General features: G+C 39.4%; 9 protein-coding genes and 1 long non-coding RNA gene across 26 annotated transcripts in view; 2 read left to right on the forward strand and 8 right to left on the reverse strand.

Moving 5' to 3' along the window:
• Positions 1–19,688: 19,688 nt before the first annotated feature.
• Positions 19,689–23,740, reverse strand: cd248a (CD248 molecule, endosialin a). The gene has a single exon (XM_023263630.3). It carries the CDS (start codon positions 23,472–23,474, stop codon positions 21,138–21,140), a length of 2,337 nt encoding a protein of 778 aa, XP_023119398.1. The 5' UTR covers positions 23,475–23,740; the 3' UTR covers positions 19,689–21,137.
• A 61,674-nt stretch (positions 23,741–85,414) lies between these two features.
• Positions 85,415–91,041, reverse strand: LOC129348098 (uncharacterized). The gene is made up of 3 exons (XR_008600522.1): positions 90,912–91,041; positions 87,222–87,592; positions 85,415–86,156 (listed from the first exon to the last, which is right to left on the reverse strand). It is a non-coding gene; the product is annotated as an uncharacterized LOC129348098 (long non-coding RNA).
• Positions 91,042–92,034: 993 nt separating this feature from the next.
• rce1a (Ras converting CAAX endopeptidase 1a) lies at positions 92,035–107,141 on the reverse strand. Its single transcript, XM_023283352.3, has 8 exons — positions 106,791–107,141; positions 104,422–104,524; positions 104,193–104,276; positions 101,422–101,500; positions 100,848–101,015; positions 99,713–99,784; positions 99,533–99,595; positions 92,035–98,839 (listed from the first exon to the last, which is right to left on the reverse strand). The coding sequence occupies exons 1-8, from the start codon at positions 106,958–106,960 to the stop codon at positions 98,610–98,612; spliced, it is 969 nt and encodes a 322-aa protein (XP_023139120.1). The 5' UTR covers positions 106,961–107,141; the 3' UTR covers positions 92,035–98,609.
• A 2,322-nt stretch (positions 107,142–109,463) lies between these two features.
• On the forward strand, positions 109,464–144,382 carry peli3 (pellino E3 ubiquitin protein ligase family member 3). Of its 3 annotated transcripts, none has more exons than XM_023283335.3 (7): positions 109,464–109,754; positions 125,422–125,622; positions 129,993–130,122; positions 131,517–131,618; positions 134,710–134,934; positions 140,875–141,063; positions 143,556–144,382. In XM_023283335.3, the coding sequence occupies exons 2-7, from the start codon at positions 125,450–125,452 to the stop codon at positions 144,153–144,155; spliced, it is 1,419 nt and encodes a 472-aa protein (XP_023139103.1). In that variant the 5' UTR covers positions 109,464–109,754; positions 125,422–125,449; the 3' UTR covers positions 144,156–144,382. The 3 variants fall into 3 exon arrangements, with proteins under 3 accessions (XP_023139103.1, XP_023139104.1, XP_054863471.1); XM_023283336.3 differs by having other exon boundaries at positions 125,425–125,622; XM_055007496.1 differs by lacking the exon at positions 109,464–109,754 and adding an exon at positions 109,836–109,976.
• A 2,985-nt stretch (positions 144,383–147,367) lies between these two features.
• Positions 147,368–162,344, reverse strand: rab1ba (zRAB1B, member RAS oncogene family a). Its single transcript, XM_023283318.3, has 6 exons — positions 162,040–162,344; positions 156,419–156,491; positions 156,182–156,277; positions 153,908–154,003; positions 153,172–153,303; positions 147,368–152,163 (listed from the first exon to the last, which is right to left on the reverse strand). The coding sequence occupies exons 1-6, from the start codon at positions 162,051–162,053 to the stop codon at positions 151,969–151,971; spliced, it is 606 nt and encodes a 201-aa protein (XP_023139086.1). The 5' UTR covers positions 162,054–162,344; the 3' UTR covers positions 147,368–151,968.
• Positions 162,345–164,154: 1,810 nt separating this feature from the next.
• On the reverse strand, positions 164,155–189,277 carry si:ch73-40a2.1 (tyrosine-protein kinase receptor TYRO3). The gene is made up of 15 exons (XM_023283347.3): positions 185,784–189,277; positions 183,935–183,996; positions 181,944–182,562; positions 180,998–181,153; positions 180,425–180,757; positions 177,938–178,130; positions 176,564–176,655; positions 175,971–176,084; positions 171,844–171,924; positions 171,671–171,763; positions 170,872–170,993; positions 169,368–169,477; positions 168,906–169,065; positions 168,674–168,810; positions 164,155–167,661 (listed from the first exon to the last, which is right to left on the reverse strand). The coding sequence occupies exons 1-15, from the start codon at positions 185,905–185,907 to the stop codon at positions 167,310–167,312; spliced, it is 2,748 nt and encodes a 915-aa protein (XP_023139115.2). The 5' UTR covers positions 185,908–189,277; the 3' UTR covers positions 164,155–167,309.
• A 5,812-nt stretch (positions 189,278–195,089) lies between these two features.
• Positions 195,090–239,985, reverse strand: ehbp1l1a (EH domain binding protein 1-like 1a). Of its 15 annotated transcripts, none has more exons than XM_035954238.2 (34): positions 239,686–239,978; positions 231,795–231,852; positions 231,403–231,498; positions 231,218–231,271; positions 229,940–230,118; positions 229,595–229,740; positions 226,647–226,715; positions 226,203–226,352; positions 222,556–222,726; positions 221,049–221,249; positions 220,777–220,920; positions 219,573–219,785; positions 219,289–219,348; positions 219,099–219,204; positions 215,772–216,218; positions 212,059–215,577; positions 211,914–211,979; positions 211,521–211,715; positions 207,505–210,656; positions 207,359–207,413; positions 206,945–207,151; positions 206,164–206,673; positions 203,331–205,739; positions 202,907–203,072; positions 202,450–202,616; positions 202,323–202,371; positions 201,703–202,215; positions 201,559–201,598; positions 201,392–201,435; positions 201,105–201,216; positions 200,769–200,868; positions 200,124–200,197; positions 199,338–199,452; positions 195,090–197,027 (listed from the first exon to the last, which is right to left on the reverse strand). In XM_035954238.2, the coding sequence occupies exons 1-34, from the start codon at positions 239,787–239,789 to the stop codon at positions 196,934–196,936; spliced, it is 13,785 nt and encodes a 4,594-aa protein (XP_035810131.2). In that variant the 5' UTR covers positions 239,790–239,978; the 3' UTR covers positions 195,090–196,933. The 15 variants fall into 15 exon arrangements, with proteins under 15 accessions (XP_035810131.2, XP_035810130.2, XP_035810133.2 ...); XM_035954237.2 differs by having other exon boundaries at positions 226,110–226,352; XM_035954240.2 differs by lacking the exon at positions 226,203–226,352.
• A 10,001-nt stretch (positions 239,986–249,986) lies between these two features.
• On the reverse strand, positions 249,987–255,865 carry kcnk7 (potassium channel, subfamily K, member 7). Its single transcript, XM_023283327.2, has 3 exons — positions 255,542–255,865; positions 253,944–254,342; positions 249,987–252,193 (listed from the first exon to the last, which is right to left on the reverse strand). The coding sequence occupies exons 1-3, from the start codon at positions 255,837–255,839 to the stop codon at positions 251,916–251,918; spliced, it is 975 nt and encodes a 324-aa protein (XP_023139095.2). The 5' UTR covers positions 255,840–255,865; the 3' UTR covers positions 249,987–251,915.
• Positions 255,866–261,453: 5,588 nt separating this feature from the next.
• arhgef15b (Rho guanine nucleotide exchange factor 15b) lies at positions 261,454–281,237 on the reverse strand. The gene is made up of 16 exons (XM_023283337.3): positions 280,927–281,237; positions 276,242–276,733; positions 273,354–274,358; positions 273,202–273,253; positions 272,646–272,713; positions 271,171–271,439; positions 269,781–269,941; positions 269,371–269,523; positions 268,098–268,227; positions 266,846–266,920; positions 266,442–266,534; positions 266,166–266,320; positions 264,493–264,660; positions 264,227–264,312; positions 263,800–263,904; positions 261,454–263,392 (listed from the first exon to the last, which is right to left on the reverse strand). Exons 2-16 carry the CDS (start codon positions 276,651–276,653, stop codon positions 263,223–263,225), a joined length of 3,102 nt encoding a protein of 1,033 aa, XP_023139105.2. The 5' UTR covers positions 276,654–276,733; positions 280,927–281,237; the 3' UTR covers positions 261,454–263,222.
• A 3,492-nt stretch (positions 281,238–284,729) lies between these two features.
• The window catches only part of hdlbpb (high density lipoprotein binding protein b), a 26,956-nt gene continuing 23,327 nt past the window's right edge, over positions 284,730–288,358 (forward strand). Inside the window, 2 exon segments of the mRNA XM_023283338.3 lie at positions 284,730–284,846; positions 287,173–287,252. The gene's annotated coding sequence lies outside the window, so the exon portion shown is untranslated.

Here is a 288,358-nt window from a genome sequence, read left to right on the forward strand (position 1 = left end):
ACAGTGTGTTGTGCATGGCGATGGGGATGGCATCTGCTGTGGACCAGTTGGAGCATTATGCAAATTGATGTGGATCAAGATGGGTGGGCAGGCTAGCTTACATGTGCTGTAGCACTCTCAAAACACTTCATAATAACTGGTGTGGGTGAGACTGGTCTGTAGTTGCTGAGTCCGTCTGAACTGAACTGTTTAGGAATGGAATGATAGTAGTTGCCTTTGAACAAGAAGGGATAGTGGCCAGTGAGAAGGAGGTGTTGAATAGTTTTGTAGCCTGTAGCCAGGCTGACAAAGAGTCACACCTCTGTGGAGCCTTCTGTTCCTTTTAGCCCTCAGAAGTGAATATTTCATGATCTTCACGAATAAAGTTTTGAGAGACAAAGTCCTGAACATGGCTTTAGATGCAGTGGCTCTGGAAGCGTCCATACAATCAGATTTATAATTGGGCTGCTTCTCTGCTGTAAATCTCTCAGTTCTCACATTTAAAGTAAATTCCTCTAAACCAGCAACATGTTTAAACCCCACCCTCCCCTAGATTTCTCAAGAAAACCTTCCCTTTAACACCGCGGTATTAACTCCTTTTTGAATTTATTCACAATTTTTTTTGTGTGTTTTTGCTTTCCAGCTGATGCTAAAATAAGTGGAGATTGTTAATTGATCTATTACTCAGAACAAATGTATAATTAGGTCCCACTCTGACCAGTCATACGAGAAATCAGTGATGCAAAAGGTCCTGTGGTACATATTGAATATGCACAAATCGGTATTGGGGGGAATGGATGTGCTGTCTCGGCTGCAGTCTGAAAGCGGTGTGTAGCGAATTCACGACAATAGGTGTCAAGGGGTTAAATATCAACTTCTCTTTACCAACAGACTATGTACCACAGGCTTTTAAAGTTGCTATAATAAAGTCACTTCTCAAAAAGCTTCTCTGAATCCATTTGTTTTAGCCAACTATAGACCCATATCCGACCTCCCTTTTATTTCTAAAATTCTTGAAAGTTATTGCAAGCCAATTTTGTAAGTATCTGCATAGAAATGGTCTGACTAAAGAGACAGACAGCATTTGTAAAGTTCACAAATGATCTAATAGCTTCAGCCAGTGCACTAGTTTCTATACTTCTGCTGGATCTCATTGCTGCATTTGGTACAGTTGATCACAGCATCTTATTACAGAGACTGGAACATGTTACTGGGATTAAAGGAACTGCACTAAACTGGTTCAAATCATATTTATCTGTCACTGTCACAGCCAGAGGCTGTGATTAGGTGGCAGTGCTCTCTCCTCCTCTGGCCTGTTGTTTCTCTCTCTCTAGGTGTGTGGCAGTGGTGGGCAGCAGGTGTGGCTGATTTCCAATCAGCTGATCAGGTGCAGGTGGGAGTTGCTCATCAGGCTGGCTGGGCTCACTATAAAGAGTGCCTCGTCTCGTCAGTTGGTGCCGGACCGTCCCCTAACTCACAGTTAGTGTTGCTATCAGATCTGTCTGAGCCACTGCGTTTCCCAGTTCTGCGTCTAACCCTGTTTTCTCTGTGCAGTATTGACTCCTGCCTGTTTCTGTTACCGTCTCTTCTGGTTTGAAAGCCACCTGGCAGAGGCTTCCAGACTCCACAAGGACCGGGGCTTTCTCCAAGAAGTCTTGCTAAGCTAAGGAGGACTCTGGCTGCTGCCACAGCTTGGACAGGAATCCTGGGTTCTAACCCCATACCAGAGAGAGAGACTGTTCAGTTAAGTTCTCATTCCAAGCAGCATCAGACAATAGAGCATTGTTGTTTTGTTTAATTGGCATTCCTGCTAGTGTAGTGGGATTCTGGGATAGAGTTTAGGTATTTCGTGTGGAGAGTAGTAGTTCTGTTTTGTAGTTTACCTGCTTGAAGGAATTAAACGTGGGTTACTGTTCTGTGTATAGTGTTTACGCCCTCCTCCAAGAAGTATTGTTTTGTTACGCCGACTGCGTATTGTAAGTGACTTCTGTTTCTGGTTTAGAGTTCCATTTGTAGTTTTTGGTTTTGCCTTCGTGCAAATAAATCTTGTTTCATCTAAGTCACTTGTCTGCTGTCTCATTTCCCTGCTCTTAGGCCTCTGCACCCGCCGTAACATTATCAGACAGATTCCAATTTGTTCATGTTAATGATGATTGTTCTGCTCACACATACCAGAGTTATGTCTGGAGTTCCAGTGTTCTGTGTTAGGACGAATATTATTTACTTTGTACATGCTTCCCGTAGACATTATTAGGAAGCACTGCATAAATTTCTAATGTTATGCAGATGACACCCAGTTATATTTATCTATGAAACCCATCATTTAGTCAAACTCCAGGCTAGCTGAAGGATATAAAGTCCTGCTGCTGACATAAATCCATGTAGAGGTGTGTTGCAGCTTGAAATATTCAGCGATTTATATCAATGTGAGGATGAGAAAGGTTGTAGTCTGTGTACTGTTTCATGATAATGGCCCACTTGTTAGAATGACAATAAAACCCTTTAAAAGCAACGAACTGCAGGTTTTAGAGGCTCAGGAATTAGGCCCAAATTTTTGGCTGGATGTTTTGTTTACAAAGAGACACATAATACATATATCAGATGTTAAATATCAGGAGCCTTTTCAGGCATACAACCGAGGTTTACACCTTTTATGTTTACATGTTTTATATCATTTTATTGTCTTAATGTTGCTGCAGTTTATTCACTTAAGCTCTGAGCTCCAAATTAGTCCTCTGAGTGTTTCCTTCTGTTGGCCAGTGGCAAAATGTAAAAAAATGTTTTTCTCCAAAAAGCATAACTGGGTCTTTAAAAGTCCTTCATTTTAGTAGGTGCATGCAGAGTGCCTGCTTAATAAACAATAAGCTGCACCTAATTATTAAGGTCATTAGTTCTGCAGCCTTATCTTAGTTTTGGGAAATCTTAATTTGCCCACTGGAAAGAGGGATACCGTACACCTTATCAAGGTCTCTGAATGCTGCCCACTTCCAGTGCAGCCGGCAGAAACAGTTAACCCTCAGATACACAACATATGCACATCCCTTCTAATGCACTGCATTGGTCAAAAATGACTCACATTCATTTCCCATGTTATTTCATGCTGGCTGACTGCTTCTTTGTTCTATTTTCTGAAATCAATTTATTTTACAATTGCGCATTCCAAGTATTCTTGCACTTGCATTCTTGTACTCCTTGCACACAGGCCTGGTGCGCTGGGAACACCAGCTAATGACTTTTCAGTCTTTGGAAGCTGGGCAGATCGCGCACCTCTTCCTCTTCCTTTGGTCCACCTCTCTGATGTCCTCCTGTGGTTGGATGGTGGCTGTGTTTTGTTTTTTTTTAACCCATATCTTCCCATCCATTCCAACCATCCATTATCTAGAAACACTTAATCCTCATCAAGGCCACGGGTGGGCTGGAGTCTATCCCAGCTGACTTAGGGTAAAGACAGGGAACACCCTGGACAGGTCACCAGTCTATCACAAGGCTACACACAGAGACAAACAAGCACACTCACATTCACACCTACCAACAATTTTGAATCACCAATTCCTCCATCCAGAAGATTTTTATTCCATATTTCGCAGGCTTGCTGGGCATGTATTGCAGGAACTTGCACCTGCCTTGGAATGGCACAAGCTGCTCATCGATGGTGACACAGTCACTGGCTACGAACTGTCTTCTGCAGTTGTTCAAATGAACAGTCCCACATGTACTTAAATGCCAGCTTGTGGTCTGTTTCCAGTTGCAGAGCGCTGGTCCTCTTGTCATCAAACCGCATGATATGGCAGATATCCTCACATCTCCTGAGCCCCATGGTGGCCTTGTACATGGGATTTTGCAGTGGAAAAACAGCTTCCACAAGGTCACATCCAATCCCTTCTCGCAAAAGCTTGGAAGACAAACCAAGATCTGGGCATCCAAGGGTCATCAACAAGAAATGACTGATGCACATGTGTAGGGAAACCTGCCAAATGACATCACAGAAGGTTCAACAGCAGTGGTCAAACCAAACTGGTGTCCAGTGTTCCACCCGCGCTGTACGTGGTTGACTTTTAGATCATGGCCTAAGATCCTACAAGGCTGTCAAGAAGCCCTTAATCAATGAGAGACATAGCAGCCCATCGTCGTTGAGGCCAAGCACACAAGAACTGGACAGCCAGGAATTGGAAGACGATTCTGTGGTCAGATGAGTTCAGTTTCCAGCTTTATCTTCCTCCTGCTAATGTGAGGGTACGCAGAAGGCCAGGTGAAGGATTATCTCCAGCATGTACAGTACCTACTGTCCAGCATGGTGGAGGCAGTATCATGGTTTGGGGATGCATGAGTGCTGCTAGTGTTGGTCATCTCACTGTCTGCGGGGGCACATTTAACTCTGTCAAGTATAGTGCCATTTTCGAAACCAACATGTTCCCTTCTGCACTTGCACTGTTCCATCGAGGTCAAAACTGGACATTTCAACAAGATAATGCTCCTTGCCACACATCCAGGGCCAGTAGAACTCAACTGCAGGAGTATCCAAGTCTTAGAGTGGCCAGCTCAATCCCAGCACATGATCCCCATTGAAAATCTATGGTGGTTTATCAAAAGATCTGTTTCAAAGCATAAACTAAAGAATTTAGAAGGATTAAAAGCAGTAATTCAAGAAGAATGGGACAAGAATACCCCTCAACAGTGTGAAAGGCTCGTGTGGAACATGCCAGCCAGGATTAGAGCTCTACTGCGTGCTAATGGCAGAACTATTAAATATTAAGTTGATGATGTGATGGTTTATTTTTGGTTCAGTTTTGAACACATTCTCTGTTATTTGTTGACTCTGATATCAACAATGTTGAGAACTGACATATTGAAACTGTAAAGAATTTAATTTTGTTTGTTTTTCTTGTAAACAATAAACAAAAAGTATCATTTGTATTTGTTTGTGTGTGTCTAATGCACACAAAAAAGATTTTCCACAGATATTTCATGATAATAATTGAGATTGTGTTTCTTCTCTCCTCTCCTCTCTTTCTTGTCTTTTTTTTGGACTATGTGTTATTACTATGCTATTTGTGTATCACTAAATTATTGCAATATTTTTATTCTTTACTGCCAGGTTATAATGCACTTTGGTAGTTTTAAGTAGAGAATTGTAAAATGTAAATGTAACATATTTCCATATCTTTTATAATAAATGGGGGAAAACAACGTCCAACCTCATCTAACTTAGAAGATAAGCAGAGTTGGGCTTAGTTAGTACTGAGAAGGGGGGACATAAGGTGACAAAGACTTCAGGTTAGGGTTAGATCCTAGACCTGGACTAGTAAAGGAACTCAGCTTTTACCAACTGAGAATAAAAGTCACTGAAGAGACAATGCATTAAACAAATGTCACCATTATGACCTTATTGCATTATCCAAATAGACCTGGGACATCTGAGCATAGAGCTGTCCTTAATGTCAAAGTCTCAACTTCCTGTGTCTCTCTCTCTCTCTCTCCCCTGTCAACACCAGAATGTTTTTGCTTTGCTTAGCTGTTGATTTATTTTGTAACTGCAGTCTACAGCATTTTTCTTTAAAGTGCTGTGTGTTAGTCAGCTTGTTGTAGACTACAGCTGCAATCATTCCCAACTGAAATGACAGCAGATGGGCAGACAAGCCAGGAGAGTAGAGATTAAAACCAGATGTGCAGGGTTTACACCGAATCCTATCCTCTTCAGTGAGCTTTGTTTCCTACCAGGGAAGACGACAGATGAAAAGAGAGGGTAGGAGAGAAGGCACAGGAATCCATGCACTATACTGTGTTTTTCTCTCCCTGGCCCCAATGCAAATCAAATGAAAATGACAGACACTAAAATGTTTTTAGAGTCACATAAAACCAAATTCTTTTGCTGATGAAAAACGCAAACATACATTTATTGAATAAGTACTCAGTCATAGTTGGTCCAACAGTTCTTATTGCATGGCTTCAGTGTCACTATATGTCTGCTAACAGTTTCTACAATATCAGTCAAAAGTTTGGACACACCTTCTGATTTAATGGTTTTTATTTCCTACATTCTATATTAACACTGAAGACGTGAAAACTATGAAAGAACACATATGGAATCATGTATAAAAAAAAAGTGTCAAAGAAACCAGAATATGTTTTATATTTTAGATTCTTTAAAGTAGCCTTCTTTTGCTTTCATGACAGCTTTGTACACTCTTGGCATTCTCTCAGTGAGCTACATGAGGTAGTCTCCTGGAATATTTTGATGTTTTGAACAGGTGGGCCTTGTCAAGAGTCAATTTGTGGAATTACTTTCCTTCTTAATTAGTTTCAGACCATCAGTTGTGTTGTGCAGAGGTAGGGTTAGCACACAGTGCACAGTGCTATGTGACAACTGTTGTAATGCATGGCAAGAACCAATCAGCTCAGTAAAGAGAAACGACAGTCCATCTGTACTTTAATACGTGAAGGTCAGTCAGTCCGGAAAATATCAAGAACTTTGAATGTACCCTCAAGTGGAGTCGCACAAACAATCCAATGCTACAACGAAACTGGTTCACATGAGGCCCGCCACAAGAAAGGAAATCAAGAGTCACCTCTGCTGCAAAGGATAAGTTCACTAGAGTTACCAGCCTCAGAAACCGCAAGTTAACAGCACCTCAGATTAAAGCCCATAGAAATTCTTCACAGAGTTCAAGTAGCAGATGAATTTCTGTTAGGAGGAGACTGTGAATCAGGCCTTCATGGTGGAACTGCTGCTAAAAAACCACTACTGAGGATGAACAACAACAACAAGAGAATTGTTTGGGCAAAGGAATAGACATAAGACCAGTGGAAATCTGTACTTTGGTCTGATGAGTCCAAATTTGGTTCCAACTGCCGTGTCTTTGTGAGATGCAGAAAAGATGAGTAGATGGTTTCTTCCTTTCTGCACTGCTAGAAGACGGAGACTGGGTTATGGACTTGTTCTCGGAAGTGAAATATTTAATGGAACGTTTTGACCATACCACCAGTGGAAACATTGCACACTGACCTTGCCAGTGAAGTTGCTGCCTGGACCATCATGGAATCTGGAAATACCTGATGTTATAGACTTTGTGGCCAGAGCTCTGAGTCCTAGGTCGAGCAGTTAAGCTAGCCCTTACTGCTGTTAGCGCTGAGAGCCAACACCTGCTTCCAAGTGCAGCAAAGTGCAACAACTGAGTGGGAGCCTAAATATGTCAGCCTGTTTGAAAGACCTGAAGCTCACCTAATAGGAACATGGCAGCGAAGTAAATAGGCATGAATTTGAAACAGGGCATTGGTTGTGTAGCTATATAAAACATTATCACCACCTGAAGACGAAGTGAATAGGCTTGATTATCTCACCACAGACAAGACAAGACACTGGATCATTGAGGTCAAATAGTTTATTTACAAACTTGATAAAGGGGGCATTCAAAGACTAGGCTTGCTTTAGGCTCATAATACCTCACTAACTTATTTATTTTGATTGATAGTACACCTTTCTTTCCTTCAGATATTAGGAAATATATAGGCAGTTGTGAGCAATCTAGGATAGATGACTGGATGTATGGCTGACTGACTGAGAATGACAACAAAGATGTCTTTCGAGGTCTGAGATGAGACACCCGATTCAACATGCTAGATATGGAAGAAATGACCAAGTGTAAAAATGTGACTGACTTTGGCAAGGGCCAAATGGTTAAACTCAGCTATGTTGAAGCATCCCTGAAACCAAGAACTGTAGGGTGCTCCCAGTTAGCAATACTGACAGTGGACCAAGGAGGGACAAACCATAGACTGCCCATAGGGGGTTGAGGGATGCACTGGAACAAGTCTGGTCTCAAACTGCAATTTCCAGAAATTAATGAATTTGCTGTCTTGATGCCTGGAGGTCACTATGAGTCTGTGAGTTGCTTTGGCAGCACAAGGACTATCAGCATATCAAGCAGAGTTGGCCAAAATGTTTGGGCCATCTTTCTGAATGTTTATACAAGTGTGTCACTTTTTCTTTTTACCCTGTGCAAACTTGGCAAGTGGGAGCAAATGTTTCTGCACTGTCTGTCCCCCAGGGATCTTTTAAAAATGACCGATTGGCAACAATAGTCTGAGACAAAGAATTGGTTCACTTTTGTGAGCACAAATGACTGAAACCTCCAAAGAATAATCTTCCCAAGCCCTATTTCTAATAGAAAAACAATTACTCTCATAGAATTTGCCACTCTGGGGGTTCAGCCATATGGGTTCTGTAAAGCGTCTTGAGACAATTTGACCTGTAATTGATGCTATATAAATAAAATTGCATCTAATTGAACCGAATTGAATTTTGACAGAGTGCTCACCACACACACTGGCAATCCAATCTCACTGCCTGTTTAGAAATATTTGTAATTCAGGTGTCCTAGTAGCTCAACTGGTTGAGCATTTGACCCATATACAGGGTTATAGTCCCTGATGTGGTAGTCATAGGTTTGAGTCCAACCCATGTCCCTTTGATGCAAGTCTTTTCTCTAAACTGTTCTATATTAAAAAAAGGCTAAAATATTTTTTTTAAAAAGATATGTTTTTAAGTGGAAAATGACTTACTTTTAACAATCTACCAATGAATGTACACATTAAGAAAAAGCTATTAAGAGAAAAGGACTGTTATTACATGGTGAGAAACACATAATATGAAAAAAGAGTACAGCTTTGTTCCATAAATTGCTATCAGGAAATCCATTATCATGCATGCAAGCATTTGATTAGCTTTCAGACATGTGAACAATTTTTCCATGGAGATTGACTTTTATGGATAAAGAACAAAACTATCACACAGGGAATGCTTTTTGTTTTCAGGAAGCACCATCAGTTTTCTTTATATGACATTCTTGGAGCTGCAGAATAGTCAGACATGTTAAACACAAACTGAACAAAACAGGTGCCAAATGTTTATCTGAGGGCAGCAGATACATAGGCATGTTTGTGTCATGGGAGTATTATATGCATTAGTGCATTTTGGGCAAACAAATGTATTATGGCAGCATGTAGTTCCCATACTCAAAGCCTATTCTCTGGCAAATCCCCCTCTTCTTCTCTTTAGTTTCATCAACAAATAAGTTATGTGATTTACATCATGTTTAACAGGCAAACACATGGACATCTGTTCATTACCCATGGCTATATGGTAACCACATCCCTCTTACTCATGTAGCTTGATCTGGGCCTTTGACCTCTTCTCACCGGACATCATCTGATTCACTTAATGCAGAGCAGAGAGACATGGACACATGGGCTGATGATAAAAAGGGTTGTTCTAAGGTTGATGTGATCACTGGTGCAGCGTCCAGCATTGATGTGTGAGTGTGTATGAATAAGTGGATGAGAAACACATTGTAAAGCGCTTTGTAGGACAAGGTTGAAATAAAATGCCACTATATTAGTTTGAACCATTTTTAAAGACTTTTTCACTACCTTGTCATAGACAAATATAACATGTGTAACCATGGTGACCATACACAACGAGGGCAACAGCTGTCGTGTGAAAGTGTGTGGATGATTTAAAAATTAAGACAAAAATAAAACTGTTCCTTATAATAACTATAATAAAATCTCTTAAACTAGTACAATTTCTTTTCAAAAGACTACATTACATGAATGCAGACATTTAAAAAAAAAAAAGAAACACTTTAAATCTCACTAATGAAGTGTGTAGTGACTCTGAGTGGCCTGTATTTTCAGTATAGTAAATCTAACCTGTTTTTAATTTGACATAAAAGTAAACAACCTGCTGCTCAACTTAGAAATAATACAATTACCGTATGGTGTTACAATTTATCATTTTTTAAATTTTTTAAGCGATATTGCACAGGGGTGTAATTATTCTGTTGTATGCTGAATTTAAATTTTTTTCATTACAAAGTCACGGTTCTGCTATAAAAATCTTGTAAAGTCTTACATCTATTCCAATCATAATTTTTTTTGTGTTTAGTATAATGCTATGCAGGCTAAAAGATCAGTTTTGATTCCTGTTAGAAGAAATTGTTCTATTCATGTAATAAGGGAAACAGAACTATATGCATTTTTTTATTATCTTTGTTATGACGAAGCAATGTGTTTGTGTTACTTCAATCACCACTAAATTATCATACCCCACTTCAAGCTACTTTTACTTTGGATGGCTTGGTTTGCCACACACCCCTCAAACACAATTATTAAATTTGCAGACGACACAACAGTAGTTGGTCTCATTACAAACACTGATGAGTCAGCCTGCAGGGATTAATTCTTCAGTCTGACAAGATGATGTACAGACAACAATTTTGCAATGAAAATCAAAAAGACAAGAGAGCATCCCTGACTCCCAGAAGCACAAGTATGACCTCTCCCCACTAACTATAAAAGGGGAGGAGGTGGAGAGGGTCTCCTCCTTTAAGTTCCCAGGTACCCACATCTTATGGAACAGCACATGGTCAACCAACACCACTGCACTGATAAAAACAGCAGCAACTACTTTTTGAGGACACTTAATCACATCCTCAAAATGTACTGCCTCTGCAGAGCTAGCAATATCCTGGAAGATGGAACCCATCCCCCACCAGCTCCTCTCTCTGCTACCATCTGGAAGATGCAACAGAGCCATTAAAGCCTGCACCTCCAGGCTGAAAAACAGCTTCTTTCCAAGAGTCATCACTTAGCTGAACTCTATTGAACACCATCTTCCTACTGCCACCATCTCAGCGCCATCAAGACTGTTAGTTTCTTAGATCTGACCATTTTGGTAGTGTTTTTTTTTTAGGGTGTTGCACAGCACTGATTATACAGTTTGGTACAATGACAATAAAGCTTTCTAATTATGATTTGGATTTTATTCCGTGAAGATTCCTTATGGCTTCATTCAGACATACCAACCACAGTCTCACAGTCCAACGCTAATCATGCGATATGTACCATTTGCACAAGATTGGACATTAGTGACAGTGAATGCGCTCAGTGTTTTCTTACCATGGCAACGGATGATCACGACTGTCTCCGAAGAGGCCGACATGTTTTTGCTGTTAAGCCATTATGCACAACATTTATGTTACAAATCGCAAAGACACACAAGAAGCATGTGTAGACAACTTCACGAAAAACTGGAGAATGTACACCCCCGTGCTCAGTGCAAGGTAATTTTTTATTAAAGATTTCATCCATCAGAAATCATACAACTGAGCAGCCTTGATGGAGTACTGCACTCTCTGAGTGTGTTTCTTGTTTTAGAAATGCAGCATTTGTTTATTAGTTAATTATGATCAGAAATCACAGCAACATAGAATGTGGCCAGGCAATAGTTAGATAGTTAATAGATGTACTTACTAACAAAATGAACTTGCCCTGAGCACAGGCGTTTGTTATGCATGTGAACGTTATGTACGGATACTGAATCACATGACCTAAATATGGAGCGGGCAGCGGGAATTGATGGGATTCAGAAACACCCCCACAATTTAATCAACTGTTGACCTTGTATCATTTCCGATGGAGAGGTCCCGTTAAGTCCGCAGCGGTAGTAGAATTGCAATCATGATCAGGCAGCGTAGCAGGCAGCTGACATAGTGTTCACTTGTTGTTATAGTTACAGTGACGCTGTGACACTATCTTGCAATGATACAGAAAACTTTAACAAATCCGTGGATCCAGCCTATAAGCGGCATCATTGCCAAAATCAAATCAATTGGTCCCTGTGTCATTTCTTACCTTACCTGAAAATTTTGTTCAAATCAGTTAGTGAATTTTTGATTAATGTTGTTAACAGACAGACAAACAGATAGAGTGACAGACAAACCAACGCTGACTATCACATAACTCTGCCTCATTCCTTGGCAGAGTAATAATGTTTGATAACCTTTTAAATTGATTGATAGTCACGGAATCTGCTCCAACACGTATATTAAAAAAAAAAAAAAATTCTAAAAATGTTTCTGTAGATTCTCAAACAGGCCATGCTAATTCTAGGAGCTTCTCTATAAAGCAACTGAACTTCTGTCATGTTCTTGAACATATGATTTTCCTTGCTGTTTGTTTGTTACCAGCCACAGTAGTCAAATGTGTTCAGTGAAAACAATAAAACTAAAAGCTCAGATAAACCCATTTTACAATACCCCAGATAAATCTGCAAACAGAGTGCCACAGTTAGGAATTAGCTGGTGAATGTTATGGATGGGGCAGGTTCAGAAATTAAATGCATGAATAATAAAACAGGTAACTGAGCAAGTCGTCAGCTGTGCTGAAAATACTCACTGCACATAACAGGAATTGGATGTTTGTTTGATGGAGGCAAAAACACAGGCATGGCTGATGAATTGGTATCAATAGCCTGTTAACAAGCCTGAGTGCACACACATCTCATTAATCTACAGTCATTTATTAAACTAATGATAGCTGATTTGTTTTTGGAACTGCAGAAAAAGCTGGAAAGAAAATAAATACATGAGGGAGTGAGCCGACTTGTTGAAGGGCTTCATATTTCTTTGCTTTTGATTCATGAAAGAGAATCACTAATGTCCAGTCAGAGAGAGGTTGGGGATGGAGAGAATATTTGTGAATCTCAGCAGCAGGTACACATTCATTTTGGATTATAAGACTATTCCACTGCTGATGGCTTGTCTCTGCTGCGTAACATCAAGATAAAAAGCAGGTGGAGACAGAGGATATTAACCCATGAGTGGATATTGTTTCCCTGCTGCTGATGTCTACCATGTTTTTGTGGTCAACCAGACGCGAGAATGACAAAGATGTAAAGTAATCTAATTCTTATCTGCTATGGAGTATCATCTTTTTTCACCTTTTTTAATTTCAAAATGTAATACAGACACAATTCTCTTGATTCATGCATCTCAGACAAAGCTGTTTAGTAATATATTTCTCCAGTATCAGTGTAGAGATGAAGGCTACTGACCATATGTTGAAAGGAGGCACTTTACAGTGCACAAGAGCAAGTGAGTACTTGCATTTTTTCCTGCGTTAAACTGTGGGGCGTATGCTCTCTTGTAAAATAAATAAGCTAGCAGTTTAAATTTACGTTATCAAAATACAGGTCCCACAGTAGGCACAAAATTCAACCAAAGTTAGTTCATCTTTTTTTTACTGAATCCTTTATTTTTCTGTGACAAACTTAGAAGGAAATTTCTGAGACATTCTTTCATTCTTCAGAAAAAAAAAATTCCAGCTGCTCTTGCTATAAGGGTTGTGCTGGTTTTCATTTCTCTTTAAAATACCCCAAAGGTTCTGTTGGACTTAAGTCAGACAACATACCTGGTTAGGTCATATTTTCACTTTATTGTTCTTGAGAAACTGTTATGTGACTTTGGCAGTGTGCTTTCGATTGTCATCACACTGGAAAAATCCTCCTGTGCAAAGCTTGTGCAGATTGGGAGTCATCTTGTCAGCCAGTATTTTGCTATATTCAGTGGTGTTGTTACATCCATGGTGCCACTGATAAATGTCATCTCGACAGCATATTTTGCACTCTTGCTTCACTATATTATTACACTCCCACCTAAATGACTCATTTTGAGAATATACAGTGCATACACCAGTCAGGCATAACATTATGACCACTTGCCTATTATTGTGTTGGTCCCCCTTATCCTGTCAAAAATGTTCTGAACCATTGGTCCTGGACCAGAGGACATCTCAGGGTGTCCTACAGGGTCTGGCACCAGGACGTTGGCAGTAGATCCTCTGGGCACTCTGGGTTGTGCAGTGGGTCCTCTGGGAATTAAACTTGTGCCACTGCATCATGTTGATGCTTGGATCTACGAAGTTTGGAGGTCAAGTCAACATCTTGGGCGATTATGATGTTCCTCAAGATGTTTCTGATTGTTTGATGTTTTCGTGATGTGGTGGGGTGCATTTTCCTGTGGGGGTAGGCCAGTGACTGCCATTTGCATGAATGAGTGTGCTTACTCTGGGACAATGTTTATTTGGATGTCTCAACACAGATGCCAAATTTCAAGGTTTTCCACCAAAACACCACATAAGATCAATGTTATTCACGTCACCTGTCAGTAGTCGTAATGTTGTTGATCGATGTAGATTGTGGTAGTCCTGATCAGGTCCATGCCAAACATCATCTGAGGCAAACAAGAAGATCTGGGTCTCATCTGACCAAAGAATGTGCTCCCAGTATTGATCTGGCTTCCAGTCATGTGTATGAGGAAAGTTTCATTTTGCAATTTTGTGCTTAAGAGTAAGCAAGTTCTTTTTGTTTTTTTCTTTGTTTGTTTTTAATAATCTTGGAAAATGTATGATATATCGAGCATAAAATTTCACAAAGCACACCAGCCAAAGCAGGAATGGTTGTAAACTGTTCTTAAAATTTGCTGATTTGAGATGGAAAAATCTTATTGTCTCTACCTCTTTTTACATCCCATCCTATCTTGTCCCATACCTGAATTCCTGAAAGATGGATGCCAATGTATACCTGTTTGCGACACTGTATTTAAACATATACACTCCCACTTCTACAAACTTTTTTGCAAATGAAAGCCAGTTCATGGTTTCCACATGGCTGCTGGAGACTTTGAAAGCAGACAGTAGACGTGCATTCAGTTCTATTCATAGTACAATAGTCGGTATCTGTCTTCACCTAGACAGTTGCATTGCTCCTCATACTGAACACAGGAAAAAAAAACACACAAAGGCTCTTGCAGACGTTTCTGAAAGGTTGACTGTGATGTTATACGCTTTACAGGCTATAGCAATTAAAACTTTCTACTGTGCTTAGACTTCATCACTGGAGAGTATGTAGAAATCAATGTCCTTCCAAAGTCTGGCAGAAACTTAATTCTGCTCTTTAATAATGAATTATTAAAGTGTGGATGACCAGAAATCTCTCCCACAACATAGCATTTCTTCAGCACACTTTATTATCCCAACACATTTGCAGTTGTCATGCTTGCAACATGGGCAGTCCACATGGTCTGTCACTGTCACAGCCAGAGGCTGTGATTAAGTGGCAGTACTCTCTCCTCCTCTGCCCTGTTGTTTCTCTCTCTCTAGGTGTGTGGCAGTGGTGGGCAGCAGGTGTGGCTGATTTCCAATCAGCTGATCGGGTGCAGGTGGGAGTTGCTCATCAGGCTGGCTGGGCTCACTATAAAGAGTGCCTCGTCTCGTCAGTTGGTGCTGGACCGTCCCCTAACTCACAGTTAGTGTTGCTATCAGATCTGTCTGAGCCACTGCATTCCCCAGCTCTGCGTCTAACCCTGTTTTCTCTGTGCGGTATTGACTCCTGCCTGTTTCTGTTACCGTCTCTTCTGGTTTGAAAGCCACCTGGCAGAGGCTTCCAGACTCTACAAGGACCGGGGCTTTCTCCAAGAAGTCTTGCTAAGCTAAGGAGGACTCTGGCTGCTGCCACAGCTTGGACAGGAATCCTGGGTTCTAACCCCATACCAGAGAGAGAGACTGTTCAGTAAGGTTCTCGTTCCAAGCAGCATCAGACAATAGAGCATTGTTGTTTTGTTTAATTGGTATTCCTGCTAGTGTAGTGGGATTCAGGGATAGAGTTTAGGTATTTTGTGTGGAGAGTAGTAGTTTTGTTTAGTATTTTACCTGCTTGGAGGAATTAAACGTGGGTTACTGTTCTGTGTATAGTGTTTACGCCCTCCTCCAAGAAGTATTGTTTTGTTACGCCGACTGCGTATTGTTAGTGACTTCTGTTTCTGGTTTAGAGTTCCAATTGTAGTTTTTGGTTTTTCCTTTGTGCAAATAAATCTTGTTTCATTTAAGTCACTTGTCTGCTGTCTCATTTCCCTGCTCTTGGGCCTCTGCACCTGCCGTAACTTGGTCATACATTTGGGATGCACTCAGATGTTTGCAGTGAGTCACGTGCAGACCCTTCTCAGTTTAGGTGGATGACAAAATTTTCATGCTATGTTCCTTTTCAGACAGACCTTGAGGGCATGAATTGTTCTTTAGAAAGTTGTTCTCAAATTTTATATAGAATAACAGCCATCCAAGACTATGGCACTCCCTTCTGAGGAGCTCTCCTCACTCCAGGCATCTCATCTCCAAGCTTGTACACCTATTCGACTGTGATTCTGTAGCCTCCAGCCTCTGTCTGCAATCCAGACGTGCTCAGTCAACAGCAGACACCAGCTGATTCAATTCAAGGTTGTCCACCATTTCCACTACTCAAAGCAATGACTGCACAAGATACCCCTCCGTTTCACCAGCTTGCGACAGGTGCATCAGAGTGCACTTTGTCTCTTGCTTTCTGGCATTGTCCCTCACTGTCTGGATTCTGGTACAAAATATTTGACTGGTACTCCAAGGCCTATAAACAGTTCCTCCTATTGGACTCTATACTTGCAATTTTCGACTGCTCTCAACTCACTCAGAGACTCCCCACTACAATGCAGCAGTCACTGTTGCTCAGCATAATAATGGCCAAAAGACTCATTCTTAAGGAGTGGAAGTCACCCTCTCCTCCTTCCTTTCTGAGATGGATGACTGACATGATTCATACCCTACAAATGGAAAAACTCAGATTCATACGGACCAACATGGCGCAAAAATTCTCTGACATCTGGGACCCAATCCTCGCGCACCTTGGCGAGGTTAAAAGCTAAGAGACTTAGCTGGTGGACCTCTTATCCCTCCACTTGTCACATACACTCACACACCTTTCAGCAGCACCATAATGTAGCACTGGCAATCTTTTCTTTTAGATATTGTATGTCTATTGACTGTGTAGAGCCTGTTCACTTTGTTCTTGTTTCTTTTGTTCAAAAAATGAAAAAATTGAAAATAAAGTATTGGATGAAAAAGACTCCCTATTGTATCTGTCTCGTGATAAAGGGGGCCTTTAAGTAACCTACAATGGCACTACTGGGCAGCACAGCCCAGCCGTAAATTTGATGGTAATGCCAGTTTGTTAAGTGGTGAAATGTATCTTTGTGATAAGAGAGATTTTAGGAAAGTTGCACCAAGTTTCAGTGACTGAAAGTTACTTGCGTGCGCATCGTTGATGGTGCAGCAGTGATGGTCTGGTCAGTCTGTTGAAGTGAGTCAGAACAAGAATGCACAGCTTGGACCAAAACTAACTGTTTTATATATCATAGGTTCTATTTGTGTATCTAAATTGCTCAAATGTATTCTCTTTGCAGATTATACCACTTTGTTTTATTCTGTGGAAAATTTAACACAAGTGTTGGATGTGGTCAAAGAAGAATTTTAAAAAAATAAAAGCATGGTTTGATGTTAATAGATTGGCACTAAATCTGGGAAAAACAAACTTTATGGTATTTAGTAATAGTAGTATTTAGCATCAGAGGGAAAGACATTGATTGTTCAGTTAATATAGATGGTATTGAAATTAATAGAGTGAGGGAAACGGTGTCATGGTTGAAGAGAATTTTGAAATTTGTTGGGGTTTTTTTTTAAAGATTTTTTTGGCTTTTTTAGCCTTTATTTTAGTAGACAATGAAGAGAGAGACAGGAAATGTAGGGAGAAGAGTAGGGGAAGGACATGCAGCAAATGGCCGTGGGTTGGACTTGAACCAATGGTCGCTGTTTCTGGGATTATAGCCCCTGTTTAATTTGAATTAGAAATCACATATAAATTATACAGAAGTGAAAACATCAAAAACAATTGCTGTAGTATACAAAGTAAAGGATTTGTTGGATAATAAAGCATTGTACATGTTCTATAATTCTCTGATTGTTCCATATCTCACCCACTGTGTTGAAGTTTGGGGAAATGCCTGTAAGACAAACATCCAGTCAATTCATTTTACAGAAAAGAGCCATAAGAATAATCAGTTGAAAAAGTATAGAGATCCAACAAACCCATTATTCTTTCAGTTAAAATTGTTGAAATTTCACAACATAGTAGATTATAGTATTCTGCAAATTATACATAGAGCTCATAAAGAAACTTTACCAGTCGATGTCCAGAACAGATTTGCAAAAAGAGAAAGTAAGTAGAACTGAAAAGGAACAGAGATCTTCATAAAACCAAGATTTAGGACCAAGTTATTGAAATGTTGCATTTCTGTAAAAGGGGTCAATTTATGGAATGATCTACAAGAGGAATCAAAATATTCTAAATCACACGCATGTTTTAAAATGTAATTAAAACCAGCATATTATTAAAATACAAGGAAATGAAGTCAGAGTATCATAGTGTTTGTTATGAGAGAAAACTCTGATATGAGTGAGAGTGGCTGTGCAGACCTCTAAGACTTTAAAGTCATTTTTGTTTGTTGTTTGTTTTTAATGTTCATTGTAAACTGATTGTTTCTTATAAAGCGGCAGATTACATCAGCATATTCTTCTTTCTGCTCCCTTTCATTCAGAAGTTTGGAAACTTTTGTTTTTGTATTGTATTGAATAGCTCTTTTGTCAAAAAATTAAATAAAACTAACTTAAATGAGGGTAGAGTAGAACTTCATTTGGATATATCACATAGATTTAAAGTACTTTAAACTAAGAGTTGATTAACAGAAGTACAATGTTTGGGTTACGATGGTGTAAAATAACATTCCTCTAATTTAGAAAAAATAACAAAAGTTTAAAAAACATAAGTTACAGTACCTCAGCTTGACTTGAAAAATTAACTTAATAATTCTGCCAAAGATCACTTCAGGTTTATTGCCTTAAAATTTCTGAGTTTAGTGACAGTAGACAGTTTGTATAGTTGGAGCCTTCAACTTGAATTTCTCACAATGTGTTTGGCAAATGTGGGGTTTGTTACTCTCTTTGTTTGCCCACTGGACTTCATCTCAGTGATGGCGTCATGTTCTCAAAACTTCTTGAGCACAGTGTTATTATTAATACACTACTATAATGGACAAGCCCACCAGAATAAGACCAGTTTTGTTTATAATCTACATAAACTGAAGTCAAAATATTGTATAAGTAATACATTTAAGTTTTTGAGAGGGTTACCAAAGAGATGAGCGCAGCCCTGCTCACTGGTGACTGGATTGTGTCTGTATACAAAGAGCTGGAGACGACATGACAATGTTGAAAACAGGTCAGAGGGGGAGAGAGACAACGAGACAGAGAGAGAGAGAGAGACAGAGAGAGAGAGAGAGAGAGAGAGAGAGAGAGACCCCCTCTGAGAGCCACTCACAGAGCCAGAACCTGGTTTTGATCAGCACATTCCATTAGTCAATACAATCACAATGCTTCTTTACTGCCAGTGGGGACTCAAGTATCCTGATGTATTTTCTGTAAAAATCCCTTCTATAAACAAAGGGCCCACTGAGGATCATAGTCATTTTTGTAATTACAGTATCCTTAGTATCCCTCCTCCCCGTTTCCTGCACCCACATTCATTCCTCCACTTATCTAAGAAGGTGATTCTTCATTCACCACCGCTTTACAGCCTCTAAAAGAAGCGTTATAAGAATATCTTTATATGGTGCGATATCCTTCAACAGATTAGGGCAGTGATGTCATCAAACAAGCACATGAATGAACACATTAGTGTCATACATGAAATACCTTGTCAGGTGTTTTACTATTTTTAATTCATGGACTATATAGTAGCTTTTCTCTGAGCTTTCCAATGTATTTCATTGTACTAATCTAAACAGATGACAGTTTAAATCTAAGGTCATGTGACAGTAACTGAACTATCTCCATGACAACTAACAAAAAACTGTGGTCGAAAGCTCTCTTTTCAAGCTCGTGAGTGGTCTATGAGTTAACATATAGCTTTGCCAAATTACTATTTCTAAGATCAATAATAAACTTTCACACTCAACCCTTGTCATAATTTTTAATTCACAAGTTCTTTACATGTCACATAAAAAAAAAAAAAAAATCAGATGTTTCCCAATAGTTCACAGTTAATCAAAAAACAAAATAGACACATTTCATGTTTAAATTTGGAATGGCCATTAATCACCATTTATCTATAAAGCTGTTTATTTGTATTTTCTTTGGGCTGTAAAATGTATACTGCCTCCATTTAGCACATCTCCAAAAAGAGTTATCTTTCTACTCTGTGTGTATATTCTTTTAATCTGTGATCTGAAATCGTTGAGATCTGATTGCCTTTTTAAATTGCTGAGTGTGTGAAGCTAAATCTGCAATAGCAGTAGTCTGCCCACAGCTGGATTTGATCCAACAAAGCCATAAAACATTTCTGGAGTGGGCTAGTCAATTTTGGTTCCAAGAGGAGACCGATGACCACTTCACAGACAAGATCAATGACAAGTACAATGACCTACAACCATTCCCTATATGGTGTGAACATCTGCACTTTAACCTCTTTTCAAAAAAAAAAAAGAAAGAAATAGTGCTCTTAAATTGGACATGGGTGGGGGAAAGATTCCATGTGCAGGCAGACATTCCTTTGCATATCACTGGGTTTATGGAATCCATAAAAAGGCTTTGTCATTGAACTCTTTTGCATTACATTTTCTAAAAGCAAACACCTGATGGCAAGTATAAAAGAAATATAAATACGAAACAACCAGTACATACAAAGAAGGTTTTGGTGTCTTCTTTACAATTCTGCTCCAACACAGTTATTTTCAATGATAGTTTGCCCAGCATTATCATGGAAATTGCTTAATGCCTTTTCTCTTGAAGGGATAATTGCTTACTGTCTTCTTTCAACATTTTACAATGTTGATGAGAACTAATCACACCTCTGAATCCCTTTATAACAGTCAACAGTGACGGTTATCTACAGTGATATGCTATTGAAATTAATTGAGCATAAGGATTTTGCTGGAAAAACACCTCAGTCAAGTTTACTTCAAAAATGCTGATTTCAGTACAATGATTTTCAACACTCTTACTAGGATCTGACTCCAGCTGTGAAAGGCTGAAATTAATAAATGAAGACACACATTATCAATAATTAGCAAATGTTTTTGACATTATTAATGAGAAATGTAATATTTTATGAACTATGTAATCTAGTGCAATCATGAAGCAAACAGATATTGTGCTGTATGGTCAGTGTATGCAACATCAAAGCAGTTTGTACCACAAGGAAACCCCATTCCTTACAAGATCAGTGGTTTTCATTGTCTTTTCTCAACTCCTGTCATTTGATAACAGCAATAGTCAAAAGTGTTCCAAGAGTCGGGAGCTCCCAGTTGGAGAGGGTAAAACATTTAACTTGATGATTACCTGGGTCATTATTCACTCTTTCTGAAACAGAGTTTTTTTATGTTTATGTCAGTCTCTCTCTTCTCTGTTTAAACATGGGTCTTGACCCCAGCTGAGGGGTTAGGAGCTCCCTGTTTATCATGAGCCCCAGAAATCCAATGGTAACAGTCAGTGGCATTCTTGTTGCGTGGCTGAACAGCACACCGCGTGCAGTAGACAATCCCCAATGCCACCATCACCACAATGAAGATGCAGATGGGCACAAGAAGGCCCACTAGCAGCCAGGTGCTGCTCTGTTTCTGCCCCCTGTCTTCCTGGAAGGAATCCAGGCTGTCACCATTCCCTCCACCTTCACTCAGGGGTGGCTGGGAAGCAGTAGGCTGGGTGGGAACCGCCAGACCCTGAGAGTGTGTGATTTCCACATTGTCATTTCCCTCCTCCCCTAACTCCTCCTTTGGGAACGTAGAGCTTTCTCTAGGGGGGTACGGTTGTTCTTCTTCTGTCTTATTGTGGTAGCTGGAATCTGTAGGCATGTTGTGGTCTGTGACTGAATCCACTGGATTTTCTGGATTCATGCTGGAAGTAGCGATACCCTCCCACCAATTCCAGGCACCTTCATTGATTGTAGAAGTGGAAAGGGAGGGAAGAGGTGTAGTAATTTCCTCTTCGTCATCTGTGTACCAGTCTGGAGTAGTGGTGGAGCTAGTGGTGGGTGGAACCTTTGTGTAGATGGTTGTCGACAGAGACTGAGATCTCTGTTCCCACTCCAACCATTCAGCCTCATCTATGTCTTCTCCATCTTTCTCAGCTCCCTGTGTCAGAGGGTCCAGTGCTGAATCAAAGGGCACTTCCTCCTGCGGGGCACTAGTGACCCAAATTACATCAGAATTCAAAACTTTGGGTGGATCGGTCAGCCAGTCTAGAGATTGCTCCTCTTCTGAAGGCCAACCAGTGTGACTCTGCTCTGGGTTCCAATCATAGTCCAAGGGATCCCATACAGGTCCAGGATGGTGGGTGACCCAAGGGAATGGAGGGGTGACAGCAGATTGACTGTCTCCTTCTCCCCTCTTCTGACAAGAGTAATGATTAGACATGAGTTCATAGCCTTCCTCACAGTAGCACTCAAATCCACCGTCATAATTCACACACATCTGCTCGCAGGTCCCAGGAATCTGACACTCATCAGTATCTTGGCACCGGCTGGGGTCCTCAGGAACTTGGGAAAAACCCAGATGACAGTGGCAGATATGAGAGCCTGGAGTGTTCTCGCAAGCATGTTCACATGGGTCATTCATACACTCATCTATATCCTCACAGCCACCCTCTACATCTAGATGATAACCCTCCCGACACCGACATTCAAATGTCCCAGGAGCATTCTCACAGAGCTGTTCACAAGGACTCTGGAGGCACTCATCTACATCGAGACAACCACGTTCATCGGGTGCAAGCATGTATCCATCAGGACAGGCACAACGGTAGCCGTCTGAAAGGGGCAGGCACTCGAACTCACAGGGGGCCCCTTGACAAACATCAGATACCTCACAGCTCTGCCCATCATCTCCTAGTTGATATCCATCAGCGCATTCACAGTAAAAGTGACCACCAGCTGTCCTGCAAAAATGCTCACATCCACCATTATCCTGGTCACACCAGTTGTGTGATATGGAAGGATCTGAGCAGAGGGGGGGATTTCTTGACCAACCCACTGAGCCATCTTCTCTCAGCATACACAAAACTGACTGTTCCTCCTTGGTGCCTGTGGGGCAGGGCACACTAGCAACAGATCCAAAGGGTACATGGGTTAGCAGTGTGCTGATAAGGTTAAATGGTGTGGTGTAGAGGGCATTGCCTCCCCCTTCACTCCACAAGGCATGACACATTCCTTTGTAAGCATAATGGCATAGATACCCATCTACAGGGACTGAACAGGAACCATCGAGCCACTTGAAGTTATTGTTCCGCTCCTGAGTGCTGTAGCCCATAACCACACAGCGAGGCACTGAACACATACTAGGCGAGTCCTCTTTCTGCCAGTTGGTATACTCGGTGTCCTGGTCACCAGTAGTCCAAGAGAAACCCCTAAGTGGACGTGTGGTAGTACATTGGCGAGGCTGGCGCTGCAGGCCAATCCATACTTGGATCTTGGTACGCGAGTGGCGCAAGTCTAGAGTGGAGAAGAGAGTTTCAATTGTGGTGGCATCTTCCATGGTTTTGATGGTAGCTAGGTTGCCATCTTTGTCTTTGCAGGCTTTCCATGAGTCCAGGAAGGTTTTTCGTTGAAAGTAAACCACAAAACAACCGTCTGCGTTACATAGTGCATCCCTGTCTCTCAGGTCCTGGCCCCAGACTGCAGAAAATCCAAAAAATAAAGCCAGCAGAGAGGTTAAGAGAACAGCAGCAGCACTCCTCACCAGGGAGCCCATTCTTTTTTTGAACAAAATATATATCTCCACGCTTAGCTTGGAGCCCTGACTCTCTCCACACTTTTATCTTCTTGCCTTTGAAACTTCCTGTTAACTTTGACTTCTTTCTTGGCCCGTTTCTGTTGCCTATCTGAATTTTTCTCCCTTCATTTGAGCTGTGTTTATATAAATAAATATGTGGATATATATTTATATATCGCTGCCTTGTGAGTGCTCTTCACTCCTCTCGTTGAAGCAGATCTGTGCTGGAGTTGAGTGTGTGCAGATTGTCAAAAGATTTCAGAGAGCAGGGAGGGAGGAGAGAAATGGGAAAAGGGAACGGGGGGGTTGGAAGGAGGGACATATAGCAAGAAGGAGGGTGGGCAGAAAGGGAGAGACAGAGGGAACTGAGGGAAAGACTTGTATGTTTTTGGAAGGTGTGTGTGTGTGTGTGTGTGTGTGTGTGTGTGTGTGTGTGTGTGTCTGTGTGTGTGTGTGGGAGTGTGGGGTGTGGGGGGTCAGAGTGGGGGAGGAGTAGAAAACTTTGCATTTCTTTCTTTTTCAGAGTATGTCATATGGTTTTCATAAGCCCTGTTCATGGACATAGTTTGGTACTCTGCCATTTGCCTGCACACACACACACACACACGCATGCACGCTCATGCACACAAATTTATTTCCATTTGTGAATAATTTCTTCAATTTGCCTGATGTTATTTTACCTATGAATTTTAGTGAATGTGTGTCTGTAAAGAACTTGTTGATCCCCAAGTAAATCTTCTTTGATTGAACTTGAGGTAAATATATAAAAAATATCTAGAACATCTGTCTTTTTCCACATATCTGGCATCCTACATTAACAACACAACCCCAGGCCAGAAAGAGGATACCTGGTCCTTCACAAAAGGACTGTGGCTGCATTAAAAACAACAATGCTCTCCTCCATCCTAATAAGTCTCAGAGTGGGACGAGGAAGTAGGGAAAGCTGTAGAGGTTAGTGTGAAGGAAGAGGGCCTCTAGGTTTGCTATGAAAACAAAGCCAGGTCGGTGAAATGGAGACTTATGCTTCTACACGAGAAAAGTTCGAGGGAAGGGGGTTTAGATGTGTGTCTGGGAGAGGGGGTTGAGGAGAAGTTGATGTGGAGTTGGGTAGGTTGGGGGTTTAGTAGCAGAGTCCTGTGTTACTGTAATAAATCCAGCTGACTTGTTCAGAGCTCATACTGTTTTTATTCACCTCACTGTTAAAGTTAAAGTGCACCTGAAGCTAAAGTAAATGCCTGTGGGTAGAGTGAAAATGAAGGACTACAAGAAAGTTTAGTGGTTACTCGCAATGTGTTATTTTTTATACTTTGTTTGCAAAGGCTAACTCTCGTAAGTATTTTTATTTCAACTTGTATTACTCTAAGTTTGGAGATCTGCTGTGCAAGTGACTATTTTAGTGTTCAGGTCATTAGAAAACTACAGTAATTTTAATTTTCTGACTTCATCAAATGTGACTAGTTAAATTTTTAAAATATGATTTAACGGTAATTTGATCATGCATACTATCGGTAGTCGATCTATGAACTGTCTCTGCTTAGGGTGGCATGGCGTCCCTGTGGTTAGCCTCACAGCTAGAGGCTGTGGGCCCGGGACCTTTCTGCGTGGAGTTTGCATCTTTTCCCTGTACCTGTGTGGGTTCTGACCAGGTGATCAGGCTTCCTCCCACAGTCCAAAAACATACCAATTCTAAACTGTAGGTGTGAATGTGAGTGTGCTTGGCTGTCTCTATGTGTAGCCCTGCAATAGACTGATGACCTGTCCAGGGTGTCCCCTGCCTTCGCCCTAAGTCAGCTGGGATAGACTCCAGCCCCCACAACCCTACAGAGGATTAAGTGGTGCGTAGATAATGGATGGATGTTTCTGTTTAAGTATGGACTCCATAACAGAGACAGGAGTTCTTTAATGAGTTTTTTTAATGAGCAGTGTGTGCATGTTTCAGCTTGGCTACATTTACCCCACAGTAAACAGTCACTGCATCAATGAGCTTTCAGAATGTTGTAAATCATTTAAAATGAATAAAACTAATTAAAGTTCCCCTGCTGTTGATGCGACTTAACTGAAGCCTATATATGTGCCATTGAGTCCCTCAGGTTCTGTGCAGCAAGGTGTCAGAACAACTTGTGTTTCTAAGTTCTTAAGTGGTCTGAGGCTAAAAATTAGATTTTTTTGTTGAATGTGCTTAAAGTCAACAAACTTTCAAAATTTACATTCAAATTCTTCTTGTTCAAGAAAAAAGGTTGATTAATTTCTCGAAATAGCTGAAATGCAACATGAAATGTGATTTTAGGACAAATAAACAATATCACCGGACCACACCTTTTAGCCTTTAAATCTAACAAGCAGCACATCACTGTACAGCTTGTCAAAATAAACACTTCACCTCCAGTATGAGCAACATCTGTCCCATTTACCATAGTGCATAAGACACTAGAATGCACCTCTTTACAGAGGGTAACCCGGCTGGCTAGATTTTATACCTAACTACATGGGTCATTTTTCAATCAATGTTATATACTGTACCTCTTATGTAAGGCAGATCAAACCACACAAAATCATACTATTTCTGAAAGTATTTATTAACAATGGTATACGCAGTAAATATGTTTGTCGTTTATATATATATATATATATATATATATATATATATATATATATATATATATATATATATCAACTATTTCCAGATGTCAAAAAAATTTGCATTTTTGAATGAATGAATATTTGTCTGTGGAGGCAGATATATTTCAGATTTCTGCTGTTTTATCCTGCACACAATATTGAGTCATTTTGGTAGAATTTAGTTTTGTTAGTTTGTCTTGTAAACAATAAATAAAAAAATCTATAATTTGGATTTGTTTGTGTCTGTCTAATGCAGCCACACTTTTTGAAACACAAAAAAGATTTTAAAAGTATTATATGATAATATTTGAGATTGTGTAAAATTTTAAGGGTGTCTGAAAACTTTTTTCCACCACTGTATATACTGTGTGTACACACTACGTTGCCAAAAATATTGGAATGTCTGCCTTTACATCCACATGAACTTTAATGACATCCCATTCTAGGGTGTAACTTTTCTGGGGAGGCTTTCCATAAGTTCTAGGAGTGTGTTGATGGGCATTTTTCACCATTCTTCCAGAAGTGCGTTTGTGAGGTCAGGCACTGGTGCTGGATGAGAAGGCCTGGCTGTCAGTCTCTGCTCTAATTCATCCTAAAGATGTTCTATCGGGTTGAAGTCAGGACTCTGTGCAGGCCAGGAAAGTTCCTCCACAACAAACTCGCTCATCCATGTATTTATTGCACTGGTGCGCAGTCATATTGGAACTGTTACCACAAAATTAGGAGCATGAAATTGTCCAAAATGTCTTGGTATGCTGAAGCATCAAGAGTTCCTTTCACTGAAACTAAGGGGCCAAACCCCTGAAGAACAACCCTGCACCATAATACCCTCTCCACCAAACTTTACACTTGGTACAATGCATTCAGGTAAGTACCGTTCTCCTGGCCAAACCTAGACTCATCCATCAGATTGCCAGACAGAGAAGTATGATTCGTCACTCCAGAGAACACATCTCCACTGCTCTAGAGACCAGTTGTGGTCTCTTTACACTATTGCATCCTACCCTTTGCATGGCACTTACTGATGTAAGACCTGGCTGCAGCTGCTCAGCCATGGAAACCAATTCCATGAGACCTTGAGCTGACCTGGAGGCCACATGATGTTTGGAGGTCTGCAGCTATTGATTCTACAGAAAGTTGGTGATTTTTGTGCACTGTGCACCTCAACATCTGCTGACCTACTGATTTATTTCACAGGTAGCAACTTTTCATGATACCAAGCTTGAATTTGCTCCTGAGAGTGAGTCATTCTTTTACAAATACTTGTAGAAGCAGTCTGCATGCCTAGGTACTTGATTTTATACACCTGTGGCCATGGAAGTGATTGAAACACTGGGATTCAATTATTTGGAGGGCTGTCCCAATATTTTTGTCAACATAATGTATGCTGTCAGTTTGTCCTGGCAGCTGAGGGAGGGGGTAATGTTTTATAATAGCATATGTGTTATGGCTCACTTTCCTAGCTTGGTGTAACCAAGTTGTTGTTAGTTTTCCGCCCCTCTAAAATAGTATCAGCTTTCATAAGAATAAGTTTGTCTAGGTTTGTATTTGTAATTGTCTTGCTTGTATAATTTAGCTGCCAGTCGAGTGCTAACATCTGTTTTAGGCTCACATCACTTCCTGCACTTCTATTACTTCCTGCACATTCTGTATAAACATTTATTGTAAATAAATTCATTAATTTTTTTTGATAAGCTGGTCTGTCTCCAATGTCTCTCACTTGAGTCTCTGATCTGTTCTGTGACAATATGTTAATAAAGCATTCACAAGATACTACCAAATGGTGGTTTAAATACTTAATTAATTCATGCATGATGAAGTCTCTAAATTAGACACTATCCAGAAAGTTGTTGTCCAATGAGAAAGACAAGACTCTGGCATAGTAAGCAGTGCTTTCAGCTTGAAAGAGCCACAAAATCAATGTCAGAATGGACTGTCTAAGCAATATTTTTAGGGGATTATTGTCAAGCATTCATTGTCACATTGAAATTATCTAGTAGGTTTATTTGTCTTAGGTTTCCCTGCCACCTAAGAGAATTTGCCAACTGCATGTGCAAGCTGGGTGCCGTCTTCGTTAATGAGCTGAACTGTAAAATTTGAAAAGCTCTGGAAAATGCAGTGTTATATAATTTGGAAAATCTGACGAGGTAAAAAAAAATGCATGATTTGTAATTTCTGGGTTAAAACATGGAAAAATCATTAGCGTGGCAGGCATTCATGAAAACTGTATTCACATCACAAAAAAATATCTAGATGAGCCCCAAGACTTTTGGGAAAACATCTTGTGGACTGATGAGTCAAAGTGGAATTTTTTGAAAGACATGAGTCCGTTACATCTAGTGTAAAGCTAATAGTGCATTCCACAAGAAGAAGATCATACCAACAGTGGAACATGGTGGTGGCAGTGTGATGGTCTGAGGACCTGGACGACTTGTCATATTTGATGTTCTCTATCAGAAAACCCTCCCGGAAAATATCTGTCATCAGTTCATGACCTAAAGCTCAACACAAATGTGTTATGCAGCAAGACAATGACCCAAAACACACAAGCAGGTCCACCTCTGAGGGGCTCAAAAAGAACAAATTTAAAGTTTTGGAGTGGCCGAGTTAAAGTGTGGACTTGAATCCAGCTGTGGCAAGACCTTAAAATGGCAGTTCATGTTGGAAAACTTTTTGACCTTCATTAGGTCTAGGGCATATTTTAATTTGCAAATACTAGGTATACACCCATCTTACCTGTGTTGTTTTCTAGCACTTGTCAATAGATGTTAGAATTCTTGCTCTCTACAGGCTGCCCAGAAATTGCTCTGAAATTGGTAAAAGGAACTTCTATTTTGTGCTTTGGTTCTGGAATAACCTTCAGAGCACGCTTAGTGATTTTGTCTCCCTGGGAGAGATCAAAAGATGTGTAACTAAAGAGTGTAACTGCTATTCCAAAAGCGGGATTTTGTTTTGTGTATCTTCAGGCCCTTGGCTGCTTTGTTATTGTGCTCTACTTTTATCCTGTGTCAGTTGTGTTCATGCCTGATTTTATATTATATTGTAATAATGTTGTCTAAAATGATGCACCTTCTTGGCTAGGTCTTTAATGAAAAAGAGATTTTCAAAGAACTCCATAGTTAAATACTCCCTCAAATACCTAAGTTTTCAAATTAATGAAGAAATTAAAGATACCACTTCCATTTCTATTTAGACTAATATGCTTGGTGTGCATCAATGTGTAAATTGTGATTTGTATCAATAGAAAACCCACCTGCAATCTGCCTACAGTCTGTTGTTCCAATTTGGACACCACACACCTACTGTATGTGCTGATATGTTTCCCATCCACCGGAGAAGAGAAATTCAGGACAGGTCTCAGTTTTGAATCAGAACCCTCTGGAATTTTAATCGTTTCCCACGCACAGTCTCAGCACACTCTATGTCTGGATGTCAGGAGCACATAGCCTGAGGATAGTGGGGAAATCAGGAATGTGTCTGTGCATTTCCTAAAATATATGTTCATATGCATCTATTGTTTAATAGAAACTCATTTTCAGGAAAGTCAGTGATGTCCCAAATTGCATTTATTCTGTGAGCATACAGCACATGGAGTGGATCTGAAGAGCTACATTTCATTTTTTTGCACTTTCTGGTTGTTTGTTTTTTTTTACTTGCCCCAGCATTACAGCTCTGCTTCACCAAAATATGGCTTCTTATGATAGCATCTTTATAATACTGAGACACTGGGTCGAAGAGGTAATTTTCTACCTGAAAGCTTCTTTGTAACGGGTAAAAGAGCATAGAAAAAGGAAAACTATATCTTGATAAGAGTATGGCAGGCAGAATGTGCCAAGAGACAGAGAAAGCCTGAAAAGGACAAAGCTAGAAAATGCAAGGAGTAATATGTTCAGGTGCAAAAAAAAAAGTCTAAAATTACACTTAAAATAGAGCAAATACTACAAACTAAGACGAACAGAATTTCCCCTTAAGATCAATAATGTATTCTATTCTATTCTATTCTATTCTATTCTATTCTATTCTATTCTATTCTATTCTATTCATTAAGCTACATGGAATTTTGCTTTCATTTTGTTCTTTTTAAGAATAACTGCAGTTTACTATAACTTTGTGACTGTTTTGTAATGTTGGAAGTAATGGGTCGGCAAACCAAAGAGCTTGCACGGTAAAAAATACCTTGACTTTAAGCAACAATGACTGGTGAAAGTAATAAAGTCAGTAAGAGTACAAACTACGCAGTGATTAACTTAATGAGTAGAAATAAATGAATAAACAAAAAAAAAATACTGACCTACGAGTCCAGAGGTCAGCATGTTTGGGACCCTGCTTTTGATTTGACTGATAACTATATAACATTCTATTCAACAACTTAATTAATGAAATCTGAAAACACTCTGATCACTAAGAAGAAGTCTGTTTAAGCAAAAATCATGACAAAAATTTTAGGATCATAAGAGGGACAGCAACAGTTAAACCTAGAAAGTCTCCTGGTATGAGGTAACATGATCATAATTTAGTTTAAATGACTGACTATATTACACTTGCAATGCAAATTATTCAATTGTGCTGTTTATATAAGGGTTAGAAGTTTGTCTGACAATGTAGAATGTGCAAGGTTTGATCAGTTTTGTAGAATAACAGTTGGTAAATATACTAAAATATACTTAAAATTGCCGTTATTAATTACTTTCAAGTACGAAATTCTATCAGTTTGGTTAAAAAACAGTGTAAAGCCTATAGTGACTTCATGTCTAGAAACCTCATCACACTAAAAAATGTGGATCAAGAGGATAGAATCCGGTGAGTCTGTTTTATGGAGAGATCTGACTGAACTGGGATCAGGCTTGGAAGGAGGTCTGTCCTGCTGTGGAGGTGCTTTGCTGCCGGATGAACTGGTAAACATGTGATACTGGCTGTGGGATTCTTTGAAGTACCACACCATAGTGAAAAAGAATACAATGCCCTCAGTGTGTAGACCGAAGCTCACTGAACTTTGAGCAGGACAATGATCTGAGGCAAAGGTCTATAAGAATTCCACTGAAACCTTTGGTGGGAGTTAAAGAAAGCGATTGCAATAAGCAAAGATTATTAGAAAACTGAAAGCTTTTGAATATGAGGAACGAAAAAAGACAGAGCATGTAAGAAGCTGCTGGAAACTGGATGTCAAGCAGCAAAGGATATTGACTTTGAGATTAAATATTTGGCAGATGAGCCTATAACTTTATTAGTATTAGGAAGATCAACTCCCTTCTTAAAGTATAATCAAATATACATGATTAAATTTTGTTTTCCAAAACCTTAGTTGATATGTTTTAGTTGTAACGTTACACTTTCAGTGCTGTATTTTTGAAGACTGAAGTACTGAACCAGCTGCCTCTTTACAATACTGTTTTTTTGTTTGTTTTTTTTTTTCCAATTTGAGTCCCACTATATTATCCTGACAGATTCTGATGGTGTGCTCTATTGTGCTCTATGTCAGCTTCATTGCCTAATGCACCGTTCATCTGCTGGACTTCATTCTATTTATGTATTTTAGGCAGGAGCAACGAAAACATTCTTTATGAACTACAGAGTCTTTAAAGCCTGTTTAGACTGTTTGTGCTTTGCATACCAAAGTCCAGAGGGAGCGTATGAGATTTCTGAGCTGGTTTTCCACTCCCTCTAAGCCCACTTCATCACCTCATGTTTGCACATTAAGAGCCAGGTTTGAGCTAGTGGGTGTCTAATCGGGCAGTATAACACCAGCACTGTAGCTGTGGACAGTGTCTAACAACACCTAGCCTCATATTGCTACTCACTGTGCTATTTCTGTTGTCATGGGGGGTGTGAGGTCTGGGTAGGCTGTGATCTGTCACTGAAGTGCTCATGTCAAGTTCAACTCCTCATCTTGTTTATAATAACATCTATTTAAAAGTTCACTCTCTATTCCAGTCAATCCAGTGGCATCACAGTTGCCATTACAGAGCCAGCTCCTTCAAATCCTAAATATTAGGCTCAAACTGTCCTCTTGCCTTCTGTATATCAATCACTTTTGCTGAATCCTGTCTGTAATCAAACTTTTGTACAAAGCCACGAATAGGACATATAACAAACCACTTCTGGGATTTGCTGCATGTCTTACTTATTGACTTGCTGGTGAGATGTTGATGACATTAGTGGGTGGATATTTCACTGCACCTGCCATCATAGCGCCATCAGTCTGTTAGTATTTGTAAATGAATGGGTGTAGTAACCGACTGACATTTTAATACATTTTTGGTTTGCTGTCAGTGGGCAGGCGGTTTCTTTTTCATCATAATTAATGCTTCCGCACCTCAAGACTTAATCAGTGTAAGTGCAGGAGATATTTTTCTAGTTGTGGTTGATGGCTGTATTGACAGGTGTATGAGTTTTGTGCTTTGTCCAATCACAGACCTGCTATTTGCCTTTCGATTAACTGGAACAATGGCATTTGCAATGGTAGCTGGTTAATCCAGTTGCAATTATCCAGAAAAACAGAGCTACCTAAACATCTTAAACAGTTATATACGCAAAATAATTTAAAAACTAAAATTGCTAATTCATAGTATGTTAGTAGGCATGACAATTATTAAAAACAGCTTTCAATGTGTATTTGGTTCATACATAAACTTCATGTTAAAGAGGCACTGGTCAAATGAGTCCTCTAACTTTTGGTAAACAGTGACCTGATACTGCATTGTCCTAAACACAACTGGACAATTCCTGACTCTGTCTTTCCCTCTCTCATAAACCTGAGAGAATTTGATATATTTATATATACAGTGCTTGGGCTGCACAGTAGCTTGGTGGTTAGTACTGTTGCCTTGCAGCTAGAAGATCCACGGTTCGTGTCCAGGCTTTCCTGGGATCTTTCTGCATGGAGTTTGCATGTTCTCCCTGTGCATGCGTGGGTTTTCTCTGGGTACTCCGGCTTCCTTCAGCAGTCCAAAGACATGCTGAGGTTAACTGATGATTCTTTAACTAAAAGAGATTTAGATGACAGAGATCTAATATTTAATAATCCACATTTAATTGTCCTGTTTCTTGGACCATTTCCACTGTTCTATGTTTTCTGAATTTGTGGATAATGTCTCTCACTGTGGTTCTCTGGACTCCCAGAGCCTGAGCAATGACTTTGTAACTCTTTCCATACTGAAAAATGTCAATGGCTTTGTTTGTTTGACTAGAATGTCAGCCACTTCTCACCAGAGGACATGAGATCAAGTTTAACTCCATGGTTTGTTTTTCCAGCGTCTGCCTCCTGCGTTGTTCAACATCAAGCTAGCACAAGGTTTCCACAAAGCACATACCTCAGATTCACCATTCTGAGCCTCATGTAACACTCTGCTGTGACTTGTTGACTCCCATTCTGCATGGAAACACATTTTAACGCTCTACACATAACACACTAAAATACACAGTAATGTGGCTTCACAGTGGGGCACTTTTAGCCTAAAGCCTTGATAGCACTGAATCAATTACTCAGCATAGACACAGTCAAAGCTGAGATATATACAATTGTCAGTGTTTATAGAGCCTCAAGATGTATAGTTTAAAGCTAACACTTTAAATTGACTGTATCAAAAACATGCAACTCGGTGCAATAAAGCTCCATATTAAGTACAAAATCATATAGCCCTGTTCCCTCACATGGTTATAGATTCACTGTAATAGCTAACCAGTTTTAGTTTTACAACCCTGAAAATAAAAGCAGCAGAGAAATTAAATAAAATGCCAAACATTTTTATTCATTTCATCTCATAGCTATTTTAACTTAGCAAAGAATCAACAACCACTTTCAAGTACACTACACTAAAGCTGTGAGATGACTAAAGGCAGGATTATACTCCCTTGCAGATATGCACAAACAGTATAGTTCTTCTAAATGATCCTACTTTCAGGTCTGCTTGGAGGACCCCTTACGTGTGCTGTCTATTGGCCATTCCATGCACACTAATGGCCTTGTAGTGTAGCCACCTGCCTTGACACATATTTTAGGCTACATGTGGGCGTCCACTTAAGTATTCATGGAGACTCTCGCAGTCTTAGGCAGATGAAAAAACTTTACATCACTTGTACCCTAGCAGACCATCGCCTACTCACTGTTGTGGAAAGGATAACAGTGGCCTGACAGGGAACCAAAAAAGACTAAGAGAAACAAAACATCATAAATACCTTCAAAACGTGGTACGAAAATAAAATTTGTAAAACAAGCTGTGTGTGCAACAGAGATAGAGAGAGAGAAGAAAGTGGACATGGTGATCAGGTGATCTATTTGATCCATATGACAGTGGAGAGGTTCATAGCTTCATGTTTGGCTACAGGAGCAGCATTCTCATAACTTACTATTTTCAGTGATCATAGCAGACACTTGAAACCAAAGCAACGTACATCTAAGAGTGGCTACAACACAAGCAAGGATCTAGTCAGGAGAAAACAACCTGGATAAGCGCCATTTACAATGGCACTATAAAATGAAAATATGTTAATATGGACATAGCCTCCTTCTGCTCTTGTTCTCCCTCATCCTCCTCACTATACCCACCACGACCATCGTTGGCCAGAGCTGCTGAAGAAGATCCTGCAGCACACATGACAATGATATTTTCCCATTTGGTAGCATCTGCCTTGAGGGCAGATCTGTTTTCGGCCTGCAATTTCTCTGCGCCTCTTTTGCCTTTGTCTTATCACTTTTGACAGTAACTTTTTTTTTTGGATGTGCTGTTTCGTGAAGGCTTTGTGCTTTCAGTTAAGGTTGTTCACCGAAGTGAAGTCCTATTTGTCAAACAATGACTTTGAGAGAGTCATACATGCCTTTATCACAACTACTGCAACTTTCTGCATGTGGGTCTTGAGCAGATGTCTCTTCGTTGGCTCCAACTAGTTCAAAATGCTGCTGCCCGGCTTCTAACAGAACAAAAAAACGAGAGCACATCACTCTGGCTTTAGCCTCACTCCACTGGCTTCCTGTCAACTTCTTCTTTATAAAGATTTTATTGTTCGATTTTAAAGTGTTGAATGGGTTGGCACCTTCATATTTATATGAGCTACATGAATGTCAAGACTCAAGGTTTCCCAGCAGGACATTGCATTATAACAAGATGATTGATGTTATTCACTTCACCTGCCAGTGGTCATAATGTTGTGGTTGATCAGTGTATGTACTGTCTGGCTTTTAGTTGAAACTGAGCTTTGACATCTTAACATATGCCATTGTTTGTCTTGCTTTGTATACTTTCTTCACAAGTTATGTTTTGTTAATATTTTGAGACTGTAAAGTGCTTTGATCATCCTTTTGTTGTTTTTAAATGTGCTATATAAATGAAGTTCACTTGACCTGACTTGTACTCAGATGTCACAACTTAAGGCTGACAGTTCTTGAGATTTCCAAAACATTGACTTACTGTCTCTAACCTGTGCTCATCATCACTGACAAATAAATTCAGATTGTTTATCATCTTATTTTCTCTCATATCTAAAGCAATGCCCTTATTCTAACAGAGGATTAGGAAGAAAATGACTTTAAGGATTTGTGTTGTAGTTGATGCTGAAAATGTCATCAAATGCTGAAGCAGGTACTCTAATAAAGCTGGGCAGGGAAAAGAGTGTGAGAATGAATACATTTGAATAACGTTTCTGCACCACTGCTTCTGAGGCTTAGTGTGAGCAGCCCTCATAGGCAGATTTGTCACTGGTCCAAAACAGCATCTGTTGCTTCTATTCATTAATTTATTTACTGTTATTAATAACATCTTACAAGAAGAGCCCAAAGAAAAGAAACAGGAAGCCAGAAACCAAACAAAAGAGCTGCAATTTTGAGAATAAATATTGCAGCAAGAAGATTTGGAGTTAAACAGAAACACTGAATACTTCCAACAGCTGCTAAATGCATCAGCCTGTCATACATATTCAAAGTGTCTGCTGCTAGCTTTTAAACTTCATGGTACATCAGACTATACAGCTCCTTTCCTCACTTTGATCTACAGTGATACAAAAATCTAGCCACACTCCCATCTCTGGTATGATCAGAAAAACAGACAAGCTGAAGCATTCTGACCACACAGATGAAATAAATCAATGCGATCATTTTACAACAATGGCACATGTCAAGGTCTGGGATATAGAAGGAGGCTGGAGAGCATTCAGTGTGACACTGAGACTGATAGAGTCTATTTGAAAGAGCATTGACATCAAATGACTACAATCCCTCTGATTTTGTTAGCACCTAATCCAAAAGAGACAACGCAATTTCACAAGCACTAGGTATATATTCCAGTGGCCATGCTGGCTTTATGTTGATTTGTATTTCTAGTTTAGTTTGCTAAAACCAGATGGGGGAATTTCTTATTTCTTCTTTTTCCATTTTGTGAGTAATTTTACATAGATAGATCAGAAAAGAAAAATAGAAGAAATAAATTCTGAATTCGGCTCACTAATTCAGTCATTTCTGATCAAAAGGTGATATTTTTTGTCTTTTGTGTAGGAGAAGAATTGCTCACACAGCAAAATAATATTGCCTTTGGGACTGCATAGATCTGACTCCATGTGGGCTTTGAATAATGAACGGTTCAAACAAAAAATATGATAGAATTATTAATCATGTATTTAGGCTGTTACAATATTGTTCTTTTGGGCTTTACAGATCTTCAAGGAATCTTCCCCCTCAAATCAATTTGAGCAGTTGCTTTACCAAAAATATCAGTAAATAAATAATATCAAATATATACCTAAGTGCTCTGGCTTCTCCCTAGTGGTATCTGCCGTGTACATAGTGAGTCAGTGTGCAATATGTGTTGCACTAATGCAACTGATGGAACTAAATTTGTAGCACAGTGTTTTCAAATATTGAACAAGTCAACAGAAGCAGCTTTTTCCAGAAACAGTGGAAAAAAAATCTCCATTAAAAAATCAATAGTGTGCTGTAAAAACCACATGATTCATAGACTACCTCCATATCAGAAAAGCTTGAAACCCCTCATCCTTATAGATCCCAACTGAACTCCTTCCATATATCACAGATGAAATTCCAGTTGTGAATGCCTAACCAACAGACGAAAGACGGGTTTGATTACTTTTTCTATATTTGGTTTTTATCCCTAGACAGAACTCAGCATATGATGTTATCCTGTCTTCCTGTGGACTGATCGCTCCACAATCCCTTTATCTTTCTTAACTCAGTCTCCTCCGATCAAACTGAAACTCTTTCCCAAGTTACTGTAAATTAGTGAGATATCGTACTTCTTGCAGCGCTCAAAAGCCTGCACATCCAACCAGCTGCAAATACAGTCATATGAGGCACACTGTGCATTTTAAGACAGCTGTCTTATCCATTTTCTTCTGTTTTCAGTGGGGGTGGGGTAAGTTAAACCAGTCCAGGCTTGGTTTTTAGGAGTGAGACACATAGATGTCAGTAGTTCTCCAACCAATCAAAAAATAAATTGCACAAATGCATTTCTATACACTTGTAGCTGCCAAAAGCCACATTTTGTTGCTTGCCATATAAAATATTGTTTTATTGATGCAGCAACTCTGCTTAAAAACACCTTCAGATTTAATTATTAGGTAAAATCACAAAATTAATTCTTTACTTACAAAGCAAGCATGGTCTCAGCTGATCACCTGCAAACAAAAAATATTTGAAGTACATGATAAACCATATGAATTACCCACTTGTTTATTGAGAAAGTCAAAAGCCATGTTGTTTATTTTAAACTTTACAGCTCAAATATCTCTGCAAGTCACATTACAATCAACAAGTTCTTGTTGAAAAAGTAAACTGACTGAACTGAACAACGAGGGAGTAGCAGATCTAGAATTAGATTTTATATTTGATAGGTCAGGGCAGCACCTCTGAAGTTTCCAAATAACAAGATTCTTAAGAGGAATTTTGTAAATGATATAGCTCATTGCTGGTGCCCCTTATCAATCATATGTTCAAATATTCCAAACAGGGCTCCTTTGTAAGTTTATTATATTATGGAACAATGTAATTTATTATGGAAAAAAAACAAAGCAACCTTATTCATAATATTCTTCAACCTGCAAGGACTTTTCAATATTAAAGTCCTGATAATAGCATTGAAAGCTTAACTGTAATTTCCTTTACTGCCAAAAATGCTTTCGACCAAATCATATCCTTTTATGATGTCTGTCTTCGCTAAATTAGGTTTCAGTTATTCATTCATTAATTGGGTAAAGACTATTTACAAAGAACCTACAGTATCTGACTGCTTGATGTTGTAGTTATTACTCCGCCAAGGAACGCTGTTGTTACCATTATTATTGATGTTTATTGTTTGTTCTTAGTATTAATTAATAAGAATTTGTATATAATTATCATTGGTTCTACCATGTATTTCTTTGTTTGGGGAACTGAAGGTCAATGAATTTAAAGTTTATGACTTTTGATTATGAGACTGATCAATACAAGTAGATTTGATTAATTAATGATTGATGAGTCTTGACAAAGCTCTTCCAGAGTTAAAGAAAACTACACAACTATTGCAGTGTTCACACAAAGCTAATGGCAATAATAGTGAAAACAAGCCATTGTGTAAGCTGTGTGCATTAAAACAGCATCATATTTATAAAACATCTCCCATAATCTAATCAGTTTCCAGGTTGTATGAAGAAATAGTTTACAGTTTACACACATGTTATGAATTGTAAAATAACTTGACACGAACACACATAGGAGCTTGATAAATATATATATATATAAACTGACAAGATTAGATTTTTGAGTTTGTTGTACGAAGCTTCACAGCGGCATCTATTCATTTTCACTTAGTCATGTATAGCCATTCTGCAGCACAGAGCTCTCTTTTAGCGTTTTAATTCAAAATGGTCAAAGAAGGGCTTGCAGGTATTTTTCCACCATGCCAGTAATAGAAAGATGTGGGAAAGACTAGAACTGAAGCATTTGTGGTGCATGAAAAGGCTCCAAGTCAAAGTAAGCGTAAAGTCACACTATTAATTTTATTTGAAGGCTGCTGACATTTACTGTCAGCATTAAATGGTTAAATTTTAGTTGATGAGACATACAAGATGCCCAGTTACTTTGAGTCTGACTGGATGCAGGAAATATTTTGAATCCCACCCGGGGAGAAGATAAGAGCTCCCTGAGCTCCTTTTTGATGTGTCAACTTAATGACCTCCTGTGTGATTCATGGCTACTATGGACCAGCTGCTGCCCCACCGCCTGAAGACCAGACTTTACAAAACAAACCCCTCCACCACCAAGTGTCAACACTTCTCAGTTCAACAACCCCACACACATCAGAGGGGGTTTCCCCAACATAAAACACACATAAGAAACATTCACTTTTTTCTGATTTCTTTAATCCTGCTTGTCCATGTTATTGTGACACAAGACAGAAACTGCCACTAGTATTTTTCAAAAACATAAAATGAAAGTTTGTTTTGGTTAAAGTTATTACCTAATGCACCCTTAACCCAGCATCCTTGCAAAATATTCATTTAAAGCTTAATCCACCCGCACTGTGAGGGACCAAGCTGAAAATATCATGTCTTTGCAACATTAAACATAAAATGTAAACATGTGATCTGACAAACACAACTAATCCAGCCACAGCTGTACATGGCAGGTTAAGGCCTTGCATTGACTGGTCCACAAAAAAGAAGCCAAAATAAAAGGGCACTCCAGTAATTTATTCCTTGAATAAATTATAGGGCACTCACATTATAGATATTCTATCTTTCGCCTGCACAATACTGTCAAAATTGAGAACATCCTGTCTCAGAATGATTCTAAAAAAACTAGTCAATGCATTTGTTACTTCTAGACTGGACAATTGTAATTTGTGTTTATCATGAGATCCCTGTAAGTCTGAAAAACCTCCCATTGATCCAAAATGCTGAGCAAAATAGACCTTATTTATTTATTGGCTTCCCGTAAAATCTAAAATCAAATTCAAAATCGGTCTCCTAACATACAAAACCCCTAATAACCAACTTTTATCATATCGTAAAGACCCTATTGTAGCATATTTTCCCAACAGAACACACTCTCAGGCTTGCTTGCGAGTTTCCAAAAGTAGCAATCAGGCTTGTCCGCAGTGGAACCATCTCTCCAGCTTGTTATCAGGAGGTAGACACCCTCTGTACTTTCAAAATGTGGCTTAAAACTTTTTTCTTTGATACAGTTGGAGTCCCTTAGTTATAGTGCTATAGGTCCAGGGTACTGAGGGACTTCCCATGATGCACTAAGCACCTCTCCTACTCTCATCTGTTTCACTCTTCATGCCTGCCACTATTCCATGTCAGTAACTTTGTGCCTTTTTTCTCTCTCTCTTGTAATTTGTGTTTTGTTGTCTCTCTCCCTGCACCTTTCTGCAGATATCTCCTGTTCTGAATCCCCATCCTTTCACCTAAGCAATAAAACCCTCACAGACTGAACAAATGTCACAGCTGTAGAGTGCATCACTGTGAGAACATGAGAGCGTCAAATGGTATAAAAAGGTTCAATGGGATGTACTACTGATGACACATATTCAACATATTGTCTCATATGGCTCCTCAGATAATAATAAAAGGTGTAAACATAAGAATAAGCTTACAAATTGTAAACTTTAGACTACACGAAGGTAAACTTATAACACTGCTAAAAATACAAGCATATACATTCAATAATAAGAAAAATAAGACCTAGACTAAAAAGTCTCTCTCTGCCTTCATGTCTATGGTCTGTGACAGAGAGACGGAGGTTGTTTGTGTTTCATGTGTGTATGCTTCTCCACAAACACTGCAGATTTGATGCATTCTTCTTCCATACTGGTCCTGATCAGTCTGGTATCAGAGACTGAGTCCAGATCATCACTTCAGTGATGCTGCATTTCCTTAATGTTCTGATTTAAACTGTTCACTTCATTCCTGCATAGCGTGTTCTGTGTGTTAGATAGGGTGACCAGAAGGTCGCGGTGAAGAATGCAAATCCTCTGCTCCAGAGGTGTGGTTTTCCTCAAAGTTGACACTTTATGACCCTTTTCATATTCTGGTGGAGGTATGAGGCATCCTCAGTCTGCTTCAGGGCTATGTAACAGAACACCAGCTTGACAAACTGGAGACTGAAGGGAAATTGTTATGACTGTGGTCGTACGTGTTTAGCTTTTTTGTGTGTGCTTCCTTTCCTTGCATCTATCTAATATTCAAATAGGGCTACTGCCTATGAGATTGGATGCCGGGGTGTAGTCCCAGCGCAGGATTGGTCAAACTACAGGCAAAACCCAGTACATAACGCAGAGGGATGATGTCGCATCTATGTCACCGGGTCAGAGGGGTGTGCCATCCTTCACGGAATCCCAACTAGAACACACACCTCAAGCACAGCGTGGCCTCTGTATAGTAGAATCTACTATTGTGGTAATGTAGTTTTATAACTTTAGACTCTGTGTTTATCTTACCAGTTTTACTTTGTTAGGTAAGTGTTACTCCAAAGAATAGCGTGGGTTTTGTTTGTTATTTTGGCCTTGGGCTCACTGAAGCAAATTTATACATCACCGCTGGGTTGCTTTTCAACCACATTCTTTGTTTGTCAAATCACCTTTATGGTAAATAAATTAATTGTTTCTCTGAGAAAATATGTTTTGTGGCTGCTTAGAACATGTGAGGGGTGAGGCTTCATGTTGCGTTTGAGCAATCCCTATGTTCGCCATAACGGAGATATTTGCAAGACATAAGTATTCACCAGACAGGGGAAGTCTAACTAAAGATGCCACTGCTACTATATTAAATATACAGTGTGTCCCTGAAGTCTATACACAAAGGAAATCTCATTAATTATATATTTTTTTCCTCAACAGATTAAATATGGCTTGGCCAAAAGAAGAAAGAGTTAAATTGGTACTTCTCAGTGGACGTGAAGGATGGACATAATGAAAGATATGTTTAGGGTTAGGGTTAGTAATGAATATTTATGTATTTAATCTTAAATAATGATGTAATGGAGAAATGCTTAAGATTTGCTGCAACGTTTTCTTGGATTTAGGTTCAAATGGGATATGCTTTATCTTCTTAACACACTTTTGTTAAAAAGAAGAGAGTCCAAAGAAAAGAATTATGACACAAGGAAGGTTGTTTTTTAGAAGGTAAAGAACGGGTCAGAACTTTCACCCATATAACTTTCAGTCCTTTAAGCCCCAATTTCACACAAGCATACAGTATGTAAGATATATTATTCATATATGCAGTAAATGGCGGTTCAAGCACCAAGCAACATCTGACCTCTAGGCTTTTACTGTAAGTCACATAAATGTCTATAAATTCTGTTTAGGCTTTCTGGGCTTAGCTGAGAGACAAATGCTGGAGCCAGCAGGTCAGATATGGGGGTTGCTTTTATGTGTTGCTGATAAAACCAAGGCATAGGCTTCAGAGGGGTCGTCCTCCGTCACTGAATGTAGATGAAGATAAGTGTTATCGGACATTTTCCCACAGTCCTCATCGTGAAGTTTATCCACGCTAAGTCCCTCAGCTGAATTACAGCTGAAATCAGTCCCACACACACACACACACACACACATACTCCCTTTGCAGGGAGAGAAGATGGATAGCCAGACTGCACAGCCACTTACAGCTTGAAGAAACAGTGAGCAGAGCTACTGCAGAGGTCTCCTCCACTGTGTATTGTTTTTTTTCACAGTTGAATGGTGATCTGTGATTATGTTGCTGCATGGCTGGCCAAGCCACACAGTCGCCTCGTGGGAACGACAGTGTGTCTGTGTATGAATACAATCAGAAAGGTGTCTGTCATGTCTCAGTGGTGTATTTAGACTACTAAACCAGAGGGAAATTCTCTGCAACAGTATGTAACAGTTTGAACATGAACACTGCAACAATATGTTCTGTCTCCTAAAGTCTCTTTTATAATCTGAGTCTCAGTTTTCCACATTTGCCCATCATTTATATCAACATTTAACTCAGCTCAACCAACTTTATAACCAACACCTTTGAACTTGGAACTTTTACCCAAATTATCCATTCATTGCTACTGATTGAACCTTAAATTTTTTTTAACTCCACTTGTGGACAGATTGTGGAAAATGTAGCAGACAAAAAGTCACAGCCTCAGTCATCTATGGGATTAAATTTGTGTCTCACAAGTATTAAACAATAATAAATGAATTGAAAGTTATGAAAATTGAGTCTGCAGTTATTTTTAGTCCACTTCAATAAAACAGCTGCAGGCTAATTAAAGCTATCATATGTACTATCAATCTCAGAATATAAATCTCAGTGATGCTGATGCATTTGCCTCTTCTCACTTTGCCAGGACAACATTGTGACACAGGACCAAGCTCAGTGTTACTGAGAGAACTTTGCATTGCTGAGTTCTCTGTTCTAAATTTGTAAAGTCTTCACCTTGTGAAGTACTGTGAGATATGTTGTGAATTGGTGCTATATAAATTTAATTGGTCCTACCTTTGCAAAAGGAAATGAGCCATGGCATGGTTTGGGGTGACCATGGTCCTCACACACTAAAGTCTGCCACACTATGAACAGTTGAGGGATATCCATGTAGTCAGACCTGAAATTACATCCAGTGTCCAATTTTCTGGCATAACCTACACTACCCGTCAAAAGTTTTTTTTTTTTTCCTGTTTTTAATTTGTACTCTGAAATTAAAGCATAGACCAAATAAACAAATGAATAAAAAATCTATTTAGAAGCCAAAATGTATTCTAAGCTTTTGACTCATCAAAGTAGTCACCTTTGGAAGATATACTCGTGGCATTCTTTCCACAATGGGAATCAAATATTCTTCAGAAAGTTCTTCCCAACTCTGTTGCAGAAGTTCCAATGAATGTGTGGAACTTGTAGGATGCATTGCTTTCACTCTTCTGTCCAGTTCCCAAATCAGCTCTGAGGGGTTTAAGTCTGGAGACTGTGCTGCCACTCCATGTTTTCAAGCTTGGACTTATGTTTTGGGGCATTATCTTGCTGTAACCTGACCTTTTTTAACCTCTTGCAGTTCATCACTTACCTTTGTACAATTTCAAGCTATTCATTGGACTTGAACTACTAGAATTTCAATAAAAAACTGGAAAAACTGGGGCATTCTAAAATTTTTGACTGGTAGTGTATATATTCATTTAAAAGCACAACCACCCTCCCATTCAACCACATACAACCAAGTAGTTCTGAACAACCAGGAAATGTTTATATAGATTTTGTAGCTATTCAAAGATTTATTTTTGTCAGTGAAAAGTGTATAGACAGTAAATGCACCAGTTTTTATTTGTGGAAAAAAAAGGGTGGGTTTCTTTTTCTATATTTATTTGTGAAAAGTGTAAAGGATTTAGGTTTAGCTGTATTTTTATTGAAGTTCGCCTACAGACTCTAAAAGACTGCAGAGATACGTAAAACCTACTTTGAAGAGCTCTGGAAAGAAGTGGTACAAATTGTTAAACAGTGCAAGATCAACCCACAACCTGCAACACCTTGGTAGGTGTCCTGAGCAGAAAAAGAATGCTTTTTACATATGTAATTAATGTGTTCTTATTCCACGTAATTTAAACTCTAAAATTATTTAAAAAGCTTTACAGCAACCATTTCAGATTTTTCATCAATGGAAGATTACATAAGAAAGCAGATCATATGATTCCTTGATCTTGTGATTTTCCATACAGGTCAAAGAAAAATGTTTAGGAAAAGACAGATGATGGGTTTTTTTTGGACAATTTGAGCATTAAACAAATATAGGATTATTATGTCACATCAAGTCAGTGAGCGGCCTTCGTAATAATGGTTATTATTAGTAAAGCCTGCTTACAGAAAGTTAAGTGTCAGAATTGAAGCAGAAAAATGAAGCTGTGCCCTCCTGCTTGTTCCTTTTGGTTTTCCTGTGTGTCTCCGTTGGGGTTAGGGAGTATTTAGCTCAGTTCTAGTCTAACCCCTACACCTTCTCCCTACACACTCTCACTGTATGTGTACATTTGTAAATAGGGTATGCCACATTAACTTCCTTTCCAAACTCACCAGTCAGGGATGGGAAAAAACGAAATGAGGTATAAAGCCCTCCAACACCAATTCTACATTGATGCAGACTGACTAGCCACATTCTTTGCAAATGCAGAACGTGTTTCATGCCTGAAATAAATGAAACTTCACCCACCTACAAATATTCATACTATTTCAGAAGAACTGCCTCAGTTATAAACTCAATAAAATAAATTAGTAAAAGAAAAAAATACTGACAGCTGAAGGAAGAATGTTGCAATCAGTGTTTTCCAAAATGCTCCTATTTTTCTTCATATCTTCTTTCTTGTTCCTTATGGAACCTTTAATATAATATTGTTAATAATACATTTTGTTTTTCATCATGTGTCTAAAACAGCAAATAAAGGCAAAGAGTTGATCAAATTCAAAATGGATGTTTGTCAAAGCACAATAATAAATGTAAACACAAAAAGTTGCCAGGCAGCTTACAGTAAAATGTTGCTTTAATTGTTAAGATCATAGGAATTAAAACATGCGGATACTTTGGAAAATGCGTCATTGTTTATGTTGTGAACACCTGAATGCAACTGAAATGGAACACCATGTGATCTTAAAACATGCTTCCAATAGCAATATAAATTGCTACAGATGCTAAGTTCTATCAACTGCCTGCCTCCTGCTCTCAAAAAGAGCAGTTTCCCATGTCATAGTCACATGCTTTACTGGCCCCTCTCTCCTCCTTAAGAGATTTTGCAGCATTAAAACAATGATTGGCTGCATCCGAGAGGCAACAGTCATTACTTGAATGTATGAAAGAGGTTGCTCAGTGCAGAAGATGTAGAGCAGTCAAATCTGTCTGTTATCTAGGAAAATGCAACACATGCTTTCACACTAGCAAGCCTTCCTTTGTGTCTTTTATATCTAGAAGTTCTAGTAGTTTCGATAAAGGATGTTGCAACCAACTCATTCAAGGCCAAAAGTAATATGAAGATGATATAATACCATTTTGTTTTGGTTTTTAAATGATAAATTCCACTGATTTTGTGTTTTGCCTATTTTTGCAGTTTGGTTCATGGTTTATAAAAATGAAATGAAGCTGTTACCTTCCTCCACAGTAGAACACAGTACAACCAGTTTGAGAGCCAGGGAGTTTTAAAAGTATTGAAATGATATATTTATCCTGAACACAAATCCAAATGAATGAAGAACATAGTATTACGGTTATGTCAATAGCATCTTAGATGAACACCTCAGCAAAAGATGGTCAATAGTAGAATCTGTGTTGGTTTCTAAAATAATGACAAAAACATATACAATCAAATATTTTGAATGAGAAGCTTTTAAAGACATTTTAGAAATTCATCTAATTAAAAGAAAAATAGGCATGATAATTGCAGCCATGTGGCATGAGCTAGGACTTTCATTCTCTAAATGGTACCCTGCTTGGCCTCTAGAAATGTGGAATGTGTGATGGCAGGGAGCTAATTGGGAGATCAAACAGAATCTTGGTCGGCTGAATATCACCAAAGGGGGATGGTGGGTTGGTTCGGGGGTTTTCAGGCCTTTGGGGTGGGGCTCAGCCCAAGAGACTGATAAGGAAAGCTTGTCTAAAAGCTCCCTGTTCTCAATACATCATACAATGCTGATAAGTGGCAGCTAAAGGCTAACAGCTGGAATGAGGCCATATCCAAATTTGTCCATTAGACTTGGAATAAACAAGATTAAGGGTTGATAAACTGGCATTGGCTAATGAGTTTTTTCACTAAAGGACCTTGATTACCCATATTTCTGTAGTTATTACAACGGTAACTTACTGACTTGATGTTATCAAGTTTTGGTTTGGACCCAGACAAAAACACAAAGAGGACTATAATAAAAAGGGGTGACCTTCTCAAGCAGTGGAGGCTGAGGACTGGTTGGTTTCATGGTGAATGACTGCAAAATGGCACAGAGTGACCAATGTAGAGGACATGGAACGCTGGAGCACAGATGAACTGAGTTAGCAGCAAAGCAGCAAATCACGCAAGAACCTCTATACAGGAGAGCACAGGTAGTCAGAAAAGTAGAATACGCTCATTCCCTGGAGAAGCAGGAGAGTAGAGGTCGACTGATATGGGATTTTCAAAGGCCGATGCCGATACCGATTTTTTAAAAAAAATTTCAGCCGATGGCCGATATCTAAAGCCGATTGTAGAAGCCGGTTTTTAAGCCTGATATCCTTTTTTTTTTTTTTTTAAAGCACATCGATTACCAAAGGCAATTTAAACACTAAAAGTATATACATGTATATATTACAAATTAAATACACTAGTAGAACTCTAACATTTATTGAACACAAAAAGTGAAAAACTACAATAACATAAAAAAAATACTTAAAGTTTACAAAAAATACAATTAAAAAGTAACCTGAAAGTGGTTAGGCTTGTTGTTGCCTGGCTCACTCGCTCCGCTCATGCTCCGCTCTCTGAGTGCTGGGGGTCCTTCTAAGGGAAAAGCGGTCGCGGCAGCTGCCCGTACGGGTGCCTGATCACAAATCGGCTTTTTATTTGGAAATATCGGCCGATGGCCGATATTGAAAAAAGTCCATATATCGGCCCAAAATATCGGCCGGCCGATATATCGGTCTACCTCTACAGGAGAGTCACTGCCGCTATAACACAGGCCCAGAATGATCTAGCACCAGGGTGGCGGAAAGCCCAGGGTTTTATGGAGCATCCGATGTTCAGGAATTAGCTGCAGGTATGCATCATCAAGGGAGCCAAGCCCCGCCTTTAGCCACACACCGAGAGGTAAAAGGGTAAGAATACAATAAAGACAGAAGGGAGAAGCGCAAAGAGGAAAGCCAACTAAAACCAATACACAATATGGAACACAACAGATGTACTGTACACACAAGGGTGTACAGTGTAAAACAGCAAACCAAAAACTTTTACTCATCAACCAATAAACAAAAGAAATACAACACTGAAGAGTCTCAAACACCAAGAATGGAGAACATCCAAGCTCTAATCCTGGACTGTAACTGCTAAGTAACTTTAAGTCCAAGTCCAGTTCATCCTAGTCTTACTGATATTGTTCTGATGGGAACTGACTATAGAATCATTATAATTCACTCCTTCAGTTCCACCTGACTGAAGTGTCGACATTTCCACAAAACGTCCATTGTAGTGTTTAACTTCAAGTAGTATTCAAATCCATTAATCATTAATATCATCATAAAGATAAAAATGGTGTATGCCATTTAAAACCTTTCGATTGACAATATACTATATATAGCTAATCATTTCACTAAGGAGAGACTGTGGGTGCAAGGAGCTGAATCCTGTGTAATAGGTGAACATTTTGCCCTCACTAGCATCTTAATTTCTTCTGGGCTACTTTAATAATTGGTCATCCAAAGGATAACCATGTGAGCATGGTTATTAAATGGAATTTGAGTACCATAACTTTTTTACTTTTGGATCTACTAGCCTTGTCTATTTGCGTGTCTGTATCATTGCAAATAATGCATAAGAACTGCCAGGAGAGCTGCAGAGCATAATCACAGTGTGCAGTCAGTAAATGAATCTTTTAGTAATGTTTAATATCTGTTCGAAAGTTTCCTGTAACCCAGGCAATAATTTATGGTTAAATAATTTACTTAAATACTGAAGCAGTCAGTTTCTACTTGGTGCTAGAGCCACCATTGAGACATCACAAACAAAGGTAGGATTCATCCTCTGAGTTTCATGTCACGAACAAATTTAATGACCTAACAATGGGCAAAAGTGGAGGGCTGGTCATTTGACTGACATGGCCTTTCATAGAGCAGGTCTGCTGACAAACAAAGAGCCAATCCAGATTTAGCCTGCAGGTTAAGAACTGCTCCCCAGGCCAAACCCTAAGGAACTGGGATTTGAATACACCCAAGAGAAAGTCAAGATATTAAATGGAGGTAAAATCTCAAAAACTTTTGCAACAATTGTTGTTAATGATGGGAGTATTTCTATTAAACAGAGAGTTCAGCTGTGCTGCTAGATAAATGGTTACATTCCCATGGGTTCAGTATATTGAATAAAACATGGTTCTATTTCATATCCACTCACCAAAATTGTTAAGCCTTAGAGATAATGGCATTTGTACATTTTTTATTTTGACTTCAGCCTTGTGGTGTACCTTTACAAGTCTGAAACTGGCAAAATAAAAGTGTGTTTCTGCCAAATAAAACACCCCAACAAACGTGACAAAAAAAACCAAAAACAACGGTGATCAAAAAGTCACTAAATTAAACATCTAGCACATGACAAAAGTGTCTCTGAAGCCAAGGTCAGGGGTGTCAGACTGTAGATGGCAGGGTCAGACAGAGTCTCCATGGTATTAATGTTGGGTGTCTGATTTAAGCATGCAGCTCTGGGTTCGTCAAAGAGACGAGCTGGAGGGCAGCTTTCAACTGCAAATCTACTGGCTTCAAAGACACGCTTTCTATTCTACATAGAGTGGGCTGCATAATATTATACAGCAGTCTATGAATGTCAAGCAGGTTGAAATGGAGGCTGAGTAGCGACTCACTTTGTTGCTCCAATATAATGAAGAGAAACAGGTACAAGGCCATGCATATATTCTATCAGTCAGTCCATTTTCTAGCTGGAGATAGAAATTGATGGAAATGGAAACAAGTAATTATTTAAACCCTGAAAAATGGTATAGAATTCCCTTAAGGCAATCAATAATGACATGTATTATCCAACCAAACAGCCTTATTAGAGGAACCAGTGAAATGTGTAAAGACTGATTTGAGTAGGGCCTCGAAGTTAAGGCCCTTTTACAAGTTTGAATTCAATTCACATCACCAACAAAACCAAGACACCGTAACAAAATGTCCCTCCCATGAGGAGCAACACAACACAAATACAAGAATTTATTCAGTAAAAATATATTTTGGAGAACACACAAAGCTGCCTGGATTGGGTTCATTTGTTTTTTCAGTAAAAGAATTGTGAGATTGACAAAATGGGTATAACTTATGGATGAATTGATGAATAAAAGAGTAAGTCTTAATCAAGAAATATTTAGTAGATAAAGACAAATTATCAGTAAAAAATTGTGAAAACTTAAGATAATAAATCATAATGGAATGATTAATCAGGTGATCAACAAACTAATTTGTTTATTGTGGTTTGTAAGCATTTGAAAATTTGGGATTTTCTTCTAAAACCTCTACCGACCTCTCATAGGTTGTTTAGTAGGATAACGTTCTTCTTTACTTTGAAGCCACAAACCATTGTGTGAGCATGAAAATATCAATTCATGATGATGCTGTCCTACTGAAAATCACCTCATAGCTCATGTGACACCGAATCAATTGTATAAAGAAATTCCCCAAAAGCATATATGTGTACATTCAAGGGACAAAGTACCCAAGTTGTCATAGTATTTAAGGATGGAAGAAAACAACAAGGTCAGGTGTCGGAGTACAAGTTTAATGTAGAGATAATAAACAGGGATAAAATAATAGTTAAAAGTCCCTCTTAAAAGACCATTTCATATCAGTTAGATTGTGCAATGAATCTGCATTATTATTCAAAATCCATTTGAGCAATTTCCCCTACATTCGTTGGAGGACATGTTGGATTCATGGATATACTGTATGTGAATTAATCATTATGTACTGACTTGATACAATATTGTGTAGTTTGTTCTCAAGTAAATGATCATTAGTAGTCCAGTATTAATTTTTGGCTGAGAGAGACTCTGCAGATCGAACAGAGTTTGGTAACTCATTCCATCACCGGAGAACCACAGAGGAGAAGAGTCTAGCTATGGACCGGCCCTGTTGTGGTGGTTGTATCAGGAGCTTTTTGTTGGCTGAGCGTAGTGAGGGTGTGTAGATGTGAATGAGAATGCCAATTTTCTTGCCCTTCTTTCTGCATGCCTCAGTAGAGACTAACATAGTCACCTCTTCCAAATGCTACAAACACTTGATATAGGACAAAAAATATATATTTTTAGTGTATATCATGACAACCTGTCAGGCCAGCACTATGTTTTTTCCTCCTTGTGGCTTCAAACTGTTATTGTGTGATGATGATAAGGTTATGCTGTGTACAAAGGAAAGGCCTGAGTTGCACACAGCAGTACAATAATATTAGACTATGCTGGTGCTGCAATATAGAAATGAATAATAAATAAACAAGATAGTGAGCTAAAGAGCAAATACAGAGAAGAGTGTGTGTGTGTGTGTGTGTGTGTGTGTGTGTAGCAGTGGACTATCACACTCATAACTCACCACTCAACTTAATTCACACTCTGTTCTTCTCAACTGTTCATCATTATGTGTGGTTGTATCTATTAAAACCCTGCCTTGCTCAGTTACACCTCATTAAAATATATCCAGTTATTCACATCAAAAGTGCAAAGACCAGTCTGTTGCAGCAACATTTATTTTGTTACTTCAGACTGTATGTCTTCATATACTGCTGGATATTTTTACATGGTTGTGGATACCTTTTTTAAATTAATAGTCCGCTGTTTGTATATTCTTCCTACTATTCACAAATCCCCCATATTGATCCAAACCAGCACTATGTCTATCTCTTGAAGCATTTGTAAGCAAATAAAGTATTAGTTGTGGATGTTTTTCAGTGATGAACAATCCTATTGAGAATGTAAAGCAGCAGGGACAGTAGAGGAATGAATTGTATCAGCCTTTTGCATGTCTTTCATTTTTTTGCAGTGTGTTGATTTCTGTCTGCCAGTCTTGTTTCCCCGCCAGCTTCCAGATTCCCTATGTCTGCCTACCTTGCCCCGTCAGTTCTGTTCCCCACTGGTTTTGTAAGTACTTCATTTTGTTGCATGGTTCAGTTTATCCCTGTTTGGTTTTTGTGGTTTAGCTATAGGTTTTGTAGGTTTAGTAGTGTAGCTTATTTTAGTTGTACATTTGGAGAAGTTTTCCCCCCTGGTTGGTTTTCTCTTTTCTGTATTGGTTTAGTTTTCGTTTTGTTTCAATAAAGACCTGTTTCTGTTGCCACCTGTCCATCATATCTGTGGCTGCGCCTGGGTTCTGCGACTCCCTCTCGTAACAATTACAGTGATGGATCAATTCTGTTTGTCATTTCCTCCTTTTCATCTTTCTAGCTATGAAAAGCAGCATGTGGGGAGGAAGAGGAGGAGGAGGTGGTTTGAATATTTGCTACTACCACCAAGATCTGCACCTGTGGCGGCTTCACCCGGGCTTACACCCTAGGCTTCCGGGCTCCTGTTGCTGGTTGACGGCTAGGTATGGACCCAACTCTCCAGCCATCCATTTTCAGGGCTAGTTGATTCAACCAGTGCCTGGTATGCCAGTTGGCCAGTCCACCACTGTTGGAGTCTCAAACCAGTTGAAGGAACCACATTAGCTGGCTGCGATTGATTCTCCCATTGGAGCATCTTCTTGCAGCCGCCTACAAAGGAACCTTATTTAGGTTGTTATTGTATTGTATTTGCAATCTCTTTCTTTGGGTCACTACCCAGTGCTCATGAGCATAGGTCAGGGTTGGAGTGTTGGCTGATTTGTAAATCAAAAATCTGGCCTTACTGATGCCACACCAATCTACCTGTGAATCTTTTTTGTTGCACTGACAATAAAGCATTGCCTATCTCAAAAGATGTCCTTCACAATTGGTCTAATTCTCTCTTAGATCTTATGGATTGTTGTTGAATCACAGCCATTGATCTATGTATACTGGGTGTTTGTTTAGCATACCTGTTGCAAATAGGCAGTCATTGCCACTTGATAGCTAGTCAGCCTGCATGGATACACCCTGCCAACAGTGCTTCATAATGATAAAAGAATTTATCCCACAAAGAATAAGAATTTTCAGACCTTTCAGTCACCTCCCTTCACTGAAATAAGGTACAGGGAGATGGGGGGATGTGAATACACACTATTTGTTCAATTTTCTTTGAGCAGTCCTTAAACCATTTTAAACTAATTTAGTGTGTGTCTATATTGTTTAAGCTGACGTGTATCATTCTGGTTCCTATCCCACTGGTGCGCTTATCCCACTTTCTTGCATTCTTGCGAGGAGAAGGGTCCTCATATGGCTCATATGTTATCAGCCATCCTCGCGCGACTCTAGGGAACAACGTAAAGCTACACTGGTTATTGCTATGCACACTGTGTAATTACATCCCTGTCAGCAGCTATTTGCATAATGTAATGAGAAAGTCAGTAAACATGTGCAGCTCATTACTGATAGGAGTGGATGTGTTTGTCATGTGGTAATGGCTGTAAAGCAAAGTAAAGCCCCTCGGCGTTATCTTTGACCAGGACATGTCCTTTAACTCCCACATAAAACAAATCTGTAGGACTTCCTTTTTCCACCTGAGAAATATTGTAAAAATCAGGAACATCCTGTCTCAGAGTGATGCAGAAAAACTAGTCCATGCATTTATTGTGTGTTTTATGGTCCTTGTCCCCCCCCACCCCCTCTACCTTTCTACCTCTTCTGTCCCTCTTAACCTGCCTGGCCAGCAGGCAGATGGGTCCCCCCACATTAGAGCCGGGTTCTGCTCGAGGTTTTTTTTCCCTGTTAAAAGGATGTTTTGTCTTGCCACTGTCGCTTTTTGGCTTGCTCTGGGGGTCAGGCATATGGGTTCTGTAAAGCGTCTCGAGACAATTTAACTGTAATTGGCGTTATATAAATAAAATTGAATTGAGTTGAATTGAACTTCAAGCAGTCAGAGGATTTGCTTGCAAACTAAAAACCTTTAATATTTCTTTATCACCTGAAGTCTTTGATGTTAATTTGCTGTTGCATTGAAGCTGCTTCCATTTTCTTTCCATTTGGGATGTTTAAAGGGTGCTTTAACGCATGTACTTTGTTTCCATGGCCACATCATCATTTGATGAGGGAGGACCTGCCTCTGAGCTGGCATGTTCGAATTTGCGGTGCCTTGATGGATCCCTCTGATAGCAATGAGAGATTCTTGTGTAATGTAATTGAAAAACTTCCTTAGAATTTACCCAGCTGAGGATTATCAGTGATGAGAGGACAGCAAATTGTAGCTTTAACACAGCAAATGAAGACAACATGTTGAGAAAACAGAAAGTGACACCCAGGATTTGAATACTGTAGCTGATCTAATTGAAACTACAGTACATTAACCGTTGTTCTATTTCAAATTTATGTCGTTGTTATGGCCTTTGTATGGGGAGATGGCCTGTCTAGGCCCAGCTACAGCTGGTTTGAGAGCCTCTCTAGAACCCCAGCTGCCAGTTGTCTCAGCTAATGATTCTGGAGTTGAAGACCTGCACTGCAGCCTTTGTTCTCCCCGCCTCCCAACCTGTCTGATTGGGCCACCACCCAGTTTGCCTCCCCCTTCAGCCAACCTCATTGCTGCTATCATTACACCTGGAGAAGATAAATCCTGCAACCAAACTCTCAGTCGGGGCAACTGGGATTTACTGTGACCAGTTCGGCCTAGTGCCGCTTGAGACGTTGGGTTTTGTGCGTGTTCTGTGTGGTCCGTAGATTCCGTAGCCACTGAGGAGTGGCTATACGGAACATAGCTTCTGTTAGTGGCTGCTATTTCAGTGAGGAGCTACAAGTCTTGGTGAAGACTGTAGCTCCTGTTAACAGCCTGCTAATTTGGTGAGAAGCCACTTGTGACTTGAGTGTCCGTGTCTTGTGTCTTGTTATGAAATATGTGTTTTGAGGCACCATTTTTTTCGTTAATTCTGTGCACCAGGCACTCATTTGTATTAGTTTCTGTTGTTTGTGGTGGGTGATGCTATTGTGTTTTGGTTTGGCTAGGGAGTTTAGTTGTTTCATTTTTGTTTAGCTAGTTTAAAAGCTCTATTAGTCTTTGTTTGGTTTTGTTTGGTTCTTTGATTTAGCATTCACCAGTCTTGTTTTCCTTGTTTGATCATTTTTATGTTAAATTTGTCCCTGAGCAGTAAATTGCTTTACCTAAACCAATGATAATTGATTGTTTTTGTTACACCCAGCGGACCCTAGCGGTTGGGTCGTAACGGTCACACAATACATCATATTGTATAAGCCGATCATATGTTTTCAATATCGATCTTACAATAATTTCCTCTGAAATATAATAGAGCAAAAGAAGCAGAAGAATGCTCTGATCAGTTCATGTTACAGTTGTGTATTAAGAGACGAGGGAAAATGACTCAAGCACAGACTGAACCATGCAGACTGGAACATAGTTAAGGCTGTTTATTCCAAATTGTGACTAAAACAGAAGCTCACAGACAGGCTGGCAGACAGACAAACAACAAGACTAGAGGAAAAGGCAGAGATCATGGGCCAAAATGTGCAAAAATGATCCATGAAACAAATTGCTGCAAGAAGAGAGCAGGCGAATGACACTCAGCAAAAGTCCAGCCAGCTGGGGCTCAAACAGAGGAGTCAGCTGCTGAGGGCCCTTAAGCCCACGTGGTTTGCACACTAACCGCTCAGCCACTGGGTCACCATGCTGTTTTCATATTGTTTTGAAAAAAGAACACTTAAGAAGACAGTGAGTAATGTCGTTTGACATGTTAGTGCTAACCTCATAGTCTGATGTTGTAAAGCGGATTATGTCAGAATACACTGAATGGTGTGATTTGCAAAAACATGCCAACCATAGTTTCAAAACTGAGGTTTTATATATTGTAACCTCTCTTTTTTTATCATTAAAAAATATTATTTTATCCTTAAAGACAAGACTCTAGAAAATCTTTAGTTGGAAGGGTCTTTTTTAAACCTCATGAGAACATTTGGTTCTTATAAGGACACACACTCATTGTCAATTTGGGAAATTATTTCAAGACACCCCACACACACACACATACACACACACACACACACACACACACACACACCCCACACAGCTTGTGGAAAGCCCCAGACTGAGTTGCTGGTTTGTTTTCCCAGTCAGCAGGAGATGTATTATTGACATGATGACGGAGCTCAGTGCTCAGTGGTGGGAGTTGTCCCTGTGGCTACACTCACGTATACACCCAGAATGAATTCCTATCACTTATGCTGACATGGGCAAATGAATGAGCAGAGAACAGTTCATAATGTACCACCTACCTGTTTGTATCAACTTAGAGGTGACTTAGGACTACAACAAAGCAGGGCTGTGTAATTAGTGCGTGATTGGCTAGGTTAATGAGTGATCTCAGGATGTGCAACCAGCACTTTTACAGCAAAAAATGTGTCTTCTGTAGGTAATTACACCACAAAATACAGAATACAGATTTGACAAAACAGGTTCAGTTTACACACCATGGTTAATTGTCCTCAGTCTATGGAAAAGATGTATAATGGAGCTTTGTCAAGTCTGAGAAAATTGATGCTAATACCATTATACTGTGATCATGCTCTCTGATGTTCTCAACACACCTAGTCTCCAGATGTTTTAAGGTATATTTCTGCTTTTCTGCGACTTTCACCAACAGGCTGTATATAAAAAGTGGACATAGCTTCTGGGTCTGAAGAGTGAAGCCAATGTGGAAGCGCCGTACACACACCACTGCGTTCTTTAAACATTCAATAGGAGGTGACTCCTCAGATTGCAAAATAAGTCTGATTGTCAAGAAATCTATGAGAAAATAATCCTACTTCTCACTTGATCTGTTACCTCAGTATGCATTTTCCTTATGACTTTCTGGTCTCAATCAAGACTTTTACAGCACTTTTGTTTCTTTATGGCTATGCACACAGAGAGCAGAACATTAATCAAACACCTAAAGGTATTTTCCTGGATTTAGAACTATGGATATCACTGAAGTCTATTGGAGTCACTGTCATGTTCATGAAAGCACTTCATGATGGCTTTTGCTTTGTGAAATGGTGCATTGTTCCGCTGGAAGACACTATTACAAAATTAAATTAATTTAATTAATTCAATATCAAATCAAACAAATCAATAAACAATAACATTGTGGTACAGTGCAATATACAGTTCTAAATAAACAGGATAATTAAATGAATACATTAAAAAATAAGCGGAAGACCAAAGATATAAGATCTATCAGCCAATCATGACGCAGTCTGGTTCCATCCAATGATGCTAGTCAGCCAGGCCAGATGCTAACACGTTTTTTACACCTCTGCCATGGTGTCGAGGTGTGAAGTCGCATTCCTCTTGACCCATACACCTTTATTATATTCTCAGTTATGTCCTCACATTCAGATTTACCTGCTTTCACAGCAATTCTTGTACTGAAGTGGAATCGCTCTTAAAATTCTCCAAATTTCTCTGAAACCAATAATTCTAGCCACAGTAACATACTTGTCTGACAGCTGATTTTGCTGCTCCCTTTCACAACAAAAGCCCTGCTAAGCATCAAACAGGCTATTACCAAATGAGGACACATCAGAGATTTTTTTTTTCCCCTCTGTCTGCTTCTTTGCAAACAAAGGAACAAAAAAATATTGTCAGGGATCTCTTTTGTGTATTCAATTTCTATGCATTCAAATGGCACAAAGATAATCAACAGGACACACAACATGCATGTGGTCATGTCCAGCCAGTGTTAGACACATGAATAATTCACATCTAATTGTGAGGAGCAGGTATATTCTAATAGTCTGCCTCATTTTGAATAAGGGGATATGCAGCATAGAAAAGATCCCGTGTCCATGTCCAATAGCAATTACAGAGTAATCAGATGAAATTACACTGTGTCTGTTCGAACAAAAAACAGACTATAATGAAAGAATGGGAATGATCAAAGCTATCTGCCCACTCAATGAGATGACACAAGGCAGGTAATTACAACATGGATCACACTGAAATTGAGGAAAGACTATAAGATAAGCTGCAGAATGAAGTAATGTTTCTACTGGTCCTGAAGGATGACCATAGTGATAACATATCTGTACCAATGTTTCTCAAGACCTTTAAAAAAGAACGATATTATTTCTTTGAACCTAGTTACTTACATTTTTATTCCTTAAAGATGCCACATTGAGATAAAGATTTTTTTTTTTTAGCAAGAGTAATCTGGAAACAAATTACCCATACACAATGGAAAAAGACATTAAAACAAAGTTATCATAAACAGTTTTTGTATGATTTATTGTTCCCTATCAAAATTCCCTGTCAAGCTCATGTTGGTTTCATATTTGTAAAAACTCCTCCATGCTTAGGAAAGTGAGTTGTATTTATGCAAATTCAATCCAACATAAAGTCAGTGAGCAGAGTTGGAACACATTGGTGGGACCAGAAGGGAAATAAAAAGTTACACATGCTCTGGGCCACACAATGGAGAAAAACTTTATGGTCCATGTGTTAGGTGATCACTTCCAATTCAAATCAGTGGGTTCCATCTTTGATTCCACTACTTGTTTGCCTCAGTGGATTCATAACGAAAATGAATAACAGTAGCGTGTCTTGTTCTGTACTCAAATGCTAAACTTTTCAAAAACATCAGTGTATGTTTATGGGTAAATCCAAATATGTGAATGGAAAACAGTAACAACCGACAAACTGTTTTAGCAACAACCTTCGCTGCAGTGTTACCAAAAGATGTCTGATTGTGTACATGTGCAACTGATCAGACATCAGTTTGGAGAAGTATAAGAAACACTGTGAATGATTCATTCAGAGCAGGCTGAAGTCTGGAATTTTGACTTGCAGGGAGTGTATGCATTCACCTTAAATTTTGCAGATTTGACTATGTAGGGCTTCTGACATCGTAACAGGATATAAATCCATCCATTCATCACCTCTACCTGTTTCGTCCTACAGACTAGCAGGAGCCTATCCCAGCTGTCAATGAGCAAGAAATAAACCTCAGAGAGGTTGCTGGTCAATCACAGGCAACCACTCAAACCTATGGTGAATTTAGAATCATTAATCAACCTACCATATATGTCTTTGAACTGTGGAGAAAAGTCACACAGGCGCAGGCAGAACACTCCCTAGTTGGCAAGTAAGTTCAAACCAAGAACCTTCCTTCTGTGAGGTGACAGTGTTAACCATTGCACCACCATGCTGCTCACAAGATGTAAAAAGAAAGTCACAAATATATTGGTAGTTAATATATCAATAAATCTGACTCAAGACACAAAACATTCATTTCTATTAAAGTAAAACCACAGTTTTTTTTCCTATTATCAACCAAGGTGACTTGTTGCCTAATCCACTGATGGGAGTTTGGGTGTGCAGGTGTGAAAACATAGCATTGTGTACATTCCATCCACCATGACAGTTTCCTGCAGACTCTGGTGAGGTTCATACTACAATCATCCATTCTGTTTCAGTGTCTTCAGCTTCATCTTATGCTGCAGTTCATTTTAACAGTAGGTTTCATACTAGCATTTGAAACTCATGCTCTCCACTAGGACATTTAAAATGACCACATCCTGTAATTTAGTGTCATGGTAAGGCTGGTGAATGTTTGGTACAAATAAGTAAAGTATGAAGCGTGCCTGTAAAAGTGTTTAAAACCGTTCCAAATGGCCACGCTCAAAGGCTTACTCTTATAGACAGGAAAAAGATGAGCTAAAATGTATGTTCATTCATGTGCAAATGAGACCCATTTACAAAGAGAGTTTCATAACTCAGTTGTTCATGAGAAGTAATGGAGGTACATGTGTCGACACTAAAAGAGAGAGCTTTAAATTCTGCCACAAAAGTTCTGTCGCTGCATTCAGTGGATGTGAAGCTTTCAGAATCAGAATCAGAAAAATGAAATTAAAGAAACAGTTGGAGGCCCATAGGCCTTGATTCCCTTGTAGGTGCCCACTGTCGGAATACAGGTAACTGTGAACACTACAGGGAATTCAAACAGGAGATAGGGGCAGAAGCAGAGTTTTAATGGTGAGCAAAACCTGCATCCACTCCAAGCAAAGAATAACACATGCTCAATTCAACCCCGCTGGTGTAATCAGACAGTTTATAACACCCTGTCGATTAACAAAGAGACATCAAAGACCACCACTGACCACCCTTGCCTCTGCAGATGGCAGAAAGTTCTATTTGTATTGTTGCAAGATTTGATTTTTTTATGCTGCTTCACACATCTCTCAGGCCGTGTTGTCAGCTGAAGCATCTAGCTGTGGCTTGACACTGTGAAAATAGAATTCTAATTTCAAATATTCAATTTATGATTGACAAGCTCTCAAGGTTTAGGCCAAATGACTTCTTGCCTAGTCTTAATAAATACTACTTGTCATTTTAAATGACATCACACATTAAATCACACACTACTGTTTGAACAATGCATAAACATTTAAACCTTTCATCAGTGTAATTATTTTCAAGATACGAAATGTGCTTGTACCAAAGGATATTATAGGCCTAATATTACATTTTAGGCAACAGTATCGTTGTGGAGAAGGCTACCAGCATGACTAGCATTTAATATACAGCATGTCAGTGTGAAAGGAACGTTTCTATAAATACTGTAAATATACAGTATCGAATGCATACAATTATACCACTTATACTTTAATTACATTTTATATGCGTACTGTTGTTAGAATGGCATGAGCACCAAGATTACTGACAAATGGTATATGAGCAACCCAATCTGAAGTAGACCAAATGAGCACAAAACATTATCTTTGAAACAACCATCTCTGAATTATAGTCTGGGACAGAGAGGTTTGAATCAATGCAGAAACAAATTATCCACAGCGTTAATGTGCTGCATTTTTAAACACTAAAACAGCAATTGTCAGTCAGCTCAGCACTCCTTAAGCGATGACAGTGACAGGGGAACAGAAAAACAGAAACTGGGCCAGAAACAGCCTGGAAAACAGTATTCTGCAATGGACAGCATTTAATCCAAAAGTGAGTTCTCCTACTTAGAGACACACATTCACACACTTGTTTAGTTATTTAGTGTGTGAATAATAAGAGAAAAGACTGAATTAATCAAAGCAGACTGTTTGTTTGTACATATGCAGGTCTGCTGTCTGAGCTGATTTATGGAAAGATGAATGACTGGAGTTTCTACATTAACCAAATTGAGACAAATGACGATGGTTTCTCTCACCCATTACATTGACAGCCAGGCTAAAAATTACTTGCTTTTTTCATTACACATATTTTCTGTATGTTTTAAAAGCATTTTCCAACAGCAACTAAGATGCTGAAGGTGTCTATTCAGAAAAAAAATCATAATTTTTTATGATCAAACTATATAATAAGAAACACAAAGAGAGTATGAAGGCTTTCTTATTACAAAAAGTTTTTTTTAAGTGATTTAAATTAGGATATAGATGCACCCTGTCTAATCTCTAGGACCTTTTGTCACCAACAGAGATAAGTAGAGCCTACATCTGTTTGCGTCTCTCCTGTCCTTTTTATGCATGTATACTGCATCTTAATACAGCCAAAATCACAATAAAGCTGTTTTATTTATATAGGTTTCTCTTTCTTTTGCCAGACAATGCAATACGTGTGAAATGAGACTGAAATTCAACCCATTTAGATCCCGTTTTAACTGGCAGTCACTTCAAAGCCGTTTCCTGAGCTGCGGCTCTGCAGCACTAAACTGCAGAATTTTATACCTGCAGGGTTGTCGGACAAATTCAGCATACAGGTGAGTCAAAACAATGGCTATGCTGTGAATTCAGCAATATTTCCACATCAAACGTTCGCACAGAGGGACAGAAGCAATATAAAGTCTCAGTCTCACACACTTGTTCACGTATGTTGCTATGCGTTGACTTGTTCTACAATCACAGACCTAGAAAGAGTCTTCTTCCTTAAGGGGGTGTAGTAATCAGCAGGTCAGTTGTTTTCAGAGCTACAGACAATACAACAGCCCTTTTAGAACTGGGCAAAAGCAGGGGTTATATAGTAAATCAAACCACTTTTGCAGTATTTTTAGCTAAAAAAAACTTAAAGACACTGTCGGGACATGTAAGACTCATAAACTTACTAAAAAGGTGTAAAGTAGGCGAAAGAGTAAGTAGGTGTAATTATGGTTTATTTAGCCTGGCATATTTCCCATTAATGTAGCTATTGTCAGTGGTGGCTATTTATGAATTAGTTGGTTGCAAGCTGACGGAAGTAAACTTATGAATTACCTGGATTAACTGTGCCTCTACGATATTGTATGTGTTTTGTGGTCAGAATTCTGTGCTATACATATGTTGATTAATAACCATCATGTTTTGATTGTTGAAGTCTTCAAATATAAGGCGAACAGCATTTGTTCATTCAGGCATGCTTTACTCTGACTTAGTTCATCTTTACGAGCATTGATCCTGACAGACGATACAATGTGTGGAAAGTTTTTAAGGCTTTGTAGGTGTGTGTGTGTTTGTCTTTGTGGCCACACCGCCAACCCAGAAAATTACAGAGCCGGCACCAAACATTTCCAGCCCCCCGCAGAACACAACAACCGCTACACTCAGGCATCAGTCTGACAACCACTAATCCAACCAGACTGGTGTGGCTCCAAACCAGAGCAAGTAATGAACAGTTTATGAGAGCTCCGGAGATCGTAAGGGGAGTGAGGTAACACTCAGCCCAGAGAAGGCAGAGGACATTCAGTCAAGCTGCAGAGCTATTGGGCTGTGGTGGGAGTCTTGGAGGTCAGCCAGCTCAACTGTGGGAGAACTTTGGGAGATGTTTACCATGTAAAAAACCCTGGGGAGGTCCAGTCATTAAATCCCATTTTAAATTGGCCAATCTAGGGTCTGCTTTGCAACCTCACCACCTCCTCCCACAACAGCTTCCTCTCACATTGTTTCTGGGAGGCCTTATTTGATTTAAGACATGATGATTGACAGCTGTGGAGGTGTAGACGAACTGTAATGACAGAGGCTGTTATGACTCACAGTCCCTGTGACCCTCTGATCAGGATGGCCGATGTGTTCGAGTCAACATGCTGCTTTCTGGTGCTGCATACACAAGGAAACCATTAACCAAATCCATGTGGTTAAATAATTGGTGAGAACAAGAGTCTGTTTTTTTTTCTGTCTTCCTTTTTTAATTAAACCTTTGCTGGGGGAAAAACATGTCCATTGTTGGGGTAAAGCACTACCATATACTACACCATATCATTTTTAAATAGGCTATTCAACAAAACTCAGGCAGACTCAGTGAGATTTGTATTAAAATGTGACAAAATGTATGAAAACCTTATTGAATCCCAGGCCCCATGTCTTCACATCAGGGTGAGGTTCACCATTAAAATATTCAAAACTACGTGCATGCTGCTTCAAAGACCACTGGGTCAATACAGTCTGGCCTAAAAGCATTCTCACGCTCTAGCACAGCCTTCCCCAAAATACAACAGGAAATGGGGGGTGAGCTCATGAGGAGAGGGGTCAGGCAGAAAGGGGGAGCGGAGGGCTGGGTAAATGAATGGGTCAGAAAAAGAACATTTTGAAGGGACATAGTATTCTAGTGCCATATATGTCAGTATGTTTATCAGTCCACGTGGTGTCGTTTCTCACCACTAGAGTATTTTTAGCATTCTTCTGGCTCCAGCTGAGTTGTATCCAAAGTTCCATAAATACCAATAACAGTAACACCCAAATGAAGCTTTACCCTTGAGCCTTTGAGATATTTTATGTCTAAACCAGTACCATCTGGCCAATAATAACAACAACAATCTCTTCTCATAAAATAAGAAACTCTGGGCAGAAAAATATGACTGGCAGCTGGCGCACCTCAGAGAACTGCCCTTCAACCTTAAAACAGCAGTTAAAGCTGTTGAAATGCCACTAAACAAATCCCATGTGATGTACTAAATTAGTATGAAATCAGTTTAGAGTCTGGAGAAATGGGGAAATACGTTTGTTTCTGCCTCATAGTTTTACCCTGTGTGGGCAGGCAGATGATCAAACAGGAAATGACCACACCAGTAGACATTCATACATTTTGGGTCATAACTTTATCTTTCTTGTCAATTTCTCATGGTTTAAGTAGGCCAGGCCTACAAAGTAGGCCTGGCCTACTTAAACCATGAGAACCAAATATGAAAAAATCTTACACACAAAATTTACATTAAAGAATGATAATCAGATGACCATGCTCCAAAGACAAGTCAACTTAATGCCAGTGTAGAAGGTTGCATCTGCATCTTTTATGTAGCAAAGTATAACTTAGAGATGGAGAGGTTTTGTTGATCTAATTGAGATCAAAAGATATTGGAAATTATTTTTTTATCCTGTTCTGTGAAAGAATATATTTTTTAAAACTGTTAACGTGTTTAAAAAGGTTCGATTAGAAGTAGAAACCTTCTAAATGGACAGGATATGACCTCTAAACCTGTCAAGAGTAGATGAATCTGGCATTCCAAAGTGATTCAGGGCTCTAGGTTTTAAGAAAAGACTCCAAGATATATACATATTGGTGCCAGTACACTTCCAGCATGCATATTTGTGAGGGTAGCGGAAGCAATACTTGTGACGGAGTCTACTTACACATATAATGGGACCAAACCACACCTACCTTCACTTTAATAGACAACCACTTAAACTTAGCAGACTTATCAGAATTCTCTTAGCAGGCTTCATGAAGCACTTGTCAGGTGCTTTTTCTTCACTGTGATTCAACTTACCCTTCACCATCACAGCTGGATTAATGTCAGGCAATTGTAGAAGCCAGAGAGTGTACAGCAAAGCTAGATTAATTAAATTAGCAGTTAGTTAGTATGTTCAGTTTACAACCAGAGTTTTCGATGTCATGAAGGTGACTGTCTTTTAAGTGACTAGGTCTCCATGGTAACTTAGGATGCACAGTGAACCTGCTCACAAATATGTTCAAGATTTAAATTGACTTTAAGTCTCACCTTTTCTCCACTTCTTTTCCTGACCATATTATTTTTGCGTAATGTAAATTTTCAAGTGAATAAATCCATTGTATCTGCAAACTTGTTCAGCCATACATGAGTAATGCTACTGAACGAAGCTTTTTATTTATTTATTTATTTATTTATTTATTTTTTTAAAGAAAGAAAATTAATGAATTTAAGGCCCATGCAGGACTTTCACCCTGGAGACTAGTGTTTGTGCCCCATGTGGAATCATTATTTTTAGACTCAAGTTGTGCTTAAGGCACCAAAACTACTTGACTAGATTTAGAAAAATATGTTTTGGGTTCAAATCCACCCTTTTATAAAATGTTTGAAGCTCCTCTTCCACATTGTGTGAGTCATTAGGTGGATGTGTCCCACCTCGTCCCATCTAATTAATGATTGGTTGGCTGGAGCAACGGCAGAAGAGGCATGCTGATAGCATTTGTGATACATCACAAACAAACAGAATCTGGAAAAAATATGTTTCCCTCAAAACGGAATTGTGAATGCAGTTTAGATGTACAGGAGCGTAGTTTTCTGGAGACAGGGCTTGTATTTGCATACTTTTATGCAAAAGTTTCAGGTTTATTGGTGAATGAAGAATGTAAAGTTCACTAGCAAGGACCACACCATCGATTTGAAACTCGATTGTTTATTGGATGCAAAGGACTATTATGTTGGTGATGGCTAAGGTGAGCTAATGTGGGGAAAAGCTTAGTCGGAGATCAGCAGTGGCTCCCGGGCCGGCGGACCCCCTAGGAAAAGGAGAAGACTGACAAAAATAAAACTATTTATTTTACAATAAAGGCCAGATACAAGAACTCAAAACTAAAACTACATGTGACTGGACTACAACAGGAGAGACACAACTCAGAGACACAGAAGGAAACAATAACTAAATATACACAATATACAATATCTATACACCAGAGACAAATCAGAAAATCAGGTATTACACAAACTAATCCACACTAAGCACTACCTAGGCAAGAAAGTGAAACAAGACTACACAGGAGCCAAGAATAAGTGGCAACTAGAAGTGAACCTCAGCTAAAGATTTTATCTCCATCTAAACTGGTGAAGCAACCATTGCATTTGATTTCCTTCAAGGAGTTCGCTGACTTCCAATTTTGTACTAGTAGGTGCTACTACTACCTCCTGATTGATGTGTTTTTTTTCCTGGATGTTGTTTGGTAGGTACTTATATCTCTTATTCTTTATTTTGCAAGTCTTGTAAGACAATTCCTACCTTTAACTTGTCTCCGCTGTCAAGTCACCCAAGGTTTTAATATAGCCGGGCTTCAATATTGAATTATGAGGTAAAACTACATGTGATTGGTCCAATTAAATTTGACACTGGCACTCTATGAAATTTTACCTCAAGTGAATGTCAAAGTTCCCGCTATCACTAAAAAATTGTGTGTCATGTGTGAATTTGGTTGTGTCTACATAAATTTGTATCTAATTGTATGTTCTGATTACGTAGTAATACAACTTGAGAATGAACATTATTTGTCTCCAATGTGTAACATTAACATCCCATTAACTTTCAGACTGGACAATGGTGCAATTCTACTATACCAGATATACAACTCAACTTTACATTTCCTCTTCCAAACAAGATCTCCAAGCTAAACCAAATAATTAATCACTATGTCTAACCTGGCACAAGCACCAAGTATTCGAGTCAGAGCTGTGGAGCTAGACTCAGTTTGCTGTGTCCATTAGCACTCACTGCACTACAGCCTTAAATGGGAAGAAAGATCATTTAATCAGCCATAAAGTCGCTGCAATCCACCACATTCTCAGTGCCTCTGATCCACTGCTGGCCACATGGGAGTCAGCAAGTCAAAGCCATCACAGAGGAAATATGCCAGACATTTCATGCTCATGAAACGCCTGAAGTGGAGAGAAGGAAGAAAACAAAAACAAGAGCAGGATAAGCTCTAGAGAGGATGAAGTGGTTTCATTGTTTCTCAGCTGTATATTCAGAGTGGAGAAGAGGAAAGTCATGGGCCAAGGATCTGTTTATGAGAGAGATATAGAGGATGACAAAGTGAGGGAGGAAAGGGTTTCTCGTCATCCCGTAAGGAGCTGGCCTTACTTGATCCCTGCATCACTTCAGGGTAATACTGTTCCAATCGGCAACCCCAGTAGTCATGTCTGGTCCTTTACACACTCTATAAATAGCTGCTGATACTCCGTCTGAGTGGGAACAAGCTGTACCCATCACCCCGAGGAGCAGAGAGAAGAATGGGAAACACAAAATCCCACGGAGGTCCCATCCTCAGGAATCACTGCCTCTCGCTGAGGACCAGAACAAACGGATGGTTTCTGTCATCCTCAGTGCAAAGTCACGCATTGTTATTGTTCCTTCCTGGTTTTGGAAAATGTTTCTGTTCATCTTAAATCCATTCTGCAGTACTAGTTTTGGCCTACTTCCATATGATTTTACAAAACTGCATTTAGTTCTTAATAAATTCTAATGTAAACATCATAGAACCGTAGCTGAGGACTTAAACGGTAGAAGTACTTTCACATTAAATGCACAATTGTCATCCACAAATGTATCGAAAAACATTTTTACAAGTCAGTGAGTGAGCAGTGTGCTTTGATGTTATTTTGTGTTGTGAACTGATCCAAAGGCACTCCAAAATGCGTGAAATAAGTTATATAGGGCCAAATCATAACATATATCAACAAATATCATCAAGGCACTTTGCTTATAAAAATGTCTAAAGAAAATATGGAAAAGATGAAAGTCTTGCTCTGAGTGCAAAATGCTGTGAAACTCCATGATTACTCTTTGTGTCCATGGAAGAATCATCGTTTACATGAACAGACTGGAATCTATGGTGTAAATATGTTTCAAACCGACCCAGTGTAGTTCCTGTAAACTCAATTAAATGTTCCAGTGTCTGCACTAAAACATTGGGATGCAGCATTGAGATCTGGCAAGACAAGTCCATTGTCTGAGGCTATGAGAAGATCATTGGTGACTTTCACCACTGCTGTTTCTGTCTTGAATTTTTAAAATACCCTTTTTTAATAGCTTTTCTCTCATACATTGTTAAACCAGCTGAAAATCAATTATGTGACTATTTGTATATTTGTGGTATTAGATTTAGACTCAGTCTAAGTCTAATATCACAACTATGAGTATGCAATAATAGACTGAATTGAGTTTAGAGGCGTTCCATACTTGTATCAATCAATTAGACATACATTTTCAATGTAAACTGACTAAAATGAGTTGTCATTGCTGAATCAGTAGTTTTAGCAGTCATCCTCACAGCGCATTACATTTTTGTTAAAATGTATTACATCTCTTTGAAAACAACAGAAACAACCAGAATCTGATAGCTCAGTGTAATTGACATGATTATGTGTAGTACATATAGTATATGCACAGGCACTGTAGATAAGAACTGAACATAATATGACACAAATGGTTGTTTGTTTAGGTTTGTTTTGTTGTTGTTGGAAACAGAACAGAATGAACAAAATAAGTTTTTCCTACATTTTAATTTGAATATCAAGTGTCTGTTGCCTTTAGACAATCTCTAGTTGAAAATGTGAGATCGAGGGGTCTGTAAGATATGCATGGTCACCTTCCACATATCTCTGAAGCATGTATTTGTGGCAGCAGGAAATCAAGACACACTAAGAAAAAAATACACTTAGAAGGAAAACATTTTTAAAATATATGTAACAAGCGTTACGACAGACACTAATTAGTAAATAAAAACACTATCTAAAGATGGAAGAGATTCAATGACATGCACGGAAGACTACACAGTTACAGAGTACAATGAAGTTCTTACTTTGCTGATCCTCCTTAACCAAATGGACACAATATAAGGAAAAATATAACAATTAAAACAAGAAAAGCACTCAGAGAGTGCAGTACTCTGCCAAGGTTGCTCAGTCTTTGTATGATTTCCAACTGATAAGTCCCATTAAATCCGCAGTGGTGGATTTGTAGTAGGATCGCAATCATGTGATCATCAGCAGGCTGCTGACGTAACGTTCACTTGTAGTCATAGTTACAGTGATGCCGTGCCACTATCTCGCAATGGAATAGAAATCTTTAACAAATCAGTGGATCCAGACTATAAGCTGCATCTGGTCCTTGTGTCATTTCTGCCCATCACTGAAAATTTCATCCAAATCCGTTATTCCGTTTTTGAGTAATGTTGCTAAAAGACAGACAAACAGACAGACAAACGTACACTGATCGTCACATAACTCTGCGGCGTTCCTTGGCGGAGTAATAATTAAGCATATCTAAACTGACAACAGCAGTGGTCGTGAAGTGCACTGTGCATTATTGTCAGCCTTAGTTTGAATAAAGTGACTATGGCAGTGATAGGATGATTACAGTGGTGATTCTAAAGTGCATATTGCATCGAGGTAAACAGTTATACAGTTGTAAAGGTAGCAACAGTGGCCATTGTATAAACAGTTGCAGAAACACAGTATACGCATGTGTGTGTATAAAGTTCAGTGAAATAGTCCAGTGTAGTGACAAGCCTGAGAGCCTGTGGGTAAAAACTGTTCATCATCCTAGTTGTTCTGGATTTCACACTTCTGTAGCACCTGCCCGATGGTAGGAGTCTACAGAAGCTGCGTCAGGGGTGTATCTGTCCATGATGATATTGTGGGCCCTGGTCCTGTAGATGTCCCGTAGTGTGGGGACGACTGCACCAGATATGAGCTGGGCTTTTTTAAATCACTCCCTGGAGAGCCTTCCTCTCTTGAGCTGTGCAGCTGCCGTGCCACACAGTGACGGAGCTGCTCAGGACACTCTCATCGTACTCCTGTAGAAACTAGACAGAATTTTGGCTGGCATGCCAAACTTCCTGTCTTCTCAGAAAGTACAGCCGCTGCTGGGCCTTCTTTATGGTGTGCTGTGTGTTATGAGACCAGCTGAGATCCTCGCTGATGTGGACACCGAGGAACTTGCCCTCTCCATCTCAATCTCATCTATGTGTATTGGTGTGTGCAGCTCCACCCTCTTTCTTGGAAAAACAATCATTTTCTTAGTCATTAAGGGAATGATTGTTGTTGTGACACCAGACCACCAGATCTGCCACCTCCCTCCTGTATGTGGTCTCATTGTCAAAGATGAAGCTGAATTTTATCTACATGTAGTTTTCTATGAGCGGAGAAAACAGTGCATTTTTAAATGTGCATACTGCGGTCAATTGTGTTCTTGTAATGGTGGGAAGCTAAAATCATTATTGTGATTAAAATTAGTCAAATTTTGCAGCACAACTAGCCAAATGAATGAATTGCCTTTTTTCATTTTGTCGTGAAACAGTGAGTTAAGGACTCAAATGCAAACACTAATGGCAAGTACCTAGGGAACAAAATGCAAACTTTAGTCAAAAGCTGACACAAAAAGGCTTGGAAAAACTAAATGTACAAATCTGAGGCAGGTGAAGACAGGTAAGAACGCAAGCAGATAAACAGAAGGTCTGAAACGAGGGGGGCAAAAAGGGCAATAAACAGGATGAACTGACAGAGATAAAGGGAGAGACAGGACTATCTGAGAATTTATTGGGGAGACAATACACAGTAGAAACTAATCAGGGCGATCAAAAGAGAGGGAAGAGAGTGACAAAGAACAGAATAAAAACACAAGCAACACACTAGGAAATGCAATTTTAAAATAAAACAAAAAGTAACTAAAAAGGGACATGAAACCTAGAGATAGACAAACAGAAAAGGAAAAGGCAACATGAATGTTTTACAACTCTTTGGCAGGATATTTACAGCGGACAGTTTAGAAATGAACTGTCATTGGTTTAGATGAATACAGTTAAACTGTCACACATTGGATAAAATAATAATATAATAAAATTAACAAGAACTGTTGCTTTGAAGCCATTTGGTGATCAATTATAGAAATACTCTTTCAGCTCTAGTCCTTCTTCCAATCAGACTAGATAATAAAGGTCTTGAAGAGACAAAGCCATGTATATCAATGACACAATGTCAGTAGAAGATATCTGTTCCTCAGTGCTGCAATGACTTAAAGTAGTTGTGGACTCAGTGGCTGACAACAATGTTCTCATCTAGCCATTGTTCTCACTCTTATTATGGGAGCTGAAAGCTTTTCTCTATAAGTACACATAACGTCAGTGAAGATGTGCACAACAAGCAATTGTCCTAATTTATGCAAGGAGAGGGAATCTTGTTATCTAGCAGTAATCAAATTCATCCGAGAAGCAACTAACCTGTAATTAAGCTCCCAGCAGCATTCTATATGTTCCCATCCAGTAATTTTTCTTACAGTTACCATGGGAACCGAAAGCTGTTTCCTACAAGGAAACACATTTCAATGCAGATGTGTGCAACAAGCAGTGTGTCTAATTACATGTGTTGTTAATTTATGTGTTTGGTCATATATAATTGGATGTGTTAACAAGAGTAGATGTTCTAGATTTTCTTGCTAAATCCCGTACCAGGAAGCTAATGGTTGACATATTCTTGCTGCACCATGCACAAAACTGATACTGTGTTGCTACTGAAACAGTAGTGCAGTTACTTGGTTGGATCTCTATTAAAGATTCCACTGTTCTTCCACAGTGAGGCTTTGGTTTAGGAAATCGTAGCCCTGTGGATTACATTACCACCCTGTAAATCTGCAGAGGAAAGCCCTGTCTTCTGTGTCAATATGCTCAGTGCCTCTTGAGATCACTGGAATTACACATTTTGGATCGTTCTCCAGCTTCCTGACCTACCTTGGATCATAAATTAGAAGTTTCAACAATCTTAACAGTGGGATTCCAGCAGAGGCACTTCCTGTCAAGAAGAATACAGAACCAACATTGATGGAAAGGGTCAAGGTCATCTTTACAGCATACCACACCACACATTCCCTCTAAATCTAATTAGCATGAATGCAGTTCCATATACTACCAGTTCAGAGGGTTGCTGCTGCAGCAGTGATGGAGGTGACAGGTCACATCTCACTTTTCAAAAACACTTGATGATCAGGAATGCTTTCTGAGTTGTTTACTTTGCTAATGTAACCTGAGAGGTCTATGAGTCATTATTTCAAGGAAGACTTTGCTATTTGAAAGACCAGTTCAACATTTTGGGAATTGTTTCTTAAATTCCGGGCTGCACAGTGGCCCGGTGGTCTCCTTGCACCTAGAACATCCGTTCTTTGTGTCCTGGCCTGATCTTGAGATCTTTCTGCATGGAGTTTGCATGTTCTCCCTGTGCATGCGTGGGTTTTCTCCGGCGTCCTCCCACATTCCAAAAACATGCTCAGGTTAATTGGTAACTCTAAATTGTCCATAGGTGTGAATGTGAGAATGATTGTTTGGCTCACAATTAAACAACGATGTAACAACAACAGACAGTGAATAAATGAATGAATGAATGAATGAATGAATGAATGAATGAATGAATAAATGCAGATAAACAAACTAATTAACTGTGATCATCACTGGAAGCAATTGGTAGAAATTTAGGATCACTCTGGAAGTGGAAAACTTGTTGTAAATTATAAAATTCACCCATTTAGCTGGGGGAGAGGGTCTCTGGATTCTGTATATGTTGCTCTGGAATGTTCTGTTCCTCAGCCGGCTACGCGGGATGATATTTACAATCCTCGTACTCATAAACAAACCTCTTAATGATCAGGCTCTTCCATATCTTAAGGACCTTTTTGTACCACATTATCCTAATAGAGCACTTCAGGCTCGTACTGTAGGTTGACTTGTAGTTCCTCCCAAAAGTAGATTGAAAGGCAAAGTCTTCAGTTTTCATATTCCTCTGTTTTGGAATCAGCTCCCAGTCTATAGGTCTATGAAAAGCTCAGTCAAACTTTCTGTTTATAATAAAGATTACCCTACCTACAAGATTAACGTTGCAGGTATGAGTCTATCATTTGCCAATAATCTCAGTCGGGATTCTTAGAAATTTATTCTAGTTCTTCTGCTGAGTCAAAAACACACATATAGCAACTTGAATTATCAGGTTTGGTGACAAAGACAGCTGTGTTTGTCAAATTTTCTTAGTGGCATAGCCTCCTAACTTCTCTTGAGTGACTACAATTGATTATAGCTTCTCGCTACTACGAGCCAATTTAAACAGGGCTCCTTAGATTCACTCATTAAACTCAGCCACAACGCTACAATGGGACCATAAAGGCTCAACTGAAGTTTGCTGCTAATGAGATGGACAAAGAACAGGCCTTCTGGAGAAAGGTCCTGTAGTCAGACAAAACAAAAATTGCGCTTTCAGCCACAATGACCAGAAATATGCTGGAGGTAAGAAAGTGGGGCCTTTAATCCCAAGAACACTGTACCTATTGTCAAGCATTACAGTGGTAGTATTATAGTTGGAGGCAATTTTGCTCAGTGGAACTGGTGCTTTATACAAAGTAAATGGAATAATATAAAGGGACGATAACAATCATCAGCCAGAGGGTTAGGTCTGGGATGCACTTGGGTGTCCTAGACCACTTCGTATTTAGGTTCATCTCCTCTTTTTAACAAAACACATGATTAATGTAGTTGTAATATTGAAACATTAGGAAAATGTATATTTTTTAAGTCAGACTATGCAGAAGTCTGAAAGTTTTTACATACTGTTGTTTAAGCATAAATAATGCTGTTTGAGATGACCATCTAGAAGTTATGGTCTGGCTGTTCTCTGCTGCCTTCATTCCTTGTCTTACAGTCTGGCAATCAAAGCACAGGAATTAAACTGCCAATGATCTTTTCACTTTCCATCAGAAGGCAAGGGTGTGGGTTAAACAAACAGTATTCATTACCTGTGAAGTGGCTGCGATGACCACAGCCTGGCTTGGTTTATTTACTGAATCTATCTGCAGACTAGAGTGACACCATGCCAGAGAGGCATGTTGTGTGTAGAGGAAGGAGGGATACCATGAGGAGAGGACAGCTGGGGTGTTTCATTACAGAGACAACACCTCTGTCAGTGTTTGTAGAGGGTTTACACCACCCAGTGCTGGACCGGGGCAACAAATCAGCTCTAGCAATTTGGCCCAGCCACCCCACCACAATACATAACCCATCACCCGTCTTTAATGGGTAGGAGAGAATTAGCCTCCACTGGCACTTTGCCAGATCTGTTATTCTTCATGCTGTTTATGCTGTGGACTTTGTAGCTTTTTGCTCCATCATACCTCATTATGCATACAATTAGATATACACTACCATTCAAAAATTTGGGGTCACCCAGAAAATTTCATGTTTTCCATGAAAACTCACACTTTTATTCATGTGCTAACATAACTGCACAAGGGTTTTCTAATCATCAATTAGCCTTTCAACACCATTAGCTAACACAATGTAGCATTAGAACACAGGAATGATGGTTGCTGGAAATGTTCCTCTGTACCCCTATGGAGATATTCCACTGAATAGTCATTTACCACATTAACAATGTCTGTACTGTATTTCTGATCAATTTAATGTTATCTTCATTGAAAAAAATCTGCTTTTCTTTCAAAAATAAGGACATTTCTAAGTGACCCCAAACTTTAAACCAGTAGTGTTTATGTTACCGGAAGTGCAGAGACCCAGGCACAGACAGAGAGACACAGAGCAAAAGTTTAACAATTTATTCACACCTACTCAGGGCACAACCAAATAGAAATGTCCGGGGAGTGGGGAAGGGTGACACTAACTGACAGGTTGGGGAATTACACTAGAAAGGAAGGAAGCTTTTTTACAACAAACTTCATTTTTTTAAAACGAAAGAAAAAACCTCAGTGCTCAGTACAATTTAATATTGACTCAATGTACCCTCATCTCATCCCAGCCATTCATCACAGACAGCCACCCTTCCTGAGTTTAGTTCCATGAAAGGTTTTTTTCCTGTTAAAAAGGAATGTTCCTCCCCATTCCTGAGTGCTGCTCAAGGGAAACTGTTAGGTTTCTCTCTATTACTATAAATTCTTGAACTTACTGAGTGCCTTGAGATGAAATCTTAGGATTTGGCACACTCTGGGATCCTCTGCAACCCCTGGGACTCTGACACACCAGAGTACCCTCACATGTCCAAAAACTGCAGTGTCAAGGAAGAGCCTCTGTAGATGGCAGCTCTCCTTGTTGTACTAATTGAACAAAGTGCACAGGGTATCACCACTGTGTGCGACACACAGGTCACAAGGTAAACATGATGTGGATGACTGATAAGCAAGTCCATGATCCAGAACATCAAGAGCATCATCTGCAATCCCCATCAGACAGGCATCAGACATAAGCTCTCCGCCACACAGAGACCTTTTCCAGACATATGACTAAAGAGATTTGAACAAGCAACTGCTTTCACTTTCTCCTATAGATCTCTGTTCCCACACTAATATTGACTCACAGTTGTTTCTGGACCAACTTAAATGTTTAAATGTAAAACTAAATGACAAGTTCACCAGGATCAATCAAAAGCAAAAGCAAGGTGATTACTCATCTACTTGGGTAAGTCTCTATGGGCCTTGTACACCTGGATCTGAGCAGTTTATCACATTATTTCTGCAGAGCATTTAAAGCTCCATCATACTGGATGGGAAGCATCTGTGAACTCCCATTTTCACGTCTCTTCACAGATTTTCTGTGGGGTTTAAGTCTGGGTTTGACTAGACCTCTCAAGGATAGGCAGAGACATCACCAAGTTCTGTTAGATGGACCCTTGTCACATTCCCTGACCAAAGACCATCTTGCTTGGTTACTTAGTTGAGTCCTGGTTATATCCACTGTTCTTCTGGAACACTCAAAGTTTCATAGCCTTGCCCTGACCTATGCCTCAATGTAGTTTTATCATAGAGAGGGTTCCTTGTACTTAAAGATTTGTATTTCTGTCCTGACATACAATGTGAATTGTGGACATCCGTTGGAAATTTAAAAAACATGTGCTATATGCAATTGGTTATTGAGAGATTATCAACGACTATATGACTATAGCACATTAAAGTGCAACAGTACGTGTTGTTTTGCTGAAGTAGCCACATGGAGGTGGTATAGTAGGTTCCTAATCAGCTAGCTCAACTGCTCACTTGGATAATTTTGCCCAGACAAGTGTTCGATAGGATTTCAATTGCTAACATTTCATTGGAATGTGCTATTGATTGGCCAAATGCATGTTCTTTATTCAGAGGTTGGATTTCTTGAATCTTTACATTTGTGACTCCAAGTTAGCAGGACCCATATGGAAGCAAATCAGACTCATCAGATTCTGAATTTTAAAAGCTGCTGAATTTCTTACTTTTAATTTTTTTTGCATCAAAATTACGTATATGAATTTTTTATGCCTGAATTTAGCTCATCAAAATTCTGAAAACCAGTTAAAAATTCAATGTCTTCAAAATTCGCCATCAAAAAAATTCAACGTCTTCACAATTCGCCATCAAAAAAATTCGATGTGTTCAAAATTCACCATCAAAAAATTCAATGTTCAAAATTCGCCATCAAAAAATTCAATGTTAAAAAATGCGCTGTCAAAAAATTCGCTGTTCACATCCGAGGGACTCAGGCGTAAACAATCAATCCTGGCCAAAATCGAACCAACGCCCAGCCAATCACGTGGCGCTCCTCCGGTCATGTGACGCAGACGGTTCACCTCACAAGACCGGGGTCAACCACGGCTATCAGCATGAACGACGGCGCTTCAGTGAGTGTATTAATCCTTTTTGTCCTGTATGTGGTTTGTTTTTGTGAGAGTCAGTAAGCTGTAATGCATGCCGTTAGCTGCGCTAGCACAGCGTTAGCCGCGCTAATACAGCGCTAGCCGCGCTAATACAGCGTTAGCCGCGCTAGCCGCGCAATACAGTGCTAGCCGCGCTAATACAACGCTAGCACAGCGTTAGCCACGCTAATACAGCGCTAGCCGCGCTAATACAGCGCTAGCACAGTAATAAGGTCACACAGACAGCACGTTCTGCAGCTGGGTAGTTGAGTAACAATTTTATAAACGCACAAATGGGTGGAAGTGTGATTTATGCGCCCGAAAATGCAGTTAAGTCACAGAGCAGTAGGGTTGCCACCTTTCAGAAATGAAAATAAAGGACGCCCACCACGGCTCCTTGGGGCCACAGTTCAGTAAAATCGGAAAGACATTCACAGATTCAGAATTCCACCATCAATAACTCATTATAAACGATGCCTCTTTTCCATCGTTGTAAGGTAGACAATGTGCTACAAGCCTAGTTTTATCAACAGTAGCTGTCTTTCAAGCTGCAGAAATAACATTGGTGTCAACAGGAGCCAGTTGAAGGCTGCAGTGATTCTGGTGACACTACAGTGTATCAGAGAGAAGCTATTGAATATTTGTGTCTCTCTTTGCTGTTGCAGCAGTTTTGCAATTTGCACACCGTCCCTGTTCACTCCATAGACATCAATGTTATTCGTGCAGCTTGAAAGACAGCTACTGTTGATAAAACTGGGCTTGTAGCACATTGTCTACCTTACAACGATGGGAAAGAGGCATCGTTTATGTTTTGACCAGTGTTGCCAACTGCTCAGTAAGGAAAGTAGCTATTGGCTGTCCTAAAAGTCACTAGAAGTCGCTAAATGATGTCATCGCCTAATTTGCATAATTTCCCGTTTGCATGTAATTGTAATCAACATTGTGGGAGAGACAAAAAGTGAGTTTAAAATACCCAAAATATGTTTCTGAACTAGAGGCTAAATGCAGTGATTTATTTTAGTGTGACAGTGAAGAAACATTTTCATTTCCATCCCGCTCTGTAAGCAGGACAGGATCTGCAGCGACTTTGATTCATCTGCCGTCTGGACATGGAGTGATGTGGGTCTCCTCTAATTAGACAGTGGGATGCTACAGGTCACGAGACTGACCGCCTGTGCTTTGGGAAGGGGAGGAGCTCACAGCGCCACCTGCTGCTCGTTGAGGACAGTAACTGCAGAACGATCCCAGCTTTCATGTCAGACAGGGGCGGATCCAGATTAATTTTAGTGGGGGGGCGGGGGGCACAGGGGGGTACAACAGATATTTTGGGGGGGGGTTGTAAGAAAAAATTAAAGCTGCTACCGACCTCTCGCTTTTACGTTTTTTTTCATGGGTTTTTTTTTGGCTCTTTAACCCAATAGGAAAGCTGTATATGACCTTTTCATTTTGGACTGTTAACATTCAAATTATGATGGACTTGTTTCCTTGTTTATGTGAATTACAACATCATTAGCTGCAACATCTGCCTGTTCTGCAAAACTGGTAGCTCAACGACAGCATCCTAAGGGCAATTAAGTGACAAATATTGTGCAAGAACAGCACTATTACAACCCTATCAATTTCCACTTCTTTACTGCCAATTACCACACATAAAACAAGAAATAATATTCTGTACTAATACTTCTGTACTACCCAATACACTGAATAAATATTATCTGAAAGTCAGGTTATTGTTGTTTATCAGCACAATACAAAAAGATTCATGTTAGACATATTCCAGTTAAGACTAGAATATCATGATTTATGTAAATTTACCTCAATAATATGAATGTTCAGGTTAAGATTGTACAGTGATATTTATTATGTAAGTTTAACTGATTAAAGTTTATGACTCTGCACTGCAATATTATTTATTATTTAGATTTACGTCATTATTATAATATTTAGGGTCAGACCCTACAGTATTAAGATTAAGAAATCAAATATTCTATAAAATGTAAATACACTGAACTCATTTGGATATAGTTAAGTGAGACTCTACAATATTCTTTGACACAAATCTATCTAAATCAAAATTTTAATCATTTTTACTCCAAACATTTACTGGACTGATTTAAACATTAAAATCACTCCTTTCTAATCCTCTGCTGTACGTTCAAACCTGAGGCCTTAAATAGAAACACACAAGTATCTGATTGAAGGAACTTCTGCAGAGTCCTGGTTCCAGAACATGATGATAGAATTATAGACAAACTTTAACAAAAACTGCCTGAGAGTTTACAGGTTTTTATGTTGGATTTCTTCAGTAATTTAATGAGCATTATCAGCAATAATCAAGTGTTCATTTGATGAACTTCATTTCCTAAAACATCCAGAATTGGAGCTCATATCTTTGGCAGCTGTAAAGTTTCTGCTCCTTCAAAGTTCACAACACAATGAATGAATTCCTAAAACACTCTCAATGCTGGAGAGCGTTTGTGATGCTGAAGCAGTGATCAGTTTTTCTGTTTCTTCTCTGGAGATGCACAATGAGGGACGTCTGCAGCGACTGAGAAAGAGTCTCACCACATCCTGACATGAGGAAAAAGACTTTATTGAAGACTACAATGAGAAAAACTATCAGACAGCAGACGGCTGCATTCAAGGTGAGCTCTGAACATTTGATCTGGAACAGGAATTCAATAACGGCAGCATGAGCTTCATTTCAGTCTGTAGCTGCTGAATTCATGGATGAATCATCTGGCACTAGAGAGGAAGACCATCAAACATCCATGTCAGCTGATGGAGGTCCAAGAGTCTCACCAAACAAACAACCTACAGAGTGAAGACCTCCAATCTCATTGGACGGCCTCCTATTCAGCCACGTGTGAACAAATGCCTCTAAGCTGATTTGTTTTCTAAAATAAATCTAGTTTGAGTCCTAATCTATGCCTGTGTGTTTGCTTCTTTACACCGCTGTTAACAGTTCAGGCTGTTAGATTGTTCCAGATAAAACAAGTACAAGATTCTTCAGAGCCGTTCTACCACGAGCCTGACAGGAAGAACTCCAACAGCTACTGAATGTTCCTGTGGTCCCCTCAAGGCTACAGGAGGAGCCCTACGAGGACGAGCCGGTCCACCTGATGGCGGCCAGTCGCTGCGGTTCAAAGCCAACACCAACTACGTGGACTTCTACTGGACCACACGGAGGCCTTCAAACCGGACCAACAAGTTCAGTGACTTCCCGACTTGTGGGTCTGAGGACGCCGCCGAGCCTCGGTCCAGCTGGCCTCCTGTCTGTGGGTGTTTGAGTGCTGAGAGGTTTGTGGATGCATGTGAATGTGTCTGTGTTGAAACAGCAGCTTTGGACTCAGTAACGCTGGGAAAAACCAAGAGCTCCTTTATTTGTGACTTCCACTAAAAAAACTGATGAAAATAAGTTTGCCAGGGTTCTGACTGATAACAGATTATTAAATAATGAAAATAATCATTGAAATATTCCTTTAAACAATCCTTTTAGATCTACATTTCCTTTACACTGACTTCTTGGTATATGTACAAGTATTTTGGGTGGAATATACCATTAAGCCCAATGTTCAAGGGTTCTTCTGGGAATATACCATTAAACCAGCCTTTTAGGTAAATGTTCCAAGATGTTGGGTAGAATATACCATCAGATAAACCTTTTAGGTCTTCATTGGAAGATTTTAGAGTAGAATATTACTCCAAACCATCCTTTAGCTCTACATTTAAGGTGGAATACTCCTTTACACCAAGATTTTTTGGTCTACATTGAAGGATTTTGGGTGGAATATTCCTTTGAACGAACTTTTTTATGTTCAAGGATGTTGGGTGGAATATACCACCTGTTTTTGTGTTGCTGCTCGGCGACCCTAGACAGCCGAGTCGTAATGTTTTTTGAGCAACACACCATACTATGACGTTTTTACAATGATGGTTCTACTATGGAACCAGTTTGACATGTTCAGGTGTTCTTTGTGTGAAAACTCAGATTTCAGGTATCAGAAGGTGGTTTTCAACTTTCTTTGTTAACTTTCTGCCTCAACTTTAAACTAAATTTCCTTCACTAACCCAACCCTCTGGACTTCCAGGAAGCTGTGTTCCTATTGGCTGTCCAGGTGGCTGCTTGGTGTTATCAGGAACACCTGAGCAGCTCAGTGTCTTCCTGCTTTATTTAGCTGCAGACAAACATTTCCTCTGCTTCTCTTCACCAGTGAACCGGGTTTGGCTCTGTTACTTTAGTTTGTTCTTTAGGTGTTGGCTTGCAGCTTCCAGCAGTAAAATCGTCTTTAATGTGTTTCTTGGTGTGTTTTAGGGCTTTGTACTGGATAGTTGTCTTGGTAAAGGTGGTTCTTTAGCCACAGTTAGCACATGGTGCTAATGTGTGCAGTGATTAGTGGATTTGGTACAGCTGAGTTGTGTCTTTATCTTGGCTGTAGTGAGTCTTCAGAGGTTTTTGGTCAGACACATTCTGTATTCTTGTTTGAGAACCAGCGTTGGTTGTCCAGAAGGTAAGAGTTCCTGTCCTGATTCTCTGTTCTCAGAGATTCTCTGGTAGGTTGCAGGAGACTTTAGCGTTTGGGTTGTGCTAGTTTGGTTTTTGTATGGTTTCATTTGGACGACTATCTTGAGGCCCCTCCATGTGGTTTAGTGAGGTTTTCTGTAACAATTCTACAAAGCAACCTGCAGCAGAAGAGACTTTGAGAGTTTTTAGGAAGTTCTGGAGACCAGACTTTAGAGCAGCAGAAACATTTGTCAGCAGTTTGAGTAGGAGAAGGTGAGCTTCAGAGCAGAAATGAGATGGAAACCTTCTTGACCCATGTGGTGAGGTCCTGTACCAAGAGTTTGAGCAGGTTGTGAAGAGTCTGTAGTTCTTTGGTCTAAAAGCACAAGAATCGACTCATTAAAGGAGAAAACAGGAGATATTGTTGGTTCTTCTGTCGCTCTGCAGTTTCCTTAGACTGAATATCAAGTTTATATTTTAAATAATTTCCCCTGTGAGCCCAAGAAGACTTCAATAAACTCCCTCCATCCCCTGGACACAACATATTTTATTACCATGTTAAATCTTTTTTTTTTTTGAGTTTTAATCATAGTTTTAGCATAGTTTTTTCTCTTTGCTTGTTTAGTTTTGTAATCTGTGTGAAAGGTGCTAAACAAATAAAGTTGAATTGATAAACTGAATAATTGACTAACTCATGATTGTGACAACAGAAGTATTTTCATTGTGATTTAAGGGTTTGTTTCATTTTTAAGGTTGGGGTTAAAATCTTGACAGAAAAAAAAGATTAAAGAAATAAACTACAGTAAAAAAGCAATTAAATCAAAGGAAAAAACATTTAATATAATAAAACTTTTAAAAAGAAAATTAAACATTAAATACAATTATATTAGACAAAATAATTAGGTAATTAAACAGAAGATACAAAGCATGTAATTATGAAATTAAACCAAAAAAATTTTAAACAAAAATATTAAACATTAAAGATGAAATATTTTAGATAGTTAAATGTTTAAAAAATACAATTAAACAAGAATATTACACATTTAGAAAAATATAAAACATTTAATTAGATTATTAAACCTTTAAAAGTCAAAACATTTAATTAAAATATTAAATGTTTAATTAGAAAATTTTATCTTAAAGACAATAAAACTTTAAATAGGAATTAACAGAAAATACAATGAAGTATTAAAAAAGAAAAACATTAAAAGGTGGTAAAACATTTAAAAAGAAAAACCTTCACAAAGATTTAATCAAAAAATTAAACATTGGGAAAGAAAAGGAAATTTTTCAAACAAGCCGATAAAATATTTGAAAAATTAACAAACATTAAAAAGACAAAACATTTGGAAATCAGATCAGACATTAGTTTTGCTCTTTTATCACCTTTTATTCTTTTCTAAACATTAAAGACAAAACATTCGAAAAGTCACCAGTTAGACTTTAGATCAAATTAAACAGAAGAGACAATAAAACAATCAAAAAGAGCAAAAACAGATCAAGGTCTTGAAGCGTTTTCTAGTCAGAAATGAAAACATCAAGTTGTTTCTTCAAACATTTCCTCTTTCTATGTTCTTGGTTTGATTGTGGACAGATTTACTAAGAAGTCATTTCAGAAAACTGCTTTCCAGATAAAGTCTACTAGTAGTTGAAGGCATCGATCAAACTAATGTTACCTTCTGATCTCCACAAACTTTACTGTTCAGTGAAGAGAATCAAAGTTTGTTGATGATTTCTAAAAAACTCACAGGTGAAGGTCTGAGAAGAACTCAGATGGATGGTCTAAATGTGAAATCAAGACTCATGGTCACAAGTTTTAAGGCTTCTGTTAACCAGAAAGTTCAAACTAACAGAGAAGTACTGAGAAACTTTTAAAACTTCAGTCCTCAGACTGTCTAAAGGTTCAAACTAACAGAGAACTACTCAAGAACTTTCAAGATTTCAGCCCTCAGACTGTTGAAAAGCTCAAACTAACAGAGAACTACTGAGGACCTTAGAAGATATCAGTCCTTGGACTGTCTGAAAGTTCAATCTAACAGAGAACTACTGTGGGACTTAGAAAATTTCAGCCCTCAGACTGTGTGAAAGCTCAGGTCCTGAGGACTCGGGAGGTGTGGAGGCTTTGGAAAGTCTTGGAACTGAGGGTTCCACCCTCCAGCACAAAGGCTGAAGCCCAACCTCCCGAGAAAAACGGTCGAGTCGAGACTCGAGTTAAAAAAAAAACTCGAAAACGACAAAAAATAGATGATAAATGCGCAAAAACGAGAAGAATTTGTATCTGAGCGAGTAGCTCAGGGGGATAAGAAGAGGACTACCAAGCGGAAGGTCGCAGGTTCAAGACCCACCACTGGCCTTTTTCTTTCTTTGTCTTTGTTAGGATTTTGAGAAAATTTAAGAAGTATCTGGTCTTGAACCAGCGACCTGCAGCTCCATAGGCAAATCCTTAACTCACTGAGCTACAGATCAGATACAAAGAAATAAATTCATCGTCCCTTTGGCATCGTAGTTTCTGAAGTGACCCATGGGTGGAGCCAAGGCGGAGTCTGGGTGGAGTCAGGGCGGAGAGTAGGCGGGGAGGTGGGTGGCGGCCTCCCCCCTCTACCACCCCACCTCCCTCCACCGCCCACCACACTTTCCCCCGCCCCACGAGTTCTTCGAGTCTCGACAGGTTTTCCCGAGTTTCTTGAGTTTCCACGAGGTCGGAGGCAGAACAAGTTGTCATGAAGAGGTGTTGAAGTCGGCCAGGATGGACTGACTTTTTACAGCGACTAGAAGGAAGACGCCGAGAAGAGCAGGTCTTTAACCACCATCCATAAAATCCATGGAGTTGCTCCAGAGAAATGAAGGGAGGTCAACTTTTATCAACCTCCATCCAGATGTTCAACTTGGTATCTTTGACATTTTTAGCACCACAAATCTTTAGTATCACACTTTATTATCATTTATTAGGACTTTAATGGAATCCACCAGCAGATTTAGTTTTTGTTGAGATACTTTATTCTTGTCGTCGTGAGACTGCAGTATTTAAAACTGTTCCTTCTATTTGACCTCATGTTTATTAGTTTTAGTGGAGAAAGTTATTTTAGTTTATAAAAAACTAAAAATATATTGGATTAGTCAAGAGGTTTAAATTTTTTACTTTGTCATATTTTAAATATGACAAAAAATATTTTTAAAAAAGTGTCTTGAGACAATTTGACCTGTAATTGGCGTTATATAAACAAAATAGAATTTAAATTGTATGTATCTTGTAATGTTGGAGTAATTCAGCCATATATGTTAGAAAACACATTTTCTTTGTCCATTAATCTGTTGATTTTCTCCAGTAATTCATTTCTTGTTTTGGTTTATAAAATGTCAAACCCAAATATATTCAGTTTACTGTCATAAAAACCAAAAAGATTTACATTCATGATGCAGGAATCAGGCAGTTTTTCACTTTTTATCTTAGTTTAGTCAGAAAGATAGTTGATAATGTATGAATTGTTGCAGCTTGTGAGCCGTAGGTTTTAATCTTTGGGGCCGAGTGTCAGAAAACACTTAGAAACCAACATCAACAAAACACTCAACAAGGATTTGAACATCATTAAAGGGAAATCCACCTTTTGCATCACAATGTCTAATGAAAGGACATTTGTGTGATAAATGTGTGATATTCATCCTCTGGAGCTTTCTCTTCACATCATCTTCCACCTGGACTGGTTTGGTCGGGAGCATGTGCAACAAACATTTGAAAAACTGCACTTTAACATCAATGAATGACACAAGTTTAATCTCTACATAAATGAGACTGAGTCTGGATGTGCTGCTCTGTCATTAACTCCTAAGTTTAGGGAAAGTTCAAACAAAAGAGGACAGTTCAGATAAGACTTGAGAATGAGCTTATTTTGAACAAACATCTCAGACTTTCTGAGCTTCAGCACCTCTAGCAAGATATTTTAACAACAAGCAACTCAAGAGATCCAGAAGTTGGAGAGAGTTAGCTTTAGCTGAGCCAAAGAACATGTGGGACGCTAACCTAGCAAACATTTCAGACTTTCTGAGCTTCAGCACCTCTAGCAAGACATTTTAACAAGTAACTCAAGAGATCCAGAAGTTGGAGAAAGTTAGCTTTAGCTGAGCCAAAGAACATGTGGGACGCTAACCTAGCAAACATTTCAGACTTCTCTGTGAATTCTGAGAAATAATTTACTATTTAACGACAGAGCTACACATCTTAACTCAGTCTCATTAAAACAGACTCTAATTCAGTGTCATCCATCCATATTAAAGTGCAGTTACCCAAAATGTTTGTTGCATGAGCTCCAACAAAACCTGTCCAGGTAGAAGGCCACTTTGACAAACAGGAAGTGGACGATTCCAAGCAGATTCATAGAAGGGGGAACCGGACTGTACTAAGTACGGTCGAGTATAGAGGGGTGTTTTGTGGGTTTTTAAGGCTGATAATGATTATTAGTGACACATTTAGAGTAGATATTCATTTGCAGTAAATGAAAGTATTTAAAATCTTGGGAGTTAAACTTAGAAGAACACAAACTCTAACAGAAAACTTTGTTGATACGTTTTTGTTTTGTTTGCAGATGTTAAGTTTAAGGAGTTTTATTCATGATGTATAACCAATCAAATCACTCCAGAAGACAGAGCGACCACAGGTAGATAAAGGTTCAGAACCAAAGCAGCGCCATTTTTAAATGTATTTATTACCGCAAATCAGTAAAAAATTAAATACTGATAATCAGTAAATCAGTCAGTCCACAATTACTACAATTCTACAACGTATGTCTCTTTCCTTTGTTATTTGTACAATATACGATGTATATGATGGTGTTTTTTCATACCAAAGGCTATACTATGATGTTTTCTAAGAGACATACGATGCTACTCTGTATATTCTGGCTCTGGGCCGATGCACTCCTCCTCTGTTGTTTTCTGGATTGTACTCAGCTGCATGCCTTCGTCCATCCGGCCTCCGTTGACTCGTCCCGCCTGCCGTCTCTGGAGTTGAAGCTGGATTGGAACAGACCAAAGTACAGTCCAATCATGATGCCAGCTGCCTCTCAAAAGGCTCCTTCATCTGGCAGGTGGCAGCACTTCTTCTGAGGGGAAGCTGAGCTGGCCCAGCAGAACTTTGGAGATGTGTTCCAGTGGTTGGTGGATGTGTGGGGAGATAGAGAGAGACCTTTGAATTGTTCAGAAAGGAAAACAGGGAACCCATTGATAGTTTTAGTTTAGGGTGCTACTGCAGTGTGTTTTGGGGTTTTAAGAGGTGAACAGGAAGAGTTTTTTTTTTTGTATTGATTATCTTTTACTTTGTTCCTGGTTGGAATGCCCATCAATGTCAACATGAAGTTCACTTTTAGTTCTGTTTATTTATTTTTATTTTACTAACACCCATTTGTTTTTAAGCCCCTCACATGTTGTGTTGTTGTAAACTTAGTTTTTCAAATAAATACTCGTCTAACCCTCTGGAAACCAGCGTTTGGACTGTTTTTGTGTTGCTCCTCACCTACTTCAGACAGCCGGGACATAACGTTTTGTGGACTAAAGGCTTTTCTATGACGTTTTTAGAGCGACATGCTATACTATGATGTTTTTAGACCAAAGGCTATAATATGACATTTGTTGGACGACATGCTATACTATGACGTTTATGGAGCGACATGCTATACTATGACGTTTGTTGGACCAAAGACTATACTCTGACGTTTTTAGAACGACATGCTATACTATGACGTTTTCTGAGCGACATGCTATTGTATGACGTTTTTAGACCAAAGGCTACACTGTGACATTTTTTGAGTGACATGCTATACTATGACGTTTTAAGAGCAACATGCTAAACTATGACAATTTTAGAGCGACATGCTATACTATGACGTTTGTTGGGCGACATGCTATACTATAGGCTTTTTTAATTGACATATTACTATGATGTGTTTTTTGTTTGTGTTTTTTGGTTTTTTAGCAACATATAATAAATTGAACAGTTTTAAAAATTACTATACTTTTACTTGTGCAATGAAATATTCTTTTTAGGCAAAGGCCATGTTTGATTACATATAGGCTATTAAATAAATGTTTATTAAAAACTAAAAAGCATTAAAAAAAAAATAATAACCAACTTAGGCATTTACTGAGTCACTAAAATAGTGTAGAGTCTACGGCCACATCAGCATTATTATAAGCATCCTCTGGTAAATTCACTGTAGGAAATCTAGCTGATCTCATCATGATGTCCACTTACCATATCGACTTCAGGAGATGATTAGATGATGATAAACTGTAACCTGCTGGTTGGGTCATCTCTGTTCTCATATTTCCTCCATGTTTGTTTCCTGATGCTGCCTTACTTCAGCCAGTCCATGAGCAACAGAAAACACAGTTTGCCTTGTATCCATTGCCAGAGGTTCCACTCTTCCCACTCCAGTCTGTACATTTGCAAACGTTTTTGCTTCTTTAGATGTGGTGGAGTTTCAGGTGTAGACATTTTTAAACATGCGGGTGCAGCAGCGTCTGTAACCAGGCAACCAGAGACAGGACCGGACAGGACGGGACACACAGAGACGTCTGAAGTCTGTCCACTGGACCTGGCATCGGGTCCTCGCTACAAAGGTCCTACGAAGATGAAATTGGCTGCCCTTAATATTTCCTGTGTTTTATTTTATTCATTATGCAATTTTGATGAGTGTGTGACAGACGTGTATGAGACATTTATGAAAATACGGAACAACTTGCGTCCCGTATTGATTCAATACGGGACACAACAATTAATTGTCAAATAAAGGACGTTTCCGTATTTTAAGGGACGGGTGGCAACCCTACAGAACAGTGTAAAGAAACTGGTCACCTAGCAAACTGAATTAGTCTAGGTAACACTTTGTTTATTATGTGTGTTTTCTGCTCAAGTTAATGTCCTGGTTTGATTCATTTTAAATTACTCCTGATCTTGAAAGGTTTTAAACTGTGCAGTCAAAGTAGTTCCAACTGTGAGTGAATAGCTTGAAATGAACTGCCCTAGACTGCTCTGTTCATAGCCGACCATTCTTTCAAAGAATGCTATATCAAGAGTTATTGTGCAATGATAGATAAATGCAGCCCATTTTTCAACTGTTTCCTGTTTAGTATGTGTACCCTCCTCTTAATTTGTTCTAAAAGAAATGTCTAATGAGGCAGTCTAGTCTTTCAGTCAGGTTAAGTCATTTATCCCATTGGTGGTTTGCATTGTATAACTTTGTTTTTCTCTGTTCTAGGAACTACTTTTAAATCATCTTTATGTGAGACTTCGTTCTCGTTTGGATCATGTTCTGGGACGCATGCCTCTGGATCTGGACTTCTTAGAGTTCACTTGCACACAAGAACTTGTGTTTTTAAATGATTTATCTAACCAAGTAGAAGTTTGCCCAGCTATTTTAAATGCACTGACACAGCTACACCATCTTATCAGCTCAGAAAAAGAAAACAGGAATAAGTACATTGCAACTGTGCACTCAGAGAGAGGAGCAGCTGGGCGACAAAGAATGGTACATCCCCAGAGCACCTTTACAACTTACTGGAACTTAATATGTCTGTCCCATTTATAGATAATGGTATCTGTGAAATATTAGCTGAGTATGTCAAATACTTTTAGATTTTTTTAAGTGGACCGTAGACCTAGTTTCAGCATTTTTTTTTCTCACATTGAAATTTGAGGCTATATATAATATATATATAATATCTCAAGAATAATTCAAGATAAAAGCTTGAAATTTTCATTTATTTGTCTTGCTAACATAAGCATATCAGATTGCTATTAAATACAGCGGTGGAAAAAAGTTTTTGGACACCTCATACATTTGTGAAATATTGCATTAAGAATCCCTCTGAGGTCTTCAAATGCAATTTCTATTAGTTCAGTCACAGCCATAATACAAAACAAATCCTAAAAAAGTCAATAAAAACTTGAAATTCATTGGTTCCTTAAAAATAAGAAATTTTGAGTATTGGGTCCTTTTGGTAGAATTTAGTTTTGTTATTCATGTAAACAATTAACAAAAAAAGCATCATTTGTTTCTGTCTAATGCAGTCACACCTTTTGAAACACAAAAGACTTTCCAACAAATATTTCACGATAATATTTGAGATTGTGGAAAATTTTAAAGGTGCCTGAAAACTTTTTTCCACCACTGTATCTGTCAAAGCATGAAAATTTGCCATTGGAGAAATGCCACTATCTCCAGAACGATATATGCGGTCATGGTTCCATTATGCCAATGTTATGGTAATGATTGGATGCAGGGCTAATTTACAAAGAAATTACACAAAACAACATGTCAGGTTTCAAAGATTGGACTTTTCATAGACCACTTCATTTTTTTCATATTTCAACTCACCCATAATCTGAGATTATTGATCTACTTGTTCAGTATTATAGATTCTTCATCATTGTTCTGAGATAGTGTAATTCAAACAACCTCAAATTTCAATGTGCAAAAAAATGCCTGATGAAGTAGGTTGACAGTGACAGTCAATTTAAAAATATTTTTTGCTCTGACAGTATTTGGCCTACTATATATATATATATATATATATATATATATATATATATATATATATGTATATATATATATATATATATATATATATATATATATATATATGTATATGTATATATATATATGTATATATATATATATATATATATATATATATATATATATATATATATATATATATATATATAAAAACATATATATTTATAGGCTGCTGTTTTGTAATATTGCAACGGATTTTCATCCCATTCACCAGTGAGAAAATAAAGTCAGTACAGTCCAGTTCATTTTTTACTCCTGCATTAATGCCGTGATTGCATGTATTGTTCACCAGAAATATTCTTAACTTCAGATACTTTAAATGTATGGCAGAAACACGCATACTTGAGCCAGATAACCTGTCAGGTGAGTTGGGAGAACAGGTAGGGGAGGGAATCCAACAGTGCACTTAGTTTTGTCAGTCAAGTAAAACTAACTAGAGAACAACACCTAACATATCTTAACTGGCAAGTGCAAATACAGGCCAGGATGTCAGTCTTAAATGATGTGTGGTCCTTGTAATGTCCTGGGAATGTAAGGTCTCATAGCAGGTGGTGGCTGTCAGGTATCTGCCATTCACTACTTCAGCGAAGAGAGTTTCACCAGACTGGTCAGTTCAGACGGTGTTGCTATGGAGTGGATTAAAATTGATTAAATAAATGGCTACAACAAATGTTCAAAAACAATCTAGGGTACACATACTAAACAGGCAACAGTTGAAAAAATGGGCTGCATTTATCACTATCATTGCACAATAACTCTTGATATAGCATGCTGTGGTCAGCTATGAACAGAGCAGTCTAGGGCAGTTCATTTCAAGCTATTCGCTCACAGTTGTAACTACTTTGCACAGTTTAAAACCTTTCAAGATCAGGAGTAATTTAAAATGAATCAAACCAGGACTTGAACTTGAGCAGAAAACACACATAATAAACAAAGTGTTACCTGGACTAATTCAGTTTGCTGGGTGACCAGTTTCTTTACACTGCTCTGTGACTTAACTGCATTTTCGGGCGCATAAATCACACTTCCACCCATTTGTGCGTTTATAAAATTGTTACTCAACTACCCAGCTGCAGAACGTGCTGTCTGTATGACCTTATTACTGTGCTAGCGCGGCTAGCGCTGTATTAGCGTGGCTAGCGCTGTATTAGCGCGGCTAGTGCGGCTAACGCTGTATTAGCGTGGCTAGCGCTGTATTAGCGCGGCTAACGCTGTGCTAGCGCTGTATTAGCGCGGCTAACGCTGTGCTAGCGCTGTATTAGCGCGGCTAACGCTGTGCTAGCGCAGCTAACGGCATGCATTACAGCTTACTGACTCTCACAAAAACAAACCACATACAGGACAAAAAGGATTAATACACTCACTGAAGCGCCGTCGTTCATGCTGGTAGCCGTGGTTGACCCCGGTCTTGTGAGGTGAACCGGCTGCGTCACATGACCGGAGGAGCGCCACGTGATTGGCTGGGCGTTGGTTCGATTTTGGCCAGGATCATACTGACAGTTACAATAAATAATAATATGAAATCTACTCAGTCATTACTTAATGCCTAAGATAATAATAATAATAGGACAAACCTTTAAGAGGTTTTTCCTATTGTCTTCCTTCTGCACTACACCTCAAAAAGTAAACCACAGTGAACTCGGCGGAGTTAATATTACTGTAGGAGTATCAGACATTTATAAAGTACAGCACGACAGAATAGAGTACACCCAAATGTCAAATTATTCAAATTTGTATCACTTTACAGTGATTGCATTATTTTTGAGCTGAACGGTATTTGCTTGTATATAAAATTTAAAAGTAGTATTTACCATATTAAAAGTAGCCTGGATGTCGAGGTGGCTACAAACCCTCTGCAGCTTACTTCAACTGGTGGGACCTTCACCTTCCAACATCACTGTTTTGCATCTGCTGCAAGCTCCATATACCTCAGCTTCTTGTGCTCGTAGGCCTCCTCTGCTGAGCTCTCCCAGGACACTGTGAGCTCAACGATGTAAACATGCCTAAGCGAAGCTGACCACAGCATCAGGTCCGGTTCCAGGTTGGTGGATACGATCTCACGTCATGTTTTGTGGGATATGTGTCTTTCTGATTTCCAAATAAAAAAAACATTTTGCTTTTATTTCTCATTTGAAAATGAAAAGAGCAAATGATGCATGGATGGTATTCCACCAGGTTTGTAATTGCGTTGCACACTTGTTGGTCGTTCTTGGTTGCTTTTTGTTTGGTTGGGGTTTTTTGAACAATTAAAAAGAATAGAACATGGAAAAGATATTTGCAATAAAGAAATGAAGTGAAATGCAACTGATGTTGTAGCTGAATGTATTGATGGATGAGTTCATTTCTATGACAAAATATGCAGTTTAATGGAAAAATTCATCAAATAGGGGAGAAATGGTTCAACTGTTATATAAAGAGACAAAGGATGACAAAACTAATGTGTCATAATGTTTAGGTGGCAGAAACAAAAGCAAACACACTGGCAGATATATAAAATGACATTCTTTATTTACAAATAGATATTATGCAGTGATTCCAAAGTTCCTGTAAAAGATTGTCATACTAAAACATGGTTCTGAAGTCTCTAACTTGAACTGTGCAACACATGGGACACAGCAGGCATAAAATACATGCAAATACCTATACGCTCTGTTCCTGTCACCAAAATAGATCTGATTGCAAAATAGAGTGCTCATTATAAACATCTGTGGAGTTGTGTTTCACCAGCTGTCTCATATTTAACAAGTTCTGAAAATGTACATTTGAAATTCATCTTCCTCTGGGTGTTTCATATGAAAATAACGGCGCTGCTTAAGCTTTGCAAAAATAGACTCTGCAGTCTCTGCCGATGCTGCTCTCTGCATATTGTTACACATGTGCAGGTTTCTGCACCTTCAGCAGCAAATACTCATGTGGGACTGTTGGCTGAGGAAGTGTTTTTCTTTATATAGCAGTAAAAAACTAAAACTAATCCAGTCTTTCAAATATCCCGACACATCATGACATGTGAATGAGAGACAGACTGCAAACAAATACCATGTGGAGTGTGTAGTTTGACTGTAGAGCCAGTGCTGAAACATCACGATCACACATTACTGTTAACTTGCTTTAAGAGAAAGTAAAAGGAACAGCCTAGATGTTTAAAGAAACTGTCATCAGCATTACCAGCAGCTCGTATGAAGCCTGACAAGGTGCACACTACCGTTCAAGAGTTTGGGGTCACTTAGAAATGTCCTTAAATCTGAAAGAAATGCATTATTTTTCAATGAAGATAATATTAAATGAATCAGAAATACAGTCTAGACATCGTTAATGTTCAAAATGAAATGACTATTCTAGCTGGAAATGACTGATTTTTAATGGAATATCTCCATAGGGGTACAGAGGAACATTTCCAGCAACCATCACTCCTGTGTTCTAATGCTACATTGTGTTAGCTAATGGTGTTGAAAGGCTCATTGATGATTAGAAAACCCTTGTGCAGTTATGTTAGCACATGGATAAAACCGTGAGTTTTCATGGAAAACATGAAATTGTCTGGGTGACCCCAAATTTTTGGAACGGCAGTGTATGTGACAGCAATATCTACACAGTTTGGGAGGAATGGATCTAAACCTTTGTCTCAGAGGTCTTCAATTAAGCCACTATGTGCAGAATTTGAAAATGTCCTGACTCCTTCTTGACTCCCTACACAATTAAGCATAAATAAAATCTTTAGAGGAATTGGCCAATTTTCTATCTTCGCATAGTGGCTTTAAAGAGGTTGGAAATACAGGTATGATCATTTCTACATAAGAAATTTGAAAGTCCTTCCCTTAATGAATGAATAAAAAGGTGTGGTAGAGTTGAAGTCACATTGGGGGTGAACAAGCCTCAAAACTAAACGCAACTGTCTTGATTTAAGAGCAGCAAGCAGAGAAGTTGTGAGAGGATGACATGGGACACAAGACTGCTCTCAAACTGTTCAATAAGAAATTAACATCAGTCAGAGTCTAACCACAGGGTTTCAACAGTGCTCCTCTGCTGTACATCAATCTCATCTACTGGGGCATAATTGTGTCGCAGCAAAGTAAGTTAGGGTGAAATGATTTTCCAGTGACAGATGACTGATGTCAGACAGGCTTATAAACAGAATAAAGACGCCATCAGGTCATTTCACAGCAGCTCTGCCTCTTTCAGGATACTCTGGTGCCCTCTGCTAGGCACTTGAGGGAGGTACAGCACAACTCTCACTAAAATACACTATGCCAACGATTTGTAAACTTGTCAAGAATCATTTCACCGACCAAAACAATCTATATACAAATATGGCCCCATTTCATCCAGTGAATAGAAAATTAATCCAAACCTTCCCCTTACGCAGGATTTATTGCTAAAGAGCCAAGCAGCCCACTTTTTCTTCACAGTACAAATATAGCTTATAGAGTCTTTCGGCCATTTCAACTTCTTCCTGTCACTCCCAGAGCCACCTCAGACATCACCAGCTGGAAATAACTTTAGCTTGTGAAGACAAAGAAATAGCTATTTAGTTTTACTGTCCAGTTGTTTCAAAGCAAGGACACCAGGTGGTTGTGCCAATCACTCTATAGCAAAAAATACAGTAACATTTTTCAAGAAAAAAAAGTCAGTGATGCACCCTGATGTCGCTCTAGAGTGCTGAAATAATACAAGACAGCGCAGACATCAAGTGCAATCTGCTATAAGTGAGCCCTCACTGAAGAAACCTTTTCTTTTCTACAGGTTTCATTCTCTTAGTTTTCCGCATCTCTACTTAATGATGACATTTAATCACAAAGAAGTCATTCTTAAAGTCCATATTTCAGCCAGATTGTCTACATCACTTGACTGGAAAGGAGAAAATAAGTGAATCTCACCACAACTCACCAAACCCACCTTTCTGATGGTACTTCATAGTTAAACTTAGACACACGACTACTACAAATTTTTAGCATTACTGTGCAGGAGCAACTGAAGCTATTTGCTGGTCGTAAAATTTCAACATCGACTTATCTAGTCTTTGTTTGTAGTAAAGCTGCATTCAATCATCCCGATTTTCTCGTTTGAATTATGTCTGAGTGTTGGGATATTCTGCTAACTTCAATTAGTAGCGATACATAACTGAAGGCAGGAAGAAATCTGCTCAGTCTTTAGACGTACAGCCTAGAATATCATAGAACCACATTTAAACAGGTTTAGAAACTGCATGATCCTACGGCGAGAGGCTGAGAATGGAATGAAAAACAATGAGCAACTGAGGTTAACAACATAAAACAATCTCTGAAAAATACTCCGTGCAAGGAGAGAAACCAAAGACAGAACAGTAGCACAATGGATGCTGCATCTGCTTTGTGCTTGTGACTAGTCTTTGTCACAGCGGTGCAACAGCACAACTTTGTTATGTGGAATTAGTTTGCCATATGTGTGCTTAAACAGAGTATATTTCAGGCATTAGGAATAGTGCCTGCCCCCTAAGTTACCCAATAACCCATTTGCAGAGGTATACACTGTAAATAACCTTTGATATATTTTCATACTTCAGACATGAAATCCGTAACATTGCTGGTTTCATCAATCACTTCCAGTCATTCTGACATAAATTACTTTTCCGTTAATCCTCCTCACAGCTTCATTCTGACATACTTCCCATAATGCCGGAGAAATCTACGGTATACACATGATGCTACTACCATTCACACGAGAATAGACAATACAGCAAGTGAAGTAATGAAATGTCTGTTCCGTACGTAAATGCTTACAACCTCATATAGATCCTGATGTTGCAGGTAGCTAATAAGCTCAGCTGGAAGCAAAAAAACTAAACTGTGATTCTGTCTTTGACAGTTCATCTGTCTCATATGATGAAAAGTACAGAGTATCATTGCTTGTGCATGCCTGTCCATTATTATTACTGGGTGCAGTTCAGATTTGTGCCATGATGGAAGTGTTGCTATATTACCACCGGGACCTTCACCAGCCACGACACATGAAGCCGACATGTTCAGTTACTGTTAAAATAACAGTACGGAGTGCATGTCTGAAAGGGGCTTAACTAAACACTGGCACATTCAAGCACAGTAATTCTCTGCATAATGTTTTTAATTAGTTCTGGTGTCTGAATGCAGATAAAGATGAATTCTAGCTGCTAAACAAGCCTATAACGTTGAGTTGTAGATCACATTTCAGGGACTATTTTGTCTAACGGTGTACTTTCCTATGTCACCATCACAACAAGGCCTCACACAAATGCTCCTTTTCTCCAGTGTAGCTACAGCAGGGCTATTTGCCCTTGAACAGTCTTATAGAGAGGAATTCCAAACAGGAGAGTAAAAGACAGCAACAACTCCATGAGCCACTATAGAGCAGAACACACTCAGCCATTAGAGATATTAAGTATTCTTACTTTCTTCTGTGGAAACACTATTTTTCAGCAATCCACCGCTGAAAGCAACGCTTTCCATGCCTTCCTCAGGAGACACAAAAGGTATTAAAGGATAATTGTGGTTTATCGCAATTCTGTATAGTTCTCTACAGGTCTAAAACTGGGAACCAACTGCAGGACTCATCCTCTTCTTTTAGATCCAACTGGTACCGCTAAATTTAAAAGCCCAAATCAATGCAAAAAAATACATCTTTGATAAAAAACAATCCTGCCTCCAACTCCCTACAGCTTTACACAACAAAATGGTCTCAAGCTAACCTGGTATGCTTTCAAGAGCTATCAGGAAGCAAACATCCACAGCTGTGGGCTTAATACCTCTGCCAAGGAGGTATTGGGGAAGGTCTGTGTGCTCTGAATGCCCTTTAAGTAGTTTTGGACATCATCAAAATGAAATTAGCAAAAACATACACTACCATTCAAAAGTTTGGGGTCACTAAGAAATGTCCTCATTTTTGAAAGAAATGCAGTTCTTTTCAACGAAGATAACATTAAATGAATCAGAAATACAGTCTAGATGATTAGAAAACCCTTGTGTTATTGTGATAACACATCAATAAAAGTGAGTTTTCATGGAAAACATGAAATTGCCTGGGTGACCCCAAACTTTTAAATGGTAGTGTATATGCAGTCAGGCAGTCAACTGTAAACATACCAGTTGTTTAGTAAGATTATTTAAAGCATTTGAATTCGTGATGACTTATATTGAGCACTGAAATGTATGTAACATTTAGAGTCTATACTCGATTTTTGGGGCCGATGCCGATATCCTTCTAGGTTATCAGACAACGGTAGCCAGAAAGAGCCACTATAACTGATACTTTTCTGAAGCACTGACAGTGTTTTGGTACTGTCTCCTAGCAGCTTACAGAGAAAACAATGAGTGCAGTCCTCTCTTGAATGACCCACAAATGTTTTTGGTTTCTCTGTTAATCATCATCCACCACATACCCTAACACTGTATACGGTACGTCTGTGAGAGGCTAAAATTGTAAATCCAGTTGCACTGTCTAATTCAGTTAAACAACAAACTACACCTGAAACAAGTCAACAAAATGAGCCAGACAATTATGACCACTTACAGATTAAGCAAGTAGGAGTATCTGAACAAGAGTACTCGGCAAGGTCTCGGATACATTAGTCGCTTAATAAACAGTCATTTCACACAGTCGACATATAGGAATTGTAAGAAATACTCTAAAAACCTGAGCCACTTTAGGGACAAAACGGTTATGGCATGACATTATTAAACATGTGGGGTGCTCTAAGTAAACTATGGTGTGTACCTAATGTCAGAGGTCTGAGGTCTGTTGCCAGGAGAACAGTCCTGATCAGCAGGGGCTTTAACTTCGTTTGCACAATAATTCAAACTTAAAGAAGTTTATAAAAGCAGAAGCATGTCATCAGCTTGTGTCATATATGTTGCCCTCCCTTATCTTCTAAAAATGCAGTTCTGCATAGATTTCTTCTTTGTCAATTTCACAAAAATGTTTGCTTTTTGTTGTTTGTCTGTTTGCACTTGGAGGTTTTCCTTTACCTAATATTTATTCAAAAATGGTCTACTGATTGGTTGGTTCATTCAAACTCAGTGGACTTAACAGCGGTCACACTGTGAGAAATTGTTCCTAAATTTCTGACAGTCTGAATGTTATCATAGGATGTTTATAGTAGACTAAATCATCTGTCTTACAGTGCGACAGTTTTGAATAGAAGTTTTGTTTGTTTTTCTGTTTCATATTTTTGCCAACCAAATGTTTTGGAGTTTTGAACTTTTTATTGGATGAAGAAACTAGATTCAGGTTACAACTGTGGGCTCTTTGAAATTGCAATCAAATTTTTGATAGATTAAAAGAGATTTTTTGATTAAAATTAAAATTACTGGTTACATAGAAATACAAGGACTGGAAGTCGAAGCACAAAGTGGTGAATGTTTACAAAAATAAGTAGTTTTATTGCACACAGTTGTTTTACCTGGTATTTTGTTTAAAACCTATCATGTTGTACTTTTAAAAGTACTTTTTGATGTTACTTGCTTCCATATGATTTCCCGGTCATCTTATTATTAAGGATAGAAATGAACACCACATCTAAGAAAATAAGGTATAAGCCAGCTATATACTGTAAGCCAGAATCATCCTTTAAAAAGATGAGGCAGACTGAGTGGAAAATGAGTACACCAAAAAGGTACATCACTGCTTCATCACAAATGGATGAGATCTACCAGCATTAAGAGGATCTGAGGAGGACTTGTTCTTCAGTGTTGTGTCAACACTACCATCATCACATATCAGGGTGAGAGTAGAACAAAGAAGCTGTGATTGAAATCGGACGGTCTTGGGTTCACTCTCAGCAACACGAACTCATATCGTGAAGCACCAGCTATAAAGTGATTGATGTCTTATAAATGTAGACATATAAAGGGTCCACAGGCCATAGAAAACGGGTACAGAGTTCCTCATCTCTCCATGGCAATGTAGCTCACATGGCTGTCAGTGCTGTCAGCCAAAACTAGACTGAACCTGATCTCTAACTTCCATAAAAAAAGGGAAAAAAAACACGCTCAACTGCTTCATCAACAGAAGGTGACATGACAACAGCAGAAAAGTGTGTGAGAGTGGAGTAGGGATCAAGAGAGGCAGAGGGAGCTAGGGGAGGAGGTGAGGGTGCAGACCGGTGTGGGAAGGCCATAGTAGGAGGGGTCGGTGAAAGGGAAGAGGCAGAGGAGGAAGAGGATGACCCCCAGCAGGTAGGAGGAGAGGACAGTGTGGCGGTGAGGGTGCTCCAAGGCGGTGCTGATGGCGGGGAAACCCATGTAGTTACAGAAGGAGTGGCAGAGGACCGGACCCACCAAGTGACCTGCAACATAGCAACATGGCATTCATAACAACTGGTAGTGGATGTTCAGTATGTAATTTTTACTCCACCAAGGAACGTGTCTGTCTGTCTGTCTGAAAAGACTAACGGATTTGGATGAAATTTTCCGGGAAGGTCAGAAATGACACAAGGACCAAGTGATTAGATTTTGGCAGTGATGCAGCTTATAGTCTGGATCCACCAATTTGTTGAAAACTTCTGCATCATTGCGAGATAGCGGCACGGCATCACTGTAACTATGACAACAAGTGAACACTATATCAGCTGCCTGCTGACGATCACATGATTGTGATCCTACTACAAATCGACCTGCGGATTTATCTGCTGAAAATGATACAAGGAACAATTGATTAGTCCTTGCATCATTTTTGACCTTCCCTGAAAATTTCATCCAAATCCTTTAGTCCATTTTTGAGTAATGTTGCTAACAGACAGACAAACAGACAACGCCAATCGTCACATAACATAATAAAGTGTGTATAGAAGAAGTTCTACAATTTAAACATAGACAAATAAAAAATCTCATCTAAACAAGATGACTACTGATGTGCTTGAAAACAATCACATTTAAACATCAGTATTAGTGTTCTAAGTTGTTAACAGGCCTACAGGGTTTAAACAAATGAAATGTAGAATTCTGTCTTTGAGTGTGAGGTGTAACTGAAAGGTTCTCACCAGTTCTGATGAAGATGAAAGCAGTATAAGCCCCAAATACGGCTGTGTAGGAGAACTGAAACACTGTTGCAAACCAGAACAAGACATTCGTTATCATTTTCCTACGACTGCATGACGCAGCTACAGTGGATGCAGTCTACTCAGTGAAAGGATGACATTACTAAACACAGCAGTTCTTACCTGCAGAGAGGAAGATCGCTGACAGCGTCCCCTGTCTGAACCTCAGCAGCTCGATCACATGGTGAAAGTGAGCTAAAAGAGAGGCCACAGCAGAGACCCAGAAATCCAACATGTTTGAGTGGTAAACACATCAGTAGCAGATATTCTGTCTGTGACAAAGATTTACATCAATAATGCATCTGCTGCTGTCAAAATCAAGTTCTGACTACCACTTGCATCTAACACAAATTTGAAAACAAAGAACTCAAAAATGAGAAATATTTGGTTATATCATGAGTCACATTGAGGTGCAGTAGACTCATGGCTGTTTCATCATGTAGTGAATATGATGCACCTATCTCATCAATTTCTCAACATCCCTTTCCTGCTATCAACATAGCCAAACTAATTGTCTGACAGCACCTTGAACAGGCTATACAATTATAGACACATCTAACTAATCATTTTGGAAATTAAACTGTTGTGTTTTTCATGCTTTTGCAGCCAATCACAGTTTCCTATTAATTTCCATATAGAACACAAACACATCTTGAAAAATACCCATCACAGTCCACAAAAAAGTAATTCAACTGTACACCATGTCCCAAAAGTTTGTTTTCCCCACTGGACAACATGTCTGATTGTTTGGCAATGGTGTTCTGAGCATCTACCTGACTTTCTGCATAAAGAAGAATGGCCACCAAACTCCCCTGACCTCAACCCAACTGAGAACTGTTGGGGAATCCTGAACAGTCGCATCGTTATCAGTCCACCACCGACGACCATGAAACAGCTCAACTCTAGGGCTGTGCGGGAGTGGGGGAAGATAGAATCATCTACACTCAAGAACCTTGACCATTCCATGCCTGAAAGACTGAAAGCCATGATCAAAGTGAAAGGAGGAAATACTGGCTATTGAATAAATTGATTATATTTCCTATTCAGTCTTTGAGTTTTGAGGAGAACAAACTTTTGGGAGACAGTGTAGTTATATTGCACCAAATCATACATCATAATACAGCGCTTTACAGAGTAAAGTTAAGACCTAACAGTGGCTAGGAAAACTTCCTGTTAGCAGGAATAAACCTCCGACAAAACCAGACTCGAGGAGGGAAACAAATTGGATGAGAGAAAAGCTGCTAAAATTGTAACTCACCTACTCCAAAAAAAAGGGGGCAAGTGAAAATGGCAGTGGAAGGACCAGCACAGGGCACCAACATGGGCAGCATGCAGGCCCGGAACACCAGCTCCTCTGTTAGCGGTGCAACCACCTGATTTCTCAACCATCGCATGTCACTGAGACATAACATCCAGAACCACGGGTCTGCAGGAGGACACACACACACGCACACACACGCACACACACGCACACACACGCACACACACACACACACACACACACACACACACACACACACACACACACACACACACACACACACACACACACACACACACACACACACACACACACACACACACACACACACACACACACAGACAGGGAGGTTATGTCCTGTGCTGTAGTTGACATGTTTTATGCTGACATACATTACTTTTTTGGAGCAGATTTTTGACTTAAGCATGAGATAGATGTTTAGTTAAGGAGAATGCCTAAATGTTAACCTGTTAAAGTTAAAATGTGTCAAAAGCAAAAGGCTGCACCTATATTTTGAATAAATCTGAAACAACTCTAAAATCCCTTAAAAAAAAATGATTGGCTTGCTCACCAAAGGCCACTCGGATCCCATCTGTGAAGCTCCAGGGACAGTCCATGGCCAACTGCATGAGAGGGCCCAAAAACAGGACCTGAAGCACAGACCCACACACAAAGACAGTTTCTAATTTAGACAGAAATTGTGATTTGATCTGAGACTATTTAGGACATTACGCAATCACTATGGAAGGAAATGCTTACAATCATGTTGTCAACCAAATCTCCACCCACCATCGTTCCTGGGCGGGTTTAAGTCACTCAGCCCAGTGATAATAATGAATACAGACTCATGTCAATCACAGCCTGAGATGAATCCCAGTTAGTTGGTGCAATAACACATGGGTGTATCCAAGGGGACCAACATGATTGTTACAGATTGATATAGCAATGGCTCAAACACACTGTGAAACATGCTACTGGGAAAATTCAAGAGGGCACATTGCTTTTTGGCAACTAAATTCATAAAGCATTAAAGGTCCACATGCCACATGGCATAAGCTCATTGATATGCTTTAGGCCAAGCTCACACTAGAGACATTCTGGGCCTATTTAACCCTTTTTGACCCCTCTGAAAAATTGGACTAGAGATCTGGTCAAGGATCCAGATTATTTAGTATAATTTTTAATCCAATCTTAACCTCCTGAACTGCTTGCAGACTTATCAGCATAACAGCATCACGATTATTATTAGACTTAATGGGATGGTTAGAAATATCCATAGCCCGAAGCTGCAGACGGTGTTGCCAAGCAACTTTAAATATTCTAGCCCTTACAGCTAACATTAGCTACAGACAATAAAACTGATAAAAATTTCACCTCTAGTCCTCGCTGAAGAATAAACAAACCATGCTGACCACATCTTCCAAACCATGTTCTCATCCAAAATCGTTTCCCCTTCCCAGATTTTTTTGTTTATATTGTATTATATGTATTTGTTATTATTAGTATTACAGTAAGCTGTTGCACCATAGTCTCCCTTTTGTGTACATCTGCATTCCTCTGAGATTATAAGTGGTGCCTGATTATTCCCTCTGGCATGATCATCTCAAAAATATCCTGTAGTGTGTGATGCATCATTATTTTCCAATCTTGTAGTGTGTGCATCTCTTTGAAGGTTTGCCCTTATGTGCATGATGTAACCGAAGTTCAAAATCTGTAAGAATTTTAATACTACTGTAGTACAAGTCCAGCTATAGTTGTTGAAGAAATTGAAGAATGTCATTTCAAAAACCTTGGAGAATTCAGTATATGTGTATACAGTATCAGTCAAAAATTTGGACCCACCTACTCATTGAATGGTTTTTCTATATTTGTACTACTTTCTAGAATTAATAATACTTACATATAATTACATGTGGAATTATGTAGTGAGGAAATAAGTGTTGGAGCAAAACATGTTTCATATTTTATAATCCTCTAAATACCCACTGTTTGCCTTGATGACAGTTTTGCTTTCTAAGCTTGTTAGCTCCCTGAGTTTATCACCTAATTTCTAGTTACCATGTCAGCCTTCTCAAAAGTTAAGTGGCAGAATTTATTGCCCTCTTAATACATTTCAGATGATCAGTTTTGTGGTGCTAAGATAGAGTTGCTATACAGCAATTAACCAGGAGAACTTCATTAAAGTTATGATCCTCAGAAATACATAATTAAACTCAGAGAAGAGCCTAAATCAATGCTTGCCAGAGGTGACACAGTAGGGACATCTCAACATGAACTGTTAGAGAAGACTGTGAATCAGGCCTTCATTGTGGAACTACTGCAAAGAAACAACAACAACAACTGAGAGCGACAAAAAACAATAAAACTGTTTAGACCAATAAATACATGGAATGTGAAAACCTGAACTTTGGTCTAATGAGCAGAGATGGGAAACCTTTGGTTCCAGCTTGTGATACCATGATTAGTTTTTCAATAGGACAATAAGTCAAACATGCCTCCAGGCACTGCAGGGGCTATTTTATCAAGAAGCAAAGCAACGGACTGCTGCGTCACATGACCTGACCTCCACAATCACTGACCTAAACCCAACTGAGATGGTTTAAGATAAGTTGGAGGGCAGAGTAAAGGGAGAAAGACTGTCCAAACTTTTGAATTGTACTGTAAATATTCACTTTTCCCTTCATATGTACATAACCTATTTCTACTTAGATTTTTGTTCTATTTACACTGCTGCTCTTTCAATAAACTTTAACATTGTCTTTCTAGAGAGATTAGATTATGATATACGCACAGATATTGGGCAAAGATCCCAGGGGAATGCTACCCATTACTGTGAAGTTGCTAAAGGAAGGTTTTAAGAGGATGCAGCTGTGTTAAACTACTATCCATACATGTGCAATTTTTCATTTTTACACACATACTCTACCACTGAAAAGTCTGGGATCACCCAGACAATTTCATGTTTTCCATGAAAACTCTCACTTTTATTCATGTGCTAACATAACTGCACAAGGGTTTTCTAATCATCAATTAGCCTTTCAACACCATTAGCTAACACAATGTAGCATTAGAACACAGGAGTGATGGTTGCTGGAAATGTTCCTCTGTACCTCTATGGAGATATTCCATTAAAAATCTGCTGTTTCCAGCTAGAATAGACATTTACCACATTAACAATGTCTAGACTGTATTTCTGATTACTTTAATGTTATCTTCATTGAAAAGAGCTGCTTTTCTTTCAAAAATAAGGATATTTCTAAGTGACCCCAAACTTTTGAACGGTAGTGTATATACATACACACACATACACAAGCTCATGATGAAGGTAGGTGTGTTTCTTACCATAGTGAGCAGTAGTGGAAGTGCAATGGCAGGAATGAGGCCTTCAAATCGTATCCCCATGAGAGCAAACAGCGATGGGCCAGTCTGGCAGACACACACATACTTAAGTCAAATGTCAGGATCATGTGACACACCATACAAATACACAAAAATGATGTCATTTAATCCAAAGGTTCTGCAGCAGAATGGAGAGATAGAGCAGTCAGTGACTTCTGAGATATAAACTCACCCTGACACCGGTAAATTCTCTCCATGTCCACACAAAAAGAGGCGACAGGCCCGACACGATTAGCACGCTAGTGAAGCGTCTCTTTATCACAGCAGGGTGGTCCCTGAGGATGGAGGAGAGGGGGCAATGAACAAAGCATCATCACTAGCACACAAGACAAACTGACATTACTAGCTGGGTAGCAGCCGCTTATGGCAGGTGGGTACTTAACAAGTCCCCAAAAAGCCACACCAAACTCCATTCAAAAATCTCACTGTTTTAATGTCTTATGGTTTCTCTTTCATATCTACTTCCAATTCATCTGACGAGTCCTTGAACACTAACTGTTTCTTCATGTGGACCGGTAACTTCCAGAGGTCTTTGCAGATTGCCTGGCAACTGCTCCCAGTCAAAAAATACCCTGGCCTATAACTCCCAAAGGCTACATGCTATCTGTAGACATCAGCCTTAGCTTTCATATTTCAGTTTAGCAGAACAGAACTATGTAATTTGCTTGTAATTATAGGAAAATGTGGAAAGTGTATAATGGTACATTGCCAAGAGAAGTGAATGTGTTACTAACATAATTAACAATGGTTATGTTCTATTTATGTGTCACAGTAAGCCCTGACAGTGAGACAGTGAATAAGGTAGTTGCCTCACCTAAAATAAATAACACCTCTGATAACGTCAGAAGGAATTACTTGTGAAATATATTTGATCTATGACCGTCGAGAAAAATGAGCAGTGGCACAACACACAGAAAATCCCACATACTGATTGAGCATATACAGCTTGTAATATAACTAGCAAATACAGCTAGTTAATTTACCTAACAAACCAGAATCTTAGGTCAGGGGTCTGGACCTGGCTCTCTTGTGGTTCTGTGGCTGCACTCACCAAACATGAGTCATCCTTGATAATCAGTACCACGAAGCTGGGTATCAGCTGGCTCTATTAATTTTGGTTTGCCTCCAGCTATGAGTGTAATTATGTCGTAATTATGTCAAAGAAGCAGAATTGTTCATTAAAAGCAATACAGTAAGAGCTATAAATAAAGTACTTAACTGAAGTTGAGTTGAAACAGAAAAAAATGCTGGAAGTTTGGCTGTACCAACCGTTTAAAAAAAAAAAAAAAAAAATGATATTCCACCAGATAAATGTAAACACCATGGCCACATACCTACAATAAAATAAGGTATGAAAATAATTTCCAAATATCAAAGTAAGGATATATAGTTAAATCTGGACATAGCAAGACTTTGTATAATAAGCCTTAAGCATAGTGTGAGCGTGGAAACATTTGTTGATCTTCATCATAATTTTAAAATCTTGTGTCCCTGTCAGGATCATGTAGGAGTCATACACTGCATACAAATACTGTATACAAATACAGATGACATCAACACATCAACACTCTGTACACCACTGTGGTGGTGTACTGACCCCAAATGCTGAAAATTGTGCCAATGTCCGAATATTTACTGACCTGACTGTAAAAACTTGGAAGGACTCTCCCTTTTCTTAATTGTGTGATTTATTGTTGTGTTTCAAACCACTGTAAGTTGTTATGCAGTATGTGGATTTGAAATTGTAAAGCACTCTGTTAAGGCAGAGGCACATTATTAGAGTGCAATTATGAAACAATCAAATAAGTACTGTACTGGAAATGATAATGGACAGAGCAAAAGTGGGGTCATAGACCTGAAATCCTAAGTCAACAACAAGCATGTCCACCATTCCTATCACATAGACACATCTGTGGAACAGAGTTAATGAGGCTGTCAGTTTTGACTTAAAATGTTGTCTCCTCCTCCTGAAGGGGTTGAGGAAGCTGGCTGATATTTTGGGGGACACAATCATATTGTCGGAGTTCATCTCGAGTTTTCTGCGATTCTTAAACAACAAATGTTGAAGTTATGGATAGTCAAATTCCTGGATATGGTCTTCACTAACATGCCAACAGCCGATTCTTGATTTTTTTTTTTTAATCATCTGTGGCATTGTGCCATTTGAATAACGCAAAAATATTTAGGCCTTCTAGAGTCACTGATCAAATATTAGTCTTGTGGTCTTCCTGTCCAGCCTAGGTTCCAGCACCAGTTCATGAGTCTTAACTGTCAGTGCCTCAATCACTGGCCACGCTGTGGTGCTGTTAGTCTGTCAAATATTATTTAAAGAGCACAAGCTCGAGAAAGCTGTGTGTCTACTTTCTGTTTTACAACAGACATGCTACTTAGGACTTTCAAAGCCCACTGAGTGCCCAGCAACAAATCTGTAGATCGGCAAATAATGCAGGAGTGAAGAGAGAGTGTTACCTTGTTTTACAGTAAAAGAAAGAAAAAAGTCCTAATACTCAGCGAAGCTGTTTGCAGTTGTTTTCGGCTCACCTCGGCAGGTCACTCCTCCACACGTATAAACTGCCAACATAAGAACAAGCCAGCAGCAGACAGGACAGAACTGACATCCAGCATAACCCATCAGGAGCCACGAAGTCGCCATTGCTGTGTTTCATCTTCTCTGTCAGAAGGTCTGGTGAGAAATCCTCGTCCTCTGCCATAACGACTGCCGGTTGAGACTAAACCAAACAACTGTTAGGCACCGGGAGGGCTGGTGCACCATCTAAAAAAATAAAAAAAATACGCCGACACGAGGGGTGAAGTTTTCAGTAATCTCCTTTCAAATCGAAAGCTAGTGTGGCTAGCTCGAGAGCGAGATTCTCTGGCGCTTTCTAACTGCGTCATCATACGTTTCTTCTTCGGCTTCGCCTTTGCTGCTGTACCGCCGCCTGTTGGCGGTCTTCTGTAGGAGCTCGGTGCACGTCACCGTACAGTTTCCATGGCTTTTACCATGCAAGTTAAATGTTGCGGTTGAGACACAGTCGGTTAATTATTATGTAAATTTTCCCGAGTAACAGGTAGAATTTACATTTATGTATGATTACCCGAAGTAGCTTAACTGATTTAGTGTGCTGGTAAATCAACATGTTGTAGGCTACAATATGTTAAAAGAACTGCAATAGATAATTGATGACGGGAAAGTAAAATAACCAAAATAACAGAAAGTTGGTTTGTGATGTTGCAGAGCTCTGTGTATGCGCACCTCCGCATTAATCATAATACCGAAATCGTAATATTACCAAGTGTAATAGGGCTAAATCAAATGATAGCCTCCACATTTTTGTTACCGAAGTAACATCCACATCCACCATCTAAACCCCTGTAGCCTAAAATATACATATTTAGATATACTCACATGCAGTATTATTGAAAAAGCACATAATTTTTTCCGAACTCACCACAATTAAATCGATTTGCTACATCTGCCGCGCAGTGTCATATTAAAGTGAACTTGGAATCGTAAAGCTTCAAAAGAGGGTCTGAGGACCTTCAGTAATTTTGAGAAAAGAGGCTGTTTTTCATAATATGTGTACTGTGTTTGAAAATCGATTCTCCATCATTGCTATAAAATACCGATACAGCTGCCAACCAGCTGCAGTGCAGAAGACCACATGCGTAATTACGCACGCTGAACCTTGGGTACCTTGATGCGCAACCAGCAAAATGCCCCCTCTGAATTGACTAACCGAATGTGTGAGGTTCTCTGAACAATATGGTAACTTGTGGTTCATTCAGGTTAGAAGTTGTCAATCAAAGCGCGTGTAGAAGAAGGGGGCGTGGTGTGTTCAAATACTCTCAAAAATTAAGAATGTAGCCTCTTTCAAATAATTCTGATGGCAAAGGTTTTGTTTGTGAAAGACTAAACTATGACCACCAGAAGGCGCCAGAGTAATGGCGGTTCAAATAGTACAGAGGCTGGTGGCTTTCATTTTATGAGTAAGGTACATATGTTTTAGCACTTGACATATAAGGATGTCACATTTGGAAATATCTGTTGTATGCAAAGTTCATATTTTGAGTGTACGACAAAGAGTTTTACAATATATCTGATGCTACACACAAATCATGAGGACTACTAGACAGACAGACAGACAGATAAACTTGTTGATATTTACAATAAGGTGCAAGTTGGTGATTGGATTGCAGTAAACAGAATGTTATCAGATTACAGAATACAGTAAAAATCTACTACTAATGTATATTAGTCAAGTTACATTACTTTTACTTGTATGCCACATTTAAATGTCAATTTCAATGTCAGTTTACCTAAAGTTCTTTGCACAAGTCTGTGGGTTTTCGGGTGTTTTAAAGTGGTCCTCTTAATTTTTTGTAAATAAAATAAAGGCCATTCTTACAGCCAATAGTGTTTGTTGACCCTTATTTATTAACATAGCACCAGCTTCATGTCACAGAGCAATTGGTTCCTGTAAAAGTAAATTAACCAGCTTTGTTTATAAAAGGTCATTGCCTGGATGAAAACTGGATGAAATATAGATGAAAACATTCACTCCATGTTTTTTTTTGTTTGTTTGTTGTTGGGTTTTTTTTAAAAAACAAATTTGAGTTGTAGAGTTGAAATCAAAACTATGATGGACCTGCTAGCTGTCTGAATACAAAACAGAGTCGCAAGCAACTAAGGAAATATTATTTTAATGCCACTGAATATTACAATTATTATTGTTATAGTCTATTATACATGGTACACATGTGGGCGTGCAAACCACATTTTTTCTTTTGTTTCCTTCTTCTTAGTTTGTGTGTACATCTATATTAAATGGCCACATTCTATGTTGCCGTGATTTCTTCTCATCAATAACTAATAAACAAATGCTACATTTCTAACAAAACATGCATTTCTGACAGTGCCATATGGGGGAATGAACAGCCTTGGCAGAGTACTGCGCTCTCTGAGTGCTTTTCTAGTTGGTTTATTAATTCTACTTGATAAATTGCATGTTTTGTTTCCTGTCCTCGTGTTTTGAATTGCAAAAATCTGGTGGTGCATTCGACGTAGCTCTAATTGGACCAATTGGATGGGTTCTTGAATGCATCTTAAGGGAATGGAGACTTTACCAGGATCCTTTGAAGGCAACACAATATTCGTGTGACAAGATTTTTTTTTTCTCGAGCCGAGAGAGAGAGAGAGAGAGAGAGAGAGAGAGAGAGAGAGAGATGCAGGCGTGACATCAGTCTGTCTGCTGTTGTATCCGGGAGGATGAACGTGTCTGAGTCCACGGTGTAACGTAAACGGGAGAGAGGCGATGCAACCGCTCCTGATGCTCTGCGCTTCTCCCTCTTCTTCTCCTTCCGCTCCTTCTTCTCCTGCTTCACTCCTATTCTTCACGCTTCCCAGGCCGTACGGGGACTGACGGAGCCCGGTCACACTCCCATACAGAGGAGGATTTACACAGAGAGCCGAGCCTGTCCCGGACCTCCATTGGCAAACATCAGCGGGTACGGGCCTGTTTATCTCCTCTCTCCGTTCACCTGTCGTTATTATACAGGCTCCATCCACAAAGGAGCAGACAGATGGCAGGAGGCGCCAGCTGGCCTGTTGTCTGCTTTCCTGCTCTTCTGGGAAGGTGATGGAGGTTAAGTCACCTTTTTTATTTTTGGATTGTTGCCTTTATCGCCTTTATTCAAGCTGCCGTGAGTCTTTAGAAGGGAAATAGATCGGTAAGTGACGGCAAACTGATGGAAGTGATGGAAAGCAGGGTGTTAAGAGGAGGGGTTTTAGTTCGCTTTTATTATTTACTACTACATCACTGATGCTGTGTGTGCGCGCGCGCGCGCGTGGCAGGTACAATATGTGTTGGTGCGTAAGGAGGGTGTGCGTGTGTGTGTGTGTGTGCGTGCTATATGTAGTGTTTGTTGTCTGTGCGGTGGAATCCCCTGTGTACAAACCCAGCCTGAGTGCGCTTTAAAAATGGCACAATAGGCTGTTTACGTCGACAAACTCTTCAGTTTCTTTGCCACAAAAAGGGCGAAATCCTGCATTTTACATTCATTTCTTATTCTTATTGCCGCGTTACACGTGAAGGCTGTTTATATCGCCCATTACGGTACTACATGATCTGAACAGAGAAGTAAACGCACAGACAGGGCAGGATAATAAGAGGAGATAGAGGCCATGTTTGAATCGTCCTGTAGCACAAATCAAGGCTTTCTGGCGCATTAACAATTCTGTGTAATATTTCCCAGCTTCTAGATGGTTCCAGGCTGCTTGGAGAGGATTTGGTGGGATGGTAGCTCAAAATGGCTCACAACGTAAAAAAAGAAGAAGTAGTGAGTCCATGTTATTCATAATTCAAGACCATTGTAGTTTGCTGAGTAATGAGTCATATTTGTAGCTTCCTGGGAAATGAGAGTTTACTCACATGGACCAGTATATCATCAGTGTAATGCTATGTGCCGAGATTAGGATGCACATCACATGTTCTTTGCTTATATAATTTGCTTTTTTTAAATCTATTCTTGCACTGCTTTGTACTTTCATACTTTTCTTTTGGAGCTGCTGTACCGGTGAACTTTCCCCACTGTGGGATCAATAAAGTTTGTCCTTATCCTCAACCTTATATAAAAGGCATCATATCCATTATTGTAGTGGTGGGTGACACTAACTGTACCATGTGGTTTTTACCTAGTTTGGCTTCAAACACAACTGGACTTATCTGACCTAGTTGCATGTGGATGTGTGAAGCCAAACTATGTTAAACCACATGGTATAGTTAGTGTCACCCCCCACTACAATAATGGATGTGATGCCTTTTATTTATGCATGTGATGTACATGTTGATGCTTGTCAGTAAGGAAGTGATAGGAGAAAGTATAATTATTTTGAATTTGACTTATAAATCCTAAAATGAGCCTACAGTAATAAAAAGCTTGCCAAAAAACAGACACGGATGTTGGATTTAAGAGCCATTATCATACCATACCATTAACTTCTTCTGACAAATGAAAAGATGAATTAATTTGCAATGAAATTCACCCCTGCTCAGTTCAAGCGAGTTTTACAGTCGAAAAGTCAGTGCATTCCAAAACGCCAGGTGGCACCAGTAGTAATAGTGGATCCCTACAGTTCAGAGGTTCTCCACATGTAGCTGCATCTGTCTGCTAGTCATTCAGTTAAAGAACAAGAAGTTATTTTTGTCTGGTGTTGTTGCGAGCATAATGGCCAAGTCACTATCTCTACACCTCTGTCCATGAACAGTTTCAGACTCAAACTCAAAGCAGCAAACCTCCATATTTATACGAGAGCTTACATATATATACTACAACCAGGGATAGGTGTTCGTAGGCTTGTTCCACACATGCACAGAAGTAGACATGATTACGACCTCTTGACAGCAGGAAGAGATGCTTTGATTGCTTACGTCTGTGGAGATTCTCAGTCATCTAGGTAATGCTAATCCTAGGTGTATCAGTAAAAAGCAACTGGATTTTTAAAAGATTTTCAAGACAATTTACCTCTCATCCAACGTAAAGGTTCGGTCCGGTCTAGGCAACAAAACCAGGCTCTCCTTGAGCCTGGTTCTGTTGGAGTGTTTTTTTCCTTTGTGGTACAGGAGAGGTTTTTTCTTCTTCCCACTGTCGACAAGTGCTTGCTCAAAGGGAATCCAAAAGAATATATATGTTACGTTTCCATCTTACTATGTGAAGTGCTATGAGTGAGCCTATGTTGTGAATTGATCCTAGAAAAATATAACTGACCTGAATTGAAAAGAGAAGTCTGATTGCTTTTTGGTTTATTGTGTTTGTCTGAACATGAAAAAGTCAAAAAAAAAGGGGGAAAGAATGTGTCCCACTTAACAAGCACAGTATGGAGGATGACAAATACATTGCAAATGTCATGCCAGAGACAAGTGTTTCAGTAGAACGCAATAGGACTCATCTCTTTGGTACCTGAATACGTACGGTCATTTAGGGGCTGCCTCAGTTTGAACTGACTGGTAGGAAGTTCCAGGTATTTGTTCTCACCCCTAAATGGCTCAGAGATCATTAGCAACCCAATACCTACATGCTTCAAGGTGTGAATGGTTGTGAAACTGCCTGGGGAAGGAGCTCAGAACTGCATTATAAGTATGTGATGAATGGTGTCATAGACCTCCTGTTTAGAGATGGCTGCTCCAGCTTACCATAGATGGTTTCCTTCACTCCTCTTTCAAACCATATATCTTGTCTGTCCAGTGTATGGAAATTACTGACCTCAAAGGAGTGTCCTTTAAGTTTTTTAGAATGTGACAAATGATGATGACAATCTCCATAACCACATATTCAAACAAGATAGTTTGTGTTTATGTATGTGTCATCAACATGAGACAACACAGCAGCAGCCCACCTGTTACCTCTTCAGTTGTAGGCGTCAAGGTGGGAGGCAATAACAGACAGAGGAGATTTAAAAGAAGACAAAAATAGTTGGAAGCTCTTATGTGAACTGTTGTTGTAGCTCTCATTTAAATCCATTTCAGTCTGTGGGCAATTAGCGTCGGAGTTTTATTGAGGATAAAGGAGTTTGATGAAGTCAAGATGGACACTTTTGGGGATGGTCTAGGTGCTAAGGTCAGGATAACAAAATGGGATACACAAGAGAGACAGCTGATGATGTAGCCAACTAAGCTAATGTTACACATTGAAAAAAACCTAGTAGATGGTTCATACTTGGGATGAATTGTTCTACTTACACAATAGCAAAGTATACAGTTTCACTGTTTAAATGTATACCACTACCTAATTTACAACTCTGACTCTTTTGTCCTACTGTCACTTTTAGTCCAAACTTAAATTAATTTAACTTGCATTACTGTTCCTGTTTTGACTCCTGAGAATCTCTTTCTCACTATTAGCGTTTCTGATTTGGCGTAGATTTTCACATTGTGCAGTAGCAAAAATTTGAAATAATTGAATTAATTTGAAATATCACCCAACACTACAGATGTGCTAGCATGGCCACCCCATCAGTTACATGATCATTCATCAGTCATAGTGGATCCTTCTAAAGCAGGCTTAAGGTTCGTAAAAATTATTATGAAGAGAAAATATAAGTTAAATTATTATCTTAAAAAAATGTCCTTTTTTAATATTCACAACAGTTTACATACCCACTTTTGGAAAACTTTCCTGCAGATGTGCACACAGTCTCCAGTTAAAGTGGTTTGGATAATCTGGATAAACAGTGACTGGTCTGACTTCTACACAGCAACATTATCCTGTTCTCAGATCTCTGGAAAATACACTGTAACCATGGGTAGAGTTCTGATGTGGCTGATTAGCAGAACCAATATTTCAGCCTATCTACATTATTGTTTTTTTGTTTGTTTGTTTTTAAAATTCCATCCATCCATACAGTATCTATAGACGCTTAATCATCATTAGGGTCGCGGGGGGCTGGACTGTATCCCAGCTGACTCAGGGTGAAGGCAGGGGACACCCTGGACAGATCACCAGTCTATCACAGGACTACACAGAAAGACCAACAGTTACACTCACAGTCACACCTACAGACAATTTGAAATCAGCAATTAACCAGTTCTTGGACTGTGGGAAGCTGGAGTACGTGGAGAAAACCCACGCATGCACAGGGAGAACATGCAAACTCCATGCAGAAAGATCCCAGGCCCAGGGATCTTGCAGCTGCAAAGTGACAGTACTATGCTGCACAGGGGCCCCTGTTTTTCAAATTTAAATTTCAAATTTTATTTTAAAATGTGCTTCTTTTTCTCTGATGCAGCCATCTCTCTCTATATGCACTCACAACAATGTCCCACCTTTAGCACTATATGATTTGTTAAACATAGCCTGTCAACACTGACAGGTAAATGCTGAAAAGTTCTCTATACTTAAACATATGTAAAACATGAATAAACAAAAACATTTCAACCAAGTTGGAGTTTGTTAATTTTGACACCAAGATTTTCATTTACACTACAAATGCATATCTGTTCCAGATATTAGTTATCGGTCTCTCTGATTACTAATAAATAGTAGGGTTAGCCATATAAAAAAGCCATATCGTATGACTGATTATTACAGCGGAAAGTTGTAACATACTAAAATAATTTATGTCTTAAAAACAAGCTACAGTCCAAATTATATTAAAGTTTTCCAATGTGGCTTTGGTATTTAAGTTTGGCAGTTTTTCTCAGCACTCTTTTCACTTCAGTGTCCTACAGGGAATTTGTGGAATTTGGGTGGAGAGCCTATACAGTGATCTCTAAGATTATCAGCCAAGTTATCTGCACCCACATGCTTTATTTTCTGAAATTCAATGGTTTAAAACTGCTGACTCATTTGTAACTTTTACATTTAAAAACTGCAATTCTGTATAAGTCAGGTTTGAAGCAGTTGTCATACTTGATGTTGCATAGCAACAAGCATGATGTAATTTTATATTGCAACATATCTTGTTCAACTGGGTTATTTCTGAAATTTTAGCACCTGACCGTAATAACTGAGTCACTAGTATCACCCAGTGCCCCTGTCTCTATTCCCATGAGTACAAATTTTACTGTCCCATTTTAGATTTCACACATCAGCGCAAAATCTTAGCTTCAGTGTAAAAGCCTTGAGTGTGACATGGCTGGTACCATATCGTTTCTGTCAACTGTTTGTGTCTCTTGTTGGCTGTCTTCTGAAGTGCAGTGAATGGTGCTTAATGGTGTGAGGAGAGAAGAAGCTTCCAGGGTCACACCTGTGTGCAAACAGGGTGTACTGTTCATAGACACAGGTGTACAGACCATGACTAGCTTCTTTGATATCCAAATAGACCTGGTGCATGCTACAGGTGCATTTCTTGTAAGTCTCCCTGCTTCCTGTACTGCTGCCTTCTTACTCTCTTTCCCCATTTTCTGCTTTGGTTCCACTTCCCAGACAGTAGGACTATTTAGGGGCAGACAGGACTGCAGGACACATACTCCATCACAGCACAGCAGCACACACATTCACACATAAACACACAAACACAGACACTCTTGTGTCACCATTAGTTATGACATACAACTAGCTGGATCTATAATCAAGAAAAGAAACTTCTTGATTAGTTAAGTTATGCATGGAGCGTACTGACTGAAGATGTAGGGGTATAAAGCAAGGCGACAAATGTGACAGGACATATGGTCAATATGGTGTTCCGTTAATCATCGCCAAAGTGTATGTCAAGCAAGAGAGCTCCTAAAAACAAATGGTCAGAGTTGTCGTATTGTCATTTAAGGTATGTTGATTGATTTGTGATGTCAATTCATGCACCGAGGAGCATGCAACAAAGCATCTTTTCCTTTCAGCTTTTCCCTTCAGGGGCTGCCACAGTGAATCATTTGCTTCAGTTTAACCCTATCCTCTGCATCCTTTTCTCTCACACCAACTAACTTCCACTACATCCATAAACCTCCACTTCGGTCTTCCTCTCGGCCTCCTGCTTGGCAGTTAAACACTCAGCATCCTTCTACCAATATATCCACTATCCCTCCTCAGTACATGTCCAAACCATCTCAGTCTGACCTATCTGACTTTATCTCCAAAACATCTAACATGCGCTGTCCCTCTGATGTACTCATTCCTGATTCCATCCATCCTGTTACCTCACAAAGAGAACCTCAATAGCTTTATCTCTGCTACCTCCAGCTCTGCCTTCTGTTTTTTCCTCAATGCCACTGTCTCTAAACCATGCAACGTCTCTGGTCTCAGCACCGCCTTCTACACCTTTCCATTTATTCTTGCTAAGAGTCTTTATATAACACATCATACCTGACATTTTTCTCCACCAACACGTTCAGTGAAGTCTGCACTACTCTCTCACTTCTGGTAATACTCTGCATCACTTCATCAAACTCCCTCCAAAAATTCTCCTTCTCTTCTGGCTCACATCCTACCTGTGGGGCGTAACCACTAGCATCACTGAACATCACATCTTCAATTTTTAGCTTCAGACTCGTCACCCTGTCTGACACTCTTTTTACCTCCAGAATATTCCTAACAAACTGCTCCTTCAAAATAACTCCTACTCCATTTCTCTTCCTATCCATGCCTTAATAAACAGCTTGAACCCTGCTCCTAAACTTCTAGCCTTGGACAGTGCATTAGTACTTTACAACAAGAAAATTTGCCATTTTTTCCAGCTGTTGCCGGATTTTTAGCTAGCCATGGTTTGTAAAGCAATGATGTCCCCATTCTTATCTTTAGCAGTGATAGGTTGATACCAGATTAGGTGGAGAATTATACCAGTCTCGAACCAACTTACAATTACTCCCAAAATATTCATAAACATATGTTAAATGCTTCGAACGCCATAGATGATATTTTTTAAAAAATGAATGGAGCCCAATGTAAGCATAGCATAAAAAAAGTGAAAGAAATAGAAAGAGCAGAGGGTGGATTTCATAGGGGGAGGGTACCGTTGATGACACTGGCTTTTAGGATTTGTACAGTTTAAAGTGTTGCATAATGTGGAGCGGACGTACTCTCTGGCTCCCTGTCATACTTTCAAATATAAAAATATACTCGAGTTTCTGTTTGTGGTTTGTTGTTTGATACTGTTACAGGTTTGATTACAAATATTTCTGCTCTTAGTGTTACATTTTAATTGGGTTTAATTGTATCTTACATCTTCTGTAAGACTTTCTGAACAAAATCAGTGTCTCAACTCCAGTGACTAAGAATACATGTGAGGACAGAAGTAGAAAATCTTTATTTAAACAAGTTAAAGAGAAGAAATAGTGTGATGAGTTTTGTCAGGAGTGCATAATTCACTGCAGAGGTCATTTGTCACTAGGAGTATATTTAGCTCTCTGTTCATTTGTTTCTAGAAGAGACAAATTTGACTCTTCCTGTCTGTCTGTCTTCTTTCTTTCTCTCCCTCACACTCCACACACACTCGCCCTTCCCCTGCAGTGGGCTGTTATAGAGATTGAATGCTTGGAGTGAAAGAGAAACCAGAAAAAGAAAAGAGGACAGAAGACATCCCCCCTGAAAAAACAGGATGCAAGGGGTAATGTTGAGCTATAATACCAAAACCACTGATAGTAGGTATTAGGGATTGACCAGTATCTTTTTTTTAGGGTCGATGCCAATATCAGCTTTTGGCAATCAGGAAAGGCTGATTACCAATATTTGGAACCGATATACATTTAATGTTATATAATAACAACATGTGATAACAGGGAACCTGCAGAGTCATTTATAAGTAGGCTTCTTCCTTGATAAGGCTTACTATTACAGAATTTATGCATATACACATTATATGGTATATATTAAGTGCATGTCATAGCGGTGAATTAGCCATTTATAATGAGGTTACTTCACCAATAATGATTACTTTAACTGAATGTGTACAACAGAAATAGGAGTGATAATGTCAGTGTCACATGAAGCCACAACATGAAAGCTACAATGCTCTCCTCTGTTTACTGTGAGATCAATTGATTGCGATTGATCACTTTGTCTCCTTCCTCTCTTATTTTTATTGCTCACTAAGGTCCACATCTTAAAGCCCTTTTAAGTATTGTTTTCCAGACATTTTGGGGTCATCCGTGGCTGCCTCCTAACTTTGCTGCTAGCTGTTAGCGTATTGTTTGCCACTGTGGACAGGGGTTAGCTTTCACACTCCACTACTTCGGGTTATATGTACATTAATGTGTCTTAATTTTAAAACAGTGTTTAGTTTTTTTTGTTAAAAAAAATACAAAAAACAACCATCCAGATGAATGTTATGGTCCACTCCTTATTTCTCCTTAGGCAAAAAGCCAGGTAGATGTTCAGAACACCATTGCCGAGTCATATGGGTAGTGTGAGCAGGGGCACCATTTTGCATAAATACCATTTCTGAATGTCTGTTAAACATTTTCCGTTCAGTCACAGGCCCCGATTTTCTCCTCCTGGTCAGAACTGGAAGTTGTACCTTTTCGACAATGTTGGTGGTATAATATTGTGCATTAACAGTGGTACCTTGAGGCACAATGTACAACTCTGAGACCTGAAGTGGATACTATAGGCACTGAACTTGACTTGCTCAGAAGATGGTACTTTTTCATAATCATCTGTATAGATACGGTCATTTTGGCTGTTGGGTGTCGATAATAAGTAGAGAAGACATTCATCAGACAAAATCCAGGTCTCCCAGTCTTTTGGAGTCAGAGTTATGTACTTTACTTCTTTGCAAAAGCCAATCTCTTTTCCTTTTGCAGTTTGGTGAGTTGTGGGGTACGTTGCCTCTTGTAAGCTTTCAACCCCAGTGTTTCTGTTGAATAATGATGCACAGTGCTCTTAGAAGCATCTTCTCCAAGATTTTTCAGCCTCTGACTGAGTCGGCGGCATGACTGGTATCTTTTACCCTTGGCCTTTCTCATCAGATCTTTGGCTCTTGCAGTTAGACCAGATGGACGTCTTGAGTGAGGCAAGTCTTTGAAGGATCCTCCTTTATTGTACCTTTTCCACCACTTCTGCACCCAGTTGATACTTCTGCCAAGGGATTGAGCTACCTGCTGACCAGTTTTTCCTGCATTTCAAAGGGGAATGGCCTTTGTACGAATCTGAGACTCTGAAAGAGTAGCTTTTCCACCCTTACTCTTGGCAATGGGAACAACGCTCCAAATTTTGGTTGTGAGTGTAACGCATTTTGGTCAAGCAAGAAATTTATATACTGGAACCTGACAGTTTGACCAGACAAACAACCAAACAGTACCTCACTGACCAGGTGGAACCCATTTTGATGACAAACGATTAAACATGTTGTCCAGTGGGGACAATGAACATTTGGGACACATATGGGACACACACACACACACACACACACACACACACACATATATATACACACACATATATACACACATACATATATAAGAATTCAACAGAACAAAGAAAATGAGATCTATTATGTAATAAATCTGAATTATTTTTTATAATGCTGATGTGTGTGATGTATTGCTGATAATCCAGTGTGGTGTTCAGGATTTGTTGAATTCCGTTACATTACTGTTTGAGTTCTTTATGGAGATACACGTCTTTGTGGTATGCACAGTGGTGCTGTATTCTAATGCTGTGATACAGAGTGTTATGTTGCTGTTATCTGCTATTTGCAGCGTTGTGTAACACTGTGTGCATGTGAGTGTGTTTAGCCTGAGCACTGTTGTTCCTACAACAGACCCTCCAGCCACTCCACTCTGCTCCTATGGACTGTATTCCCTTTATCTATTTCTCTCCATTATTCTCTCCTTCCTTTGTCTTCCTTTGTTAGACAGCTTTTCTTTGTTTCATCCCTCGCTCTCTCTCTCCCTCTCTCTCTCACTCTCTCTCTCCCTCCCTCCCTCCCTCCTTCCTTCCCTCCTTCCTTCCCTCCTCCACCCCCAGGATGTGGCTGTGGGTTGATTAGAAAATGCGTGGCACAGAACAGGCAATCCATCACCCTGCCAAAGCCATTACTTTTGCGCATGCGCTTACTGACACATATAACCAAACACACACACATGCACTACACACCCTCCTCTTCATACTCCTCTTCCTCATTTTCCTCCTCCTTTCATCATCCACCCAGATACATTCAAGTTGTGCTGTGTTTTTTTCTGGGAGACCAGCAGCATCTCACATGTCCCCCTTCTTTCATTTGCTTCCTTCACCTCTCTCTGCCCTTCAAACCCACTCCTCCGCCTCCTCTGACTTCCACCTCCCACGCTCCTCCTCTTCTTTTTTCTCCTCTACATTCACTCATATATCCATGGCAGTCATGCCTCTTTTGCTTTTCTAGATTATTCTCATGGTAATTCTGCTCAGTTGTATCATTTACAGTGCACAGAGGAGAAACCTACAAAGGAAGACATTTCAAATCCCCTCCCTCCTGATAGTTAGCTGGATAGCTGGATGAACCAATAAGCATTCTTTGTGCACAGGTGGTACAATGCTTACAGAGCTGTTTTATGTGTATCTTCAATGTACCATCATTACAGTCTTAGAAGTACTATTACTTGAATCAACATGTTCACAACCCACACTTTACTGTCAGCCTACAGAGTGGCAAGAGTTTATTTTTATAGTTTTAATCATCTGAACTGTGTTTGAGGGAATTGCTGTATTGGCACAAATATAGAATGACCCTGATGATAAGAAAAAATGATGAGCAGATTAGTCCATAATAAAAGTAACTGACAGTTTGAATAAAAAGTTAATACTGCATGCTAAATTTCAGAAATAAATGTTGTTCTATATTCAATCCCATATAGTATGCTTTTTTCAGTTTAGCATGGTATGGTGGAACTAATACTACTAGTCAGGGGTGGGAATCACTAAAACGTTACCTAAATTCTTTCTTGTATCTGCCAGATATGATGTAAATATGACCCAGAGTCCTAAGCTAAATAAAGTATTATATAATTTTCTCAAAATATTGACTGCTTTGTGTAAAGGGTGCTATACACAAACTTCATGATATTCAGGTTCACTATAGAATATCATCCAATCACTTAGGACTTTTAAACATTATCACTTAAGCACTGCATGTCAAGTATACTAATGCTGTTAATTGTACATTTCACAAAATATTGTTGCATGCATGACAGGCTTTTGCCTTTCACTGTTTATTAAAGAGTATTTTTTTCTGTAATGCAGTTGAAATCTTTTATACGAAGGCTAATTTCATGTCCATCTATTTATGTCCGTTGCACCAAATTCTTTGTCACAATAGTTATCTCAGACCACAGAATGTAGACGATATCAGTGGACGCATGGATGGACACAGCCTCTGAGTCTATAAAATGAAAGTAACTCGTAAGTGCCTCAAACCTGCATTCTGTCCAGCAGGAGGCGCCTCCCATGGTTAGAAGCCTATGAGAAAGAAGCTGTACTTCTCATTTGAGCTGTTACCTGAGTAAACATTTTCCTGTCGAGTTTATAGTTTCACTCACCACTTTCAAGAATTTTTGAATGCTGCAAGGTATTTACTTTGGTAATTCGTGTCCTATTTAGAGTAAAATAGAAAATAAAGGAGGGTATGTTTTAAGGCAGGACTGACTTTTGATTGAGCAGTTGCTATTGTATTACTATGGGTAGTGTCCTTGTTCTGTCTTCTCTAGTCATGTCCACGAAGGTATTGACAGGACAGGACACAGGTATTTTTTTCTTTTTTTGTCCCTATTTTTGCTATTCTGCTCTGTTATGTAAAACTATGCAGTTTGCAGCTTTTAAAGTTGGTCAAAGCAGGGCATTAGTATTGGCTCAGGAATCAGTACTGGAGAATATAAAGATGCATAACACCAAAGTGTTTTTTGAAGATTAGATTTCCTTATGGCTGCACAGTGGTTTGGTGGTTAGCACTGTTGCCTCATAGTTAGAAGCTCTCCAGTTTGCATCTCAGTCGGGTCCTGGGATCTTTCTGCATTGAGTTTGCATGTTCTCCCTGTGCATATGTGGGTTTTCTCTGGGTTCTCCAACTTCCTCCCACAGTCCAAAAACTTGCTGAGATGAATTGGTGATTCTAAATTGTCCACAGGTGTGAATGTGAGTGTGATTGTTTGTCTCTATATGTAGCCCTGTGATAGAGTGGTGACTTGTCCAGGGTGTCCCCTGCCTTCACCCTAAGTCAGCAGGGATAGACTCCAGCCCCCCACGACCCTAATGAGGATTATGTGGTGTATAGATGATGGATGGCTGGATTTCATTATGAACATTGTTGAGGTTGCAGTATAGATTCGACTATCATGGGATATGCTTCTTAACAAAAAAACCTTTGTCAGGGCAGAGAGGCTCCTGGAAGTTCTCTACAGCCAACCCAGCTTTCTTCTACTCAGAGAAAGCCCTACCTCCAATTTCTTCTTCCTTCTGTTTGTCTTTCTGTCTTTCTTCTGCCCTCATTTGCTTGTCTGCCTCTGCATCGCAGGGCTCAGTATTCAGCCAGGGCAACAGGGCAATCAAATGGCATACTGCCATCCGTCATCTGATCATGAGGAAGTATTCTCCTCATCGGGTCCATCAGATGGCCAAAATTCAATCACACCTTATAGTGACCATGCAGTTCATTCATGGATGGTGTTGTCCTCATTGGTTTGTTTTGCATGGATGCCTGTTTAAAAGGACTTCCCTTTCTGCTTACGTATGATCATCAAACAGGAAAGAAGAGGAGAGCATCCAAACTTGGGATAGTGCTTTCACATTATTACATTTATGTTCCCAGGATGATTATCTAATCTGCCCAAAGGGAGAACAAAGCTTGTAGGGCTTTGTCATGCTGTTGCACCGCTCACTTTCCACTGTGTAGGTGGTCTCGCCCACTTTTGATTAATAATAGGCTTGAGCATTAAGAATTGGCTTAGAACCAGCGTGCAGACACAGGGACTGAGCTCTGTTTGACTTGTTTACAACGAATGTCAACATATCCAAATGACTCATACTGTGTGTGGTAGAAATGATCCCACTCTTTTTATCATAATATTCATATTTCCTCTACTGTCTTTCCAGTTAATTAAATGCTTGGCAATGGACATTTTATTGGTGTATTATGGATTTGTGTTATCAGAAAATTGTACGTTGAGTCCACTGTGTTTTAACGCCAGGCCCTTAGTTTGACTTGACAGGGCTGTAATTGAAAGCTTTGAAATGTCATTGTAGTAAAGCTCTTGTATAAATGAAAGGCAATGATAGTGAACCTGCTCTATGTCTCTGTTTGGTGGCTTCTGCACAGGGAAAGGTTACCTGTCTCTTGGACTTCGTTAAGAATCTCATATACAAGAGTTGGTCAGCTGATGGTTATCTGGTTGTTAACTGTGACTGCCTATGATGGGGACATGCGCCATGTTTCCAGCAGTTCTTCTTCCTGGACTCTATATCACTTGCCAGAAATCATAAAGTGTAATTCATCACCATGAGTAAAATGGCGGGATGCAACACATGCTTCATAAAGCATTAACAGGGTCCGCAGATGCAGGTATCAGTTTATTTTCCTTTCTGGAAAACGCTGGATAGTTGTGCTCATTCAGTCCTTTTACAGCTGTTCTGTAATTGGTCAGCAAACAGAAAGCACTTCAGTCACTTAAGAAGGATGACTGTTACCACAAGAGCCACCGTCACAAAGACTAAAGTTGGCCACTCATTCCACACAGTGGTAATAGCATATATTCAGCCTATTACTCCTGAATTAGATTTGATGGCTATTTTTGGCAGGGTGGGATACAAAAGCGGTAAATGAGTGAATTTGTTGTCAAGTCTGACCAATATGTCAGCAAGGCCAATTTTAGCATTTGATCCAGACCACGAATTGCATATAAAAAAATTGGTGAAGAATTAGTTTGAATAGTAGCCTTCTCATTTTTACATTTCATCAGTTTATTACATCAGTCAAATTTACAGCCAAAATACAAAATTTAACTGTTGTTCTCAGGTCAGGTGTCTTCCCATCTTTACGTGGTATCATTCTGATATTTTAAAAGATGCCATATAGACTGATTATTTCAGATTCAAGAAAATTAAAATTGAGAGTCTGTCAACAAAAGAGTCTAGTATTAACTGCATTCGTGCATTCTGGGTACATAGGACTCAAGTGTGTACCGACAGCTAATGATGGTGCTGTCATGAGGATGTCAAAGATGCCACATAGCACCAAACACAACTCAAGGCCTCAAAATTTCACACCGAAACATGGATGTCATGTTGTCATTTGGATCTTGTTGGTTCTAAATATGTATTGATGTGTATCACAGTATTTAGGTATTTACGACTAAATATTTTATACATTTCAATATTCAAGAAGATTGACCACAAACTAAATCTTCAACTTAAAATCCATCTTGGTGTCTTTTTCAGAGCTTTCAACATTGCATACTACCACAGAGGACTTTGTACACAGATGAAGACTATGTCTTCTGATTATAAATTCTGATTTCCATTTACACTACCATTCAAAAGTTTAGGGTCAACTAGAAATGTCCTTATTTTGAAAGAAAAGCAGTTTTTTCAATGAAGATAACATTAAATGAATCAGAAATACAATCTAGACATTCTTCATGTGGTAAATGATTATTCTAGCTGGAAACAGATGATTTTTAATGGAATATCTCCATAGGGGTACAGAGGAACATTTCCAGCAACCATCACTCCTGTATTCTAATGCTACATTGTGTTAGCTAATGGTGTTGAAAGGCTAATTGATGCTTAGAAAACCCTTGTGCAGTTATGTTAGCACATGGATAAAAGTGAGAATTTTCATGGAAAACATGAAATTGTCTGGGTGACCCCAAACTTTTAACGGTAGTGTATGCTCAATATATTGTCTATAGATTCTTTAGTGAACATAAAATTGTCAGTACATTTTACACCAAATATTTAACCTCATCAGTTCCACAAAGTACTTCAAAATGTTTCACATTCACCCATTAACTTACACACCAATGGAGCTGGAGTTGCCATGCATGTGGAGCAGCATGTGTTTCCATTTTCTCTCACCGCTATAATATGAGGCATTTCCTACATACCCAGGATATGGGTTTTGTTATCTCTCTTCACTAAACCAAACAATGGCAGTTGCACTAAGTTGTCATACAACATTGATTATCAACTCATCAAGTCAACCCAGGTTTTTGGAATCTGACTACGAGCGCATTGACATAAAATGGGCTGTGTTAGGACAAAACAACCAAGGTTTATATCCAGTCATAGACTATCATAAACATAGACATATTTCACGCTGTATATAGAACAAATGCTAAACTGAAACCAGTTTGACAAACTGAAAAACATGGCACGGCCTAAAAGATGCACAGGTGCTGCAGCCAAAGCAGGAAGGGAAGCTGGCAAACACTTGCCAACTATGTGAAATCCTGAGGTGATAGACATACCAGTACCACTGGCCTGTCATTAATGCATGCAGGCCTCAGAATATGTATTATCCAGAAGACTGGGCTAGATATGTGCAGGGTCCATGCTTGTGTTGATCAAACAATTGAACACACAGAAAGGTGTTTGCCAAGTGTTAGTTTGGGAGCTTTTTAACTTACAGGGGTCACATAGTTACTAAGGATCACACACCAAGGTCATGTGTACTTCTTTCAGGTATAATCCAATGTGTAATATTTTGTAATGTCCTAATCAGTAACACAAGATTTTCTGACTCTTTCTTTCCTTGATCCCCCTAACCTCCCCTCCCTAGCAGTGAGCCCCAGCTGTGGCCGGTGGGCATGGTTTTGGAGGGTAGCTCAGAGGCGCTGTGTCCCCCCCCATCTCTGGAGCTGCGCCCATCCTGCAACAAGAGCCAGCCCTCGCCTCCTCTGGGCTCAAGCTCACAACCCCACGACGGAGTCTTCCCAGAGGACAAGGAGCCTGTCAAGTACGGCGAGCTCATCGTCTTAGGGTAAGATGCCAAGTGCTGTCTCTGCTTATGTACATTGTCTTTACATGTTTGCCTAAGGCTGAGTACGAGGCTTATATCCAGTCATAGACTGGACACAAGACATGAGACACGAGGGACACAAGATATGGGTCACTCAAATCCAGTAGAGTAAGAACCTGTTGTCTTGCGATGATTTCAACTTTGTGATTCTGTAAGTGGTCCATCTTCAAATCTGGCCTTTATTTTAAAATTTCATTTTTGCATGTAAGCTTTGAATCAGGTCCAAAATTTTGGACGCCAAAGACCTGCACTTTATGTGTGGCTTTTATGTTCATTTTGTGCTTTCATGGGGATTTTTTTTCTTGTAGTTGGAATGTTTAAACAAATTAGTGATTAATCAAAGAAAATATAATGTGTCATAACATGGGGCAGATTTTGTACTATTAATACTAGCTATTTCCAGTCTTTAGCGGAGCTAATCTGGTCGTATGTTTGTATACACCCAGTGGTATCAGTCAAGTAAATAAGAAGATTTACAAAATATTATTCTTGCTTACTGTTACGGGGGGAAGCCAGAGAACCCAAGCGCAGACTCACAGAAACTGACAGACAAATGAATAACTGAAAGAGATTTATTTCACCGAATAACTAACAAATACAGGAACACAGAACTGAACTGGGGGGGAAAGAACCAAACCAAAACTACTAAACTCTACCAGCAAACTCTATGAATATAAAAACGGAAATCTACAAACTGAACCGACTTAACAAAACTAAGCTAAAGAGGGATACTCACGAAATGGGGAAACTGATAACCGAGGGGAAAACAGGCTGGGGAAAATCCATGAACTGACAACGGAACACAACCGAGTCCAAGAGGGGGGAAATCCAGGAGGGGAAAAGCAGCAGAGTCCATGGGGCTGAGGCAGTCTGGAAATTGCAGGCTTGGTGGGGAACAGTATCTACGAGGGTAACAGGATCAATGGTCCGACGGGGAATGAGTGACTGAGCAGAGTTTAAATAGTGAGCAGGTGATATTGAGGGCAGGTGAGCTGATTACTGCAACGTGATTCACCTGCAATAATCAGCTGAGTGCAGGCAGGTGAGCAGGGAGAGCAAGACACAGGGATGAGAGACAAGAGGGAGAGAGATGACATAGAGGGAGCCAAAGGGACAGGTCAAAATAGATTGCAGAAAATCAAGGAGGAAGAAAGAAAGAGGGAGAAAGAGGGAGAAGGAACAGGAGCAGGAGCGGAATCGTAACACTTTCTTTGGCCTTTTACAGTTGTTTACTAAAACAAATAAAGCTTGAAAAAATACCGTTTGTTGGAATCTTACGTGGAAAACAATGTGTCTGCACAGACAACAGAAAAGATAAGAAACTATTGATTCTCTGTGTGTGCTTTTATTAAGTAAGGAAGTTTTGTACCAGTGATAGTGGTATCTTATGATGGCTTTAAAGGATGTGGATGTCTGAGTGGCAAAGTAGAGAATTCAAAACAAAAAAAAGCAAAAAAAAACACTCCACCCTCCAGCGACACTATCTATATTTAGATTGATGACTGTTAAAGATTTTAAATAGATTTGAAGATGGTATAGTTTCTTAGTTGACATACATCACTACCTTTAATATCAATGTGAAGGGTATTTTATCACATAGCCCACAAATAGCAGTTTCCACGGTTGGGCATGCAAACAGACCTATAGCTTTAAGTAATCAAGAAATAAAAGTTGTCTAGAAATGCTAGTGACTAATGAAGGGGTTGATTCCCCTTTTGCAAAGTCTGCCTTTTTGAAAAAAAATCAGATTAATAAACCATATTAGGTTAGGTTAGGTTTATTTATTATTTTAATATCTATCTAGCACTATTTACTACTATGAAAGAGTCATCAGGTTCATTCAGATTTTTAAAAACTTCTGATGCCCAATTTGGGTTGTCTAATTGATCACCTAGTGTATAATTCTGTTCCCAAAATGTTGCAAACTTATTAAAAAAAAAAAAAGGCAAACACCACGCGAGTGTCACCTCCTAGCACCTTCTATTCTGAATAAAACTGATTCAGGTTTTACACAGATGAGCAAATGAATGTTGATTGAAAAAATTCAATTGCATGAATATGATTGTGTATATTAAGGTCATAATTTAGTGAAATTTTGCCTTTCCTTTTCTTTTTGATACTGTGCAAACAAATAAGTGTGATGGGAACCAGCGGATCTTAACATGTAAGAAGAACATCAAAAGGCAGACATTGTATAGACTGCATATGAGGAAGGAGAGGAAAATCTCCTCCACAGGCATGTCATGGTGCTATTGCAGGCATATGCTTCCACTCCTCGACCTATTGATCCATCCTGTTGATGGATGATTAGAACGGCTTGGTTCTCTGTCAGGGTGATTACAGAGAGCGGGGATTACCTGCCCCCAACATTTTACAATATCCATCCAATCATGGCTTCTCTGTGGCCAGTAGAACATGAGTGTCTGTTGTTCATTATAGATGCACCTTAAAGTGGAGTAATCATGGCTGCTAATGCTGGACATCTTATGCAAAATAAAATAAACTCAGGGAATCAAAATCTGGGTTCAGGAAATCATATTTTGCAGAGTATGCTCTTATTCATCTGACTGTCAGAATCAAATTCTCTAAAAACAGTGGGTTAAATATGGGCATGATGCTAATTTACCTTCAGAGGGTACTTGATATAGGGAGTTGTAATGAATTATATCTAAGTTATCATATTTAGTGTGTAGATCTTAAAAGAAGAGGGCTGAATATAAACCATTAATCAATAATTGCCATTTTGCATCCAAAATGGCAAATGTTTGTTTCAGCTACACTGGTGTGTTGAGAAAGACTGCATTTATTTATTTGCCTCAAACGCAAACCTTGCACAAAACTATTCTTAATGTCACCTGCAGTTAAATGTAAAATTACAATATGTTTCAGTATCTGGAGGCTTAAAATGGGGCTAAAATATAGACCTGACTACCAGACAAGAGAGAATGAATTACAGTTTTCAGAAACAGATGTGGAACCTTTTATTTAACAAAATGGAAAAGAGTTTGAACTTAAACCTTGTACAAATAAAAATGCATAATTAAAACTGCAAGCAGCATTGAATGGGCCCTTGCACACCCACGCATGTCGGGATGTGGGGCATGTTGAAGTGTAGAGTATGTCGGGGTGTGGCAGAAATGCCAAGGTGTTGAGACTTAGCTGACCAATTTCAAGGATTATATTACAAAGTTTTTAGCTACGGTACATGCAAATGTAACGGCGTAACTTCCTGTTACCAAAAGGTAGCGCTTTGACTGTGACTCAGTGTTGGGACGTGGATGTCTTCAGACTCGGACTCTTCCAGCATGTGAAATTTGGGCCATATTGGATCATGTGCAGCTGAGATATAAACACTTCAGTTGTCATGGCGAGACACTGAAATTCGCCATGCCCCCACAGATTCGGCATTTGATGAAAATTCACGATTTTCCCTATGAAGCATCATCAGTGTCCTAAGACGTATGTCACCACATTTGAGGTTAATATGGTCAACCGGCTAATAATAGTACTTCAAACTGTAAAACGTTTCACACTATAAGACTGTGAAGGTGTGAAGACCAATTTCAAGCAATATATCACAAAATTTGTAGCAACGGTAAGTGCAAATGTACTGCCTATAACTTCCTGTTACCAATAGATGGTGCTATGACTGTGAATGGATATTGGTATATAGGTGTTATCAGAGCAGGACTCCGATTAAACATGTAAAGTTTGAGGCAGATTGGAGCCTGTACAGGGGAGTTAGACAGCAATTACCGTTTCATGGCGAAGCATCAAAATTCAGGGAACTGCCATGGCCACGCCCTTTGACTTTTGTGGAAGATTTTGATCACTTTTCCACATTAAGGCCTGTTATATGTACTGGCCAAATTTGGGATATCTTGGAGTTACTCCCTGTGAGGAGTTTGCTCTTGAAAATGATTAAAAATGCTCAAAAATCTCACAGTTAATTCAAAATGGACTGACTGACTTCCTGCTGGGTTTAGCGTATAGAGGTGCCACTGACTTTTTTGTTACAAATTTTGCAGGGGATGCTATGGAGTCATTTTGCTACACACATGCACAAGTCCCATAAAATATCAAATTTTTCATCAGTTCTGATGTGCTTGTAAGTGTTCATTAGTTTTTGAGCATGTTTAGACTCTCAAAAATGCAATTCTTTTGGGTGAAAAGTATTTCCTTGCATTCCAATAGGGTCTTGCGCACTGTCAGTTCTCGGACGCTAATTAGCAAAGTTAAAGAAATTGAATGTCACTTATGAACTACTTTATCATTTAACCTCGTTATTATAATGATTACAGCTGAGTACATTTTGTTTTTATGCTCAACAGGCACAATGGGTCACTGGCAAATGGGGACAAAGGTCGCAGAAGAAGTCGCTTGGCCCTTTACAAGAGACCCAAAGCCAATGGGGTCAAACCTGATGTTATCCATAATGTCTCAACTCCTCTGGTGTCAAAGGTAAGATTCAATTCAATTCAATTCAATTCAATATACTTTATTGTCCCACTTGGGGAAATTTATATTGGACTCCCAAACATTACACATAACACATACATACACCATAGTAAAAACACTATTAAAAATGATTGTGCAATCTTTGGCCTAAGCAGCGTTGTTCAGGAGTTTGATGGAGGTTGGAACAAATGAATTCTTAAAATGGTTGAGTCTGCAGTTGGGGACTCTATATCGTCATAGATATCAGCTTTTAAGTTTGTTATAGTTTTAACATTTGTCTCAGCCTTAGCTGGACTTTGGTGTTAATAAACTAAACGAACATGGGGAAAATGTCAACGTCACGTATATCAGAGTAATTGTAATAACTAATTTACCAGTTAATGTCAACATCTAAGTCAGAAGTTAAATTTTCTGAAATCTCTCATAGAAACAACGTTCACTTTGTGTTTTTACACTTTCTTTAAATTACATTTTCCCGTAGTAGCCATCTTGATAAATGAATGAGAAGACTGACTAATGATGCTCCCATCATGACCTTCCCTCTTGTCTCCCTATGCCATGAGTGCAGTTTTTGTATGTTAACGGTGTTGACATGGGTGTTTTATTTATTTATTAATTTTAAATGGCCAAGTTATGTAAGTGTGTTAATATACTCTAAAGGTGTAAACACTGCTCCAACTTCCTTCAAAATGTACTATGTTCTTATTTCAATTGTATGTGCATACTGCGAATGTACTGCATTGCATATTCACAGATCAGCCACAGCATTAAAACCACTGACAGGTAAAGTGACTAACGCAGATTATCTCATTACAGTGGCACCTGTCAAATAATAGGCCAGATTAGGCAACATTCCTAATAAAATTGTGATGGCAAAACAACTAGCTCACAGCGTTTCCAGTGTAGCAGGACTAGTTGGGCATTCCCAGCATACAGTGGTTAATACCTACAAAAAGTGGCCCAAGAAAGAACAGCAGATCTTCAATCCCAGCAAACATCTGTGTAATGTGCTGGAAAAAACAAATCCGATCCTTGAAGGCTCCACCCCAAAACTTCCAGGACTTAAAGAATCTTGGTGCCAGATACCAAAGAACATCTTCAGAGGTATGTGGAATCCATGCCTCGACGGGGCACCAACACAATATAAGGCAGGTGGTATTAATGTAGTGGCTGATCAATGTTTGATCTGAATTATCACCTGCATATTGCTGTCACACATTAGATGCTCACTTGCCATCATAACAAGAAGTCAGCAAATACAATTATGGCAGTCATTGTAAATTACATGCACAGTTGTTCCTCTCGAACAGGAAATGTCCTCTTAGTAGATTTTCCTAGAGGCCAGACCTTCAGCTCTCCTTGCCATGTGACCTGGATAATATATTTTCCATTGGCAGGCACTCAGCAACAAAAGCCAGCACAGCATCTCCTACACACTGTCACGGAGCCACTCTGTCATTGTGGAGTACACCCATGACACCAACACAGATATGTTTCAGGTGAGTGTCTGCACTCGTGCAACACGCACACACACACACACACACACACACACACACACACACACACACACACACACACACACACACACACACACACACACACACACACACACACACACACACACACATACACGCACACACACGCACACACACACACACACACAAACTCAAAAGCAAACTCAACATTTTAGCTGTGTGACCTACTGTAGAAATAGGACATTGAAAGGCAACAAAGATGCAGGAAATCATGTAAAACACCATGAAAACATATTGTCAACATCTGAAAGAACAACACCTTTTACTATAGCCTCTGTGAATTCCACATTGAAATCAGCAAAAACTTTACTGTGATTAGGAAAACCAAAAGGTTGTCATACCAAGAAAACTAACTGAAATTAATTAAACGTAGACATTTTTACAGAAACAGCTTCATAATCAACCCTTCCAGCCTTTCTGTTGACATTATTGCAGGATTCGGCAGTTTTGATGCAACAGAAAACAGTTACTGGATGCGACTCCAGTTTTATTAGCCCATTGGACATAGAATGATGGAGGTTTGTTATGTTAGCCTGTTTTGTGGACATTGGGCGTTCAGGCATATGGGTTCTGTAAAGCGTTTTGAGACAATCTGAATTGTAATTGGCGCCATATAAATAAAATTGAATTGAATTCAATTGCAAATGGCAATGTTACAGAGTAGAGGACTGCTATTGGACAAGGACATAGAGAGAGACTAAAATTAGACACTAGTTGTCTCGTTTAACCAATCAGCTTTTATGTTTTCTGAGTCCAACCAGTCAGCATCAAGGTTTGAACAGCAGCTTTTTAGGGATGCTCAGAAGTACCTATCCTGAAGTAGATCATTTTTTCTCCTCCAAAAACGGCCCTGAAAGAGGTTTATCAAGGATGATTCTTGCCGTCAGAACACACTCTAAAGGTTCAGGTTGCCCTAAAACAGCTTTCAAATTCCTGCAGTCAAAAATGGCCTAATGTCTATTTCATCTCTCAGGTATTACTAAATCTAAATGGTTTTGAAAGGTCCATTGTATCGAGGGATAGCGCTAATTTAACTAGCATACCAGCCAGTGAACTTGTTTTTGAAAACAAGAGCAATCATTACATTTATTTTTCACACAGATAAAACAAATGAGATGCTATTTAGAAGTATTGGAAATAATAAGAGAATAATTAGAAAGCTTTTAGTGTAACTATATTTTTTTAAATCATGCTACTCTTTCTCCTGATCAAAGCTTACCAAGCCACTTCTTGACTGATCTTTTCAGAACATGTTATTCTACTAAAAGATAACATACTAAAATACTGACCCTTTCCTTTAAGGCATCTGTTAAATTTATATATTTTGTCAAATAGTAAGTGAGCCTGTCAACTCTGCAGAGTCAAAGAACAAAATAATACACACTTCTCAATGAGCACAGTCAAAATGTGTTAGCACAACTCAAGAATGCCATGTCATGAAGACAGGGGAGGTAAAATATATGAAAGAACATGAGTCAGACCTGTCTGCTCTCAGCAGTTCACAGTTGTTTTCTTACCACCTTCTCTCAAGGAGATCGACAAAAAGGCGTGATTTCAGCACACAGACTCAACGGGGCTCCACTCAACTCTACCCATATGTGTCTGTCTGCCTCTGTTTGCTGTGTTAAGGGTCAGGTTGCATTACAAAACATGGGTCTTTCTCATCTTTACTGATATTCAAGTATCTGTCGCTGACATTTTTACTTCCCCAATAACACAATAAAGATGATTGGAATTTATTTTGTGTTGCTAATATTGTAACAAATTACATTTTAAAATTTCAACATCACATCTCTCTTTTCAGCAACAAAATCCCTGTAACTCTGGATAACCCATGGAACAGGGTCTGCAGATTTCACAAGGACCTGCTTCTTAGTAGACATTAGTACCAATAGCAAAATTCTGTCGTTTTTGTTGTAGTCACTCTCAGTGTGGACTATTCAAGTTTTTCTAAGTGACTGAAATGCAAGTGACAACCTGTTGGCCTAAAAATTAAGCCAACACCACCAACAGTTCCTCACTTGAGGGTGACTCCAAAAGTAGCCAACCCCCACAGACCTTTAAGTTAAAATGCCCAACTCTACAGTGGAAATAGTCATGTTTACACTGGTACAAAAAAAAAAGTTTGGTCTCTATAGCTCAATTCCTTATTCAAACTGTACAGATGGTGATTCATTTTTTTATGTAACACACCATTATAAATTATATTAAGGCTTAAATTTAGCCACTGTGTGACAGGTGAATGCTGTCATAGGACAAACCTGTTGCCAAGCAATGTCTCATCCATTGTAATATTACGTAGGAGGGCCATGTACAAGGTCAGAGCACAGAACCCTGTGGACCCTGTCATGCCCTCCACCTCCTCTCCTCAGATGAACATTTTCACGGAGTCCTTGCCGTCACCTCTGGAAGCACATGCACTCAACGGACAACACCAGGCCCAGATCACCAGAAGGACTGTTTTGGTTTCCCAGGTATTGACTGGCAATCATCAAAAAATGATCTTGTTCCACCTCATTGACAAATCCAACTCTCCCCTGGTTCTTGGGTATCCCTGGCTCAAGAAATACAACCCCCACATTGACTGGACCTCAAAGTACTGATATCTGGGAGCTCTGATTGTCATGCCATCTGCCTCTGCTCAGCCCTGGCCCCTGCTGCAGAATGTTCCGGCACCACCCATCAACCTGGCTCTAGTGCTCCAGAAGTATCATGACCTCACCCAGATGTTCAGTACAGACCACACCTTCACCTTACCCCCACGCGACCCAACGACAGTACTATCGATTTTCTAACCGGAGCATCCTTGCAGCTGTTTATATAACCTGTCACAGCCTGAACAACCAGCTATGCAAACCTACATTGGGGATTCACTAGCGGACGGAATCTATCGCCCTTCCTCCTCTTCAGATTGCTTTTTTATGTGTTAACATTGACTGACACACTCAACACACAAATGCAACTATGCCACCCACCGCCCTCTGAGAAATGCACAGCAAGGTTGTAGCTTGGCTATATGATCGTGACTGATCTCTCTCTGTCTTGGTTCTCTCAGATTGGCCGTTCCACAGAGAGCATGATTGACTTTGTGGTGACGGACACAGCAGGCAGCAGTGGTGGTCAGGGTGGGGGTGCGGCGGGAGAGGGTGGAGGTGCAGGTCAGTCAGCCCAGAGTACCATCTCCCGCTACGCCTGTCGCATCATGTGTGAACGCAGTGCTCCCTACACCGCCCGCATCTATGCCGCTGGGTTCGACTCCTCTAAGAACATCTTCCTCGGGGTGAGTGTTCTCTCTTTCCCAGTCTTCTCCTGGTAAAGTACATAGGGACTGGTAACTGTAGCAACCATGGTGAGAGCGACAGCAGGGGTGTGCCACCCACGTGTGACATCATAGCTGTGAGAATTAGTGTTAGTGCATGGGACCTGGCTGGAGGACAAAGTGTTCATGTTTGCGTGTGCGTGTGCGTGTGTGTGTGTGCGTGAGTACATATGTATGTGTGTCATCCCTACAGAAGATATTTCCTTGTGGTGTTACTCCTGTGTTATGAAAGTAGTTTGGCACTTAAAAAACTGCTTCTAGTTGCATGTTACTCCCTATGATATGCTATAGTGTACTGAAACTCAAATGTGGTTATCTCACTGGTCAGTAAATAGACAACATATTCTAAATTATTATAGAAACACTGTACACCATAAACACTGTATATATGCCTGCTTTGTGTGATCAATTGCTTTATATTTTTCTATTTTTGCCTAATTTCTGTCAGTTTTGTGTATTTATGGCTTGGCTTGGCTGAAAAGGAAAGCAGTTTTTCTACTGGCTCCACTGTGGAGGAGTTGTCCTGATAAAGAAAGTGACTTTGGTGGACAAACTTTGTTCACCACTTGAAATAGAAATGCAACAATGAATTTAAAAGGTATATACACATAATAAATATATCTAACAAAAACTGAATAAGTCTAATGTCAGTAGTTTATCTTCAAGATTGAGCGATAATTTTATTTATTATTCTTCAGATAGAATGGGTTCATGTTGGAGGGGTTTGTTTGTTTATGCTGTGTAAAGACAAGACAACATGACTAAATTGTCAGCTAGTTTACAACTTGTTACCCATTGCTTGCCCTGATGGATCTATTTTTAGTGCCACACTCCAAGATCTCAGCATTCACTTTGAGTAAAATACTATCATAGCCATTTAAGAAAAAAATGAGAATGAGAAAAAAGAAACTTCATTATAAGCTAGCCTGATAGCTAAGTGTTTTTTACCATTTTTATCTAGAAGGTGATGAGTGTTATTGCCAGTCCAGGACACTTAGCGTTGCAGTGATTGGGTTATGTAACAAGTGGTGTGTGTTCATATTTGGGATGCGCAGAAGACAGGTGTGTGTGTTGGTGTGTCATCTGGAAAGAAAGTAGAAAGGAAGTTAGGGTTAGCTAAAAAGAAATGGGATACTGAGAGGACTGAAGAGATTAGACAGGAGTACAGGGAGATGCAGCGTAAGATGAAAGTAGAGGTGACAAAGGCCAAACAAAGGACGTACGATGACTTGTATGCTAGATTGGACAGTAAGGAGGGAGCGACTGATTTATACAGGTTGGCGAGGCAGAGATTTAGAGATGGGACGGATGTGCAGCAGGTTAGGGTGGTTATGGAGATAGGTGGAAATGTATTGACAGGTGTCAGAAGTTTGATGGGAAGATGGAAAGAGTACTTTGAAGAGTTGATGAATGAGGACAATACGAGAGAATGAAGAGTGGAAGAGGTGACTATTGTGGACCAGGACGTAGCAAAGATTAGTCAGGATGAAATTAGGAGGACATGAAAGAGGACAAAGAGTGGAAAGGCTTGGTCCTACCTGTGGAGGTATGGCACGTGTCTAGGAGAGGTGGCAGTAGAGTTTCTGACTAGGTTGCTCAATAAGATCTTAGAGAGTGAGGAGATGCCTGAGAAATGGAGGAGATGTGTGCTAGTGCCAATTTTTAACAAGGGAGATTTGAAGAGTTGCAGCGACTACAGAGGCATAAAGTTGATGAGCCATACAATAAAGTTATGGGAAAGAGTAGTATGAGTTAGTAAGGACAGAAGTGAGCAGCAGTGAGCAGCAGTGAGAGCAGGTAGCAGGTGGAGGAAAATCTAGAGAGGTGGAGGTATGCCCTGGAAAGGAGAAGTGTGTGAATGAGAGTGAGCCAAGTATAAAGCCTATTTTATGGTTTCCGCGTCCACGAGGTCCATGCGGCTCCGTGCGGAAAAATTACGTCATTTTAGCAGCTACGCCCCCTCGAGCGGCCCTTCTCAGGCGGAAAATTTTGGCGCCGCGCACCTCCACATTTTTCTAACTACACGGACGGAGCCGCATAGAAAAACATGGCAGAGGGCCAGGACCTACTCGTAGCTGAAGTGTAGAAATACGTGCACTTATATGATTTGTCACACAGATCACCGTGGTAACCGGGTTATGAACTATTCATGGTGTGAAATTAAAACTAACTGCTGAAATGCTTTTATTTGGTAAAATGCCATGTTGTAAGTGGTGTAAACAACGGCAAACTTCTTCTACTCTAGTACTAAAGTAGACCAGGTAGACGTGTGTTTGCAATACACTGCCCCCTGCAGTTTGGGAGTACAGAGTATAAATGCACACGTTCTCTAGCGTGGATTTCCGTGCGGCTGATTTCCGTGCGAAAAGTATAACCCAGCCTTAAGGGTGAAATTATAGAGTGGATGATTTTGAGAACTTAGGGTCAACAGTCTAGGGCAATGAAGAGAGTGGAAAAGAGGTGAAAAATCGTGTGCAAGCAGGTTTGAGCAGGTGGAGAAAAGTGTCAGGTGTGATAAAAGAGCAAGAACGAAAGGAAGGGTGTACAAAATGGTGGTGAGACCAGAGATGTTGTGTAGTTTAGAGACAGTGACACTGAGGAAAAGACAGGAGGCAGAGCTGGAGGTGGCAGAGATTGAAATGTTGAGGTTCTGTTTGGGTGTTACCAGAATGGATAGGATCAGGAATTAATACATCAGAGGGACAGCACATGTTAGATGTTTTGGAAGTTAGTTGGTGTGAAAGAAGAGGATGCAGAGAATAAGGTTAGATGGAAGCAAATGGTTTGCCGTGATGACTGCTGAAAGGAAAAGCCAAAAGGGAAAAAACAAGATGCTCTGGCTGTCATCTAGTCAGTCTATCAATTACGTCATTACACACCTGGTGTTACGGCGGGTGCAGAGGCCCAAGAGCAGGGAAATGAGACAGCAGACAAGTGACTTAAATGAAACAAGATTTATTTGCACAAAGGCAAAACCAAAAACTACAATTGGAACTCTAAACCAGAAACAGAAGTCACTAACAATATGCAGTCGGCGTAACAAAACAATACTTCTTAGAGGAGGGCGTAAACACTATACACAGAACAGTAACCCACGTTTAATTCCTCCAAGCAGGTAAAATACTAAACAAAACTACTACTCTCCACACAAAGTACCCCTGAATCCCACTACACTAGCAGGAACACCAATTAAACAAAACAACAATGCTCTATTGTCTGATGCTGCTTGGAACGAGAACCTTACTGAACAGTCTCTCTCTCTGGTATGGGGTTAGAACCCAGGATTCCTGTCCAAGCTGTGGCAGCAGCCAGAGTCCTCCTTAGCTTAGCAAGACTTCTTGGAGAAAGCCCCGGTCCTTGTAGAGTCTGGAAGCCTCTGCCAGGTGGCTTTCCAACCAGAAGAGACGATAACAGAAACAGGCAGGAGTCAATACTGCACAGAGAAAACAGGGTTAGATGCAGAGCTGGGGAACGCAGTGGCTCAGACAGATCTGATAGCAACACTAACTGTGAGTTAGGGGACAGTCCAGCACCAACTGACAAGATGAGGCACTCTTTATAGTGAGCCCAGCCAGCCTGATGAGCAACTCCCACCTGCACCCGATCAGCTGATTGGAAATCAGCCACACCTGCTGCCCACCACTGCCACACACCTAGAGAGAGAGAAACAACAGGCCAGAGGAGGAGAGAGCACTGCCACTTAATCACAGCCTATGGCTGTGACAGTGACACCTGGGCTCTGTTTAACTGTGTGTCTAATATAAATTTAATCAGTAGGGCTTTAATGTTGTGGATCATTATGAATACGAGGATCCATACATCATACATTTTACCCAACTGCCTGTATGGATTCCCACAACACAAATGAATCAACTGCACATGTGCTTGAAGAGTGAAAGTTATCCTGTATTCACACTGCTTTGTTAATTCTTCTTGTTTGTAACCAAACACCTCAAGGAGGTTGTCAGGAAGTTGCCATCATGTTGCCTAGTGCATGTGTGAAATGCGTCTATGTACACATATATCATATTGTAACATGCAGAGAAGCACTGGACTGTACCTATAATTTTCCTTTTTTAGTTAACAGACTCTTCTTTGTTCTATTCTGAAATGTAAAGTCTCAGGAACCACAGCAGAAGCCTTTGGAGTGGGGCGATCTAAAACGTGACATCAAGGTGCACAAACCCATGCAAACCAATAATAATCCTCTTCATGACAGCATGACTTCATCCCATGCAAGATTCATCAGGACCCCCGACAACTAGGCCAGCAGAGAGATAACGTCAGCAGCACACACACACATACACACCAAACACGAAAACATTCACATCACGACTGAAGCTTGTATAACTCCCCCAGTCATCAGGACCACATTTAGACTGATATATGGAACAAATAATGTCCTTTTTTAACAATTAAGCTCCATGGGTCACATTTAAACTGTACTATGGATATGATACGGATAAGTTTTTTATTGTGCCATTGAGATACTGATCATTAGTGGGAAGACCTTGAAGTGAAAATCCTTGAGATTTTCATCATAACACGGTCATTGTTTGATACTATTTATTATTTTAAGCAACGCTCATTGTATGTACATTTGGAGTGAAATCAGCCTTCCCAATTTCATATCAGGAGGCAAAAGATTTGGGACAGTAATTTAGCCAATCGCCATGCTCTTATTTAGATGTAAACAAAGATTTTTAAAAATTCTGTCCTAACCCCTGCCCCTCTGACCAACAACATCACTGTGCTGGCTTCTACAACAAAGCCAAGTTTGGTTTTCTAAAAAGGAGTTAAACAGTCATCCCAAATCACATTTGACTGAATGTATTTATTCAGACTATTTACATTATCATAGTTATTATAATATTGTCTTTTATAATATTATTATTACATTATTTACGGCATAATTTATGACATAATTGAAAGAGCTCTAGTCAAACCATAAACTGAAAAAAATGTTGAAAACAATAAAGAAATGTGGCATTGCATTGTGTTTCATGCATTAATGTGAAGAAACATTTTCTTACACATATAATGTCATTCTCCATTTTTTGTCTTTTGAGTGGGGCAGAAGCTTCAGTGCACGCTTCATCCATGCTTCATCCATGTCATCATTTATTTATACAGTGTGGTTGCAATGCAGTTTGTCGCATTTTGCTTTTATTAATGCAGCAACTTTTCCACCTTAGCCATGAGTAAAAATAGATTTTGCAATATTTCAGGAAACGTGCACGGAACATGTGGGTGAAAATGCACCTATTGTGATATATTTGGTGCAAGATACCAATATCAAGACAAACCTGAAGAATTAAAGCAAGGATACTAGATAAAAATTGAATATTATGACTATGATTTCACTTTCAGTATTTAGCCTGTTGTGATAATTTTAGGCTCATTTCTCTCACATCTCTTGTCTTTTGGTTTCTTGGGGGGTTTAAGTGTGCTAGCATGACTAAAAAAAACAAGTTGGTTCTTTGCACACTAACACTTAATTCATCCAGTGAAGTGATTATTTTCTCGGTCTCAATGAAGTGTTTATAGAACAAAATTTCCAGGTTCTGTTCTTGTGCCTAAGCCTTTAAAATCTATATGAGCTAACCATGCCAGAAATTTGCTGCCTCATTCTGTTAGAGCTGATTGGTGTTGATAATATATTCTTTCTTTCTCCCAGGGAAAGGTTTATTCTTAGGCGTGGGTGCATCTCTGTGCATTAGTCAGTACAGTAGTCATTCTGTACTGAGCTAAATATAGCAGCAGAGAAAAGCAAGTCGGCTGTTTTTCTCAGCAGCCACCTCTGACATCCACCTCCACTATCATCCCTCTGTGCCTCCCCATCATTCCTCTAACCTTTATGTCTGCCTGCTTTGTGTGTATGTCCATGTGGGGGTCTCTCAGGAGCGGGCTGCCAAGTGGAGGACATCGGATGGCTTGATGGACGGCCTGACTACCAACGGGGTGCTGGTGATGCACCCTGCAGGAGAGTTTGTGTCTGAGCCAGCTCCGGGCGTCTGGAGGGAAATCTCAGTCTGTGGCAATGTCTTTGCCCTGAGGGAGACCCGTTCAGCCCAACAGAGGGGAAAACTGGTAAGATGAAAATTTTCCTTATGTTAGCTTCATAAGTGTTGAGGTCACTGACATTGATTCGACTCAAAAACTTGAAACTGCAGGGCTTTCTTGTGAATATTGTTTCACCACATTCACACACACTGATCAGGCATAACATTATGATCACCTGCCTAATACTGTGTTGGTCCCCCTTTTCCTGCCAAACCAGGCCTGACCCATCCACTAGACCCCTGAAGGTGTGCTGTGGTATCTGGCACCAAGATGCTAGCAGCAGATCCTTTAAGTCCTGTAAATTGCGACGTGGGTCCTCCATGGATCAGACTTCCAGCACATCCCACAGATGCTCCATTGGATTGAGATGTGGGGAATTTGGAGGCCAACACCTCAAACTGGTTTTTGTGCTCCTCAAATCATTCCTGAAACATTTTTATTTTGTGACACGACGCATTATCCTGAAAGGGTGTACATGGTCTGCAACAATGCTTATGTAGGTGGTATGTGTGAAAGTAACATCCACATGGATGGCAGGACCCAATATTTCCAAGCAGAACATTGCCCAAAGCATCACACTGCCTCCACCGGCTTTCCTTCTTCCCATAGCACATTATGGTACTATGTGTTCCCCACGTAAGCTACGCACACGTACCCGGCCATCCACGTGATGTAAAAGACAACGTGATTTATGAGACCAGGCCAACTTCTTCCATTGATCTGTGGTCCAGTTCTGATGCCCACTGTTGGCACTTTTGGCGGTGCACAGGGGTCAGCATGGGCACCTGTTCACTTGCTGCCTAATATATCCAACCCACTAACAAGTGCCATGATGAAGAGATAGTCAGTGTTATTCACTTCACCTGTCAGTGGTCAGAATGTTATGCCTGATCAATGTACATGCAATACATACCTACAAACAGACACATACATACATAGATATACATGCATATGTAGACACACACACACACATATATATACACATGTATGTATATGTATACATAAACATATATGTGTATACGTATTTAAGAGCTTTCTTCTTTTAATCATTTTTGCTTCCCTTGTAATTTGCTTACGTCAGGAAAACCTCCAGAAAACTCAAACAGAGAATAAGTAAACGCAAAAGCACAATTCACAGAAATGACTGTGACTATCCTGTAGCGGTGCATTTTAATGATTTTCTTCATGACATCTCGCAACGATGTTTCTGTGGAGTAGAACATGTCACTGCACCACCAAGAGGGGGTAACCATGACAAAATACTGAAGTAACATGAGGCATAGTGGACCAGCACCCCTCCAAATCTTGGCTTCAGATAAGTTGACCACAGAAAGCAGGAAGGACACTGAACAGAATATAACTGGAGTCTAGTTTTTAGCTATAAGAAATCTTCATTAAGCTATTTCCTCAGTGCTACTGAGAAAATAGGTCTGAATATCCTGACCTTTATGACCAAAGGTGGACATCCATGGTACGCTTTACAGTCCACCACAACCTCCTTTGTTATAGAAACTTCACGTTGTTGGGTGCACACCAGCCAACATGAAATAAGAATGAAACCTCATTCATGTGGGCTGCTTCACTAATGCACTGTCATCTATGAATTTATACTAAACAAATTTCGAGATGTCAGGAAGTAAAAGACCTACTGAAACAAGGACTGTTGACTTCCTCTTACAGCCTGGCATGCTGAGCTTTAAGAAGAAGAGTCAGGCATCTCTAGGTGTTGACAAACAAGTGCTACGCTGGAAAAGTGACCACAAACCAGACACTCAAAGATCTGCACATCCTACTGATGTTTCACATAAGTGAAACAACGTGATGTGAAGGCAACAGAGAAGTTAATCAGAAACACATTTAAACCATTCATATGTTGACATTCTTATTTTTACTTTGCTAACCTAAAAACTGAAAATAAATTGCAGATAGAGAGTTTAAGCTTTAAAAAGAGATGCAATTAAAACTGAAGAAAACATCCATGTTGGAAGCACCAGAGGTCCTTATGTCTGCCTGAATATATGTGTATAAGATAATAGAAATAATTTCATTCAGCAAAATTTTCTAAAATTTGCTTTTTTTTCTTAGCTAAGAAATTGATAGAAACAAAACTACTGACTGTTCTTATTGAAGGTACTGCACATTCCAATCATTCTTTCATTAACTGTACTAATGGTAAACATTTGACGCAAATGTGCTGCTTATGATAGTAGTTTGACAGAAGCAAGATAAACCTGATGGGTTGCAACTGTCTGAACCAAAACCAGTTGCTCACAGTGCCATCAAGTGGTGGTATTGAAGGAGAATGCCACTAGATCCCATAGTACAGAGTGTACCAGTCCCCTACATTCCTAGTTTAAGAAGTCCTACTACTATGCCCTATAACAAACCATCAGTTTTAAGGATAGTGACTTGATGAGTACTGGAAGAAGAAAGATCAGATCGTATATCCCCTCTGTGATAATAAATTGTCCCTCTCCTTATCTTTCCCCTTCTACCTCTCCTTCTGTTCTCTTCTTAAGGTTGAAAATGAGTCAAATACCCTCCAGGACGGTTCTCTGATTGATCTGTGTGGAGCTACCCTGCTGTGGAGGACTCCTGCCGGATTGCGCCACACCCCCACCCTCAAACAGCTAGAGTCCCTTCGGCAAGAGCTGAATGCCGCCCGGCCCCAGTGTCCCGTGGGCTTCAACACCCTGGCCTTCCCCAGCCTGGCCCAGCGTGAGATTGTAGACAAGAAGCAGCCCTGGGTTTATGTCAACTGCGGCCACGTACACGGCTACCACAACTGGGGGTACCGGAAGGAGAAAGGTCCTGCAGGCCCTGGAGGCACAGCACCAGCCAGCACCGGGGAGAGGGAGTGCCCCATGTGCCGGAGAGTAGGCCCCTATGTACCACTGTGGTTGGGCTGTGAGGGCGGATTGTACCTGGATGCTGGGCCACCCACTCATGCGTTCTGCCCCTGTGGCCACGTATGTTCAGAAAAGACAGTCGTGGGGTGGAGCCAGATCCCATTACCCCATGGCACCCATGCCTTCCATGCTGCCTGCCCCTTCTGTGGTACCTGGTTGACAGGGGAGCAGGGCCACATCAAACTCATCTTCCAGGGCCCCGTCGACTGAAGCCTAGACCTGGGAGCCACTCAGAGGAAAGTACTGATGGATCACAGAGGACGACCTGCTGACTAAAGACTGTGTGCTATAACAGAAATGTGAACACACTGATGACAAATACAGGAAAGGGACTGTTGACATGATGAGCTGAAAGCAACATGCAATAGTATATGCCAAGGCTTCACGTGGATTATGAGGTGTATGGAGAGTATGTAAATAAATTGTGTTGAAATGAATATGTCTTTAGTTATCTTTTGTTCTCCTCTTTAAGCACCTGCTCAGTCTTAGCATTCCAGCTGGTCTACATGCGTTCATGTGGACTACGGGTCTTCATCTATGTAGCTGGTTGATCAGTGCAACATAATTATAAAGCTTTGAACCTATTTTGAAAGTTTTGACAAATACATTGTGCTCACCAAATTGGCAAGATAGACAGACTGGAAACCAAACCTGAGGTTAGTCAGACTTTTATGAAAGACAATTCTAACGTGAAAGGTAAAATACTAAGTGCAACTGGCTGATGTACATGTATAGCTCAATCACAATCCAAGCATGCATTTTATCAATGAAGCAAAAGTTCAGGTTTCTGTCTTCAGCATCTTCAGTAAGGAACGTAACATCTCAAATGTGACAAGACTTTAATGTCAGAGAGCATGTCAGAGGTGCAGCATGGTGCTGAAATATACAAGTCCTACATACAGGTTTTTGTACTTCACTTCAAGCAAAGTACAATGCTGATGTACAGTGTGTTGTTCTGCTAAAACCTGAGACATCACCAGCATTTCACAGTCCCCCAGTACATTTTTCAGTAGTGACATTACAACCGTTAAGCCAGTGGCCTGTTCCATACATTTATGCAGCACTATTACAGTATGTACCTATGACAGGGGTAAATGATTTGTATTGTGTCCTATAACTATTAAGTCAACATTATCACTAAACATTATAAAATTAGCCAGTTACACAACTTGGAAAAAACAGACCTAACTGTTCCTAAAGCTTGTAGTGGCTATTCCTGAGCCTATATAGCCACAGTGGTGGCTGTACAGAAGCATCTGACTCGTCATGTCCAAAAAATAAAACAATGTCCACAGAAAAATAGTTTTAAATATAAGGCAGTATTTATTGTAACATAAATTTCTTTAAAACTCAGAAACAAAAAGCTCAGGATGTTAAAGATGAACTCAGGATGAATGGGGCTGCAGACACTGGATGTAAGTTGTGGTCAAAAGACTGTCTCTTTCTGGTAGGTCATGTCTTTCTGGCAGTCTCCCTCACTTTTATCCCCATCCTTCAGCTACTAGATAGGGTTAACTCAAGAACAACATAAATTCATCAACAGAAAACAATCAACCTGGCTCCTACAAGGCTAGATGTACCATTTACCCCAATCATCCAAAAATTCAATGGTACTGCTCCATAAAAGTAATCTTTCCTGTGTCCAAGTTTATACAACAGTAAACTTAATACATTTAAGAAAATACTATCAGATGCATTGATGCTGAGAGTAAGATCTCTTTTGATGGAACAATACAGTCTTTTACCAGGTTTTCTGTGAGTTCACTACTTTCAAAGCAGTTTGATTAGGCACAACTTGTGTCTCTGTCATCATCAGTTCTCAGCTTTCAAAGTAGTATTTAAGCCCCTCTACAAGTCCAGAACCACATGATGGAGGTGAATTACCCAAAATAGTTCAACTTCTACTTCAGTGGAGGAAATTTCTAACAAATTAGCAATTAATCAAATTAAGTGTAGACAAAGGGAGTTAACTTAGGGGCTTTTAGTGCACCTAGGCACTTACGTGTTTTGGTAATCCAATCTTAATTATCCCTAAAAAACTTGCATAAAGTCAAGATTATAGTATGGATGTTGTTCTACACGTGCTTGGATGAATGTTGAAGCCTCTGCCTATGTGGGTGCAGCCAGCATGCTCACTGTCTCTAAGCCTTGCTTCCAGTTTGCAGTGCCCCCGTTGTGCTAAAAATAACTCAAGGTCACAAGCAGCCCCACGTATTCCCACCAGGAGAGAGAGAGAGAGAGAGAGAGAGAGAGAGAGAGAGTGGTGGTTTCCACAGGTGCACCTTAGCACATATCTGAGCTACAGCAGTAGGATGTAGTGGTGTTTAGGATTGGACATGAACAGATGTGCCTCTACTGTATATTATCATATTGTACCACTCTTGTGAAGAGTGGATGCAAAGGGCAGCTGCAGTCCCACCCCAGGCTGCTGCAGGGTTTTTTATGTCAGTGTGAATCATAACATTCAATGTCAAATAGCTCTCTTTTTGCCTTTCCAGCATTTCCACTTGATGTGGTGACGCGCTATATCTGAGCTGCCTGAACCTACAGATGAACTGCTCACCATGAGTGGTTATTTAAAGATCCAGAGGGAGAGGCAGGGGTACACACCAAGGATGTCTGTAATGTGTATGACAGGCAGCAGTATCTGACTTAAAGTTGCTTAACCACAAATACCCTGCTAAATTCCATGCTGTTGATGTGCTTCAGCCTTGTAATGGTCGTCAGATTCGGTTAGGTTTTGGGTATGTGAATTTGCATCAGTTTGAGCTGAGTACTGGCACATTTTTCTATATTTAGGCTGACTGTGGACCTTGTACAATGACTTTAGTCTGTTTATGAAAGAAGGATGTCGCAGCATCAACCATTGGTTTGTGGACTTTGAAGTCTTGGAGTGCAGTGGATCTGACTGGAGAACATGAGGATACAGTCAGTGATATGGTGGCAACCTGTCAATCATAAGGTAAAATACATATATTTTACCCCAGATTATTTTACTCTTCCAAGTCTTGAAACTAGGAATTGAGACCATAAACACAGTAGGAAATTGTAGTACTGAAGTAACAGATCAAAGAACAAGTAGTGCCATTTTCTCTTTGACTTCTATAGAATTAAACTTTGCAAGGAGAGGAGTTGCTCCTTGCTGGCAGTTCGAGAGAATTGGAGGATTTACAGCATTGCTTCTGACCAAGAGGCTACATCCATCTTTTTTGTCCAGTCTGTGTTGCCATTATGCAATTTTTACAGTCCACTTGTAGGACTCCGTTACACATGCATAAATGTACAGTAGGTCATCTTTATGTATTCTGAACATGCAGAATCGGCACAGTATGCGTACCAAAATAACCTTATTATAGATCTTCAGTCATCTTTACAGATACTGTTGAGTGAAAACAACAAACCAACTCTTATGTTGACACTGATCGTTTTCATCATTTTATTATATATATATTTATAATATGTACAGAAAAAAACATGAGCAAACTCAGCAGGGAGACAGCACCAAAGTGAACAAGCCAAACAGAAAATAAAAAGACAGAAGGTGACAGGCCCGGTGCTTTTTATTAACAAACACCACTTAATGAGTGCCTTTATTAAGCCACTGAACAGTGTGCAAATGACAAGGAAAACACCACCTTTAATGCAATAAAAACAAAAAAAACAAAAAACAAAATAGGAGCTAAAGAAGAAAAGTCAAGCATTGTTTCATCAGAATCACATTCATAAGCAGAAGCCAAACCCTATATGTGTTTAACCCCTCCCTCATCAGAAGGCCCACCCTGCCCAGTGTTCCCTCATACTTTCATGGACTAGACAACACAGTATAGTATTCAATGAATACATTAAAATCAGTATCATATCAAGACTTGTTGAAAGAAAAAGATTTTAAAAAAGGAAATCGCCATGAAAGCGCAAAACATCTATATGTGTGTGTATGTGTGTGTGTGTCTGTGTGTGTTAAGTGTTAAATTTCAAATAATTGCTTCTTCTGCATCTACTAAAGTGAGAGTGGCGTGATGCCGGGATACCAACACATGTCCAAAAAGCTCCGGAATGTTACATGCAACCCTGACCCGTTCTACAGACACATACATATGCTTGCTGCTGCCGTCCCTCTCCCTCAGTGTCAGATTCCAGTCCTGCACTGAAAACTCTAGCATTCCACTTCGGCTCCACACGGCTGAAGCGGTTTCACAAATGGAAGTGAACGCATGCTCTTTGTGACGCCTCAGCCTGAAGCCTTGTTCTGCCTGAAATGCTGCCAGGTTTCTTCTTGTACAGAACTAAGAGTGCAAGTGAAGCCCAGGTTAGCTTCCCTCGTGCGAGAGCAGGGACTGGTCAGTGGGGATCTTGAGGAATTCATCAAGTTTAAGTGGCATGGTTGGCTTGAAGGAAGAGCTGGGAGTTCATACCCGGTCAGCAAACCAAGACCAGTCAGTCCCTGAATCTCCTGATGCCCCCAAACACAACGCACATGATGAAACTGACCACTGTGGATGTGTACAGTTAGAAACCAATAGAGCCATAAGAATGGCAAACGCTAGCACAGTACAGTAATTTTTTTGTCATGTGAGAGCAGCTTTCTACAAAAATGTCAGCATATCTTCCAGTTCTCTTGTCAAACAGGGTAAAAATAGGTGGCTCAGATTGATCAGGTTATATGTAAAGAAGCAGAGTTTCACGGCTATGTAGAGGCCCCTCCAACAGTCCAGGCGGATGCTTTGTTTTTCACATTCCTTCCAGTTTCCCTAGAAATACCACTGAGAGCTAACACAGAGGTATTAAAAGCAGTGAGGCGCTCAGAGCTTCAAGCACGTAAAACAATTCATACTCTGTGACTCCACCGTTACTACGCTAACTGCTGGCAGCTACGATCAACAACTACAGGTGCAACACTCTCAGATCTGCTCAGATATGGCTCGCTCCAGTTTGTTCTTTTTCAGTGATCCGTGCTGAGTATATAACCGCAGTGCTTTAGAGTTCAGGCAGAAATCTGAACTCTACAAATTTCACTGAAAGCTGAATGATCAAATTTGTACTTCTCCTTAGCAACCCTTGGATCTAATCCAAGAAGTACCATTTAGTATCCTTTCACAGAGGTTTCAACTGCATTTAATGGCCTTTATCACTAGTGAGCTCTGCACAATTATCATGAGGCGACTGAAGTCTTTCTGTTGAAGGGCCATCTTTGGTGTCTGACACCAAAACTGCAAAAGTCCTAGTTGTTGGAAGAAAGCCATTATGTGGATCTTGAGGTGACCTAGGTTAAGAAGTGAAGCCATAAATAAATGTTGGCTTTTGTCTTGGCTATCTTTGTGCGTCTGAACTGCATGCTTGTTTGGTGAGAGGAGCATAGAGCTGAGGGGAGAAGGAAGAACTAGAGGATGAAGGTTGTCATTTTTTCAATTCTTTGATTTTTTTTGTTTAGTTTTTCGTAGATTTCTGCCTTCTGCAGCTAAAAAAGCTGCTAAAGAATGTGCACGGTTATCCTCATCTATACAATTCAGTGTGTGACCTTTGAGTATGTCGCTTCATAACAGCTGTAAACATTTCTCAACATCAGTATGTTTGATGTTTGAACAATACTTCATATGAACTTGTTCTACTGAAGTCACCAAGGCCTTAATAATCAGACTCAAGCATAGGGAGGACGGTTACATGGGAGGCACAAACTGGAGCACTAAGGAATCTGATGAGGAACCAGGGATGCTCACTGACATAAAAAAAAAAAAAAAAAAAAAAAACAGACATGACCCAAGAGTCCACATGGGAGACCCTGACAGATTGGTTGACCCCAGGAAAGGAACAGCAGCTTTTGTAAGACCCCACCCTCTAAGCCAATAGACACAATCACACCACATCTCTACCCCAGCTTCATCTGCAAGCAAACAAGAACAAAACAACATCCTACAACCTATTCTGTCATGTGCTGAACATGAGAGGCGGAGCTTATTGTGTAAGTCGTCCCCATCAGAACAACCTATGAAATCACAACAATGATAAAACACAAATTGTAAGGTTAATGCAGGATATTGCCAATTGTTTCTGGTTGTCAAAATAACTCAAATCAAGTGCTCACCCACCCCCCAAACCCCACCCTACCCCAGCTTTGTCATGCCTCATCGTCTGTGCTGTCTGCCCAAGTGACTTTAATTTTTAGTGTCATTTCAGCATTTCACTCTGCTAAAGGTTACAGCATTTTGTCATGTCATTCTTTTCTTCCATGAAATCATAGCTTTAAAAGACTAACACCATATATTACAGATCTCATAACTCCCACTTCCATCCCAGCTGACTTCTATATGTGGAATCAGCTGAGCTGCCTAAGTTAAGGAACAGGTTTGCTTCCCTGACCACCTGCAAGTCAAACCATCCAGAATACAGAATGTTATCACACTACCTGTGTTGTACCTTCCATTCTCATACATCCAGCTCCACACAACAGGCATGGCTTCCACACAGGAGTCTATGGTACATTGAGTAAAGTGTTGTAACTTACTACTATTGACCAAAGTAGCAGGCTTACTAACTGTAACTGCACACCAGCAGCTTGACAACTATCCTCACAAGTAACCACTATGCTACCTATTTTGTTTCATGAGAATGCAAATGAATATTTCTCTATCATTTTCTGATGTACTAAAGGCCCAGTATTTTTCCAACTAAATGCATGTAGTAGACTCTATCAGTAAAACCTCCTTTCTAATCCTGGAGGTAATTTGTCACTTTAATCTGACAATCAGACTCACTTTGAACAAATGGCCAGCATGAAGAGACATGAAAGTAAGCTCTCTTTCTTGCCATTTTTCACACAACTTCTTCTGTCACTTTACATGGTTACAACCGAATGCTTTTGATAAGAGAGTTTGTTTGAAGCAGAATGACAAATTAAAGGTGTGTTCAGACAGATAGGAAACAATGTGACTGCATTAAATGTCACTGAAAATAGGCTATTAAGTTCAGCTAGACAGCAATTTGAGTAGAGCTGAAGAAACCGATTATGTTAAAAAATCTGAGGAAAAATGTAACCCTTTCTTGAACATACAGAAACAGTAGGAACAAGCAGAGACTGGAGGAAAATTGCAGAAGTTCAAACACTCCCTAGCTAGCCCACAGCTAATGTCTGTGCAGCTGATACACTGGCTTGCCTGAGGTAAAAGAACGCAGACTGCTCAAATGTGAGTTTAAAAAACTGATTTTGCTGTCTATCTGAACACACTGTAAGAAAGTGGAGGAGAGGCTGAAGAAGAGGAGGCTCCCTGATAGGGCTTTCCCTGGACCCTAATCAGGAAACAGCAATGATGAGTCACTGTTAGCAGGCTGCTGCTATTCGGGAACATTTCCTTTTACTACTGTGTACAGAGCATATAGAGTGGTGAGACTGTGCAGGTAAATAATTCCAAGTTGCAAAAATTTAGGCTAGGGTGGGATGAGGTTGGGGGACACAAGATGAGACTGACAAAGACAGACACAGCCTGAGGACAAATGTGTTGGGCTAAAAGGCTTAAATCTCTTTAACCTGTACCACCCCACTACAGCGTGTGTGTGTGTGCGTGTGTGTGTGTGTGTGTGTGTGTGTGTGTGTGTGGACATAAGCTCACTTGTATCTAAATATAATCTTCCACTGCTTCCATTTAACGCTGAATCAATACCAATCTTCCCCAGCATCCATTTTCTTTCTGTCCTTTTGGAAGAAAGCAAAACTTGTCTCAGTGTCTGTTTCTGCGATCACCCACCCCCCCCACCCTCGCATAATTTTTTGCCTTCTCCACTTTGTTTGTGGAGGGGATACAGGCCATCCCTAAGTTGCAGATTACTTTTCTGTTTGCCCGGCCGTCCTGTATGTCCAGGCAGGCTGACAGAGGGGTAGTCAGGGAGGTGTGCGTGGGTTACATGGTGTTATGGAGGAATGGTGAGGTGTGGGACTGGCAGAGGTGAAGTAAGAGAGCACAGAGAGGAGAATAAGGGAAATCTCAGTGGAAATGGTGTAGGTGATGGCTGGGGTGATGGGGTGAGGGAATCTTTAACAGCAACCCCCTCCAGACTGCCTGACGGGGGTGCTCTCGATTTTTAAGTTGGGCTTGTCGCCACCGGCTGTAGCGCCGGGACCCATACGCTTCTTGATCTCAGCCGCCATGGTCATGAAAGCCTGCTCTACATTGGTGGCATTCTTGGCACTCGTCTCCAGGAAGGGGATGGCCAAAGAGTCAGCAAACTCCTGCCAGGAAAGAAGAGAGTTGTACCTCTGTTAAAGTCAGACAGCAGGGCAGACATCAGACTCACATGTAGGCTGTGTACACATGTGCAGTCAGAACTCTTACAGGAGATGTAGTTCAAAATTTAAGTGACAACTCTGGGGGTTCAGGCATATGGGTTCTGTAAAGCATCTTGAGACAATTTGAACTTGTAATTGGCAGTATATAAATAAAATTTAATTGAACTGAACTCCTTTGACTAATGATGAGAGAATTAGCAAAGAAAACACCAAAGAAAAACACAGAACATTCTGTGGTTGCTTTTTCTCTATTCTGAGTACTTTTAAGCTGAATATCTACGCAGCGGATTAACATGTGTGTGTGTGTGTGTTTTCGGTGTATATTAGTAAACTCAGTATGCTCCAAACACCATAGCCTCACCAAAATGGTGGTTCAGATTATATCCCATAGTTAGGTAATTAACTTACATTTACTAGTCACTTTTAAAGCATTTGTCCTTGCGCCATTTTTATTATTTACCAAATAATTCACCAAAATGATTCCCTGAAATATTTAATGCATTGGCAAGACAAGCAACCCTTAACTGCTTCATTTATCCTTCATTTTCTAAGCTCATCTGCCCATGTAAATTCAATATGTCCTCTATTAATACTGGCTGTCTTGAATGTACAGCTCCAAAGAAGTCATTTTTATTAGTGCAAGTGAATCATGTCATCCACACCAATCTGATGCACGTACTTTCTCTCCTGACAAAAATACAGTTTTCACAAAATTTTTGTTACTTGCAATTTGCTGATAATCCATCACAGTTAAATTACCACCAAGAACTCAGTACTTTCAGCAGACATACTAGACGGTCTCCAGCACCTTAATGGGCATCATCCTTTCCTTTACATGTCATTAACTTTTTATAATGAGAAAAATATCCAGTCAACGACAACGTGTATCCATACCTCAATGGAGCCATAACGTCAACACGTGTAAACTTGATGAACAGTGAGGAGCTATACCTTGGCTGTTGTGTAGTCCACGACTTTCTTAGTAGTCAGGTCACACTTGTTGCCCACCAGAAGTTTGTTGACATTTTCACTGGCATAACGATCAATTTCCTGAAGCCACTGTTTGACGTTGTTGTAGGACTCCTGCACAACGAGAATGCCAATATTAACATTAGTGAAGCCATTAGACACTAGTGACTATGCGGTAAAGAATTTATTGTGAAACACAGTCCGAGGAAATAATAAAATATTTACAGCTGCACAATGTCAAGAAAGCCAACACTATAGTCATGCAATAAATTGTGTCGTTCTATGGACTCTACTGTTTACAATTTGTTAAGACTTATCAAGTAGCTGAGTCTGTTGTACGGTGATTGCTGTTGTTAAGATAAGATGTATGTATGTATAAGATGTAAGTTTCTAAAAGTGTTTGTGTGAAGTGTCAGTGTGTCAAGAGTCTCAAGTGTGTAAAGTGACTGTATACTAATACTAAAAACTAGAAAGATTAACAGAAAATGAACTGAAGTAGAGTAAACAGATATATTGCACTGTTCTGCAATCCCTATTATAAGTCTGACAAAGCCAGTATGTTTTACTTTTACGTCTTCTTCTTCAAATCAAACTCCTGATTCTGAAAATGGCTTTCTTTTTTTTTTTTTTTTTTTTTTTTTTTTTTAAATAAAACTAACAAAATCAAGCTACAATGCCACTTCTGGTACTAAGAATACAGTCCAGACTGCTGACTCACCTGATCTGTCACATCATATACAACTATGATGCCATGGGCTCCACGGTAGTAACTGGAGGTGATAGTTCGAAACCTCTCCTGACCTGCAGTATCCCACTAAAAGACACACAGTGACAGAAAGAGAGGAAAGGGGATAAGGCACTAGAAATCTAACTGCTATGTCATCACAGAGAATTAATATTAATAATAAATTGAGCATCAACCCTGGCAAAGATGGATTTTTGTGAGCATTCTCCTACATATGAGAGGGAAAATTAGTTTGTGAAGTGTAAAACATTCATTTTATTTTAGCAGCTCTGACCATCACTTTCACTGTTAAAAAGTGGCAGCCCTGCTCCATGTTGAAGAAAATCCAAGACTATTTTCTCACATGGGAGACAATAATGTGATCATAACCTCGATGATATCAATTAATTGTAAACCTTAATTTAGTCAGTAACTTGATTGTAGAAGAAAATCGAATTATCCAAGTGTCAGTTTGTGTCTCTGTTGTCTGAACTCCATCAGACTGTTTACAAGGTTAAAAAGTGTCACTGTGTAACACCGCTGTACAACTGTTCATGCACTGTTTCTGTATCCCAACATAGTGAGATGTCTTTTCTACAGCTGGCTGCCTTCAGTTTCAGGAGTCACCAAGAATTCTACTTTAATTAATATTGTACAAATAATTAAATTTAGTAAACATATTAGTTAATAATCAGGACTTTCAGCATTTGGATCAAGCAGTTCATGAAAACGATAAGTTTCAAATTTACACAACAGTGTTAACATTAAGACAGGTTACATTTAACACCTTTATGATACCATGTAAAATACAATTCATTGTATGCTGCTTGATCAAACCTTCCCAACTCTGAAGGTTGTAAGTCAAAACTGGTGTTGATGATATAGGCCATTAACCAGGTGTAGGATTTTATTGACATTTCTACTACATTTGTTGTAAATACTCATCAGTAGTGTATAATAATTTGAGTTATTGATTTGGTTGATCACACATATTTCCGAGCTTCTTATATGTGCAAATTTATTGCTTTTCCTCATGATCATACATTGAAAATTGGGGGATTTGGGGGCTTTTGGTAAGACTAAAACAATTAGTCTAAAATTAATATAGTGATGGAACAATAATTCTCGTGATGTTCTCAACTATTATATTGCCAACATAAAGACTTCTATATTTTATTTATTTATTTTTATTGTATTTTATTCTTCTTTGAAATCTAATGCATTGAACAATCATATTGAGTTCATTGCAGAATGTAATTAAGGTGTGGCCACTGTCATGAGTTCAGCTTTTATTTTTGCTGTTCTACGCTCCTCTTTGTAGGCGAGTTCCTGGAACTAAATTTGAGCACTCCTGAGTAAGTGACACTGAATCCAAATACCAAGCACTTTTAGAGGTGGGAGTAATTTGATTGGTCAATCACATATGATGTTGCATCACAACAAGATCATCCAGGTCCTCTGCAGTATGAGGGTAGGGGAGGCCATTCAGGGGGAGCTGAAGAGCGGCAGAGACTAGAAATCAAAGGATTTCTCAGCAAACAGGTTTCACAGAAATAAGAACATAAGGCCTAACAAAGCAGTCCAGGGAAAATATTAATTATAGAGATTATTGAACTTTTGTAGATCAAAACGTAGGTACTTCAACATGCTTTGTGGTATTTTTGACTACTGAGTGGCTCGTGCCAGCCCCAGCAGGCCCATGGAGTCAATATTAAAGAAAATAAGCAAGCGTTCTTCTACAGCTGCCCTCTTACTTCACTCACTTAACAAACTGTGCATACAAATGGCAGTTATAGGTTTGTAGCAATATAGTTAGTGGTTGCCTTTTGTGACATACAGTAAGTCTGAAATGTTCCAGTTTGAAACTAGAGTAGCAAACACAAGGAGAATCCTTGCACCATAAACTTAGAAAACTCTGAGGAGCTCAGGTGTTGAAAAGCTCCATGTTATTGGTAATAACAGTTCTGCAGTGGGAAAGTAGCACTTGCAGAAACTTTATCTGTCTCTGGAATAACACAAAGCCAGAAGTACATTGTTAAATGTGGTTTCATTTTGTGTGTGCGCATATCATATGCTTAACAAGCTGGACATCTTTGACGTTCTCTCAAATAAAACAGGCTCCAATTACAGCTTGGTTTGAATGCAAAATGTACACACACATAAACAAAGGCTTTCATGTGTTTTGATAACAATGATGGGATCTAAGCTCTAGTACAGGTGAGAAGGTGAGAGCAACAGAGAGTGCTTTGTGTTTACGTTTGGACTTACAATCTGAAGTTTGATGGTCTTGCCATCCAGCTCAATGGTGCGGATCTTAAAGTCCACTCCGATGGTGCTAATGTAGCTCTCAGTGTAGGTGTCATCCTGCAGAGAGGGGGGCAGATAAAGGGAGGGAGAACAGGAAAGAATCAGACCAACAGCAGAACGAGCAAAGATTACAGGTGGAACAGAGACATTTAGAGGTAACAGTAATAAAAAAAACATTTCAGAGACAGAACTACTTACTGCAAAGCGCAACAGAAGACAGGACTTTCCTACTCCAGAGTCTCCAATGAGAAGGAGCTTGAACAGATAGTCACTGAAAAATAAAGAAGAATGTTGAACGTTTTGAATACCAGTAATGTTCTCTAAGTGTTGGCACAGAAACATGAAGAATATTTCACACATTACTTGGCAAAACATAAGTACATTTCGTATTTTCAACTAATTCAACTTCTTAAAAAACAAAACAACAATATGTTGGTCATCTGTTGGCTTCGACTGAAAATGTCAATTGTTAAAAACAGATCATGACTATATAGATTGCAATTATTGAACACAATAATTCATTGACATTGGAAACATGCATTTTCTGAACTTAAAAAAACTTTTTTTAACAGTGACTTTCGTGAACAAAAAACTAAATAAATGGAAAAAAATCAAGTCATCTGCAAGTGACACAGCACCACGCTCTCCACAAACCCCTTTTCTCTGTAAGATAGAAAAGAGGCCATCACCAACCAGCCATTCCACAGCCCTGTCACAAATCGGTCTTCCAGATCAACCAAATTTTCTTGGCACCCAGGATGTGTATTTTTTAGATTTTAACAGCTTTGCTACTCTCAGCAATACTGCTACAGCAATGGCATCATCATGCTGTGGGAGTGTTTCAGTGACAGGGACAGGTAGACTGGTCAAGGTTTAGGAAAAGCTGAACAACGCAAACTACAGAGATATTATCTCCCCTTATCCTTATCATTATTCTCTCCAACCTGACAGAGGATGAGACGATCTACAAAGAAGACTGGCAGAAAATCTCCAGATGTTGCGGAGATTGTTGCATCATATCCAAAAAGGCTCAAACCTGTAATTGCTCCCAAAATTGCTAGTTAGCCACTAGTCGTTAGTGGAGCCTTAGCCACTGCGAAGTACCTAATGTCCATATTTGTGGCAATGGCTATTTTTTTTTTCATTTTTGCAGGTTGTGCCCCATAAAAAGATGCATTAGTCAGTTAGAGCAGATTGTAAAAGTTAATCTTACTTTAAAAAGATACTACAGATCATCCACATTAGGCACAGACTATGAGGTAAAGCAAGCCTCTTTGTAATAGCCACAGCCTAGAACCATTTGCAAAATAAGTTTCACATGCAATGATACCAATAAGTAAATTATTGTGCTATTTTATGTGTAATGGAGGGGATCTGGTATGCTTGTGGAAAATGTGTTCATTACAGCTTCAGCAACATGTGCTACCTAACCTTTCAAACACAGTTCCACTAATTTATACATCAGCAAATGTGCACATCTGTCCCTCTGTGTAAACAACAGCTTTCAGTGACTGACTGTTAATTGTGATGTGTAGCTGAATAGCTAGTGCTGTGGACAGGGCATTGCTTGAGACCACAGAGTGACTGCACAGAGCCAAATGTATCAGTGATATTCGGTTGATAGAAATAACAATACCAATAATCAGAAAAATACCAAATATCGGCATCAATAACTGATCAGGCCAATAATGGGTCGATCGCTGGTATTGAGTGTAAATTGTAGATGGAAAATGATTAATTTATATCATTTTAGCACAAAACTGCAACATAACAAAATGTGTATAAAGAGGAGTGTAAATACTTTCCAACAGTGAGTATAGATTCCTTCTAAATTTCAACAATTTCCTACAACTGCTTCTCATTGCACTTATAAATATTTCGGGTCCAGATTAGGCATTTAGAACACCAGGAAGTTGTGTGTGTAGGCCTGTGTTAAAATACAATACAGTGTACATTCGTGATAATGAAGGAAAATGTTTTAAGTAAGTACTGATTATTATACCTCAGCTAATAAATCTTCAGTGTGTAGAAATGAAATAAAATGTGTTTGACGTGGAGTAACGTGAGTTGGAAGCTCACCTTGACTAGATGAATGCATTTAGGAATAGAAATGGTAAAATTTATAATGACAATGAAGAAACTGTTTAAATGAGTGGCTGTTAGCCAATCTTGTGGCCAGGGTCCTCTGCCAGATTAATCTGGCCCAGGAATTAGTGCTAGGTGTTGTTTGAAACCTTCCCATTGAAGTGCCTATACTGTAAGTGAAATTGGATAATGAAACCAAAACTTAGAACATTTTTACTTTACTATGAAGATTTTAAACATGTTTTTGCAGCCTTAGACTTAAATGAAAAAAGCCAGAGGGCTCCAATATTTAACCCAATTTAACCCTACTCAAAGGTTCTTTCACCTTCAGTCACTAAGAAGGAAACATCACATGAATTTGACACACAACACAGACAGCTGTAGAGAATTGCTCAATGCAATTGCTATTCTTGTGTCATAGGAAACTGAGAGTTGTTGTGTACCACAGCCTGACACTCGATCAACTGACAGTATCTCACAAACACTAAATGCAGCTGCAATGTAGCAATCAGTCTAGTTCACATTTCTACAACTTACGTTGATGTGGACCGATGCTTTGGGTTACCAAGACCTCTAGTCAGCTTTTATTCACTACAACAAGCAACCCACAGACCATCATCAGTGCAAAGCCTTGTACTGTTTCAGTGTAGTTTCAGAAACTTGGAAAAACTGAAGCGTAATGCCAGTCCATTCCTTATAAAAACAGGTAGCTAAACTGAGCCTGCCAGCTAACAATAATAACTTACCAAATAAATAAACAAACCCTATGCTTGGATTTTGATACAAAAACTCTACTTTTCCTGATAGCACAATTTCAAGGATAGAAACAGTTATTCTTAACGTTGTCTAAAAACAAAAAGATGACCTTTACCAAAACATAACTGTCTAAAATCTAATTTTTGAATAAAGAATTATCTGATTAAAGAATACATAAACAACATTATGAATGGGACCAGTGTTCTGCAGTCAATGTCTGTTACTCTGTGATATTTACACATTTCCTGTGGTACTAAAAATTAATACTGATGTAAAACACACTGTGGCACTGTTATCCTTAATAGAAAAGGTAGGCATTGAACCTCAGTACTTACTGAGTACAGACAGATTTGGTCTCTACATTAAATACTAAAGTATAAGAATTTTGGCTGACCTAAAAAAAAAAAAAAAAAAATATTCATACTGAGCAATGTAAGATATTTCAGTTAGGCTTGTACTGGGGTATACCACAGTATTCAATAATCCAAAACCAATGATCTTAAATATTGCTCCTTTTTTCTAATAACTGATACGGAGATGCTTTACTAACATGACATATTATCATGCACAGCAAGCGCCAGCAGAGGTCAGTTATGATACAGGAAGTTGAAGGAACAGGCAGGCAACTGAACTAAGACAGTTGGTGGGGATACAGGACTCCCTGTGTGGAAATATTAGGAGCTCAGATCGCATGATACAAGTGAACCAGCTACCACAGACTATGTACTACAAGAAAGTTGTGGCCAAAGCAAGTATTATTTGAAAAGGTCTAGCCTGTAAATGTTTTTACGTGTTTGCTTCAAGTGTAGAGTGGGATGGAAGTTTCAGCAAAGCAGCAATTGTCGCCCCACAACTTACGTCTGACTAAGACATTCAACATTCTGTATGATTAGATCAGCTAGATCTGTGCCTGAGAGGTTGTGTTTTTTGGACTGTTTTCATTTAACATGCTTTCCACTGAATATCTGTGAAAGATATCCTGCAAAAAAGTTTTTGTAAACACAGTATTTTCTCCTTGATAGAAAAAGAAAATCAAATTAATTAGTTACTATGAGACACTTAGCCAGGTATAATACAGAGATATAAGCTGCGACTTAGTGCCTTTAGAAATGCATTTAAATTGATGAATGTCAGTTGGACATCAAGTCTTTAATTATATATGCTAGTTAGTCATTAATAATGGGGTTTCTAAACAAAGGCCTGTAGCTTTAGATGTAAATGAGCTACAAATAAATTGACTGTTATCCACATCAAGCTTTTTTCACAAGATATATTGTCAAATGATTCATGGGATTCCTTGACTGACATGAGAGTGCATTAAAAATATACACTACCGTTCAAAAGTTTGGGGTCACCCAGGCAATTTCATGTTTTCCATGAAAACTCACACTTTTATTCATGTGCTAACATAATTGCACAAGGGTTTTCTAATCATCGATTAGCTTTTCAACACCATTAGCTAACACAATGTAGCATTAGAACACAGGAGTGATGGTTGCTGGAAATGTTCCTCTGTACCTCTATGGAGATATTCCATTAAAAATCAGCCATTACCAGCTAGAATAGTCATTTACCACGTTAACAATGTCTAGACTGTATTTCTCATTAATTTAATGTTATATTCATTGAAAAAAAAATGCTTTTCTTTCAAAAATAAGTGACCTCAAACTTTTGAACGGTAGTGTAAAGCAAGTGTCATGCTGGAGGAGGATAAAAAAAAAAGAACAGTACTAACACACTGGCACATCAAAAAGTGGTCCTATAAGAAATTTATAACACCTCTATACTGCAATAAGAATGTTTGTTAATCGTTAATAAAGTCAAAAGTTGCATCCTTTTTAGTGAGTGCGGAAAGTAGTGTAAAAAAGATGTGAAATCTTTGAAGGTGGATAATAAGTCAGCACATACATTCACAGCAGTACTAGTCCTATGAAGATACAGTGTACCACGATAGGCACAGAGGCAGCTTTATACACTACAGTATGTGCAAACATTCAGAGGAATAAAGACAGTCAGCTGAGGGTGTGGAGGTGTTAGCTAAGCAAGTTCGACAGGGTTCCATTCCTATGAAAGCAAGCTTTTGTAGTCTTTAGGAGATTATTTAGCAAACTTTAGCAGTCTTTAGGAGGCTGCTAAGCAAGCTTTAGTAGTGGACTCCGGGACAACCACTGCGTCTGTTTCCGCACCGGGTGAGGGATTCGGTAACAAGAGGGCGTCCTCTCATTTCAAGGCTGCAGGGTCAAACACCTGCTACCTAGAGTATCATCTAACGCTAGCCCCGTCACACAATGGAGCCAATTTTAGCTTCTATTAGTATAATTACAAAGCAGGTAGGGCAGTATTCATGATCTTAACTTTAATGCCTCGAGACCAACCAAATACTCACACACATCTCCCATCTGCGAGTAATAACTAAAACGAACGTTATATCAGAGTCCCTGAGTTATGAACCATTTTTATGGTATGCATCTGTGCCCATAAAGAAAACGCTGTGTCCAAATGAAAAACACCACACTGGGCTGTTTATCGAGGCGAAGTCACCCATCCCACATCTGTTACTTCACTACTTTATGTGGTATTACTAAGAAAATAAGCCTTTTGTACGTTCTAGTTTCTGAAGTGAACAATGGCAGCATTTCCTCTGGATGTTTTCACTTTGGTTTTAACTCACACTGGACGGCCCATTTGTTTGTCCCGTGAAAGGTCGCGTGCCACAGCTGACACGGTGAGGCGCAACCAACCTATCAGCTGACGTTTAGAGAAAACACGTTCGCGAGACTGACACATTAAAGAAGCTGTCCGCGCCCTGTTCACGAGAGCCAGCTAGCTGATGTTTGCCACTAAATATAACGACGGAACAATTAGCCTAGCATTATTTACATAGCGCTACACCATAAACCATACTATATATCATTTGCTTTCTGGCTAAACACAATAAAAGCCGCCTAGTAGTTGAGTATGATTTCTATAAAACTCACTATTCGGGATTCATGATTTCACTCTGGATGTTTTTTCTGTCGGAAAATCGGCTCTTCCTTCCTCGTCCGGCAAAAAAAAGATGACTTGTAGGTCCGGGTATCCGAGGCACTTAGATGGTTGTTAACTCTCTCCGTTGCTGTACCCAGGTAGCTCTGCTCTATTCGATCTTTACTGATTCATATATCCTTAATTGTAGCCGACATATCACTGTTTCCTTCGCTTTGGTTAGTATATTTCACTCCCTTTTCCTGCCTTGCGGTGTCCGTTGCTTGCTAAAGGTTCAAGATGGCTGCGCAGGTGCGGTAGTGACGTAAAGTGACGTGTCACTACCAACAACAAAAAAAAAATAAATAAAACGGAGCGGTGCTGGGATTTGTAGTTTATTATGAAAATTCAGAAACAAAACGGGTGCATGCTATATATGAAACACTACATTTCTTTATGTAGACCACATATTGCATACTAGTGAAATAATCCTTTGGAGAAATACTTTCACTGTAATAAATGTCTCTTTTAACCTACAACTTAACAAAATATTACATTAAACAGACTTGAATTTTCTGACATGCTGATGTTGATGGAAACAGTTTCTTTACACTCAAACCGAATATCCCCCAGTTAACGCAAAATCAGCATTGAAATCCCCGCTGACACAAGGAATGCCCCATTTTAAAATGCAGAAACTTCAAGTTCAAATACTGTTAATAAAAAAAAGAACTGACTACAGTGTATCACTAATCTGACAGATTGCTTTTATATTCATCTTAGACGTGAACACAGACATGTGACTAACAGTAACAGTTATCACTTTAGAGATAGAGCAGATAGCTTGTCTTTGTATTACTCAGGAATTTAGCTTTATTTCTTTCAGTGAAGCTCATCCTATTCTGCTGCAGTAATATCAGCCACATTCAGAAACAATTTCTTAAGGCTCTCAGCAATCCAGAATATCAGACATCTGGACACAAAAAAACAAAAGCAAACTGAGGTACTCTGATTCTCTTGCACCGATTGAACAGCCTGGATGAAACTTCAAAACCAAAGTACTAGTTCTGCTATTTACTCACAAAGTGCTTTCTTTATTTATTTTTTTCACAAAGCGCTTTAAAAAAAATCATGCTGGTCAAAAGAAAATGAAAGATTAATTTTAAGAGCCTACATTCATCAGAATGTGTGTCTATGAGTTTATATGTATGTGAATGTGATTATAGACATGTCTGTTCTACAACTATATAACTAAGAATCCTCATACTGATCTTACTTCACAGGTGGACCCTGTTTAATTGCAGATTAAAGTATTAATTTACGTGTTGATTGGAATGAAAAAAGACAGAAAAAACTGATCAAAACTGTCATTAGTGTCCATATCAAAAATCTGTATATTTGTCTAATAGTCACATGCTTTTTCACAGTGGCTGAGTTTCAGCATTTTTTTGTTTTTATTTAAATCTGCATGATGAGGCTCAGAATATTCAGGCCTCAGTAACACAGAGAGCTCGGTGGATCTACTTTACTGCAGATGCAGCTCCAAGTTTTTCTCATTTCTCTGGATTTTTCTCAACTTTTTCATCCTTGTGCCTTCAGGAGACACACAGGAAACATTTGTGTGGTTTGAGGAGAATGAAAAGACACATTTTTTTCAGTGTTGAGACTGTTGTTGGATGATAGATGGAGCAGTTTGGTTTAGCGGTTTAGGTTTGTTAAATGAGATGGAGATAAAGTTGTAGCAGGTCGATGCAGTGTTTTTTCTTGCTGTTTTTTGGACAAAGTTTGCTGTCATGTTAGTTGATGTTTGAAGATGTTACTGCCAAGTGGAACAATGACTTGAACAGAGAGAGGAGGGACGTGGAAAGGATTTGTCACTGAAAGTTATCTGCCCTCAGTGTGGAAATTGGATGATGAATGTTTCTTCTACAAGGTAGGGATCTGCTGCTGAATAACTTGTTTATTTAACGGAGTTATATCACTGGCTGAAGTGACTGTGTGTAATTAATTTTACACTCAAACCTAGTAAAAAAACTCATAACTATTTCTAGAACAATAGAGTTTAGATTTGGACACAATTGACAGTTTGGGCCTCTTTTTATCAGTCAACATGCAGTTCAATACTTTAATCTGACATTTTATTTATTGTAATGTCCCAAAAAATCTTTAAAACAACAGTATAAGAAAGGATTTTCCTATTTTGAAATCCTTTATGTACATAACTTCTCTTTCAAATAACAAAAAATATCAGTACAGCAAAAAATATGTTGATTTAAACATGGTCAAAGAAAGTGTAACTTTATGTTGAAATGCTGTCAAACAACATATTACCATTTCTAAAAATACTGTTTTTTGATGTGGACATTATTTACAGGTTTTTCTTTCTTTGTTATCTTGTTTTAGTTTAACATTAACAAGTAAATTACTGATTTTCTGTGATTTTATTGGTTATTATTGTCCATAATTGAACCAAACAGGAAGATCAATACGGTGATGGTTACAAAATAAATTACCAATAGTACATATACACTTTTTCTTTCAAATAACAACAGATACACATGAAATCATATGTTTGTCTCTGATTCAACCCAGAAAGAAAAGTTGTGTAATTTTACAGTCAAACATTTTAACAGTACAACTGAGTATTTGTATAATCACGCAATTCTGATTTGGACAGAATTTATAAATGTGGCGTGTTCTTTACAGTCAGTATGTAAATTAGTACTTTGTTTTCTGTGACTTTACTAGTTATTATCTGGAGTTAAACAAAACAGGTCAAAATCTGTGGAGCAACAGTTCAACCATGATTTACCATTAATATGCATCATTTGTCTTTCAAATAACAACGAATGACTGTAAAATAAGATTTTAATGGTAAACCATTTTAAGAAGTCATTTACGGTTTTCTTTTGTTTTGTTTAATTTACAGAAAATAGCAAGTTACATCACGGAAAAAAAGTACAAATTTATGTATTGACTGTATGAAAAAGAAAGACAAAAAGAAATAACATGCCACCACTGTAAATACTGTCGCCACTGTAAATGTGGAATTTCCTCTCTTAAAATGTCACCACTTTTCTTTCTAGACTGAAATCTAGGACAAAAATCTCATTATTTTGCAGGTATTTGTTATGTATCGAAAGATAAATTCTTTTGTAACTGTTATTTAATAGATTTTTCTTAATTTCCTGAAATTACAGATAATAATTGGTAAAATCACAGAAAAAATCCAACTTCCGGCACACCTGTCGCTGCAGCTTCCAACCGTCTGCTTCAAGCTCCATCCTCCACTAAATCCTACCTCGCAGACATTCCCTGCTGCCTTCAGCATTCTCCAGACTCAGATGAGTTCCCGGTCCGTGCAGGTCCAGACTAGCTTTAGTTTTTGGATCGCTTGCACTTTTTCTGTAGTGTAGTATTATATAATGTGCAAGCCTCGCAACCTTGTACGCGTACAGTTTGGCTTTGATGGTTGATTCTCACGTTGACTATTAGTATTCCTTGTGTGAACGTAGTCGCTCTTTCGTTGTTTCGTTTGTCAGCCTGACTTAAGATTGATTTCTTGATTCCTGCAGTTTCTCGGCTGGCTTTCGTTTATTTGAGTGTAGCCACTCCTTGGTGTATCTATTTCTGCATGCCAGCAAAAAATATGTTCTAACCTTTCGTTCTGCTAGAATTGTAGTTCTTGGAATATTCGGTTTTTCGTACTGAGGTTAGTTCCTCTTTAGTATTTGTGCCAGACCTGTTTTCGTATTTTGTTTTGCGTACCTGCCCAGGTGATATCTGCAGTAGGTTCGTTCTTTGTTTTAGAAGTTTCTCTCTATTTTAGACCTCCCGCCTCTAGAGGCGATATTGAGTCTATAACCTTCTTCGTTCAGGTCGTTAGCTTCCGGTAGTATTTTCCGGTTGTTTTGTGAACACATTCTCTGGAAATAAACCGTTGATCTGCACCAGTCGTTCTCCTTGTCTTTCCTGAGCGTCACAGAAATCCTAACAGATGTAAATAAATGGAGAAAAGCAAATATTTTATAAGTACTGTGAATGCAAAAATGCAGAAATAGTCCACATAAAAGTTTAGAAAACGAATTAAGGTGTTATTTCAACATGTCATTGTCACTACCAAAATGTTTTTTAATTATTTATTGGTTTGTTTGTTCATACTAAAGTATTTATCTGTTCTCTGATATAATAATGTACATAACTGGTTCACATTCTACCTGCATTAATGGATGAAGGATAAAGGATGACACAAAATATGATATATGACATATTTTGAATTATTATCTTAAAATTTTAATTACCTATTTGAAATATTTACTAAAATCTAACTCTCATTCAGACAGGATTTATTTCTGTAGGATATGTGTGACTATTTTAATATTACATGTCCTGGACTGTGATTTATTCCAATCTAGAGCAAATGAGTCATTTTTCAATCCCCCTACAATAATAATTACAGCTAAAATGATCACTTGTTTTTTAGTGAATTTGCTTCACTTCATGTAATTTTTTGTCCAGAGCCATATCTCTGTATTTTAAAGTGAGTATCTATTTCTTTCCCCCCACATTTCTACCCTATATTCATTTATATTTTGTTGAAAACGTACATTGAAAGTACACAGTAGCTGTTTGCAGTTTTGTTTTTGTTTTTTTGTAGTGCCCATGTAGGTACAGACAACTCTCATTTGATTGATGGGTCGCTGATAAACTGAAAAATGTAATGATTCTCAGGCAAGCTCTAAAGCTGTTTTCTATTCATAGCTTCTAAGCAGATTCATGGATGTTTATTTGCTTTCTGCTGTGGTGTTTCATGCAGTCCATGTCTAGTACAAACCAAACCCTGTTATTGCAATGCATTGACTTCAGATTCCGATTCAATGAAGCATCCGCGCGATGTGCTGAAACATGTCAGATCCACAGACACTCCACCCTACAACCCACAGGACCTGAAGTATCTGCTACAGACACCTCGTACACTACAGGGCACCCACGGAGGTCCGGTGGACATTGTTGTCATGAGTGAGATCGGATTTGGTGGCATGAGGTTAACCTACACAATATTAGGCAGATGGTTTTAATGTGACCTGTGTACACAATAAAGATATACAACATTTCAAAAATTAAGTAAAATGCTTTGTTTTCTTGGTGCTTAATGGGAGCCTGTGTCACCTTTCTCTCCTAACCCTTAAAGATGTAGATTATAAATGCATACAACATCTCTGTCCCTTCTTCATAGCTCATGAGAAGAATTACATTGTGTATCTTACAAAAACATCGTCCATCTTCAGTGATTTTCGTTCTCCTTAACTGCTGAGCCAGTAATGTACTTAAGATAACCATTCTCTAGTTCCACGTCATCATCTCTGGCTGTAGCAGTAGCACCCACAGGATTCGGCAGGTAGACGTTTTCCCATCTTCCCCTAGAGTCTGTCTGTGAATCCTGAGAGGCACCACCACCAGCAGCAGCAGCAGCAGCAGCAGCAGCCACCTCCAGGCCCTGGTTGATATAACTAGCCTCCTGGCTGGCCTCCAGGATCGGAAGTTCTGCCAGAAGGCCTTTCAGTGCTTCAGCCAGCTCGCCAAAGCCAGGCCTCCGGGTAGGCTCCCTATTCCAGCAGCTCCTCATAATTTCATAACTGTGTTTTGGGTGAGATGAAAGAAGAAGAATAGAAGCAAAATGACACGTATAAATAGATATTGTAGATATATGGCACTGGCTGGTAGAGAGACTTCTTAATACTGGTTTAATGTGTCTATGATGAGTTGTGCATTGTTTAACTGAAGCAATATTTACCTTAAACATTTTTTTTTAGCTTGAAAAGCTGAACATTTCCAGTGTTTTACAAGAAAACAGAAAATATTTTTAAAAAAAATCTCGGCAAAAAAAGCATAATTTGGTGCAAAAGAAATCTGTTTATGGCTTACTCAACACCCTTCACATTTTCTTTTTCCTTAGCTGCAGTTTTGTATTTGGAGAACATTAATACAACTATGTAAAGAAACATGGAAAAAGCATAGATTTAATATACCCAATATATTGATATAAGAATTAGAGATATTGGTAAATTTAAAAAAAAAAACAACAGGAGCAAAAATGTCATCTTGTAGTTCGTGAGTTTAGGTGTTTAGCTGGTTTGGATCATCCTGTGAGGCAGGCCTGCTCAGTCGATTAGTCTTTTTAATGATACAAATGTTCCACCAAAACTATTTTTCTCAACACTGTTTTACAACGGCACCATCACTGCATTGCCCAAGTTGCTTGTAATTGGTCTGAAGAAATATGAACAAGCCATATAATGTTTTCTAACACAATGGCAACACGATTGTGTTGACGCTTGTGTGACCCTTTAAACTGTCACAATGGAAAAATATGTCATCTCTACTGATCAATTTAAGGAGACAGTTTAGTGCATATTATTAGGTCTTATTGCAATTTTGGGGGAATATGCACCTGATGTTTGCTATTATCCATAAAATATACAGTCCATAATGTACCCAAATTCCAGGATTCAAAAGCAATTTTTTGTATCTACTCTCAGATGTACGTTGCTTTGGATAAATGACGTTGTAGAAATTGTACTTTTAGAAATGTTCTGAAAACTCAAAACATAAAATGTGAAATGCCGACGAATAATCACAGGAACTCACAGTTTGTGATCGCAGTCCTCAGGTGGTTTGAGCCTGTGTCCAGACTGCAGCAGGTCCAGCAGTTCGTGGTTGTGGACTCCAGGATATGGTGTCCTGCCTCGGGACACAATCTCCCACATGGTTACTCCGAATGACCACTGAGACAGGGACAAGTAAATGCAGTTTTTCATCAGGCTACAAATGTACACAGCTGACTGAAGGGAAGCCTTAATCCTGACCATGGCAAACTTACCACATCACTTTTGGTGGTGTAGATGGACTCAGACAGGCTCTCCATGGCCATCCACTTGATTGGCACACGGATAGCTACTTTCTGACGGTAGTAGTTACTACTGTAGATTTTCTTGGACAGGCCAAAATCAGCCACACATACCCTAAGGTCGTCACCTAGCCTGTGCATTAAAAAGGGTATTTGCATCATCTGCAATGCTGTCAGATCAAAGAAGAAAATGTTAGTTCTGACACTGTTTTATGTATTTTGTCCCAACACACACACACATACACACACACACACACACACACACACATTGCCTCCTCTGATGCTTTCAGTCTGTGCCACTGAAACTTTAAGCAGCTTCCTTCCCAGATACAAACTATGTTGGAATACCAATAGCTGAGGGACAGAGACACAGTCATACGTGAACAAGGAGTCCTTGATTTTAAGCTATCCTCCTTCTCCCTCTGATAGACTCACATGCAGTTGCGTGCAGCCAAGTCTCTGTGCAGAAACCCCTGCTGACTCAAATAGTCCATCCCTGCTGCAATGTCGATCATGAAGCGCAGGAGACTCTGGTGGGGCACAAACTGGAAAGAAAGTAGAGTATTATAACCCCAACCCTAAGAAAAATCAGCACAAACAAAGCAATACACAGAGGACTAAGCTGCCGAAAGACCGCAGTCAGGATATTTTCTCAGCTGGATGTACAGAGTAGTGTGGCAAATGTCTGGATTATTGTAGTTGTGAAAATGTAAATAGTTTAATATCTGTAACGCGGAGATTTACTTCTTTTTTTCCCAACATCGGTAACTTCATGTGGGCACTTCAGAAAATTGTACATCTCGATTTTTTAAAAGTAAAAATAAATAAATTACACTTTTGTTTTTCTTGCTTTATCATGATTTATGACATTATAATGCTGTTATACTGAACTATGCCCCATTTTTTCAGTTCCTACTGTATCTACCTATGGTTGTGATGTTTCCACAGAGGTGCAGGAATTCATATTGCACTAAAAAAAATGCTAACATTTAGCAAAAATAAGACAGGAGCGAAAGACAAAAAGAAATACTGCTTGGGGTTAATATTTGCCTTTATTTTTCAGTAAACAATGAATTAACCAACATTTTTATCAGTGTTTTTCCGGATGAAGTAAACACTGCAGTTTAGTATTTCCTAACTACTGGTTAACACTTGGATTTGAACCAAATAGCAACTTACCACAGCTTAAGGCTGAAGCTTATGTAGAAATATTTGGTTGTGCAATACCAATGATCAGGAGATGCTGGTTTTAAAAAGTCCCTGGTTCTAACTGCAACTCAAACAGCACTAACATCTCTCTATAACTTACAGTAGGTTCACTTTTTTCATCAAGTCATTGTGGTCTCATTGACTACATTCAGGTGGACATTAAGCAGATAATTGCACCGTTAAATTTAAAGATTTATTAAAGGGTCTGATGTCTGTGATTGTTCTGTGGGCATGCATTTCTGCTCAGTTTGTGGTTCAGGAGTTACACTAATGACCCTCACAGGATGCCGGGACACAAAGTATTTTTTAAGTTTAATGTTTGCACTTATATATGCTCAAATAGATTCTACAGTTTTCTTTATGAATGCAGTCACTTTGCCTGCTGATGAAACCACTTTACATCCTAAACATCATTCATTATATCTGTAAACCCATCTGCACCTACTTGTGTCATTTGCACATCTAAGCACATTCTCATTTGCACATTTCTGCATCAGTCTCATATTGTCGATTTTTTCTGTATCATATTTTCTACATTTTTATTTTATTTAATTTCACCTTCACTTTATACTCTAATATTCTGTGTTGTCTTATTGTCCACCCGTTTATTGAATATCCATGCTGGTGTAACAACTGAAGTCAGTTGAAGTCTAAGTGTTGTGTCATCTGCATAGGTGAGCATGTGACATAAGCCCTGTTTTTGTGCATGCATTTGCTAACTGCATCTCACCATAGGAATATCACCGTAGCGCGTGGCAATGAGGAAACGACGCAAGTCTCCATGCTTCATATAGGGCAGGATGACAAGAGGAACAGGCAGAGGACAGTCCTGCTCTCTCTGTAAAGTGACCCCTGCAAACCAACACACAACAGTCACAGAACTTTCTTGCTGCTGAATAGTGGGTTAAGGATTCAATATAACTTAAATAAAGACAGTGAAGATTCAATATAACTTAGACATAACAACATAAAGGTAATTATGCTACTATATTTCTGCCAAAATGACAACCTTACATTAAATGTGTCACTCACTAATTTAATAATTTACTGATAGATCTACTTTCCTCAGTTTAACCTCTCAGACAATGTGTTCTGGGAATACTGCCAATATGCTTGATTTTCTATTAAAGTAATTAAAGGAGTTCAGCGTACTATCAGAGGTAGATCCCTTCAGCTCATGATTTCAATTAAAAACCTCAGCTCATTTTTAGAAGTAGTCTCAAAATACAAAGTAGACATCTTAAATTCAGCTAACCCCAAATTAATAACTCTTGATTCAAGTTAAGTTTATGAACAAAGCTATGCGGATTTGATGAAATTTCTGAATGTATCTAGCTGCCAGTATAACTTTCTGCCCACTATAAACTGAGAAATAATGATAAAATACGGAGATGGTCTTTTGTCTTTCTTCCACTATGACGACTTCTCAATCAACATTTGTTACATTTAAAAAAAAAACAAAAAACGAGCTACTAGAAAATTAAAGGACAGGCTTAACACTGACAGGTGGATAAGGTGGTATATCTTACCCAGTAGTCTGACAACATTTTCATGATCAAAGTTCTTCATGATCTCTGCCTCTTTCAGAAACTCATGCAAGTCTTCCTGACTGTGGATTCCAACTAGAAGGACAGAGACAAATGGTTAAAACATGAGGTGGGAAAGTGGTGTTCTTGTGAAACATTACAGCTTCGATGCATACCTCTCATGGTCTTCACAGCCACTTTGATGTCCACACCTTCCTCTGGTGTAAAGACGCCTTCATACACTGAACCAAACTCTCCTGTGGTACAGGACAGAAGATTCAGTGTTATCACTGCTGTTACTTTAGAAACATTCTGCATCTTCACAGACTATTTCTTACACTACTGTTCAAAAGTTTGGGGTCACCCAGACAATTTCATGTTTTCCATAAAAACTCACACTTTTATTCATGTGCTAATATAATTTCACAAGGGTTTTCTAATCACCAATGAGCCTTTCAACATCATTAGCTAACACAATGTAGCATTAGAACACAGGAGTGATGGTTGCTGGAAATGTTCCTCTGTACCCCTATGGAGATATTCCATTAAAAATCAGCTGTTTCCAGCTAGAATAGTCATTTACCACATTAACAATGTCTAGATTGTATTTCTGATTCATTTAATGTTATCCTCATTGAAAAAAACTGCTTTTCTTTCAAAAATAAGGACATTTCTAAGGGACCCCAAACTTTTGAACGGTAGTATATATGACACATTTAAAAGTGGTTTTGGCTGGCACTGTGCAAAATTATTATTTCATGCAATATTCCATGAATTCTAATGAGCGTTACACATATAGAGAAAACACAGGTCAGTTTGGTGGCTGTGCATAGTAGCAGTTGATTCAATTATGGTCAAACTTCACACTAGACATTGGATTGTAGAGTAAATATAATTTCAGACTTCTGTTTCTTAACATATTTCCATAAATATATACAGATGTACACAGATATACCCAGAGCACTGGGGTGTAATATGTATTTATTATCATCCTAATCAATACAACTCTGTGCTATTCACCAGGGAGCATGATACCAATATTTCCACATCCCATTGCATGCAAATTGGTCAGCTCATGTAAATGTGTACATGTGAAATATACAGTGCAAAATTATTTTGCAGGTTACACTTCATCCTAGTTCAATTATCTAAAATTGAAGATTTTCAAATTTCCTATGATAAATCTGAAGAATTTTTGGACTGGCTCTCAAAACTGGATAGCTTAAGAAGGAAAAATGTAACCTTGTCTAATTTTTGAAGTTGCATATTTTAGATTGGGCTGCACAGTGGCTCGGTGGTTAGCATTGTTGCTTTGCAGCTAGAAGATCCCTCGGTTTGTGTCCCGGCCTTCCCGGGATCTTTCTGCATGGAGTTTGCATGTTCTCCCTGTGCAAACGCTGGTTTCCTCCCACAGTCCAAAAATATGCTGAGGTTAATTGGTGATTCTAAATTGTGCGTAGGTGTGAATGTGAGTGTGATTATTTGTCTCTATATGTAGTCCTGTGATAGACTGGTGACCTGTCCAGGTGTCCCCTGTCTTCACTCTAAGTCAGCTGAGATAAACTCCAGCCCCCCGTGAACTTAATGAGGATTAAGCAGTGTAGATAATGGATGGATGGATATTTTCGGTCAGAATTAATGGCATGAATCCACAGACCCACCCTGCCATGTGCAACAGTCCAGGCTGTGCTGGTGGCATGATGGTGTATGGAATGTTGTCTTGAATACTTTGTCCTCTTTAATTCCAGTCGTGATCTGAATGACGCAGCCTGTCTGAGTGTTTTGGTTAATCATGTGCATCCCTTTTTACTCATCATGTGACCACAGTTTACCATCTTCTAATGGTTTCTTTCAGCAGGATAATGTCCCATGCCACGAAACAAAAGTTGTCTCAAACTGGTTTCGTAAACATGATAGTGAATTCAGTGGCTCTTCCAGCCATCAGATCTGAATCCAGCAGGATGCCTTGGGTGTGGTAGAACAGAAGACTGGAAGCACAAATGTGCAGCTGACAAATCTGAAAAAAAATTTGATGAATCATGTCCACATGGAGTAGATTCTTAGAGACAGATTCCAATGTCTTGTTGAATCCACAACAAAGAACTGAGGCAGTTCAGAGTCTACTTAGAATGGTGTTCCTAATAAGGTTTAATATGTTTAATATTTAGCGGGCAGGTGGCCTTAAAGACTTTCACAAGACCAGCGAGGAACGTTGGGATATAAATAAATTCCAACATCAAAGTGTCCCAAGAGAGAGATTAAATTGTCATCCTGAGGAATGTGGCTCTTATGAAGGAGAAAACAAACATTACTGTGTGTTGAATGGGTAACTCTTTATTGATGCACACTGGTTCAAAGGAAATGAACCACAAATCCCATTTACTTTCACTAACACTGCAATTTTATTTGTTGATTTGTTAATTTCCTCTCTTTTTAATTTTTATAGTAGCTTTAGTTTTGAGTGTATTTTGTGCCACTGTTGAAAAAAAATAACCTCTTAACAGAAAAAAAGAATGAGCATCAGATATTTTTATGTACACTACCAGTCAAAAGTTTGGACACATTTTGTCATTCAATGATTTTTATTTAATTATTTTATACATTATAAAATAATACTGAAGACATCAAACTGTAAAAGAATACATATGGAATTATGTTGTAAACAAAAAAATGTTAACATTCAGTATTAATCTACTATCTAGAAAATAATACAAATAAATAAAAAGCATTGAATGAAAAGGTATGTCCAAACTTTTGACTACTTTTGAGTGTATTTTGGTGTCTTTGTCAAAATCAGGAGGCAGAAAGCTGAAAGCTCATGACCTTAGATTCTGCTCAGGGTCAGCATTGTCAGTCTGGATAATTCTTACATTATCTGCATTATCTGGTCTAGTTAACATTTGGCAATGATTATATTTATGTTTGCAAACAAGTTATGGTTATGGAAATGGTTCAGTTTCAGTAACTATTGTAGATTCACTGTAATTAGTTTTAAGATTGGACTGGAATACACAAACTGCAGAAAGGTTACAAGGCATTCAGGGGTTCCAATGCTTTCAGTTCACACCATATCATTCTGATGTATGCGGTTTGATTGATCACACATTTCTTACTAAGTTGAGATTATTAAAATTATCTATCTATCTATCTATCTATCTATCTATCTATCTATCTATCTATCTATCTATCTATCTATCTATCTATCTATCTATCTATCTATCTATCTATCTATCTATCTATCTATCTATCTATCTATCTATCTATCTATCTATCTATATGAGATGGGGTCACTTCATAATGTCCTTCTTTTCGATGTTCAGAGATGTTCTGCCCTGCAGCAGAATTTCGTGTGCAGCAGTGCCCCCTATCATTTTACTTTAGAAAATGATGTAAAAGCAGAGGGTTTTCCAATAGAGTTTTAGTGTAGATCAGACCATGAGAGGATCCAGATGCTGTTTCTCCTCCTGTTTTTATTTCACTATTGTGGCCTTGGACAGTACTTGTCTTTAAGTACTTAAGTTGTTTTATTTACCTTTTTCTGTTGTGTATTTATATACTGGCTGTGTTCTGATTTCTGTTTGATGTGTGCTTTGCAACAGTTTTACGCTGGAAATAAAGTGATCTTCAAAAACAAAAAAGCTACGCTTTGGGTTTGAGCAATTACACATTAGCTTGCTGCCTATCTATGAAACCAGAAAACTCACAGGGAGGACAATATAAAAGAAAAGCAGTTTTTTTTCAATGAAGTTAACATTAAATGAATCAGAAATACAGTGTAGACATTGTTAATGTGGTAAATGACTATTCTAGCTGGAAACAGCTGATTTTTAATGGAATATCTCCATAGGGGTACAGAAGAACATTTCCAGCAACCATCACTCCTGTGTTCTAATGCTACATTGTGTTAGCTAATGGTGTTGAAAGACTCATTGATGATTAGAAAACCCTCATGCAATTATGTTAGCACATGAATAAAAGTGGGAGTTTTCATGGAAAACATGAAGTTGCCAAACTTTTGAACTGTAGTGTACATATATGCTAAAGTAGAAATATTCACAAAGTTTGAGGATTTAGAAACATTATAGGATAATAAATTCTGACATCTAAAATGAACAAGCAATATTTCAGACTCTATTGTCAGCCTCTGTTAAAACACATAGAAATGTCATGACAAAGTCACAGCAAACAGGTGTCTGTCATGTGACGTCTAACCTAACCACCACATTGCTATTTTGAAAACTGATCATTTTGCAAAGTGAGGCTAAGCCAGGATGAACTATTATTATGAAAATCCATAACTGACCTTTGCCCAGTTCCTTGCCTAGAGTCAGCTGCTCTCTCTCCACCAGTACCTCCCTCAGACTGGCCAGTAGCCGGCCACTGAGTCCCTCCAACAACTGGGCCACGCCCTCCACCACTGAAACACAGAAAACCAAAGGATTCACATCAAATCTAATACTGCTTAAATCAGTTTTGTTTTTTGCATGTGTATAAAGATGTTATGTCTCAGCAGCAGCAAATGAGATTCACACACTGTGTTGTGTGTAAAAAAGTGAAACATGGGGTGAAATGGTTATGAAGGGACAGAATAAAGAACAAAACAGCAATCCTGCCTATTAATGTGAAGTGTTTTAGATTCATAATATAATACCTTAAGGTGATCTGACTGTGTCCTTATCTGTTTCTCTTTCATATTTATTGTGATACTTTTCAGCTTGAATGAGAACTAACAGAAGCAGTGACCTTTTCAGAAGCCTTAATGTAATTAAATATTTGCAGTAAGTCCCAACAAAGGATAAAAAAACATTGCAGATTCTGTTTGTGAAGGTCAGACATATGAAATGGAAAATGACCAAGTACCAGGTACTTGGTCCTGCTCGTGAACATTAGACCTACCATCAGACCGCTGAGGGGGAGACTCCACTATCTCTGGGCGTCGGTATGAGATTTCACTATGCAGTGGCAAAAGCTCTACTTCATTGTCTGATCTGTAGGAAAGTTGGGAGCCATTATCAGTCACTTATCAGCACACTTCATTGTCGTATGTCTTAACTGTGTAGGAGGGTTCCCATTTACCTCTGAAAACATAAATTTTAGTCTCTGAAGCAAAGTGGACCTAAATGTCCTGAAAATTACATTTTGCCTTCGGAAAAACTGTCCTTGGTAAATCAAAAAAAATTGTTTTTTTACACATCTATCTACAAAACAGATGAAGTCAGATGAAATTAGCATTTGTTGTGAATTTATGTTGGTATGCAATATTATCTTAATTATTGCAGGAACAAAATTGAAGACAGTATTTTTTTAAAAACATTTAAATTATAGTAACTTAAGGGGAGCATTCAGACCCTTTCAGTGTGTTCTTATTATTTATTATGTTATAAATCCAATTGTAGCCTCTTAAGACCTGGTGTCCATCTACACACATGGACAAATTTGTTGGTACCTTTTGGTTAATGAAAGAAAAACCCACAATGGTCACAGAAATAATTTGTATCTGAAAAAAGTAATAAGAAATAAAAATTCTATGGAAATTAACCGGTGAAAATCAGACATTGCTTTTGAACCGTGGTTCAACAGAATTATTTTTTAAAATAAACTCATGAAACAGGCATGGACAAAAATGATGGTACCCTCAGCTTAATATTTTGTTGCACAACCTTTTGAGGCAATCACTGCAATCAAACAATCTAGCTCAGAGGACCTACTGAGTCATATAAATTGAATCAATTAGCAATTAAATTAAGCCACCAAGAAGCATGTAGCCCTACTATATATACAAGAAAACATTATTTAATTTTTTCTATCTCCTAACATTTTCAAAGTCTTGATATTTATGCTGACAATGTCACATATGCAATGTGTCTTTAAATAATGAAGCATTATTATTGTCTGTCCCAAAGCCAGCTTAATGATCAGCTATAACAGACAGCTGGGCTAGTGTGAAGCAACAGACTATAGAGAATTTTTTCTGTCCTACTTCATGGTAAATACAGTGGTTTTTTTTTTTTTTTTTAGAATGCTACTAGAAAATCCACTAAGAGCACAGCTCCCCTTTGTGTACACTGTCAGTCACTGCAATAATGGTAACGAAAACAAAGTGTACTTTAAAAAAAAAAAAAGACTAGTTCTTTCGATTATTGTCTCAGCAATACTGTAAACACAAACCTGAAATCATTGACCCTATTACAAAAAATTACTTATATGAATAAAAAATGTAAATAACATTGACTTAATAGGGACAAAAAGAGAAAGTGGGAGGTCCCTTACCTGAGTTTAATGTAGTTTTTGCGCAGGACACACACTGCAGTGGGGATTATAGCCATGAGCAGCAGGACGCTAAATAAAACACCAATTGTGAGCCACATGAAGAAGCGACTCTCATGCTGAGGAGCTGGTGTTATGTCAAGAATTGGGAGGTTTAATTCTGGGGGAACAGTAGTCACCACAGGAGGAAGTTTCCCTGTAAAAAACACAACTGTGGCTCAGACATAAAGTCATTTTAACTTTAAATGCATTTTGTTTTGGTGCCTAAAAATGCTCCCAAACCCATTAAGCTGCTCTAATTAACTTTTATATTAACATTAAATATGAAGACTTTGTGTAAAGTGATCCCTCAAAGTGACAAATCCAAAGAGAATTTGCACCAAACTCTGCTGTTCCTTTTGGCTCTAATGATTTTTTACATCTTTTAGCTCTTTCTTTGATTATTCTGTCCACAACTGTAGCAGAGACACAAAGTGAAGCATTTAGCAGCTAAAGATTTCAATATATTTCTCAGAAAATGTTAGAAATTTGACTAGAGTGAAGTTAAATGAATGTTAATGTTGGTCCATGTCTCCAAGTCTGCATGACCCACTCACCAGGACAATTTAATGAGATGATAATATACCTGTTGAGTTGCTACTCTTTGTAATGTTGCCTCTAAACTCAACTAATGCAACTTCACAGTGCATTAGAATGCACCTAATGTCAATTAGTCAGAAAAAAATAAAAAGAGAAATTAAAAAAACTCTAATGTAATTCAAAAGGCACACACAGTTGAAGACAAAATTATTAGCCCCCCTATGAAATTTTAGTTTTTTTTCCAATTTTTCCCAGGTGCATTTTTAACAGAGCAGAGAATTTTCAACACAGCACTTCTGAACATACTAGTTTTCTTCAGAAAGCACAAATTACTTGTTTTGTACACAACAACAGAATGATTTTAGAAAAATGAAAAATTACAAGGGTCAATATTATTAGCCCCCTTAAGAATTGATCTTTTAATTGAGCAAAAGCACAAACCACTGTTGTGCAATCATGTGCTTTAACTTTGTAACACTCACAGCTTGTAATCAATCAGTCAAGTCTGGCAGAGGTAGGAAGCGAAAGATTTCAAAGACTTTGGAAAGAAAACTTGTAAGAGATGTGTATAAAGATGCTAGAACAATCACCAAAGCACTAGTTATTGACTTAGACAAGTCAGGAATTGTAGTGTCAAAGAAGACAGTGACTAGAGCCCTGCACAGAAATAGACTGTCAGGATGCAGGCCAGAAAAACATCACTTTTACAGAAGAGACAGCTTCAAGTCAGACTGAAGAATGTTAAGGACAACCTGGAGAAAGACTATGAATACTGGAAGCGTGTCCTTTGGTCAGATGAAATCGAACTAGAGCTCTTTGGCCATCTCTTTAGTTTAGCAACTCAAAGAACACCGTACTGAGATATAAACACGTTGGTGGCAGGTGAGGATGCTTCAGTGTGTCTGGAACTGAGAATCTTGTCAAGATTAAAGGAATCATGAAGAAAGAAGGATACATGAAGATTTTGAAAGAAAACCTCAAGCAGTCAGCTGCAAAACTGGGTCTGGGTGGTCGCTTTGTCTTCTAACATGACAACGACCCAAAACATACGTCGCTCCTGGTGAAGAATTATCTCCAGAAGACCAAAGTAAACGTTATTGACTGGCCTGCACAAAGCCCTGACTTGAGCTCCATGGAAAATCTGTGGGGTCAACTGAAGACCAGGCTCCATGCCAGAAAACCATCAAATCTGGACGAGCTTGAGAGATTTGTCAATGGGCTGGGATTCCTCAGGAGATGTGTCAGAGACTTGTTACAAACTACAACAACTGCAAGCTACTATCCAGTAAAAATGATACACAACTGATTACTAGCATCAAGGGGGATAGTAATTTTGATCCTGGTAGCTTTTGCTTTTTGTTAAATCATTTTGTTTCTGTGTGCAAAGTAAAATAATCCAAAATAAAACTAGGATGTTTGGAAAAGCTGTGTTAAAAAATCCTTGATCTGTTTAACAGCACTTGGGATTTTTATTTTTATTTATTTTTTTAAACTAAAATTTCATAGGGAGCCTAATACTTTTGTCTTTAACTGTATGTCTATGGTCTCAGAGACCAAAAAGCATGTGCATTTAAGAGGGAAACAACCCGCTACGCATAACATTAGAGGATCAGTTCAAAACCTAGTAACAACCTGCTGATTACTGACCAATCACGTCACTGGAAATGTAAAGTCACCTCCAGGACTTTGACAGAACACAAGAGTAAAGTGACAAATAATGATGAACAATGCAGCCAAAGCTAACAGAGCTACGTGATAACCACCTTTGGGATAACAGATATCTAGGACAAACCACGTCCTCCTCACTGATAGAAGATTAAATGGAAAAGAGCTAGACAAAATTGTGCAGGTTTTGGTTTAGTGCTATAGGCCCCCAGACTACATAATATGTTGACATTACTGCTTACATACATCTGTGAATGGTAATAGCTGCAGTTGATAAATGTGGTGCCCCCTGGAGGATGGATATGTCATTGGAGGCTTGCACTGACAATCTGTAGTCGCGCTGTGGGTTCAGTCCCATGATCCTGACTGATGTGTTGGTCAGTTCTGCTGAGTGTGGCAGAAAAATCACATCATCCCCACACATCTCCCACTGACTGCCAGCCTCAGCTTCCTTCTCACACTTAACATGATACTTCACTTCCTGTCTGCCTCCCCTGTCATGAGGAGGGTCCCACGTCACCGTTAGCACAGAGTCATTATGATGACTAGCGGTTAGATTCACAGGAGCAGAAGGTGGCTCTGTAAGAAGCACAATCATATTTATTCTTTCCAAAATCCATTCATATAGCAGTTAAAAAACACAAACAGAAGTAAAAAAATAAACAAAAAAGCAAGTGACATTATTTTTCTCTCATTGGGGGGTGGGGGGCAAAGTTTCCAACAATCAAAGTCCACACACAAGGGCATTAATTAATGTTTAAGTTAGTGAAATAATACATTTTCTTGTTAGTTCCAGTAAACCCATTCCTTGTTCCTTACTGGTGCAGCCGAGGTCATGGGGATCACCTGGCAAACGGCTGAAACCTTGTAGGCAGTCGCACCTCTCTGATCCCTCCCTCTGGGTCCTGGTATTCGCTGGGCACAGCTGGCATCCTGCACTCTCATTGGCTGCTTTGTAGTAACCCATCTTACAGGCTGGTGAAAAAGAAAGAGTGAACCTCTTTTTGCCACCAACAGTACTGATAGTGTTTGTAGAAGCACTACTACTATTTACATGTGCATTATCATGGTCCCCAGAATACCAACTGCTCCTCCGTCCGATTTACCATCCTGCACTCTCATTGGCTCCTTTGTAGTAACCCATCAAAGCTTAAAGTTGCTTTTGTTAAGATCTCCGTTTATCCAAGTTGTGGCCCTCTCCTATAAAGAGTCCCTCTGTTAAAATCTAGTTTTAATACTTTTGGCGTAAATATCACTTGCATGAACACATTAATTTGTAACCCCTAAACCTCTTGACTTTTTTAATATCCACCTACGAATGTCTTCAAAGTCAGTCAGTAACAGTAACAGTTCAAAAACAATTGTAGTTACTAGCAATTATGTGGTGTGAGAGGGAACATTAGACTGGATGCTATTTTTTGAGCAATGCACAGGAAACATATCTAAACTAAAATTAAAACAGTGAGGTCAGACTGAGGATTGTGGGAAAGAGGATGTGAAAGTCCTGAGATGGTAACTAAAGCAGGAAAAAAATGAATTCAATATTAGTTCAACCAGATTATGGTTTTGTTGCTAAGACAAGCAACTCATCGTTTTGCTTTGTTTTGTGCTTGTTTCTGTTTTTCAGCCTGTTCTGGTTTGACCTGTCTGTTCGTCTTCAGAAGGAAAGAGCTAACTAGAAATCAGATCCATTTAAAATGTGTCTGTATGCTGAAATAATGAACACACAATGAAAAAAGAGACATAACTAATGTGATTTCCATACCTTCGCAGGTGTCATCCATGACTTGATGCCCAGGTTGACAAGTGCACCCCCCCTGCAGTGGCATCCACACTCCATCCACGTTACACTCCCTGAAAGGAGGAGAAACCTCAACAGCTCCCTCCACGCAAGAACCAAACAGAAGCCCCGACCCAGCAGCCATTCCCCCAAATGAGACCAGATCAGAAACAATGTCAGGGCACCTCCTGTAATACAGTCTGATGGAGGTCAGAAACACACATGTGCCTGAAAAGGAGAAGGCGATCTGGAAGCCTCTGCGGCTGACTGAGCAGACACTCAAGGCCAGGCTGCGATTCAGGTAGTTGGACATTTGGTTTGGATGGACTGCATCTGGGAGCAGTTTGGAGGTCTGGATGTTCAGCACTGCCTGGCTATTCCGAAATTTTCTGATCGGGGTGTCTGAATCAAAACAATAAACTTGCAGCGAGTCGAGCTGACCAGACGACTCCTCTTCTTGGGCAACTGAAATATCCATCAGTAGGTAATGGGCATCTTTACGCTCCATCCACTGGCTTAAAATAGTTCGCTTTATTCTTTTTCCACAAGCTTGGAGCACAGGCACAGTCCCCTCTGTACCAACTGGTAGCTGAATTTCACTCCACTGTAATGACGAAGAAAAAACAATAAGTGAAAAGTTGCAGAGACACACAGTAACAACCATCAACACAATACATTATGATACTAGGCAACTTCATCTCAGATTAGACTACACCTCATTCATTTTGTGTCCTTAGGCAAATCCATTTAAGAGACTGGTTAAACCTGGAGTTACACATGTGATCATTCAAAAGGGGTCAATCAGCCAACAATTGCACATATCTTACATCATCTGGATTCAGATCTCCATTAGCAGCATACTGATCTTGAGTAAGAAACAGAATGGAGTGGTGTATAAATGAAATGGTCACCAAGAAAAAGGGGATTGTGAGAACTCTGCACTACGCTGCAACACAAGCTCGAAGCATGATGGATAGACCCCTGTGCTGAACAGCTGGAGATGTGTTCTTTTCATGAACTTCTGCACCTTTATTTCTCTAAACATAGCTTTGGTGATTGTGGCCAAAAAGTTCTATTTTAACTTCGTTAGTTTACACAATCTGTTTCCAAACTGCCTCAGTCTTGTTTAGATGTTTATTTGCAAACTTCTGATGGTGAATTTTTGGTAAAGATGTCAGAAAGGTTGCTGCTAATGACTCTTCCAGGAATGTTAGATGATTTTATTGCAGGTGTCTCTGCACAGTGGAACAACGCGTCCTCCAGATGGTCTTTTGCTGTTAAACAGAGGTTTTGATTTGCCTTTCAAGCAATCCTATTAGCAGTTCTCTCAGAAAGATTTCCTGGTGTTCCAGATCTCAGCTTGACCTCCACTGCTGTCAACTGTCATTTCTGTGACACCACATCACATAAAAAAACCCTATATATATATATATATATATATATATATATATATATATATATATATATATATATATATATATATATATATATATATATATATATATATATATATATATATATATAGGGGGGTTTTTCACATAAAAAACCAAAAACAGTGAATCATGTACTTCAATAAGTCATGCCACAATTATAATTAGTAAATAAAATTACACATGGTGATACAGTTAGGATTAATAATTATGTCAAACTGTAACAATAAACTTGTACTATAAGCATTCAGAAGATTATTCATTTGTGTATTTGTGGTGTGCTGGAGGATTTGTATGCTTTACTGAATCATTACAACACTTTTATCACAACAAGGTATGATCTTTGGCATCATTAAATAAATAAAATGCATATAATTATAAATAATGATACAAAATATATACACATTTACTACAGAGAATTATTTTCTATCTAAACAGTAAATCCAGCATTTTGCCAGTCAGCAGTTAATTAAGGTGTTCGTTCTTTCCATGAAGTTCTACACCTTATTATGAAATGAAAATGTTTCACTTAGTGATCACACTTACTTCCCTGGAGGGTTCAGCGTTCCATCCCAGTCTGGTCTGTTTGTCAGAATGAAAAATCTCCTCTAAACAATGGAAAGAAAGTCAACACAGTTACTCAGTTTTATTGTACTACATGTTTCTGTTGGACTGACACACACCTTAAAATCAAGGCAGTAACAGTTTAGAATGAGGTCAAGTGGGTCAGGACAAAAACTGTCCAAAAAATGTTTGATATCATCTTGATCAGGGCGTTGTCAGAGTTCATTTCCTCTTTCTAAATACAAAACTGTTTAGTTAAATTTCAATGGAATGCATTGACTTTACAGACGATCCTGTGAAAAAGTAAGGCTGGAAAAGTTTATTTGTTAATATCTTGAGTATTAGAAGTATTAATATTTTACACATATGGTTTTGAAAAGTTGATTTTAATGTTGTATGTCTAGTCTCTTTTTTTTTTATGGTCACTCAGTATCTGCTGACTGAGCACTTTATACACTTACGCAATTTAATACAACACCTCTGCCATAAATTCTACAACGTTCATAAAAGTTGAGTTTTTGTTGTTGCCTGCAAACATCCAAAAATGCTTAAAATTTGCCAGGAAGCACAAACATTGGACTGTAGATTACTGGAAGAAGATACTCTGGATGGATGAGTCCAAGTTTGAACTCTTTGGTCAGCATTGCCATGTTTATGTCCACAGAAAAACTGGAGAACGTTTTGATGCTACATGCACTGACCCACAGTGAAGAAACACGGTGGAGATTATATCATGGTATCAGGTTCCATTTATGGAAACGGCACGGGCAAATTAGTTCAGATGGATGGTATCATGGACAAAGAAGGTCTACCACAACATCTTGGTGCATCATGGAATCCCTTCTGGATTGAACCTGATTGGTTGTAGGTTCATAGACCAAGAAGACAATGACCCCAAGCATACTTCAAAGCTGTGCAGAGACTACTGGACCAAGAAAAAGGAATCTGGAACTGATGGACAGGTCAAGTCAAAGTCCAGACTTGAATCTTATTGAGCAGATCTGGGATTTATTGAAATCAAAAATAGATAGCACAAAAGTTTCATGCAACAGCTAGAAACTATTTGGAACTCAATAACAAAAGAGGCTGTGGAAAAGTACATATAAACAATGGCAGCAAGAATGCAAGCTGTTATCAGGGCCAAAGGAGACCAAGCAAAATATTAAGATTTTTGGATAATATACAGTGCTTAACAAGTTTATTAGTCAACCTGTCATAAAAGCAAGAAAACACAAATATTTTAGAAATCTGTCAAAAACTTGTTTCAAACTAAAAATTGTAAAAATAAACAGCTAACAGAAAATAAAAATTGTATAAATCTTGTTTACATTTTTTTTAAAAAAAAGGTAAATTAACCATTTTAATATCTTAGTTAACCAAATTACTTTCAGTTTAACAGGTTTTTACACAATAATTTTTGAATTTTTTAAGCCACCAATGTAGTTAGGTGTCTTATTTCCACATGGGCTACATTACCGCCAAGTAATTCAGAATGAGACAATTAGCCCTCCAAACATTCTCTGACAGTAGACCTTTAGTTTTGGTTATCAAGGCTATCTCTCTATCACACAAATTATACATAGTATGTATAGTGTAAAGATTGTTTGCCTCAGACAATGGAGGCTACAATTTAACATTACTAATTGCTGGAGAATTCACTGACTGTTAGAAACTACGTAGACTTTATGAAGTATGTTCTATTCACTCTGTTGCTCTGACATCTACTGAATTACAATGACAGTGAGTGTGTCTATCCTTTCATGAACTCTTCCTGACAACCCTCTGTGCTGGAATAACAGCAATCCTAAAAGCAAAACACCTGAGCACTCACCCTCCTCTCCTTGAAGCTGTGCGTCACTACCGGCATTCCATGTCAACATCCACAATATGACGAGAGCGGGCCTGACAGACCACAAGCTACTGTTACAAACAGCCATGGTTGTGGTCCAGCTCATAACAGTCACCTGTGGGGTCGGTCACTTCTGATATCCAGCCTGTCAGTTGGCTCCTCTAAATGACATCACTTAGAGGCTGTTTACATCCACTTCTGATTTGGTTCAGAGGAATTTGTGTTGAAATGAGCCCTCCTCTTCTGGAAACAACACCCACACTCTTTAGACTCGCTGAGTTCCGGTCTGTGCCACCACTGTTATTGCTCTTTCCAAGACAACAATAGAATCCCGACCACAGCCAAAATTAATTTGAAGCGAAAGAAGTAATTCACTAACCATAATAAAAGCAAGAAAACTCTAAAAAATTATAATTGTTGTTGTATGCACACATTGAAAAGCTAACATGAATTTATTATATTTGCCGATATGGTAAATTTGGAGTTGATCATGGTGATGTTTGAGAGTAGAAGACTGTTACATAATGAGGACATTCAGAGAGCAGAGAAATGGCACTCGTCCTCTCTGAGGTTAACTAGTCATCATCAAGACAGCAGCATTTCTGGACCCCTCAGAAGTATCTGCCTTTGACTGGATACTTTTTTCTCCCCTGACAACAGCGCTAAAAGACATATTTTTAAATACAGTATTTGGCCCCCTACCGCTAACTGTTATGTTAAAGGTTCCAGAGTTCACAAGTTGAAAGCTATCCATAGGACTAAAAGTTCTTAAATTCTTCATTTTTATTAATCCTTTCATTTGAGTATTGGCCAAGACTTTCTCACATCCTCTTTCTGTGATTGCTTATTTTTAGAAGTGTTGAAATCAGCAAATTTTGGATTTTTCCGTTTATCAAGGGGTATTATTAAATGTTAAAATGTTGCTAATGACTCATGTTTTTTTTTTCTTCAGGCTTAATCAGAACCATTAGTTTTAATCAAAACACCTGCAATCTGCTTATTTAGGCAAATGTTGAATCAGCCAATCATGTGCATCAGAAGATCCTGCAGAGACAAGTCCATGATAAAAAAGAAATGAGGCTGTTTAACAGACAAGGAAAGCCTGACCAAGGACTAGTAGGCTGCTCTTAATAAACTCCTCACTGACTGTACACACATACTTGATCTGCTGAGCCAAGATTGTTACGCTGTCCAACTCTGACCAGGTTGTGGCAGGTTTTCTCCCTTCCCCCTCCTTTCTTCTGTCTCTCTCCAAGTGGATATGAGCGTGATGTGTGATCACCTGATGAGCACAAGCAGGTGGGAGTGATCACTGCAGCTACCTTCCTCCTCCATTAAAGCCAGACACAGATCATTACTTCAGACTGCTGAACAACCTCAGTCAGTTTAATGATCCATGTTCCATCTAGCTCTCTTGTGTTTACCTTGCGCTAACTGCTGTTCTTTGTGCTCTAGTTCTGGATCTTCCACTTGCTTGTAAAGCCCTCACCTGGATTCTTCACCTGTTCTCCACCATCAGTCTGGATCCTCCCAGATCACCACAATGACATCAGCTGGGATAGACTCCAGCCCCTGGACGACCCTAATAAGGATTAAGTGTTGTATAGATGATGGGTGGATGTATTAATAAAATATCTGCATGGACATTTTTTTTCCATCTATCTGTACTTTAGTTTCTGTTTAATGTACTGAAGGACAACCTATTCCCTCCTTATTCTTTCCTCTCAAACAAATCTGCCTCTGTGTAGGAGAGAAATGGAGTGAGATGCACAGGTTTGAACAACACAGGTGGTTTCTCTTGCAAAGAATCTGCTTAGTGTATTATTCCACCGTCTTTCCATTTCTGTCATCTGCTTTTCTTGTTCCTATCGTTTCCTGTTGAAACAAGAAGAGGCTTCATGGGGTATGGTTCTGCCATCAAACTTTTTCATGATTAATTTCTTGGTGCTGTTTCTTGTTGAACAAAAACATTTAACAAAAACATACTGCTGGTGCTCAAAGTTGACAGTGCAAAAAGTTTTTCCCAGATTCCTCAGTCATAGTGCAGGAGCTAACACACACACAGAGTACTGCATTTTCTGAGTGCTTTTCTAGTTGCTCTGCCAAGGAAGGCGGTGGAGTTATGTGACGATCACCATCAGTTTGTCTGTCCATTCGCAACATTACTCAATAATGGACTAATGAATTTGGATGAAATTTTCAGGGAAGATCAGACATGACACAAGGACCAAGTGATTAGATTGTGGCAGCAATGCAGCTTATAGTCTGGATCCACAGGTTTGTTTAGGATTTCTATATCTAACTGCAGCTGATCCTATGTTGTGACATTTTGCCTTATTTTAATACAAAAGTAAAAAGTGAGTAATGGATGTTAGGTCAAAAATGTTGGCTACTGTCTTGGGGTGTTTGGTGATATAACATGAATAAGGATATCGGACAATGCATATAATTAATATCAACTTTACAAATTACATTGACATGACATGCTAGATTGAGAATTCCTCAATTATTTACCTGCAGCTTTTAATAATTGACTTATATGTACAACCCCTGGCAAAAATTATGGAGTCACCAGTCTTGGAGGATGTTCTTTCAGTTGTTTAATGTTCCATTTTAAATGACTTCAGTTTTGTGGCAGGTCTGTGATCTGCTTTTTTTCTACAAAATTAAACAATTGAATGAACATCCTCCAAGACTGGTGATTCCAAAATTTTTGCCAGGGGTTGTACATTGTGTATTTTTAGTATTGGCATTTGTATTTTATTTAAATTCAATTAATTTGCCTTTTTTTGTTTTTCTTTGTACATTTGTATGTTTTATCTGGTTTGTATTTTTTTTGTTTTTACATATATGCAAAAATCTGAAAGAGTAGTGGTGATAAAGATCTATGTTTGATATCAAAATGGAATCACTTTTGAAATATACTAAATACAAACTAGCGCTGCACAGTAGTTAGCAATTAGGCATCAGCATCGAGATGTGTGATGCATAATAGTCACAGAACAGGTAGCACAAAGGTGGGTTTTCTCTGGGTTCTCTATCTTTCTCCTAAAGTCCAAAAACATGCTGAGGTTAATTGGTGACTCTAAATTGTCTGTAGGTGTGAATGTGATTGTTTGTCTCTATGTTTAGCCCTGTGATAGACTAGCGACCTGTTCAGGGTGTCCCCTGTCTTCACCCTAAGTCAGCTGGGATAGACTCCAGTCCCCTATGACCCTAATGAGGAGTAAGTGGTGTAGGTAATAGATGGAGGTCTGTAGTTGTAATGTAAGAGTTTAAATTCTGTTTAACTGATAATTTATAAAATATCAGAAAATAGTGAGAAATCCAATCACAGCTATACAGAGCTCTTTGGGACACCACACCAACAGATCAACACTTCAAACCTCAAAATGACCAACAGAAAAGTGAAGTAATTGCAAGAAAAAAAGCAGCAAATTGCAGGATTCCCTTGTAAAATGTATGAAGAAAAGTGGAAGCACAATCATGTAAATAACTTCAGTAAATGTACTTCATACTTTCTACCTCTATGTGCACACATGGAATAGAAACTAGTGTGGTTATGCAGCGTTTGGCCTCAGTTCTAAATAGCTGCTGTAAGTTTAGCAAACCACTAGAGGGAAGTTACAGTCCACACTGTCAGGTGAAATCTATTCCCCTCCAAGATGCATAGAACTTCCTTGCTTTGTGTTCAGCTCAAAATCCCCACGTTTCAGCACAGCAACACTTTTCCAAGTCTACAATACAAGCAAGTGTACAGTTCCCTCTTCTCTTCCCGAATATCTACTTTGAACCAGTAAGTCAGTGCACTGAGCAGAAGCGTAAATCAATATAGAACTTTTGAGGGTTTGTCCAATTTGACACTTTATTATCTTGGGTGTAGCCTGACTTTTCTTTGCCATCTGTTGCACTTCTGTTTATCCTCAGTTCAAGATGTAGAAGTCAAAGAACTGATGATTTGCAGCTTAGTCTGGCAGATCACTTTTCCCTCTTTCTCTTGATGTCTGAGTGACTTGATTATCACCACACAGTACATCTAAGTGCAGCCTCTTATTGTGGAACACTGTAGCGACCCAAGGAGGCGGTCACTTTTACTACCTGCAGTTGGGAGAGTTCCATACCACCTAACTGTAGGTCTGCCAGAAAAAGATTTGGTGCATAACAAAAACTTAACATGCCAAATGTAGCATGCAAAAATTACCCAGATGTCTTAGTATGCAAGCCAGTGTGCTTTTCTGACCATTCTGACCCATACATATGTATCGCATGTGAGTAAAAACAAGCTTGTATCATAAAACAGACATGACACGCAGCTGGAATAAACTAACCATGTTGAGATCAAGCTTGACAAATGTGTGTGTGTGTGCTATTTATATCACTCAATCAGAAGATTTGTCACTCTCTACACCAATCAGCTACAACATGCTGACCACTGACAGGTGAAGTAAATAACATTGAACATCTTGTTATAATACAATGTTCTGCTTCCAAACCTGAAGTCCTGACATTCATGTGGATGTTTGACATGTACCACCCACCTAAATATTGCAGCTCAAGCAGCCCCCCCAACCCCCCATGGTAACAGCACTCCTTGAAACCAGTTGCCACCCTCATCAGGACAATGCACCCCGACACACCACAAAAACTCTTCAGGAGTGGCCCAGGGAACATGACAGAGCTAAGGTGTTCACCCAGGTTCCACATTTCCCAGATACAAATCTTATTGAGCATCTGTGAGATGTGCTAGGATAAACCTGATCTAGGTAGGTCCCACCCTGCAACCCACAGGACCCACAGAATTCACTGGTGCCACAGGACATCCCCAGAGGTCCTGTGTCCATGCTCCGCCAGAATAATCCTCACATTGACTGGGCCCAAAGGAGGATTTTGACCTGGAGCACCACCTGTCACGCTGTGTGCCTGCGCTCTGCCCCGACACCGGGGACCCCCGTTCCTCCATCTCTACCTGATCAGGAGGAACTGTCCAAGGTACCAGCCGTCTATCACGACCTTGCTCCAGTTTTTAGTAAAGACTAAGCCCTGTCCCTCCGCCCACACCGCCCTTACGATTGTGCAATCGACCTGCTGCCCGGAGCCCCTCTGCCCAGCAGTAGATTATACAGTCTGTCCAAGCCGGAACAAGCCGCCATGGAGCTGTATATCAGGGACTCCCTAGCAGCCGGCCTGATACGTCCCTCCTCCTCACCCGTCGGAGCGGGGTTTTTCTTTGTCAGCAAGAAGGACAAGACTCTGCGGCCCTGTATCGACTTCAAGGGGCTCAATAACATCACGGTGAAGAATAATTACCCTCTCCCACTCATCAGCTCAGCCTTGCCCCCCTCCATGGTGCCACGGTCTTTACTAAGTTAGATCTTCGGAACGCCTACCACCTTGTTCGCATCCGGGAGGGAGACGAGTGGAAGACGGCTTTTAATACACCACTTTGGCCTGACCAACGCCCCAGCCGTCTTCCAGAACCTTGTCAACGATGTCCTTCGGGACTTTCTGAACCGGAGCGTTTTCGTTTACCTGGACGACATTCTGATTTTCTCCCGTAGCCTGGAGGAGCATCAACAGCATGTCCGTCAGGTCCTAGAGCGACTGCTCCGCAACCGCCTGTTTGTGAAGGCGGAGAAATGTGAATTCCATGCTCGGACAGTCTCCTTCCTGGGCTACGTTATATCGGCGGGAGAAATAAGGATGGACCCGGCCAAAGTAGCGGCAATAAAGGAGTGGCCCCGACCCGAGGGCCGCAAACAACTCCAGCGGTTCCTCGTGTTTGCCAACTTTTACCGCCGTTTCATCAAGAACTACAGCCGCGTTTCAGCACCACTGACAGCTCTCACCTCCACGGCTGTCAAGTTCCACTGGAATCCTGAAGCAGAGGCAGCCTTCCAGGAGCTGAAGGACCGCTTTGTGTCCGCGCCCATCCTCACCCAGCCGGATCCCAGTCTGCAGTTCGTGGTGGAGGTGGACGCCTCTGACACCGGTGCTGGAACGGTCCTGTCTCAGGTTTCACCTGCCGATAACAAGCTTCATCCCTGCGCGTTCTTTTCTAAGAAACTATCAGCAGCGGAGAGAAATTATGATATTGGCAACAGAGAACTCCTGGCGGTGAAGCTAGCATTGGAGGAGTGGCGTCACTGGCTGGAGGGGTCCGAGCAGCCGTTTTTAGTCTGGACCGACCACAAGAACCTTGCTTACATCCAAACGGCAAAGAGGCTCAACTCCAGACAAGCGAGGTGGGCCCTCTTCTTCGGCCGTTTTAACTTCACCTTGTCCTATCGCCCAGGCTCAAAGAATGTGAAGCCGGACGCGCTGTCCCGTCTACATGCCAGGGAGGAGACCCTCCAGGAACCTGTACCCATTCTGCCCTCGACCCGGTTTCTGGCTGGCTTAACCTGGGAGACTGCGTCCACGGTCCGCCAGGCCCAGGAACAGCAGCCAAATCCTGGAGAAGGTCCACCCGGCACCCTGTTCGTCCTGGACTCCGCCCGCTCCGCAGTACTACAATGGGCCCACTCCAGCCGCCTCACCTGCCACCCAGGGGTTTCTAGAACCTTATCCGTGTTGCACCGTAGGTTCTGGTGGCCCTCCATGTCTCAAGATGCACGTGAGTTCATCTCAGCCTGCTCTGTCTGTGCCCGGAGTAAACCTGTTAATCAGCCTAGAGCTGGCCTGCTCCACCCCCTGCCAGTTCCTAAACGGCCGTGGTCCCACATCGCTCTGGATTTTGTTACCGGCCTCCCACCTTCAAACGGCAACACAGTGATCCTGACCGTGGTGGATCGTTTCTCAAAGATGGCTCACTTCCTGCTTCTGCCCAAACTCCCGTCAGCCAAGGAGACGGCGGACCTCCTGGTGGCCCACGTGTTCCGCCCCCATGGGTTACCAACGGACATCGTCTCAGACCGTGGGCCACAGTTTACTTACCAGGTATGGAAGGCGTTCTGCACAGCGATTGGGGCCACGGTCAGTCTCTCCTCCGGTTACCACCCCCAGAGTAACGGCCAGACAGAGCGGCTTAACCAGGAGATGGAGAACGCCCTACGGTGCATCACTTCTGAAAACCCATCTTCCTGGAGCGCACAGATCCCCTGGGTGGATTATGCGCATAACACCCTCTCCAACGCCTCCTCCGGATTATTGCTCTGCCAGTGCACCCATGGTTATCAGCCCCCTCTGTTCCCGGATCAGGAGGAGGAGATCTCTGTTCCCTCAGTGGCAGCTCACATGCGTCGTTGCGCACGGACCTGGCGCCAGGCACGTGCCGCTCTGCTGAGGGTCTCCCGAAGAATCCAAGACCAGGCCAATCGTTACCGCTCCGCTGGCCCCGTCTATGCTCCTGGACAGAGGGTTTGGCTCAGGGCCAAGGACCTGCTCCTCCGGGTCGAATCTAAAAAGCTAACTCCACGCTTCATTGGACCATTCGAAGTGGAGGCGGTGATTAACCCTGTCGCTGTTCGGCTGAAGTTACCACGCTCCATGCGTGTACATCCCACGTTTCATGTTTCCCAACTCAAGCGAGGGCTCTCTCAAGGAGAGCCCGCTGTCCCCCGTCGGGCCTGCTCCACCTCCACCCCGGATTCTGGATGACCACCCTGTTTATACAGTCAGGAGATTGCTGGATGTGCGTCGCCGGGGCAGGAGCGTGCAATACCTTGTGGACTGGGAGGGATGCGGTCCCGAGGAGCGCTGTTGGATACTGTAGTATCTGATCTGATATGAGTTCTGATAGTTGTTGACCATAAAGTGACCTTTTGACTAACAGATGGTAGTGAGTACTGAGGTATGTGTTTCAGGCTCCAGAAATCCTATGCTTTGTTGACATTGGGGTCCACTGTTAACCTACAGCTGACCTGTGACCCTTAGGAATGTACAGAAGGGGGTTTTTGTCTGAGGAGTTGTCACTCTTTAGTGGGGCTGTAAACCAGATGCTGTAATTCGATCCTTTACCAGAGGGTATAAAATGACCACCAGCCCTTTGTTCAAGTGGGATTTTCATATTGGCTGGGAAACTCTCCACAGGCAGACCATGGTGCCTGTTCAGATGCTGTCCTTTTCAAGTAATAAACTATATTATAAAAGTAACAGTGTCAATGGACGTTTTCTTCAACATCTACACATCCTTGAGGTTTAAGGGAAACTACGACAATACCCATCCATCCATCCATTATCTATACACCGCTTAATCCTCACTAGGGTCGCGGGGGGGGGGCTGGAGCCAATCCCAGCTGACTCAGGCGAAGGCAGGGGACACCCTAGACAGGTCGCCAGTCTGTCGCAGGGCCACATACAAAGACAAACAAGCACTCTCACATTCACACCTACGGGCAATTTAGAGTAATCAATTAACCTCAGCATATTTTTGGACTGTGGGAGGAAGCCGGAGTACCCGGAGAAAACCCACGCATGCACAGGGAGAACATGCAAACTCCATGCAGAAAGATCCCGGGAAAGCCGGGACACGAACCAGGGACCTTCTTGCTGCAAGGCGAAAGTGCTAACCACTACGCCACTGTGCAGCCCCTGTTGGATACCCCGCATACAAATCCTGACGGATTCCGTCGTACGCCAGGAGGCGCACGTAGAGGAGGGGGTACTGTCAGAGCTCCCCCCTCTGGCTCAGCACCTGTCCCCCCCTGACCCTCTTTTCCTTTCTCTCTCTCCTCCCCGCTCACTCTTCCTCTGGCACCGCTCCTCCGCGGCTGCATCTCATTCACTAAGTTCATTTGCAGGATCCGAGACAGCTGCAGGTCAGACACCCGCCTCATCAGCCTCTCCATAAAAGACTAGTTTCTCCTCCCACTCCCTGCCAAATCGTAAACGTAATTCACGCTGTTAGTACTTCTAGGCTCTGCATACTTCATATCTCTTCGATTCAGGCTCACCTAATATCTCTGCCTGCTCCGCTTGCAGATCCGCTGACCGCTCTGTCAGGATCCTGCTGCAGCTCCGCCTGGACCAGCCGTCTGCTGGTCAATCCTCCTGCTACCTGCCCGGTTCTGTTGGGCCACACACCGACCCGCCTCCCGGGAAGACTGGGACCCCGGACCGCTGGAACAACCCCTCGCCTCCCGAAGAGGACTGGCTACTCCCTCTGCCTCTGGCTCCCCCTCATAATCCAGTCTTGACTGTACATGAAATCAAGACCTCAAAATGTACAAAACAGTGGCCATCTGCAGTATAAAGTTGCTATCATCAGCCTTTTAATATGAATAAATTCTTAATAGTTATAAATACTGGTAGAATTGTATGGCGACACATTTACTGAGAAGAACTACGACATGATGCGTAAAGGTATTTTGTATTTTGCAAACTTTACAAATAGTGCAAATGTTACATAAAAGCCACAAATGAAAACTTTCCAACTGCAATCTTTCTGACAAGCTGTAACACAATCACACATCTGGTGGTCAGAACTGCTACAACCATCTGGATGACAAGAAACTGCAAACTTTTACACACACACAAAATTTTTTTTTACTTAAGTAAAAACTCTTCAGAAGAGAAACAAAAAGAGGCTGCATTTCTCAGTCAAATCAATGAAGATGTCAATTTACTTTTAGCAAATATCAATATTGTGGTCAGGAATATTTGGCTTGTACAGTAAAATAAAAGGGAGGACTCAGTGAAAGTGTTTCAATACTTAAAACAAATCCTCATTTTCCTCCTGAAGGATAACTAAATCTCTTATCTTAAGTCTCAGAAATGTTAGTTTCATTAACAGCTTACACGGAGTTTAAATGTAACTGGACTGTGATGATAATTTCTGCACAGATGGAAGTCAAAAGCTGCAATAATAAAGGTGGCTAGCTTTGGTAAAAGTACTTCCCAAAGAAGCAGGCATACTTGTCTCTGCTTCTCCAGGTGGTATATCTGAATAAATAATAAAACTTTAAATTAATCCAACGAATGAGTTAGTTAGAAGTCTGAGTTGCACAATGACCATAGCCTGGACCATGTCCTTACGTAATGATTAGGCATTTTTTTAAAGGTCCAGTTCAACAGGGACCTATTGGCAAAAATTTAATAAAATATTCCTAATTATTTTTTTCAGTTGTATATAATCCCCTGTAAGTACAAATTTCTGTGTTTTCATTACCTTACAATGAGCATCTACAAAGCAAGTCCTCTGCCATCTTCCTACAGTAGCCCAGAACAGACAAACCAAACACTGGTAGCCTTTTGCGTTTTAAGCAGTCACAGTAATTTCTTGAACACACTTGGAAGGAGAGGGTTAGGCGTGGCGCATTTGGTTGTGTGCAATCAGCACCTTAACTGCCAAATGCCGCTAAATCTTACACATTAGTCCTTTAAGCCTAAATTTACCAAATCCTTAGACCAATGGAAAAATGAACTTGAAATATTTTTCAGTCATCTTATTACAATGTCCTGCTAATAAGAGCAACAAAGACATTTGTATGGTAGTTATAAATGCATCACATCAGTAATAATGTCAGTCTTCAGACCATCAACCTCTGTTAGCCCTAGCCTAGACTGTTTTTGTTTGTACCCAACATTTCCAGTTTCCAACCCAACTTACATTCATGATCACAACATACAACAACAGTGCTTAAAAACAGAAAAAAAACACTAAAGAAACTGCAAAGCAAATGGCACTGACACCTCCTCTGCTGAATGGCTTGGCATTCCTTTGTGTTAAGCATCCTATAATGTTTGAAAGTGTATATATGTGAAAACGATACTACCCAGATGGCTTTGATCTTCAGGTCATAAAATAGAGCCTGGTACCACATTCTGACCACTGAAAAAGGAGAGCAAGCCAAAAATCTAACAATTCAGTTGATACAGAACCTAAACATTCTGTGACTGACCCTTATCAGAGTACAACTTTGGTTCTAGAACATCTGAGTCATCAGTGGAAATACTCAGCAAGCCCATACTGTTTTAGTGTTTCTTCAGGGGTAGTACTCTCCTCGGATCAGCTGTGGTGACAAGTTTGAGCAAAATGTCCCCTTACTGTTAACTTAAAGCCACACCAATCAATATGACAGCACGTCATAGAGGATCGTGTTCAACTGTCAAGTCTTGGACTAGTCTTTTCATTTCCTTTGACCACTTTCTTTCAGACCGGTAATCCAGTGTTTGAGGGCTCGGGGTTTATAGAGTCACTGCATCACACACTTCTCTTTCTGCTGTTTAGCATACTTTCTCCTGCGTTGCTCCAGGCCACGTTCGAGGCGCTCGTCCTCCTCCAGACCTCTGAGGATAAGGAGATAGAAGGAGAGTCAAGAGCTATCTACACACTATGCGCTTCAGATGTACATCTCACATTTCTGATGGGACAGATTCTTGTACTTGAATAAATATAGCTCTGCATGCATGTCACGTCACTTTGCAACCATTGAGGCTATGTCTTTGGGTGCAGTTCTTTATCTTGTGTCTCTTGTGTGTAACTTCCGTGATCATGTACTTAGCTGTGTGTAAGTCAAAATGCCCACTGTAGAGCCCTTGCAGGGTGACACTGATGGAGTATATGGTTGCTGTTGCTGCACTGTTAAAATATAAAACTGTTGTTTTAGATTTTAGATTGCTCAAAATAACCACCCTTTGCTTTGATTACTGCTTTGTACACTCTTCGCATTCTCTCAATGAGCTTCATGAGGCAGTCATCTGAAATGGTTTTCACTTCACAGCTGTGCCTTGTCAAGGTTCATTTGTGGAATTTCTTGCCTCCTTAATGGGGTTGGGACCATCAGTTGTGTTGTGCAGAAGTCAGGTTGGTACACAGTTGACAGCCCTATTTGACAACTGTTAGAATCCATACTAGGGCAAGAACCAATCGGCTAAGTAAAGAGAAACAACAAGCCATAATCACTTTAAGAAATGAAAGTCAGTCAGTCTGTATAATTGCAAAAACTTTGAATGTATTCCCAAGTGTAGTCGTAAAATCCATTAAGTGCTACAATGAAACTGGCTCACGAGGACCACCCTGGAAAGGAAGACCAAGAGTCTCCTCTGCTGCTGAGGATAAGTTCATCCGCGTCACCAGCCTCAGAAATGAAAAATTAACAGCAGCTCAGATTAGAGTCCAGATAAATGCCACACAGAGTTCTAGTAGCAGACACATCTCTACATCAACTGTTCAGAGGAGACTGAACCAATCAGGCCTTTATGGTCAAATAGCTGCTAAGAAACCACTACTAAGGAAAAGCAACAAGCAGAATAGATTTGTTTGGGCCAAGAAACACAAGGAATGGACATTAGACCAGTGGAAATCTGTGCTTTGGTCTGATGAGTCCAAATTTGAGATCTTTGGTTGCAACTGCCGTGTCTTTGTGTGAAGCGGAAAAGGTGAATGGATGGTGTCTACATGCCTGGTTCCCACCATGAAGCATGGAGGAGGAGGTATGATGGTGTGGGGGTGCTTTGCTGATGACACTGTTGGGGCTTTTTTCAAGTGAAGGCACACTGAACCAGCATGGCTACCACAGCATCCTGCAGCGACATGACATCCCATCCAGTTTGTGACCTGGCCTCCACAGTCACCTGACCTAAACCCAATCCAGATGGTTTGGGATGAAATGGAAGCTAGAGTGAAGGCAAAAGGGCCAACAAATGCTCAGCATCTCTGGGAAGTCCTTCAAGACTGTTGTAAAACTATTTCAGGTGACTTACCTCATGATGCTCATCCAGAGAATGCCAAGAGTGTGCAAAGGAGTAATCAAATCAAAGGGTGGCTATTTTGAAGAATCTAAAATATAAAAGCAGTATGGTGGTGCAGTGGTTGGCACTGTCACTTCACAGCAAGAAGCTCAAACCAAATGTTCACTTTTTGTGTGGAGTTTGCGTTTGCTCTCTGTGCCTGCGCTGGCTTTCCTACAACTCTCCCCAGAATAAAGAGGTGCATAGAAAATTGATGGATTAATGGCTAAGCCCCATAACCGACTGCAGGATTAAGTGTATATAGCTAATGGAGGAGTGGATGGATTTTAAGAATGTTTTTTCAAGGTAGCTGAATCTTTTTTTAAGGAGAAACCATGTCAGATACAAAATATTCAGACCCAGTTCTAGAGGCAGAATACCATGGAAACATATGATGGATAAGGACAAGGATATTTTTTTTTACACTGAAAAGTGTAATTATCATGATTTAGGAAGTGCCTCTGAATCTGCTGGCTTTGACTGTTTTTTTCTCATACTATTCTGATATTGCTGAGTAGTATGTGGGTATCTCCAGATATATTTGAACTCATCCTCCTGTGCTACATGTCCTGCATGACAGCACTCCACTAGCTGGATTGTAGCTGGCTGTAGCAGCCTTACAATATTCTGCCATGTAGTGGTTCACCAGTAATAAAACAAGAACAAATTATTTCATTCAGTCTCGCACTGTCTTGTTCTCTAACTCAGGTTTTAGTAATTCCATTTAACCAGAACATCACCGGCAGTGAAAAATCATCTGATATTTACACATATAGGTGTATCCATGGGTATGATGAAAAGTTGATCATGTCTGTGTTGCACATGGACTTTGGTAACCATCCAACAGCTGCAGTGATTGTGTCTCACCCTCTTTCCTTGGCATCTATATTGTGGACCAGTTCGTCCCTCTGGTTGACCAGTGACACTAGTTCCTGAAGGAGCAGCTGCTCTCTGTGCTTATGGACCTGAGTCTTCTGCCACTCTGCACAACAAAGCAACAGGAAAAAGCAAAGAATAAGAGATAAGGCAGAGGACAATGGTTTAGAATGAAAGAAGTAAAATGAGGAAGTGGAAGATGATGGGATTTCACAAAACCAAAAAACTTGTTTTAGAATAGTTACAGTTTGAAGGAAGTTTCCTGATGACAACTGAGTGATCAACAACAGGACTGCCATTCACTATCATGAAACACATATAACCACTAGCATAACTGCTCTGTCATATGTCACTACTCTAAAATGGAAGTTAACTTGTGACTACATTTAAGATGGTGAGTGGAGCCATGACTGTTAATATAACTGCCAATCTAAAGGGTACTGAGAGTTTCTTTGGAGAAGCTCTGCACCGTCATTTACAGAACGCTGCTTATCTCAGATGCAAGCTCACCACAGGTTTCCTTATTTACTGTTAAAAAGAGAAGTTGTATGTGTGAACTATGCCTTTCAGAAGGTAAGCCACAGAGTTCCAGTCATGCACATGCTTAAAGGCACTTCCTGAGCAGACATACAAAAAATACAGCATATGACAAAGCTACAACCTCCACTTAAACCACAACCTATGATGTTAGAGTGGTACAAAGCCTAAAACTGTCTGTCTAGCATTGACTATGTATTGCAGTATCGCTGAAGAAGACTATTAAAAATAAAGTGGTACCTTCAATTGCCATCATGTCCCTCAGCTCTTTGTTTAACAGCTCAAATCTTCTTTCCAAGTCTTGTTCTTCCAACCTGGCAATTACAAGAAATTGGTACTTATGGGGAGTGGGTTTGAGGTGGGAGATTGTCCTACAGCTTAAAAACTTAATATACACAGTAGGAAGATGTCCCATTTGTCTAATTGCTAAGTTTGTTGGCAAAATTTTAATTTTAGGCCCACTTAAGGGCTTTTTCAGGACCTTTTAATTGCATCTCATAATCATCCAAGGCCAATGTGGTGTTGTCAGTTGTCATGGAGATGGCTCACATTTCATCACGTGACACAAGTATTGAAACCTTGTGTGAAGGTAACTTGCAGTCCAAAGGTTCAGAAAAATCAAGCAAACTATTAAAATTACTAAAACAAAGGTCGAGCACATACTTTGCAGCAGGACATTTTACAGCAAAGAGACAGTAAACTAACACCCGATATTTGGATTTTATAGTTCCCCTCTTGGATCGAACTTACCACCACAGACTATGCTGACATTCCTTTAAGTTAAGTGTCAAAATGGACATTGTGGTGAGATTATTTTGTTAATTCCAAATGGTGTACAGTATATAAGACACATGTTCTGCACATCTAGCACTGTGTGTGCCTTACAGTAGCTGCAGATGGTCCTGCCTCCGGATTAAAGCATTCTTCTTGTTGACCAGCGTGAACCATTCCTGAATCAGTCTCTCCTCCTCCACCTTGTCACTGCCTGCAGGACAAAGATATATTACTATTACCCCTCTCCTCGTTAATGTCATACTCTTTCTTTCCGAGATTGGTGCAATGCAGTTTCAGAGTCATTCACGAAGACCATGACTGCTACTTTTATACTTATATCTTTTATTTAAATATTTCATAATTTAGTACCTTTAAATAACTTTTTAATTACAATTATACTTAAAGGTGACTTATCATGCATGTATCTGCAGGCATGAAGTACTCTACCTGTTTCCAGTAACTGTCTGAGTTTCCTCTCCACCACACCTGCTCTGGTATCAATATGATTTTGTTCTGCTTCCAGGGCTTCCATCTGATTCAGCACATACTGGCTGGGATCCTAAATACATTGACACATAGGCACAATTACCTACACATTCTGTTTTTGTATTAATTATATATAATTAAATAAAAATGATAAGCACGTGACCAATGAGTGAAACAGAGAAACAAGTTTGTTTGGAAACAGTTTTAAAGATTCAGCTCTACAATAAAGCAAACTGTTGTTTTCTGACCTGGCCTTCTGGCCTTTCCTCTTCGACCACATCGTCTGTTCTCTCTGCAAGACCAATACAGAAAATAATAATTGTACATATTCAAAAAAAATCTAAAATTATCAAATCAACAACAAAGAAAATAAAGTTTTAAAAATAAATTGTTAAAAAATCTCAAAAGAACAAACCAGTTTCTGTCTTGCCCTGGTCTTCTGGTGCTGCAACAGCCTACAGAGACCGAAAAAAGTTTCTCACGCAAGTTCATTACAGAAAAGTGAGAGAAGATAACAATAACACTTAAAGTGAAGGAAAAAGATATTAAGGCATCATACCACTGATATGTCTGCTCCTTCTACTGACCCACTCCTGCGCTGTGACCTACGTTTCTTGACCAGATCAGCGTCTTTGACATGAGAGAAGCCTGACTTAGACAGGAAATGAGTCCTTGGTGGTGCCACTGGAGATTGAGCTCCACCTGCCCCTGCAACCTGCAACCATTTCGCTCTGGGAGGTGGCACCACATCCTTACTGGCTTTACTCTCCTTGTCTGCAGTGCTTACATTCCCATTAGTCTCAAGAGTTATACCCTCCTCCTGGAGCCGCTGGGCACAGTAGCGAACAGTTGCCTCTGGGTCCTCTTGGCTCTCCTTTTCCCCTGCAACTGCATAGCTGGACTCACTGCTGTTCTTGTCTATGTGCAGCACACTGAGCTGTTGGCCAGTGAAATGGGTGCGGATCTGGTTGAGGTACGTCATGACGATGAGGCGGTCAGGTACTGCAATCATGACCATGTCTGAAGGCTCCATTAGCCTGGAAATGCCAAGTTCGGCAAAGCCATCAAAGGCCTGCAATATGTTTAAAAACATATGAATAGATGGTTATATTAGGGCCTACCAACCAACAATTATGTTTAATCTGCAATTAAAGAAAAAGACAAGAACTGCATAATCACCTTTTTGTTGTTGTACTTGATGTCATATGGATCCAGCATTTCATAATTACTAGAAAAAGGCAAAAGAAGATAAAATAACCTCATAAACAGTGTATAGAGTACAAGTTATATGTCAGCTGTTTCTTACATCTTTTCTGGGTGGAAGTGATTTAAGATGGCACAAAAGGCCAGACCATTCCTCCAGGAGGTGCTAAAGTTGGTGATCTTTACTCCCTTGTGACCCTGTGTGACCTCCTGACACCATTCCAGCAGAGACTGACTGGACATCACCAAGTTGGGATTGGCTGATAGATTCTAAAAGACACATGGTAACAATGCTGATGAATGATTGTAGCAAAAATTTGATTAAAGGACACAACAGAGCAAAATCCTCCATGAAATATCAATTAAGTCAGAGATCTTAAGTGAATAAAGACAATCACTAAAGCTGCAATTACAATGATTTTGTTTGTTTGAGTTTTTGGCCAGTATGGACAAAGAAGAATAAAAGAATAACACATGCTGCTGCTGGAAAAGGGGTAAAGTTTGAGAGCTATTGATCAATTATTAATATACAAATATTGCTAAATGCAGCTTTAACATACATCTGGAGAGGCAGCCCCAACTGCAGGTCTTTTCTGAGGCATTGTTGATTCATTTGTTTGGAGGGGAGAAACTTGGGACTTTCTGTCATCTAGAGAAGAACCACTCAAACGCTTCTTGCCATGAGGTACAGATAGACCTGAAGATTCTTCTCTACTCTCCCTTTGTCTGGAAAGACACATAAAAACAAAGTAAAATTATTTCTAAAAATTCATAGTTCTTTCAAGATATGTTTGTTCTCAAACCAAAACACTTGTTATTGATGATTTACAAAACCGTGCTGCTATTGAAACCACATACACTGACAATGTTAAATAATTAGAACATTTGGTGACATTCTATTGTGTGTAGAGTCAATGATGCAAAAAACATATCTCAGTTATGAATGCACCCCCCCACACCTGAATATGTACCAACTGATCTTACCTTTGATTCTCTGAACAACCTACATCTACAGAAACAAAGCCAAAGTCCAATTCTTCATCCCTTTCCTTCCTTACGTTTATTTCCATTAGTTCATTGTCTTTATCATTCTCTACATGCAGCCAGTCATCCTGAGAGGAATCAACAGTTGAAGCAAGTGGCCTATCAACCTCTGCTTCCAGGACTTTTTCAATGTGAACCTCCTCTGAAATCATCTCTGTAGCTTTCTTCAAGTCATCTGAAACAAATTCATCCGTAAAGGTCCAGCCTTCAATGATTTCATCAGTATCTTCTACAGAGTGTGACTCAGAAAACTCTTTTGCCGCAAGCACGTCCCTTTCCAACTCCAATGAAACATCATCTTCACCGTGGATTGCAACAAAATCTCCTTCAGAGATGATACTTGAATCCAGTGATGTTGAGCCTTCCTTTGTTTCCTTACTAGCGACAGTTTTATCACTTAGGTTTGTCTGAGGCAATTCCATTTCTGTGGAAACTAAACTCTCTACAGGTTGTGCGCTATCTGAAAAAGTTGCACTAAGGCGTTTCTTGGCCCGAGGCAATGGGACAGGCAAGCTTGACTGTTCATGTTGTAAAACCATTGTAGGTTTACCGGTATCAGCTACAGTGTCTGACTGGCAGAAAGGTGATGAGTCAGAAATTGCAGAGTCATATGGAAACAAATCACTGAGACGTTTCTTTACTCTTGGTTTTGGTACAGGCAAGCTTGAGGGTCTTGGTGTTTTCTCTGAAGTCTCATTATCTTCTTTTTGAACAGTTTTCTCAACTGAAAATCTGCTTCTCCTCAACTGTACACCAGTCACTTCTTCTATAGATGTAGAAGACTGGTCAGCTGGAGACAGAAACAAAATGTCTTTACTCTGTGTCTCTACTGATAATCCATTAGTTCTTGTAGAAGTGGACATAGGTTCATTTTGTCTTGTTGCTTGTGCCTCCTCTCCACTGGAGACCTGGGATGCTCTCTCTGTAGCTATACAGTCATCTGGGAATGAGCCACTGAGATGTTTCCTCACACGAGGCCTTGGGATAGGATGAGTTGTGTATTTGTCACTTCCTGCGTCCACATCTGATTTCTGAGAAGATGTGATATCATTTGTGCCAACACATGTGTCATCAGCTATCGTTGGCCATTTTATTTCTCTCATATTATCCACTTTTGTGTTGGACTGGGTCAGTGTAATAGTCTCCTTGTTTGTAACATGTACATTTTGTGCCACAATTCCCTTGTCAGGGCTAGTTCCGACAGATTTGCTTGAAGGCATCTTCTTGCCACGTTGAGGAAGACGAATCTTCTTAATGATTGAAAGGGGAGCAGTTTGCTCAACATGAAATATATCTGACTTTGGACTGATTCTCTTAATTTCTTTAGTTTCTGAGGGTTGAATTTTGTGAGATGGAGACTGGATAGATGCATTAGTATCTTTTTTGGGGCATTCCAGAGGACAAGAGGCGTCTTCTTGTTCCGTTGAGCAAACCAATTCTGTGTCTGTCTGTAGGGATGCACTCCTAACCAAATCAGCTTCTGTAGAATGTTCTTTTAATACAAAATCTTTTTCTTCTGTCATTTGTGAGGAGCTTGTGTCATTGGCTGTTTGACTGGGTTTATCAATATTCAGTAATGGTCCAAGGCTACCTGAGACATCAGGTCTTCTCTCACAAGGTTGGCAAATAACAAGATCTGTTTCCAAAACAGAACTAACTGTAGCTTTCAAATCATGTCGATCATGAACTATTGGGACAGATTGTTTTGTAGTAGTGACAGACATCAGTGCCTTGTAAGGGGCATTTTTTTGTCGAGTTCCAGGTGACAAACTATCGTCTCTTCTTTTCAGACGAGGAGGAGGAATGACATCCATGGATGTTTGCACTGATTCAGCTTCCCCTTTGTGTTTATAGTCATCTGTGGAAGATGTCACTTGAGCGTTAACACTTTCAATTTGATGACCATTCTGGGGTACACCTAGAGGAACGTTGCTGTCTGCTTTCTTTATGTTGCAAGAGGGGGCTTGGTCAGTGGCAGATGGTGTAGGAAGTATCTCAGCAGCAGCAGTTTCCTTTACAGACTGAACTGGAAAAACTTCAGGGAGGCACTTGACAGACAAGACATCAACTTGTTGTTTGCGATCTGTTGTTAGGCTGTGCTTCCTTCTGAGTGGCCGGACAGGAACAGTGTCTCCTTCTTGATCACAGCCTTTCTGTTGAGGGTCTTGAACTTTTCGCTTCAGCTGTCTGCCTCGCTGAGGGACAGCAATGCCAGCTTGTGCTGTAACTGGACTAATGTTTTGATCATCTGAGGGTTTGTGCCAGAGTTTATTGGTATTTGTAAGTGGGTCATTTGGTGTAGGCTGCAGGGATGTAGCTGAAATTTCTTCCAACATGTTTTGTTGGGGGCTTAAGGAAAAGAAAGGACAAGCTTCAGAATTGGCTGTTCTTGATTTTGTCAAACATTTTTACCATGCACCCTATTGCAAACTATTTATATTTTTGACCAAAAATACAGAGGCCAAATCTTAGGGCACAATAATAAACACAAATAAATTTCACTCATAATATTCTGCTTCACATGCTAACTATCGTGACAACAACACAGCAGCGAATAGACAAAGACAAAGCTAGTTAACAACAGCTTTCATGAGGAAAAACAACATTGCCATTCCACATCACATTGCCAGTTCTGTGGCTATTACAAAGAGCTGACTCTCTGTCACAATTTCCTGAGTAATAAGTGCTTATAAGCAGAACAGGAGAAATGTTATCACCAAAAATGCAGCACATGTACACACCGTGCAACCAAACATAGTCCACTAGCACTCACCCTTTGTCCAGCCCGGAAGAAGTCAACACTGTTCTAACCTCACCCTGTTCTACTTCAGTCTCTACCTCAGAGTCTTGCCCTTTGAGTAATCTGTCCTTTTGGCACCATTGACCAAGGGAGGCCTCATGTTCCTCTACTTGTTTATTTTCTTGTTTTGATATTTCAGTGATATCTGCCTCTGTCAGTGGCGGCCATTTCTTCATGCTTGCACAAACTGAAAACCCTTCATCATTATTGGTAGCTGGCAATGGAGACGATCGATCATCTACCAAGTCCCGCATGTAAGGCTCAACACTTGTTGGATATTTAACAAGTGTGGTCTGAATGTCTTCAAACTTGCCCGTTGTCTTCTGTAAGGCTGTAGATGTATCTGTGAACTCTGGAAAAAACTCATCCGAAGGGGTAACTGTCTTGTCGTTTAGACCCATAGAAGAGACAGCCTTGGGTTGGTGATCAACTTCAGCTAAAGCCAAGCTAGATGGCCCCAAAATGGATGCTACTGTTTCATAACTGTGAGAAATGGATGAATACTGGTGTGAGTAAATGAAATCTGATACCATGCAAAACAATGTTTACAATAAACATGGTGCTAGTTATAGAAATAACTGAATATAGAGGATTGTAAAAAAGTTTCCAGGCAAATGCAGTTCCATTTTTATTTTGTTCAATACTAAAATCTGCATTTGGAAAGAATGAGTTTAACTGGACTAGCAAATTTCATTCTCCATTTAGGTTTACTACATGCTTCACACTGTTAGTTTCAGACCATTCTTACACTTACCCTTTGTGGAAAACATCTACAATAGTCTTTACTAATCCAGAGGTCTGTTCTTCCTTTGCTGACATAGAAGAGTCTGCTTGTTTTTCTGTTATTGTTCCCTCTGCCTCCAGTACTTCCCAACCCAAGACACCCACTGGTTCTGATGTGTCCACTGTTTTCTTCACAGTTTGGGTTTCCTTTCCTTGTGCCCTCTCTACTTGTGATTTTCTGAGGACCCAAATATAAAGGATTCGGTGGCATGATCCATTGAGCTCATACAGCGAGACAAAAAAAATGCAATGAATGAAATGCAATTTACCATGCACTGTAAGACTGCTGTTTTTTGGTCCAAATAGTCCATGTTAGGCAAACACTAAAATTTTTTCACAGCAAAAAAAAAAAAAAAATGCAAGAGAGCTGTGCTCTTTTACTTACCCGTTATCAACACAAAGTTCTATGTTTTGCTTTGCAGCACCTTTGACCTTGTTATCTGTTATAAAAGCAAACATAATAAAATGTGCAAAAAAACAAGATTAAGACAGAAAAATGAGACCTTGATCGTGATATTGTGAATATCTCACCATTTGCAAGCTCTGTACTGTGACAGCTAACAGCTGCAGAAGGGCCACCAGGAATTGTTGTGTCTTTGGGACATAACTGTTCAATTGGAAATTCTTGCAATGTATGCTTTTCCGCAGAAGGTAGCAATGTTGGATTTAAGTGTGAAACACTGGGAAGTCCAGGAATTTGAGTCAGATGTGGACATGATGAAGCCATTGCTACCATGCCCTTCATTTCCTCTTGTTTATGTTCTTGTTTTGCTGGAAAATTTGCAATAAGAATCTTTTCAATCTGCAGCTTCTCAAACAAGATCTCGTTCTTTGTTGTCCTAGTTTGTATATTTATACTTTCATAGTTAAGCATTCTTAATGATGGAAATCCTGGGACACATGAAACACATGGAGCACATGTGCATAAGCTGATCATGTCTGGTGGTCTATTTATAATTTGAGCAGAAGGAAAGCCACATACTCTGGCCTTTTTTGGGCAGGATGTCACTAATGTCAGCATGCTTTTCATGTTGTAGCAGTGTGGTTGTTCTGGTCCAGCGTGTGACATAAATAGTTCTGCCCTCTTCTTCTGAGGTTTTCTTAAAAGTTGCTTTGTTCCACTTAGCCACTTTATGTTTGGGACTATAGTCATGGATGCAAATCCTTCGTGACGTGAAGCGGTGGAGCAGCACGGTGCAAAATTGATCATACTGGATTCAAGCTTTGATTTCAGTTGAGGTTTGGAGGGAAATCCAGGGATCCTGGATGCTTCTGGGCAAGATAGTGCTAAGGCTAACATTTTCTTCATAGTTTGTCCATCTTGTTTAGGATCGTCAATCACAAAAACGGTCTCTTTTGGAAGACTAACATACAGAGTGTGTGAATCAAAAATCCATCCAAATTCGGAGCCGTCATCATAGGACGCAAATCCTGGGCAACCAGATACTTTGGGGCAAACAGATATGAGACTTAGAATACTGTATCGGGGAACAGATGGGATTCCTGGAATTACTGATGCTCTTGGGCAAGAGGGAGCCAGAGGAAGCATGTAGCTTGGTTCGTCTATGTAAATTGCAGAGTGTTTAATCCTGAACTGGATGTTCTTTTGTGGCCTGTGCATCAATGAACCCAATTCAGAAGCCCATCCTTCTTGCTTGTGTCCTTCAACTGATGAAAATCCAGGGATAGTAGAAATTAGAGGGCACAAAGGAAGGAGGTTGACTGCATTTAGGGCAAAATACACAATTTTGGGATGCGGAACCGATGGGAAACCAGGAATACTTGACACTTTGGGACAGGATGGCAGAAGAGAAATTATTGCTTTCTCTGTTTTCTTTTCTCTTTCACATATGTCACAGGACACCTGCTCTTCTTTCATCTTTGGTTCATACAGTGGCTCCTTGCTTGTTGTCCACTCTTGTGGATTATGACATGATGGAAATCCTGCTATTTGTGACACTTTCGAGCATGAATTTGAAAGACTGACCATATTTGTCATGTCAACATTAATCATTCGGGATTTCAGTACAGAACTAAATCCAGAGAGGTGAGACTGTCTTGGGCAACTCTGTGCAAGAGAAACAGCTCCTTTCAAGATGTCGTCTATTTTATTATCCTCCAGTGGTAATACAGACTCATTAATTTGCTTCTCCCATAATGGCAGATGAGTGGTGTTCCAGTCTTTGCTGTCAGCATTCTGGAGTGATGGAAAGCCAGCCATACTTGAGACAGTCGGGCAAGATGGAAGGAGATTAACCCAATTGGACACATTATAGATTATGGTAGTTTCAAGAGCAGATGGAAATCCAGGTATAGAGGATTTCTGCGGGCAAGTTAGGGCTAAAGATGACATGGTCTCTATTTCATTAAGTTGAGGTCCATCTTTAATCATGACTTCACTCATTTTTGGTTGTGTTACTACACAGGGCTTGAAATCTGTAGCCCAAGTCTTGCTGAAATGATGTCCCACTAATGATGGAATGCCTTCAATTTGAGAGGCGTTTGGACAAGAACCTGAAATGCTAATCCCTTTTGATACGTGATGTGACGTAGTGGCTAGTGGAACTGAAGTGATAGCTGGTATGCAAGAATGCTTTGTCGGTACCAAGGCACTCATTTGTTTCATTTCATCCGTTTCTTTTGGTGGCACTGTCTGGATACCAAGCCCAGTTTTAATTTCCTTGTCCAAAACTGGCTCCTCTTGAGATATACATGGTGTGTTCTCTTTTAAAGATGCTGAACCAGGTATGTTGGATACATTTGAACAAAAGGGATAAATATCTACCACACTTGGTCCATGAGAAACTACACTGCATTGTGGTATGGATGGAAACCCTGGATTTCTCGCTTCCTTGGAACAAGAGGGTGCCAGTAAAACCATTGCCCGCCTGTCGTGTTCATCCTCCTCCTTTGATGTACACAGTGGTAATATTTCCTTAATTTGTGACGATTTCTGCCAAATTAGCTTTCGATCTTGAAACCAGTGTTTCTCTTCATTCATAGGAAATTTGGATGGCATGCCAGCAACATTTGCCACACTGGAACAAGTTTCCAAGAAAGTGAACTGTTTGTAGTCAATTTCAGGCTTCACATAAAATGGCACACACAGTGCACTAGGGTTGGACGAGTTATTATAAACCATTTGTTCTGCTGGATCTACATGTCTTTCAACATGAAGAGGACACTCGGGGGTTATAATTTCACTATCCTTTGAAGGCTTATTCCAAGTAGACTCCCTATCCAGAGGGGATTCAATTGTTTCTTTAATAGTAGTATGGAATTTAAATGTGCAACCAGCAGTTGGGCATATCGGCAAGAGCTCTGCCCTTCCAGCATCTGTCGTTGATTTAATTTCATCATCAACAGCATTATCATCAGTGTGTAACATCGTATAAGCACTAGGGAACAACGGAACTGTGCCAACAGTTTCTTCAATCATTTCCAGCTCTGATGCTTTTCTAGTTTCCTCCGTAGTTGCCTTTGGTAGCTCCTCCCATAGGAGGATCCTGTCAGTAGGATATTTTTCTGTGGTAACCTTTGGTAGTTCCTCCCACTGTATGATCCTACTTGAAGGATGTTTTTGTGACTCCTGTTCAGAAAGATTTATTTCGGTTTGACTTGGGAGTCCTGCTGCACCAGTAACAATCGAGCATGATGATTGTGGTAAAACCAAGTTTTCATTTCTAAAGAGAAGGTAAATACAAAGTTACAGTCAACACACATTGTAAGAATATACCAAATGAAAGTCATGTATTAGTGCATTACCATAATGAACATTTTAATCCTACATATTTTTTTGTATTTTTAATTTCAGTTTAAGTTGGTGTTCCAGTCTTTGCTGTCAGCATTCTGACAGCAAAGACTGGAACAGTGTATGTCAATCAATATCCAAGAAAGCAATCTGTGCTTCATAGTAAAATGGAAACATATTTACATATCTGGTGCAGTCAAGGGGAAAAAATTATCGCTACAAGTTATTATTTTAAAAATAGTATTTTAGTCTCACACATGCAAATTCAACAAATGCTCTTCACCCCAGATGCAACTCTAGTTCGTATTTAAACAACTCCACTCCACTAGAGTTAAACAGCAAAACTCCACAAGCAAAAAGCCAAAACTTTTGCTTTGGTTGATTCCACAATAGCCAGTGCTGTAAAACCAATTTTTTACTGGGTGGCTCAGACCAATGGATGGATGGAGATGATATTGCAGCACATTTCCTGTTGACGTAAGGCATTACCTCCAAAGATATGTAGAAAAACTTCATCTTCAACATTAAGAACTCTTCTCCAAAGAATTTATTGTGTCATGAGTTATCTGACCTGTTTCACGGTCTCTTTGGGGTATTGTTTTTAGTGGCTGTGCTACTAAGCAACCTATGTTTCAAGCCATGTTACCTAGTAGTAGTACTAGAATTCAAATATGACCAACACCAAATGAAGTCTGCCATGTGAGAACAAAATGCATGAAGCCATGCAACATAGATCACAACACAAAGAGCAGCCTAACAAGACAAAAGGTCAGGTATTTTTCTCTTTGACACTTACCCACTCTCACTGTATCTACCACACTTTTGACCCACAGTATCATAATGTGTAGAAATGTCATCAATCGACTCTACAAAAGAAGTTTTATTTGGCTCCTCTAAAGGCAAAAGAACATGATCCTCCAGATTGACTTCAGTAGTCTCTGTTTCTTTTACAGTAGCATCTCCCTTATCAGTATACTGCTGACCCATTGGGCTGAAACAATGACAAGTGAAAAGAAGTAAAAATGTACAAATTTGGGAAGCACAGAATAACTCACAACTCCACAAATGACACACTCAGCAAATACAAGGTTTGCCATAAATAAGTCAGCAAATAGTGTAGAGATGCAAATGCATTCTTGTATAAAATGCATCACATCATTGGATCAAAGTGCAAAACGAGGCAACCCACCTCTTCCTAACAGTCAAAAATAGTGGCATGTCAGGAATGGAGTGCCACATTCTGCAATGCAACTTTCTGAAAACAGAATCAAAGAAAAATTTCAAACACTAACCCATCTCATTACAGAGAAACCTCAAATTCTCCAACAACTCACCCTTTTTCTAGAACATCTACGTCTTCCCTAATTGGTATCCAAAAGCCCTTTTCATCTTTATGCACCTCAGAATATGAGGGCACAACTGATTTTGTATTCTTTGTGTCATTGTTTAATCTGGTTGGGTTGGCCTCGTCCAACAATATCTCAATCCTATTATCTCCAGAGGATGGTTGATTCACTTGGATTTCAGAATTTGATGATGTTGCGTCGGCGTCTTTATCAGGAGAGGTTGATGACTCAATGGCCATCCTATGTTGCACATCCTCTGGAAAATCTTGGCTAGGGAACATAAACGGCATGGATCTCTCTCTGACAGAGACCTTGCAAACAGGTTGTTCTTCCAATGATAGCTGTTGACTCATCAACTTTTGTCTTTTCTTCACAATTTCTTGGGATCCTGACTCCACCAGCAAGGGAATTTTAACTGTCCAGCCCTGTCCTAAAAGGTGCACATTTGTTGAGGGCAGCCCAAGAACAGATGCTTTCTTTGGGCAAGATGGTACAATATTTGCCATATTTGGAAGTTGGTCTGCATCAGACATGGAAGCTGCTTTGAAGCAGGAACTAAGGGCAATGGTTGGAGATGAAGGTTCAAGAGAGAGCACTTCCTTCATTATTTCATGGTAGGGAGAACAATACTTTCTGTTAAATTCCCCGCACTCTTGCATCGTTGCCATCACCACTGGCCAGCCTACTTCAGCATCAGAAAAAACTGATACTCTTGAAGGGAAACCAATGATTTTTGACTGTCTTGGGCATCCCATTGTCATCTGTACCATGTCTTGTTTTTTTTCAATAATGGCATCAACAGCTTGGGGTCGTGGAGCAGATGGAAATCCAGGGTTCATGGCTTGTGGTGGACAAGATGGAAGTATGCTCAGCATTATCTCTTTTTCCCTGTATGACAGTTCTTTAACTGTATAATCATGGCAAAAAGCTCCATACCTTCTATTAAATTGGGTCTCCCAAACTACATCCCTATCAATATACCAGCCATCACATTCTTTTGCCATATTCTGTGCAGGTGAACCTGGAATTTTACAGTGTTTTGGAAAAGTGGCTGAGGATTTTAACATGGTAGGAGCCTCTTTCATGTAAGCTTGCACAGATGTCTCTCTTGCCTTAGAAGGAATTCCAGGAATATTAGAATGTTTGGGACAGGATGGCAACATTGATACCATAATCCTAACTGCATTTTCTCTAAAAAGCATCTTATGGTTTTGCATTACTGATGATCTTGCTGGTTTTGTTAATGGCTGTTCCCATACTGGTCTTTTGTTTATGCTCCATTCTTCTTCATATAACTTATTGTAGACAGTAGATGGTAATCCACAAACTCTGGATTGACCCGGACAAGTAGGTAGCAGACTTGTCATACTTGGTACATCTGCCAACATCTGACATGGTAACGATGGAAAGCCTCGTAAACAGGCTGTCCGTGGGCAGGAGGGCAATATGGACACCATTTTTACAATCATTTCACCGTCAAGATAGCACACACTAACATCATCTAAAACCGTGACGACAGATTTCTCCCTAGGGACTAGCAGTGGCATTCTTTCCATGTACCACTCAAATTGTTTGTTGGTGTCTCTAAGTGGTATTCCAGGAACTCTAGAGTCCTTTGTACAACTAGGCAATAAATTTACCATAGTTGACTCATTTGTAAGCGTCAAAGCAGAGGGAAACCCAGGTATCCTGGCATTCTCAGGACAAGAGGGTGACATTACACACATTCTTTTATCAAAACACAAAACAGTATTTAGATTGAGCAATAGCCTTTTGAAAATTGGAGTCTCCCACCGTAAGCTTCTATAAGCAAACCATTCCATACAGCGGGATAAACCAATTTTTTGTCCAGCTTTTGAAGGGATGCCAGGGATTCCACTATGTCTGGGGCATGAGGGCATTATATTTACCATACTGGGTTCTTGTCGTGGAGCTGAGGGTAAACCAAACACTTGAGTTTTTGGTGGACAACTTATCAACATGTTTACCATATCTTTAATGGTTTCTGCATCTTCTGGCATCCATTGAGTAATGCACGCTTGAGTATTCTTCTCTGCTGACTTGTCAATTAATCCACTTAAAACATGCCAATCTTTGTTTTGTGAAAAGTTCTGATATCGACATGCAATTCCGGGAATTTGGGTCTGTTTCGGGCACATAACCACAAGGCTGACAACAATGGGTATTGGTTTTTGTGGTCTCGTAGGAATACCCACAAGGCAAGAACTCACAGGACATGAGGGCAACATTGCCACTGGACTGAATATTTCTCTTTTATCTGGCTCATGATCAGCCCCTGGGAATGTATCCTGGATCAACACATCACCTTTACCAGATAGTTTCTTTAATAAAATATGTCCAGTTATAACTAAGCCTTCACCAACTGGCTCCTTAGAGGGTAAACCAATCACTGTGGCTTTTCTTGGACAAGAAGGCAAAAAGTCTGCCATTCTATAATCTTGCCTTTGTGGAAACTGAACACTAGCCATACTGGGGTCTTTGCATGGCAAAGTGGAAATCCCAGGAATGTTGTGCTGCCTAGGACAAGATGGTAACATACTGTCCAACTGTTTGATATATCTTTCATCCTCCTGTGACTTTCCCTGAAGCAGAACAGGGCTACTTTGTAATGATCTATCTAAACTGAAGTCCCTCAGAATGTGGCAGTTGTCGTTTAATGCCATAGCTCTTTCTTTAACGGGCATACCTGTAATCATTGTCTGTTTTGGAAATGTAGGTACAAGACTGGCCATGCTTGTAGTGTTTGAAGTCTGCTGCAATGGTGCAGAGGGAAACCCTGGAACAGTAGCCTTTCTAGGACATGTTGGCAATATGGCCACCATGATTTCAATCATATTGGTATTACTGACAGTGTGTTCCTGAACACGGGACACATGTGAAGGAAATGCTTCTTTTATCTGTAGCGGTTTCTTCCACAGTGAACATCTGTCCCAAACATTCTCTTCATATTTGGTTACTGATACAACAGAGGCTAAACCTGGAATCCTGCAAATTCTGGGGCATGTGGGTAAAAAGTCAGTCATATTTGGCTCATGTTTCAATGTGGATGGCAATTCAGGGATACTGGTTGACTTGGGGCAGGACGATACGGTAAACATTTTTGCAATTTCTGCACTACCCTTAAAAAGTGAACTGATATGATCTGAATATAAGAGTAATGGCATAATGTTACTGGGTAACTTCTGAAACAATAAGCTCTCATCATCTGGCCAAGATATGACTTGTGACTGATGTAAAGACGCCATGCCCAAGATCCAGGAACATTGTGGGCAGCTTGTGAGCAACTTGATCATGCTTGGTACTCTCATTGTTCCTCCAGTCTGAGTTTCAGGTTGTACAGTGGATGGTAAATGGGAAACAAAATTCCCTCCTGGACACAAAGGGCCGAGTTCCACCTTAGATATGTACACACACTTTTCTTCAGTCCTGATTGCAGACTTTGCATCTCTGACACAAGATGACACTGAGGCAGCCATGCTCTCATTTCTGAAGGAGAACAGTACACCAAACATTTGTGTCAGAATAAAAAGACTGGAATACCTAAGAAAGCTGTTCAAAAGCATAATTACCATGATTCAGTTTTGCATTGTTTGCGTTATCACTGATCTAAGATCTTAGATGCATTTTTAAGACTACAAAATTGTGAGGATTTGACTGACAGATGACTATATCACACTTACCCCAAGTTCATAGTTAGAGCTTCCTTTTTAAGGGCTATTGTTCCTCCTATAAGTTTTGTGTCAGAGTTTGTAGCCATTTCAGGCAAGTACAACAAGGGTTCCTGAGGTGATGTCAAAGTAGGTTGTGTGTTGGTAGGAGAAAGGGCTATAGGCTGAGCAGGCTCTGGCTGAGCTATTGGATTCCCTAACTGAATGGACATCTGGGACAAGTGACTTCTTGGTTTAACCAGAAGCTCCTTTATTGAAGTAGATGCTGGATCATGAAAATCAGGGTTCTGCTTGGGTGCCGAAGTGAAGGGAGGAAGTGCTGGCCGGACGATGGCATATGTCCTTGTTGGCCTGGATTCTGTTTGATCCTTCTGTGTTTTTGGCATCTCACAATATTTTAACCCTGGGGCTAAGGGCGGTCTGGGACTAGGGGTCAGAAGTGTGGCCATACTCTCAGGTCTGAGGGACAAACAAATGTAGATCAGAGTTATGATGTAGGGAAAATTTTCACCGCAGTAATGCAGTCACAGGCCAGATTCACATAATTCCACTGAGCTACATACAAGCACAAAAGCAATGGGCCATGGCGTATATATTACAAAAAATTTAAATAAGATATTCAAATCCAGACAGACACCAACCAAACACACATTTTCTGATAAATCATGAAAAGGATCATCAGTTTTGTCAAGTAGCAGAAGCCTCTCAAAATAATAATTACAACGCTGCCAGCTCAGATGCTTGCCTTATTTATATAACTTTGATTAACTTTTAGTTTATTTCCAAATTTCAACTTAAAAAAATCCTCTTTAAAATTACATGAGTTAGCCAAATAAATTCAGCCAAGTATATTCATGCACACCCATTCCTCTCATAAAAGATGTGTATGTGTATGTTTTCAAGTTTTTATGGAATGCAGGTATTCAATAAAAACGTGAAAACATACACACTTTTTAGGTGTGTGAAAACTTTTGTTTTCTATCCAGTCTTTCATCTCTTCTAATGACCTTGAGGACTATAGTGCTATTCCTGTGATCACAAAGGGATTGTTTATACTCTTGATTTGAGCGTACTTCTTACGGCTTAATTTCATGTTTAAACTCTACAAACAAAACACAAAAACAAAATACACAGAGCAATAGCAAGACTGGCCTGTAAACCTATACTTTCTGCCCTCAAATGCAGCACAGATCTGTATTTAACCTAAACTTCTTTCAAATGTTCCCAAGACTCTTTTCAAGCTACACAAATAGGGATTTTATTTGCGGGATGAAGTAGTTAAAGCCAAAGCTGCAAATTCAAGCCTAACCAGTTATTGACAAATGCTAGTCAAAGCATGCTTTACTATATTAATTTGATGCTGACAACAAAGTGGTCTTTATCACCACTACAAAATCTTACCCAACAAGAGATTTTTTTGTTAAAGCTACATTGAGTTTTTCCAACTGTTAGATGGAATAAAGCAGACTTCCAAAACAAGCTTAAGCCTTATGATCTTACCTAATTTTTACAGGTAACATCCAATTTTATTTATTTGTAGCCTTGTCTCTTACAAAACATTCATCCTCAGGAAAAATATATTCTCTTGATTTCAAAAATCCTTGTCCAAGGCTTCTCCTTGTCCTTGTGCAAGGTATTTTGTTCTGAATTTCAGTATTGATCAAAGCCCCTGGTCCATATTTCCTCTAAAACTCCCCAGATGACTCAGACTCATCTTTAATCTCACTACCATTATGCAAAAGAGGAAGAACTCATACTTCATGAATCCTACTCCTACATGTAACCTTAAAAGCAACCTTTGTTATACAGTTCTTTGCTTTTATCAGTAGGGTTCAACTACACAAGTAACTGTGGCTCAGGTGATAATGGCTCACCTACTAATCTCCTCTTGGCCATAAGTCCTTGGGCAAGACACTGGCCCCAAAACTGATCCCTTGGCCAGCTACTGACATCAGTGAGTGAATGAGTGTATAAGAGGCTAACCCTCAAGTGCTTTGGATAAGAGTTCTCAAATTGATGCAGCCATTCAACAACATAAATCCGTATTTGTTCAGACAGACAAAACTAGACACCCTCAGTGAAAATCTTCTTTGTCTAAAATGGCACCAAAGATGCCATACAGATACTAAATGTAACTTTAGAACAGTTGCTGTAATTGCAAAATATCATGTGTTACGTAGCAGTAACATACATGCAGTGTGATTAATAGTGGATGAAGTTAATAGCTTTTTTAAAATGCCTCCCTAAATTCTCTAACACTGTTATATACATGTTCCAGCATTGTCTTTTGCATTTCCAGGCATATTTTGTTGTGTTTGTTGGTCCATCACTGGTCACCCCTGATCAGATAAGTTGACAAGTTGGTTCAAGGCAAAGAAAATTTTCAAATAAACAGCTGTCATTGAGAGAAAGTTCACGTAAGGATTGCAGCGAGCACACCCGCAGAAATACAGCAGCACGCTTTTTCTTTTGTTTACCCAAGCCAAGCCTGCAACAGGAAGTCATCCAGTTCAAGTGGGAGAATGTAGCTCTGTGTCCTCTAACTACCCTTAATCAATGCCTGGACTGAAACACTCTGCTATTAGCTACAAAAACCAAAGTCACCAGCCCTTAGTTTTGAGACAACCTTTAACCTGCCACATTAAGTTGTATGTTATGAATTTATTAGCACATTGTATTCTTGTTGGGATGTGTGATTTCATATCAAGAAACAAAAGTAATCATGCGTATGCAAGATTGTCATCTCTCGGGTACTGTATGCTTTCTTCCAAATTGATCTGTTCACTTAAAACATTTTTGTGACAAATTTCTACTTGCAACTGCCACAAAAATGAAAAATACAAATAATTCACATATTTTTCATCCATCAACTGTCATGTTTAAAACCCATCACGGATGCCGAAGAGAACTATGCTTTCCTGAACAGATCATTTTGCCTATTGATGATATTAACTATGTTTTGCTGATTCTATTTTGTTGAGCTTGTTTTTGTCGTTTGTATTTTGAAAAAGTGATCTGAACTTTAAAAATTACCACATCAGTGTCCACTTTATCAGCTCTTTCAACAAATTCACATATTCTACATCAATATACAGAGTTTTCTTAAGACATCTCAATCCACTAATGAAACTATTTTGAGTTGTTATGAGGTAACTGTTTCCAACGTCACAAATAAACATTTACGCTTCATGTAATGCACCTGTAACCACAGTCTGATAGAATCATTCGTAACAGTTTTGGAGAATTTCAGGAGGGATTATTTCTTCACAGCCATGCCGACCACACCAAATGACAAAAAATGGCAAACATGATAAAGGGCAGCCTTTTATATTTACTCACCTTGCTGAGGCATTTACGGCTTCACTTCTTAATGCCGCATCTCTTTTTCGTTCTGAAGCTCTGGACATGCCTAGCCTCCGGCTGACAGGGGGTCGTGTATCAGAGGCTGAACAATATACAGTAGCATGAAGTTAGCCATGTTGTCACTGCGTATAGGTATGACTGCACTCAATACTAAGTTGATGCTCACTTGGACGTGTTGTGCCTTGGTTGTCCTCTTCACTCAGTGTGCTTAGCTGTCTCTTGAACTCTGAAAGGAATTAAAAACATTTTACAGGTTAACCTATAAAAGCTGATGCTCCCATGCTCCCACACTAGCGCAGCTTGTACAATGTACATTTTTGTCATGTGGAATCACGTGTTTAACGACTTTAATATAAATTACCAACAGATGGAACCACATGCTTGTAATATTGTATCTATTTGGCCACTCATTTTAATGCTGATTCCAATCACATTCTTTTGATTTTGTACCTGCAACCTGCTCACTGGGCCAGACAGTGGCAGTTTGGGATATATGAGGCTGAGGAGAAGACCCAGAGAACACATGAGCAGAGGAAAGGCTTAGAGGAGAAGGTGAGGGGTTCTCTGCTGCAGACGTGACCTGAGGTCTCCAGGAAGTAACGTCTCCAGACCCTCCCAGGGGTTTCAGAGCCAAAGACTGAGCAGTGGGTAGAGAGGATGAAGCTGATAGGGAGGAGGAAATAAAAGGTGGAATGATCCAAGATCTCAAAGACCCAAAACTAAAGAGTGCTTTTCAAAATCAGTTCAGCAGACATTTTCTCCTGTGTCAGTGTCTGCAGCGGTCAGTAACATATCCCATGTCCCATATGTTGGGCGGGAGAACTGCACTGCCTGTTGTAACTTTTTAATAACCACTCACAAATATATAGCTTCTTTTTTAAAAAGGCTCAATAGCTACTCACTTTTTCACAAATGTATTTCCAACAGGAGAAATTGTGCTAGCTTCAGCTACATATTGATCTCTGCCTGGTTTCTTTCTTTCCATGTATGCTCATGGAAATGAAGGGCATTACACACACACACACACACACACATTACAGTGACAATCAAGCTCATACAACATGTTAGCCTGTGTTTATTTGAGCCCCTGTGGCTCACTGATGTGTTGTAATAACGGACGGACAACAATGAAGCTCTGTAGCAAAGAGTAATAAGATCTATCAGCCTTTGACAGACAGTATTTGTAGCAAGGCACACTCGTTGCTTTGACTCTGCACATGGGATTTGTTGACAACATGTAGAGGATAGAATATCATCAGACCTACCATTTAAGCTGTAATGTGTTTTTCATTGACTGATCCCAAATCAAATCCACCAATAATATGGTTATCCAAGCTGCTTACAGCATGGATGCCAGCAAGGTGATTGACATACGGCATGTGAACAATGTGAATTTAAAAAGTCACAACTTAATGTCTTGGAATTTTTAACTATACTTGGGTGCAGTAAGACTCACTCTACTCTGTTAAAATTGATCTAGATGTTGAATTAGTAAGGGTGAATCGAGAAATATATTACTAAATCAAATGTTAGAGCAGAAGAACAGGTTTGCATGAGAACAGAAAAAAAATTAATCAAAGGGACAACAGTGCAGCAAGGAGGTCAACAGGTGAAGGTGGTAAGCTTCAGTTGGGTTAAGGCAAAGCAGTATTACATGGCATCTCTATTCTCTGCTTTTTCTGCAGCACTGCAGGTTGTCCAGGATCATTGGCAGAGAGATGCAAAAACTTAGGAGAGAGGGCAGGCTGTGCCAGAGGGGCCTGAGATTTAGGAGGCCTCCATTCAGACTGCCAGGAAGCTGAAATAAAGCAGAAGGAAAAAACATGGGCGGACAGAGGAAGAAGAAACGTCTGTAAAGGCATAATAATAGGTGTGCGGTAGCCTATGATGGGATGCCTGGTCTAAAGCTTTTCTCTGTCCCTTTACCTGTCTCAGGGGCAGATGGCAGACTGGTGGGTCTAGTGAGGGCAGAGCCTGGTTCGCCCACAGAGGTGGGGCGAGCTTTGCGCTGCCTGGGATCAGGAGGTGGTGGACGTATAAGAGGGAAGGAGCTGGGAGGAGCTGAACGTGATGAGGAGGAAGGAGAAACGGAAGGAACATGTTGTGCTTCCCAGGCACTAGGACAGACTGAGAGAAGAAGATCAAAAGAAAAGAAAAGAAAAGAAAAGGATAAGCATGGCAGAGAGATTACAGCATTCTAAAACAACATTCAGGCTGGTGTATTGCTATTAGGGAGGTGTGGTGATTTGAATCTATCTTGAATCTGTCCTGATCAGTGATTTTAATCCACCAAGGAGCTTATATGGGTCATTTTTACTTTCATTTTATTGTTCTTTGGAGCTACATCCTCGCATTTAAAAGTGAATTTCAGAGCTTTTTCCTTCTTCTGTAGTTTATTGGCCAATCAAACAATGACAGATTACTTATGGTCCTGCCAATGAATTAAATTAGCAGGAACCAGAGGGAATACTTTATCACCTGGCTGTTAATGTCAATTTTCAGCATCTGCTGTTTTAACAAGTTATAGAAATGCATAGCAAAAGAAAAGTGAAAAGAATGGTGACCATCACTTCTTAATAAAACTGGTTCAAGTACAGCTGAGAGTAGTTAACAATAATCCCATGGTTTAATCAAAAAAACAAAGGCAGCTTGTCTAGTTTGAAAGGCCAATTGTCTTTTTAAAAAATGCCAAAATCACATAATTTCTTAGAACCAGAAACTGTAGAAACAGATTCAGATTTTGAACTTCCTAAATCTCTTTCAACTAATCATGTGGCACATGCAGTTTTATCAGTAAAGTTAACCAAATTTAAGCTTAGAATCGTAATATTTAATTTAAAAAAATAAAAAATAAATTAGACATGCCTCATTTAAAAATGTACCTAAAATAAACCTGATGCACCAGAGCCTGTAAAAAACTAAAAGTTCTGCTCTCTTCGTCACAACAAAGAAGCCATTAGCAGAAATTCTGAGACTATTTGGCTGGATGCAAGCTGTGCAGAGCAGACAAGTATGGACACAAACTTAAACTTGTTTTGAACAAATTTTGGCATTACAACAGTGTCTCGACAAAAGAGCTTGTGACTTTCTGCTTCTAGCCATGGTTGTGTTATTTTGCCTGTATGATTTATTATTATTATGTGCTAATTGTTTATTTTATTTTTAGTTACATAATGTCACTTTATTAATTTTATGCTATTTATTGACATGTTTGGAACGGTGGGATAGAGTTGTGGATCAGGGATCGTGAAGAGCACAGTTCATTGTAATGTTCATGTTCCCGACACTGCCATCCTGATTATTTTTACACTTCCCCAAATTACTTTTTTTACTTCTTAAGTTTAAAAAAAAGCATTATATGTGCAGCACTGTGTATCTTCAGCTATTCTGATATCTCTCATCAAATCATATCACAATTTTGAACTGAACAAACCTGTTTGTGAGGCGCCAGAGAAAGCAAAGGAATGGAGAGATGGATCAGAGGGTGCAGAGGAGAGAGAAGATGTGGATAGGGCTTTAAGAGGGATGACAGTAGAGAAAGCCTGGGCTTCCAAGTCTTCGGCTGAAAAGGAGTCACTGTGGAAGCTATGGGGCCTTCGAGGACCTAAAATGGCCACAAGAAGGCAGTAGAGTGTGTCCATGAAGTAGCAGCAAGACAAGAGGAAAGAGGGAAGTGGGAAGACAAACCCAAAGACAAAATGGTAAGACTTTAAAAAAATATAGAAGTGTTTAAGTCAAACAAACTGCAAGCGAAGAATTAAAAAAGACAATGTTCCAGCAAAGTCTGGCTTATTTACTACCATTCAAAAGTTTGAGGTCACCCAGAGAAATTCATGTTTTCCATAAAAACTCACACTTTTATTCACGTGCTAACATAATTGCACAAGGGTTTTCTAATCATCAATGAGCCTTTCAACACCATTAGCTAACACAATGTAGCATTAGAACACAGGAGTGATAGTTGCTGAAAGTGTTCCTCTGTACCCCTATGGAGATATTCCATTAAAAATCAATTGTTTCCCACTAGAATAGTCAGTTACCACATTAACAATGTCTACACTGGATTCATGATTCATTTAATGTTATCTTCATTGCAAAAATGGCTTTTCTTTAAAAAATAAGGACATTTCTAAGTGGCCCCAAACTTTTGAACAGTAGTGTATATGCTACCCTACTATGGCAACAACCTAAAAAAAAATGTAGTGTTCTCCAGGCACAGCATCCACTCTGGGTACAGCTAATGGTAGGTATCATCAATGACACTCTCATGTCTGTGCTAAATACAGAGCTTAAGTCAAGGTGTGCTAAGCCTAGCTCAGCGTTAAGACCAGAAACAAGGGAAAACAGTCTGGTTCTGACCAAGTTCAAACCCACATCATCAATGTATCCTAACATCAATAAATGATTACACTGGGGCTTATTTGTTTAATCTGTACATTACAAGATATGCAAAAGTTAGAAGGAGTTTCGAGCTGGGATTATGTCTTGACGATCAACTGCTGGTCATACACAGAATATTTTCAGCCAGAGCCTAGATCACATGGTCCTTCTGCCATTTTTTCAACTCTGTTAGAGTAAGGATTAAATAAATTACATGCATGTTAATCATTAAGCTTTTCTTTCTCTTTATGCTAAGCTAGGCAAACCAAGCCCTTAAATTTAACAAACAGACCTTGCAAACAACTGATATCCATCTAAAATTCTAATGGAGAAATGAGACCAATATTAAGCTACAAAAATTACTGCAGTTTTTTTGTGTATGTTACAAATGAATTTCCCCTCGTGGGATTAATAAGGGATAATAAAAAAAAAGAATATATTTGTGGTGAAAGACTGCTGTATTAATGAAAAAAGAGGCCTAACAATGACTTTCCTCCCCATTAAACCAAGTAGCACTGTACTCTGTGTTTACAGAGTAACTGTAATGTTCCGTTTGGCAATATTCTATAGTCTTATTAGTGTCATCAGATCTTACATGCAGAACCAAACCATTTAGCATATCCAACTGTTTATAGCCTATAGCTAAAATATAGATACACTTTCTCTTTAACTCTTCAGGACAGATCAAAGCATAATTTAGGACACTACTAAATGCATCTGCAGAGTCTGCCTCAGCAATCCATTTAGCTTGACATCAGTGGCCTGGAAACAGCTTTGTTTGGATGTGGATGGAGGAAAGCCAAAAGCCAGAAGTATTTCTGCACACAAATCTACTGTGACAAGGGACTGCTGTTGTGCAAATGGAACAATCCACAAGACATTTGGCAAGAAATTCCAAATGCATACTGATGGACAAAATAGTAAAGAGCCTGGGTAAGGCTCCAAGAATCACATTGAAGACATTCAGATCATTCCTTAGCAGACATATGATTTTTATCGATGTTGAAGTTGACTTCTCAGAGCAAAAGAATCCACAGATGTATCTAACATATGATCTGAAAACATAGATAAGTTTTACAGGGGACTTATGCTTATTTATACCTTGGAATTTGTATTCTGGGGATCTACTGGAATCCCTTTGCAATGTTTACAAATTGGCCCTATGTTATGTTTGTATGAAACTGTTCTGACTAGCCAAGCTGCCCAACTGCAGAATTTGCCAGTTCCAGAGCCTACAAAACCTGAGCTGCTGGAAAGCTCTTAATGTGGCACAGCTGTATACGAATTGTTAAATTACTGATCTTAACCTAAGAGCAAGTAAAACAATTGCAAATGGAAAACCATGGGAAACAGTCAGTATACAAAAACAGAATTCTAATAAAAATACACTAGCATTTATTTAGAAAAACAGAAATATTCTGCATAAAAGTCCATCTATACTATTATCATATTCTAAATAAATTACTATGTCAATTTAGGTATAAAACGGGCCACCACTTGAGTATTAATCTACCACAAAAGCACTAGTCTAACTCACTGGATATAGGCTACGGTATAAGATTGACACTTATTTCGGACGGTTTTCTCTTTCCTCCCGCTATCTGTATGTTACGATTTTCATAATCCACTTCACTATAGAAAACATCCATCTATCCATTATCTAAACACCACTCAAACCTCATTAGGGTCACAGGGGGCTGGAGTTTATCCCAGCTGACTTAGGGTGAAGGCAGGGGACACCTGGACAGACCACCAGTCTATCACAGGGCTACATATAAAGACAAACAATCACACTCACATTCACACCTACGGGCAGTTTAGAGTTACCAATTAACCTCAGCATGTGTTTGGACTGTAGAAGGAAGCCGGTGTACCCGGAGAAAATTCCATACAGAATGCAAACCGGGGATTTTCAGTGCAACAGTGCTAACCACCGAGCTACTGTGCAGCCTCTATGGAAAACAGTAGCAACAAATCCCCAGCTAGTAGCTCACCATGATGATGAAAGTTTTGCTGAGGATTTGGATCTTGCAATAATAAGCCATCTTAATTTTTTGACTGAGCTTCTCCCCCTACCCATAAATATTCCACCAAAACAATTCCACTTTTCACTACTAAGAGACAACACCGAAGACTCATCCTTTGTTGAGCTCTACCAAAGATGTCTGTGATTTGTTTAAAGAAATACAAACAAGTCAGTGTGTATTTTACTCCTTTAGCAGACTGATAGTGAGGTGCTGCCACTCCAGCCAGACTACAAAAGTACTAACATGAATTAGCTAATCACACACAACTCTTATTCTTAAACTGTGAAAATTTATGTTCAGACTGTACAATTATACTACTTACTGAAAGTGCAACAACAAACTTTAGAATAAGTTACAAAACATCAAGATCGGGAGGGAACTTTGAAATACGGACCTGCAACTAGTGCTACAAAATGTTTGGAATCGTTATCAAATGCAGCTAATACATTTCAGTGAACCACGAAGAAAGGTATTGATTAAACAATTTCTATGCAAAAAGTGCCACAAAAATGAAAAGATAAAATTATCTGACCCTGAAAAAACAGAGCACACACGATGAAGAATATCGAAGGAGTGGTACCTGATTTGCCACTCGGCTGGAAGATTTTGGGAAGTACAGGAGGGTGAGCACGTGTAAAGGCTGGCAATGAGTAGGCATAAAGGGAGGGCTGACCCTGTTCGGTAGTGTTCCGTGGTTGTGTTTGGGTTCGCAATAAGGAGGGCGGAACAGAGGGGTCTGGGGGTTCAGGCAGAAGAGGATGAGATGGAGCCGAGATGGTGGAAGAAATGCCAGAAGACCTTTTCCAGTCCATCTCTGAGGTTACTGAGTGAGAGATAAGAGTTGAGATGGGGGGGGGCAGGGTGAGGAGAATAGATGGGGGAAGAGATTATATGAAGAAAAGAAGGTAAACGGGGAATCAGTAGATAAGAAAATTGGAGAAGTACAACAGAATTAAAGCCCATGGATCAAAGCGGAAATGCAGAAATTAGGCAGTGGTATATTTGAGGAAACACGTAAGACAAACGTGAGTGAGAAGAGGAGGAGAAGAAATGTAAAAGGGAACAGGAATGAGATGACAGAGTGGATTGCTGATAGCATCAGGGAACTGAAATTCACCTGTGGAGCCTGTTTCAACCGCAGGCCTCCATGCCAGATCATGCACTCTTGCAGAAGAGGGAGCAGAGGCTGTTACAGGAAGAGAAAGGAACAACATTCAGAAAGATTAAAATAAAACCGGGGTTTTAAGTTGGAAATTAAAGAGCAAGTTGCAGCAGTTTCAGAAACAGTTCAGAGAAATAGAAAGGTGAGAATTGATATCCTTCCATTTCTTCTTCTAACTACTAGCCAAGGCTAAACTGGGGACAAAAGGCTAGAAACTAAGACTCTCATGTTACAGAAATATGCTTTGGGCTTAGACATAACACTAATAGATCAACCTCTTGGGTAACCTCACACTAATATAAATATGGACTGTTAAATATAGAGTTGTATAAAAATAGAAAACTGCAATGATATACCTCTACATTCATTGACAAAGCAAAAGATGTTTCCCTAAACCACTAACTATATAAAAATGGACAAATCAACTTTTGTTCCCACAGTATAAAAGCGAAGCAATAATATCACAGAAATAGGAGCTGCCATTTTGCACTATTGACATTATTTGCAATCAGAATCTGCACAGTAATGACCGGAGGGTCGAGTCCCATCTCCTAAACGGCTCAAATGTGAGCACACTCACTTTGCACACCATGTAGCCCAGCTGCCGCTGTCTTGAGTGTCTTTAACTGTTAAAACTCACTGTATGTTGCTGGCTAATGGCTCTCATTAGCTACATGGCCCAACACATCTTCCAACAAGCAACCATATCAGCTTTCAAACAGTAAGGAATTTGTGGTAACTTTATTAAGCATAGTATAAACTGAAATATTTGTGTTTTTTAACTCAAGATCTGTACTAGGTGATAGCTTGGGTGTCACCTTTAGATCTGTAATCAAATAACGAAAAACTTATTATAACATGGTCTGCTTCAAGTCTTTACAACCACTACAGGTCTGAGATTCCTGGTGCTTTATGCCATGGATGATCTTTATTTGTCACATGATCTGCTTTTCAGAGGAACTATAAAGACTGCATCAACAAATGAAAATATAACAACGTTGTCCAAACTTTCCCACTTCACCAGAACTAAAGAAAATCGTGACATCATGAGCATCATCGTAAATGTTGAGCTACATTTCTGATGATGCTCAATGGACGTGCTACACATCTTGGAGATGCAAAGAATAGCGGCAAGCAGACCAACATCCTGAAAGAAGTGTAGTTATGAATTCATCCAATCAGACACTGTGTGGACTGTGAATGTAGATAATTATTGTTTACACTGGTTGGTAAGATAATGAGCCATGTCGGCATTTCATTTAATTTTTTAAATAATCCAATGTGCAGCAGTTTCCTAAGGAGAAATCAGAAATTAGGCAAGTTTTCTGTCATATTTAAGCAGTTTTTTCTGGTTAATGGTGTTTAAGTTGTTTGCAGTTCATATGTTGATAGAGTTGATAACTAATTTAACTTGATGTGCAGTGTAGAACATTGTATATTGTTTTGAAGGCTATCATTGTTGCAAAAGCATTAATTGACTAACATCTAGTAGAACCTTGTCAGGGTTATGGTTATCGATAAATGAAGCAATTTGAGAGAAGGCAACTAAGTGGCAGCAAGTACCACTACTGTCACACCCCCCACCTCTGACACCAGGTAGCAGCAGGTTTCCATTCCTTTCCCTTCCTTTCCTCTCTCTCTCCAGGTGGGCATGAGCATGGTGTGTGGTATGTAGGCAGGTACTGTCAATCTGTAATCCCCTGACGATACACACAAGCAGATGGTAGTGATCACGACACCTAAATTCCTCCGCCATAACAAGCAGACGGAGACCACTACTCAATGCTGGGCAGTTGAACAACCTCAGTTAGTACTGATTCCTGTTCCGTCTTGCTCCCTTGTTAATACCTCATGCTTCCGATTGTTTCTTGTGTTCCATTTCTGGACTCCAGCCTGCTCGTAAACTTCTGGATTCTCCACCGTGTTCCTTCGTTTGCCTGGACCAACCCCGTCATCAACTGCCAAGCTCCGCCTTATGCAGCACTTGCCTCACTTCCGCTATCTGCCATGCCACACACCACCTCTGCCTGTCTTGTCCCTCCCTGCTTTCCCTTTCATCTGTAGTCAGTAAAGTTCCCCACTCACTGCTGTTTTTAGGCGTTAGTTGTGTTTGGTTGCAACTTTCCTGGCTTGGTAATACCCAGTTTGTGTTAGTTTTGTTTATATAGTTCTTGTTTCCAACTAGACTCTGGTGTTCAGTTTTCCCTGCCAGTCCCACAAGTGTCTGCCTCCAGTTCTGCAGATAACACATATTACTTCCTGTTGTAGTTTTTCTGGAAATGGTAAATTAAAACATTTTTTTACTCCAGTGCCTATCTGCTGTGTCTCCGTTGTACTGCACTTGAGTCTCTGATTCGGCATTGTAACAACTACTGTGCGCCTCTGCAGCAAATAATCATCCTCAGTCAGGTTAATGTCATCTTTCTCTTTAGTAAAGAAGCTAAACATCATTTGGTGAGACTGTGTTATCTAATAGGAGCTCTGTAACAGTTAGTATTGATTATTAATCCTCTTAGACAACAAGCGCCAAAGCAGTGGAGATAAATCAACACTTCCTTTCAGAAAGTATAGCATACGATATGAGTGAAAACAGGATGCAGAGATTTGTCATATTAGCCTTGAGTTTATCTAAATCTGTAGGTAGACTTGTGATTCAGATCATCAGTTGTGATACTACCCCAAAAGTCATATCATATGATCTTTTGGCCAAATAGCCACCACATCCTCTGCTCATGTGAGGCTCAGGCCAGTTGCCCACTCAATGCGTGATGCTAATACAACACAAGACTTACATCTGCTAGTCTTCCAACTAAAACTGCAAGGTAATATTTTGTCTCAGGGTGTGGCAGTGTAATTTGGTTGAATCAGCCCAGAGGGACTCTCGAATGTGTCCCTAGTCTTACCAGTAAAATGAGTAGCTTGTCCTGTTCCAAAACTAGCCCTCCTCTCCTCGCTAGCTTCATCATCACTGTCATTAAAGTCATCGAGATTACCAATGTCACTCTGTTTCATGCTCATTAGACTGGCCAAACTCTGCATGTCCTCATCCCTGCAGAGAGTAGAGAAAGAATATTCACAAATCATTACATGCACAAGAACATATATTTCCAAAAACATCTTTTCATCTTCAAAACCCATACTGTCCAACACTTCATTCAGCTACGAATTTAAGTTCTAGGACACAACTCTACAACTTAACAGCAGGAATATGACTGTGGTTGTGCTGCTATGTTCATGAGTTGACTTACGTGGCCTTGCCCTCCTTGAGAAAAATACAAGACAGGTTCAATTTTAGCGTGGCTTCCACTACTTTCACAGACAGTGGTTTCAGCTTCAGTGTTACATCATACTGGGCCGATGTGGCACTGGCATACTTCTTCATATTGACATCAGCCGATGCCAACACTTTTCTGTGGCCTTTTGTCTCCTGATAAAATACAAACAAAAATGACAAAGAATTTACGTTTGAATATAGACAAATTCAACCTTCCTGAGCCTAACTATTCTGAATATTCACAGAAAAAGCAAGTAACACTAATTTTCTTTTGTAACAACACACACTAAGGTAAGATATGTTAGACACTAAGTGAACATTCAGTTCTCAAAGTCATTAGTTTAGATGTGACAGCAATGCGCATGTGTAAAGGCCTGAGCAACTTAAACACGTCACGGCTAGATGGTAAACGATTAGGTTTGAGCATGTCTGAAACAGCAAGACTTGTGGAGTGCTCCTTGCCAGCAGTGGTGAGTGCAAACAGGGATCTGAGTAAGGACACAAACCATGAATGGGCCACAGAGTTTTGCAGGATGTGCTGGATCAAGTCTAATCTACAGTAGCTCCCTCTCACCTCGCAACTTTCAAGATTTAAATAAACTGCTGCTAAGATGTTGGTGCCAGTCACCCCAGCACACATCCGAGGTGTGGCAGAGCTGTTTGGCAACACACCAACAACCATCGACTGTGTGCAAAAGATGGACATACAAACTGAGATGTCACCAACTCTTTTGTTGACTGCTGTTTGGAAGCCTCAAGTTTGGCATTTGGTCATCACTATCTTGTTTTTCTTTTTTTTTTAAGTGGATGTAACAAACGAGCAGTGGATATGACTGAGAATTTGAGGATGACCTGTCAATTACAAGGTTCCCCAACCTATATCATACCCTGTTTTATCATCAATTTATACTAAATGGGACCATCATTTACAAAATGAACATCCTCTTAAATTTGAAAAGTCTTGAAACTAGCATTTGAGATCATGAAATAACTAGAAGAATGTTAACTGAGGCAGTAAATCAGGGGATAAGTATCTTCATTTTCTCATGGACTTAAGTCAGGCTTGTTTCTGGAACCAGAAAAGTTGCTGGCGGTGACAAAGAATGCAGGCTTCACTTTTCAGACTCTGAGGCTATGTCTATCTTTTGTATACAGTGTATGCAAACAATCAACAGCATAATTCCAGTTAAAATTATGTTAAATAAATGACATGAAGCTGCTACAAGGTATAGTACAAATAGAGCAGACTTACATTTTCAATAACAAAAGTCCAGTCCTTGTCTTCAAACTCCTCTGCAGCAGGCTCCTGTTGACAAACAAATAATTGCTTGATGCTTTCGCTATGCCATTACCCATCCGGATGAATAAGTTACACATTTCTCATTTGCAATCCAAACAATTTATCAGCTGCAGTTACATAGAGGCTTAAGATCATACCTTGAAGAGTGTGACAGTGATGTCTAAACTCTCTGGAACCTGCCAAACCACCAGGCCTCTGTAGGGGTTCTTAATCCCCGGCTGCCAGCTGTGGAGCTGAAAAGATATATAGCAGAAACAAGAGATTCAACTATAATATTGTTCCAGAAACTTCTCAGGCATCTAGCCTATGCATACTGCATTGCAAGCAAATGACAGATTTAAATTGGTTCAGCAGTTATTCAGATTAACAAGTAAGCGTTATGCGGGAGCTAGTTTGTATGACCCTGATCACAGACATTAGAAGGGCCATGTTTTAACCTCACTGACAGCCATGCAACTGGTAATAGGAGCATTTCAGAGACATTTTAAATGCTTCTTAAATTTTTTTTGTCAATTTTTCCTTTATTTACCTTTGTGCTGTGACGTCTGTTTCTCCTGATCCATACAACTCTTAATTTGTCCGGTTGCCTGAAAACAGCAGAGCACACAGCATAATAGCATTTTAGTGTTTTTATCAAACCAAATTATGTACGTCATCATTTTTCATCACTACTGACAGTACACAACATGAATGTAACATTCGGATACTCTGCCTCAAAGTATTTCCAGGCCCACCCCAGGCAGACCTGCAAAGATGTTTCTGAAAGGACATTTCATTTACAATTTCAGTTTGACTGGTGACATTCTATGTGTGTACATAAAGCTCTACAGGGAAATCAAAACCAATGCTATAATGGTAACAGGATTCGGGCTGTATCTGAAATCGCTCACTCATATTCACTATTCTCTATAATATTCAAGATTTGACTCTTTTATTAGAGGAAGAACTGAGATGTTTGACAATTCTGAATCATAATTGCGTGCTACTACCGACACTGTTTCTAGACAAAATAGCTCTGTTTCTCATTGCATTGTGGCAATAATGATGTCACTAGTACCGCAGTGAACACTTTTGGAAGATCTCTGTCTTGTCTTGAATAGTCTGCATTTTCAATTGGAATTGTCTTGGTTTCAAATAAAGAGGACTCTGGATTTAGTTTCAAGGCCACAACTGCAGAGATATCATTGACAGAACTCGGCTCTCAGTCAGTCTGATCAATCGCTGCTCTCCGGCTCCGCCCTCTTACAATCTTTTTTTCGTCTCTGGCTCCAAAAATCCAAGATATCAACCAGGAAGTAGCAAAATCCAGACTTCACTTTCTCAGTGTGACGTCATGTTAGCTACGTCCATCTTTACTATACAGTCTATGGTATGATATAGATCTAGTAGCATGTTAGAGAGTTCCTCCATTTCTGTATTTTTGATTTTTACTCTAAACTAATGGGAATCAATAAGAGTTTTGTTCAGCACACTCTATGCTCTGAGTTAATTTATGAAAACACTACCCTAGTCCTGTCACAATGAGAGTCACATTGGGTGTCAAAAATGTCTACATTGTTATGTATAAATTGTTCACGCAGAGAAGAAATTTTGACAAGGAAACAAAGTTAACTGCACTTTTTCCAAAATAAATCCTCTGGTCAAAATTAACGTAACTGAAGGAAAAGTCAGGATTATCAAAAGATGCATAAAACTTAAAATGTCACTGCATAAAAAATTTAAAACATAAAAAAAAAAAATCTAAATATACATTTAAATGAAAAACATTCCAAGTCTTGAGCCATTTAAACTAAATGAAGTCATTATTGTGGCTCAGTGCTTTTGTATTGGCGCATTTAAATATTGAATTACTATTGCCAGTATTGTCCTGCCTTGCGTCAGATGACTGTCATCACCAATGTGTGGACTGGTGAGAAAGGTTATGAGCAAATAGTGACAGTGAAAGAGAGAGAGAACAGAAATAGACAACGCCTTCCACCCTGAACTTCACAGAGGCTTAATATCTATCCTACACCTGTTGCACTATTTATCACAGACATATTTCAGTGCTGACCTATAAATGTACAACAGTGTTACAGCCACAGTGGTGGTTGGTATACTGTTGGTTTGCTGAGCTCAACTTCTCAAGACAGATTACATTTAATACACACTCACATCAGAGCCGGTGCCTGTAAATAACTCAGTAGCGCATGCTTGTTTTTGTCAGCGTGAAGTATGAGCTGTTTGAATTCTACCATACGAGGAAATGCTTAACTGTGTTGTTAAGACAACTTCTAAATAGTGCACTCAGACTCTCTGATACTTCTCTGTACTCTGAGTGGATGTGGTTTTGGCTGATTAGTTCAGGGAGATGGTCGATCTAGCTGATCCACATTTTACGCATTCTTGTGACAGGCCGAAGAAAGTGCACTGTCGGTAATGTCACCTACATTGCAACATTCAGACAGCACACATACATGGAATTACCATTATATCTTTATTATAAAGAACTTAATTATGCATTTTCCCCAAAATGTGGAACAATTCCTTTATAGTTGGCCTAAACACACTTGGCAGTGGGTCTGGTGATCAGCGGTCTAAATGTTCTTTTAGAAGCTTCTGCATCCAGCAATGGCAAGATTCATTGTTGTCAGACATGATGATACTTATAAACCACCCATCTAACTACACAACCATTCAAAAGTTTGAGGTCACCAAGACAATTTCATGCTTTCCATGAAACCTCACACTTTTATCCATGTGCTAACATAACTGCACAAGGGTTTTCTAATCATCAATTAGTCTTTCAACTCCATTAGCTAACACAATGTAGCATTAGAACACAGGAGTGATGGTTGCTGGAAATGTTCCTCTGTACCCCTATGGAGATATTCCATTAAAAATCAGCTGTTTCCAGCTAGAATAGTCATTTACCACATTAACAATGTCTAGACTGGATTTCTGATTCTTTGAATGTAATCTTCATTGAAAAAAATGCTTTTCTTTTAAAAACAAGGACATTTTTAGTGCCCCCAAACTTTTGAATGGTAGTGCACATGTGAAAAAAAAATTAATTTCTACAAACATAAGCATGGCAATAGAATGACATGGTTTTAAAAATTCCTGGGTTCAGATATAGCTCTCTGCTGTGCATTTCGAGCTTGCAGAGCATGACATGATATTGCACAAAGAGTGAACATGTGGAGACACAGCCTTGACAAGTTGGCCTGGTTGTGTGTTGATTATTAATACTCAAAAACATACAATTTTGAGGCAGTAAATCTAATCACAGTGAGACTGAGTCCTAAGCTATAAGTCAACATTTTGCCCGTTGTAATCAGAATCATGTGATAAATACTTACATGCTACATTTTTTATGAGCAAAACTAGCAAAAGTATCATAGAATCTAAGTTTTTCCCTGGCAAATTTTAACCATAAATTTGATGTTGGAAGTCATAATTTTGGCTTTTAATTCTGTCAGAGTTTAAAAAGTTCTTCCAATCTGAGTCTTTGGATGAGAAACCTAGAAAAAAATAGGAACCCTTGGTAATGGCTTAGACTTGTTTCAAACCATCCCAAGCTCTATCACCTCAAAGATTCTTCCTGTTAAAAGGGTTCGCAACTTCAACAACATACACACACTTCTAGTTTCCTTGTGTAATTTGTCATATCACATCCAGAACTGCTGTGTGCCTGAGGGGACAACATTCACTGTAGTACAGAACAAGAAATGTGTATAAACCCTCACTGTTGCTGGAACCTACAAGGAACAGGAACATGTTGATACTGGTTCATGTGTGATACTTGTGTAAACGTACGTAAACAGTGTGACAAATAGCTAGGCCACTCTACAAGCCAGGGCTGGAGGATTGGAAGCACATGCTAAGTACATGGTGAGTAATGATAATGGAATTGAAGGAACTTTTACATACCCAAGTCTGAAGCAACACTTGAAATGCTAACCGTACTTCTAACAGAACTCTGTAACATAAGCAGGTCTGAGTGATCATGCTGACCTACACCAGGCCCTACAACTAATCTCAATTTGCTATCTGCACCTACAGAGCAGTGAGCAACTGCAGTTTGTTTCTGTAGTTCTCTGTAGAGATTAAATCTGGTTATACTGTAGACTTTAGGCAAAAACATTCTATTAAAGAAAGTTGGCAATAAATGTCCTCTTCCTGTTGATTTACTCCACATAAACAACTTGCTTCACTAATCTGATAATTTGACAGTTTTTGTAGAAACAATCCCTGCTTAGACAACACTGCAACAGAGCTCTATAGTCATCACCAATGACTACAGACAGAACTGAACGAAACCATTAAAACAACACGGGCATAAGTGTAGAAGAAATACCCTGACCAAAATGCTTGGTGCTTGGGTCTCAATGGTGAAACAGTTCAACAATGGTGAATATCAAGTATTTATGTGATCAAGAGCCTGGCCTGGCTCTCTCACAAATCAGCTCAAAGAAAATGGTACAATCATCATTGGGTTAGACTTGGGCAGTACCATTGTTAGGACTGCGGTCATTTAGGTATGTATGGTGTTTTTTGTGCTCTGCGTGTTTCCTTTATATTTGCCATCAAATATGCAAATAGAGCTGCACCGCGGCGGATTGGTTGATGCTACCAGGAAGGTCGCGATAAAAATGCGGGATGGTGACGTCATCTCCGGGTTGGAGGGTCAGAGGGCGTGGCATTCCATCCTACCCTGCTTCCAACCAAGCACACGTCAGCACACATCATTATTAGCAGTCGTCTGTGATTTGGAGGTTATAGTATAATAGGAGTGAGCGGCCACCTTTTGTGTTAAACTGTTTTCTCTTGTTTAATGTAGGATAGGGAGGAAAGACCGTGTTTTTCTTTTACCAGTTTTTGTTTCAGTAGGTCATTCTTGGTTAACAGACTAGTGGGGTTTTGTTTGTTTTTTTGTTTTGGCTCACTCTAGGTTTTAGTTACGCATTGCCGTTGTTTTTGTTAAAATAACATCCTCTGTTTACACCTTTTTATTGTAAATAAACACTTATCTATATGAGAAAACGTGTGTTTTAGCTGCTTGGGACCAGGGGAAGGATGCCTCTTCATGTTAGGTTCAGTAACCCCTAGGCTGAGTGTAGCAACCATGTATACCATCAAAGTGGTACCACATTCAATGCCATCAAATGAATCTGACAATGCTTTGTTGTTGTAAGCATTAGTGGTTATCTCTTGAACAGAAAATATTCTATACTATTTTAGACTAATTGGTTTGGACTAAAATTGTTGCTTGTGTTGGCTTTTTTTAATTGCTGAAGAGAGGATTGGTAGAAGAAAGTGAGGTGTCGAAAAAGTGCTGTTTTGGAATCATATCAAAAGTCAGGTATAATATCAACTTTTGGACAATTACCAGACTGACTTTAGACAAATTACCTGTCAAAAACCACACAGTTTATATTACTACATAAACTTTGAATCAAGTAATATAGAAAATAAAATCAAAGTTTTGTCAGGATTTTCAGGAAGGAACAGTCAACATGGTAGTTATTAGGGCTATGAGGACTGATTACATTATTTCTTTGGCAAGTATTTTTTTAAATTAGTGCATTCTCTTGTTGACTAAATAGCATGAACTGGGCCTCAACAGTACATTTCTGTGCTTTAACCTCCTCACATTTTAGAAACTACAACCATTAGTATGTCTCACATTTTGCATATTACAAGGCAAAATGCAGCCACAAGTTGGCAGTGGCTCTGTGTATCACGTGGTGTTTAGTTATTTGACTCATGTCAAAGCAGTTGTAAGATCTTTATGACATGAGTTTTATATCTTGGTCCATGGTCCATATTCATAAATACATTTGTTAGGGAACGTTTAACTGGGTTTCAACAACAAATTTTGTCCCATGGCCCAAGTACAGATTACATCCAATTACTGGTACTGTCTACTATTTGTATTTTTTGCCTGACCAACAATTTTAACATCAAACGCGTTCAGTTTGTAATGATGTAACATCCTACGTCCAGTGAAATCCAGTCACAAGTCACAAACTTCTTGTGAGAGTTAAGGTTGCACTGGAGAGAATTTTAATTTATGAAACCATTGTTCTAAAATTCTAGCTACAGCCCTGGTGGTGCTGATGGTGTAGATGACTGTATCCTGTCCTCCACCTAGTAGACCCGACTACGCCTGGACAATAAAACAACAGACAAGCTGAGGATAGACACTTCCTCAATAGTAATATGAAAATTGTTCAGTCAAATGTCCAATGCTTCAGTTGCATGAACCAACAGCGAGTGTGTTCCTTCCCTGACTAAAAATCACTGCCATCTCCCTTGACAATGGAACTGTTTCATCCTCTGTTACTCTCCCCATGGCAGGTTTCCTAAGACATGCTAGCCCATGTCTGTCTAGGCGTCTCGTCCACACCCACAAACCTTCCCTAGTGAAGGAGTTTTATTTATTTGTGTGTGGTTTTTGTTGCTACGTTAGCATTAAATGGTGTGACTTGATAAACAGGCTAAAGTAACTAAATTCAACATAAGTTGGTGACATTAATAGTAAATATTTTATTCTGCTGTTTTTTACTAACCCTTAGATGCATAAGTGGGTCAAAAATGACCTGGTCAGGTTGTTTTCTTGCAATATCATTGAAATGAAAAGTTTTCATCATTTCATATTCCAGCGATTCCTCAAAAAACATGTTTTTGATATCATTCCATTTAAATGTTTAAGTTACCTTTTATACTTTTAGAGAAATTCTAATATTTGTATTACTTCCCCAAGCTTTTTATCACTGAAAATATCATACAAGAGGTGATGCACAAACTTGGAGGGACGGAGAGCAGCAAGAGCTGGAGGAAGAAAGTGGAAATATGTCAAAATATAAATTTTAAATAATTTCTAGACCATGACAAGTTGTTTTGATCATAAAGTAAAATACTAGATTGCTCATTGTTCTTCTGTCAATTTGTGTCTCATTTTTGTAATGTCTTGGCTTGTTTTTGTTGTTTTTTGTCTGACTTTTGTCGTTTGTTGTTTTGTCTTATTTTTGACATTTTGTGTTCTGCTTTATTTGTTGTTTTGTGTATGTCTACTTTTTTGTCATTTTGTTTCTCACTTTTGTCATTTTTTGTCGCTTTGTAATTTTTTTGTCTAACTTTTTGTCTCTTTTTTGTTTTGTTTCGTGTTGTTTGTCTCATTTTTTGTCGTTCTGTGTCTCGTTTTTGTCATATTGCATCTCATTTTGTAATATTTTGTCTTGTTTTTGTTGTTTTTTGTCTGACTTTTGTCATATTGATCATAAAGTAAAATACTATATCACTCACTTCCAGATACCTGTGATTAAATGTTTTGTGCCTGTGAAGATACACAGTAATCTTGTAATGTGTTGTAATGCGTAAATGATAAACTGAGGCAAAATACTGCTGAAATTGAACTTATTTTTCTTAAAAAATGTCAGGTTGTTCATGATGTTTTGTAGAAAGATAATTTCTTAAATGTGAACACTTTCAGAACGTACTTTTTTGCACTAAAACAAAGGAAAAATTTGAGTTGTCATTATTTATACGCTGTTATGCTGTGATTTTTGTCCTGGTTCGGCCCACTTGAGATCAAATTGGGTTGAATGTGGCTCCTGCACTAAAATGAGTTAGACACCCCTGGACTAAGGGTTAAAAATAGGTACTCAAAATGACCAACAATTATCTATATATCAAAAGCAATGAAACATTTTACCTGATCTATTTATTTATATATCTAATAGAAAGCCCACCTCTAGACCTAACACCAACTGTTCTTCCTGAGATGATCACTCATTCTCACAGCCAGGTTTTTTTTTTAGCATTAACAGGATGCTACACCACATGGCAACAACAACAGAACACTGGCTCAATATAGAGAAACAAATGCGGAAGTGTCTCTCTACAGGGGGCTCGGTTTTATCAACAACTGTCAACAGATTTGCGTCGAGATGCTGCCCGACTTTTAGAAAACCCCTGTCAGTCTAAGATCCTTCCAGTATCCTACTGCCTCCTGTTCACAATCATGCTACAGCTAAATACTACGCAGTTAAAAGCAAGGACCGAGGAGAATTGATGATAACCAGCTAAGAGCATTTCACTTCAAACTTTTATAAACATCTACCTCATGACTCGGTAATACTGGTGGAATAACAAGTCGACGAATAAGAGGGTTCATTTTATTGGCAAACAGGCTAGTTGATGTAAGCTGACCTACATCCAAATGATCCTTTTAAGGCCATGTTGTTCTCTGTCGCACATTTAAACAGCTGACAACTGAAGCGCTGATATTTCTAAATGGAGTTCGGCATCACTTTGGGTGACGTCTGTCAGTCCCTTTAACACTCTGTTAAAGAGAATTGTTTCGAAAGACACCGCTGAAACACATACAAACTATCTATTATGCTTCATAAATGTGATTTATAACAGTTACTTACCATTTATTAGTGCATTCTACTATCAGTTCTTGAAACGAAGCAGCGAACTGGAACTTGGATGCTTTCTTTCCGACTCGCTGGAGCCGCTTCCAGACCGAAGTCATGGTTGGACTTGTCAGCTAATTCTAGCAAAGACGCGACACCCCGACATTAAAATGAAGGAAATATCTGTCCACGCTCCTGTGTCCCTTCCGTGGGGGCTTCACCTGTGGAAGTGGATGGAGAAGCTCCACCTGCCTGGCTGGCTGGCAGCTCCTCAACGACGTCCACTCCTCAGACAGGCTGGAAACAAACACACGCCTCAAGTCACACACAGACAAGTTACCCGGAAGAAACCGGAACACGCATGATTGTGACTGTCAAAATAATGTCCTTGAGGGATGCAGATGTTTGTACGTAGGTCCATCCAGAACTGCAGGAAATTTTACGTCCCACTAATCGAATTTTAAATGATCAATGTACAAAATACTAAAACATACAGTTGTTGTGTAAATTTACTTGTCCTGAGAGCAAATCTAAAACCAATCTAGGAGAAAAGAATATTTTAAAACATTTTTAAAATGCCAAATAAGTCTGGAATTCTCCCTAAAATGTCATTTTTACCTTGGTTCACACCCCCGATGACCAAATTGAAGCTCAAATAAAACTGTTAAAATTAAATTTAAATCCCCTTTTTTGGTATTCTTTTTCATTGATGTCTCTTGTAATTGCAGGAACATGTTTTTTAATCAACAAAATATTTTTAAATAATAATTATTATGCATGGACATGTGTCCCACAATAACCCTGTAAGCATAACCTTTTAAGCTGGCAGAATAAGAAGAAAGCAGTGAATCACATGAAACGCTGGAATTAACATCATCAATCAAGTTTTCCTAAAGAATGGGTCGAGCAAAGCTATGGCCTCTCTTCTATTTTTCATATTTTCATAACATTGTCAGTCTTGATTGAATGTCTCACTCTACCTCATATTATCAGGATAAGACAAATTGTTTTTACTTCACTAAGTTTGTCCTCTTGGTCAGCAGTAACAGCTAGCTAAATATCTAGCTATTGTTGTTGGCAAACAACAAATAAAACATGAAACAAAAATGGTACCTTTGATGTGTAAGTTGAGTCAATCAAGCCTTTGATAGTGTATTACCTATTATTGATGAATATCCAGCAGAAAACTGTCAAAGAGAAGGTTTATTTTTCCAAAATGTTGAAGCCCAAACATCTGGAATGACCCACATACCAAAGGCAAAAAGTCTTTGGACAAAGGAGCATTTGTGTACATTCGTTAAACACGTATTCCAATTGTCTCTCCACACCGCCACAAATATAAAGCCGGAAAAGAACTGCGGCACATTTAAGGTACTGACTCTAACAACGGTGGACTCAGTTTTTTAATCAAAATTTTTAGAATGAGTTTAACTGAGGGAACTCAGGAGCACACACAGTCACAGGATCCCACAAGCAAAAGCCTCAAAGTGACTGGACTGCTCTCTATTTTATTACAACATATATATTCTGTATTTTATGCACCTTAGTTTTATTTCTATATTTTTTCTTATCAAATGTAGTTGTTGTGTCATGTGAATTTCCCCCCGGGGGGATGAATAAAGGTTTATCTTATCTGTCTCATCTTATAATATCAGCCCATCCTAGCAGGCACATACAAGAGGCTAGTAAGTCCATGAACTTAAAAATGAGCAAAATACAACCAATTGTACATCACATAGTGGAAAAGAAAAACAAAGATTTATTCAAATTTTAAAATTCCATTACTGCCCTAATTTTGCACAGTTTCCAATAAATAAAAACAACAAAAATTTCTAAATTACTGAGTTGGCATCTTAAAGATTCTCCCTCAGAGACACAGTGTGACAAGAAGGCAAAAATAAACTATTTAGTTGGAACTCTTACTGCGCTGAACATCATTATTTCCTGTTTTGCAAGCCTTTATTATGGCTAACTTGACAAGGCTGAGATGAGCTGTACAATTCCCACCAACAGTGACTTCATGCAGGATAATCTAATAATAATAATGGGTTGTTGTTGATATCCAATGCTTTAGCTAAAACCAACAAAGCTTAAAAACAATGACAGTAATTTTGCAACACATATAAATAGCCAAATGCCACCAGGGGTTATTGGTTGTATGTTCCCAGATGAGTATTACAGCAGCTTTTCCAAGTTACTGCGCACACACACAATTTGCTTTTATATACACATGAATAATAGGAGCAAACACTTTCTAAATGCCTCAGTTGGACTCCTGCAGATGGCTACCATTATGAGGACTGTAATATAACAGATGCAGACCTCTTCGCAAATCCTTGTTTGCGAACCAAACAGTGATTAGAGAGTTCCCATGAAGCTGTGTTGAGTGACATTATCAAGGAGTGAGTGCAAAAACAGAAATTACCTGTGAGCCTGTTAGGGGACGTCCCTCCCAACCCCCACCCCACTGTCCAGCCACCATGAGTCCCCCTCAGCTGGAGGGACTTTTCCAGTTTAGCCCCCAGTCTAATTATAATTTGTCTTTGACACATAGATCAGCTGTAAATATATTGTAGCTTCTGAGACACACAGACGAACAAAGCATTAACACATTGAATGATAAAAGTTCATTCAAAGATCCCATATCATGTACTGATATTGTAATTGCTCATGGAGTCATAATTATGTTTTATAGACATACAGTTTAAAGATTATTGATATAGTTGCTAGGCCTTCCTCTGATAAAAGTGTTGTATATAGTGACAGATGGCCTGGTGTTTGCCTAATGTTTATAGAAATGATTCTTTATCAAACAGCAAAAGCAAGTTCACCAATTAAAATCGAATTTCATCTCCTATAACAAAATGAAATTTTACATGTACACCAGAATTCATTGTTAGAAACTATCAAAGATATCATCAGAGTTTCAGTGTTGTTATGCTTAAATATCCATAAAGCTACATTCACTGATTTTGAATTCACTTTTTTGTCCATTTGTGGGTTGCACAAGTTGTAAACATGACATCTGATATGTACCAGGTGTCTATTTACACATCCAGCAGACATGTGCTACCGTTCAAGAGTTTGGGGTCACTCAGAAATGTCAGTATTTTTGAAAGAAAATCAGTTTTTGCAATGAAGATAACATTAAGTGAATCAGAAATACAGTCTAGACATTGTTAATGTGATAAATGACTATTCTAGCTGGAAACAGCTGATTTTTAATGGAATATCTCCATAGAGGTACAGAGGAACATTTCCAGCAACCATCACTCCTGTGTTCTAATGCTACATTGTGTTAGCTAATGGTGTTGAAAGGCTAATTGATGATTAGAAAAAACTTGTGCAATTATGTTAGCACATGAATGAAAGTGTGAGTTTTCATGGAAAACATGAAATTGTGTGACCTCAAACTTTTGAACAATAGTATATATTTCAAGTTGTGTTTGTGTCCACCTGATGAGTAGAAATCAGATATTCCCACTCCTTGTAGCTGTGGCTCCACTAGTTCCTGAGAAAAATATGTCTTTAACTGCTAAATGCTTAACTATGTTGGCCACCTAGTCTTTGACTGTGTCTATCTGTTGTCTGGTGCTGAGTAAGAACTGCTTACAGCTTATCCACCAAAAACAGTAAAATTATAAAACCAAAACACTTGGCTTAAAGACAACACAGAAACTCTGTTGAGCTTTGTAAAACTGCTAAGCTTGATGCTAGTTGTGCTAGTCACTGTGTGCTATATGCTTTTCAGATGGCATCTAGACATTAGTGTCACTGCTGAGGTTAAAAAAAAAAAAAAAGATAAGTACAGCTTTAAACATTTTTCAATAACATATCTGTATAAATGTTTTTTTTTAAATATAATGGATCTGTAATGAGATTTTTGTGGTATTTCTAGTGTAATAGAGTGTAACCAGTTATATTCCATGATATCCAAAATTTATAAAACAAGAAAACTGACATAAATTTACATGTTTTCAAAATCTGACTAAATAGGTCAGATCATCAAATTCTAGACTAACAGCAGGGACTGTTTGAGTCTGGACCTTTAAATCTTACAGCAGAGTCTGACAAAGTTGACTGCAGTATTCTTTTAAACAATCAATAGAATTGTTTCAGTCGTTGAATGTGTTCTCATCTAGCTCCAAACATTCAGTTCATAACAGGGAGAAATGTTTACATTAGTCATTGCAACACTCTGTCGAAGAAACATGGTTTGTATTGGAGTTGCATAAGGAATCTGTCTGGGGCCCCCTGCTTTTCTCACTACACATACAGATATGATCAGACAGTACAATAATCATTCATGTCCACAGCCACAGTGGTAGTACATGTACATGAAACCCAAGCAACATGACCCTCCTTGTCTGGAGTCTGCAAACAGTAAATGATGATGATGACTATTTTCTTTAATTTAATGAGCTAAGTGCAAATACTTACAGAATCTGTCAGTGCTCTTCTTGATATATTGTGCAACAAGGTGAATTGTTGAGTGAAGATAATACACTGTCTGTGCAAAAAAAAGTCGTCACCTGAATTTAATTAAGCAAATAGGTAAGAGCCATCCATTGGATAATTACTGCAGTGAGGAATACGTTTCAGCTGCAACAAATTACTTAACCAAGGATTCATGGGGCTCACATTGTGAATGAGGGAGCATAAGACATAATTTTCATACATAGATTGACCTCCACAGAGTCCAGACCTCAGCCCCATTGAGAATCTGTGGGATGTGCTGGAGAAGATTTTGTGCAGCGGTCCATCTCTCCCATCATCAACATAACACCTTGGTGAAAAATTAATGCATCTCTGGACAGAAATAAATGCTGCGACATTGCAGAAGCTTTTCGAAACAATGCCACAGCAAATGTATGTCATTCTCAGAGCTAAAGGTGGTCCAATAAATTATTAGAGTGTGTGACTTTTTATATTGACCGGGTATGTTTGAAGATGGCATTGCTTGGTTAGTATTGATTAAATTTATTATTAATAGGCTGATTGGGGTTGAGGTTTGGATCAAAAACACACTGCCGACATTGAAAAATCTGCATACTCATAGATTAGGACAACTACAGCATGGGAAGAAAATAATGTTTGTTTTGGTGAACAGTGGTGTAAGACAGTTCAGGATTAAACATCTGAAAAGCTCATTCAGGATTAGAAAAACATTTTAGTTACAGTTCATTTAAAAAAAAAAAAAGTGAACTTTAATTGCAGGTCTGTTGTCTCCCACATGAGATTTAGGGTGCTTCGTGTTTTTCACCCTGACCTTCATATCTTTGAAAGAATTAATAATATTTTTTATGCATTAAATGCCAATAGGGAATGTAGATGGTTGTGCAAAAACATTAATAAATCATTTAATAACAGTTTTTGGGACCAGTCAATGTTTGTCTCATATATTGGGATCCCCCCTGATATAAAGTCAGTTTATAAAGTGTCCAGCCTACTAGCACAGTATGGTGTAATTATCAATAGTCATCGTGGAGCACTGTGTGGAGACACCATATGAGTTTATCTGCAGAGTACAACAGTTAAATCAGCTGTCACAGCCAGATCATACTACAACTGGCTCAGCTGTATATGCATGGAATTTTATGAATATGTCTCACTTATCATGTTAGCGACTTTACATAAAATTTATCATCAGTCTAGCTGCATCACAGTAGCTGAAACACTGATGGACCAGATGTACTACTGATAAAAAAGACAACATCAGCTGCACATACTTGAAGTCCCACAGTGTAAACCCAGTACAGGCTGTCCAAGCATCCATCTGTTGCTAGGTGATGCGCCCAGATCCCAGAGCAGTCCCTTGTGTTTCTGTCATGGGACTAGACCTCCCTGTCAGTGTCCCTCCATCCTCCATCTCTCCCAACAGTTCGGCCTGCGGACACGCTGGGAAACAGCTGCATCTGGGCGGGTAAAAATAAAGCAAGAAAGAAGGAAGAGGAGAGGGGAGTCTCCACATGTGGGAATAGCAGTTTTTTAAAGTTGGTGTTTTGCTAAAGTTCCAGCATGGTGAGGTTATGTTTATCTGAGAAACTATTCAGGGAATTGCATTTCCTTGTTCCTGTGGTTCAGTGACAGCTCTTAATGTGGAACTAAATGGATAGAGTCAGATTAAACAGTGTTTCCCTGCATATAAGAGTTTAATAGTTAATAGACATGCTGTCCAAGTAAGTGCATGAAATCAAGCAAAGTGCTTTTGGGATGTAATGGACTACAAAGCAGCTTTGCTTTTGGCTTGGTCATTTTTGAATTGGTTGTGGGATTTATGGGGATGGGGAGGGAGTCATAATGTTAAGAAGTGAAGTCATTCCCAAACAATCCACTTCCTGTTGGCAGGCCACCCACCAATTGGTGTGCATCCTGTTTCAGAGTCCAGCACAAGAGATTATGTGACTGAGTGATCTTTTGATTCAAAAATTGACAGTTAAAGGCTAGTAAGAATTCTTCACTTATTATTAAATTTATTCCTTTGCATAGATATATGGCTTGCCCCCATTTTTCCAGTGTTTTTATCATATTATTTTTATATGTGCACACATGCAGATGTTTAAAAAAAATATTGAAAACCGATACAACAAATCAGCAATCAGAAAATGTCAGTCAAAAAATATCACTCCACTGCCACCTGAATGCCACCTGAGGTTCAGGACACACAGGAGGAAATATTATGCAGTGCATCTGTTCTCCTCATAGAGCTGAGAGGAACAAACAAAAGAAGACTGTTTTACGGTTGCTATAGGTTTGTTGATATTTCCATAGATAGCATGTCTAGCAGACAAAGGAAGAGTCATAATATGTAAATCTCAGTGCAGTCTTTCCCTGGACATAAGGTTTCTGCGTGGATTTTACAAGATGAAAACAAGATGATTAGCACTCTGTTACACCGATTGCATATCCTCTGTATAGTTTCTCTGAATTTTTACATAATGCATTTGCACATAAATTACCACCTGCAAGGAGGCTGAATGTTGTTTGATATAGTAGGTGGAAGTTCTAGTAGATTCTTCAGTTTCTGACAACTCTGAAGAGTCCTAGTGCTTCCAAGTTTCTTCTAGCTTGTAGTTATTGAGGCAGTTTAGAAAGTTTATACCCTCACTTTGACCATGGCTTCTCTACCATTTAATCACAGCAGTCTAAAGGGGGTTACTTAAACTTCATGGCTTTTCATACATGCTGAAAGCAAGTAGGACAAATGTGAAGTTCATCTCAAAGGATCTGAATACTTTTGTAAAGAATTTTTGATTTTTAATAGATTTGCAAAAAAAAAAAAAAAAGCAAAATGGTGTTTTTGTTTTGTCACTGTAGGTTACTAATCGGGATTTCATTTTATCAATTTCAAATGAAATTAACAACTCAGAAAAGAGTGCAAAAATGGAAGGGGTCTGGAAACTTCCTATGTGTCAGTGCAATACAAGTAATATGCCACTGAACCCGTAGAGACACAAATCAATCTCAGTGTAACATTGCTATGAATTAGCCCTACTCAGAAGAAACAACAACACATTGACATGGATGAGATGGTAGCTTTTGTGCACTACTGGGCATTTACCAGACAGGAAGGATCTAACAAAGAAAGATTTCATTATGTGGAATGGATGAACCAGATTTACACAGGGATTTAAAGTCTACCCATTGGCAATCATTGTTTTTTTCTAACTGCAAATTGGTCAATACTACAATTTTTTTTAATATAATGAACTTAAACTTGATTTATCAGCTAACACTTCAGATAATAATAAATGAAACTTAAATCAAACACAAGTCTTTCTAGGTATGGAGTAACTGCAGTTGAGATTAGAGTAATCAGACCCCTGCTGGTATCATGCCTCACATTTCCATCTATGACCTTTGTAAATATAGCCTGGCTAAGCCAAACACCTGTGAGCTGTCTGTCAGAAGCGCAGAGAGGGCAACAGGCAGCAGAGCAAAGACCACTTTATGAATAAGGTCACAGAACATCATAATATCCCAGCAGCCATGATACAGCAGTCTACTCCTCAATCACATGTATGACCTCTGAGCAGACTCTACACGCTATATGCTGTGGAATGATTCAGCTGATTTGTGTTTTAACTCAACGGTGTCTCAAGACAAGAACAATGTCCTCCATGATATTTGCTGTGAGACTGTGAGATAAAGAAAATCAGAAAGAGGACCATCATTTCAAGACATCATTTCCCGTTTTGGTGTCATAATTCAGCTGTCATACAGTATCTCAAGACAATGAGGAGTAGTCTGTGTGACACTTATTTGTATTTATGACACAGATGAACATACATGTATATTGTGATTTTGTTTTTACACACTCATCTGTTTACCTTCAACCTGAACTATAATTGACAACTATATTTGTCACTGTTCTCACCTAGAGATATTGCTAGTTTAATCAATCATACTTTTATGAACAATTATCTAAAAGCAACACCTTTTACATTACACATCACTTGTAGATACACTACCGTTCAAAAGTTTGGGGTCACTTAGAAATGTCCTTATTTTTGAAAGAAAATCATTTTTTTCCAATGAAGATAACATTAAATGAATCAGAAATACAGTGTAGACATTGTTAATGTGGTAAATGACTATTCTAGCTGGAAACGGCTGATTTTTAATGGAATATCTCCATAGGGGTACAGAGGAACATTTCCAGCAACCATCACTCCTGTGTTCTAATGCTACATTGTGTTAGCTAATGGTGTTGAAAGGCTAATTGATGATGAGTAAAACCCTTGTGCAATTATGTTAGCACATGAATGAAAGTGTGAGTTTTCATGGAAAACATGAAATTGTCTGGTTGACCCCAACCTTTTGAATGGTAGTGTAGCTTTAAAGTTAGCAAAAAGCTCTAGCAAGAGGAAGTTAACTGTGTCCGTTGTGGTGAGTTCACTTACTTTGAGGCAATTTGTTTTGATCATGCGATCTGATAAGTCTTCTTTTGACACACTGTCTCAAAGGGAGGACTGGTGACAACAGTTGGCCGCGGTATTCGACCCAATGTTTGACCCAGTTCTGTGGAGGCTCATATGTCTGGTGACCGGCCATCACAAGGCTGTCATGACCATCAGTCGTTTGTGTGTCACAGAGTCGCAGCACAGCACAGCCTGGCGCTGGAAACTGCTGAGTGAAAGAGAACAATGAGGGCACTGAGCAGTGACTCAGCTGAACAGAAAACAGTTAAGATTCCACCATTTCCTTTAGTCTGACATGTCTCTTTGTAATAACATTCACTATGGTCAGTGAGTTTGACTTTAATTTGTCACATATTTCGTACACCGATGGAACCTGTCCAAATTTTATATTGTGATTTTTATAAAGTTGTGTGTGCAAGTGCACAACACTTTCAGCCAAGTGGTTATGATTTTAATCTCTTCTATTTTCATCAAACTTTATGAAGCTTCAAAAAGCCCACCACGTGGCCAAATGTATACCTGGAGTCTTCAAGTTGGTAGAAGTTCACTGACTGAAATCTTCTACTGCAGGCAGCAAATTACTACATCCGTTTGTCAAAGAACAGATATGTAAAGCTGATATGAAAGTTGTTAGAGCAATAACCAAATTTGAACATAGTGTGTGTTAAAAGTCCAGAAAACTAAAGTTATGCTGGATCTTTGAATATGAAAATCTCAGTCATTCTGAATTGCAAAATCCTAAAACAAGTTCTTTTCTACTTCACTATAAAGTCCATCATCATTGTGTGGCTGCAGGATGTTATGATTTGCATTTCACACTTCTTTAAATTACCGATTGGGCTGGATGTGCTACAAAATCTTAGTGATGTAAACTGTCGATGTATGTACATGTGTTAAAATGAGCTTTAACTGTTTGAACACCAAATCCTGCCAGTCAGTTTGAAATCATGTTGTCTTTTTAACAATATGCCAAAATGACAGGCAAGTATGGAACTCAAGTATGGAACTCTGTTAACCTTCGTTGGGTTTAATTTGGTTCTTTGATTTAGCAGCATCCACCAGCCCTCTTTTCTTTGTATTGTCAGTGGCGTTTTCTGTTTATTTGTCACTGAGCAATAAATTACTTTACCAAACCAATTACATCTGATTATTTTTGTTACACCCAGCTGACTCTAGTGTTTGGATTGTAACACTACCATTAGCAGGTTGAATTACAAAGCTGTGTGATAAGTTTGTATACACAGTTTGAAGGGAAGTGTGTCCCACACCCATCTTATCAACACACAACACTGAGGCTGCTGATGCTACAGGCAACAAAAGGCTTCATTAAGCATCTTTACTAGATGTTTACACATATTATTATCAACACAGTTAAGGGACACAAACATTAACAAACCAAGATTTTATTATGAATTGAATGTGTCAGCAAACAGCATTATGGCAAAACAAATGCTACTCTTGCAAAGCTGCACCTCACAATGACCAAGACAACGTTGAAATTCTCCTCTGTGCATGGCTCAGGTGGAGCTTTTGTGACTGGTTTTCATATTAAAGTATTGTCAATGAATGTGCGCCAATATATGTTGCTTTGTGTGTGATTTCATAGTTTTGATGTCTTTAGTTTGGTTCTACAATATAGACTATATGTAGACTAACACTGCATGAATGTGTGGGAATATGTTGTTCCTAAAATTAAATAAAAATGTTTCAGAGCAATTTAGGAACAAAGAGAGTTAATAATTATTATTTTAGACGTACAGTCTATTGAGAATTACATTTCCTCATCTCTCTTGGATTGATAAAGTATTTGTTAATGGAAAGACAGAAAATAGTTTCCCTGCCACCGTATTAGTACAAGAACCACCCACTGTGGTTTCCTTTGGTCAATCACAGCTGTACTATATAATTTAAAGTAATAAAGGCACTGAAGCAGACATCATATTTCATATTTGAAATAAAATACTTGCAGTACAGTACTTGTCAGTGAAAAATCTTTGATATACCCCACTGTGCACTACCTGCTCGACTGCAGACAGACAGACAACATTAGCAAACAGCTAAAAGGAAGCTGAATTATGGATTTGCATTCATCAAGCAGTCACAGCTCCACATGAATGCTGATGTTTCTTCATGTCCACTGGATGGACACAGGCTAAAGGTGATAGCATGTCAGATGCTGTGTTCACTGTATTACGCTGCCCCTAAGTGGCCAAAAAAGTAAACAAAAATCTGTGAATTCAGGTTTAAAGAGAAAACACACCTACAGGTAGCATCAAGTTAATCGTATTAATACGTTAAACTTTGTGCTCACACTCATAAAAGTGTAATTTTTCAACCCACAACCAACCTTCTGTAAATGAGAATTTTAAAAGATGCGAAATTGTGTTTTTTGTCAAATATTCAATGAACCCAGACCCATATATAGAATGTGAGGCACCACATTCAGAGATTGACTGATCCAGAATCTTAATAATTATAAATTTAACATTAAAATGTTGAGTTAGGCATGTGTTTACCAATGCTTGGAAATCGACAGGGGGTTACTATGTTGTGTGTGTTGATGCGGTTGCTGTTTGTGGAGGCAGTGAAGATTATCTAAAACCCTTAGTACCCATTTGCTGTTATTTATGCCACAATTCCTTCTCAGTCACACCTCATGAAAATCTGAATATTCCCCCTCAGCTCTCAGTTCAGATTTAGTGTTACTTAGACATTCCAAGGAAATTATCACCTTGAATAAACTTCCATCAATCTGCAGACATCACAGATTTTTTTAAAAAAGATCCACTGTAACAGCTGAACTTACTAGAGAATAATCAGGTTTTTAAGCAGTTCCATTATTTCAGTAAGCCAGAGATAACTGTCTAAAGATCCATGGGTGTTTTACAAACAGGAACTGCTGATAGATAGTTCTGCTATTTTTAATACAGACTTGCCAAAACATTGCCTAATATAGACTAAAAAACTTGGCTCAAGTTAGCAAACATTAACCTTCCTGCTTACATTCACCGATGCACCATACAAAATAAAGTTCCAAAACAAAGGTTCATTATTATCCCTAAAACCAAACAAAGGCAAAGAATAACTGGAGTGGCTGTGACAGCTACAGTATGTTGTGGGAAAAATAAAGAAAGAAATACTTTAGTCTTATTGTTGAAATTTACTTTCAGTGGACATAAGTTGAATTCACTTAGGTCCTGACACACATTTGACTCAGGGTTTTTAATTTGGGGCTAAAGGAGAGTGCATTGAGCATGTGAATGTAGAGACATTTAAAAGCTGTAAGTCAGAAGCTGAACACAACTTGAGGTCCAGTTCTGAAGATCAGTTGGTTTCAGGAGTTACAGTGGTACTGTTGGTGTGGATCTCTGGGCAGGGGCTCATCAGCTTGAATGAAGTGGAGGAGATGGTACAGATGGACTGGGTGTACTGAAGCTCCTCCTCACAGTTTGCTTCATTTACTGCAAGTTCATTAAGATGAATACCTTCAAGTTCTCCGTACTTTTGACCAGAGAAGATTCTCATCATAGCACGTACTTGGGGAACCTCCAGGACAGTATCCTTTAAGGTAAGGATCACCACCAGGCCAACTAGCAGGTAAGCTGTAGGGAGAAAAACAGATTTATTTGCCATCACATCTAGGGTCACATTATCAAGTCTGTCAGATTGTAATATGGACTTCAGAACAAACCCATGCTTTAGCTACTAAGAGTGCACAGTTAGATCACTGCTCATTTCACATTGCAAAATGAGGCAGTAACACAGTACATGCTTTATAAGCGCAGCTGTAGTACGTACTTTTTGTAAAATGAGTAAGTATGAAATCTGAAACGCAGCCTAAGTAAACAGCATGCTACCTCACCACTGCATGTATTGTACATAGGCATACACAATGGAAATGTGCCCTTTTGACTCATGTATTACCCAGAAAAGACTGTTACTGTTTGAAATCTATGTTTAAATCATCAAATTATTTCATTTATATATCTAACACAACAGTATCATAAAGTTGCTACTGCTAATGTTTTAGTAAACAGCCCAACAGAGCAACATTAGCAATTATTTGGGGCCATATTTGTGTCCACATGATGTAAATATGATGTTCTATGATGATCTAATATTCTGTATCTTTTTTTGCTCTGGCTCTATAGCTGCTAAATGTTCTCCTATGTTCACCAGTCGTCTCTAACAGTATCTATCAGATGTCAGCTGCTGAACAGATAGTATAGAGTGGGTTTATGTGAGCTTCTTTACTGAAAACAGCAGAAAATCACATGGATGAGACTGTTTGCAGGTTAGAAAATTAACAATGTGCTGAAAGACGCACAAGAGCTTTTTAGTTGTGAAGGGAAATGTTGACTTAGGGATAAGTCCCTGTGAATTTGTCACTATAGATAAATATGGTGAATGATTTATGTTTTCTACTCACAGGTTCTCACAACCTCCAGGACTGTGGTGGCAGACCGAAGTCTTACAAACAGAATAAATGTCTAACAATCTAACACCACTGTATTCTCTTTTTGTCTATTTCCCCCCTGTAGCTGCTGTTATAGGCTCATTTGCATAGATTGCATGCTTACAAAAAACTAATACACAATGACAGCCTTGCACAGATATTACAGTGTTACAATTTGCAACAGAAATGAGTATTATTTCTAAGTTTTCTAAGGTAGTGAAGTTTCTCTTCTTGTGAACAATGAAAAACAAATACTTCAGAAAGATTATGTTAAATAATCTTCCACCTTAGGAATCGTCTATAAGTGACGCACTTCATTGTAAAAGCTGTCATTTTGGCCATGTTTGTTTAAACTTGAGTAAATATTAGTAAAGGGAGCTGTAGAGCCACACAATCGCTACTGTTTGTTCTTGGCAGCAGGCAGGATTTGATTGAATTTAACTACACAGAGATGTACAATACTGTTTGCACCAGTTTTTGTTTATGTGCTAAAGTCAAACTTGACACCTGTTACAACTAAAATGTTGCTATTAGAGAGCATTTGACACCATATATGTGCATATTTTACTAAATAAGTTAAGATGTGTTCACCTTAGAGCTCCACTATTCTTCATTGCTCTATGTAATGTTGGGTTCATACTGCAGCTGTCATCAAGGCAAGCAGTGGCCACTTTGAGTAATCTAAAATATGAAACATTTTCTGCTTCACTTGACACTTTTTTGCATTTCACACAAATCAGTGTGTTATTACATCATTTGGATCGATCTAGTTTGTTCTGTACTGTACTGGAAGGAAAACCATTGAGAGCAGTTGAATTTGAACTTTTCACTGGCTCATAATAGTTATACTGTTACAAGCAAATAAGGACATAATAAATGCATGTCATTGCACTTACATGTGATGAGGAGTTCCAGTGTTTCCTTGGCTGCTGGCCCCCAGCTCCTCCCCAGAGAGTTCCCTCCCTGGCCAACAGTGCTTAGAGTGACAAAGCAGAAAAAAAGAGCATCCAAGAGGCTCCAGTCCGGCTCTATTGCAAAGATCAGGAAGGTGGGCAGAAGAAAAAGGAGGGTGACGACTAGCACTGTGAGGAGGACAGCATGGACGAGGGCAGCCCGGTTATATGGTAAACCCCAGTAAAAGTGGAGATGGTTTAGAGGCGCGTGGGTGACAACAGGGAGAAGGAGGAGGTTGGAGAGGCGGGTGAGGATGAAGAGGGTGAGGGGAATCCCTAGGGTGCAGTAGAAGATACAGAAGAGCTTGGCCTCATCTGACTTGAGGGTGTAAGAGTCAGAACCTGTGAAGGAAGTGAATATATGTTATTTCAAGGGAAACACTATAAAAACATGTAAACATAGAATTATTCACATTTTCAATGTATTTCAATTTTAATAAAATGATACTGTTCATATAGCGGATGAACATTTACACTGACACTGTAGATTGAAAGGAAACAAACCAGCAAATTAGATTCTATATGATGAGTGAAAATTTTGGGAAAAATATTATTTTCAGCTACAGGATACAAAAGAAGTGAGTACATCCCTCGAGAATACAGCCTAAATATCAAATGATTGATGATTTAATCACTTCTCAATAACTGCATTATTTCTAAACTGACAAGTGAAGCTTTTTTTTGCTCAGGACCAATCAAAAAAGTATATTGTAAACATAAGCCCCAATATACAGCGATCATCCACAGCATGACCACCTTCCTAATTATGCGTTGGTCCACTTTATGCTTCAGCGTCAGTGTGACATCAAAAACAGTGTGAAAGAATCTGTATAAAGTCAATCACAATGGATGTCATCCAAGAATCTTGCTTGGTCTTCAGAAAGCTGCTTGAAAGCTGCTTCCACAGTGAATGCATATACTTTGTGACATTAATAGAATATAAAGATTTTTGTGGTCTCCTAGTTAGCAAGTGGTTAGGGTGATTACCACATGGGTGTAAATAGCTTGACCAACAAGTTTCTGGTTAATTCCTGGATAGCCAGATGGCTTTGGATAATCCTGCACCCTTTCCCATATTTCCTCTCCCCGTCCTGTCAGATAGAAGTAGAAAAACACCTCCTAAAATATAATCCTAAAAAATTACATTGAAATTTGAATCTGAAAGGGAAAAAAATGCTTTCAATTTTATTTCTGAGCCTTCCAATTTATCTCAAAGTTCAGCAGATGGATTTTGCACTGTTCTCATCATGTAAAGTAGATGAAGATCCACAACAACAGAGTAAACCTGACCTGCTAAGGAAAACCTTGAGATTTGGTCAAAAGCTTAAAAAATGTATCCTAAGTGGAGCTTCAAATAGTTTTGTGTCAAACTATTGCTCTAAAGATCAGATCAGAATTTGGATGAATAAGTTACCAAGAAGAAAACTTTGCCCTACCTAATGTGAGGGTTTCTGTTTTGTATCATTGTAAACTGAATATGTTTGACAAAAAGTAGTTGCAGCTCTTTTCATTCATCTTATATTCTCTCTGCTCAGTCTTACCCATGGTGGTCAAAGTGGCAACGACAAAGCAGAGTGATGATATGAAGTCATAGCGTCTCTCGTCTGCGTCGGCCTTCAGAACAGCTACGTCACTGTCGTGGACGGACAGAGCTTTCTGCAGCAGCTTGCTCAGTCGGCCTTCATCAACACAGGGATTCTCCTGCAGGAAGGAGTGACGCAGCTCCTCCACCTCAGCTCTCAGTTCTTCTTCCAGTGGCTTTTCCACAGCTGTGAACACCAGGCCTCCCAGCAGAACGAAGAGCAGGTGGCAGAGCACCAGGCATACAAATACATTCATCTGGCAGAACTGTCCGACTGAAGACGCAAGCTGGCCCATTGTTGGTTGCAGTTTCTCTGTTTCTGTGCAGGCTGCAACCAGATACTACGAGCTAGTTAGGCTTTAAATATTTAGAAAGGTACAGTGGGTCACATGCCCAGTCAAACCATAAAATTTGCACTGACATTCTTGCACTGCACATCTCTGCACTTTTAAACTTTATTTTTATTTTTATTTTTTCTGTTAAGCCACTTTACCCTCATCTGTCACCCTTGTATATATTGTAAATATTATTACTATTGTTCTATTATTATTTTATTCTTATCACTATGTCTACTGTTACATAAGCTGCTGTAACAATGTAAATTTCCCCTGGAGTGGGGAGAAATAAAGAACTTTATCTTATCTTATCTTATCTTATACACACACAGAAAGCAGGCAAATTTGGAATAAAACTAAGTCAGTGTTTCAAAATTTCAACCATGAAATATTTATTCTGTAAAATAATACACACACATATATATATATACACATCTTGTATATAAAAAAGAATACAGTGGTATAGTGAAAAATATTGCTGGAATACCCCTTTGAAACTTTAAAATTCTCCTTGGAATGATCATGAAACATGAAGTCTTCTGCAGGGACAACAGAGGGACGTTGATACGATTCAAGTCTTCCATTAGCAGGTTGAATTACAAAGCTGTCTGATAAGTTTGTATACACAGTTTGAAGGGAAGTGTGTCCCACACCCATCTTATCGACACACAACACTGAGGCTGCTGATACTACAGGCAACAAAAGGCTTCATTAAGCATCTCCACTAGATGTTTACACATATTATTATCAACATCACTGAGGGACACAGACATTAACAAACCAAGATTTTATTATGAATTGAATGCGTCTGTCAACACATCTTGTTCTTCAATATATCCCCAAAACTGCACTGCAACTAATACATGCACTGGTTGTGACATCTTGTGGTCAGTCCTATGCATGCTGCCAGTCAGTCAGAAAGGAAAAACAGAACAATCAGCCACAACATTAAAACCATAGCAGGAGTAGGTTGCATTGATGAAGTTGATGTGTTGGATGCAGGGAAAATAGGCAGACTAAGATTCTGACAGATAGACCACTTTGTCAGAGCATCTCCAAAGCAACATGTCTTATGGAGTGTTTCCAGTATGCAGTGGTTGATAACTACTAAATGTGGGCCAAGGAAGGACAACCAGTGAACCACTAGCTGATGCATGTGAGTAGTAAAAGTTCCCACTAAAGACCTACTGCAGCACATATTGCTGTAAACCTGGATGATAGAGAGGTGTCAGAACACACAGAGCATAACAGTTTGCTGTGTATGAGGCTGCATAGCTGCAGATCAGTCAGTGTGACCACGCTGATGCTGTCCACCACAGAAAGCACCTACAATGTGCATGCTGGTGTCAAAACTGTACAATGCAGAAAAAAAAGGAAATCAATCCTATTTTTATTTATATCATATGGACACCCAAGTGCATGTACATTGTTTACATGAGGATGAGATAGCAGCAAACTGCATTATGGCAAAACAAATGCCACTCTTACAAGGCTGCACCTCACAATGACCAAGACAACGTTTAACTTCTCCTCTGTGCATGGCTCAGATGGAACTTTTGTGACTAGTTTTCATGTTAAAATATTGCCATTGATTGTGTGCCACTATATGTTGCTTTGTGTGTGACTTCATAGTTTTGATGTCTTTGGTTTTATTCTAAAAAATAGACTATATGTAGACTAATAGTCCATGAATGTGTAGGAGAATGTTGTTTCTAAAATAAAATAAAAATGTTTTAGACCAATTTAGGAGCAAAATCAGGGTTAAGAATTATTATTTTAGATGAACAATCTATTGAGGATTACACTTCCTCATCTCTCTTGCATTGATAAAGTACACTACCATTCAACAGTTTGGGGTCACCCAGACAATTTCATGTTTTCCATGAAAACTCACACTTTTATTCATGTGCTAACATAACTGTACAAGGGTTTTCTAATCATCAGTTAGCCTTTCAACACCATTAGCTAACACAATGTAGCATTAGAACACAGGAGTGATGGTTGCTGGAAATGTTCCTCTGTACCCCTATGGAGATATTCCATTAAAAATCAGCTGTTTCCAGCTACAATAGTCATTTACCACATTAACAATGTCTAGATTGTATTTCTGATTAATTTAATGTTATCTTCATTGAAAAAATTTTTTTCTTTCAAAAATAAGTACATTTCTAAGTGACCCCAAACTTTTGAATGGTAGTGTAAATTCAGGACAACATCCCAGGATTGGGAATCTTCAATTTGCTTTTTGTGGGCATGATCAAACCATACCATTTATTGAAAAAGGGATTTTATTACCTCATGTTTTGGCATGCATAGTCGCTCAGTCAAATGCCTCTTATGCACCAGGAGGTGTCGCTATTTGTCAACCCAAACAAAACACGGCAAAAGAGTGTTTCTACTGTTTTTGTTCTTAAAACACCACGTGAGTCAGCTTTGTTGCTACTTTTAATCATCTTCGAGCTGAAAAAGTGAACGATGACGAACGTAAGTTTTCAATTTGTATTTCAGACTTTGGCTACACATGCAGATGTTGACGCAATCAGCTGACCAGTGTTTGTCCTCAGAACCCAAGGCAGAAGGTCCTGCCCTCCATCTCCAGCAGGACCCCGCACCACCCCTCCTACCTGCCTCTGTACCCGGCTGCAGGTGTTGCAGACCAGCCAGACAGCCAAATAGGTGAGACATTTCTAACTAAATGTACTAGATCAGGGGTGTCAAACATAAGGTACGCGGGCCAATACCGGCCCGCCAGAAGGACCAATCCGGCCCGCGGGATGACTTTGCAAAGGGTAAAAATTACAGAGGCGAAAACGAATACTTCCTGTGAAGTTAAAGACATTGAACATTGTGCCATATAATGTGAGTCACCAGCTTCAGTATGACTGAGTTTGGATTGGTTGAACCTTATTGTTGATGCACTTTCACAACTTTTATGCATTTGTTTTGTATACATTTTATACATTTACAAGGCAGGGGGATAACTGAACCTTCCTCCTTGATAGTTCCCACTTTAGTTTGTGTGTTGTGTCAGGATTACTACACAGATGTGGAAATGAATGGGAATTTAAAATACCTTCTAGATGTTGATAACTTGTAAAACACCATATTGTTCAGTTCCACATATGTTTTGTGCCATTGTAAACACTGTAATCTGTAAGTTGTGATACACAAATGATCAACTGAGGCTTACTATTGTTAAAATTGCATTTATTTTAAGAAATTTCAGGTTTTTCCACAATGTTTTGTAAAAAGATAGTTCATTAAATGTGAACACTGTTAGAATATACTATTTTGCACTAAAACAAAATGAAAAATTTGGAGTTGTCATTATTTATAGGTTATTATGTTATGATTTGGGTCCAGCCCACTTGGGATCAAATTGGGCTGAATGTGGCCAATGAACTAAAATGAGTTTGACACCCTTGTACTAGAGCATCTAAAAAAAGAGAAAAAAAAAATCCCATTAATACATTATTTCTACTCTTTTTTTAAAATATGATATTATTATTGTGATGATTATGGCTCATAGTTCATGAAAATCAGGACTCAAGTATCTCAAAAATATTACAATATTTCATTTCAGCTTTGAATAAATTTGTCATGAAACTGTACTTGTACTTTGTAGCTCAGTCTAGTTCAACACACACAACCACAATCATGGAGAGGATTTCTGACTTGAGGGTTGGTCATTGCTGAAATGAGCAGTTGGATGTTGACAGCATGCTATATAGCTGTAAAGTTGAGTGGAAGGGGAAAATGTGGTTGCAAAAGTAACAGAGATGACTGCCACTTTGAGAGCATTGTCAGGAAAATATGATTGAAGGACTCTGGAGATCTTCTCAAGGACTGAGGTTGGTGTCAGTACATCTAGAGCCACCAAGCACAGATGTCTTCAGGAAAGGAGCTACAAGTGTTCCATTCCTAATATCAAGCTACTCCTGAACCAGAGATAGATCATCAGAAATGTCTTATCTGGACTAAAGAGAAAAAGGACTAGACTATTGATCAGTGGTCATTAAGACAATTTTGCATTTAATTTGGAAATTAAGGTCCTAGAGTCGGGAGGAGTAGAGAATCCAAGATCCAGTGTGAAATTTCCACAATTTGTGCTGATTTGTGGTGTTATATTTTCTGCTGGTGTTAGTCCATTGTATTTCATCAAGTCCTAAGTCAATGCATCATCTACCAGGAGATTTTATAGCATTTCATGCTTTCATCTGCTGACAAGCTTGGACATGCAAATTTCCTTCTCCAGCAGGACTTAACACCTGGCCACAGTGTCCAAACTAATAGCAAATGGTTTGCTGACCATGATATTACTGTGCTTGATTGGCCAGCCAACTCAACTGACCTAAACCCCATACAGGATATTGTTAAGGGAAAGATGAGAAACAACCAAAAATACAGACAAGCTGAAAACCACTATCAAAGCAACTTGGGCTTCAAATACTCCTCAGCAGAGCCACAGGATTGATGCATTGCATCAATGCAGCACGAGTAGTTCATGAGTACCATGAGTAGTTCATGGTAGAAGAGTCCCAACAAAGTATTAAATGCTTAAATAAAACATTTTTCAGGAGTTGTAAATTTCTGTATTGTGAATAGTTTTTTTTTTTTTTTTTTTTTTTAATTAAAGTTAGGAAATATTCTAATAATTTGAAATCAATCATGAATTTCAGATTTTCATTAGTTAATAAGCCATAATCACCATAAAAAAGGGCTTGAAATATTTAAAATTGGGTGTAATGAGGCTAGAACATATTATTATTTTCTCATTGTTGAATAACTGATGGAAAATATTTAACTTTCACAATGTTCTACTTCTTTTAAATGCACTATTAGTGAAAGGCAGGCTTCATTCAGCAGTGACCCTCTTTGATGATTCAATGTTTTATCCTCAGTCCATCCCATCATCCCTGCAGAGATCTTCTACACTGACCCCACTCTGGGCTGTGGGGGGAGGATCCCTAATTTACCAAGTGGGTTGAGGGTAAGCAAGCACTTCACTGCAAAAAACTAGTTGCCATGGTTACATTGGTTCATACAGCGGTAATCATGGGATTTGGTCCCTGGATAGCAAAATAAACACACTTTAAATTAAGTTTGAAGGAAGTATTTGTCTTTAAATCCTAAATGTAATGAAGTTTTACCAATAGTTTTTGTCAATATATTTCTTACCATATTTTATGGTGTGATTATGTATGTCTTGTGGATATGTTGATAAAGTCAGTCTTGTTCCCTTAAATACAGACTGTAATCAAATTTAATTTAATTCTCAAGTATATAACAAATTAATATGTCCATGAAAAGCTAATTCCACTTGTGTAGATGTACTGAGCACAGGTTTGGGGTGATGAAGATGTTTCCTCACTAGCAGCCTGGTTTCTTTGCTCTTTCGGGGAGTGGAGGTGCAGAGGGTAGAGCTTATGGAGGGGCTCAGACAGACGAAGGCATTTAATAAGATTGGCTCAGTCCTGTCAGACAGAGCTAAGACCCTAAACCAAGGGGATTTGAAGAAATTGAGACCAAGGACAAGGAGGGGGCAGTTTGTTTTCACTGTCAGGACATAGCAGCAGTTATACATGTGAATAAAAATACATTTCTACAAATATGAGCATGGCAATAAAATGACATGGTTTTAAAAGACAAACAAGGCAATATTTTTTACAACTGTATTCATCATATTACACTTTAAAAATACATTGCAGGTATTTGATTGCTCCCAGCTCAATACTCCATCACCCATCATGTCCGCCCGCCTGGCGCCACCAAACCGTCCAGACCCTTTCAGATCTGGACCATACCCCACCAGAGACCTGGGCAGTCCCACCTGGAGAATACGCCCCACAGACCCTCTGCTGCCGCCCAGGCGGATTGTCATCCAGCTCACCCAGGAGGAGGACCAGGCCATTACCAACCTGCTGAAACTGCACCACCAAGAGTCGTTACAAAGAGATGAGAACTTTACTGCTGCTCAAATGAGCCTTTGCAGTGTTGTAGAGCCACCAGTCAACTCGAACCCCAGCCGGTCACCCTACACTTAATTACTTCACTTCTCCTGAGGTAGAACAAGCATGTTTGTATTGATGTGCAGTATCCAAGGAATGCTGCTTATTAGTAACTAGCAACTGTACCTAAAACCACATGGGCTCTACCAGTTCTAGCTGTTTCACATAGAACAGAGGCATTTGGTCTATGGAGGACAGTACTACTACTAGCAAAGAATTGTGTTTTCACTTTTTGGCACTGGCTTCTCAGAAAAACCTTTAACTTGAATGGCATTAAGCCAGTATTCCTTAAAACCCTTTATTCTTGTAGGATGAGAATTTATTTTCTTGCAATGAAAACAATATTCCCATATTTGCATTACATAACTTCATAATTTTCCATCTATTATTGTTCAGTGAAAATGTTAAGCCTCTGTTACTGAGAAACAAACACCTAGGTAAAAAAACATGAGGTTTTTATTAAAAGTACCACTACTCATAATTTACAACACATTTACAATGTATAACCAGTCTTCACTGAGCACAAGCTGCAGGGGGAGCTACAGTACAGTATTACCCCACAATGGCTACTGACGCAAGCTAACAAGCTAGTCAACAGCACGACTACTGAAAAACATGGCAGTACAGCTCAGGCAACATTTACATGCAAGTTCATGTTAAGCTCCTGTTCTTAATACGGTTATGATGAAAGTCTTGGTGTGCAGTTCTGTGTTTTGAGTTCAATCAAAGGCACTTCCTGTTTATATCTGTATAGGTTTGTTCACAGCTGAGATAGATAAACATTAACACTTCCAACAATTCCTAATATTCTGTATTCTGGTTACCTGACTGACACACGCCAGGTTGTTGTGCAGTACAGGTATGAGAAGATTTCATTTTTGTGATACCAAAGGTGTTTACAGCAACACTCAACTCTTTTCTTCACCAAATGTGGTCAGCTCGAGCAATGACTAGAATGTTTGGCATGTGAATTTGTCAGTTTCGCAGCACTCCAATAATGCAGCACTACTTGTGTACAGGAGGAAGTGACTGCATAGTTTCTTTCAGCGCAGGTAGTAATGATCCACCTCAGGTTTTGAGTTCCTGTAGTGTACAGTAGCGTAACTAAAACAATGACTGCAGGTCTGGAATGACGTTTTATGATAGTCATCCTTCTTCTTTCATTTCCTTGTTCTTAGAAACCAACACTTCAACAAATAAACCCTCCAAATAATCATTGTAAAATCTCTAAAAAGTTTGTCTCCGTTTATTGTCCTCGTCAAAGTTTTTCAGTGTAAACATCTTCAATCCATAGATCCTACTGAATGGTGTTGGCCTTGCTGCTGGCAACCATGCTTGCAGCCTGAATGACCCTGTAGCGCTCCCGGAGGTTTCTCCTCCTCACGTGCTCGTTGGTGATCTCTATGACGTTTGCTATGGGAAACCAACCCTTCTGACCATCGGACAGGCGGTTCCCTTCATACCAACCTGGAAGACAAAAAGAAGGAATGGGAGGACAAAGGGGAGCCGGACAGACAAGGGAGAATTGGAGGTTTCTGTGTTGTTCATGCAAGAAAAGTCAAAACAAATCAATAAACTGCTAAAGTGGAGGGTTGAGGATTGAGGCAGTTATAGGGATCAGGGTATATAAACAAGCAGAGTTGAGGGAGGGAGCATGTCAGTGATAGTCATGTCAGTAAACTGGACTTTTTCAATAAGAAGCTCGTCTGTTGCATTTTACATCATCTTGGTCTGTTGTATAACAAATACAGAAAAACGGTGCAGAGATATCACAATGAGCAGGTTCAGCTGCAGTGACATGTCTTTTCTGACCGTATTTTGCATTTGGCAGCCAGCTTGTTTCTGCGACAGTCTGATCAATAAGCAGTTCTTACCTTCATTGGCTTTGCGGATGACGTTGATGATCTCAGTGGGCTCCAGGGTGAGCTCGTCTGCTTGCTGGGCAATGTACTGCTCCACACACTGTACCTGAGGACAGTCTAACACACACACACACACACACACACACACACACACACACACACACACACACACACACACACACACACACACACACACACACACACACACACACACACACACACACACACACACACACACACACACACACACACACACACACACACACACACACACACACACACACACACACACACACACACACACACACACACACACACACACACACACACACACACACACACACACACACACACACACACACACACACACACACACACCTGTAAGAATGTATCGATAAGAGATGGTGTCATTCAGTGTGCATTGTGTGTGTGTCCTCACCCCAGTCCTCATAAACGACTTCATCTTCATCTCTGTCTGGTTTGCTGGGGTTGGGGAAAGCGGCCATCCACCTGTGCATGTCTGACCTGTTGACAGAAGCAGCGTAAACTTCATGTTGCATTTCTATTGTTTGTGTTTTGTTGGCAATAAAGATTGTTGTTGGAGCAGTCCTTTCAAAATTACGCTGAAATGCCTAATGTGCAGATTTTGGCATGTTACACACAAACCTACACACACACACAGTGAAACACAAAGCAACTACTTACTGGGACGGAGCTTTGAAGAGCCGCTCCATCACGCGTCCCTGGTGGTTTTCGAGCAGAGTGAGGTTGAAGCAGTGCTCGTACGGGTTGCCGCTACCTCCACCTTCATCTACTGGCTGTACCTGCACCAGAGAGCGATGGGCGTGGTCGACTACAACAAAACGCTCGGCACTGTTCGAGAGGACAAACATGAAAGCGAAAGGTACATTGAGAGCAAAGTAGGGCAGAAGGGAAGCAGGAATGTGTTACCGGCAAAAGCAAGCATCGTTTCTCTTCCTCTAAACTTTATAATGCATTTGGAACCACTTCTGTTAAACCTAAGGAAGTTATTTCACATGTGAGGACACATTTAATGAGTCACAGTTTCATTTGTGCTCAGTGGTCACGTTCTTTGTTAAAATATTACGACAGTGAGAGAGATGTTGCAACATAACTGGCTGCAATCTTGCATGTAGAACCCTTATATAAATATTCAACCAAGCAATGAAGTGAGTGCACAAATCCATTTATCTATTAATACTATTATTGCTGACGTGGTTGAAGATGAACCATAATTAAAGTTCTTAACCCTAAGGTTAGTAAATAACTTCATCTTACAGAATAACTTACATGGGAAAGTGGCTTTTACAACTTTATAATTATGTAGAAGCAGCTTCCTGAACACTTCAGTGCTTAATGGTGTAATTGTTGGCATTTGGGTACCAATTTGTCTCATAATTATAATCAAAGATCCCTAATTATGTAGGGCATAAAGCACTAGTGCAGTGCAATACACTGATGCAGCTGATAATAAAAATGTGGATTACATTGTTGACGGTACATTATTATAATGTCAAGAGGGCAATTATTATAATGTTATAATTCATTCTTAATTATTATAATGCGCTTAAATTTTTATTAAAAATCAAAAAATTTCTTATGACTGAAAAGCTTTCAAAGCTAAAAACAGTTTATGATTCATGTAATTGCAGCAATAAATGCACATCATTTTCATAGAAGTAATAGTTTTTGTCATATTGATTATTAGTGTAAAGGCCAACCTGCAGACAATATTCATATGTTCTGCAACTCCACACATTCTGGCTCAACATTTATGACGCATACAAAGATTTATGGAATGGTAATATCATCCAGCCCTATCTGTGCCGTATTTGGTGCGTTGCCAAAAAATTGCCGTATTACCAGCAAGGCCAATGAGGTCATATCCTTTACGACTTTGATTCCAAGAAGGATTATTCTGCTCTGCTGGAAGAATTAATCTCCTTCCAGTTATACACGGTGGATAAGAGACATTAGGTACTTTCTAAAACTACAGAAAATTAAACACACACTCGGGAAAACCAAACAACATTTCACAAAGACCCGGGTACCTTTCTTGCAATACTATCAAGATTTAAGTATACCCCTTATGGACCAGGATGAAGAGGATAATAATGATTCGAGGGCAGCAACCTAACTAAATCCCCCCCAGGGGGGTTAGTTGTGGAAGGGGGGAGGGAAGGAAATAGCAAAGGTTCACTACTGACTATGGATACTGTTAAAAACAACAAAAGATAATTAGAAACAATTTTAATCAACATTTTTACATAATAGTCAAAACCAAGAGCTGCATAATCAGCGCTTAGCATGTTATTACTTTGGCAAGATTTTTTATTTCAGTCAGTCAATTGCCTTACCCTTTCTTGGCAGCGATGACGAGCAAATCGTTGAAAAGAAAGAGGTAGACAGGAGTGAACTTTGCCCTCATGTTGAAGAGAGTTCCTCCTTTGGATATTTCCTGGAGTTCTCCCTTTTTCTCCAGATATCGGTTCTGAGAGATGATTGGTATGGCCTGGCGTGGACGGACCGCAAGAAACATTTACCTCTTTTCAACTTAAAGGAATGACAGAACTGAAATACAAGCTAAATGCTAACAAAAATCACATTTATTTTGAATTCATATTTGAGTTTACCTTGAGCTTGTCAAACTCCAGTGTTTTAGAGACATAAATCAGCTCCTCCATCTGTCTCATCTTCCCCACCTGTGTGTTGCACTCATCAATAATCTGTGTGATTACAAGAGAGAAAAAAGGTGACATTATGAAATCAGTCAAGAGATATTTTTTCCTTTTCTCATCATTATATGTGCTTAACTGGGAGTATCTTGACTGTCAGACTCTTTGAACTAACTCTGCCTCTCACAGCCACTGGCCTCAGTGACATGAATGACTCACTGCCACATCAGAGCTCCTTCAGTAGGAAATCCTTCATTCAGACAATAGCTGACGTCAAGTTTCCTGAGCCATGCAAAGCACTTGAGAGGCAAATTATATGAATTTGCAGGCAGATAGGAGGGTGAAGAGTGAGGGCTGTTTACCTTTGACACAGAAGCCAGAGCCTTGGAGGCTGTCTGCTCCTCGTTTGTCTTCTCCTTTGTTCTCTTTAGGATGTTCTGAAACGACAAACAACAACTTTCTATTTCTGCAACGGACAAACAGCATCAGCAGGATATATTTTTCCATCGAAGGTCATAAGGTTGAGGCAAGGGGTGTTCGTGTGTTTGCTCCGAGGTCAAATGGTAGTGAGAAGTATGAGTGGGGACTGTTACTCTGGAATGAGGACATTCCACACAGCCAAATACCATGATGGACTCAGACTATTGCCTTTCACTGGGTTGTAGATTGAAAAGAAAAGGGTCAGTTATGCACAATGTACTGTGGCATTTTGTTAGACACTTAAGAAAAATATTTAAAGCTTGCACAAGCTAACTTCATTGTTGTCAGTCTCCAGTAACACTAAGACACTGAAATGCTGAGCGCTTTCCTCACAGGAGAAGAAAACCAGAGGCAAACAAGTATACGTCTACCTCAACAATAACAATTGAATAATTCAGTCAACTTTTCAAATAAATCTGTAGTTAGGGCATAAATTAAGTGTACAATACTGGTCAAAAGTTTCAGAATGTCCCAATTTTTTCCAGTTTTTTATTGAAATTCAAGTAGTTCAAGTCCAATGAATGGCTTGAACAGGTGTTTTCTACCAGGTGGGCTGCCTTCTTTGTGTCAGTTTGTAGAGGTGTATTCAGGAAATAGAGGCATTATTTGATAAAGTGGTTAACTAAAACTAAAAAATGACTCTGCAGAGTCCAGAGATACCGTCAGAACACTGAGTAGTATTTCAGAAAAAATCTTCTGGGGATTTCAAACATTACCAGTTAATTTTCTTTGTGTACTGTAACCTTAATGTAAGCTGATACATGAGTTGCACAAACAGGGATTAGATTGTACACAGTACCAGGAATGTGTTTTCCCCAGGTTTCAGTCTTTATGCTAAGCTAATCCTCTCTTGGCTGTATTTACTGTTGCCATCCATATTTACATTTCTTTTAATTGTTTGTATTGTATTAATTCATTTCTTTCTATTAAGGTATACTGGTATTTTGCATTTCTGCATATTTTGTGGTCTTGTTTTAGCTTTATCTCAGTATTCTGGCTTCTGTTGTTGTGTTGCCCTCTGGATATTCTGCTCATGCTTTGTCTGTCAAAGCACTTAGTAAACTCTGTTTGAAAAGGTGCTATTTATGCAAAGTTATCATTAAAAGCAAAACCTATCCCAGTGATGTTGCTCACCTCAATAAGCATTTTAATGCGCGTTATTCGCTGGAAGGGCAGCAGTAAGAAGGACATAAAAGGCAGCCGCTGGCACTGAGGTGACTCCTGAAGACGAGTGATGACGGAAGCAAACTGTACGTTGTTCTTCCTGTAGACAAACATGATAACAATGATCAGTTTGTGTGCAAGTCGACACAGTTAAAGGTCCCAAATGGTGAAAATCCATTTTGTTGTGTTTTGTAGTTGGTATAAACTTGTTAATATGAATATATTTTATATCTACTGCTGCTCAATTCACCCACACCTAGATAGTCCCTCAGATTTACAAGTCAGGTAAAATGTGACCAAAGTGCTACATATCACCGTGAACCAATAGTCATTTAGTTCAAACTTTGTATAATCATGCCCTTCACTGCTCACTGCTTCCAGGTGAGCTATTTATTGTTAGCACCGTCCACCAGGTTTCTTTACTTCCTAGGGCTGTTCCCTTGGTGCTCTAAATGTCTGAGCCACAAACAAAGCACGCCAAATGTTCTAGCCTAGACTGCAGGAGTGAATACAAGAGTCTTCATGCACTCAGACAGTATGAAGAACTGAAGATCCAGTGGATTTCTTCTATTCTTAATGCCAGTGTCACAACACTGGGAAAATCCTTCATGCTTGCATTATGGGACGTGTTATCATCACTTCTTGTTCTTCAGTGCAGCCTACATTCACCCAGTGTTTAAATGTGAATATTTCTCTCCTGCTCCCTGTGCACATTCTGTGCAAACTGCATTTCAATACAGCCATATTCACAATAAAGCTGTTCTTGTTTACATGTTTTTTCTGTTTTTGCTGTGAGTCAACAGAGCGAGTATGAAAAAGTGACTAAAATGCATCCCATTAAGACTACATGTTAACTGACAGTCACTTGATAGTCATTTCCAAGCTGCAGGTCTACACCGGCATAGCATGCATATGAGTTAAATAAATGGTTGTAATTTTAGTTCAGCAGTTGGCCAGTGGTTTTCAGAGTCACCGACGCTGAAACAGCCCATTTAGAACAGAGATAAAGCCAGGGATTTTGTTTATAGTCATGGTGAAATGTACCATCTTTGCAGTATTGTGAGCAGAAATACTGCAAAGAAATTGGAGATTTTTATTTATGTGCTTAAAAGGGGCACAACATGTGGCCTTTAAAACCCATCTAGCTTGCAATGCTAACAGTTTTCTATCCTATCTTTGCTGTAAACCCTCAATTTAATTCTAAGAACTGATTCAGAGAAGAAGTCAGGCTCCTGGTTCTTACACAAGCGTAGTATAGGTCTTTTCCTGGTAGATCTGGTTGCGAACGTAGTCAATGTAGGCGGGGAAGTTGTGCTGGGCATGGTAGTGGATAATGTCACAGATGTCAGGGAAGACAATGTCCTTGAATATGCGATCCTCCAGATCTTTCAAGAACCTGTGGCATCAGACAACAAAGGTTTGAACTTTCAGTAAACTGTAGCCAAACTGTGTTCCCCTGTAGGAAAAATCTGATGAACTATAAAAAGACAAAGACAACAAAAAAAACACCACATGGCCATACAATTGAGAAATGTTGCATTCTATCTCTTGGTATTTTTTGCTAGGTGACCTTGTGGCAGTTCAAATCATAAATCATCCTCAAATTTCCCATTTCCTTTATCTCCCGGCATCCTTCCCTGAGTCACTTCTTACCTTTCGCTGACCTCACGAACCCTCAGGATGTTGGAGAACAGTGTTTTCCTGTCCCTGATGATCATTGTATCTAGCAGCTCCCGGCTGTCCAGGAAATGTTCGGTCAGAACTCGCAGGGATCGCAGATAGGAGGCTTCCGATGTTAGAACCTCAAACATACTCTGGCAGGGAAGAAAGCAAACAACGTTTTACACATAAAGGATAAAAGCAAACCCTTTTTACCTAATGCAGTTTTCCGGTTTATACCATATACGCAGTTTTTTCACACTCCCAAAAAGGCATGTTTTTTTTGGATGGAAGTGTTGTTGGTTTATTAAAAGTAAATAAATAAATCTAGCAGACATAAAATGTCTTTTCTCTGGGAAACCTATTACTCCACACAATTCATATCTGAAAGGGCGAAGGTTTTGTGAAAAAACAAACAACCCATTATATCCCCACAAAAAAACACAATAATTAATTGGTTAGTTGCAAATTATTAAATCAATCACCAGCTATTTTGATGAGTTTTTTTCAATTTTTTTTAAGAAAACAAAGGTAAAAATGCTTTGAGCTTCCTAAATGTGATTATTTTCTGGTTTCTTTACTCCACTAGGACAGTGCATTGATTAGTTTTTGGTTGCAGACATTTGGGTTGCAAAACATTTGAAGATGTACTCTAGGGCTTTGTAACACACAGATAAAAATTTCTGACTTTTTTCTGGCATTTGTCAGATCAGTTGCTTAAGAAAATAATCGACAGATTTATGGACAGTGGAAATAATTGTTACTTGCAGCCGTATTTGCCAGGTTTTGCCCAAACAAGGTTGCAAAACATTAACAAAACAAACACAGAAAAACAACAGAAATATAAGAAAATCTTTCAATGTTCCAACCTAAATGGTATTGATTCCACTCAGTTTTTTGGCAACTAATCTATTTCAGAAACTGTATAGGCAAATTTATTCACAAATTGAAATTCTAATAGTGTATATAAATAAATGGCATACATTATATCTAAAATCTTACAATGTTCATTCAAACTTTCATTTGTCAGAACACTTCCACAACAACTGTCTAATTTCCCTCCACAAAAATGCTGCATCTACTGCTAAAAATGCATCAGTCCTGTTCTTCAAACGAGTTCTCTCTCCTGTCTCATGTTGGAAAGTTTAAACTGCAACCGTAAAAGCTTTTATAAACTCCATACAGGATGAATCAATATGATATACAGCAATGACTTGTATAGTGGGGCAGAATTACTCTAATTTATATAATTATACTTGAAGATGTGATTTAAAACTTGATGCTACATCTCCCATTTCTCCTCTCAACGTTATTGATTTCTCTTTATGGCTCCTCTCCTCTGTACATTAGCCTCTCCTTCGTCTCCACTCTTTAAATCCCTCACCTCCTGGTACTTGCACTGTTCAGGAGTGAGCTGCTCCAGCACTCCACTGTCCCGTACAGCTGGGAGGTCCTGCCACAGGGTGCTCTGGGCTGATGTGGGCCCAGGGCTGCCCCTGGGTGCTCCATTTCCAGCAGCAGTCCCAGTCCCGGAGCGTCGGGCGGTCCAGTCCATAGCATAGTCTGCACTAGTTTTACTGATGTTACGGCAAACTGTCTGGCGGCGAATCTCCTTTGTGATGACGGTGGCACGGTACGTCTGGTACAGAGGCTCTGAGGGGAAATAAGTCAACAATATTGTGAAACAGTACACAAGTTGTTCCCAGCAAATCACAAACATGAATCACTTACACTTAAAAAACTGATGTACACTCTGTCAGCGTATTACCTGTATAATCAAACTCAACTCCAATATTTAAAAGTAGTTTAGTTTTTTACGTTTTGTAGCATTATCTGAGATCTATTGATTTAACCTGTTGGTAATATGTTATACATATTTTAATTGGTACTTAGAAGCTAAATGAATTGACTAACTCATATAGGTTAGCACTTCCGCCTTGCAGCTAGAAGATCCCCGGTTCGAGTCCCCGCCTTCCCAGGATCTTTCTTCATGGAGTTTGCATGTTCTCCCTATGCTAAAACTGGGTTCTCCGGCTTCCTCCCGCCGTCTACATTGTCCGTAGGTATGAATGTGAGTGTTTGTCTCTATGTGTAGCCCTGTGATAGACTGGTGACCTGTCCAGGGTGTCTCCTACCTTCACCCTAAGTCAGCTGGGATAAACTCCAGCCCCCCATGACCCTGATGAGGATTAAGCGATGTATAGATAATGGATGGATGGATCTAGGAACAGGGTTACTCCAAGACAAATGCAATGCCTTACATCTTTTAAGTATGCATAATCAGTTTGTTTCAACAGTATTTTACATATTCATGTCTTAGTCTTAAGACAAAGATAACTTTCTCCATCCATTTTATTTTATTCACAACAGTTTTATCGCTACTCCATATGACAAGATTTGAATGGCAGTCATTTGTGTATGATGGCTCCTGTACTTTCTAAACTGCCTCACAAAGGCGCACCATGTCTGCTGTATTAGGTTGTACTGTGTAATACAAATAGCCTAATAAATTGGAAATCAATAAATCAGTGTGTCATCATTAGTTCATTTAGACTAATTGAACTAACACTGATCACTGTAGTATATCATACATACCCTATATGATTAGTAAGTTGTATGAAACTGGAGAAAAGAGTGAAAAAGGTCAACAGTTTTTGTCATACAGTTGAAAATGTGCAAAAAAATCCTTCAACTGCAGACAAGCAATGTGGCTCATACTGCAATTCATTCACCAATAAATAATGATCCATGGCTAACATACTAATACTATATCCCTGCGAGAGTGCTAATAAGATACTTTAATTGGCCTGATTTTTCTTTGTCTCTTATGTTTCTTATCGTCACAAGTGTCAGCCTTACCATCCTGCAGGCGAGAGACCCATATGAACGACATCTCCCGTATGAGAGAGTCTCTCCTGGCTGGGCACCTGAAACAGGAAGTATGGAAGGAGATCAACCATAACATTCAAAATAAACTGTGAATGCAGACAATTAATGATTCCTCAATATGAATTAAAACATTGATGATGACTTTAAACATAAAGCATCTGAATTACTACATTTTTTTTCATACAAAGACCCAAACTAACAATCTGGGGTTTACTATCGGTGTGTATTTATGGCTGCAGGACAGTGAATGCTGGACTGATTAGAATGAAACTATGATGTCTAGGATCATGGTAATGGAGACTTGTTTCACTCAGTGCAACGATGTGGGTCACTAATGTCTTTTTTCCGCTAAATCTTAAACAATAGGCATTTATGTCAGACAGGAACATGCGTTTTCTGTAAATACTTGTTATGAGCAAATTCACTGTTAATTTTGGTGTTGCAACTTTCATCTGTTAACATTCAGAAAAAGATGTAAACTTGTCTTTTTAAAAATGTAACAAAAAGGCACAGGGGGAGAACTCACACTTCTTCCACTACATCCTCTTTCTCTCCTTCACTCCCTTCATTCTCCTCTCCTGTAAAATACAGACAGGTAAATGACATCACTGCCTCTGATTGCACAGAAAATTCATAGCTCATGCCAGCCAGAGATAACAGCGCTTGTTCAGTACAGACCTTTTCTTTGTGTAAGGGATTGCAGTGAGGCGGTGCTGAGCCTCCTGGAATCTGTCTTTGGTGGCGGAGGTGGGGGTCTGTGAGGCAGAAGGGGGCTGGTTGGGGGTGGTGTGATGGCTCGTTGAGGGCTCAGTCCACTGGCGGTGGAGCTGCCGGGCGAGGACGGTCGCAAGGAGCGCCACTCATCCAGTGTGGGTTGGGGGAGAGGAATGCCCCCTCGGTGCACTGGTGTGAGGCTATAGCTGTCCTGAGCCACCGGCATTCTTGGCGGGATGGCAGGCGGAATATTGTCTACGCTTGAGATGGGTTCTATGTTCTGAAAGTCAGATGTGGGATCTGAGGTGCTATAGGACAGTTTAGACCGCCGGGCCGGTTTGCGCACTTTGATCACAGGAATATCCAATCCCTTACCCACAGGTGTGATCTGTTTAGGTGTTGGGTCAACCACTGGAAGCGTGGCCTCGTAAATATTTTCTTCTTCGTCTTGGGCAGGTCTGTGGTGAACCGGTGGTGACTGAGAATGTTTTGGAGGAACAGGAGGAGACTGAGAGCGAGTGACAGCGAGAGAGCTGAGGACAGCTGCAGGACCCGGGTCCGATCGCCTCCGATGACCCTCAGCGATCAAAACACCTAAAGATTGATGGAACTTCATTTTTTCATGTTTCAAGACCTCGTTCTCATCAGTCACAGAAGTCCGATCCAGCTCGTCCCCAGCCTCACTGTCCCCTTCCCCTCCTCGCTCTACCTCCTCATCCTCCTCACCCTCCCAGTCCTCTCCATCCTCCTCCCTCTGCTCAGTCTCATCCTCCTCTCCACCTATACCTTCCTGCCCGTCATCTTCCAAGTCCACGGGTACCCATATAAGCTTCATGCCAGGTCTCTGCATGTGGCACACACAGCTGCAGCTTGGTTCGCAGCAGGGACTGAGAGGGGTGTCGGGACTGTGCTCCGTCTCCACTTCACCTCCTCCGATCAGCTGAACCTCCACCTCCTTTCCATCAGGGGCTGCATTAAAAAGAAAAAACACACATATAACAGTTTTGACATTTTTAGAAAAGGGGAAGAAAGTAAAACATTGTGAACTTCTTTAATATTTTGCATTTTGACTTTATGTTGCTGTTGGAAAAACACAAAAAAGCTGATTTTCCCAGGCTAACACACTAAACTAATGGGTGGGAATGAACTGCTTCCTGCCCACTTCTTCTTTCCTACATGATTACACCCAGATAGGGTAGTTCACTTTCATTACGAGTTTTATTTTCCATCTGCTCTTCTCAGAGCAGCTCTTCATGGCAAACTGTCCTGCTGAGTCAGCGGTTCATCACTATGCAAATACAGCACTTTTGGAAGTGGTATCTTCAAATATTTATGAAAAGTATGGAGCAATGCAAGGTTAAAATCCAATACTGACAAAAGCAAAATAGAAGAGGTGGAGATAAGAGAGCAGGAAATAGGATGAAGGTTAAATAGGTTTATATAAAAAGTGAGAAAATAAGGACAGAACTTTTATATTTTTTAAATGATCCATTACAAATATATATTTTTATACTATGCCAGAGATTATAGATATTCCTATATCCTTAACTCTGCTTAGTGTTTGATGGTAGCAAATATCACCATACTAAATAGCTAAACCAAAGTGCTAACCACCAAGCCACCGTGCAGCCCTATTTTGAATTACATATATAGGGGAAAACATGATTCCACAATTGTTAAATTATCATCAATGAGACTGAAAGAGCTTTATAACCTAATTGACCAATACATCCACTACCAAGACTTTTTGATCATAAAAAAAAGTAAAATATTCTCTAATTGGGGGGAAAAATGGGCTTTGAGGGTGCCATCTTGGGCTATGACATTTTACAGTCTAAATGATCTTTTTTTTTTTAGGTTATTTATCAGGCTATTTTGTCTTTAATATAGGAACAGATTTAGAGAATGAGGAAAGGGGTTGGGGGGCTGGATTCTAACCTGAGCCACTGTAATAATCACTAATCCTTATTACTACATGCTGCCCACACACAAGTTGCAACCCTGGTTGCTCTAAGAGAATATTTTCTTTAAAAGCCTCAGCTAATACTGAGAGCTTCCAATACATATGCTTTCACTTTATAACAGGGAACCAAAACAAGGGAAGTGATAGATTGTGGGACTGAGGAGGAGACACAGAAAACTCCATCAAATCAGACTTCCAAAAACATGTTGCTACTTTAGTTTCCTCTTTTGTTGAGTCAGGAATAAGCTGATCATCATGACAAAGCAAGGAACATCCCTACGATCTACACATGAACACAGCTGGACAGCTACCAGGAAACAACAAGTGGTAGATAAAACATTATCTTCCTACTACAAGTAGACACAGTGAGCTTTACTTCCTGCTTTCATATTATTCAGTCTCAGTGGCAAGCATACACAGGTGATGAGCTGACTGACCTGTTTCTGGCTGTTGGAACAGAAAAGCCAACGGCACCAGCCCTGTTTGTTGAGAAATCACTAACTACGCTGTACATGCACACACACATATGTACTTTTTGCATGACATGATAAATGTCCGATGTAACTTTCTGTTTTTCTTTCAGGCTTGATCTAAAACTATACTCAGGCCTGTGTCTGGTGGACTGGTGTTCATGTTGTGTGTGAGGCTGTCAGAGGAAAAAAGAACTGACGAAACAACTGTGTTAACACTGCATGAGAATAAAATACAATTTAAGGTGTCTTCTGATCTTTTAATTAGTGCCAAAAGTTGCAATGAGTAACTTTAATTGTAGGCAAAAGTCTGAAACAGGTTTCATTTTCAAAAAATCATGTGATCAACAGATACCTGCTGTTTTACAGGAAACCTTCCCTTACTCTGAGCATCCTTGGTAATAATTGTGAGGCTGTACCTGATCGACCTCCTTCCACACTGATGTTGTCGACTTCCTCTCCGCCCTCGGTCAGTTTCTGTTTCTTCAGGATACGACTCCTCTTCATAGGCAGCGGTGGTGCCTGCCCTCCCCCTACCAGAAGCTGAAGACTGGCATGGCCTGGTTTGGGCTTTATCGTAGGCGGCCTTTTGAACCGTTTGCTTGGTGAGAGTTCTGCAGTACCATTGGTGGGTTGCTCCACTGGTTCATTGGAGTCCTGTTTGCTAAACTTGCTCACAATTCTCTTGACCTTTCCACCAGATAGCCTCGAACTAGTCCCTCCGTCTGCAAGAGGAGGGGAGCCTGGTTGTGGTTTTGGAGGGATCTCCGGTCTGGGCTTAGCCTCAGACTTGAGGGGTAAAGGAGATGTGGGCCGTTCCTGGACAGACATGGTAGCTGGAGGGTGTCTAATCTGATGGTGTGTCCCACTCCCTCAGGCTTTGAGGGCAACAGTCAGTTTGTCATCATCACCTAATGATTGAACAGAGAGGAAAAAATGAAACCAGTTTACAGTTGACATAAACATTTACAACAAGCAAATATGCATTTCATTAAAGTGTAATCCTCAGTGAGACTTTGAGTTCTAAGTTGCAAATCCCTCCACTGGAAAGCTTCAGATGAAAATGAACTTTGCCCACTCCTTTCTAGTGAAAACTAATTTTCACACATAAAATGAAAGATAACGTAAAGTCGCCTGTGTCGCTTACATTGGTCAATGTGTTTGGTGCTCTATCCAGCTCTGGTACAAACTAGTAATTTTTCCATTTTAAACATCAACTTCTTAAATCGTCAATTACTGATCCCTTCCGGCTCAAAAGCACAATCATGTTTATTCATTTGTCATTTTAATGGCTGGGATGTGTCAGAACAGGGATGCTGACTCAACACACTGTACAGTGAGATTTTCATTTCAGAAAAGATAGCTGTCAGTAGCTGCTGTCTCACTACGAAAAATATGCAGGAGCAAAACGGATTGTTTCCACATCTGATATACAGCTTGCATGTCTGAGTAAGCAAGTTTTTCTTTCTGCAGTTCGTACGTGTGTGATACCTGTGTAACAACCTTGCAGAATCTATGAATCATCTCACACAGGTTCAATAGAAAACTGTGAAAATATTCACTCCACCCTGTCTACTCACTGTTGCACTGACAGGTTGCACAGCTTCAAGCGCTGCTGATGAAAATAAATTGGTTTCATTTAGTTTGTGGGATTTTTACACAAAAATTGCCATTGCGTACTTGTGCCTATACATTACTGTACACACAAAAAAGCACAACTACAAATTTAACAATCACATTACAAATTCTAGAAATCGCAGAGTAACTCATAATACGATATTGAAATGACACGTCGCCCACGATAACAATAGTATCACAATACTGCTATTCTGTCATACTTGTCACATTGCTACACTTCCATCTACAATTTATCATATCTGCATAACTGAAGACTAAAAAAATTATCTTAAAAAGGCAAAAAAAACCAGGAATTATGTATTTGTTCACTGCATTGTGGTATCCGTGTAATATTCCATTTTATGAATTTATTATTCAAATTTCTATTAATTTATTAATATGGTCTAATTAGCTTAATTAGATCTGATTTCCCCTGCTGTCCGAGCTATCGACAGTTTTCTCCCTGTGGGTTTTTTCAATTTCACCGCAAGTGCCACCAAATACAGGCATGATGTCGTGGCTCTAACAAGTCAAATTGTTCATAGGGTATTTTTTAGAGCGCCTGAACGTTTTATTCAAAATATTATTAGGCAGCAGGTTATCGAAAAGAGGAAACAAAAGGATATATTACTGTATCAATATTTTATCCCACACCTAATAACAAACCCAAAAATGCTGCAATCACACACACAGATACCCTGGACAGTACATGCGTTATGACTGTAGTAAATCCACACCGATTCAATCCGTTTAAAGTCAATCACTGTGAAAATTTCCTAATTCAAAGCACTCCAGACATTCAAATACATCAGTCAAATCATCTATAAAAAGAAACATGATAATAATAGAGCAAAATTCATTCTCCGTTCTTGGTGAACAAATGGCTATGGGGCAGATTTCTGTCACCATAAGTTTTTTGATGTGTGTGCAACAGCTGATGTAATACCAAACCAAACGAGGGTTAGTCATCTTCTGAGTCATGAAAAAACGAGATCAGAGCTCCAGAATAAGATGTTACTACCCTACTTTCTTGTGTATTTAGAATTACACATAGATCACTGAACAGCTGTAGCGTAGTGAATACGTTTAAGGTTCACTGGAATCAGTTTGTAGACATTTAAAATGACAAATCCATGTCCATGTGCATCTCCTTGCTGTTTCCCCTGCTTTTTGTTCCAGACTAAAAAACTCTCTATTGCGATACACAATATGTCTGAATAAAAAACACAATAAGTAAAGTGTGATCTGGCGCAGCTTCTCAAACATAAGATTAATTTACTGCTGAAAACTGAGTATCATCCCTGGAAAAACGTGGTCGCCATTTCTAACAAACACAGCATGACTGACGAGGAATATAAATCTGAAATTCCAGTGCATTTTCAACATCTTTACTAGATCTTCAAGGGGCCCTCCAGCTATTTTACAAATGAATGCCAGTTAACTCTTCACAAGGAGAAAACAAGTGTGTAGGAGGAGGTTTTAAGAGTAAAAAAAATGATATATAAAACCATCTCACATCTGTGTTTCAAATTAAATATGCTAAGTTTGAAAGACGTAGATGTTTCAAGCAGCAAGGGTGGTATAAATACTACTTACACAAAAATATGACATCTTGGGCTCTACAGTTTCTGTCTCTCACTAGTCCTCTAACTTTACTAAACCTCTGTCATGGTGACATTTATAAAGTGGTCTGTAACTCTGAAAGATAAGCGACAGATCATTCTGTGTTTAGTGCAAGCGAATTCATAAGATGTGACCGAGTCAAACCATATGTTAGAGAAAAAAAAACAATGGTCCAATACTGGTAAGTAAAACGAAAGCATCACGGACGTCAGTCTACTATAATGGGTTCTTGACTTGAAAGCTTACCAAAGTCAATAACACATAAGTAGTAGCTTTTTGTTATTGGAAAAGTGCACCAGCTAGTCAGACCGGTCTGGATGGGATGTACATGCTGCACAGTGAGTGAGCTTAAAACAGACAGAGTTTCAACCTGACAGGAAAATGTGTCTGAGCAGACAAATATAAAACAATATGGTCATTAGTTCTGTGAATTTTTAGGTCAATTCAACTTTTTTTACACAGTGCAGTTTAAAAACACCTCTCAGACATCATTACCACAAATTTTTTCACAGCACTGGATGTGTGTGGGTGTAAAGTATGCCTCTTCAGGTCTCAGTTTTGGCCCTCTGGGTTATTTTCATTGTCTACAGGGTGACACACCGTCATATAAGATCTAGTAGGAGGGTGTATCCGCTCATAAAGCACCCATTTAGACAGTGGTAATAACACTCTGATCGTGTGTTAATGCACTTACAGATAATACGACACACTTGAGGTTACATCTCCCACTCACTTTCCTTGAAGCTGCCCCCACCAGATTTCACCGCTTTTGTCTCCCTTTGCTCTATTGACCTGGTTAGTTCAATAGCTGCCTCCTCCAGTCTACTGGACACCTTCACACACTCAGGCTGGGTCAGTGGGCCACTCATTCATTCATTCATTCATTCATTCCAGTAAGTGTATTTGTCCTGCTCAATCCAATACATCATCCAATATCAGATATAGTGTCATCTCGTAAATCAGACCAGCTTGAGAACAATCTTTGAGTGCTTACAGCGGCGGCCCATTAACACAATGCCCTGTGTGTGTGTGCGTGTGCGTGTGTGTGTGTGTGTGTGTGTGTGTGTGTGTGTGTGTGTGTGTGTGTGTGTGTGTGTGTGTGTGTGTGTGTGCGTGTGTGTGTGTGTGTGTGTACAGTATGCCATCTGTTCTAGAGACTAATGGGTAAGTGAGTATATAAAATGGGTAGGGGGGCTTTAAGAGAGCTACTCTGTGCATGTTAGCTCCACGTTGGCCAGGAAGACATGACGGGAAAAGGTGTGTCAGGAAGGAAAACACACACCGGGTGGAAATCCAAGGAAGAATAAATATATAGGGCTGGTGGCATTAATGGTATAAGAAGACTTTTTCAACATATCCATACATACATATATATGTGTGTGTGTGTGTGTGTGTGTGTGTGTGTGTGTGTGTGTGTGTGTGTGTGTGAATCTAGAAATGTTGTTTAGGTGTTAATAGGATGAGCAATAAAGAAGTCCTGACTTTAAGACATTGTAAAGGTGAAGCTGGTCTAGCCTACTGAACCGTAACATAATTTCGAATATGATATTATATAATTAAAAAATATATATTTGTCAGGCTAGACTATTCATAAACTCGTCAGAATGAAACCTGCCCTGCAGCTCCTAATCAGCTGATGTATAGCTTAGTCTGTACTGTTTCAGCAGGAAAAACATGAAGTGAAATATATTCACATTAAATTCAGGAACACAACTAGCATTACTTTTCAAGTGTAACAGTGACACTACAATCTCCACAAGTTCTCCATAAGGGAACAGGTGCTCAGCTCAACCAGAGTGCACCTGCTAAACTACCAATAATAAATAAATCACAGCTAAAACATAAGTTAGAGATAAAAACTCACCAGTGTTATTCAGAGTGTCTGAGTGTTTCTCTGCAGTCCTTCGGCTCTAGTGTCGGCAGTCCAGCAGACTGTAGTTAGCTTTGGGATAAAACCGGTACAGCTACATTAGTAGACTAAAAACTTGAAGCTCCTTCCCGACGAGAACTAAAACGGGAGTTAAATAGACTGTTAAAAAATATCCGAAACGTAAAAGAAATCCTCGTTTAGTTCATTGTTGCTGCTCTGACAGGCTTGTTGTCTGAGCACCCATCACCCCACTGTTGTTGTCTGTCGTCTTTGTTACCAGCAGCTCTACAGAGGTGAGAGCAGCAGCAGCCGCCGCCTCGGGCTGAACCGCTCTCACGCAGACTGTTACACCTTCCGGGGACGAACTTCAAAATAAAGGTACAGATTGAAATTGAGCGCTCCAGACTAGTTCATTTTTGTTACGTTTTTGTCTGGCAGAAATTATCTCAAGAGAACATGAAATTATTTTATAATTGTATCCCCAACCAAAGAAACAAATTTGTATGTAGGTCATTCCAGAATTGGAGAACATTTGGGCTTTAACATTTTTGAAAAATGAACTTCCTCTTTCACAATTTTCTGCTCCATATTCATCTATAATAGGTAATAAACTATCAAAGGCTTGAGTGGCTCAGGTTACACATCAGTGGTACCATTTTTGTTCCATGTTTTATTTGCTGTTTGCCAACCCTACTCTAATCACAGTAACAGGGATGCTAATCCATGCTAATGTTAGCTTTTTCTCTGGCGCAGAAGCTAGATATTTAGCTCGCGTTACTGCTGGACAAACTTACTTAATACTCTTCCAAGGAATGCAGCGTTGGTTTGTCTGTCTGTTGGCAACATTACTCAAATAAAGATCAATGGATTTGGATGAAATTTTCAGCAAAAGTCAGAAATGACACAAGGACCAGTTGATTAGAGTTTAGAGCGATGCAGCTTATAGTCTGGATCCACAATTTCTGAACCATTGATAACAGCACAGAATCACTGTAACTATAACAATAAGTGAACACTACATCAGCTGCGGACTTATTGGGACTTATCCATCAGAAATTTTACAAGGAATGAGCAGTCTTGGCTCAAAACTGTAACCCAGCTGTGTAAAATGATGTGCAACACACAGATTGTTCTTAAATACCCGTAATCTAGCATGTTAATTTAAAAGTCACGTGTTTTACTCGTTTGATTTACCACTTTTAATACAATGTACATGATTCAGCCTTTGTTTTATCTGACTCTTATTTTGATAATCCACTTTCCGGATTTTTTGAGGTGTTTATTGGTAACTTCGTGTATCTTTGGTCTACCAATCTATTTTACACCCCAAACAATGATTAACCTCTAGATGTATGTGTTTTATGATTTGTGTAAGTGTTTCCTAGAACAGGTGCCACACGAGGCGGTCCTTAGCTGCTGCATGACTTCCTCACACCCTTTTTTGTATCCTACTCCCACCTAGTGCCTTCATTGGGAACAGACATGAAGTGCCCATCAAATTGGAGAAACTATGGTCTTACACTTTATTTGAGGTGTTTCATAACCATGCGAGAAATTAAGAATTTACCTTTTAGGCTGTAAATGGTGATACATGGTTTTATTGTTTCTGTCAATTAAGATTTTGTCTCAAATAGATTCAAAAGAATAGTACTCATATTACTTACCAACTTAATATTTAGTTTTACAATGCTGGAAAACGGTGTTACTGTAACAAAGCTTACCTTTCTATCTCATCATTTTGGCCTTGTAAGTAAAAATGTAAACTTATAATTCACTGTTACAAAAGTTTAACTTTGTGTCTTAGAATTTTGAGTCAAAATTTTAACTTAGAAGTTTGGCTTAATTCAATATTTAATCAGTTAAATGTTTCTCCAAATCTCCAAATTTTAGAATTTCTAACTCAAATTTAAAATATTAAATGACTTATTCAGAATTTAGAACACTAACAGTCTCTTATCTATTATTTATTTGTTTATGTATTTGCCTTACTATCTGGAATTTGGATTTACCATTAGGAAATTAACTTTCTACCTTGCTATATTTTTGTCGAAATGTGAATTTCTAATTTAACTCAGTATACTATCTTGTGATTTAACCTATAATTTCATCATTTATTTATACAAACTTTTAGCTATCTCTATGATTAGAATTTTTTAGTTTGAGCTAAAATATTATCACTTATACTTGCTGTTTCATAACTTTTACGAAGTAACAAAAATAACATTTTCATTCAAAAAAGAACTACTACCTTATAAGCTTGGCTTCCTAAATCCTTATCATTAACTTAAGTCAGATTTAAAACTAGAAAATTTGAATTTATCACTTTTACCTAACTTAAATTATTAATTTTCTCATAATTGGATGTGTATCCTCATAATTTTGATTTATTAGTACAAAATTGTATCTATCTCATGGTTATAAATTTTTAATCTAATGTAAACTTCCATCATTTAAACTTACTATCACTATATGTGATATATTACTATATATATATATATATATATATATATATATATATATATATATGTATATATGTATATATATATGACTTTCATAGCCATTAGATAATTAATAAGTTATGAGTTAAAACATATTTTTATTCAAACATTTGAATTTATGTCAAAATATTTATTTGCAAAACATTTATTTACAAGATATTTCCAGCTTAGATCACTTACATTGTCTTATCTCTTAATCTATTTTTTCCACCTTAAAATCTAGAGGCTTAAATTTCAGATTTTTTATTTTTACTTTGAAAATCGTAATTTTATCTACTCACTAATTAATTAATTAACTGAAAATGTGAGCTGTTTAATCATTTGACTTATAATCTCATCATTTCGGTAATAATTTGGTCTACCTCATGACTGGGATTTTATGATTGTGACTTACATGATTATCATTTAAAATTATAATATTTCTTAACTTAAATATTTCATAGCTTTTACTAAATTGCCCAAATATTCTTATGAATAATTGATTATCTTATAATTTTGACTTCACTTTCATAATCATAACTATTCATTCACAAAATAATTTTTTGTAAGACATTTAATAATTATTTACTATATAACAACATGATAATCTAATCTAATTTGACTCTGAATGAGAATTATGACTCAATATAAAATGTTAACTATCTCATAATTAGGATTTTAGCTCTAAATTTTGACAGTCATTTAAATGTAATTATTTAAACCTTCTTTCTCATGTTTTTTTTTAAAGGAACCCAAATTTTGATGATTGACTTACTATCTTATAATTTTGACTTCAAAAGAGATCATTATTACATAGTTATTAACTCAAAAATGCAGACTACCATCATAAATTTTAAGTCTCTTACAATCTCTTATTTCTTCATTTTGCCTTAGTGTCCTAGAATTTGGACACAGCTTCACTTGTGATTTAAACTCTCTCCAATTTAACTTATTTCTTCTAGCTGTGCGTATTTTATTTCATCATGCATGCATCATTTATTTTTCTTTCTCCATGTGTAGACTGAGTGTAACTTAAGGGAAAGTATGGTGCTGACTCCTGAAGAGCATGCTGGCCATTATGAATGAGAAGTAGACCCGGTCAGTTTGATGGACGTGAAACGCTGCGAGGGCTGATAACTTGAGAGATTCTCTGACTTAACTTTGAGTGTATTTTAACGCTCTGGACACCACATCAAAACCTTTTACGTCTGAATATCGCAGTCGACTGAGCAGTAAGAGATTAATATCTCGCGGATCTATTTCCCTTGGATGCTCCTGTTGCGCATAGATACTGCGGCATTTCCTTTATACTCTGTGAGTCGCAGTGCACGGTTGTGTCGCTCCGCCGGCAGAGGAAATGCTCGTAGACCAATCACATCTGTGTTTACACCATCACCTGTCAAACACACACCCTCTGGTACATTTTCTCTCTGAAAGGTAGGATTTCTGCATTTATTCCATCTTCAGTTTTTATCCAAATGCGAACACAGGGGATGAAGTCAGAGCCTGGTTACGGTAGCAACATAGCCGGTTCGCCTTTGAGCGAGAAGCAGCCAGGGATAGCAAGGTTAGCGCCCCCGGAGCTAACGAGCTGGAGCTGGTTATCTGTCCGCCTGGCTTGTTTTTTAGCCGATTATCAGAAAGTCCTTGCGCCCTAATCATCTCCGGCTGAGGTCGACGCACAACGATGTGTGTTAGCTCGACAGACCCGGCCAACTAATGCTGGAAACACTGAGCTTGTGCTTGCCGACGTTAGCAGAGGGTAATATAGCCGAGTGGCTAACAGGACCAGCCATGCAGTGCATCCTCAAGCTAGCAATAAAGACTGTCTGCTGGATGGAGATGCGTTTAGCGGAGTCGTGAGCTAGCTCTGTGCACGGCTGAATTAATATAGTCGTTTGTATTTGTATTATTTTCTACAAAGAAGTGGCGTTGAGAGTGACCCCCACTGTTATTGTTAAATTGTTGTGTAGTGAGTCAGGTAGCTCTTTGTTTCTTTCCTTTTGGGCTAGTTTTGTCGCTTTCTGTGTAACTGTTAGCAAACTAACATTGCGGTAGCAGGTGATGACCCACAATGGAAGACTTGTGGTTGTAGTTACTTATTTAGCTTCATTACAAATGTTGGAGTATGCATTAAGTTAGATTTCTTAAGTAAAGATTTCACAATGTAAAGACAATTAAAAGTCCTGCTTTCAACCATTTTACTCAAAACTACTTGAATTCTAGCTACAAATGCATTAAAAATAACTGTATTCCAGTAGGCCCCAGTCCGTTAGATTGTATTGTAGCTGAATTAATTATTTCTGCAGCATCAATGTGTCAATAGTGTTTTGGTCTTGTATTTGGCATAGGTGGAGCTAGTTTTAACCCCTCTTATTTTTCTCTGTTTTGTAACTTTGTTCCCAACAGTGCTGCATATCATAATTTATAAGATATTGTCAGGATTTTTATGTATGGACTTCTTGTGTAAAGTGTTTCGGGCAGTCAAATACATGTAGATGCAGCAAAATAGCTGTGGTGTCTTATAATGAAAAGAAATATACAGTGCATGAGTACAAGTACTTTGTTTCTGTATGCACTATGTGGCAGTGACATATTCTGTCTTAGCCTGTTGTGGCTCTTCGCTGAAGCCGTACAGTGTGAAATAAACACTTCATGTAGATATCTTGTACATAATTTTGGACTTTTGTAAGGCAGAAGCAGAAAAGGCTTTATTGATCAAGAACGTATTCACACAGGAGCTTAACTCAGTGTTTTTCTTTGCTCTTGAAGTAGTTACACAAAAACACACATGCGTATAAAGAAAGGCAAGAAGTTAAAGAAAAGAAAAAATGTTCAGCTGTAATGTACAGCTATAGATACACGTATAAGATGTTTAAAATAAACCAAAGTTTAGTGCAAATTATGCATGTTTGGTGATGATACAAAAATATAGTTATTAACAAAAAATATGGGGTTATTTACACCTAATATATATGAGAAAGGTGGCTGAAGTAGAACAGTGTTGCTGGACTGAGATATTACCAGGTACAAGGTGATGAATAGTGTACACAGTGGTTGGATGTTGGAGATTCAAAAAGAGTTGTTCCTGTCATTACAGAGTGATGGCTTGTGGGAAGAAGCTGTTTTCGTGTCAGGTTGACTAATGGTTGTGGCATTTGATGTTAAGTCATATGTGGAGTCTCTGGAAATTTTGAGCTTTCCATTGGAATTTAAAACTGTTCAACAATCTACAGCAGTAGTTCTGCTGTGTCCACTAATCTTGAGGTTGTCCCCCCACACCACCCCATGTGCTGGTGTCCTTTATCACGACACTGAACCTCAAATTGCTCCTGTTGACACCTCACATGACAGCTCTGCTGCTATTGGTGTGTGACTGAATGAATTCACTGTAAAGAGCTTTGTAGAACCTAGCTAAGGTTAAAAAGTACTATATAAGTGCAGATAATTTACCATTAATGTCTAACCAATTGAGTGCTATGGGAATAAGTTATTAAACTTACTGTAAAGGTGACAGGGCACAACTTACAAACTATGAAGAAAAAAGTATGATGCAAGGCTATTGAATTTGTGAAGTTACATTATTGTCAGAGAGATGGGGAGAAGGCATTGAGGGAAAAGAAAGAGTGAATCGGATTCAGACAGTACAAGGTGCAGTGCAGTGTGGGTGTTTACAGTATTAACCCAGCCTCCATGCTGAAGAGCTTTTCGATTTACTGTGTTCACTTTCAGTCTCTTTATTTTTCTCCTGCGCATCATCCAGGAGCTGAAACACACACTCACACTGAAGCGCCTACGGTAGCCGCTAACTGGACGGACTCTCTGGCAATTGACCTTTTGCAGGTAAGCCTGGGCTTTCTACTGTACAGGCAGACTGAGCTACTACTGCTTGATGAGCACTGCCACAGCTTAACCTTCTTCTTCCTTCCTACTCCTTGGGCTGCATGTTTTTTAGTGCAAGTACATTTTCCTAGCTTTTAAATGGGGTTTAGGTGGTGTCTTTACTGGCAGAAGCGAATTCATATATTAGTTCTGATTTGAACTGACACTACGAACACAAAATCAGAAATCTGCTGGAACATTTCACAGATGTTTGATAATAACGCAAAGTCTCTGTTGAGCTCTGCTAGACTAATAACACAGCGAGAGAATGGATTTACATGCCTGTTTATGAGTCAGAAAACATCTTGAATGTCAAAGACAATAAAGCAACAATATTATGGAAAAAAACATAACCCTAAGCAGCCATTATTTTGGAACATGACTTTACCTTAAAGGTAGCAAACAGCAAATTAAGTGTAAGATTTTTTTTTCCATCAAGTGCCGCTTAGAGACCAATTTTTATGAAGTACTTATAAATGTGTGATTTTTAGCATTCAGTATTTTTTTATTGCTGTGCCAGAAGTTGGTAGCCACTAATAAATAATATTCATAAATCACAAGACTGTGATCTGTGTTTACAAAATTGCTGTTCCATACACAGTCAGTGGAGCAGCTCTAGAATCTGCAGGTTTGATTTTCTTGGATTTCTTTCTTCACAATCCCCAGTGAAGACACAGTAGACCCACTGTTAAAAATCCAGATGATTTTGTCTCACAAGGAATGTCAACAGAAGTTGTTTTTAGTACTGGATAGTAGTGAGTTTTTGACTTACAATAACCCTGTTTATGGCACAGTGTGTTTGTCTGAGGCTTATAAAGTCTTAATTGGAGCGTCTCAGGTGTAGTGTGAAGCATCGGTGCAATGTTCAATGCCACAGAGACAACATGGTTCTTCTGGGGCTTGAAAAAAGCTTAGAGGGATGTAGAGTGCATATAAGGAAGTCAAGAAGGACAACGTAAAACAGTTGCATTGAAGTAGGCTTTTGTATTTCTGATGGCATTTTGCAGTTGGATCCTCCCTGTTGTAATTCAGCAATACTTTCTTCCTGTGAGATTTTAGGTTTGGAC

This window comes from Amphiprion ocellaris, chromosome 23, assembly GCF_022539595.1.
Source record: "Amphiprion ocellaris isolate individual 3 ecotype Okinawa chromosome 23, ASM2253959v1, whole genome shotgun sequence".
In the NCBI taxonomy this organism is placed as follows: domain Eukaryota; kingdom Metazoa; phylum Chordata; class Actinopteri; family Pomacentridae; genus Amphiprion; species Amphiprion ocellaris.

Bases quoted from the DNA above. Each gene is read 5' to 3' on its own strand.
- cd248a (XM_023263630.3), bottom strand. From the start codon at position 23,474: ATGGGCTCCCTGGTGAGGAGTGCTGCTGCTGTTCTCTTAACCTCTCTG.
- rce1a (XM_023283352.3), bottom strand. From the start codon at position 106,960: ATGGCAGAGGACGAGGATTTCTCACCAGACCTTCTGACAGAGAAGATG. The intron at 101,016-101,421 runs GTGAGCAAGCCA...GTCCTCCTGCAG, and splicing joins TGGGATCCGAGTGGCCTTTG to ACCCGTGGTTCTGGATGTTA. The intron at 98,840-99,532 runs GTGAGAACCTTT...GCTATGTTGCAG, and splicing joins TTTCATCTTCATCAGAACTG to GTCACTTGGTGGGTCCGGTC.
- ehbp1l1a (XM_035954237.2), bottom strand. From the start codon at position 239,789: ATGACTTCGGTCTGGAAGCGGCTCCAGCGAGTCGGAAAGAAAGCATCC. The intron at 229,741-229,939 runs GTAAGTCAACTC...TACTCTCTGCAG, and splicing joins CTCAAGGAGGGCAAGGCCAC to GGATGAGGACATGCAGAGTT. The intron at 226,716-229,594 runs GTAAGACTAGGG...TTCCTGTAACAG, and splicing joins ACAAGCTACTCATTTTACTG to CCTCTGCTCCCTCTTCTGCA.
- arhgef15b (XM_023283337.3), bottom strand. From the start codon at position 276,653: ATGTCTGTCCAGGAACGGCCCACATCTCCTTTACCCCTCAAGTCTGAG. The intron at 274,359-276,241 runs GTACAGCCTCAC...TTTTTAATGCAG, and splicing joins TGTGGAAGGAGGTCGATCAG to CCCCTGATGGAAAGGAGGTG. The intron at 271,440-272,645 runs GTAAGGCTGACA...ATTTCCCCTCAG, and splicing joins GGTCTCTCGCCTGCAGGATG to AGCCTCTGTACCAGACGTAC.
- peli3 (XM_023283335.3), top strand. From the start codon at position 125,450: ATGGTTTTGGAGGGTAGCTCAGAGGCGCTGTGTCCCCCCCCATCTCTG. The intron at 125,623-129,992 runs GTAAGATGCCAA...TATGCTCAACAG, and splicing joins GGCGAGCTCATCGTCTTAGG to GCACAATGGGTCACTGGCAA. The intron at 141,064-143,555 runs GTAAGATGAAAA...TCTCTTCTTAAG, and splicing joins CCCAACAGAGGGGAAAACTG to GTTGAAAATGAGTCAAATAC.
- kcnk7 (XM_023283327.2), bottom strand. From the start codon at position 255,839: ATGAATGTATTTGTATGCCTGGTGCTCTGCCACCTGCTCTTCGTTCTG. The intron at 254,343-255,541 runs GTAAGACTGAGC...CTTCCTTCACAG, and splicing joins TGCCACTTTGACCACCATGG to GTTCTGACTCTTACACCCTC. The intron at 252,194-253,943 runs GTAAGTGCAATG...TTCTCCCTACAG, and splicing joins ACTGGAACTCCTCATCACAT to CTTACCTGCTAGTTGGCCTG.
- rab1ba (XM_023283318.3), bottom strand. The intron at 154,004-156,181 runs GTAAGTCCAAAC...TGTGTCTTTTAG, and splicing joins AGACCATCAAACTTCAGATT to TGGGATACTGCAGGTCAGGA. The intron at 153,304-153,907 runs GTGAGTCAGCAG...CTCGTTGTGCAG, and splicing joins TATATGATGTGACAGATCAG to GAGTCCTACAACAACGTCAA.
- si:ch73-40a2.1 (XM_023283347.3), bottom strand. From the start codon at position 185,907: ATGAGCTGGACCACAACCATGGCTGTTTGTAACAGTAGCTTGTGGTCT. The intron at 180,758-180,997 runs GTAAGGAACAAG...TGCTTCTTACAG, and splicing joins CCATGACCTCGGCTGCACCA to AGCCACCTTCTGCTCCTGTG. The intron at 176,085-176,563 runs GTAGGTCTAATG...TCTGTGTTTCAG, and splicing joins TCCCCCTCAGCGGTCTGATG to TGGTGGAGGGCGTGGCCCAG.